Raw genomic sequence first — 242,871 nt, 5'->3', positions numbered from 1 at the left:
GCCGGCCCCGTGGCATAGTGGTTAGGTGCGCACCCTCCGCTGCTGGCGGCCCGGGTTCGGATCCCAGGCGCGCACCGATGCACCGCTTCCCTGGCCATGCTGAGGCCGCGTCCCACATACAGCAACTAGAAGGATGCGCAGCTATGACATACAGCTATCTACTGGGGCTACCGGGGGAAAAATAAATAAATAAATAATATCTTTAAAAAAAAAAACACAACTCAATTTTCAAAAATAGGCAAATACAAATGGTTAATAAACACATGATAGAATGTTCATCCTCAATAGAAATAAAAGGAATGGGAATTGAAAGAGCATAATGAGATTCCCCCGAGGTTGTAAAAATGGAGTAGAATTATCACATCCAGTACCGTGGGTGTGAAGAAATGGGCAGGCTCATGTGCCCCTGAAGAAAGTAGAATTGGTTATAAAGAGGGTCGGCTTTGTTGAATTGGCAGCATTTGCCAAAAAGGTTAAATGTCACGGCCTTTGGCTGAATAGTTTCACTTCTAGGTATCTATCCCATAGAAATACTCATGGCCAAGGATGTTTGGATAAGGCTAGTTACTGCAGCATTTTTTTAAAAGAGTTTTTTAAACAACCAACAGATCTATAAATAGGAGAAAAATTAAACTATGGTGCATCTTTACTACGGAATACTTTATAGCTAATAGAAAAGGTAAGGGATGTGAAAGGATATTTTATTACTTTTGTGAGTTCCTGTCCTATAAATTCTGTGGGGGTTTAAAATATTTTAAAATGGATTGAGTAATTGAAAAAAAAGGGAATGTTTTTAAATAAAAGAAAACACAAGTGGAGCAACTGAGTGCAACTCTCCATTATCGTCAAATCTCTTTCTATACGGTGCCATTTGGTTTCTCTCTCTCTTATGAACAACCAGCAGAGTCTTGTAGAAAAGAGCTGCTGAGTGATTCTGGACTCTTCTTGTGTCTGAGGCTCCCAGGGATTCTGAACGTTCACGCCAGTCTGCATTTGGCTTTTAAGAATTCATTAAAATTTTAGCTGTGTTCTTCTAATGGCTACTTTTGTGACAGCCACCTACTCCTCCCTACTCCTGCAAAAGGCAGAACAGATTGTGCCTTCCCTCTCTCCATGGAAGGGTTTGCAATTCCGCTCATCTGGTTGCCTTCAGATCTTAGCACGAGCCTATGACGTAAGTCACAAAGTAATCGTCTCCAGTCTCGGGAGTTTAAGAAGGGCAGCTTTGTGGCCTGTCCAGCTGGTAGGTCAGGCAGGCCCTGCTTGAGAACTATCATTTGTAGTGATTTCAACAGCTCATTTTAACCAGTAGAGTGAGGGGTTAGAGTCACAGATGTGGGAGTCAGACAAAACATGGATTATGACTTACTGTGAGTTTGACTTTGGGCATCCTCATCCATAAAAGGGGGACAATACTAACAATACATCCTACCTCGTAGACTTCTTGATAGGATCAACAAGAAATCCATGTTAAGGGTCTAACCCTCTGCTTGGACACTGTAAGTTCCTAATTAATAATTACTACTTTCCAGAAACTGGTTGTAGAATACAAAATTTAATAAGATATACTTCCTGCCCTTGAACTCATAGGACAGTGCAAGAGAAAGAAGCATAACCAGACTCACAGCTAAATTCCGCATTTTGTGGTACGTGCTACGATGGAAGTATTCAGACCAGAGAAGTGCTTAGCCCAGCCTGGAGGATGTGAGGTCTGAGCTGTCTTGCAGCGTGAGTTAGGCCAGGGACTTAGGTGTGGCGAGAGGGCAGGCAGATGGTAAAATAGAGGAGGGGACTGTTTGGGGCAGAGGAAGCAGCAGGATCAGGGGACCCACAAGGTGGCTGGGTGGATGGGCGATGGGCGTGTGCTGTTTGTGTGGAGGGCAGTTCAGGGAGAGGCTACCAAGAAAGGAAGCTGGAGAGGCTGTGAACTCTGGAGTATGAGCCTTTTGGAGAGCCTTTGAAGGGTTGAAATTGGGTTAGATTTTTCAGTTTCATTTGAAGACAGATCTGATTGCTGGGGAAAGAATGGATTGAGGTGCAAGAAGGAGGGGCAGGGCGACCAATTAGGAGGCTGTGGCCACATCCCCATGAGAGAGGATAACAGCCCGAGCCAGGGCAATGAGGCGAGGGATGACCGCAAAGAGGGGGGACGTGATGCACAGTCAGCAGGTAGACCAGCCAGCACCCGTGGAGTGAGGAAGAGGAGGTGTAGATTGAACCCCAGACTCCAACACAGAGTGAGAGCAAAGTTGTCAATTTCATGGGGTCAGAATGAAAAGGGATTTCAGCAGGGGGGCCGCCTAGGCGGATTTAGTCCTGTGTGCACTCCCAGATTTCCTTGCTCTGAACGCTCCCCAGAATGTGACACATCCATTGCATTACAGTGGTTTAAATGCTTGTCTCCAGGCTGGTGTCCATGCCTCAAAGTAGGGATGATGTCTTAACCTTCATATCCGTAATAGCAAACACGTAGTAAACACCTATTGAAAGAATCATCTAGTTTCCTCCCTTTACCAAGAGGAGACCCCAAATCTGGGGAGGTTAAGTGAGTTGTGGGAGGAGTTAAGAGCTGGAGGCAGTGGTAGGGCCTGAACCTTGGTCTTCCGTATTCCCAGGCAAATGCTCTCTCCACTGCAACCCAAGGCATGGCAGAGTAGGACCCGAGCTGGCGAGGATTGCAGAATTCTTGGTTCCTCCTGCATGAAGTGGCTGATAAGCACTTGTTTGTCATAAACTGCAGCACTGCTCCCCTTGGATGTTGAGGGAGAAGTCCCCTCTTGTACTTCTAATCAACCTCCCTTTAATAGTAATGTTCGAATGAAAGGGCTGGAAGCGTAGGCCGCGCTCCTCACTTGGGGGGACACCCTTGCGTTGGCGCACCTGCAGACTGCTTTGATCGTATGAGTCTGCAAGCTCGGAAACCTAGGACAGCTCTCTGCAGAGTGGCACATGGAGCCTAAATCCTCTCCCCCACCACAGCCCACCTTCCGCAACCCCAGACTATGAGTTCAGTCTTATTTGTGGCTTTTCTCCCATGGTGAATCTGTCCTTCCAATCTGGCCAGCCAGCACTACTGGGCCAGTTCTTGCTTTGTGTCTTAGCCCATGCTCTCACGACCCCTGGCCAACCAACCCCAGAGGATGTACTCCTCTGTCCTCTCTCTCCCTCCTCTGCTCTCCAAATTCAAGCCCTATCCCTCTACGATTTCCCGTCACTCCTCCGACCTGCACCTATCTCTCACCTCTCTGAACTTTTGCAGTATTAATAGCATATATGGCACAATTTAGCATTTAATTATATTTTGGTTTGCAACGTTTTTTCCTTTTCATCTTAAGCCTCAGCATGCTTCATGATAAGCACACAGAAGGGTTCATGGGAGCATCATTTAACTTCTCTGGATTTCTTAAGCTGAAGGGGGTGGGGAGAACAATTTGCTAGAACTGAAGACCCTCCTGGGGGCAAATAGATACTACATTTAGAAGAAGCCCAGAGCGCTGATCTTAGAAGGAAAGACATGGGGGTGGAATGGGGGGGGCGGGGCATTGATGCTGTTACTTGGATCTGTTTTCCGGCACGGTCCCTCCTGAACACCTAATTGAGTCTTGGGTAGAGTAATGGAACTTAAGAATTAAAAAAGGAACAAGAAGTTTCTCCAAAACCTCTGCTGGAACCCGGAGAAGGAGCTGGCCTGCTGTGGGCCCCTCTGATGGCAGGCCAGTTTCCCATATGGGCTTCCCAGTGCTCTAACGTCTCAGGCGCAGTGGAGATGCCCGTGTCCAGCAGGTACAGGGCTGGGTGCAGAGCCCATCTCTGGCCAGACATGGAGGGACAGCAAGAACAACCGAGGGCAATGGAGTTGTTAGTGAGCACAAGCGACAGACCTTCTGGGAACGCACAGAAATATTCAAGGGGCACTTTTTACAGAGCATTGAGGCTGTGCTGGAGAGGGGAGAGCGCTGGAGACATTTGGACAATTATGGTTAAATGTGACCCCATCAGTACCCGCGGGATTACTCCGGGCCTTCTCAAAGTTGGTAAATTTGGTAAAACGCCGAGTGACTGTTGTAATTGACATTTCGCCCTTAGCCCTCCCTCTCCTCCCTGGGAAAAAGCGCTGCGCTTCCCGGTTCCGCCAGGGGGCAGGAGAAGTCACATTACACAGAAAATTAAAAAAAAAATCCCCCAACTTTTTCCCAAAAATGTGTTCCTTCTCATGAAACCGAATCCTCCAGCTGCGGCGTCCCAGGCGCCCGCCCAGACCCGCCGCGGCTCCCGCCCCGAGGCGGCGCCCCTTGCCCGCCGCCTCCCCTCTGCGCCCCTGCCCTCGCCCTGCGCTGTCTGCGCGCCTCGACCCACTATCCCCAGCATCTCTGCCCCCGCCCCTTACCCTGAAGATGAAGGTTTGGCTGCTGCTTGGTCTTCTGCTGGTGCACGAAGCGCTAGAGGATGGTGAGTGACTCTGCGCGGGGTCTGCCGGTTTGTGCCCTGACTTTAGCCCCGATCCCCCAACCCACGTTTTCCCCCAGACCTCGTCATCCAGCCCGCTCTTCCTCTAACTTTTGACCTTCCAAGGCTCGGCCCTGGCGCCACTCCCTGACCTGTGCACCTGCCCTTCTAGTAGGGTCTCCTTCCCTCCCTTTCTCCACCTCCCCTGGAAGCCCCCGGGACGGTGGCAGCTACCCGGATCCTTAGGATCGCCACCAGGACTGCTCCAGCGCTCTCGGAAAGCCCCTGGCTGGCAAACCGAGCATCCCGATCCAGCGCTTGGTCCAGCCCCCAGTGTCAACGTGTCGCTCTGGAAGGTGGCGCGCGAGCTACGGATCGCTTGCACCTCCGCGCCGCGTTCGCCCCGGATCTCTGCTTCTGAGGACGGGTGCCACCTAAGCAAGGCAATTGCTGATTCTTTTGAAAAATTCGAAGTGTCCTCTTCCTCCTATCCACAGTCCTGGATTTGTTTCGTATACCACGTTGGGCTTGAATCCTGCAAGATCTGCCTAAGTCTTAGACAAGATATTTCTTGTGTATTAAACCTCAAAACGAATTAGGGCTGGCCCCGTGGCTTAGAGGTTAAGTGCGCGCGCTCCGCTGCTGGCGATCCGGGTTGGGATCCCGGGCGCGCACCCGACGCACCGCTTCTCCGGCCATGCTGAGGCCACGTCCCACATACAGCAACTAGAAGGATGTGCAGCTATGACATACAACTATCCACTGGGGCTTGGGGGGGGGGATAAATAAATAAAATTATTAAAAAAAAAAACGAATCAAAACTCACAGCTGTTACACTTCATCTGATTGAATGGGAACAGATGAAGAAAATATATTTTTGTACAGCATATGGGAACCCTGTGCCACTGCACTTTTTTGAATGCATGCCTATCCTGGGCCCTCCCTGTTGTGTAGACTCACAGTGTCAGGCTTTATTTTTGTGTGTGTATTGGGGGGGTGTGTATTGTTGTTATATCTATATTGATGTCTATATGTTACTGTTAGCATTTGTTTTGTTGGCTCCATTATTTATTCGATTAGTGTTATTTGTACAGGACATTTTGCATCTGGGTACATCCTGGTATCCTGAATTCCTTGGAATTCCTCAGCTCTAGCCACATTTTTTGCTTCGTTTTGATTGAAAAGTAGTTTTTGCTGTTACGCAACCTCACGCGGGAGCCAGCTTAACCTGGCTCACATTTTATCCACTACTCCTGACCAGTTCCTTTCTTTTCCATGAAACTAGCAGCAATTGTGAAAAAAATACCCCAATGCTAGTTTCAAAGTCCAAGATGGTTTTGGGACTCGAAGCTGAGCATAAGGATCCTTAAGTGTAGAGCCTTGTTGAATAAAGTGTAGGCAGCTCTTCTACTCAGAGGAGCTGACATGAGTTCATGCTGTAAAATGCAGTATTAAAATGCTCCTGGCAGGTCCTTGTATGTGACTGCTGAAGAGACGGGAATGCAGGATTTGGTATCATTTTTTGAATAGGGCAGGAAATGGCCAGACAAAATAATTTCAAATAGCCCACTCACTTGTTTATACGATTCACGCAAGATGCCTGCCTCAGAGGCTCAGGATGTGGCTTCAGCCGCTGCCTCCTGGATCTCTCTCTGCCAATGTGTGCCCAGACCATGAGAATGATTACAAACATCTGCTTGAATCAATTAGCATTTAAGTCAAATATAGTTCATGCGAACAATAAACACTTACGAGACAATCAGTGAAAATTGAACAGACTGAATAATTATAAATATTTAAGAAATAATTGATAAATTTTAGGTGTGATAATAGCACTGTAGCTATTAGGTATATATGTATATATGTGCATATATATGTATATGTATATATGTGGCTAGTACATATACTTTAAAATATGTATAGTATAGACTTTATGAATAAAATATTAAAGACAATTAGAAAAGTAAATCTGCTTCATTAAATTATATAACAGTTTTCCTAAACCTATTAAGAACGTTTTTTCTGTTTGAGTTATCCTGAGGCTGGCTGGGGCCAGAAGCAGACCTATGAGAGTGGCTTACACGGGAAGCCCTTCCAGTGCCAGCTCTGATTGGCAGGTTGGGATATGCTGTGTTCTGGGCCATTCTGAAGCACAAACTGCAGATGTAGGCCCATGACTCAGCTTACCCACTGCCTTTTTGTTTTCCTGGTCACTTCTACGAGAGGCCTTCACTAGTAAAGGTTTCCCTGCAAGTTCATATTGGGTGTACATCTGCTCTAACCCAGTGAAGTTTGCCTTGCCTCATTCTAAAATGCTTTACATTTTTAGAAGTAATGTTATTTCTTCTCATGAAGAGTGGGAGCTGGGAGAGCAGAGATTACTCTTGAGGCGTGAAAGTGAGGCATGAAAACAGATAACAAACAGCCCAAGATCCCACTTAGAGCCAGACACGGCTCACAGCACCTGATTTTCAGCATTTGTATGAAATATGTGCTGCTATGTTTATTGATGTGGCGCTGCTATTTTTACATTAAAAAGTATAAAATCATGGGTGCTTACCAACTTTTGATTATCTACATATTTTATCCAAAGCCAGGAGTGAATGATGAAGCATAAATACTGATTTGTTACTGCTGTTTTGTTGATCTAACGCCAGACCCTTCATCAATGCTCATTTGAATAAACATGGGTTTATTCTGGATGCTATGAAGGGTTCTGTTTCTGGGAGGACCAAAGAGATTCATTATGATATGAGGGCAATGCAGCCAGATCTTTAAGAAGGTAAGAAGAGCGACACTGATGATGATTCTCTAACCAGGACTCTGTATCATTCTTGTGTCTCAATCTATTCCTTGGAAAAAGAGAGTAAAAATTAGTTCAGAAATCCTTATAATGAAAAAAGAATTGTAAAAATTCTCATTATTTACGAGTGCAAATAATGAATGTTTCAAAACATTTAGGATCTCAGCCTGTATGTGTGACATACAAAATAATCTCTGATTCTTAGAGCCAAAAAAGAAAAGTTTGAGAGCAAGAGAGAGACCAGACAGTGTGCCGGCCAGAGGAGTAAGAGAAGTCCTGAGGATTGGTGGTTTTTCCTGGATGAGGTTGTAAAGGCCTTACTTTGTGGCATTCATAATCTAATGGAGAGGATAATAATAATAACGAAATAAAGATAAAACTTCAGGAAGTGACAAGTGGCATGAAGAATCAATAATCAGGGTATATTAGTTTCCCCCGGGCTGCTGTAACCAAGTACCACAAACTAGGCAGCTTAAGACAACAGAAGTTGATTCTCGCACGGTTCTGAAGGATAGAAGCCTGAAATCAAGGTGTCAGCAGGCCCGTGCTGCCTCTGAAACTCCAGGGAGAATCCTTCCTGGCCTCTTCCTAGCTTCTGCTGGTGGCAGGCAATCTTTGGCATTCCTTGGCTTGCAGTTGTGTCACTCCAGTCTCTGCCCCTCTTGTCACTTGGCTGTCTTCTCCCTGTGTGTCTCTGTCTTCACATGGTGTTTTCCTGTGTGTGTGTGTGTGTGTGTGTGTGTGTGTGTGTCTCTTCTCTTCTTCTAAGGACACCAGCATGTTGGATTAGAGCCCACTCTAATGACCTCATCTTAGCTTGATTACATCTGCATAGATCTTGTTTCCAAATAAGGTCACATTCACAGGTACCAGGGGCTGGGACTTCAATGCATCTTTTTTTTTTAAAACGAGTATTTATTGTGATGAGATTTTTTTTAATTGAGGTCCTATTGGCTTATAACATTGTGTACATTTCAAGCGTACATTATTATATTTCTGTTTTTGTATAGACTGCGTGTTCACCACCAATAGTCTAGTTTTCATCTGTTGCCATGCTTATGTGCCCCTTTACCACTTTAGCCCTCCCCCAACCCCTTCCCCTCTGGTAACCACTAATCTGTTCTCCTTATCTATGTGTTTATCTTCCACATATGAGTGACATCATACAGTATCTGTCTTTCTCTGTCTGGCTTATTTCATTTAGCATAATACCCTCAAGGTTCATCCATGTTGTTGCAACATGTATTTTGGAGGGACACACTTCAACCCATAACACAAGGTTTGAGGATGGAGAGGGCTGCAGAGGAGAGTGAGAGTGGGTTTGGATAGGAGAGTCAGAGGCCCGCCCGGAGGCAGGAAGCAAACGCTGCGGGTGTCTGAAAGAAGAGCCGAGCAGCCAAGGACATGGAGCGTAGCAGCTTCGAGGTGTCCCCGCGGCCAGTGTGGCTGAAGGACCTTGAGGCATGGGATGGGAGATGGCAAAGCCTTGTGGGGCCTGGAAGACTTAGGGCTTTATTCTAAATTAGATGCAAGTCACTGGAGGGTCTTGAGCAGAGGAGTGCCCATGATTGGATTTATGTTTTCAAAGGTAGCAGTGCTGGGTGCAATCAGGGAGCCTACCTAGGAGGTATTTTAGTAGTCTAGTGAAAAGTCGCTTGGTCCAGGGTGGTCGCTGTGGATTTAGGGAGAAGAGACTGGATTCAGGGTCTATTTTGAAGACAAAGCCAAGAGGATTCGCTGCTGGATTGGACGTGGCTTAGGAGAGAAAGAAAAGAAGGTTTTTGTCCTGAGCAACTGGGTGAATCCAGTTGCCATTTCCTAAGAAGGGACACTGGGAAAGGAGCCAGTCGGGAGGGGCATCCAGAGTTCAGTTTGGACACGTTCAATTTGAGATGCCTCCTAGCTTTCTAAGTGGCGGTGCTGAGTAAGCGATAGAATATTCAGCCCCGGAGTTTAGAGGCAAATCCAGAACAAGAACAAGGCAGCTCTCAGCATATAAATGCTACCGGTGCCCAGGGGACTGTGCGAGGCCACTAGAGATTGAGTGTCATTAGAGATTGCAAGGAGTTGCGAGGATTAAGCCTTTGGGAGCCAGATGAGGCAGGAAAGGAAGATGAGGAAGATCTGCCAAACAGACTCAGGAGTCGTGAGTGACATAGGAGGAGAACCAAGACGCTGCCATGTCCTGGGAGCCAAGTGAATAACATATTTCAAGAAGAGAGTGACCAACATGTTCTAGTGGATGTTCTGAAAAATGTTTCAAATTAAGGTCTTTATCCTGGAGTAGAAGTATCTAATTCTTAGAAATTGCTATTTTAAGAAAATGATGCTTGAAGAAATGGTAAGAGAGGGTTGGATTGGGGTTCTGGAAGGGAGGAGGGAAAGAAAAGGCTCTCATCTTTCTACATTTTCATCCCTCTAGTGTCATTGCTTTCCCACCTTCTCAGCTTTGTTCTTGGAAATGTCTGTGTGTTCTTATGAGATGTTCCATGAAGAATGGAAAACTGAGAGTGGGGCGTGTCTCTTAGTTTATATAACTCGTTGGGGACCCCTGAGCTACTCAGCAAATTTATATTGTAGTTATTTTGATGTTATGCTCAGGTTAGATCTTTCCCCTGAACTGCCCATGGAGAGAAAAAAGCCAAAGGTCTTTGAGGTTAATGACTATGTTTACATGTAGTCCTCATCTAAGCAGCCGTCAGTGACTCTTGTACTGAATTTATTTTCTCCTCCAACACAATTCTGTGGAATTGGAGAGGTTAATAGTCAGGTCCCCTTTATTGAATAAAGTTTGACTGCAGTCCTCAGTTGATGATGAAGAATTACAGTCCTTTGTCCTGCTTGCTTCTTGCTGTGTAACACTTATTCATTCATTTCGGAGACGGGTTTTTGACCAGCGTCTCCTCACTAGGGGATTCTAATGTATGCCTTGGAAAAGCAGCTCCAGCCCTTCCAGGAAGGTTGTGCTGTCACCCGTGGCATCAAGTTTTGTTTGACTTGGAACTCATTGTCAAAGCCCGGGGCATATCAAACAAAGAAACCACTTAGACAATGGTGCTGGGCAGGATATTTGTGCAAATAAAGTGTAAATGCTACAGGATGCTAATCTCTGAATCGAAAGGCAAGGACATGGACCAGAGATGACTCTAGACCTGGAGTCAAGGGTCTGAATTTTCACTGACTTCTTAGTGACCTGCAGTGAGCTACATGGCATCTGCAGTCTCAATTTTTTCACCTGTAAATTAGAAAGAATAATAGCTGCTTTGCCTCCATCACAAGTTTATCATGCAGAGGATCATGAGACATCCACAAAACAGGTAGCACTTGCTTACTATGGGTCAGCATTTTAAACACTAACTCATTTAATCCCCACAACAATCCGTGAGATTGTCATTATTACCACATAATTCTCAATTCACAGATGAGGAAACTGAGCCAGAGAGAGGGTAAGGCACTTCCCAACGTCACACAGCTAGTAAGTGGCACCCAGGACCTGAAGTCAGTAATGATATTTAATGGTTTGTCAATTTTACCACCTATTTCTCTCTAAGATATACTATACCATAATCTCAAAAATGCAATGGCAATGGACTTTCACTTTTATTTATCTACAATATAAATTCTTACATTTTTTAGGCCTTCGGAAAATACCTAATCTACATAGTTAGGCTGAAGAGTCATATTCTTTTAGAAAGTTACACATGGGATTTGGGAGTCACTCAATCCTAGGACTGTCTGGGTGGCAGCGGGGCCACTAGTCTGGCTCCTTTAACTTAGTGTCATTACCATCAAACCATGGACCAATTCCACGGTCAGGCAGCTGGACTAACTATATAGTCAGATCAACTGGTGGGTTTCTTTGGTCAAAAGGTCAAATTATTCTGCAGGGATAATGGCACATATTTGAAGGCATAATATCCATAATTAGGTAATCTAATGTTCCTGAGAAGCAGAGCCACACAGGATCTGATAGTTGAGAAGCCAAACAAGTTGCCTAAATTCCTTAGGATTTACAGATGGTTATCATTTCTGATAGCTTGAATTCCTGTTACATTATAAAGAAAACACACCAAATTAGACATCAACCCAGAGGTCCATGAATCTCATGGGCATGGTATGACTAAAATGCTTGTGGGCACAGATGACTTGGACACCATAATGGTAGGCTTTTATTTTCTACCTTAAGGAAAATGCTGTGACTTTTATGCTATTGCAAAATGGAGAATTATGCTTCACAGTTGATGTTGGTGGGTTAGTGAACTTCTTTCCGTCTGACATGCTCCCAGTGGTTACAGTGCTTCTCTTTCTGGGAGGTGGGGAAATGTGTGTACGTTTCTCACTGCTCACCCCGCTCTGTCATTAGAACCCCAGGAGTAAGTAAACCAAACACGCAGGGTCGGGGGAACTCTTGGCAAATGGCGGGTTCAACAGCAGGTATCAGGGACTTGACTTGGAGATGAGGGCTCAAGGGTACAACTCTGTTCTCTGGAAGGGCTGAGAAAGCTCCGCAGGGCCTGTGACCCAGAGGAACCAGAGTAGAGGAAGGATGGGAAATAACAAGAGACTCAGGCCTAGGAAAGAAAGAGAGGTCACTGGACCTGAAGGCATGGAAAAGAGAGCGGGGCACAGGGAGCAAGGCATCCACACACAGAGAAGGCACATGCCGAGGAGTTGATGTTGATACTGAGCTCAGAGTGGGATTGGTTCCAGGGTCTGGGTCAGGCTGAATTAAGAGTGGAGTCTAAATGGCTCCTGTTTCAAAGGGCAAAAGGCAACGCGCAAAGGATGCCAAGTTCGTCATTCCACACTTGAGTGAGTCCAAATCAGTTGAGTTCTTGGTAGAAATCCTAAGTGTATGGCTCCGTGAGATGCTCACAAACTGCACACACCCTTGGAACCAGCCTAGATCAAGACAGAACGCTCTGGCAATGCCCCTGTGTTCTCTCCTGGTCGTCCCCACCCCTCCAAGGAAAACCACCGCCTGACTTCTAACCTCAGAGATTCAAACCTGAAGTTTCTAAAAATTTGAGTTTCTGATATTTATAAATCAGGAAATCTGCATTCCCACCATCCTTTGAGAAATCAGATCCAGCAACCTTGGGCGTGTCCTTCCTCAAGGCAGCAGCCTGCTGAAGCAGGAGCAGCTGTCCCTAAGGGAGGGCGTGGCCTCTCCCCACCACCTGGCTCACCTAGTTTTGTCATCTGCCTGGCCCTCTGGTATAAGAACTTGCAACACTTACCTTTTTCAGTCTCTTGATCCCAATTTCAATGTCTTTGTCCTTTTGACCACCCTGAGGCTTTTGTACACCAAGATAGTATTAGATAAATATATGCATACATCAAAAAGGGAAAACAATGATTTTCTCCTGATTGGTCACATTTCCCCATTTTATACAAATGCCCAGTAATTCCCTCAGTTGGCCGCGGTTTGTGTAGTTATCTATTCACAATATATACAGAGGTTCACCTACAGATAGTTAAATGAGCACTTGGAATGGGAGTCAGGGGACCTGAATTCTACTCTCATTCTGCCACTAACCAGGTTTGTGCAATTTATTTAACTTTTCAGGGCCTCCTTTATTTTTTTAATCTGCAACGCGAGGCCTTTACCTAAATGACCTCTGAGGATCCTATAAGTTTGGACATTTGTAACTCTGTGAGTGTATATTGAGGTCGCCTTTGAGCTGATGCAGACTGATGGGCAAACTGAAACTGTACAGTCTTCTTCTCATCCTTACTGGATGGAGACAGTGCATGGCTGCATGGGCTAGGTGGACAGTTGAGGTTTCTGGAGCCCAGAGGCACACCAAGTGCTGTGCAGTGGGAGCAATCTTCCCTGGGTGCAGGCAATAATGGGTGCTTGTCTGTAGGAAAGGGAAAACAGGCTCAAAGTAGGTCAGCTTTTTATTATCACCATTTGCCAGCAATTCTCAACAACGTTGGTGATAAAAGACAGTACTCCTCCCACAAAAATATTTTTTTGGCTAAGTTCTAAACCATTGCTACAGTGACTGTTGAGTTTTAATAATTTATGTGTAAGCTTTAAATGAGCATGGGTTTAGTATTCACTCCTTACTAAGGCTTGTATTCTGTACGGACATTGTCAGCCCCTGACACACAAAGACGCCACTGTATGCACTCACTTGGGAGAAAGTTCGTAATGGTTTGAAATCTTCTGAATGCACTGCAGTGCGGTCTCCCTGGAGACTACGTATTCCTGCATTTAACCAGTAGATTCAAATGAACAATGATAGGGGCCGGCCCCCTTGGTGTAGTCGTTAAGTTCAGGGTGCTCCACTTTGGCAGCCCATGTTTGTGGGTTTGGATCCTGGGCGCAGATCTACACCACTTGTGAGGTGGTGTAGGTGTGTGGTGGCTGTGGTGGCAACCCACATATAAGGTAGAGGAAGATTGGCACAGATGTTAGCTCAGGGCTAATCTTCCTCAGAAAGAAAAAAAAGAGCCAAGATAGCACTGAGATTGCAAAGACAAGAAACAGACCTTGAGTGGCTTTGAGTTAGATTGTGAGACAGGATGTGAACCACATAAAAGTATTTTTGTTTGGTAAGTGCAAATTTCAGTTCACACATGAAATATTTTGCTGAATTGGAATAAAATCTTTGATGCTTAAATATATTCGCTTTCAGTTATTAATGGTTTTAAAACCTAAGAACGAACCAAGAAAATAATGATTATTACTGAAAGTAATTTTGACATATGAAGATCTGTTTTAGGTGTTAAATACTCTGCATGTGTTACTCTGATGGCCCATTATTTTCTCCTCACATTTGTACTAGTTACTGGCCAACCTCCTCCCAAGAACAAGCGTCCGAAGGAGCCAGGAGAGAACAGAATCAAGCCTGCCAACAAAAAGGTGAAACCCAAGATTCCTAAAATAAAAGACAGGGACTCAGCTGACTCAACACCAAAGACACCATCTATAATGGTACAAATGTTGGATAAAGGTCGCTTCCAGAAACCTGCCGCTACCCTGAGTCTGACAGCAGGGCAAACTCTAGAGCTTCGATGTAAAGGGAATAGAATTGGATGGAGCTATCCTGCATATCTCGACACCTTTAAGGATTCCCGCCTCAGGTAAGTAATTTTTTTTTTTAACTTGTATTCGGTCAAGGATTTGGTTTCCTTCCCTTATTAAATACTGCATTGTTTCTGACATCTGCCATTTCACTCTAAGAGCGTATAAAAATGGAAGCTCAACCAGCAAAAGCCATAGATTTTATTTCTTAGTCAGTTAAAAAAATTGTTGCAAATCCTATCCACTTTGGTTCAAACAGTGAAAGTTTATAGGAAGCCATATGACAAATAATTGAAACTGTGATGCACAGAGATATTTAAGAATGCATATTGTAAAAAATAATGGACCCAATGCTTTTTGATACTTCTTAAGTAATCATATGAAAACTGAAATGACCTAACAAAGGTCGTTTGTTAAAAACAAAATGACCTAACAGGAGACCTAACAGGAGATTCCTATGAGCAACTTGACCAGAGACCAACTTAAACTATTTTTCATCTTTCACCTGCTTCTGATTGTTTTTACTTTTCCGAGTATATGACTTTTATATCCAGAGGCATCAGTTGAAAAGAAGGCCAAAGATTTCTCATCTTTGAAGAAGTACCTTCAGGAGGCTGGGTTTCTTGTTCAGGAAAAGTAGTTAAGGTGATTATGAAAACTGTGAAAAGCAAGAAAACAGAGCATGTTTCAGAGGGTATTGGGAGAGCCTATGGGGTTAGTGGATGCGAGTCCTGTGTGTCTTTGGGGACGTCCTCTAAAGTCCCTGGGTATCAGTTTCCTCGTGTATAGAATGAAGGGGATCAGACTATGTGATTTCTAAGATTCTTTCCAGCCCTTTCTTCATATGATTTAGGATAGAGAAATATGGGATATTGTCTGTTTGGGATGACTGGAATGGGAAGAAGAAAGAAGGTGGATCTCCAGTATCTCAAACTCTGCATATTCGTATTTCTGCACAGACTCCACCTCTGCAATCTTCATCCTCAAGGACACCGCCATCCACTCAGCTGCTCAGCCAGAAAACTGGGGGCATCCCTGCCTTCTCCCTCTCTCCCTCACCCCCTCACTCCCTACAGCCAGTCAATACCAAGTTGCGTCAATTCAGCCTTCTTAAGAGCCATAAACCCATCCTCTTTCTATCTCTGGTGTGGCTACCCCAGTCCCAGCCACAGTTATCCCTCATCACCAAAGCTGCAATAACCACTCCCAGGCTTGTCCTCCTCCAACCTCCTTCTCACTGCAGCTAGAGCGATGTTTACAACATGTAGATCTGATCATGTCACCCCCTACTTAACACTCGGTTGGGGATAAAGTCCAACATCTTCACGTGACTGATGAGACTTCCTGACCTCCGCCGTCTAAGTCATCTCTAATCTCTAGGTTAGCATCTCTGCTTTCACTGGCCCGGGCTCCTGTGAGATTGTCAAATGTACCAGGCTCATAGGGCCATCAAACTTGCCTGGGCCACTCTTGGCCCCCTCTTCACCTGGCTAACTTCAGCCTCAGTGTCACCTTCTCTGGGAAGCCAGTGTCAGGCCTCCCTAGGTAGGCATTCCCATGGCCCCTGGTGCGTCATCTTTTAAGCACTCTTCATACTTGTAACATTTTTTTTAACTCTGTGTTTTTCACTGAGACTTAGCTGAGGGTTTGGCATTTAGCTTTATCTATTGAATGACTGAATCACAATCTTCTCTCGTTCTTTCTCACACACATTCACCTTGGAGAATAAATAGATTAAAATATATATATAAGTAACATCTCTCTGTCTATCTATCTATCTACTATCTAACCTCTTGTATTAAGACTTCTTTCACATTTTATTCTGAAGATGTTCTTCTGGCTTCATGGGATATAATAGTGTAGAGGTTTTTTTAAGGAATATGGGATTGGATGAGGATTAGAGGGTGAGGGAATGAGAACATTTTTCCCATTTTCATCTCCATACTTGAAATGCATGTGTGTGTGTGTGTGTGTGTGTGTAACCGCTGCTTGGAACAAATCTGGAAAGATTTACTGCCATATACTTTTTAAATAACTCAATTTACCAAAGTCATATTTACACACCTTTTTTTAAAACCAGAATTGAGCTATTTTAAATTATTCTGAACACTGTCTTAGTCTTCGACTTACACAAAGTATTCTAAACCTAGATGATTTGGCCCTTGAAGAGTTAGTATTATCTAGGAGTATTTTCAAAGTTCTATTAGCCAAAATATGTTTGAAAATATGTTTGAGTCTTAAGGACTCAAAGTGAAGTGAACGTGAATCTTAATTGAAGAGAAATATCCAGGAGCTGAAAAAACCAATTTTCTGACGTGAAATAGAATTCATTCAAAGTACAGTTAGGGCTTTATAGGAAAGTAAAGACAGATGTGGGCCCCAAGGAACTTTACGAAAAAATGTGAAAAATGTGAAAAACATCTAGTCATAACTCTATATCAAACAGCAAAAAAAAAAAAACAAAAAAACAAAAATCATGATTTATTTGACACTGGAGATTCAACAAATCAACTCTTGACATCTTTCCCGGAACGTGGTGGTGCCTTTGGATAGAAGAGAAGCATTCATCCCGTGTTTTCTTTTTCTTCAGAATGAGTTCTTTCCAGTGTTCTAACAGCTTTGGGTTGGAAGCTTTCCAGGTGTGCTTCCAACAAAGCCCGGTCATTTTAACGAATTTTGGTAGCTTTCTGGAACTAAACGCACATGCTACCACATTTGCCCAAATTTAATCCTCTGACCAGAAGAAGGAGCATGCTATGAAACAGCTCAGGCTGAGGCACAGCTAGACTTGACTACTGCCTTTACCACGAACCATCAAAGTGACCCTTGACCAGTAATTTCCCTGGCACCCAATATCCTCATCTGGAATGGGGAGATAATATTGTCTTTGGTAAGTGCTGCCTGGCTCATAGTAAGTGTTTGATAAATTGTAACTAATTGTTATTAGGCAACGCCTATTTCTCAAGCACAATAATCCAAGTGATCTTTTGGAACAGTTAATTCTGACCATGACTCACATAAATAAGGGAATTGTGCGCAGCCAACGTGGCTTCTAATATAGAGGATCCTAGAAAGTTTATACACCTCTTTCGCACTTTCATTTAATTGATCTGGGGTCTTTGTAATTCTTTGTAATCTAGGGTCTGTGTCCATTTTCTCCCACGGAAGGGTAAGCCCCTTAAGGGCAAATACCAGTCTGTTTGGTTCATCATCAGAGTCCTAGCACCTGGGATAGTGCCTGACACATACCAGAACTCAGGAAAAATTTTTGGTTTCCCCAGATAGTGATCAGGTCAGAAGTCATTTCTAGTCATTCATTCATTCATTCATTCATTCAACTTTGAAAGATCATTACACTTAGCGCCGATGCATGCACTGTATGAATCTGGAGGAGGGTGACGACAAAATATGAATGTATTTTAAATCTAGGGAGCTCTGCCACCTGGATCCATCCCCATTATCTCAGAGCCTCTAACAACAGGCTCCATGTTGACCTCATGGAGCCATTAGTCAGTTGACGCCTTCTACCTTCTCTCTCTTTATCCACTCTGTCCCCTTCTGTCGTCAATTCTCTCTCTCTTCATCTTAGAGTCCAGAGTCTGTCGTTTCTACATTTCTAAACTCTTGAACACGTCCTAAGTAAGTTATTTTGTCCTCTGTTTTCCTTCATTCCCACTTGGAAATTTCTAACCCCAAATGAACTTTTTCACCTACTTTCTCTTGTCGGCACATGGACACGGAGCGCTGTTGGAGGAAACCACACAGCTGGCTGGAAGAGTGCCTTTAGTCTGTGGTCACCTCACTGGTGCCTGGCAACGCTGAAGACATTTCTCCAGAGAGCTCACTTTTTCTCTGTTCTTAAACCTCTGATCTCTATCTCTCTCACTTTCAGTTAATGAAATTATCACCTAATTTATCGAGAAATTGGAGCCCTCAAATTGCCTTAACTTCCTCTTATCACATCTCCTTCTTCCCCGCTGTTACAATGACAGCGGAGGAAGAGTTTCTCCTCTTGGCTAAGGCCAAAGCTCCATCTGTGCCCTGGGTCTCATCCTTATACACTTTCTCAGGAACCTTAAGACATCAGTTATTGCCTCCCCGTTCTGGGTCTTCACTTTCCCTTTCTCACCGGAATCCTTTCCATAACTCATCTCCATATTCAGAAATCCCACCTTGGTCCCCATGTACCTGGACTCCAGCCACCTTCCCCTTTCTTCTTACCTTCCCAGCCAGACGCATTGGAGGAGTCTCTCTACACTCATTGTCCCCACTTTCCTCTCCTATTTGCTCTTCAACTACTTCACCAGACTCCTGTCCCTTTACTCCCCATGCATTTTGTCACCAAGGTCAACAAAGTCACTAAATCCAGAGTTCTCTTTTCAGTCCCCATGTGACTTGTCCCACTAGCTCCATAGCAAAAGGGAACACTCTTCTCTTGGCTTCCACAATGCCATATTCTTTGGTTTTCTTTCTGCCTCACTGGCCGCTCCTTGAAGTTTCCTTCACTAGCTCTGCAACCTCTACCTTCTCAGACATTAAATGTTGGTTCTGTGTCTTCTTCTCTTATTACTACATGCTTCCAAATGCCCTCCATTTATCATATATTAGAGTTCAGTGTTTCTTCTGAGCTCCAGGTCAGATTTTCCAACTGCCTGCCCAACTGCCTGGATCTTTCCTGAGCCTTTCTTTCAATGTAACTATCTAAAACTGAGGTCATGATCTTACTCCACGCCTGGTCATCCTCCTGTGTCTTTCAGTTCAGTGAATGGCACTAATTCCAGCCAGTTGTCCTCAACCAGAGGCCTGGGAATCTCTTTAGACACTTTCCTTTTACTTCCACATCCAATCAACTACCACGCCCTAATGATGCTGCTATTTAATTATTTGAATCTTCACACCACAGCAGCAATGACCTAGTCCCTTATGTGGACTACAGCACTAATCACATACCTGGACTTTCTGCACCCAAGCTCAAACCTGACCTCAATCCTCCTCACAGCAGTCAGATCTTTCACGAAAGCACGTCTGTTCCTGTCACTTCCTGCTTCAAGTCTTTCAACAGAACAGTTCTGTTGCACTTAGAATAAAGTTGAAACTCCTCACGGCTCACGAGGCCACGCACAATCTGGCCTTGCCTTTCCCTTCTGCCTCATTTCACTTCACTCTATTCTTGTCTATACTCCAGGCTCTAGGGACTTTTTCTGATCCCCAGATGTGCCAAACTCTTTCATGCCTGGGGCCTTTGCCTATTTGAGTCCTTCTGCTGTAACACACACACTGGAATAGCTGCTCACTATCCTTCGGATCCAGGCCTGTCACATCCTCAGGGAGCCTTCCTTGCTCTCAGCCCCCACCATCCATGAGGTCCCAGTTACACACCCTCACTGAAGCATTTATCCAAAAGGGAAGGTAGTGTTTCCTTGGTCATTTATGTTTGTGTTTCTCGCTAGGCTGTAAGCTTAGCAGAGATGGTGTCTGTTTATTCACTAGTACTTCCATAGCACCCAGTGCATACTGCAGGTCCTCCACAAGTATTTCCTTTTTTTTTTTAATTAAGCCAACGTTAGTTTATAACATTATGTAAGTTTCAGGTGTACATTATAATTCGACTTCTGTATACACTACAGTATGCTCATTGCCACAATCTTGTTTCCATACATCACCATCCAATTGACCCCCTTTACCCATTTTTCCCTCTGCCCATCCCCCTTCCCCTCTGGTATCCACCAATCTATTCTCTGTATCTGTGTTTCTGTTTTGTTTAGTTTGTTTGTTGATTTTTTTTATATTCCACATATGAATGAAATCATACAGTATTTGTCTTTCTCTGTCTGACTTATTTCACTTAGCGTAATACCCTCAAGGTCCATCTATGTTGTCATAAATGACAAAATTTTATCTTTTTATGGCCGAATAGTATTCCATTGTATATATATACCACCTCTTCTTTATCCATTCATGCACTGATGAGCACTTAGGTTGTTTCCGTATCTTGGCTATTGTAAATAATGCTGCAATGAACATGGGGTGCATATATCTTTTTGCATTAGTGTGTTCATATTCTTCAGATAAATACCCAGAAGTAGAATAGCTGGATCATATGGTAGTTCTATTCTTAATTTTTTGAGGAATATCCATACTGTTTTCCATAGTGGCTGCACCAAGTTACAGTCCCACCAGCGGTGTGTGAGGATTCCCTTTTCTCCACATCCTTTCCAATGCTTGTTATTTCTTGTCTTTTTGATAATAGCCATTCTAACAGGGGTGAGTTGACATTCTAACTCATTATAATTTTGATTTGTATTTCCCTAATAATTAGTGTTGTTGAACATCTTTTCATGTACCTGTTTGCCATCCGTGTGTTATCTTTGGAAAAAAGTCTATTCAGATCCTCTGACCATTTTTTTATTGGGTCGTTGGTTTTGTCATTGTTGAGTTGTATTAGTTCTTTATATATTTTGGATATTAACCCTTTTTCAGATACATGATTTGCAAATATCTTCTCCCATTCAGTAGGTTGACTTTTCATTTTGTTGATGATTTCCTTTGTTGTGCAGAAGCTTTTTAGTTTGATGTAGTCACACTTATTTATTTCTGCTTTTGTTTCCTTTGCCTGAGGAGACATATCCAAAAAGATACTGCTAAGACAGATGTTAAAGAGCATACTGCCTATGTTTTCTTTTGGGAGTTCTATGGTTTCAGGTCTTACATTCAAGTCTTTAATCCATTTTGAGTTAATTTTTTGTATATAGTATAAGATAGTGGTCTAGTTTCCTTCTTTTGCATGTGGCTGTCCAGTTTTCCCAACACCACTTTTTGAAGAAACTTTACTTGCTCCATTGTACATTCTTGGCTCCTTTGTCATAAATTGTTGTCCATATACATGTGGTTTTATTTCTGGGCTCTCAAATCTGTTCCATTGATCTGCATGTCTGTTTTTCTGCCAATACCATGCTGTATTGATTATTGTAGCTTTGTAGCATAATTTGAAATTGGTGAATGTGATTCCTCTAGCTTCGTTCTTTTGTCTCAGGATTGCTGTAGGTATTTGGGGTCTTTTGTGGTTCCATACAAATTTTATGATTTTTTTCTTCTATTTCTGTGAGAAGTGTTTTTGGGATTTTGATAAAGATTGCATTGAATCTGTGGATTGCTTTAGGTAATATGGACATTTAAACAATGTTAATTCTTCCAATCCATGGGCATGCAATCTCTTTCCATTTCTTTGTCTCTTCTTCAATTTCTTTCAACAATGTTTTATAGTTTTCAGTGTACAGCTTTTTCACCTCCTTGGTTAAATTTATTCCTAGGTATTTTATTCTTTTTGTTGCAATTACAAATGGGATTGTTTTCTTAATTTCTCTTTCTGTTAGTTCATTGTTAATGTATAGAAATGCAACAGGTTTTTGCATATTGATTTTGTACCCTGCAATTTTACTGTATTTGTGTATTATTTCTAATAGTTTTTTGGTGGATTCTTTAGGGTTTTCTATGTATAAAATCATGTCATCCACAAATAGTGACAGTTTTACTTCTTTCTTTCCAATTTGGATGCCTTTTATTTCTTTTTCTTGCCTGATTGCTCTGGCTAGGACTTCAATACTATATTGAATAAGAATGGTGAGAGTGAGCATCCTTGTCTTGTCCCCCATCTTAGAGGGATAGCTTTCAGTTTTTCATGGTTGAGTGTGATGTTAGCTATGGGTTTGTCATATATGGCCTTCATTAGTTGAGGTATATTCCTTCTATACACACTTAGTTGAGAGTTTTTATCACAAATGGATGTTGAATCTTGTCAAATGCTTTTTATGCATCTATTGAGATCATATGATTTTTACCTTTCATTTTGTTAATATGGTGTACCATGCTGATTGATTTGTGGATGTTGGACCATCCTTGCATCACTCATTTATCACATAAATCCCATTTGATCACGATCTATGATCCTTTTAATATATTGCATTCAATTTGCTAATATTTTGTTGAGGATTTTTGCATTTTTGTTCATCACAGATATTGGCCTGTAATTTTTTTTTTTTTTTTTGGTGAGGAAGATCGGCTCTGAGCTAACATCTGTGCCCATCTTCCTCTATTTTGTACATGGGATGCCACCACAGCATGGCTTGATGACCGGTGCATCAGCCCTCACCCAGGATTCGAACCTGTGAACCCCGGGCCACCAAAGCAGAGCATACAAACTTAACCACGACACCACCGGCCAGCCCCTGGCCTGTAATTTTGTGTATGTGTGTGGCTGTGTTTTGTGTTGTTGTTGTCTGGTTTTGGCATCCGGGTAATGTTTGCCTTGTAAAATGGGTTAGGAAGTGTTCCTTCCTCTTCAATTTTTTGGAAGAGTTTGAGAAGAATAGGTATAAAATCTTCTTTGAATGTTTGGTGGAATTCACCAGAAAAGCCATCTGGTCCTAGACTTTTGTTTTTTGGGAGGTTTTTGATTACTGTTTCAGTCTCCTTATTAGGATCAGTCTATTCAGATTTTCCATTTCTTCATGATTCAGTCTTGGAAGATTGTATGATTCTAAGAATATATCCATTTCTTCTAGATTGTACAATTTTTTGGCATAAAGCTGTTCATAGTAATATCTTACAATCCTTTGTATTTCTGTAGTATTTGTTGTAACTTCTCTTTTGTTTCTGATTTTATTTGAGCCTTCTCTCTTTTTCTCTTACTGAGTCCAGCAAAAGATTTGTCATTTTTGTTTATCTTTTCAAAGAAACAGCTCTTAGTTTTATTAATCTTTTCTGTTGTCTTTTTAGTCTCTATTTCATTTATTTCTGCTCTGTTATTTCCTTCCTTCTACTGACTTTGGGCTTTGTTTGTTCTTCTTTTTCTAATTCCTTTAGGTGTAATGTTAAATTGTTTACATGGGATTTTTCTTGTTTCTTAAGGTAGGCCTGTATTACTATAAAATTCCCTCTTAGTATTGCTTTTGCTGCATCCCATAGATTTTGGTATGTCATATTTTCATTTTCCCTTGTCTTCAGGTTTTTTTTTTTGAGTTCTCTTTGAGGTCTTCATTGACCCAATAGTTGTTCAGTAGCATATTGTTTAGTCTTCACATATCTGTGATTTTTCCAGCTTTCTTCTTGCAGTTGATTTTTAGTTTTATATTGTTGTGATCAGAAAAGATGCTTGATATGATTTCAATCTTCTTAAATTTATTGAGACTTGTTTTGTGTCCCAACATATGGTTTATCCTTGAGAATGTTCCATGTGCACTTGAATGTGTGCATTCAATGTGTATTCTGCTGCTTTTAGATAGAATGTTCCATATATATCTATTAAGCCCATCTGGTCTAATGTTTCATTTAAGGCCAATGTTTCCTTGTTGACTTTCTGTCTGGATGATCTGTCCATTGATGTAAGTAGGGTACTAAAGTCGTCTACTATTATTGTGTTGCTGTCAATTTCTCACTTAGGTCTGTTAATAATTGCTTTATATATTTTAGTGCTCCGATGTTAGGTGCATATAAATTAATAAATGTTATGTCTCCTTCATGAATTGTCCCCTTTTTCATTATATAATGTCCATCTTTGTCTCTTGTTACCTTTTTTGGCTTGAAGTCTATTTTGTCTGATATGAGTACGGCTACACCCACTTACTTTGAGCTGCCATTTGCTTCAAGTATTATCTTCCATCCCTTCACTTTGAGCCTATGTTTGGCTTTAGAGCTGAGATGAGCCTTTCAGAGGCAGTATATAGTTGAGTCTTGTTTTTTAATCCATCCAGCCCCTCTGTATCTTTTGATTGGTGAATTCACTCCATTTACTTTTAGGGTGATTATTGATATAAGAGGACTTAGTACTGCCATTTTATCATTTGTTTTCTGGTTGCTTTATACTTTATATCTTCATTGTTTCTTTTTCCTTATGTTTCTTTCTGCTATTTTAGTTTGGTGGTTTTCTATGTTTTTCTCAGTTTCCTCTTTTATTATGTTTCATGTCTCTACTCTAGATTTTTGTTTTGTTGTTACCATGAGGTTTGTAGAAAATGTCTCATAGATAAAATAGTCCTTTTTTGCTGACACATTTTATCTTCATTTGCCTGTACAGTTTTCATCCTTTTCCTCTTCCCTTTTTATGTTTTTATTGTCACAAATTATTCCTTTTTATGTTGTGAATTCATTACCAAATTGAAGCAGCTGTAGTTGTTTTTAATGCTCTTTTCTCCTTTAATCTTTATGCTATAATTAAGTGTTTAACAACCTATTCTGATATAGGATTGCAATTTTCTGATTCTGTCTGTTCATTTATCACATTACTCAAAGTTTTGTGTACTTTTGTCTTTTCATTGCAGGTAGAAGAACTCCTTTCAACATTTCTTGTAAGACAGGTCTAGTGGTGATGAACTCCCTCAGCTTTTGTTTATCTGGGAAAGCCTTTATTTCTCCTTCATATCTGAAGGATAACTTTGCTGGAAAGAGTATTCTTGGCTGGCAGCTTTTATCTTTCAATATTTTGAGTACGTCATTCCACTCTCTCCTGGCCTGTAGAGTTTCTGCTGAGAAATATGCTGACATCCTAATGGGGATTCCTTTGTAGGCTACTGTCTTTTTTTCCCTGCTGCCTTTAAAAGTCTTTCTGTATCATTGACTTTTGTCAGTTTTACTATAATGTATCTTGGAGAAGATCTTTTTTCATTGAGATAATTAGGTGTTCTATTAGCTTCATGGACTTTGTTTATCCAGTTACTTCCCCAGGTTTGGGATGTTCTCAGCTGTTATTTCTTTAAATAAGCTCTCTGTTCCCTTCTCCCTCTCCTCTCCTTCTGGAATATCCATTATCTTTATATTGCCTTTTCTAATGCAGTTGGATAGTTCTTGTAGAGTTACTTCATTTTTTAAAAATGTTAGTTCTCTCTCCTTTTCCACCTGAATCATTTCTAGATTTCTATCTTTGAGCTCACTAATTCTCTCTTCCATATAGTCTGCTCTATTTCCAATGCTTTCTTATACATTCTTCATTTCATTTATTGGTTTCTTCAGCTCCAGAATTTCTATTTGGTTCTTTTTTGGAGTTTCAATCTCTTTGGTAAAATATTTCCTCTGTTTATTAATTTTATTCCTGAGCTCATTGAACTGCCTTTCTGAGCTTTCTTGCAGCTTGTTGAGTTTCTTCACGACAGCTATTTTGAATTCTCTGTCAGTTAGAGCACAATCTTCTGACTTTAAGTTTGGTTTCTGGAGAATTGTCATTTTCTTTTTGTGATACTGTGTTACCATGGTTTTTCATGGTGCTTGCTGATTTGTTGCTCTGCTGGTGCATTTGAAGTAGTGAACACCTTTCTTATTTAGATAAAGCTTTGTTTAGTTTGATTCTAACAATTCAAGAGGTTTGCAATTAGAGGACTTTCTCTTTTTTTCAGTAGGTGGTGCTATAGCACAAATTTTTGGTTTCTTTTACCGGAGCTGCCTGTGACTATATTTGAAAATTGGCACTTTCCACCCTCCACTACCTCTGCCAGAGGTGTCAGTGATGCCTTTCTCATTGCTGCTTGTGCTTCTGGGGTTGCTGGTGCCTTGCTGTGGCCAGTGTCACTGCAGTCACTGGCATCCCCACTGGGGGCACTGGGATGACAGATGCCTCCACCATGTCCGCGGTTGCCTGTGTCAGGGGCACCACTGCTGCAGCAGGGGGGAGGGTGAAGGTGGGAGGTGAGCTGGGGTTGCAGGCACAGCCAACACGGGTGGTGGGGCTAGAGTTGTGGCCACCACCATAGCTGGAGGGTCTGGGGTCATAAGCCACACCACTGCTGCTGCCTGGTTCCCTGTGGCTGCAGATGCTGCTGCGACTGGGGGGCTGGAGTTGTGTGTGCCACCTCCATTGCTGCCCCCAGGTTCCCTGGGGCTTCAGGCTCAGCCACCATAGCTGGGGGGATGGGATCATGGGCACTGCCTCCACTGTTCTCCCCATTCTGCCTCCTCTGTGTGTTCTAATCCACTCACCTTCAGATATGCCAATATGTGGCTCTCTCTGGCATCCTGGTGTGTTGGGCAAAGGAATCTTTGTTGAGTTACGGATGTCTTACTAATTGTAGATTGAAGGGGAGAGAAAAAGGGAGTGTCTCACACCACCACGATGCTGATGTCAGGCCTCCATAAGTACTTCAATGAGAGAGTGGTACTGGGGGCACAGAGCCTGCAGTGGATCTAAAGTCCGGCACTTGTGATCATGAGACCCATGAACTTGAACAGCTCATTGAACTTTAAAGCCAAAAAACACCTTAGTGGTTACTATGCTTAAGCCTCTCTTTTTAACAAATGAGAAAACTGCAAATCATAGAGGATAGAAGGCTGGTTCAGAGTGACAAACTGGTGTGTGGCAGTGTGAGTCTTAGACCCCAGCCTCCTGGTTCCCAAGTAGAGCTGCTGCCCTGCTCACATGCTCCAAGATATGTCTAGCGGGATACATTTAGACCAAAGAACATATTGGCTTTATGGAGATAGTAGTTTCGGGGAAGACAGATTTGTTGTCTACCTTTTTTCTTTTTCTTTTTTTTTTTTTTTTTTCTGCTGCTTGGGTACTAGACTAATAAATCCAATTTCTAAAGTTAAGATTCAAAACAGAAATAAAAAGGATATACTTTTCCAGCATGTTGCATTAATTTCTTGCTGGGATAGTTTTGAATTGACAGTAGTTGAAATTTCACATTGACTTAGGATAACTTTTTAGACATCAGAATGTTAAAATATTTCATTGAGCTATTTAGAAAGGAGAGCTCTGTCAGAAGACCATAAATGATCCCTCATCCTAAAAGGTGGACTTGGACCTCCCCCGAGATGAGGGAGCCAAGACGACATGTGCTCTCGGGGCTCTTCCAGGTCTCCTCTTCTGTGATGCTTGCTCCTTTGCATTGGCAAACCCATGTCTTTAGAAGGTCCACTAGATGGCAGCTGTGTTACAACTGTCGTCCTTTCGCTAGTAAAAGAAGCATTTCAAATGAGAACTGACTGAGTGAAATAAGTGTACACTTGTGCTTATGGTTCTTTCATCCTTTTAGGCTACTCGGTGGTCACAGTTTCAAATTATGTTCTAAATAATATAGAATTCAGTTTCCCAACAAACAAATTAAAAAAGGGATAAACATTTGTAAGTTTATGTATCCACATAAGGATAAATTCTTCATAGCTCTGAGTCTTGCTGAGTCTTCCCAGAGCACTGGGCACTTTGAATAGCTTAGTTGTTCCCTCAGAGGCTAACAGTAACGTGCTGAAGATTCTGTATTTTCAGAGGCTGAAATTGATTCAGATTTTAATCCCAGACTCAGTGCATCCCAGATCACTTTTTTTTTTAGATCTCCATCTCTTTTGAGATCAGAAAGAGCAAAGATATTTTTCTGACAATAGTTGTTACCATTTATTGAATGCTCTATTTCCTGACTCCTCTGCCCTGCTCGCTTCCTGCTCTCACACTTTTCTGCCATCTCCCTGCCCCCACCTTCCCTTAATTTATTTTGTTCCTCTCTTCCAACCATTTTTTTTAGCATCTAGGATGTTCAATTTCCCATGCTAGGTAGATGTTGGAGATACGATGGTGAGCAAGACAGACATGACCTCTACACATGTAGAGCTTTTAATCTTATGGGAAGACAGACTATTAAATAAGCAATTTTAAAACATAGCTGTGTGACGGCCTTGGTAGCAGAAGTACAAGGTCAGGGAGGAGAAAACTCAAGCTAATATCTGAAGGCTGAGAGTTAACCAGGTAAAGAAGTGGGCAGGAGAAGCATGTAAGAAAATTCCAGAAGGAGGGAACAGCTTGAGGAACTGCCTAGAGCTGAGAAAGAGTATAGCACCTGGGGCATTGAGGTTGTGTGGGGGACATAGGGTGACTCAAGGCAGGAGGAGGAAAGAGGTGATCAAGGGGAGATAATGCTGGAACATAAGCAGGAGTCAGACCACGGAGGGAATTGTCAGCCATGTTGAGGGATTTAGAGTGAAACTAAGGACAGTTATGAGTCTTTGACTTAAAGCCTTTATGAACAGATATACTAGAAAGTACGGAGGAATATACACCACAGAGTAAGGGTTATTACTCCTCACTGCCTTTAGGAGAAATACCACGTCATAACCCAGGCTGAGGTGTTCCCATTCTCCCTCCTTATGCCCCATATCCGTTTTCTGCAAACCAGGGTCTATAGACGTATTCTTGAACCTAAGGTTTCTTTGAAAAATTTTTTTTTAATTTTGCTTTTATTTTGTTGATAATATAAAAAACACTCATATAAGAATATTCTGGACCATCTGATCAACCTCTGCTGGGTGATCAACATGATCTATTTCCATTTTCTTTGGAAATATTTTGTTTCTTTAATCTCATCATGACACACTTCCAGAGTTTAGAGCAGGGGAATGCTTGGCACAACGTTGAGACAGGGAAGAAAATAAGAAGAAACTTGAAATAAGTGGCCTGGATGACAGCTTAAATATAAATCAATGCTGGGTAAGAACGGGGGGATGTTGGAGGTTTAAGCTAGATTGTTAGCAACATCACAGCAATAAAAACAAGCTGGGCTGATGTGGGCATAAAGAAACCCTGGCTTGTTCCCTAGAAAAATCAGGGTCCATGCATTGCCTTTCAGGATGTTTCTGTAGTGTCTGGTGGGATGTTAGCGTTTTTCAGTCAAGAACTGTAAGTTCAGAGGAGTGGGTGGGGCACAGGAGATCTCTTTGATGGCTGGTTCCTCTGAAAACAATAAATAGCTTCTAGAGAGAAGGGAGGGCATCTGGGTTTTCACTCAGCCACAGTTGGCAACAGCTTACTCCACCCACAGACAGCACAAAGGGAGGGTGGGCCGAGGAAGCAGACAGCGGGCTCCAGGCCGGTCTAACCCGCTTTCCAGCCTCACGAAGGAGTGTGGCCTGGGGGACATTTTAAAAGAAGAAGAGAAAAACGTTAAGAAGTGTTTATAAACAGAAGAATCCCACTGTTGAGAAAGAATCTGCACAGATTTTGGTAAATATTGTGGATAATATTTACCAAAAAGCTCCCCCTTTGCTTTCACACTTACATGGAGGTGCTGTGTGGCTCTAATTGGCAGTGGGAAATCGAAAGAATATGCTGCAGCCAAACTCTGATACTTGCCTTCAAATGGATTCCTACCCTAGAAAACAGTTAAATGAAAAATAACTAACCTATCCAGCCCTGAAGGTAGAACTCCCTCTTCCCAGACTCAGTGGCACCAGCGCCAGGCCCTCCAACATTCCCCAGAGATGGATTGGCGGGGGCAGCAGGATACAAGGCTTCTCTGGGTGTACTAGATGTTCTGACAGTGTTCAGGTTGCAGGAAAACACAGCTCTGTTCCGCTCAGGACATGGGTGGGGGAGGGCAATAATAGAACCAGCCTCATTGTGGTGCTGTCAGAACAGAATGAGGTCATGCAAGGAAGGCTCTTGGCACAGACAGTAAGCCACCTCAATAAAGATGAGCTATTTTTATTCACAAGACTGTACCCAACGGAGGTAAATCACAAGAAAACAGCCAGTTTTTCAGGGCTTTTGCTTTTAAAGATTGTTTTAGACATGTTTCTCAATCTCATACAAACTCTAGATGTCTGTAACACCGCGGGGTGCTCACTAATAGTCAGATAAAATGGTTCTGAGGACCTCTAAGATCCAGCTATCCTCAGTCCACTAGTCATTAAGGTGGGAGAAATGGGTTGAAGCACATTACACAGTTTGAGGGAAAATGTTTTCTGCTCACTCTTATTTAAAAAGAATGTTTTGTTAACCAAAACATTGAATTTCTTGAGCATTCTGGTAAGTCTAGGTTTGATTATCCCAGATACGTTACACAGCTTTAAAATATAGTAAGAAGATTCAACTCAAGTTAATGCATCAAACAGAAGACACTATAGGAATATCACAGACTATTTTTTATGATACTTTTGAAGACTGGTGTAAAATGGAGCATTGTTTACCGTATAACATTAAGTGATTGCATGTATTTTATGAGTAAAACCCTGCTTTGAAAAATATAGATACACTATGTGGATGAGGTCTGGGATTTAATGCACAAAAATTAAAATGGGTATTATCATGGCACGATAATTTTCTTCCAAGTATTTAGATATGCAAAATGTAAATAAAACCATTTTGAAAGGTATGTCAGAGGAGGAAGCAAGAAAAGAGGAATAAAAGATAAGATATAAGATGGGACAATTTTATGTCTACTGATACATAACTATATAGAATGGCACATTATAAAAAACAGCAAAAGTAAGATGTCAGTGCTTTGCCTCCAGTTTCTGGGCTCAGCTCCCTTAACAGCAACATCTACCCACATGGCTGGTGGCAGGTGGGCAGGCTGGAAGTCACTGCCCTTGGAAACCTGCCCCGAACCTGAGGTGTCAACTCCCATCCTATATTCCTAACCTGTTCACTCTGCCCTGGGACCTCAGGATCCTGTCACCTCCCCTTGCTTGGTGCTTCACTGTTCAGACCATTAGTTCAGATTGCCTTTTGGGCTTGCTCTTGGCTTTGCTCTGGGCTTGCCTTTCAGATCACATCCTCCTGCCTGAAGCCCTACACCCAACCCCACCCTACCTCTTAGCACCCAGGTTCGATCTGGTGCCTCACTTGCCTTAAGCTCACCCTTCCCTCTAACAACCCTGCTCTTGTTTATGAACTTGACTTAGTAGCTGGGACAAGGCAAGGGTATGGGACCCTGTGTCCCAGCCTAAAATGATATGAGAGAGCATGCCTTCATACATTTATTTACCTTGGTGGCTCATAGAACGGCACGAGATATGGCAGCGGCTGGTGGGCATCGTGGGGGAAGAGACGGGGGACAGCAACTATCCATACAAAAGCAAGAGGGGTGACCGTGCAAGTGTGTCACAGCTCGAAATTAATAGGTGTTCAGCTGAGCAGAAAGCATGCCAGATAGTTATTGTTAGTCTAATTTATACATAAAGACAGTCCACTAAGTCAGAAAGATACACGTGGGAAAAACCAGAGTGGTCCCGACCACAAGCAGCTTATGAACTAGTGGCATAATGACATACATACCAGACACAATTGCAGAGCAACAATGGACAGCTTGTGGTCAAGTATGAGTGCCTGGGGGCTGGCAGGAAGGAGAGATGGCAGCTGTCAGCATGGGCTGGAGAGGCAGATTGATTCATTGAGTGATTGATTACCTAATTTTGGAGGCCAGGCCTTGAAGATAAGATGGAGAGATGTGGAAAGAAGAGCCAAGGAGGAGAGCATAAAACCACCCCAAGGGATCACCATATGCAGTCAGCGTGGCGAACCACTGATCTGGCCTGGACTCTATATTTTACAAATGATTAGGTTAGACCCACAGAGGCTGAGGGGCTTTCTCAAGTTTGTGCAGCTTTTAGTAAAAGTGAACTGGACTTGAACTGAATTCTCAACACCCTTCTGGTCTCTACACCAAGAAGGCAGTCTATTTCTTTAGGTTTCTGATGTTTGTTTAGAAGATTACCATCCGAGTGGCATTAATATGAGCGGGTGCTTTGAAAACCTTGGCAACACAAGAGATGCGGTTCATGTCTGCTGTGAATTCATTGTGCCAGGTGCGAATCGGGCTCAGCCCACAGCCTCTGCATTCACTATTATAACTTGTATTATAATACAAGTGAGTGTATTATAATACACTCACTGTGGCTGTGTGGCAGACCATCAGTAACCCACAGCTTGTTTTCCTAACAAGGGTGGTGGAGGCTTGCTCCATTGTTTTCTGTCACTCCTCTTCCAGGGCCTATTCTTCGCTGAAGATGTGGCCGTGAGCATTCAGCTAAGCAGAGCTGGGGGATCTTTTTTTCACGTGACCCCCAGAGAGGTACTGATGGGCTTATTCTATGTCATAAGATTATAATTGCCAGAAATGTAATAATGTGAGTTGTTAACATAAATAACCCGTACACACCAGTATCATATGGTGGCCATGTTTGAAAGATGACCTTGTCAACATTATGTGACAACAATGATTTACTTGTCATATTTCTGTGAGTTTCTCTTCATGGTGAGGACACATTTGCTAAGTTATATCTTGCTATCCCCTGTAACTTCCTCTAAGTCACTCATTCGGTCAGGATGTGGTTAAGTATTCGAAGTAATAGGCACATGCTTCCTTTCCAATGCACAGTGGGAAGCATGCCGTACTCTCTTCCCAGGGCTCCCCAGGGATTCCATTCCCAGCTCTGACTCTGACTGGCTGTGTGACCTTGGGTGAGTCGCTTGATCTCTGTAAAATGAGGGATCCAACCAGATGGTCTCTAAGGTTTCTTCTAGTTCCAAAGTGACTCTTGGCACTTGTACTTAATTCATGTTAGATGATGTGGGGGCCAAGGAGGAAGAGCCGTTGGACAAGTTATTCAACTCAGTTTCACTCATTGACTTCTGTTCTGTTCTGCACACAGTCACTTATAACTGCTATCTGCATAGCATTATGCAATGCAAAGGCTGTGGATGATAGAGGTAAGCATAAGACGTGGTTCCTGCTCAGGAAAAGATCATTTCACTAGAGAAATACAATAGGGAGTTGAGGAGGTTACAGCTACAAAGCAGTGTGTGTGTGTGTATGTGTGTATTTTCCAAGATTTGTGTTAAGAACATTAAGTGTAGGGTGTGAGAAGCTTAGATCAGTATGTCCTGGGGCAACCCCAATAGCACCTAACATTTGTGAGCACTTACTCTGTGCCAGCGTCCTTCTAGAACCTTGTACATTTATTAACTAATTCTCATAACACCCTAGAAGGTAGGGATCATTATTATCTCCATGTCTCAGATGCAGAAACTGAGCACAGTAAGATTAAGTAACTTGTTCATAGTCACAGAACCAGTAAGTGGTGGAGGCAGGATTTTACTAAGGAAATCTGACTCTGAGGGCAATTCTCTTAATCAGCATTTTACAAATGCCACTGAACAGAAAAGGTCTCGCTAAGAATAGAGCTCCAGAGAGTAACCAGGCTTAGGCCAGATGGGAAAAGAAGAAAGCCTTTCAGAGGGAAAAAGATGGCCAGAGGATTGAGGTGGCAGCAAGCCGATGTGTCAGCTTGGTGAGGAGCTGGATGGAGAGGAGGGTTCATGATGGAGGTGTTGAGAGAGCACAGGAATCTTGAATTCCAGGCAAAGATGGCCACGTTTGATTCTGTGCACACCAGGAGCTGCTCAAATTGTAAAGTTGGAAGTAATAATAACACGGTTTTTAGAAACGTATATTTGACAGTTTTATAGAGCATCTGAAGGGGATAGAGGAAACACTTTCCTAGAAGGATCGATTTGTTGGCTGATAGAATGTAAAAAATGGAACAGCTGATAGAATGTGAGGAATGGAACAGAGATGGAGAGTCCATGTGGATATCTAGATTCAGCCTGGGTAACAGGTGGAGTTGTGGCTCCATCGAGAGAAATCTGGAGATCATGAGTGGGAAGCGGGTGAGCAGGGAGGCTGAATGAGATCCAGGAGCCTGGGAGGTCAGGGTTAATCTCCAGGGAGGTGGCATAGCCTGGGCAGGCCAGGTGCACAAGGAGAGTAGGGCAGGTGTGAGAACAAAGTCACGCTGCACTCAATTATTTTTTACATTCCAACTGGCAGTATTTTTATTGATCAGAGCAAAATAATATACTGGATTTTTCAGGCCTCCAAAGGAATTCCTGCTGGTTCTGCCTTTTGGAAATCCACATTCTAAAAAGGCAACGTGATATAAAACTCACCTCCAGATTTTTAAAGCACCAATAAGCCATCCACAATTACACATTTATAGAGCATCTGTTCTGCAGTTTTGTAGGTGGTTTAACTTGTTTTGCCTTTATTATAGTTTCTATTTTATTACAAAATATTACAAACTCATTTAATTTAGAAAGTTAGAAACTATAGACAGGTAAAAAAGAAGAAAGAGGTCACTGAATATCCCAAGATACACTGTCAACACTGTAGTGTAAAATCTTCTAGTTTTATTTAATTAATTAATTAATTTGCTGGGAATGATTTGCTCTGAGCTAACATCTGTTGCCAATCTTCTCTCTTTTTTTTCTTCTCCCCAAAACCCCAGTACATAGGTGTATATTCTAGTTGTAAGTCCTAGTTCTTCTATGTGAGTCCCCACCACAGCACGGCTACTGACAGACGAGTGGTGTGGCTCTGCGTTGGGGAAACAAACCCTGGCTCCTGAAGCAGAGTGTGCTGAACTTTAACTGCTAGGCCATCAGGGCTGGCTCAGTTTTATTTTTGTATGTAAAAAAATTGCATCAAAATGTACAAACTCTTTTACGATTCATTTCTTCCCTAATGTATCATGAATATTTTTCAATGTTATTGCTGTAATACCATAGTATGTTTAACTAAATTTCTATTGTTGGAATCTTAGATCATTTCCTGTTTTTCATGATCACAGTCGTCACTGCAGTAAACTTCTAGGTAGCAATGATTTATTCCTATAAGTGGAATTGTTGGGCCACAGGCTATGCATTATTCTAGGCAGCCTGATGGGATTTTCTGTTTGGTTAATCTTTGGAGTATCCGGCCTGGTTTTGGCTTGTGGTGTCAAAGGGACATCCACATCTCATTTTCTTAGAATCTGGGAAATCGCTGAAGAAGAAAGAGGGGCTTTTTCTTTGTACAGAAGCCAGATGGGTTGGCAAAAGAGGCAAAAAGAAGGGATGACGTTAGCAGTCTGGAAGAGGTGGAATGAGGAGAGAGGAGGAACATTCCAGTACAGAAGTCAGAATCTGTGGTCAGTGTTGAGGAAACAACCTGGAGGAATGAGAGAGATGTTGGCAGGACTGGAGGGACATCACATATGTGATCTCCTATGAAAGAGTTGAAAAAATGACTACTATGACTTTTTAAAAAATAATCCAGGAGAATCTGGTATAAGTCATTGTAGTAGAAAAGACCTGAGTCACATTTCATATACATTGACATAAACTGTTGTTGGGATAAAAATATTGCAGTTCTATTACAAGGGTTTTGAGTTGGTCTTTGAATAGTACTCAAGCATGGAGATTGATAGATATAGAGACAGACAGACAGATAGGGATATTTCAGCTTAATTTCTGATATTGGAACTATATTTACTTTGAAGTTACTCAGTTTGTATTTTTGGTTCTTTACTAATTCCTCATGCATATTTCTTTTCATCATCTTCTTTTTGTTTTTAAATCATAAACTGTGGAGCTTTGATACATTTTACCCAGCTGTCTGTTTCCCAGGATTTGTACTTTGTTGATATGGCTCCATTCCCAGCATATCACAGAGCAATTATTTTCTGACACATTCTTAAAAGAAGGCTTAGAGTAAACACAGACGCTGTACAAACACTTGAAACAGGACAAGCAAATATGCACGAATCTTTATCTCCCTTGATGCTTGGCAATGTTCCTTGCATGTGGTAGAAGCTAAATAATTAATTTATGAATGTGAAATGAATGTTGAATACGGAGGATATTTGATTACATCTTTTTACTTTACTCGTTACGTTTCTGTTTTATGCCAACGGAGGCTTCTTGAGGCTCCAAGGTGTAGAGTCGAGTGGCCCTGGGGAAGTTATTTAAACTGACCTTCAACATCTTCTTGTATGGCTCCAACACTTACTTGGGAAAGTTACCTAACCTCAGTTCACTCACCTACAACATGGATAATAATAGCCGCTACCTCACAGGGCTGTTATGCAGATGAAATCAGTCAAAATATGTAAAGGGATTAAAACAGTACTTAACACATCTTAAGCACTACTTAAGTTTTAGTTATTATTAGTAGTTTCATCATCATCATCTCATGGGATTGAGAAACAGTAACGTGTACCTTGGGTACAGTCAGCTATATAGTAGATGCTTAAGAACTGGTAGTTTTCCTGTCTCTGTTTCCTTCAATTACTTACTGAATGGTTAACTGTCCATTTAAATAGAAATTGGGCTATCATGAATAATACCGAGCTAATTTAACCAGATCTTCCATGTTTTTGTTTGGGGAGTGTGTTTGTGTGTGTATGTGTGCAAATATTTAACAGGATTTGCAAGCTAGTTAGAGGCACCCACTCTCAGTCAAAATTCCTTCTGTTTATTTCATTTTGGTAGGATGGAAATCCATGCCCTTTTCAGTTACAAACATTCATAACCTGAGTCTATGTGACACTGGATTAGAAGCTCTACCATTCATGGCTGGGAGACCTTGGACAAGGTCCTTCTCTAAATTTAGTGTCCTCATCAGTAAAAGAGGAAAAATCGTCCCTCCATCCTGATGTGGTTGTGAGAGCTAAGAAGCACCATCATAATAACAATATCTAAAATGTATGGAGCACTTACTCTGTGCCAGGCGCTGTTCTAAGTCTTGAACTTATTTGAAGAATTTTAGTGCCATACCCAGCACTCCATAAGTGTTAGCTATTATTGTTATTGTTGTTGTTACTACAAGTCTGAAGAGGTAGGTGTAGCCAGACTGTGGAAGGCGTTAGCTCTAACTAAGGAGTCTGAAGGTCATGGTGGACCTAGGATTTGAATCCCATCAGTGTGGTTCCAAAGTCCGTGATCTCACACTTCACATTACCTCTGCCTGTCACCACAGTCCTCTGCTCACGTGTGCTCCAGTCAAACATCTCTGCGTTATGCACCGAACCCACCGTCTGTCTCCTTTCAGGGGATCTCCTTCCCTTGGAACGAATGTGTCCTGTTTCGTGAATGTTGAAATCCTTCCTTTCTCCAAGACTCTCAGCCCTGAAGCTTTCCCTGGTTACCCTCCATGGAATTCCCATGACACTTTTATAGGGGAACTTGAGAGCAGGGGACTCTTTAGACGTCATTGTGTCCTGCCCTCTCTGCTCCAGAACCTCCCACTTAATTTGCACTCATTAAGTATTTATGGGACCAATGACTAATTATCTTGTAATCTAGGGCTCACCTAAGGCCCTTGGCTTGTAGAGTCTGGGGGAAGGATAGGAGCATGGACCCCCCACCATTGTCACCTGGTCACTGCCCTAGGTGAGATGCACAGTGGTCCCTAATTTTGGGAGCTGTCAGCCCCCTCCTCTGTGCCATCCCATGACATAGGCCCCCTCCAGAAGACAGGAGGCTGGGCTACATGAAGGAAGCTTCAGGCCTCCACTGATGGAAACAGACTCTGTGTTTATAAAGACCACGGGAGGCCTTTGGAAGAGACATATATATGTGCGCGCGTGCTCATACACACACACACACACACACACACACACAGAGTCCTAAATTTTGAACACACGCTCTTTGAAACCTGGACCTGTCTATCACTAATGTCACTGTGGGTCAGGCCTGGAAGTGCAAGTTTGGAAGAAAAAGACCTACAGTGAACTGATGTGCTGGGATGGTCAGAGTTGCCTCCAATTAATGTAAATTCTGCTTATCTTAATTACACTTTTTTCGGCACTTTGTTGCAACACCTCTTTTTGCTCCACTCAGACATCCTTCACTTCTTCCATCGCTGGAGATTCGTTAAGTGGCTACAAGAGAAGGGGAGGGTCTTTGGGGGAAGCGTCTCCGTACAGCGCTCTGCAGGGCTCAGGGAATCCTCATCTCTGTTTCAAGGTGCAGACTCTTCCTCTAGAGGCCTTCGGTCATATTCCATAGCTGCCACCTGGACTATGTGAGACCATTAGTAGAAATGGACAATTTAAATCCAGGCATTTAAACTGTAATCCTACTAAATAATTTGTTTCCTGTTTTATATTGTTTGCACATAAGAGGGGGTGGAAAAATCCAGAAATGTTTTCCAGTGCATTTCCTTCCTTCCACCCCCAATCCTGCTAAAGATACAGCATGCAGATTTCCTGGTGGTGGTAGGGTCATTCCCAAGGGCTAAATTTTCATGTGCCCAATTACTTTCCTGATAGGAATGGCATCTTGTACTTTCTACCACCACAGTGCTAGGAAATGCTGGGCCCACAGAAGGCGCTCAATACATGTATGGATTACTGATTTTGTACCCTGGTTCTGAGCTCTACAGGGAATGTGGCCAGATATTATGGTCCACCTGGAGAGACCTCCACCTCCATTTTCTCTCCTCTTTTCCACCTTTTATCTGCTGAAATCCAGCTCCATCCTCACAACTCTTTTGCATGGTTGCCAAAGACTTTCATTCTGCGAAATGCGTGTGTGTGTGTGTGTGTGTGTTGTTATGAATCTCTCTTAAAGGCATCTGAGGCTTTCAAGCATCAATTTATTGAAACTGTCTCCTTGATGATTCCCTTTCCTGATTCTTCTCTCATCTGTCACCTCTTCTTTTCCTGCTGGTCCCTAGTTTAGTTCTAGATTTTGTCCTCAATTTTCTCTTTCTTGTCTACACTTTCTCTTGTTGAGTTTATTTATTCCTTTAGCTTCTACTCTCAGCCCTGTTTAGACAACTCGCCCAAATAGCAGTCTGGTGCTGTTGTATGTCCTCTGTGCCAGGCCTGTATTTCCAACTGCCCAGAGGACGTCCACACTTAAATCACCCACGTGTCATCACAAATTCAAAATCTCCAAGAGTGAATCTACCATTTTGCCTACCCCAGTCTCTTTTCTCTTCCCAACCATTCCATTTCAGTCTGTTAAAACCCCATTCTTTCTGACACAGAAATGCAAGTTGAAGGGTCATTATTGATGTCTCTCTTTCTTCCACTTCTTTTTTTTTTTTTTAAATCTTATTTATTTATTTATTTATTTTTCCCCCCAAAGCCCCAGTAGATAGTTGTATGTCATAGCTGCACATCCTTCTAGTTGCTGTATGTGGGACGCGGCCTCAGCATGGCCGGAGAAGCGGTGCGTCAGTGTGCGCCCGGGATCCGAACCCGGGCCGCCAGCAGCGGAGCGCGCGCACTTAACCGCTAAGCCACGGGGCCAGCCCCTCTTCCACTTCTTATACCCAGTCTGTCATAAATTTTCCCCAAGAAAACATTTCCTGAATTTGCTTCCATTCTACTGCCAACCCCCAGCCTGGCCCCAGCACTTGCTGTTCATCACAGTAACAGCCTCTCAGCCTCTCTGGCTTCCTCCTGCCTCTCTCATTCCTTTTCTCTTCACTTGTGCCCTGGCTAAGGTGGGCCCATCCCACCTAAGGTGGGTGGAGTGCCCAACTCCAGAACTGAGGGTGGTCACTGCTGCCTGGTGAGTGAAAAGTACACCCCTCTGGTTGTTCTCAACCCCATGACTCCCAACCCCCTCCCTCTGTCTCCTTCTATAATTGATGAATTAAATTCTGGAATCATTGTCAAGTGCCTTCCACCCACCATGCACTGGGGCCACGGCAGTGAAGTGAGCAGGCCTGATCCCTCCCGGCCCTTGTAGTTTCCTGGCCTAGGAGCTCGCTGCCTCTTAGCCCTCTTGCTGCCCCTGTCCCTTCACCCCCGCCTTGAAAAGTCCAGCTCTTCTCACCTCCTCCTTAAACCTGCCTTTGACCTCTTCAACCCACAGCAATGAATCCCTTTTCAGAATTCCTGTTGTTCTTGTTGTGAGCGCCCCTTTAGTTATCCTCTGATCTTTTCATGTATAGTAGTTTTAACTCCCTACCCGGATTGTAAAGTCCTTGAGGTCCACTGGTGTTTATTTGCTGTGCTAACTATCCCCATTGTTGGGTATTTGTCATTGTTGTAGTAGTATTCATAATACCTACTACTAATCTGCAGTTGTATGTAACACAGATATAATTAGGATAATACAGTGAAACCAGGCACAGCATGAAGTGCTTTTATGCATTTTCTTCTCTAATGAGTGGGTATTTGGTACATATTTAATTGACTTAAGGAAGACTTGTTCAGTTGTTCACCAGATGTGGGTCTCAGGTGACTTCTGTCTGAGACTCAGTTTCCTCATGTGCAATATGGGAAGCTGGATGCCTGCTTCCCAAGGTTCTTTCCAGTTCCAATGCTGTGGGTTAGTTCAATTTCAATCCACTAGTTTCTAGGGAATCCTTACTGTGTACTCTGCACAGATTTCTTGCTTAGGGAATATTAAAAAAATATGGCACCGTCCCTGCTCTCCAAGTTTGTACCATCTATTGTAATAACAGGAAGCCAGGGGTATCTGAGGGGTAGAGAACAAGGGAGCCAATTACGTCACTAGGAGAGAGCAGGGAGATTCCTGACAGTCGTTTCTAATTAGAAGCTTCCTGAAGGAGGAGAGATTTCCGTTCAGTTGAAAGGAGGCAGTTGACAGAGTGGGAGTACAGAGGCACCTCTTGGCAGAACTGGTGGGCTAAGCAGCCATTCAGCAGTGAACCAGAACAGGCTGTGTTTAAGACCGACCAACCCGACATCTTGCTGGGTGCTAAATTTAAGGTGGTGACCGTATCGATGCTGCTGTAACATACAACAGGAGAATCTCAACTACATAAGAAAAGAATGTGGATCTCAGAGGGGTGAAACATTTGGGTATTTGAGATGCATCCTCAGAATAAAACCGTTTATTTGGGCATCCGTACATGCTGAGGCTCGTAAGCCATAAGGGATCATCCATCCCAATGATGATACATCTGCATTCCTGTCACTAGAGAATACAGTTAATTACCATTACAATTGGCTAATACCAATGTTCAGTAATAATAAATACTTATTTATGTCTCTCTTATTTCAAAAAGGAACTGAAGAGGTTTATAAATATATTCACAGGCAATAAGATAAAAATGCAAGAGATGAAAAACAAGAAAATAAAGTAGAAATAATAGTGTGAGGCCAGAGATGTTCAAACGCCCAAAAGCGCTACATACTTTACCAGAGGTGGGCTGAACAGCCAATGCATTTTTTCCCTAAAGGCAAATTTTTCTTTTTAATATGACAATGTAGCATCTCGAAGATTCCAAGCATGTCTTCAGAGACTTGTCGTTATCATCAAAGAGATTTTGCGTGCTGGATGATGCTGTGTGCTTTCCTTCACGCTGCCTGCTCTCTAAATGAACTCATTAGAAATGAAAGCTGAAAGGAAAATCTCTGCCCACAGCTTTTTGGCTGAGCTTCTGGGGCTGCGTTGCTCACGCACCCATGATTTTACTTAAGGAAATTCCAGTTCTGAGGTTGAAGAGAATTTCCTCTCTTTAGAAAACAGAACTGTCATGTATTATTTCCTCTTAGGAAAGGCTTTTGTCTCTGCCTCCCCACTCCACATACATGCTCTGTCCCCAAATACAAGCTTATTAGTTTGTGGCATCTGAGAGAGGGCACTCTGCCCCGAGCCACTGGAGGGTTTATATCTTAGAGCAGTGGAGCGAGTGATGGCTGCAGGTCCCTGGCCCGGGTGTGACCTGGCTCTGCTTGTCTTGACAGTGTGAAGCAGCAGGAGCGCTATAGCCAGCTGACCCTGGTCAACTCCACCGCGGCCGACACGGGCGAGTTCAGCTGCTGGGGGCAGCTCTGCAATGGCTATATCTGCAGGAGGGACGAGGCCAAAACGGGCTCCACCTACATCTTTTTTACAGGTAAAATGTTTGGTGTATGAGTGGACCTCTTCAAACTTCTGGCCTTGGCCCAGAATGAAAGGGTCTCACTGGGTGCTGTGATGACAGTCAGAGCACTCACTGTTTGCCAGGTTCTGGGCTCAATGCTTTGCAGCAATTATTTCATGTAAGTTTCATAACAACCCTTCAGGGTAAGTACCAATATCATTTCCATTTTTTCAATGGAAAAGTTGAGGTTCAGAGCGACTAAATGAGTCCTTAAGGTCATACTGCAAGTAAGTGGCTGTACCAGGATTTGAACTCAGGACTATCTGATTCCAGAGTCTGGACCTGCATTGTCCAATATGGTAGCCACTTGACACGTGTGACTATTTAAATTTAAATGGGAATTAATTACAATTAAACAAAATTAAAAACAGTTTCTCAGTGGCATTTGCCATGTTTCAAGTGCTCCATGGCCAAATGTGGCTAGTGGCTATCCTACTGGACAATGCAGACAGAGAACATCTCCATCATCGCAGAAAGCTCTAATCAACAGCATTCTGTAGACTTTTAGTCACTGTGCTCTCAGAACCTATGATGATCGCCTTTCTGGAACCTTCACAGTCATAGGATGCCTGGCTAAAGGCGTCTGCGCTTTTAAGCTGAAGTTTTGAGCTGAAGTTTTGGGGGCAGGATTCCAAAAGTTTGTGGTGCTTGGTGGCTTCTGCACCTGAAAGTGTGCAGGTCAGAGTGGAGAACTCTTCTCTTCCCCTGCAGTGCTAGGTAGATGTTTGCCAGGTGGAACTTGCACTTGGAGAAACAAGCATTGCAGAGTAGCTTCCCAGCCTGCTTTCTCTGCAGAGCTCTCTAAACTCTGAAGTTTGAGGATATGACTCGACAACAAGGTTCAGAGGTCAGGAGTAACTTTCAGGAATCTTACAGATGCCACCCCCTGGTGCTGCGGTTGTCCAAGGCATTTCAGGTGAAGCCAGAATGCTTTCTTAGTGTCTAGACAGGGGCTTTCATGACATTTGTTTACATCCTGAATCCCTCTACCTTTCAGACCTCCAGTGACATAGGCCTATGACTCAAATGATCTTATGCACTGGCTCTTAATGAATGCTTTAGCAAAATCTCACATATTTTCCCTTCCAGCTCAAATAGCTCCTCTCTGGCAAGCAGATGTGTTAGCAGAGCCCTCTACAGTTCTGGAAGCCCATGTATGTCATTTGATTTCCACAACACCTTTGGAAATAAGGAGAAGCTACTTTATTATCTCTATTTCAGAAATAATAATGCTGTTACTGAGACTCAAAAGGGCAAGGTGACTCGTTCAATGTTCCATGACTTGTCATGGCAGAGTAAAGAGTCAACCCCTATTTTTCTGACCCAAGATCTAATGTTCTTACTGCCCTACCCATTTCTAGGACAAGGTGATGGATAGTTTGAGAGACAGGCAGACAGACACTAGCTAGCATAACTGGTGTTGTCAGGAGAATTGCTAACAGTTGTTCATAGGTAGGCCCTTCTGATCCTCATCCTGGAATGTACTACACAGAACTGCTATATGCCCTTAGTATTATACCACACTGGGAAGCAACAGTGGAAAAGACAACTAATTAAGACTAGTAAGAGCCTGTTATTCTGGAGGAGGACTGATATCATATTTCAAGTTGCAGAATAAAGATTCTTTGCCAAGATTAGCACTGTTGTGTCTTTCCAAAGTATTGGTTTTTGAATTGAGATTTTAAACTGAAGACCTCCCTTGAGCAGAGTGTCCCATTAGGCTTATGGGCTCTCTTTGAGTTTTGGAGGGAAGCCCTCTTTCTTAATTTATAGAAGCCATTTAGTGAAGCAAAGGAAGGCTAAAAAATAAATATTTATGTCAAGAAACCTGGATCAAGAAGGGAGGTGAAGTAATGTGTTGTATCATTTTCTCCTTCCTCAACACTAAGTTTAGAGTTCAGTTGGATTTTCAGTACAGTACTTAGCAATTTGTCTTTTGAAGCATGGGTTGGTTTGCAAAACCAAGACTGGCTGTTATGGAGGCTGAGCCTCCCGCTGCTGGCTCTGGATTCTTTCAGAACATATGCTTTCCCACTACCCACACAGAGAAACGTCTGGCGCTCATTATGTTTGTATGTTTCCTGGAGTTTGATTGCAAACATTGTGAAGCTTCTTTTTGACTGTTGTTAATTTGTGCAATTTTTGGTTAAGCAACTGTCATATATTATGTTTAATCTTTATCCAGGAGGCTCTCAGAGGGTTTTTTTCCCCTTTTTACTTTTCATTAAAGTATAACATATACAAAGAAATATACACAAATCATAACTCTACAGCCCAAAAAATTATCCTCAAGTGGACATACACATGTAATTACTACCCAGATCAAGGAGGAGAACATTACCTGCAGTAGGGCTTTCTCATAGCAAAAGGCTTGGGGTCTAATTTTTACATGTAGTAAAACCACATTAACAAGCACCATACTAAATATGGAGTTTGTTGTAATTTGGATTTTAGTTTATAGCCTATTAACTTTAATTTCTTTTGAAATCTAAATTTCCAAGTGTTTAGTTTTCTTAAATTAATGTTTGTCATCTAGCTGAGTAGATACAAACATATTTGTAGAGGGCATATGTGATCTATAATTTTTTAAATGAACTTCAACACACTTTTTTTGGTAGATGGAATCTACTAATTGCAAATATTTTTTTGCTGTTTGTTAAAGCAACTGGCATCTTTCAAGGCACGTATTATAGTACATGAAGTAAGACCACATTTTTATGTTCTGAAATCAGATTGTTAACTTGTTCTACTGGCTTTGTTCATTGGTTCAGATTCCTCTACAAAATCTTAAAACAGAAGTTGCTTCTAAATCTTACAATTATAAATTCCTTAAATGTTTTTGCTAAAAAGATATCTTGACTGCTCCAGATTCTTCTCTTTACAAATGGAGAGGTTGAAGCACAGAGAAATTAAGTGGGACATCCAAGGCCGTGTAGACTTACTCCGTGTGAACATGTGGGTGTTAGGTACAACATTGACAAAGGTGCCCCTTGCCTAAGGCACAAATCACCTGGCCTGATACAAAGCCTTGCAAGGAGACTCACTGAGCCATGACATACTCTTTCTTGATCTCGTGCAGAGCTGGGGGAAAGACTTCCATGTTAGTGAATTTGGCACTCATAGCCAAAGAACTGTTGGCCCATGAAGACATTTGATGTTGTGTCCAGGAATTCTGTCCCCACCCTGAAACACCATACGACTGTGGGACAAACAAAGCTAATGAAGGAAAAGTCAAGAATAATTATTTGTTTTCAGAAACTTGCAGGAAGAACATGGGAAACAATTTAACAAATGTTAGAGTGTGATTAAGTTGAAAGATTTCTTTTAGCAATTACTATAATATCCCTTCACAGAATGATCCAGAAAACAGAGGATTTAATGTGCCATGCCAAAAACAAAAAAACAAACCAAAAAACCCAACCCAGAGTCCCTTGGCTGTCCTAAGGAAAGTATGGGTAAACCAGGCCTCATTTCTCTCATTTCTGTAAGATCAAATGCCCTCATCTAGAGCTTAAGAGAACAGGCAGAGTGAACACAAGTGTGTAAGAAGCTGGCTGAAGGTCTGCGGCCCAGTGGCAGCCAAGCTGAGCTCAGAACCCGAGACCAGCGGGTTCCTCATCTGTCCCTCCTCCATTCTCTTTCCTTGACGTTGGCAGGAATGAGGTCCTCTGGGCTGTGAGGGCAGGGTGAGGATGCCAGTGCCCTCACTGGGCCGGGCCTCTCAGAGGAGCTCTGTATGCTGGGCACCCCTCCCGATGGGCAGTTACTGGGCATAGCTATGGGGCTAATTCTCCAGAGACACAGCAGATTGTTTACAGGTTTTAAAACTGCTCTTAACATAAGGAAATCAGTCTCCCTCCCTGCTTCCTCAGTGGGGTCATCCATGGGCCTGATGCGGGCTTAAACTAATACTTTTTTTTGTTAACTTGAAGGAGATGGAAAGTAAAATCTTTCTTCCAAAAAAGGAAAAGCATTAAAAAATAGCTTTTTCTATTCAGAAGGACTCAGTATTCTGAGAAGATTGCCAGTCCCCTCTCATCTTTGTGCCCTGAATGTAAGAATCCTTAAAGCCCTCTTACCTTGTTTCTCCAGAATAAATAAGCTTGTGTCTTTCCCTTTGCAGAGAAAGGAGAACTCTTTGTACCTTCTCCCAGTTACTTTGATGTTGTCTACTTGAACCCGGACAGACAGGCTGTGGTTCCCTGTCGAGTGACGGTCCTGTCAGCCAAAGTCACCCTCCACAGGGAGTTCCCGGCCAAAGAAATCCCAGCCAATGGAACGGACATTGTTTACGACGTGAAGAGAGGTTTTGTGTACCTGCATCCTCATTCTGACCACCAGGGGGTGGTCTATTGCAAGGCAGAGGCTGGGGGCAAGTCTCAGATCTCTGTCAAGTACCAACTGCTCTATGTAGAAGGTAAGCCCGCTCCTACCAGTAACTAGAGCTTAGTCGCTACCAGCTGGTCAGTATCAGGTACTGCTGTTCTCAATTGTGGATGGAAATCATGAGGCACAGTATGCTGTTCTTAAAGGCTCCTCTACTGCACCATCATTTCTAGAATGTTCTTTTTCCTGGCCCGGGACCCCCACCCAACACCCCTCGACTCCCTTCTCTCCAAATCCTTCCGACATTCACTCTGGCACTGCCTCTGTATGATTGATCAGCAATTCTCCAATCAGCAATCTCCGAACTCTTCTTAGAACATCCTCTCAGATGAGAACATCCTCTTTGTTTTAACCAAAATCTGCTGTCTCCTCAAGTCACTATCCTTTCCCAACCTCAAGGTCAGGAGGTGGGGTCAGTGTGCTCCTTGTGCCCATTCCCACTTCCCAGCTCTCATTTTCTCACCGGCTGCTAGGAACCTCTGCTCCTCTGAGACTCATGGCTTGCGGCTATACCAGCTTTGTTACCTCCTTTCCTGTCACTCCCCTCATTGGCTCAATGTCCTCCTTGCCCCTCCATTTTCTGGGTGACATCAACATCTACTTGGAACCCATTGGCTTGGTTCACTGACCACCTCGTCCACTTCACCTCAGACAGCCCTCCCTTGGTCACAACTTTAGCATGTCAACAACTACAACTGCTCTGACTTAGGAATCACTGAGTCAGATCTCCACCTCCAACCACAGCTTTGTACCTTCCCAGATTGTTTGTCCAGTGTTCGGTGACTCCTTCTGCACCGATCGTCACCTCCACCCTCTACTCTCTCTATTCCCCAGTGCTCTCCCGCCCCTCCCCCCGGCTTACATTCCAGGGCTCATCACCTCAATGCTCTCTGCCAATGCCCTGAACTCCTGGCCCCTCTGTGCTCTCCTCCCACCTGTGCAAGAAAACACCATTCTGGATGAACATAACTATACCCTTTCTCCATGCTGAGGGTTGCTCGAAAAATCCCATGGGTGGGGAAATTCATTCTCTTCCAGTTGGTCTCACTCTCCACTTCTTGACAGAACTGAAGTATGCTCAAATCTCTCCACTGAACTATTTTTTTTAACATGACCATTTTAGTGAGGAGTTTCAATTCGGTAGGTTCATACAAGAAATACTTTTTTCTCCAGTAACTTCCATTAATTCTGCTGTATTGAAACACCCTTTCCTAAGGGTAGTGAGGTCTGTTAATGATATCTCAGTCCAATTCCACATCCAACAGGTGCTTTGGGTTAGTAAGACAGTCTCATCCAGTTTCTAAGACTGTTCATTTAGAATCTTTAACCCCACATTTGACCCAAAGCTCTCTCCCCACTGGCATGAGCTACACTGGTGACTTCAGTGGCTTGGAGTTGGGGGTGAGGGGTAGAGTGGGGGTGTTAGTGGGGGAGACAGTCTAGCTCCCCTCCCCTCCCTGCTCTGGTGCTGGCCTGAGGGGACAATGGGAGAGGCTGCAGTCCAGAAGCACTCATCCCCTGGTAGTAAATGCTGACTGGGCTTGTCTGTGAACCCCATGGGGACAGATGGTGGCTCCAACACCTTGTCATGGGTGATACGGAACTCACCCCTAAGCAGCCTGTGGTGCCTTAGGCCCCTCTCAGATTCAGCCTTGTCCTCCTTCTGGACTCTCAGCTGAAGGCCTCCGCTGTCCCTGTGTATCTCTTTGCTCTGTGCTGCAATGTGGTCTCAGAAAGGCTGTAGCCCTAAAATTTCTATGTCCTTCTAATCCCCTGACTCTGGAGCATGTAACATTTTTCTGGAGCAGAAACTTACAGCAGGGACACAATCTGGCTGCCCTATCCACCTGGCACCCCCCCATGCCACCCCTCCCAGTGGTCTCCAGCCCTGGGCTGGTGGCACAGGGGCAGCCGGCAAGCAGATCTACTGCAAAACAACCTATCACCTCCCCTTCCTTGACAAGTGATTCTCTTGGGCCTCCCTCCCCTGACTTCCAGGAAAGAAGGCACCCCCTCGCCAACCCCTGAGAGTGAGAGGAGATGGTTTCTCTTCACGCACTATAGTCCCTCAGTGATGATTCTTCTCCCTCCGAGAACTCTTGCATGACCCGGGGTGAGTGGTCTGTGTGTGGGGTAGAGTCTGTTCTACTGCATGGTGCTGCTTGGGCAGCCCTGTGGGGGGACGAGTGGCCCCAGGAGCTAGCTGCTCTTTGAGGTGAGAACTTGGGCTCCTGAATGCCTCTTGTTCTCAGCCGTGGGGTGAGAACTAGGCCGTGGGGTTATTCACTAGGCCATGGTCCCCAACACTCTGTTCCCAAATAACTCTCACTACCCTCCTTTGACCACCCTCAGCCCTTGGCTAAGAGCATATCTCTTTCCTATCACGGCCAAACTCCCTGAAAGGGCTCTCCCCTTCCCTGTCTCCATTTCCTTCCCTTCCACACGCTGCTCAGCTTTCTCTCCTGTGTGTCACCAACAGCTATTGCAAAGGGCCTCAGGGCCTCCCAGGCCATTAAATCCAGCAGACAAGTTTCCGTCCTCATCCTACTAGACTCTGCCTCTCCTGCATGAAACCCCATCTTCCCTGGCCCCATTTTTTCCCTGCTTTCCCTTCAACTTTCTCATTCTGCTTTGTCAGCTCTTTAGCTCTCTCCCAGCTTATAAATGTTGGAGTTGCCCAAGGCACCTTCCTTCTCACTCCTTGTTCTCTTCTTAGGCCAGCTCAGGCCAGCTCAGCCGTATCCACGCTCTGCTGTGTATCTGTTCACTCTTGACTCCCAAGTGAATTTATGTGGCCCAGATCTGGGAGTTCCAGCTTCACGTGTCCAACTGCCTAGTTCATGTCTGTGCTCAGGGGCTTCCTAGGCCTTTCCCTGCACTCTGGATCTTCCTCCTGGACTGGGTTTTTCAGCTTTGTGATGGCAATGCAGTTCCCTGGTACACAGGCCTGAGACTAGAAGTCAACCTGACCCTCTCGTCTCCTCTATCATTTTGACTTTTTCCATTAAATTTCTCTCAAATCCTATTGTTTCTCTCCATCCTCACTGCAGAAAGAGTTCAAGATATCATCATCTCCTTCTTGGACTACTGCAAACACCTTTCCAATTGGTCTCCTCCATGCCCACCTTTTTTCTCTTCCACGTGCCTGAAAGGCCTTGCATGACTGGCCTCTGCCCTCCTCCCTGCTCTGCAGCCTATCCTGGCCTTCCTCCCTCTCACTGTGGGGGCTTTGCACACCACAATTCTGGTCTGTCCACGCCCCCCGTTGTCCTTCCATGCCTGTTAAACTCACCCCTCAGATTTTAGTTCAAATTTCCCTCAAGGAAGACTTTCCTCCTTCTCAGACTATTCTGAACTTCTGGAGTACTCTGGGCTTCTCCTTCATAGTTCTTAACACAACTCATGTTTTAAATTAACCACACGACCATTTGCTTAGTGTCTGTCTCCTCCACTAGAATAGTGGCCCCAGGGGCTCAGAGACCACGTCTGTCTTGTTCGCTGCCGTTGTCCCAGCTCCTAGCACATTGCCTTCTTACTCAAGGCTGCCATCAAAATTAATGAACCGACAGTAACGAGGAAATTTGTTTCTGAAATGCTGTGACGTAAAGGCACTGCAAATGTAGGTAGCACTCCCGCCCTTCCTGCGAACATCTTTCTCATTAGTAGATTTAGACTTTCTCCTCTTCTGATGACAGTCACATACCTTCTCTGTTCATCTTCACCTCTCTGGCTGCCTTCTCTACCTTCCGCTTGCCCTACCCCCAGATACCTTCTTCCTCAACTGTTTCATTCCCTTCACATGACCCCCCGGCAGACCTTTTAGCCTCCTCCTCTAATTACAGGTGTAATGGCTGGACCTGGGGAGTTCTGGATAACTACCTCATCCTGGACCACCAAGGCAGAGAGAGAGAGGAGGCTTCAAAGGAAACCAAAAGTGGTGGGATAGAGTAGGCCTGGTGCTCTTTTTTTTTTTTTTTTTTTTTTTAAAGATTTTATTTATTTTATTTTTCCCCCCAAAGCCCCAGTGGATAGTTGTATGTCGTAGCTGCACATCCTTCTAGTTGCTGTATGCGGGACTCGGTCTCAGGATGAACGGAGAAGTGGTGCCTCGATGCGCACCCGGGATCCGAACCCGGGCCACCAGCATCGCAGCGCGCACACTTAACCACCAAGCCACAGGGCCGGCCCAGGCCTGGTGCTCTTGGGAGGCTGGAAGAAAGACAGAAATGTTACATATCTGTCCAAAGAAAAGAATGTCTGTAGGTTTGTCTCTAACGTTGTACTCATGGATTTCATCTCACTTGCCCTGTCTCCTGCTTACTTCCAGTTCCCAGCGGCCCTCCCTCAACAACCATCTTGGCGTCCTCAAACAAAGTAAAAGGTGGGGATGACATCAGTGTCCTCTGCACTGTCCTAGGGGAGCCTGATGTTGAGGTGGAATTCAGGTGGATCTACCCAGGACAGAAGGTAAGTGCTGTACCCCAGTCTCAACCAGCCGTGTTAACTCAGTTTTTCCCCCACCCCACCTCCCAGTGAGATAAGCCATAACTTAAGAAGGGCAGGAAATGCATGGGACTATGGTAAGGGCCAGGGCTTGCTTGTTTTCCTCTAAGACCTTTCAGTATATTTACAAATGGCTTTTTTTTTTTTTAAAAGGATAGGAAAAAGGGTGACAGGGTTCCATTAGGCAATTCATTCAATGTACCCCCTTCCTATGCGGTCTTTCCTCATAAACTTAAGAAGGGAAAGGGGCATGCAAGAGAAAGAAGAGGGTTCCCTCTTTCTCCATGCCAACCTCAATCTTCAGTCTTCATTCCGGGTTGATGAGAGGCCAATCTAACCTCCTTCTGGTATCCTTCAGCGTGTTCTCTTCTGTACAAGCTGTGCCCCGTGGCGAGCAGCTCTGGGCAGACATCCACCAAGTGGGCATATAAGCCTAGGCCTGTCCAAAGGTGCTGTGAGGCCACAGAGCATTTTAAAATAGACTTCTCAAAAGAGCATCTACAGCCTCGTTAGCCTCTGCATGTTCCACTCACTAAAATAAACAGCTTCTCTACCAACACGGAACAATCCCTTTGTTGCCAGAAGAGATTTGGCCTCCTGAGACATACTTAGTAGCCAGTAAACTTCTCACTTAAGGGCTATGATTGGTGGAAAATAACTCTCCCTGGAGAATAGTATTTTCTAGTATCCTGGAACTAGGTACTCGTTTTTAAAAAGAATTGTCACACTTAGAAGACACTAATGATTTTCAATAGAGGTTTTCTTCTTTTATGTTGCTAATGATTATTTTATGAGCAGAAAGCATATTTAGTACTATAAATATTACAATTATGTTAAACTAATCCAGAAAACATTATGTTATCACCAAAGTTGGATGAAGGATCTCAAAAGTGACCATCTCACTTTCTAGAAATAGGGAGTTATGTCATCTAGGGCATCACATTATCCATCCTTGTACAGCTTTCTCCCCCTGGAGTCCTCTGGCACATTTGACTAATCATACTTCTTCCAAATCTGAACAATCGGGAGCTTTTATTCATTTACACGGCGAGAGCTTTGGACTTCTCTTTGACTTTAAATTCTGTGACTAAGAACTACTAAGCGAGGGGGTGCAAGTGGGCATTGTGAAGAGCAGTGGAAAACTTGATCCATGTTTTTATGCCAGTTCTACATTCTTGCAGTTCCAAAGGAATAAATCTTATATTAAGAACACACTGAAGAAAAAGGCAGAAAGAGAGAGCCAAACAGAATAATGAAATTCAAGACTCTGCTTGGAAAAAATGCAGCCTAAAATGATTATCCAGTGTAAAAGCTCTATGAGCTACGCGTACCAACTAGTCTTTTCTAAGCATGTGTTTTGCACGTTGAAAGAAACGCACAATAGTGTTGGGTGAATGGGAGCTGTTTACAGCCGCTTGTCGTTGGTGCTTCAGTCCTTGTGGGTGTTGTTCAACAGGATGAAAGGCCTGTGAGGATCCAAGACACATGGAGGCTGATCCACAGAGGACTGGCACACACCACAAGAATCTCCCAGAGCATCATGACAGTTGAAGATTTTGAGACCACTGATGCAGGATATTACATTTGCACGGCTCAGAATCTCCAAGGACAGACTACAGTCGCTACCACTGTTGAGTTTTCCTGACGTGGAAAATGCAGTCTAATGAACTGATAGAAAGCCCATTTGTGTACACAACCAGCTTTGGGGTTCTTTCAACTAGTGCTTTGCCAGAGGCTGATGTCAGCGCCAAACCCCAACCCCTGCTTTATAAGTTAGACCCAGACAACCCAACTAAAAGGAAGTCATCCGGTCTAATAACAGACATGTTAACTCTTCTAACAGAAAGCATGTATTTCAATTGCTTACCCACGTATATGCGTTTCTACTTTTTCTACTAAGAAAGCATATATGTAAACAACTTTATATAATCATTTTCTATTAAATGAGCAAGTTTTTGTAAAAAAAATAAGCAGGCTAAGTGCTCTTGTTTTTTATAAGTTGGTTTGAAGTACATCCAGAAGGACTTGTTGGCAGCAATGTTTGGGTAAATACCTAATATTCTACTTGATATAAATCAGTATTCTACTTGATTTAACCACCACAAAAATGAGAATATAAAATGTAGTGATATACAGTTCAACTACTTATTCACGGCAACAACTTAAGATTTTAATGCTAGACAAGCCACTTTTTCCTCAGCAGCCACTTTAAAGCTAATGTGGGTTATGAAGATATTGAAAAAAAAATCACGTATACTTGCTTTTTTAAATTGCTGCACTCAAAAGTACTAACTCTAGGGGCCGGCCTGGTGGCTCAGTGGTTAAGTGCGCACGCTCCACTGCAGCGACCCGGGGTTTGCAGGTTCGGATCCCGGGCTTACACCGACATGCCACTTGTCAAGCCATGCTGTGGCGGTGTCCCATATAAAGTAGAGGAAGATGGCACAGATGTTAGCCCAGGGCCAGTCTTCCTCAGCAAAAAAGAGGAGGATTGGCATCGGATGTTAGCTCAGGGCTAATCTTCCTCACCAAAAAAAAAAAAAAAGGTACCAATTCTAGATGAGTCCATTCCACAAAGAACTAGAGCATGTGTGTTTAAAAGTTTAACTTTCAATACAAAAGAGATATACAGATCAAAGATTCAACTCTGTTTAGACTTTTTTGCCATCTTCAAAATATTCAGACCATAGCTGTTCCAATTTTCTTACCTTATAGAGCAGAAATTGTTAAAACCAGTCAAAATTTATTTCTCAAATACGCATGGCTTTGAATTTAGAAAAGCTTAGCTCTAAGTCTAGCTGTGAGCCAAATGTCAGCCCATGACCAATTTTGTGGTTGTATTGGAAATTCCTGGGAAATAGCTTAAGAGGAGACACGACGTCAACTCCTGTGCTGTGAGAGAGGCTATAAATTGGGTTACATTTTGAAGAGTGAAATATGTCAATGGTTGCAATTCACATATCGAATATTCCAGCATTATTTATTTGATCAAAGTAAAATACACTTTCCATCACTACAAACTGAGCACAACTATAGTTGTTTACACATCCATATTTTTATGACGTGCCAACATTTTACATCCTACGTAAAACATTTGGTTTGAAAAAAATCTTGAAGTTCTCTGTTTTGTTTCCTATTTTCTCTCCTGTTGCCTCCATTCTCTGAAGACATTTTCTATTAATTGTGTAAGACTGATTTCCCCAGACACCTAAATGGTATGGAGGACAGCAGGGAACAGCACAAGATTTACCATGCGGAGGGTTGGATGGCAAACCTAACTTTGGCTAATGACGTTGAGAACTTAGAAGGGTGAGCAGAGAGATATTCCAGGAAGTGGTAGTGAACCTATATTCCCATTTATGAGAAGCAGAGAAGGTTACATACATAATAATCTATTGGAGGTAAAAGACTTCAGACACAATCACTAATTTAAAAAAAACATGCATCATGACTATCAGTTTGCTATGTAACGTACATGTAAATGATGACTCAAACATACACCTCTAGTAGCCTGAATCTGTTCTTACCATCAGGGTTCTTTGTACAGCCATTGAACATCAGCAACACAGATTAGTAAATATTGACATCACGATGCTGACATACCCAAGCAGAGGGACAAAAAGCCACAGTTCTTCCTTCCACCTCCCCACAAAGTATCAGAACTAGGGGAGGTAATAAGTTTTGAAAAGAAATCGAAATGCAACTCAGAGGATCCTCTGAGTTGTACAAGCCACATTTTCCACTTGTTGGCTGGCCATTTTGCCACCTTCCCAATGACAGAAGGATTCCTCAAAGGGTACGTGGAAACTTAGCATTATCTGACCAGACTGTTTTGTTTTATTCAATACTGCATTGTTGATTTAATCAAGGTGCTCCTATTCATCAGTATGCAGTGAATGCTATCTTGCTTAGTTCTGCTAGCCAATGACTCGCTCTCATTCTTTACTCCCTCTAGGATTTCCCAAAATTTGTACTATCAGATCCAGGCCTTGGTTTACTTGGAAAGTGGTTTCAGTACCTTGAAGATGACCTGGCTCTGGAAAAGAATATTCCTTTTTCCTTGTCCCAGAGAAAAGAAGAAAGGAGGTAGAAGGTTTGCTTTTGTGGCTCCGGATGGGGGAGGAAGGAAAGGGAGGAGACGAGATAACGGGAAAGAAGATAGTTTAAATCCGTGAGGATAGCTTAGATCAACATAAACATAAGGCAGAAGTAATCCATTGGTACTGCCCTTTATATACAGATTTCTAGAAAAATTACAGTTCTATATTTGCTCCTAGCCTGAGGAAATGGATCGTAGTGTAATGTTAGGTTCGCATGGGTAAGTTAAAAATCTACAGAAAAAAATCTAGCTAGTTTCAACTGACATAGCTGAACACTGAAAGACTGCTAACAAGATACTCCAAAAGGATGTTGAGGATGTACAGACACGGACACGTCAAAGCTTTTCGTGCCATTCCCTCTCCCCCCATGTCAAAGGGCTGAGCGGAGGTGGTGTTAGAGAACCAGAATTCAAGCAACTATTGCTTGCTCTTGTATGGCTTTTGCAGAAATGCATACACTGACTATGATTTGATTAGTACATATCCAGATATATTCAGCTTTTGACTTTGAATACACAGCACAGGAGGCAGCATCAGACACATGACACTCTGTTACATCCATCTCATTCACACATCCCCAGTCAGACCAAAATAAAAGTCACAAGGTGTCTGTGGTGAAGAACATTACAAAGGTTATAAATCTTTATCTTAATAGGCCCCTGAGAGTTTTTCCCCTTATGCTTAGGTGAAAAGGCAATGAACAAGGTTCTTGTTCTCTAAGTGCTTTGTGCGACGGCGTCCGTGTAGACCAATTCCGAGATCTTCTGGGGAGGAGTCTCTTGGACAGAGTCAAGTGTTCCTCCAGAGTTCCAGTCTCATAAGGAGCCAATTCTGGGGGTGGGAACTTTCTAGTTCTGGGGCGGTAGTTACACGGCAGCTAATGCAGCTCTTGCTCCCACGGTCACGGTTGGGTCAGCCCTGCAGACCTGTAGAAATGCCTTCCGACAGTCTCCCGGCTTTCCGACAGCGTCATCTGGGTGAGACGCTGGGGCTGGAGAAGGAGCCCGAGTTCCTTGGCGACTGGAAGGGGATAGCGGAGGACGTGGGGGACCTCTTGGGGCTACACAGGTCTCCGTTGTGCAGCTTCCACAGCAGCTCCTCGTTCTCCATGGAGAGTCGCTTGTTGACTTTCGACTCCTTCTCCAGCGACTCCTGCAGGACGGCCTGCTCGGTGGAAAGTTGCCTTCAAGACAAAAGAGAGCCAGAAACCATGTGGATCTGAGTTAAAAATAAATAACTTGAAAAAAATTCTCTTACCATTTTATATTTGAGAACCCAAAACATGATCCCTTTGCAATAAAAGGGAGGTCTGCACTGAGCTCCTGGGCACGGGTTGTTGGCTGGCTGAGAAGCCCTGGAAAAGTGAGCTTGAGCCAAAGCAAAAGTTGCACTTTTGGGGGCAATTTCATAGTAGGCTGAGTGCTGCTCCCACAAATATTCTGCATGTCTTATGACTGTCTGGTGTTTGGGGCTGCTTCCTGTCTGGTCTTGTGATGCTCCTTCTGCAAAAGCATTCTTGGTGTCAACAAGCCAGGGGGCCCCGGGGGAAGGCTGGCCCACTGAGGTCTCAGCATTTGGTCCAGGCCAGTGTGGTAAAATCATGAAGTGCTACCATCATATTTTCCAGATAGAAATAGTACCTCTTTAACCACCCGCTTCAGTTGCGTTTCCAGGAGGTACTTGGATGGAGCGTGGGAAGAAAGTAACACTCAAAGTTCGAGGAAGGGAGGACCCCAGGAAAAACAGGACCGTTTTATTTTTACCTTGAAATTGCCATGTGCTTGTCCATCCGAGCCTTTAATTCCTCGTTCTCCTGTTGGAATCGCTTCAATTTGTCGACCAGGGCTGTGTTGTTGTGCACCTTGGCGTAAACAAGAATGCCAACGTTTATATCTTAAAAATAAATAAAGCCCCTCATTTCCTATGGTGCATTCCTGGCACAAGCACACTTTGGAGAGATTTAATTAAGTTTAATAATATGTTGAACTATCTGTACACTGACGCACTGCAAAAAGAATCTAAAGCAGCAAAGTAGAGCATCTGGATATTATTTTTTAAAAATGTATGCCAGGCCGCTTGAAAACTGACACACTCAGGAGGTAACTGATTTGTTCCAGGTCACACTGTTTTAGAATTCCCTCTGAGAATTGGTGCCCTGCCCTGGGCAGCCCTGGGGGCCGTGTCTCTTTCACTTTCAAGGTGGTAAAACAAAAACAGCAGCTAGACAGCCTGCCTTTATTAGGGGCACTACAGCTTCTTATGGAAAATTATGCAAAAGAAAAAAAAAATTCCCACATTTGGAAAACTCATAGGCCAACAGTTCACAGTTCTTGGCAATGTTTAATGTGGCCTTAAATACGGTTTCCAGTTACTCTTTAGCATTGACCTCTGAGTGGCCACATAAAGCAGCAATTCACAAAGCTCTGTAGAGCGTCCAATAGGAGAAGTGACTCTACAGAAAGCTCCCTCCTCAGTTCACCTGAAGATACATTTATTCTCCTGCTGGCCTGCCCAGGCTAAACTTTCAAGGAAAACAAATTGATCAGTTGTGAGATGACAGGATAAAAATCCCAGAAGACATTTAATCACTTAACATGATGAAGAGCTGATTACATCACAGGTCGTTTTCTAAAGGTGAGATTTTATTGCTTGCCTAGGAGGCAGCATCATAGCTCTGTCAGAATTAACTCTAAGTCACTGTCATTGTAGCCTGGGAGTAACCTACTCTGACTATGGCTCTTAGTTTGGAGTCCTATTGTTCTTAATACGTCATATTATCCAGAAAATGCTCGGGACAAGCCAATCAGATGAAATAACTTTCCTAAAACATGAGACTAGAATGTAAGAAAAAGGGGACCTTGGAACTTCCAGCAATTATCAATGAATTCAAGATAAAACATGAGGTGGGAAGATCTGGAATTAGAGACTGGGCAGTGATTGGCCTTAAAATAGTAGCTCATCCAATTCCTCATTTTACAGGAGAGGAAACTAGCCCTGGTGATGTCAGCTAATTATCAGCAGAGCTGGTTTTCAGACCAAAGGTTTCCCTCCTTCCTTTCTAAGTGTCTTATTTTCTACAAAGGCCTGGAGCTTACAAATAAATAAGGTAACAGTGCACTTACCTGTCACCATATCAACGCATCTTTCTGCATATACACAGTGCAATGCTAATATCACAATGCCTCTTGGGCAGGACAAGAGACAAATACTTGTGGATCAACAAAAATTAAAATGTGTGAGTCATTTTACAGCAGAGCCTGTTCTTATTGCACACGATTGTTCGAAAAGTTTTGATGCTTGAATAGCATATAGGGTGACAAATTATTAACAGGATTATCTGAGTCCTCACTGACTGCCACTTAGCAGAGTTATCAGACCTGATGTAACTGGTGTATATACTAGATTGGGGCTATTAACCAACCACGAGCTCCTTTCCTTCCTGTAAAAAAAATAAAATTTCCTGGTAATTCAGAGCCCACATATCCACTTGGGGTTTGGCCCTCCCCTCCCTCAGTAGAGAGGTAAGAGTTTCTAGAAGAAAACCGAACCAAACACCAAAACCCAAACAAACAAACAAAAAAGCAAACAAAGAGTGACCTCCATGCTCCCCAGGGTCCAGGGCTGGTTTGGGTTTGAATGAGGCACTTACTCAACAATGAGTCACTCATAATTGGGGGGAGAGGGTGCAAGCAATGTGAGGCGGCTGGCACACTCAAGAGCAAAGTACACACACCAGTGGCTGGGGTCATCTAAGCTGCCCTGCCAGACCCTGCCCACTTGGTTCGACTCCTGGCTCCTAGCAACTGTGTTCCAGGGCTGGGCCAAGACTCACACTGAACACACTGCTCAAACACATAGTTCTGGACAGACTCACACCATAACCTCAGTTCTCTGTCCTAGAGGCTGCAAACTGAACTTTATTCATATTTTTCATAATGCTTGCTATTTGTCCAACTGTATTTAATTTATTAAAGCATAATTCTTTTATCAGATTCTAATTAACAAGAAGCAAGATGAAGAAGTTAGATAGCAAGATTGAATTGCTCCAATGTGCTTAATTGATATATCCAACTGTTTTGGGCCTAAGATACCTGCCCAGAGTTGGTGATATGTTAAAGTACTAATTTTACTTTATTTTAAAATTCTTCTTATGCAGGTAAAGAGTCACAGAACACTGAAACGGGAGCCTGATTTGTTTGTTGTGGTTTTTCCAAGGACTGAATGCTTCTTTTACACGTTCCTTGAAAAGAATGTTCCAGATGGCGGCAATGAATAAGCCTTGAGCAAACATAGAAAAGAAAATGTAACCTCTCTCCCTTTTTGTATATTTCCAAATATCTTTAAGTAGCAGTTAAAACAAATGTTCTAGTTCAGAGCCCAGTTCCTATTTCACAGACGTTATTCTATTTGGTAAGGCACTGAAACACACACACCAGTTTCTCCATTTTCATTAACTTGACGTCCTGTTGATGAAGTTTCTCATTCTTGATCTCTAACACAGCTTTCAGGCTTTCCAATTCTTGCTCTAGATACATGATCTGAGGGCTTTTCTGGAAAAGACACAGTGTTGACTGATCATTTAACACAATCACAGAGTCCAAATTCTAATATAAAGAATCTTTGATTAGATTTAGATATTAGACAAACAAGTAGCAAAGACTTCCACCTTCTTATAGCAGTTTCAAAGACAGAAGTGAAAAGGGTTAAGAGAACGTTAACCACAAAGTCCTTGGTTGTAAGGATGAAATAAAACATTTCACATTTGAAAACAAACATTTCACTCATGTCAGTAATTTAAAATGGAAAAAATATTGATAGCACCAAATATTTTATTGGAAGTAAGAGAAAAACCATTGCTTACAATAAAAAAGAGAAATCTGGCTAGAGATTAGGCAATTATAAGTCCTTTACTGGTGTCTGGAGGGAGAAAAGGGAACAACAGTTCTCTCTAACCAACGTCAGTAACTTATCAGGAACGAAAAGGAGTGTATTTATAGGGCTGTCTGGAAAACAACAGAAATGACAATAGTGTCCTGAGTCTTTTGGATTTATATTACGATGGGACTATGTTGGCCTGGCCATACTTCCAGGGAAGCCATAACACCCCATCATTTTATTTTGTGACACCCAGACACCTACATGGCATACAGCACATACACTACTAAAATTGCATCCAAAATAAACACTACAGAAGGGGAGACATCCTCTTAAAGCACAGCACCAGGGTGGATTCCCCAACTCTTTGCCTTATTTATGGAAATTCAACAGAACCACCCAAAATACATAATACAAATTAACAGCATAAGATCTACTGATCAGATGTTTAATGAGGGAATTTCTCATACAAGAATCAGTGGTACAGATCATCAAAACGATCCTCCTGGGCAGTAGTTAATGCTCTGGACGAATCCTTGGGGACAATCAGGGAATGGGCCCATGGGGGTTACTTAATCAAACCCTTCATCTCACAGAAGGAGATGTGTGCCACAGCTCAAGAGACCTGCTCAGGGAATGCACCAGAGCCGGAAGGCGCCGGGGCAGGGACTGACTCCCACATCTTCAACTCCAGGGCTCTTCCAAAAATTTCCTAAGTTGCACTTTCTGTCACCTTTTTACATATGATTCTTTTTTTTTTTTTTTACCCTAAAGATAGCAAATCCTATCTCACTTTTGTTAAAAAGAAACAGCATAATTTACTCTGTTGGTTTTTAAAATTAGAGCATGGACAGCCTTGTTCCCACTGCACCTTCTCCTACTTCTCTGCCAGCCTGTCCCCTTTTCCCTCATTCTTGTATGCTTTTTTCCCACAATCTTGGCACATTCAGACAGGGGTAAGGCATTTAGATATTCCTGCTTTTCTCAACCTGTTTCCTTCTTAGTTTTTCCAAAGCTGCTACAGTCCCAGGAAGCTCTTTAGAACCTGTTCCCCGAACCACTGGTAAGTTTTACACCCTGCATGTAAGTTTAGTTTTTGAAATCACTGACTTTTTCTAAGAGTTTTCCAGAATAAACAGCTTTGAAGTTTCCTTAAAGATGATCTCATCTAATTATATTCAAATGTCTAGAGGGTCTCCCAATGAGATTATCAGCAAAAGAGTTCACCGAGAGATCCACACATGTGGTTTGCAAGCTGGCAACAGATTTTAAGTGGCAAAAAAGGCTTTGCTTCTGCAGTCCCAGGGCACAAATATATGGAATGAAAATGGTGGTACCATAGACAGAAGCAGAAAAAAAAAATTTTTTTTCTCAAAAAAAAAAAAAAAAGGGCAAAGGAATAACAATACAAGTTGCAAGAGAAAGTTGAGCTTACAAGAGAAATTTGTACTTTTCAAAAGTGAGGATTGTCCATACAATGAAATATTGTTCAGCCTTAAAAAGGAATGAAGCACCTGTTCACGCTACAATATGCATGACCCTGAACATAAGCTAAGTGAAAGAAGCCAGACACAAAAGGCCACATACAGCACGGTTCCATTTCTAAGAAGTATCCAGAATAGGCAAATCCATAGAGACACAAAGTAGACTGGTGGTTCCCTAGCGCTGAGGAGTTTGGGGGGAAAACAGCGAGTGACTGCTAATGGGTACAGGGTTTCTTTTTGGGCTGATAAAAATGTTCTGGAATTAGATACTGGTGACAGAATGCACAACTTGTGAACCACTGAACCAAACATTTTAAAAGGGTGCATATCGTGGTATATAAATTTTATCTCAATATAGCAGTTAAAAAAAAAAAAAAGTGAAATCTTCACATAAAACCCTGACCCTAATTGACAGTTTTTTCTCTTCCTGTAGGTATTAGCTTAGACCACTCATGATATATTGGGGCTTCATCTGTATGTCAGTTTTAGGATTTAAAAAAAAAAGACACCAGTAAACAAAGAAGCCATTTTATGTAGTTTAAAAATCACACTGCAAGATATGAAAAGGATTCCAAACTCGTATTATTTCTCTAGCTGCTGAACTCTTAGTTGACTCTAACAGGCAGCTGAGCAGAATTAAAATTCAGTAGTGATGGAGAAGCAACGCAACTTACCAAATTTGCTTTCTCTCTTGAAGTTCTTTTTTGTTCTTCTGATTTCAACTTTTCATTTAAAGCATCATTTTCATTCTTCAGATCATTGATTTGTTTCTAAAACACAAACAATGAAATGTGGAACACATGTTACCAAGCAGACACCAGAAATGTAGCAAATGTACACAGAAACATACCCAAACCACACACACCTCAAGGATGATGATTTTGGGGGTGGGGGGCGGTATTGAGATTGACCCACCTCTAGTGATTCCTGCTTCTCATAAAGCAAATCCTCAAGTGATTTCTTTTCCATTTCATGGCTTTTCTTGATTTCTGGAAAGAAGTGATATTTTGTGAGGCAATAACATCCTATGAGATCATTGTATTCTAGAGTTGGTAAAGCACACAGATATAAGAGTTCATTATGAAGCAATATGACCACGTTACTTCATATTTGCATGATGCTTTTATATAAATTAAGCTCTCTGTTCTCACATTAGCCCTCTGAGGTGAGAAGGGCAGATGGTCCCATTTTATGACTGAGAGCACAGAGGCCCAGAGAGGCCCGGAGACCTCAGGGAACACACAATGTACTTCTCAGACGCAGGCCTCCAAGACTGCCTTCAGACCCTGGGTCTGGAGCTCCTGTGCTCTTTCTCATTTGCCTTTCATGAACCAAACAGAAGTCTAAAGTTAAACCCATTTCTAGCAGGAAGGAAGTTTACTAAATGTCTACCCTGGGCCAGTCACTTTTACATGTAATCATCTCTGACTTCACACAACAACTCTATTCTTCTGATGAGAAAGGCCCTTGCCAAAGGTCACACAGCTGGTTCTTACCCCAAGTCCACATGCTTTTCTGTAGGATGCAATGAGTTTAGCGTAACAACTTCAGCTACACGGCCAATTAAATTCTGAAAGAGATGGCGCCTTATTCTTTTCCTTCAACCTTTCCAATCAGGATGAAATAATAGAAAAGATTCTTTCTCTATTCAACAAGTGCCATCTACATTTCACAGCAGTGTTGGTGTGCAAGAGTGATCGTGAGCAAGAGTGCCTAGAGTGCATCCTTTACCGGGGCCAGGATGTAAAACAACACCTTCAACTTCCCAGGACCTAAGGCAGTAAAGTACAACTAGTACCGAAAAGGCCTTTCAGTTCTTTAAAAGTTCGTCCTATTTCCTAAAAGGCTGACATTTATAGCAAATTATTATTCACATCCTTAGGGGAAAGGGCATCTGCTGACAATGAACAATGCAAAAAGAAACCAAAAACGCTCCAAACTGAATACCACAGGGTATTCTCTGGAAGGGAAAGTCATGAATCACTTCCGTTTTAAAACATATCACACTGTGCCATTAGATCTTATTCTATTTAAGTAGAAGAAAGCATTCTTGCCTGAAAGGGAGGTTTCATAGGACTTCTTTAGCAATTCCACTTTCTCTGAGTGGCCAGCTTCAATTTCCAACTTAGAGGTTTCATGGGCAGCATTTAAGTTGTCAAACTATAAGAAAACAAAACAATAGTTTACCAGCAAAATCAAAAGTCCTACGTTGAATAACAGGCAGCAACATTAGGAGACTTGACACATGAGCTTGCATTCAAGTTACAGGGCTACCTAACATGTGTGAAGAACAACCCACCATGGATTTGCCACTCCCAATTTACTCCATCCCCCTCAGGAACCAAACACACAAGTTCTCCAGGGTTCACTGATGGAAATGGCCAAGTCCATCATAAGCAATGAGAATATGTTCCACGAGGACAGGACCACATAAGCTCCATGCCTGTCACATTGATCTCTATATCCTCAGTCCCTAGCACATGCCTGGCATATAGTAGGTACTTCTTGTAAATATTTGCTGAATGAAAAACTGATTTTAAAAGGGAGCAAGGAGGGGCCAGCCCAGTGGCGTAGCGGTTACATTCGAGCACTCCCCTTCGGCGGCCAGGGGTTGGCGGATTCAGATCCCAGGCACGGACCTACACACCGCTTATCAAGCCATGCTGTGGCAGCACCCCATATAAAATAGAGGAAGATAGGCATGGATGTTAGCCCAGTGCCATCTTCCTCAGCAAAAAAGAGGAGGATTGGCAACAGACGCTAGCTCAGGGCTAATCTTCCTTAAAAAGCAAAGGACAGCAAGGAAATTAAACAGAGGCTTATGATATACTATTAAGTGAAAAATATGGGTTATTAAACAAGTGCCATTTTAAAAAAGAAGAAGAAATGCAAGCCAATGGTTTAGCCACACAACACCAGAATGCTCACAAAGGGATTATTTCAAGGTAGTAGGATAAGGGGTTGTTTTTAATTTTATCTTTTCTTTCTTTTTTTCTTCTCCTCTTTTGCTCAACATATGTACATTGCTTTGATCATAAGAAAAAACAATTAATTAAGAAAAAACCTTTTCACTTATTTAAATAAAAAACAAAAAAAAGGTCATCCAGGGATGTTCAACATCCCTTCTTTTGATGAACAAGAGAAGTTCATCAAAGCAAGTTCATCAGCAAACAACAATTAGAATTCAAATAAATGGCCACGACCAAGAACACGCTCCAATTCCAAAAGCACAGACCTGCTCCTGCAATTGATTTTTGTACTTCTCTGCTTCTTCAATGTAAATGTTCTGAAGCTTTTCACACTCGCTGGTGTAAAATTCTTTCAGCCGATTCTCTAGCTCTGTTAGATCAGTCTGGTGCTGCTGGTTTAACTTCTGGACAAATCCTTCATAAGCTATTTGCAACTCATTCCTGGCTTTTTCTAATTTCTCACAGGTGGTTGAAGCAGTGACTGAAAAGAGATGAAAAAGAAAACAGAAGATGACATTTAAGCTGCTAACTGTCCTAAATTCATAACATTCACATACAGCTGTGATGCTCTGGAAGTGTAAACACAGTACTCTCAGAGTACTCTCTTCTCTCGTAACCAGATTACAAACACAATAGCATAGAAGTGAACAGTAAAAAGGAACAAGAGGAAATGGTCTCCGGTCTCCGGCAGCAAAAAAAAAAAAAAAAACAACTGCCTAGCAAGAAGTAAGAGGAGTGCTTGAGAAGAGCCAGGTTCCCAAGCGGAAGAGTCCCCTTTTGCGTGGTGACCAATCAGTGCAGGGGCCATGAGAGAGGAGGCTCTGATTGGCCGAGGCGTCTCTAAGGGCTGCCAGCCAGTAGGGAGAAACTAGCTGCAGAAAGAACCGGGAAGATCCCAGAGAAGAAACAAATGGATTTTAAGCTTGTACTTAGTTTGAGCTGATTTCAACTCGTTATTTCAAAAAATACGGTACTGGGGGCCGGCCTGGGGGTGTAGCGGTTAAGTGCGCGCTCCGCTTCGGTGGCCCGGGGGTTCACAGGTTCGGATCCCGGGCGCGCACCGATGCACCACTTGTCAAGCCATGCTGTGGTGGTGTCCCATATAAAGTGGAGGAAGATGGGCATGGATGTTAGCCCAGGGCCAATCTACCTCGGCAAAGAGAGGAAAATTGATGTCGGATGTTAGCTCAGGGCTGATCTTCCTCACACACACACAAAAAATACAGTAATAAAAACAAAATAGAATATATTGAACACAAATCACCAGAGCATAAAACTTAGGAAAAATACACTTTAGAAGCTACAATATACTATGAAAATATATTGAAAGGTTAACATTTTAAAAGGGCAAAGAAAATTGATAGACACAATTTAAAATCAGAGCAACCTACCTCTTCACCACCACTACCTAAAACAGAATGACTTGTTGTTAGTCTGCAGAACTCGCACATAACTACATATCCACACACACTATAATAAATCCTGGAAGATCCCTATCGTTTCTCAGGAAGCTTGACTTTGGACTTTTCCAGCCTTCCTTCACTGATGTTGAATACATGCAAAAGGAGTGCTATGTATCTGTTAGGAGGAGGCATGTTCTCAATATCCCAGCGTGCCCATGGGCTAATATAAAATGGGTACTGGTAAGTCTGTTAAATTAATCCTTGCCTCTCCTTTGCTAAGGAATATATATTTCTGGAGTTGTGGAAACAGATTGTTTCAGGGCAGAGAAGAGGATTGTTTAGATCAACGATTATTCTACCTAAGTAACGTGAAATGGGCTGGTTCCCGGGATGAATTTCTGGCAATGACAGACTTGTTTTCTTGGCACAAGGCCACGTGGCAGTAGAAATACCAGTCACTTGTCTCTATCAGTATTCTTTCAGAGGTAAAATGGGCCATATTGAAATAATAATAAGAATCGTGTCTGCTAGAGAGAACCCTTAAAATTCAAATAAACCCACAAATATTTATTGAAGGAGAAAGGAACTAACATTAAAAACAAAACTACTTGATGACTGCCCCAGAATGGGGCTCCCTACACATGTCACCTCATCTAACCCTCACAGAAGTCCTGTGAGAACCTTATTACTAAATGATTAAAGAAGGAAACCAACAGAGGTTAGATAATTCTTGCACCGGCACATAGCTAAGTGGCAGAGGACTGGATTGCAGTAAGCAGGTTGGATTCTGAATCTGTCTGCCTCCACCCCACCCAGCTGCCTCTTGTGCCAGGAACTGGTGAGAAACAAGACAGAGCCTCTCCTTGGGAGGATCATGGCCTAACTGAGAAGACAAGACACATATGTGTGAGAAGCAACAATATTGGGCAGTACCTAAGCGTCCAATGAATGGCACTCAACGTAGGTTACATCCAGCTAGGGTGGTACGGAAGGTTTGGTCAGCAGATTAAAAAAAAATTTTTTTTAACTCTGATAAAATATACATAACAAAATTTATCATTATAATCATTTTTAAGTGTAGAGTTCTGTGGCATTAAGTACATTCATATTGTTGTGTAACCATCACCACCATCCATCTCCAGAACTGTCTTCCCAAACTGAAACTCCATACCAATTTAATAACTCCCACACCCCTCTCCCCTCATCCACTGGCAACCACCACTCTACTTTCTGTCTTTCTGAATTTTACTACTCTAAGTACCTCATGTAAATGGAATCATTAGAATTTGTCCTCTTGTGACTGGCTTATTTCACTCAGCATAACATCTTCAACGTTCATCCATGTTGCAGCATGTGAGAATTTCCTTTCTTTTTAAAGCTGGATAATATTCTATTGTATGTATACAACACATTTTATCCATTTATCTGTCAGTGGACACTTGGGTTGCTTCTACCTTTTGGCTATTGTGAATAATGCTGTTATGAACATGGGTGTACAAATATCTGTTCAAGTCCCTGCTTTCAATTCTTTTGGGTATATACTCAGAAGTGGAATTGGTGGATCATATGGTAATTCTATTATTATTTGAGGACCCGCCATACTGTTTTCCATAGTGGCTGCTCCATTTTACATTCCCACCAGCAGTGTACAAGGGTTCCAATTTCTCCACATCCTCACCAAAATTTTTCTTTTTTCTCTCTTTTTTATAATAGCCATGCTAATGGGTGTGAAGTGGTATCTCATTATGGTTTTGATTTGGTCAGATTTTAAAATTGAGCCATATGACATAAATACAATTCTGATATTGAGGGTGAAAACCATATTCCAACAGAGCAATGGTGGGAGACTGCAGCGTGTCTTGGGGACTAGAACATTCACAAGGCAGAAAAGTTGGAGATAAGAACCAAAAAGGTAGATGGAAGCCAGATTTTAGAGGCCATCAAATGGAATACCACTGACAATTCAGTCCTTTGGGACTAAATTTTGGAAGTTATTTTTTTCTTTAAAAAAATTTACTAAAAGATAATGACTATGCTGATTGCTACAGAACATCCTCTTCACTTTTCCTTTTTATTGCTCTAAATATTTATCAAAGGAGAAAAAAATGATTCAAGAAGGCAAATGTTAGTCAAATGAGTAAACACATGAGCTTCTACTAACTTTCCAAAGTACAAAAATAAAATGATGGGGACACCAGCCTCCTTGTGTGAATTCCATATTAGAACTCCATACGAAAGTAGCAAACAGAAAAACATTTTGCAAGCTGTCAATCAAGGCAACAAATAGCTTTCTAGTCAGAGAAATCTTGGTTTCACACAGCCTTTTTCCCTGAATTCTCTTGGAATTTTGGATATCAGCAAAGTGAAAAAAAGTAATAACATGATCCCAGCCCATCTGAATGCTCATATCAGACATAGGAACGTCTAAGTGAACCAAAAACTAGAAGAACTTCTGGAAGTTAACAGTATGCTATACCTGCTGAATTTTAACACATCTGCTTATAATCAAACAACCATCAGTGTGAATGTATAATTATGGTGTATCCGCCTTTAAAATCAAATAGGATATACGGAAATCCTCTCACATTAGCCACTGGACGGGGCGTTTTCTCTGTTAAAGAAAAAAAGCCAAACTCGTGTTCAGTTTTGTTGGCCACAGTGAACGAGGTGAAGGGAGGACATGGGAGGGAAGAGGAAGGATAAAAAGGGGTGAGATCGGGGAGGCGGTGGTTTACGGCTGTTAGTACAACAGGCCCGGCAACAGACGGTGACATCAGCCCGCAGCTGTGCGCAGACCTTTGCTCTGTTTACCGGCCTGGGGTGCTGTGCGGAGAACAGCTGGGCTGGAACCATCGCTCACACAAATGGCTTTGCTTTGAATTCATTGGCCTGGGCTCCTGAGGAAACATTTATTTGGCATCAAGACTCATGAAATACTTTTTTGGAAGGACACACATGTAAACATTGTATCAGGGTTCTCAGAGTGCTCCTGTCGGTGGTGAGGGAGAGGGGACGTCACCCCACGGTTTTAGTCATGGACCTTTCCTCGTACTTATTACAGTTTAGGAAAGAGTTCTAAAGCCACCTGTACTTGCTCTTACTGCTGTTCTCAGTCTTATCTCTTCCTTGTGTATTCTCCAGATTCCACTCCCTTTCAGTCAATTAACCAGATACCCAGCAAAGCCAAAACCAAACATAAAACCTTTCAGAATCTGGACTAAGTAAATGGAGTTTTTGCACAGTTTCAGGTGATACTGTTTTCAAGAAATTACTGCACAAATACAATATCCACACAGTACAAACGAGTCCTTTTGTCTTGCTGTCTTAACCATTCTAATAGTCAATTTTTAAAAACATGCCAGTGATTAAAGGCACCAAAAGACCACTGCCTGTAGAAGAATCGATGGGTTATAACTTTTGTACGCATATTGGTAAACTGCAAAGGCTATCTGCCAGCACCCTACCTTAAAATGAGAAATAGAGTTTTCAGAATTAAGAAGGAAAGAAACCAACTCATTTACAAGATCAGCCCTAAAACATAAGGCCACATTGCAGATCAAAAGTCAACATTTTCACCCTGGGATGAACCAGGCCTGAGAAGAATCCTAGGCCGTCAACAGAACAGGAACAACATAGAGACACTCGCTGACAGTTTAAAACATGGATAACTCAGCAAGGAAAAAATATTTCAGAAGTGGTGAAATGCTTGCAAGTTTTCCTTTCCAAATCATTATTTGGATGACATCTAGAAAAGGCCCAATGTCACAGTCAAATATAACCTCTGAAAAATACAACTGGATTTATCCCAGTCCTTTAGCAGTTTTCCCCAAGGAGCAGAAATGCAGCCATTACCCAATTAAGCCTGGAGGCCTTTGCTAGGAAGGGGAAGTCATATTTTGATTATTTCCATCTCATAGAGACTAATTTCCCTTTGTCATTGATAAACGTACTGTTTACAGAGAAAAACATTACACAACCATGGCCCTAAATTGTCAATATTCTTTTGAAATGATGCAGAGCTTTCTCAATTTTTATATCTGAGTAGCAGCCTTCATCATGAGACAACCAAAAATATTTTAATTCTCAGGGACATAAATAGATGTCTTAACAGAATAGAGCCAGAATATTTAGGTTCAAACCTCAGCCACACCATTTACCTGCTACATGATTTGAGCAAATTACTTAAGCTTTCTAAGTATTCATTTCCTCATTTTTAAAATAGAGACAATATTAGTGCCTTCCTTGCAGGATTAAATAAATTAATACACGTGAAGCCTCTGGGCTAGTGCCTGACCAGAGTGAGGATGCAACAAACGCTACTGTATTATTACTAGCTTTGCCCAAGTCCAACAATTCAAATGTGTTCGAAGAGTCCTCACAGAACACGCTTGGGGTTCCATGGCAGACCATGACAGTTAAAAATAAGCATTGCTTGACAAGGATTCAGAGAAGTTTAATACACACGCACACACCGACGGTACGGTGCTACGGTCCAGACCCATCTCAGATCTTCACTTTCTACTACTATTGTTCTTGACATTATATGCAATAGGATTTCCCCAACTTTTAGGTGATTTTATCTAAATTGGACATAAAATGTAAAAAAAGAAAAGGAAATATAAAAGTAGAGAGGTAGGTCGCATGAAAGGTTGTGCAAATTTTCGCGATGCCATATAAGAGATTGTGACAAAGTAACCAAGAAGCCATTTTTTAAGTAAATTGCTCCTTTGTGGAGAGGCGGTAGCTTACAGGGAAACAAGTGTGGGCCCCTAGACTGACAGCAGGCATTTCCAACCTTCTGCATATCAGTTTCCTGATATGCAAGGTAGGAATAAGTACCACCTGCTCTGCTAACCTCATAGTTTGGTGAGGATACAGTGAAATGGATAGTATTATGTTTTGTAGAGCGAGTCTTCATGGACTATCTGTGGAACGATCACCTACTCCTAAGAGCCCCAGGTTTCGCTTCCCAAAAGGTACTCCTTTTTCATGTGACCAAGAAATTTGGCCGACCTGTGGTAGACAGAGGTCTTTTTCTAAATTTCAAAATTAGCTACAAATGGCTGATTGCTCTTGGGAATTATATGAATTGGCGTGAACTGATTTCAAAGCCTTCTAATAATCCTAACTTATGAAGAATTTACTTTTACAAAAGCCCTGCACTATCAAATAAATTCTCCATAAATAATATCACCTCACCTTTAAAACTCAGTTCATACTTTATAAGGCACTCTCTCACTTATTATTTCATGCAATGTAATAATGCTTTGAGTTAATAAGATAGGTATTATCTTAAATCTCCTTCGACTAGAGAGGGCACTGAAGTGGCAGGATTGGGTCTAGAACTCCATCTGCTCAGCCTTTGTAAATGCAGGTTCTGCAGCACAGAACACCGAACCTGACCTGAGTGGCTATTTTCTCAACTTGAGATGCATAAGAGAGAAGTTAATTCATACGTACAATGGACGTGCCAAGGTGTTAGGGCTTAATTCTCTTGTGGAAGCTAGACAGACTGCAAAAGAAAGCAGGTGAAAATGATCTTTTTTTCCCCTACACTGATTAGCCCTGAAAAAAATCTTATTTGCATGTGGATGATGATCTGGCCCAGTCGGCCGACCTTAGTACACAGGTGCCGGCTGGGCCTCCACGCAGCCTCAGGCTCTCCCTGCCAATCAAGTCTGAAAAGGTTTTGCTGTTTTTCAACTTACTCACTGGCCAACAACATGCCTCAAAACAGATTCTCTCATAATCACAGCAGCAAACACTCCACAGACCAACGAAAACACTTAGGAATGAAAGTGGATCGGAGATGCAAGTCTGGCTGAATAACTGACATGATGTTCTAAGCTTCAGGCCTGGGAAAAATGAGGTAAGACTTAAAGGAAATCACATTTTAATCAAAAGCATAAATTTAATGTTAATAAAAAGGTGATTTCTGTGGGCCGGCCCGTGGCTTAGCGGTTAAGTGCTCGCGCTCCGCTGCTGGCGGCCCAAGTTCAGATCCCAGGCACGCACCGACGCACAGCTTCTCCAGCCATGCTGAGGCCGCGTCCCACATACAGCAACTAGAAGGCTGTGCAACTATGACATACAACTATCTACTGGGGCTTTGGGGGGAAAAAAAGGAGGATTGGCAATAGATGTTAGCTCAGAGCTGGTCTTCCTCAGCAAAATGAGGAGGATTAGCACAGACGTTAGCTCAGGGCTGATCTTCCTCACACACACAAAAAAAGGTGCTTTCAAGGCAGGTACTATCTTGCCTCTCCTCCCTGATGATTCATTTTTAAGGTGTAAGGTTCAAAAGGGCAGGTACAAGTGGCTGGTGTGCATAAAATCTGGAAGCCTATGTACAAGAATGGACTCAATTCAGCTGGAGTTGTCTGGTATTATTTACTCTCTTACTGTGCTTACTTGATTCATATCTACTGTTTTATGTCAAGGAAACAACATTCTGGGCAGTCCGTGCAGTGACCAAGTGTAGTCCAGGGAGCAGCTGCATCAGAATCACCTGGATGGTCATTAGAAGTGGGTTCCCGGAATACAACATTAGCTTACCCTCTTCTCAAGTTCCTGTTTCTCTGGGTCAGCGATTCCATCACACGCCGTCCACATTCAAACAGTTGGCAACTTGGCCACGCTGCAGAAGCCCGCTCGCTCTGCTTTCTGGGCGTCTTGGCCAAAAAGGGGGTCAGCGCTTGCTGCCCCCATTTAGGTCTGTGCTAAGCAGTGAAATCGTTGGCCCTACGCTGATCACAGGCCCCGTTCCTGCAGCACAGGAGGAGTGCTTCTTTCCTACGGTGTGGGAAGGGACATGGCTAGACAATAACCACAATAAATATATATATATAAAAAAAGTGGATTCCTGGACTCCATCCCATGCCACCTGAGTCAGAACTGGAAATCTGCATTTCAACCAGTTCTATTTTATTATACAATGAAGTTGGAGAACCACTGTGCTAGACAAATGACATTAAATTAGGAAAAGCTGAACATATCTAAACTGGACGAGGACAAGTTAGGACAAGGAAGACGACTCAATAGGCTTTCAGAACAGATATCCTTGGTAATACTGGGCTTTTGTACAGGTGGAAGAATATGCCTTGTACTTAAGAGATACAGCCAGCCAAAGTCTAAATTTAGGATAGACAGACATGGGTAGAAAAAGAATGAGCTAAGTTTGAGCTGGTGTCAACTCCAACTTCAATCAACTCAGAAAGAATTCTGTTTTGGTATACAGTTGGTTTTCATTATAATAATAGATTTTTCATTAAAGCCTACTTCAAAAACTACTTCTGGAATTCTGCAACTCAAAAGTGACTTAACTGTAAAGAGTTTTAAAATTACTTTAAATACACAGCCTTGTTAAACCATAACTATAGACGAAACCAGTGATAAATGAACACATTCCATAAGGTGTGAGGTAGCCTCAAGTTCACAGACACCAGTTAAGTGTTGATTAGACACTTTGTATGCTGTCAATTTTCCCTATTTTAATAACAAGACATATTTTAATGTAACAATACTTCTTAAACTCTTGACTTGAATAAAAAGATTCCAAAGTGGTTATCAATGCAAACCAGCATTTATATCAAATGATTTTCCAACCTTTCAAATAGTTTCATCATGCTTTTCCTGTTGTGATTACAGGAGTTTGGCAGTCTAGCCATCCTAGGTTCTCATCCAGGTGCTTTCGTTTCTCCCTGTTTGACCTTAGAAAGTTACTTAACTTTTGAGCCTCAATTTCTTCTTTTCTTTTTTTATAAAATGCAAACCAGTAGAGTTAGAGCTGAACACTGCTATTAGGAAAGAGTAGGCACTCAATAAATATTACACTCATATCCATCTCCTAATTTTTACAAACAGAGGGCAAAATCAACTTGTCTTTTACATAATTATTATGAGAATTCCCAGAATTTTTAGTGAATTAAGGGTTAAAATCCCATTTGTGTCATGAAATAGAAACAATCAGGACAAATATATAAAAAGATATAAATTAGCTATTAATTCTGATGGCTAAAAAATAATTTTGAAATACAAAATATCTTTTCATCATTAATTTAGATTAAAAATGTGATTTCAATGATTAACATTAATAAAAAACAATAGGAACCTCAAAAGATCATAATTATGGCTCTCTATTACGCCAGTTTTGATCTAACACGACTCTGGAAAAATCAGAATGACACATTTATCCCCCATCTCAGAGGCCAAATGTTTGCTGTGGATGTAGACCATTAAATTGAACTGTAATCTATTTCAAAGGCTGACACTTTCAAAATGATCTGATTAACTGGGATTGTCAGACATAATATAAAATGTTTCTAAGAGAATTAGAGCTCACCTTACTTTATTATTATTCATTCCTACATGTTCTTTTTGAACAGTTTATCGGAAAACATTTATCCAGAAAAACAATTATTATCATATTATAAGGATAAAATCAACTTCCCTAGCTACTGTCCTCATTCATTCACTGAAGTACTAAGTGCCAGGCACAAGGTATTAGCCAGTAGAGCTACAAAGATGAAGGAGATATTGGCCTTGCCCTTGAAGCTCTCATGGTTTTGGACTGTGAGAAGAGGTCTATAAACAAGTAACTATCAGAACAAAGTACCTTGAAGGGCATAGTAGAAGGTGCAATTAACTTGCTTCAAAGATTTGGGCAAAACTCAACTGATGACAAGATATTCTAGGTAGGACTTAAAAAAATCGTAAATGAGAAGGAGCTTGAGAGGCAAAAAATAGAAAGGTAGTGGAGAGAGGAGAGCATACTTCAAGCAGAGAGGATGACACGTGTCAAAGAGGTGCAAAAGAAGTAAGAATGAACCCATGGCTGGGACCTGGGGAGGGGAAAGAAGGTGTGAAGGAAGGTGAATGAGTCCAGACATCATGAATTGGGACGGAATGTTATGGTCAAAACATACATGGTGGCTTTAGTACATCTGGACTTTTCTCCAAAGCCAAAATGGAGTCACTTATGTTTGTTCAAAATGTGAGTAGAAGACACATGTGAGATCTGTAAGTAGTTCTGGTAGCATGTAGAGAGGGGAGAAGTGGGCCTGGAGGCAAGGTGACCTGTTGGAATATATTCTAGATAAGAAATGATGGGGCTTAAATTAGAACAGCAGCAGCCAGAATGCTGAGGAGGGACGGATCTCAGCAATATTTAGAGCGCAGACTGGTATGCACGTGGAGGGGGGAGGGGAAGAAGCGTGACCTCAGTTGATAGCTTGGGTGGTAAGTGAATAATAACACCACTGCAGAAGCTGATGAATAGACTGAGGAATAGGTCTGAATGAGGAGACGCTGCAGAAGGTTCAGGAAGCAAGGGGCCAAGGAGTCAGGAAGGTCTGATTACACTGGATTGGCTCACCTGGAGGCAGCTCTTCACCAGGAAAAAATGCATCTGCAGCTTGGGAAGGAGAGGACTAGAAAAATAAACTTGTGAGTCATCACCCTATAGGTTGTAGGTGAAACCATGGGAATGGGTAGGAAAACCGCTGACAATGAAATCCTCACTATTCTATAACACTATTTGAGGGGTAAGTGAAATTATGCCACATCCACTCGATAGACTTGCCCATAGTCATTAAACATGACCATAATGAAGACTATGAAGCAACATGGAAAAATGCTTGACATAAGTTAAAAAGATCAGAATACACATAAAATAACATGGAAGAATCTCAAAAACATTATGCTGTATGAAAGAAGCCAGACACAAAAAAGAACATACTGTATGTTTCCATTTATATGAAATTCTAGAATACACAAAAGTAACCTATGGTGATAAAAATCAGATCAGTGTTTGCTTCTAGGGCAAGAGGGGTGTACTGGAAAGGGGCATGAGGGAATTTTCTGGGGTGATAGAAACCTTCTATACCCTGGTAAAACTGTAGGTTATATGACTGTATGTGTTTGTCAAAACTGCTGGAACACTAAGCATTCCATTGTATGTAAATTATACCTTAAAAAACAATCACAGTAGAAAGCTGTATATACCATATAAAAAAGACAAGAGAATATGCAAAAATAAAAATGTCAGGGTGGTTGAGCTATGGGCTATTTTCTTCTCACTTTACAGTTTTCTTTAATTTTCACACATTGTTCTTAAATAAAAAGGAACTTTAAAACCTCAAATGCCCATAAATATTTATCAATTACTCATGAAAATGGAAAGCATATTATATAAATACGTTTTCATAGGAAGCAGGAATCTCTGCAGTTAAGGATTTACTGTCTGAAGACAACAGGAAAACACAAGATATAATATATGCATGAAGGTGAAGTATCAAGGACTCACTGGAGTGAGGGAAGCTTCATGGTTTTGTCCTGAGGAGACTGAGAGGGGGTTTTTGACGAGTTTTTGCGGAAGCAAATGGTGAGTCATTCCACGAAGGGCGTGTGGCTCAGATGGCAGAGACACGCAGGCTGAGCACTGGAGCTAAGCTGGGATCACTTGGCAGTAGAGGACACTTGTCAGAGTATGAGAGGGACAACCATGGGAAAGTCAGTCAATGGAAGGGACAATTGGAGGCAGTTAGATTCTGAAGGTCAACAGTGCCGACTCTACTTGGGTTTAGTGCTGCTGAGTTTATGAGCTGTCCGTCATTCTTTGCAGTTCTTAGTAGTTTGGGAACCTTGCCTCAAATTTCATAGAGAAGCTAAAGAAAAATTACCCAATGGGAGAGTGACACCAAAAATGCCCTACTATTTTGGAGCAAAAAGGTGGATACTTAGATGATGGTGCTGGTTGCAGCTCTCTTTTCTTGAGTTGCCTGTGATGGACCAGGCACTGGGCCAGTTTCTTCGTGTATATTACCATTTTATTCAAGCTCCATAACAAGCCAGCAAACTACATATTAACTTCATATCACCGTGAGGAAATTATACTCAGAGAAGTTAGGTAACTTCTAACTAAGAGTGGATGGACAAAAACCTAGACTATGGACTCCAAACCCCAAGCACTTCTACCGCATCAGGAGGGGATCCATCACGCCTCCCTTCCATTTGAGTCTGAAGAGAAAAACAGCCTGTCCCGAGGGATTTCCAATAATAGTCTAATTACAATTCCTTTCCGCAGTATAGTCTATGCCCTTACAAAACAGCAAATGTGGTTACTACACAGCTGTAAACTGCATGTATCTTAATACTATTTAATACTTGGTGCTAGACGCTTTATAGTGCGTTACTTCATGTAATACCTCATGTTATCTCATGTAATCCTTACCACACAGTTGTAAACTGCACACATCTTAATACTCTTTAATAGTAGTTAACACTTGGTGCTAGACGCTTTACAATGTCTTACCTCATTAATACCTCATGACCACCCTTGAGGCAGACAATTATTACTGCCATTTTACAGAGAATGAAATTGGGACAGAAGACATGTAATGTGGCTTGCCCTAGGTCACCCAGCTACCAAAGAGTTGAACCTGGATAGTGCGACAACACAGTCTAACCACTGTGTACCACTGCCTCAAATTTTAAAACCGAGTTTTAAACTTTGCTATGTAAACTTATTTTTTTCCATCTCAGCTCATGTGACAAACAAGCAAACTGGCAGCTTTGAGAGCATTCTTGGAGTTTCATCAGAAGAACTATTTGAAAGCTTCTCTTCTTTCCCTTACAGAACCAAAACCCTTCCCAAAATGCTTTATGCTGTTACTAGAGAAATTCCACCCTATTCAACAGCAATAATGACACATTCCCTAAGGGTCTAAGCTTGGGTCACCGAATGATATGGACAGGCCAACCAGTGCATCCTGACGCTCTGATAGCAGCAGTAAAAGCACACCAGGGCACACTCTCCTTATCACAGATGGAAAGGTGAGAGTGAATACAAACTGTTACAGCTATTTCCTGTCAGGCTACGTGACTACCTGGAGGAGCTAAGAACTCGTGTCCCAACTTAAATCACCTAATTGTGCTATCCACTGAAAGGTAAAAAGAGGATCCCCCATTCAGGCAGAGTGAATGAGACCAGTGTTCCATTGGTGTCTCTGCCTCGTCTTGGGTAGAGTCTGAAATGTGAACCCCCAGGTAGGCTCATCTCCACCTCCACTGGGTTATAACGAACTCTGAAACACACACAGACGACCTCTTTCCTGATCATCTAACTCTATATCCATTCCATTATTTAAGGCACGGACAAAAGCAAATTAAGTTGGTCATTTGGGTAATCAAAAGGGCAGCAGTCAAGTGAAGTGACACAGCAGAAAGCCTTAGAAGTCTCTGAGAGCTGGGCCGTTTCTCAGCCATGGTTTCCTTCAACTGCTTTCCTAAAACTCTCAAGTCTTTGGCGTCCTGAAGTTCCATCTGTCTTAAAATTACTTTTCCATAAAGGGTTCTTCATTGCCACAGCCTAAAACAAGGTCAGGAGAAAATGACGTCCCGGCTAGGGATTAAGAATCTGGAGGGTCACCCAGGAGTTTGGCACTGCCTCCCAATGGGAGATGAAAAGAGAAGAGGAATGGAGAGAGAAGTCACTGCCACCTGATCTTTGCCATGGGGGAAAAAACTTATGAGTGTTCAAGATCAGCAAATTATATTGCCAACGCTTAAACTCTGGTCTTGTCCAAAGAAAAATGAGCAGTGTCTCCTAGAACTAGATGAACACAATTTTTGTCTCTGGCTGCTGCCTTTGCATTATTTATACACATATCTACACACACTTTAAGTGGAGACTGTTAGCATACATAGAACACTGCAAAGGGCAAGGAAGTCAGCCTTTCAGTGAACAACTCCAGACCTGGCTGAAGCTGGAGCAGGAGGCTGATTCTCTAGGGTTGAGGTGCCCACAGCAGATAGGGGGACCCCAAGGCAGTCAGTTCCCTCCAACACCGTAGCTGAGGTAGGAAAAGGAGTACCGTCTCTGTTGCATGAATCCTGAGGACTCTTGCAGGAGAGACAAGAACTAGAGTTTTGCCTGGGAACAGCAGTGCTGAGTGGTGAGTGCTAGAGACATGCGAGTCACACGGCTTCCTGTGGAAGTGGGTCCTTATTCACCAGCAGCCCCAAACTGTAAGATTAGCACAGAATGTGCCTTCTTCAGACAGGCTACTCCTATACGCAGCATCCTTGTAACTTCATACTCACTGCTCACAAACCACCCCAAGGAAGTGTAATATAATTACTGTTATCAGAGAGGGAATTTTCTCACCATTCTTTAATATGAAAAGTGGTTCAGAAAAAATTATGATGGAATTATTTGACAGGAATCCACACAATTACAGAAGTCATTCTGTCCCTCTCTTCAGGAAGAGAAATGTTTTGGTCATCAGAAACTCTGCTAGGCTTAGTCAGTGCAGTGCCAGGAATTCTGTGAACTTGAGGTCAAGCTGCCAAGATTCAAAAGCAAGGTCGATAGTAAGTGTTTGCACAGATAGCAGAGCAGGACAGCGAACAACTGCCAGCATGCAACTCCAGCCACAATTCAGATAGGAAAACCAAATTTTCCCCTTCTCCCCTCGTCCCGTAAAACTTAACAAAAAAAGCTCTTACCTAGCTCTCCCCGGAGGTTAACAAGTTCTTGAGATAGGGTTTTGTGTTGTTTCAGTGCTTCCTCCCGCTGCGGAAAACACACATCAAGTTACTCATGTTTTCAAGAGGGTCCCTTTCAATAAGGCACACATTTGTTATCACCAAGAACACGAGCCTCAGAATCAATTGAGAAGCCAAGATATGAATCATTTAGGCTAACAGTTTGTGTTGTTAAAAAACACAGATGTCCCTTAGTTGTTAAGGAAATTCACGTTTCAAAAATCTGTATTTTCTCAGGTCCTTGTGAAACTCTCATTTGAGGTACTGAATGGCCCATTTAAAAATATTTACTTTGAGCCATGCTTCATTGCTGATCCACAGAATCTTTCAGCTAATGCATACTGTACTTAAGATGTAATGCATTGTCCTCCTCCAAGGGCAATAAAGGCCTAATCAGTTTAAGATAAATATTTAATGTCCTAAACATATGCACTCATATGTACTTTGTCCTATATTTGCAAATAAAGTTTTGTGACAAGGCCAATCTTTTACTTCTAAAAGGAAGACTCAAAGTTGTAGTGTTACAAAGCTATGGCAAAAAAAAAAAAAAAAACAATCCTTTAAAGACAAGATTAAATTAATTTTACTCAGCTACACATTATTTTCTAAGGAGCATTATATTTTGGATCAGCGATAATTCTAAGTAGATGTTAGAGAAATGAATCAGAGAAAACCAGGCAGCTGTTTCAGTATTAAAAAAGCAATTATCCTTCTTGCAAGAAAAGAGCAATTTCCAAGTTACCAGCAACTCATAGCAATCACACATAACCACACACTTACACAAACACAGTAATTAGATACAGTTTCTGAAAAGGCAGATTCCTTACCACCAGGGTGTAAGTAAGGAAAAGGCAGAATTCAAAGCTCTCTGAAAATGCCCTCACTAGGATCAGCCAAGAGGAGCTCCCGCCGCATCTTGATCACGGTATTGCAGAGATCATGGGACCGGCCTTTGCAGGCAAGAGTTGCTTGTCATTCAAAGCATTTCCCCCTAATTCCAGACAACCTCTGCCTTAGTCCCTGACATTCTTCCAGAAAAGCGCTATAAACAAATACTAATTACCCTTGTTGCTGCACATGGAGAATAGAGGCACATTTTGCTGCTGGAGCAGCCCATTTTCCAGCTTCTGTCTCCAACTACCCCCACCCCCGCACTGTCCAAGAAGTGCACAGGTGGCCACGCCACCCACCAGTCAGGTCTGTCTACATTCAAAGCTCTACCAGGAGGAGTGCCATTGGTCCTCGGTTAGCCTTACTTCACGTCCTGCAGGTTACCGTATGCCTCCGACGCCTCTCTCCTCCTCTCTCCTCACAGAAGCTGATGCTGCAGCTTCTGCCTTTGGCACAGGCAGCCTGCGATTACTTAAAGCCACAGCCCTTCATTTATGAAAAACGAGAGCCAGACGTTAGACTGATCGATGGCCACTTACTTAAATATCAGCTAGTACAGTGGAAAGAAAAACTGACCTTCTCTGCATGGATAATGGAGTTATTTTTAGGTTTGTGAGCCTTTTTTATTCCCTTCTCTAATTGAGGTCATTAAATTATCACATTTACTAATAGAAAAGGGAAACTTGTACTCCAAAACCTGTAGATTAAATGAGCTTATGAACTAGGCGAAGATCAAGTATGCATGTTGGGACTTAGAATTTAAAATAACATTATAAAATCAATGGTGTTTCCCCACAAAATTTAATTTGAAAGCTTAGAACACGGTCCACTGGTGTTTTAAGAAAGAGTGTGACATGCTGATTTGAGAGTTGGAGATCAGATATATTTTATAGCTTTTACTTTTTTCTTTGTAGTGTTCTCTCACTAAAGAGCTAAGGAAGTTAACAACACACTGGCACTGTCATATAGATAGCTAATAGTGACTAGAATTTAAGAAACACTTTCTCATTGAGTACATTTTGGCCTTAATGATATTCTAAATGCTTGATTTTTAAAAGGCAGGATTAAGTTGTTCCAAAATTACAAATCCGTGAATACAGGTTTTTAAAATGAACAAATAATGGGTTTTCTAATGTAGAAATTAAAGTTTGAGAAAAATCAACCCAGATAAAATTGGAAAAGTCAAATAAAAATACATATAATATATACTTCTCTTAAGTTCATAAATTTAAGTCTTAATTTTGTTTGCTTAGTAGTCCAGTTCAAGTAAGGATCAGCAAGTTTTGTTACTCAAGTGACAAGGAAACCAAAAGATAGCTTTACTAGATACCCACAAGTTATCCTGTAACACATCAGTCAGCTTGCTTAAAATTCACTTTCCCATGGTAGCTAAGTTGCTGATAGAAGGAAAAGCTGGCAAGAAGTTAAATCGCTTTCCAAATTTCCATAAGTTAGTTGGTATATAATTTCCAGGATTAATTTTGCGAAACTTTTGCTTCCTATCAAAAATATATACTAAGTGATCTTTTTGCTTCTTAAAGGGATTTTTAGGACAAGCAATTTCAGGACCCATGTGGACATTTCTCCCAACTCTACTACACTCAACCTTTCTGTCCTCAGTGTCCAGAAGCCATCGATGTCTTCCAACCTCTGCCAATCCCAGTAACAGTGACAGGAAAACCGTGAGGTCATCTTTGACTCTTCTTTATCTAAATGGGTTGTGCCAAAGTCAGTTCTTCCTTCCTAACGGGTCTTGAATTCATCACATTTTTTCTATTAGTGCTACCTCCACCCTGGTCCTGATCCTCACCTACCCATTCCTGGACTATGGAAAGCATCCCTGCACATGACCTTGCAGAGGGCTGCTAGGTTATTATTCCATATTCTTTGTACAGATATACGCCCTTGCTCAAAAACCCTCTTCCATTGAGTGCATAAAAAAATAAACTTCACCCTAGTTCCATGAACCTCAATCATCCTGACTCCTTTTCTGTCATGCTCGCCATGTCATGTCCCACCTCCACAATCTAGAATGCCTGGTCTTCTTTACTGACCCATTATATCAACCTTCAGGGAATGCTAAATGTCAATCATACACACCATCCCCTTCCCCCAAATGTCTAGACAGGACATCTATCCTTCTGAATTGGTTGGCAAGTTATTACTCTGTACCAGTTAACCAAGCACCATTTCAGACGCTGGGAAAAATATGAAAGAAATTTAAGACATGGTTTCTACCTTCAAGAAGCTTGGGACCTAGACAGGACTAAAACATCCAGGCCCAATTCTCTGGTCATCACTCAAGGCAGATGACCTCATCTGAGGGGAAGCAGTACAGAATAATGCAAAAACCAAGGGCTTTAAATATGATCTCATGTGAAATGCCGACCAGTGCCCATATCCTAACAGACACATACTAAGTGTTAGTTTCTGCCTGACTCTCCCTGGTAGCTAGCCCTTTAAGATACTAACCCTTTATCTGTAGATGATAAAATGTGTTTTTGTCACTTAGATACCGATTGCCTGTTTCTTTTTATTTAGCTGCTCCTTTATCAGTGTTTCTGTGTTAGAGGATAAGCTCTTTATAGTTCAGATAACAACTTTATTTAATTCTCCTTGTGTTGTAACAAGCAGAATTCCATATAATGTGAAAAAAAAAGGGGGAGGTGGGAATCTAGATAGAAAAATGCTTTTATACTCATGCATTAAATATATGAAGTGCTCCAAGAAAAAAACAGATTCACCATAATTTAATTAGGAGTCCCCAGGATGCAGGCACTTAGTCTCTGGCTGTCGTCCCATCAGTGGGCCTGAATTTGCTAGCAGCTGAAGAGCATAAACAGCACAGGGGATTTTGCAGAAAGAGCCACGTCAGAGGGCTCAGATGTGTGCTCTCTCTGACCTCCCTTCTACACACACAATGAATCATGTCCACTTTTTTCTTCTGAAACATTTTCACTTATAGTAGCCTGAAGTGCCATTCAAAATTCATCTTTGTTAAGGTGCTACTTTAGGTTAGATTCCACTTGCAAAAACAGAATCGGAGGCACACTGAATATTTAGTCAGAGGTTGGGGGTGACCTGGGTCCTGTTCAGGCTTACCTAGAAACTCACCCATAGGCCCTTTTATGAGGAAATTGGGATTACTACCATCAACACTGTCCTTCACTTTGGCTGTCTGTACAGAATACTGTACAACTATGCAGAGATACATCAAGAATTAGAACTAAAACTAACACTAGAGAAATAGAAAGTGTGGTATTAGTTTCTAGATTCATGAGACATTAGAACTTCTGCCATGTAATGAATTACGTCTGCCACTAAAGCGGAAAAGTTGTAGTTATTAAATGGACTTGCAAGAAAAGGTTAAGTGATAGATCCAGGATTCCCTATAATCAACCATTTTTACCCATAATCTAATGCTCCAAAACCATTTAGAAAAAGTCAGCAATAACAAGATATATATGTATATATAGATCAATCTACATATCTATCTATCAAACAATCACTTCTGTAATAGGTATGAGAGAACCAAAGTGTTAACAAAAAAATTGTTTAAGAAATTGTTTAACTTTTTCCCTGGTTATGTCTTTCCTTTCCAACTGTTTTATCACAGTGCCCTGTACACATTAGGCGACCGGTAAATATTTGCTGATTGATTACAAAGAGCTGGAAAGGAGCAAAGAACATTTACATAAAGACTTTATATGTTCATCTTACATCTGGGATACCATTCTCTCTATTCATCCATTTGTTCGTCCAGATATACACTCTGTGTCTACTGTGTATGAGGCACTGCCATAACTGCTGGGGTGGTTTCCTAAGAAAGAACTAGACACAGATCCTGCTCTGAGTTTTGCTTAAAAAGCAAGAACAAGCACTAAATGGTTACCTGTAAGGTAGAGGGTGACAGAGAAATATAAGTGCTCCTAGAATCCAGAGGGTAGATAGAACATAGAGCTAGAAGAACAGGGAAGTCTTTATAAAAGAGGGAGTTTTTGAGCTGAATTTTTAGAAATTCAGTGGAGTCACAATTACCTGGGCATTAGGACCTAACTTAAGTGTAAGATGAAATTCACATACAGTAAAAATATCCCTGAAACTCATTAAGAGTTTGCCCTGTTGTGGACTGATAAAGCATCTCTCAGAATGTTCAACCCCGTGAGGTTTTTCCTCTAGTGTTGAATCTAGTCTTTTTCCAATTGAGCACCTGATCAAGCGTTTGGCTTGTGTTTAGGGGCCAGATTGTATGGGAGGGAAGTATCTTTAAATGCTAGGATCACATGGAGTGTGGAAGGTTCATGCCACACGAGATATTTAGGGACTGGGAATACAGCTGAAGCAAAGACTCCTGTCTTTCATCTCACATGCACTCTTGGGCCTTTGCTCACTGAGGGAGCATGGAAAGCAGGACTGCCTGATCTATTTAATTTGCATATTTTACTTTGGTTGTTTGTATAATGAATCCACATAAATTAAATGCAGGTAGTGATGTGATGCTACTATAAGAAAGATCTGAACTAGTAGGTATTAGGGAGAAAGGCAGTAGCCCACTAATAGTATGTGAACAAAGGATGAAAAAGTACAGGAAGTTTATAGGGGATTTTGAGTTCATAGTGTCCTAGACCTGGGTTCTCGTCTTACTAGCTGTCTGATGAGAGTCAAGTCACTTAACAGCTCTATGCCTCAATTTTCTCATTTGTAAATTCCAACTTGTGATTTTGGAGAAGATTTAATAAGTAAGAATGTCTGGTACTTAGTATATATTCGACAAATGTTAAATCCCTCTTGCTTCTCCTCTGCCTCCCTCATCATACAGCTGGAACATACAGGCACTGAGGGTAAGGTTAAAAAGGGCATTTGGCGCCAAATTATAGAGAGTCTTATATTCCAAGTTATGTACCAGAGTCATCCAAAAGAAATATATTATGACGCATGTATGTAATTTTAATTTCCTAGTGGCTACATTTTTAAAAGGTTTAAAAGATCCAATTTTAATATTTTATTTTACCCAGTATATCCAAAATATTATTTCAACATATAGACAATAGAAAAATTATGGAGATATTTTACATCCTTTTTTCATATTGTCTTCAAAGTCCACGTGTATTTTACACTCACTGACTCTCTCTAATAAGCTGACTACACTTCCAGTGCTCAGAAGCTTCATAAGGCTAGTGGCTACCCAAGTGGACAGATCAGCTATAGAAAATGGAGAACCACAGGGCCTATCCCCGTGGCCAAGTCATTCAAGTTCTGCATGTTCCGCTTCAGCGGCCCAGGTTCTCGGGTTCAGATCCCAGGTGCAGACTCACTCTACTCACCAGCCAGACTGTGGCGGTGTCCCACATATAAAGTAGAGGAAGACTGGCACAGATGTTAGCTCAGGGCTAATCTTCCTCAAGCAAAAAAAAAAAATCGAGGAAGATTGGCAGTGGATGTTAGTTCAGGGTGAATCTTCCTCAACAAAAAAAAGAAAAAAAGAAAGAAAAAAGAAAATGGAGAAACACAGAAGGTTTTAATCTGAGTGGAATGCTTTGGAAAGATGAATCTGTTAGCAGTGCTTGGATGGATTATAGGGGAGACACTGCAAGCCTGAAGACTGGTTAAGAAGTTATCATCATCATCTAGTGGACAGTTATCCAGGGTCTGAACAAGATTGGCATCAGTAGGAATGGAAAAGAGGGGACAAAGGGGAAAAATACTGTGGGAGGAGAATTCACAGGACTTGATGATTGAGTTCATGTGGGAGAAAAAGGAGAGAAAAGAGTTGAACATGGGGTTGTTAGGCCAGATATAGTAAAACTAAATAGATAAACTAGTTGTTCCCTACATCTGATATTACATGGCTTCCAATTTAGCTTACTTGGTTATATAAACCAACTCTCAAATTCCTTCCTTATGTATTAAACAAAAATACTGTATAGTACTGTAATTAAAAAACTAGGTAAATGTCTCCGTCTTCCTCTCCAGAAAAACATATTTGGACAAAGCTGTTAAATGTTCATCAAATATCGATCTAAACTGTCTACTAGCTTGGTAGCTCATCCAAGGCACAGACCCAGTCTCATTCACCTCTGTATCCCCCGCCCCAGACAGCAATCTCATCACAGTAGCCTCTGCAGGGAATGAATATACAGGTTTGTTGGATTGAACTGAACTTCAGAACAAGTAAACTGAACAGTTTTCTTCTTGAGATGTCATGTATGCCCATCTTTAAAACCATGATTAAAAAATATCTAAAGAGCTCAAGTTGTATTCTCACTCCTGTTTCCCCATAGATAACTGCAGTTTCCGTTGCTATGCCAGTAGCACATGTTCATACAAACTCCGTTCTCTCAATGAGTTTTAACCAGCTCCTGAATGAATATCCTTGTAGAATATCAGCGAAGAGTAAGTAAGCAAAGAAAATCTGTTTTAAGTTTGTTGTACCACAAACTCTTCTAGAGAGTCCCCAGACCAATACTGGGATTTACCTCAGAAATGTTCTTTGATCCATAAATAACTCATAAATATCATCAACCTAATTTTGCAAAGCATTAAACTAAGTGTGATGCAGAAAGCTGCACACAGACAAAAATTAAGTTTGAAAACGTTAATGCTAATATAATCTAGAGGTGTATAGAGGTATAACAGGCAATTATCTTTTCTTTGTCGTTGGTCTAAGAGACTCTAGAGGGGAAAAGGAAGTACTAAGAAATGTTTCAATCCCAAATTTCCAGAGAGTGACTCAGGTATCAAGTGAGCTGACAAAACTTATTAGATGAATTCTATTCGATCTTGCCAATCATTAACGTAAAGATATTCACAAGACAAGAGCATGAGCATTGCCCGCCACCCCCCCGACCCCGTCCCCCACCTCAGTGAGAAGACCGTTCAGAGGATACACATCCTTACCTCAGACAGTAGGTGCTGAATCACAACTGTTAATGCTTCAAACTTGGTATTACCACAGGAAAGAAGCTGCTTGAGCTGCAGAATAAACCCACTTTGGTTTTCACATTTTGTTTTATATCGAGCCAACTCAAGTGTTTTCTCAGAGGACAGCACATCTGGAGACGTCTGTGTCTGGATACATAAACTTCTGGGATTCTTTTGCCTGCCCTTTTCAACTGCAAAAGGAATTAACATAGGTAGTAAAATATGTGATTTTAATTTTTATAATCACTACCATCTGGGTTCAAAAACAACTAGACAAGCCACAGAAATGCATTTAAGTTCTGTTTACATAAGGAACACATATGGATGAGAACAGGAATTAGTCAAATAGCTTGATGTTTGGAATTCATAAACACAGACAATGGCTTTAATTCTGACTTTAGAAGATTTATGTGGGGCAGAGAATTATGTACGTGAAACCAACAGGTTTAGCAACACCAGAAAATGAAAACCGTGTGCAAAATAATGTTGATTTCATAGTTCCTAATTTTCCAGGTACAGATGGTACAGAAACTCCTCTTGACAAGTACTCTGACTGTATTCTGATCACATATGCTGAGAGAAAAACACAAATGATTGGATTTTAAATGGCTTTCCCTCCTCCTACACATTTTCTACAAACTCCCCATTCTTTCCCTGCTGATGGCCTGGTCATTACAAAGATTTATACTGCAGATGAGTCATTTCCTAATCTCTAATAAATCATCTTGTACATTGAAAACCTACGCACATTTTGCTCCTTATCTTGAAGTTCATCGCTAACAGTATTAGACTCCTGACTATACTATTACATTTTCTATCAAACACTACCTTTGTTGGTTTTCCCCCCTTCAAGTAGTAGTAATGGCTTAAATATTTTTTTAAAGCACAGGCTAATACTCTAGATCCAAGTAAGATGCCATGCTAAGTGACTGACTATTCACCTTCTGTGAATTACTCTATTTTATTTTATTTATTTATTTATTTATTTATTTATTTAATAATTTTATTTCTTTCTTTCTTTTTCCCCAAAGCCCCAGTAGATAGTTCTATGTCGTAGCTGCACATCCTTCTAGTTGCTGTATGTGGGACGCGGCCTCAGCATGGCCGGAGAAGCGGTGCGTCGGTGCCCCGGGATCCGAACCCAGACCGCCAGCAGCAGAGCGCGCGCACTTAACCGCCAAGGCACGGGGCCGGCCCACTCAATTTTATTTTAAATGAAAATCCGTCTAGTTTTGGAACCATTCCAGATGTCTCCGTCACTTTAAATATCAAACAGAGTTGGAAAACCAGGAAACAAGATGCTTAGCTTCTTGAAATGAGCAGGCCAGATAATCAGAACAAATCTAAATCTGAAAAACTAAAAAGATAGGTTTCCTTATTCTCACACGTGTTCCCTGTGGCGTCCACATTCTGTGGTAACCCACAAACCTCAGGCAGTTTTATAAATAGTAATTACATTCTCTAATTTTTCAGGAGGAGGAACACTACGGTGATTTCTTGAAGGAAAATAAACAAAGAAACCTTAGCATTCATGTTCCAAGAACCAATGGTGAAATATACTCGATATATTCTTTAAGTAAAAAAACAGAGAAAAGGGTCTCATTTTCTGTGGTTGCTTTCCACGGTCAAACAACTTCTATTTGTATTAATACTTGATAACTCTCAGTTCTAAAATGACTAAAATATCTATTGTATTTTAAAAATACTTAAAGAGAAGGAGAAAGTATTTACCCAATAGTCTTTACTAGTCATGATTAAGAGTTATTTAGCAATAAATGGCCACTTCCAAAGCAGAGAGAGAAGGTAACCAAGTTTATAGTCACAATAGTAAAGTCCTGAAGGGAGAACGACTTTACAGAGTCACATATTAGTGAAAAATAATCTAAATATTTTACAATTTGTCAAAATATCTGAGATTAGTATTTTTATTTTGTCATTTCCTAAAATGTTCTTAGAAATTATATTGTCATATAACATATAATAACTACAGAGTGTTTTATTGTTCATAATGTTTTCACTGTCCCTCTCTTTGATCCTCCCAATAACCCACAACAGGAAAGGTGAGGCTCAAGGATGCGGAGGGCCTTGCCCACGCGTAGACAGCTTCTATGGGACGGACTCCAAGTCAGAACCCAGGCCTCTCGAGCCAAGTCTCTACTGTTCCCATCCATTTTGGAAAGTAGAAATGGGGTGGAGACATAATATATTACATAACTGAAAATAAACATTTATGCAATAATCTTAACCAAATAATATATCCAAGCCCACTAGCTGATAACTCTTCATTTCAATAAATCTACATATAAACATCTATGTTTTAAGTGTTTTATATAATTTTATACAAATAAACAGAACAGCAAAACATCTTTTAACTCTTTGACCACCTAGAATTTACTACAACATATGTAGACATAAGTTCATTCTCCTGGCTGATATTATTGTTACCTGTCCTACCAATACTTATTGATATATTCATTTATTTATTGATACATCACTTCATCGTTTCTTGAATCCTTAACAATGTTTCTCTTTCTAGAATTTCCATGCTAATCAATTTTATTATTTAATATAATATCAGAGTTTTAAAACTGTTAGGTTATAATTATTTACAAAACCTGAGAGGTGAATCTTTTACATTAACATTTTCAGAGAAAACAGTCTTTAAGATTCTTGACTACTTAGTCTTTCAGACGAATTTTAGTATTAAACTGGTCAGGTTCTAGTAAGTTATTTCATAAGGAAATAAATCTAAATTAACTTATTAAACACTGTTTTTCACACAGGTTCAGAATACAGGTACTCCTTTTATAGCACTAAATTTCATATTTTCCCTCAAATGATCTCTTATACCAAAGTCAAGCAAGAACTAAGTATTTATGTTTGTAAATGTATGTTTTCTTTGTAAACTAAATTTTTTTCACTGTATTACCAAGATTTTTTGAATTTACCTTAAAATTCTACTGAAAGTGTTTGTTAGTAATATTGTTTGTCTAAATTCCTTGATTATATGTATACAATATATCTTCCTTTATATCTGTTTTTCTTATTGAATGGTTAATTCCATTTCTAACATTTTAAAGATAAGGAGATCTTATTTTTCTCTTGATTTAAGGAGATTAACGCTAGTGTTTTCTCAATGGACATAAAGTAGGTTTTAAAATAAAATATTTACATCTGTTAAGAATCTGTCAATACTTTTCCTTAAAGTGTTTAAACAGTAAGAGTTGGATTTGCTGACTCTTTATTTATTTATTAGGCCTCTGAAACCATTTTTATTTTTTACTAGCTTTTATTTTAATTTGATACATTTTGTTAAAGGCTTTTCTTATGCCACAGTGGTTTCAAATTCCTGAGGCAAACTTTTTATTTTTTCTTTTTTTCCACCATCTGAAATGTAACTTTTTTTTTATTATTGAGGTATAACTGACATATAACATTAGTTTCAGGTATGCAATATAATGATTCGATATTTGTATTGCGAAATGATCACCACAATAAGTCTAGTTAACATCTGTCACCACCCAGTTATAAAGTTTTGTTTCTTGTGATGAGAACTTTTAAGATCTCCTCTCTTAGCACCTTTCAAATACGTAATACAGTATTGTTAACCATAGTCACCGTGCTGTACATTATATCCCCAGGACTAATTTATTTTATAACTGGAAGTTTGTATCTTTTGAGCCCCTTCACCCATTTCCTCCATCCCCCAGCCCCTGAGACAAACTCTTAATTGTTTCAGATATGTGAGTGCAACAGTAGCAACTATTCCCTGGTTTGTTGCTGAGAATTCAGGTGGCTTAGGTCCACAAGTGAGACTGAGATCTATACATTTCCTTTATTATATTTTGGTTGCTTTAGCTTTTGGTAACAAAATGGCATTTGTGCTGATAAAAGTCCTATTCGCCATATTCTGGAACTGTTAACTGTGTCAGGGTGTATATATTCTTTGAAAGTTTAGAAAATTCCCTAGGACCCAATGCTCTATTAAGAATGCTGCTAAGATCATCCTAGAATGAACTTAAGTAGTTTTTGCTAAGATACACCCTGGAAAGCATCAACCGTCCAAGTTTGATGCATTCCAGTCGTGCAAGGCTCCTGGTTCTTAGCTGCGTTTTCATTTGTGCTGTTTCACCTCCAATGGCAGTTAAGTGTTAGGGTGTTAACTCCCCCTAACGAGAGAAGTAGGGGAGGGAAAGCAACTGCTTCAGTAAAACCCAAGGTCTCCATGCACCAGCTTCTTTTTCTTTCAGGCTTTCTTAAGGCCAGAGAACTGGAATAACAAGAGGGGGGGCATCCCACATGCTAGCATCAGCTCCTAAGTGTCCAGCCATGAAAACCCAAACATCACGCCCAGAACACAAACACTGCTCTGCCTCAGGTAGTGACAGAAATCGTCAGATCTGCACATCATGATGCAGTTTTCAATGCTACCCACTGAGAATCTCGTTCAAATATTTAAAATATGATTCTGGTCATGTCTGTCTGCATAATGTCATAAGCTCAAATTGACGTTTAAGAACATAGAAGCTTTGTGATAAGCCTTCTCTAACACACCCAACACAAACCGTTGAATTCATAGCTGGTAAGCAAGAATTTATCCTATTATGAATCCTAGAGGGGTGTAAAATGACATCTATAGAAGGATTTTCATTGCAAACTTGTTTGCAAGGAAAAACTTGTTTTTTGCAGGAAAAAAAAATGTCCGTAAGGACAGGACTGGTTAAATAAATTTATGGTACATTTATATAGTAGAATACCACAGCTGTAAGATAGAACTAGGAAGCTCTCTGTGGTAAATGAAAAAAGCAGAGTAAAGAGCAATGTAGATAATATGCCCTATTGTATAAAGATGATAGGAATATAAGAGCATCTTTTCTTTTTTGCTTATGAACCCATAACAAAATTATCATGTAATACATATACAAGTACTAACAATGTTTAGCTTTTCAGAGAAGGGACGAGGAACCAGGCAGATACAAAGTGTTCTAACACTTTTTTTTTATACGTTTTAAGCATGAGGTTAATATATTGCCTATTCAACATAGCGGTTAAGTGCGTGAGCTCCGCTGCTGGCAGCCCGGGTTCGGATCCCGGGCGCACACCGATGCACCGCTTGTCAAGCCATACTGTGGCGGTGTCCCATATAAAGTGGAGGAAGATGGGCACGGATGTTAGCCCAGAGCCAGTCTTCCTCAGCAAAAAGAGGAGGATCAGCATGGATGTTAGCTCAGGGCTGATCTTCCTCAGACACACACAAAATATATATATTTCCTATTCAAAATTAAAAGGTAATATTATTTTTTAAAGGTGGTTAAAATGAATTCTCAGCACTTAAATCTTTATTTAACACTTAGACACCAAGAAAACAGTCAATCCATGTTTCTTCCTTGGGGACTCTAGACAGGAATTCAAATAACACAGGTTTTGTTGTATGTGAATACTCAGAACACATCTGCATTTAAGGAGGAAAGAAAACATTGACACATTATTCTTCTAAGAGTTCATATCTTCAAATTTTAACATAAGAGCAAAAAGCAAACAGACTGCCCTCTACCTAGAGCTGGAAAAGCATGGAGTGACCTCAATCTTCCGCTCCATATACTATGCTCCCTAAGGGCAAAATTGTACCGCATGGTAGCTGATGACCCAGTTTGAGTGTCCTTCCCTCCCTCCTCACTCCTGGCTCAACTGAAGATCAGAGATGATGCAAAAATCTCCAATGATGCTCAAAGCCCTAATGCTCATAAATAGGGTACTTCATAATACTGAAAAACAACAGTTTCCCTAAATCCTACAGGATTCATTACTTACATGAAATTAGCATAACATGAACCAAACTTTGCCCTTATCTTCCCTTTATTAACATGTTACCATTTGATAATGCAGCTGCATTTACAAGAATAAAATATTTTATTTATTAACAGGACATGTTCTGATTTCAAAAAATTAATTTAATCAGAAACCTTAAAATTAAATGTTAACTTCTACACAGATTCAGATTCCTGTCAACAAGATAACTACCCCCATCATGTCTGATCCGACCTTCCTGGGCTTCATTCGAATGAAACTGAAACCTCCACCAGGAAAACAAAAGCCTTGAATCAAAGACATTTGCTCCCTTGAAAAACCACTGGATAAGACATTTGCTATCTTTGTTCTTTCTACTCAAAAACCTCAGGTTAATAAAATTTGAAACTAGCCTAATAAACTTATTTATCATCTTCTTAAAGAAAGTAGTTGGGTAAAGAAGAGCCTCATTTTTCAGGCTCAAGTCACTCAGGCATATAGACCCCCCCATGTCAAGGCTGAAGACAATTTTTGAGAGAAAGACTTGACTTAACCATTAAGACATGGACTAACCTACTAGCTGCTGAGGACATATCCATCCAAGGGCCAAATAACCCATTTACTGAATCTGCTGGCTTTCCGAATATTAAAATCAAGTAAGAGACAAGACCTACCAGGAGAGTTTGCCTTGCTTTCCATGAAACACAAAATTATACTCAGCATTTAGTAACTAACGTTGCCTAGTTTTTTGTATACCTATTGACCTACTCATTCACTCACTAAGTATTTGTCAAAATCCACTCTGACGGCTTTGCTGTGGGGCGGTGGACCTGCCCTGGTATCTTAGGGGGCAGGGGAGGCATGGAGGAGAGGGTGGTGGTGTGCAGGGGTGCATGAAGACACCAAGGGCCTCTGCTGAGTCATGTCTCCCTAGTGTGGACCTCTTCCTGCTCCACTCTCACACGTCCACCCATGTGTGTGAAGGTGACAGTCACTGGGTGCTAGGTGCTTTCTACTACATACCACATTGAAAACTAATGTTAATAAAATGTAGGTAATGAACTAACGCGCTGGTGCGGGTTCTCTAAATCTCTACCAGCAGCCTGGACAGACAACCAATTCCCTTCTTTCTGCCTTAATCTGAACCTACAGGTCTAAAACCCTTAGGAAGGGTGACCTATCTCTACACAAGTTCTCTCAGTCAGCATTTCCTCAACATTTGATGATGGGTGTTTACCCTGGAACATTCCATGAAAACAAAGCAACAATGGCAACGTGACTTGATAACTAGATAACAGAATTATGTACGCACTGTAGTGAGAGGACTGGTGGAGAAACACCTGGATCGGGGGCAGTCAAGAAAGTGTTCTAGAGGCAGAGTTTGGATGTACATTTGCACGTTGGGCAGAAAGATAAGCAGAAAATGCCAGCCAACGCAAAGGCAGAGAGGTATGGGAGGCCCCCGGTGCCTCGGTATCCAGTGCCAACAACAAAGTCAGGACTCCTGAAGTCACGGTAAGATGAAGTGGCTGGAAGCATAAACATGGGCAAGGGCACGTGTGCCGTACAAGGTTTCATCTTGTAGGAGGCACAGAAGGAGGCTGAGCAGGGTCTGGAGGCACTGTGAAGGAAGACCTACAGGGGTGAGCAGGGGGTCAGGAGGGCGGCCCAGGAGGAGAAACTCTTGGGTCAGCGGCAGTGACAACAGGCAGAAAAACATGAGTGTGTTTATGAGGCAGCACAGGAAGACTTGGTGACCAGTCAGATCAAGGGAAATCCAGGACAAGTCACAAGTTTCCTGCTGGGAAATCACACACAGAGGAGTAGATGAGCATGTGAGAATGAGAGTGAGGGCAGAGAGAGGGGAAGAGTCTGATGTGGGACAAGGTTCGGAAGGTGTCATGACATTCTCTAACACCACACTCTTTATTCTCCAAAAACAGTCTCTTCTGAACTCACCCGCTCCATAACACTTTCCAAATTTAATCATCTGCCATGTCATTTTCCTCAAGAGCCATTAGCTCCTTATTCCCATTGTCCTGAATACTGCCCCTAACACGAGGATTAACACACACTTTCTAGTTGTATCAACTGAACAGTGAACCCACAGTAATCTGTACAATCTTACTAAGGTATTCTAAAAAATTATCTATATCACCAATTATTAGTATAAATGTATATAAACCTTTTTAGTGTTCCTTTCATTATTTCTTTATTCTAAAAGAGTTGACAGTAATCATAATTTAGGAGCCACATATAGTATTTTTCTATTTCTAGATAGGTACGGCATTTACTTAATATGGAACATTTCAAGCTCAGCAAAAACAGTGTTTAGACTTTTAAAATTATCCAAAGCCGGGCCAGCCCCGTGGCTTAGCGGTTGGGTGCGTGCGCTCCGCTGCTGGCGGCCCGGGTTCAGATCCGGGGCGCGCACCGACGCACCGCTTCTCTGGCCATGCTGAGGCCACGTCCCACATACAGCAACTAGAAGGATGTACAACTATGACATACAACTATCTACTGGGGCTTTGGGGGAAAAAAATAAATAAATAAAATTATAAAATTACCCAAAGCCAATTCTTTTGTGTGTGTGTGGGGTGGGGGGCGGACTTTAAGACATCTAAGCATTTAAAATTTTACATTACTATATTGTTAGAATTTGTTGCAATGGCTTGTATTATATGGAAAAGGGTTTTACTTTTTTTAAATTTTAAAAGTAGATTACAGAACAGGAGGCATATTCATATTCAAAACTCCTATTTCAGGATAATTACGCTTACACAATTTTTCCTGAAAAAACAACCCAAACTTGACCTTGAACATTTTCCACAAAGCTGGCAGGAAAAAAGCAGATTTCTCATGGTCTTAAAATGGACTACTAACTACAAAGAAAAGTTAATAGAAATTCACTATATTCAGAAATATTTTTAGGATGGTTATTACCTCCTTCAATTTGTTGGCTTTGTAAATAATCTAGAGGTCCACCTTAATATGTTAAGTTTATGGATTTGTTTCAGGACTGAAAAAAGCATACTATGAAAATGGAACACAAGAAAAAATTTGCAATTACTACAATTTTAGGCCTGTAAACATTAAAAGTTCCGAAGATACTGAATAAAAATATTTTTATTCTAATCATCCAACAAACAAAAATTCCATTAAGAATATGAATTTTAGTAGGGGAAAAATCTGAATTTTTATTTTAACTTAAATTAGGAAACAAATATCTTTTGTTATACTCGTTCACACTGTATATGCACAAATTGGATAGGTCTTTTTTCAGAGCACAAGAGAGAAAATGTATATCCACCAAGTTCCCACTGACGTGAGCGAGGTGATTTTTCACAAGATAGAAGGCACTAGGTCCTGGCTTTTTTTCCCCTTTATTATTAAACAAATTACCTAAAATATTAAATACTAGCCTTCACGTGGACTTTTGTTTTTTTTGTCTTAATTATCATTTTGACTTAACCAATTTAATAGGTACATAAAAAACTGCTCGCCATCACAAAGCCTGCTATACCAAGCAGTGATTTTTATTTCAGTAATGACGACAGTGTACCAACAAGGTGTCCTTTTTAATTCAACACATGGAAGATGACAGTACCAAGAAGAACATTCTGTCACCACTGGGAACTGATTCCAAAACAAGAACAAAAAGTCTACAAGGCCTTTCTTGCAGGGCCTACTTCATGTGCATTTACTATTTTAGAATTTTAAATGCTGCCTCTTCTGTGACTTTTCAGCTCAGGTGATGTCATCGTTGTGCCAATGAAGCCATGTCCTGTGGCTCAGTGCTCCATAACCACAGACGGTGTCCCTAACCATCGCAGCCATGTTGTAACCACGTGTTTTTTGTCCGACAGGGCCCCTAGCAAAGCAGCATGGCTGAATCAAGGCACATGCAGACTTAACACCTGAGTTGGGGGAAAAATTCCCAAAATGCACCAAAGTGGGTCAAAAATCTCTTTATTGTGTATTAAAGATAATAGGCTATCTTACAGTAGAAACAAAAATTAAAACAGCCAATTAAAACATTCAACATTAGGAATTCCTATAACACAAACAATAGAGAATGTTGTTCTCAAAATGCCATCCAGTCAAAGAAAAGCAATTTAAGAGAGAGGTGCCTGAAATTCAGGTCACCAGGGAACATTAGGAAAAAGGCAAGTCTCTCACCCAAAAGAAAGCTCTATTAGTTTTAATTTTCCCCAGAGCTATATAACTGCTGCTGTTATAAAAAGGACCCTTGGTGCTGGCCCGGTGGCGTAGCAGTTAAGTTTGTGGGCTCCACTTCGGCGGTTCACAGGTTCGGATCCTGGGCGCAGATCTATGCACTGCTTATCAAGCGATGCTGTGGCAGCATCCCATATATAAAGTAGAGGAAGATGGGCAAAGATGTTAGCCCAGGGCCAGTCTTCTTCAGCAAAAAGAGGAGGATTGGTAACACATGTTAGCTCAGGGCTAATCTTCCTCACCAAAAAAAAAAAAAAAAAAAGGACCCTCACATGCTAAAATAACCCAAAGTATCACCTAAACCAAATACAGAAAAATGATAAGTATTGGATACATTTAAAACCATAACAGTTATTTTTTTAACCTAAGAAAACAAGTAATGTGCATATACTATTAATAAAACATTATTTCTAGCTCTATAACAGGCTTTAGAGCTAACAAAATGTATCAATCTATATTATTTCATTTATAGGGTGATTTGCTACTAACAAAAACTCCATTAACCGGAATATCTCAATTGTTCTGATTAAATAAGTATTTACTATATTGCTTGCCACATTCTTCCAGTTTCTCCTGATGAAAAACACTGCTCTACTTTCCATCCTGAATCCAACTCCAAACTATAATGTATGGTTTCCTTTCCGTGTGTGTGAAGATAGATACTACATTAAAACGCAACTTAGTGCAGTAAAACTTTAGCTATCTGCGACTTGTGAGATTAAGATGTACTCTCTTGGGGCTGGCCAGGTTGTGCAAGCGGTTGGGTGTGCGCACTCCGCTGCGGCAGCCTGGGGTTCGCAGGTTCGGATCCCAGGCGCGCACCAACACCCGTTCGTCAGGCCATGCTGTGGCGGCGTCCCATATAGAGTGGAGGAGGATGGGCACAGATGTTAGCCCAGGGCCAGTCTTTCTCAGCAAAAAAAAAAAATGAGGAGGATTGGCAGATGTTAGCTCAGGGCCGATCTTCCTCACAAAAAAAAAAAAAGATGTACTCTCTCAACATCTAACTTTTAAAACCTTATCAAAAATATTATCTACTATGAGTGAAAATTCATGTAACATTTCACTGCTTTCTTAAACAGACTGCCGTAACTGCGAAACGGCACATTTTACGGTCATAGCAAAGCTGTAGCTGTAAGACCACCATAGCTACAGGACCTCGGTATCAATCTACCACAAAATGTTTTTAGCATAATGCCATTCACAATACCAGTCCTTAGTAAATGCTCATCAATGTGGCAAGAGGCCAGCAAACCTTCAAGACTGCTTTCAAGGAAGCCAAGAAGAATGTGGATTCGGGGGGCCGGCCCCGTGGCTTAGCAGTTAAGTGCATGCGCTCTGCTACCGGTGGCCTGGGTTCAGATCCTGGGCGCGCACAGACGCACCGCTTGTCTAGCCATGCTGAGGCGGCGTCCCACATACAGCAACTAGACCGATGTGCAACTATGACATACAACTATCTACTTGGGTTTTGGGGAGAAAAAGGGGAAAAAAAAAAAGGGAGGAGGATTGGCAATAGATGTTAGCTCAGGGCCAGTCTTCCTCAGCAAAAAGAGGAGGATTGGCATGGATGTTAGCTCAGGGCTGATCTTGCTCACAAAAAAAAAAAAAAAAAAGAATGTGGATTCACAGTGAGAGAACAAACAGGTTCTGGAAGCGACATCTCTCATCTGTGATTCTTCAATTCAGTCCTTTTGATGTCTCTTGTATTCTACAAATGATTGAATCTTTTAACTTTTTACACACAAATTCTAACATATATGATTTTTTTCATGGACGCTTTCTAAAATGGCTCTATTGGCTTCTATATTTTGTAGTGAGAGAGAGAAAAGAGAGAAATTGAATTCTATTTTTCATCACCTTGACAATGCATGAATACAATACCCACCATAAATGCAATACTAATAAAATATTAATCTTCTGTTAACACATTTCAAATATAAAAAAGCCACATTGAAAGTTGAGAACATTCTTTCTCAATGTATTATTTTATAACTGAAAGTTAATTCATTTAAAAGATCTAAATCAAATATTAATCTATATGTCCAAATAACAGCATGACTTGAAAGTATTTAATTGAAGTAATTACAAAATAAGTAATCATTATCAAAAAACATTCATATCGTAAAAGAGAAAAAGCAACAAGGTCTGTTGGGAGCAACTTGTTAAATTACCTACTCTTCTTATTTATAAGCAGTCAATATCTCAATATTTTGAGAAATAACCGTTTTGCCTACTCGGTGGCAGATACTCATATAAGGCTCTAACCCCTCTTTTACCTGTATGCGCTACAGAGACTGGAGAAGTCAAACACTCAATTTCCCAGCCTCCTTTGCAGGTAGAGGTAGCCATGTGACTGAGATGTAGCCAATGAGATGTAAGCTTTAGTGATTTGGCACCGACCCCTCCCTATTTTTTTTTTTTTCCCTGCCTGGAGCAGCCATTGTGAGATCATGAGGCGACAGTCATGAGGAAAGGGCTAGTAAAGAGCAGAGATGTTGATCCTGAGGTTGCTGAGCCACTTGAACATCATCAGAGCTGCTTCTCTTTAGTTGAGATCAAAAAGCTACCTCTTAGTTAAGCTGTCTGAACAAACGGCGGCTAAAAGCAGTTCTACTGGACAATCTCAAAAAGGAATACCAAACATAACACCATAATTTGGCGACTAATTAAACAAATTTATTCACATTCTGCCTCACTCTTACCAAATATCTAGTCAAAATGGTTCTCCTTAGTGCAGCTTTAAGTAAATGACAATATTCTGTTCTATGAATACTTCTGTCCTTCCTCAATATACACGTACACATACCCCTCCCCCTCCGCTATAGTCATTGCTTTTACTCTCACTAGCTCAGCAAAAAGAATTCTGTTTCTTAGCGCAATGAATTGCCTTCACTTGAATCAAAGAGAATATTAACTCTTTGAGGTTCAAAATGGCACTTTTCATAACAATTAATACAGCTATCTCCAGCTTCACAGAAAAACTGAATTCTAATAAAACTGGTGGCAAGAATATTTCTACTTAGAAGATTTTTTTCCTTCTACTGACTCATTATAAAACTGGAACTAACATGTTGAGGCAAAATTCTGAAATAGACTGAGCTGAATACTTTTGCAAGAGAGACTATTGCCAGAACTTTGGCGAGTCAGAGAAATCACTCCTGGACCTCTTAGATGACGTGAGCACTTCCCTGGTGCTGAGACCTTCATCCATGCCTGACATCCTGCAACATCACTCAAAACTCTGACCAATTCACTCTCTTTCTCTTCTTGCCCCTATTTACAGAGGAACTTACATCCTGGATCTGACAACACACTGCCGATGGGCACCACGCAACAACAATACACCGAAGTGCACGGTCCCCTGTGTCAGGGTTCAGTGAAAGGGCCTGTTCTGTTTGGGTCCCTATACTCCCCATCCTTATTGCTAATACCTCTCTCTCCACGTTCTATGCTCAGGCATATTTAAGTTCTTGCATTTCCTTGAAGGAGCCATCCTATCCCTCACCTCCAGGCTTTCACATGTTGTTTTCTCTGCCTGGAACACTTTTTGCTTCTTGGCTAATTCTATATATCCCGAGCTCCCAGCTTAAATGGCATTTCTGGAAGACCTGGATAAAGTTAGCCTCACCTGCTAGGAGCTGCCTGGGCTCCTAATCCATGCTCTACCATGATTACTTGATGTTCTACAATGTCTCCCTCTGTTACACTGGGGGCTGTGTGTGAAGGCAGGGGCCATGTGTGACTTAGTCCTGGCTGTATTTTCAGCATCTAGGAGTGTACCTGGCACACAGTACACGTCTAATAAATATTTATTTATGAAATGAATGAATTAATCCTGCAATGTGAAAGACAGTCTGGAAGCAGGGGAAAGGCTGGCGGCAAAGACCAAATATAAAACCCTTCAGGGGGCTGGCTCTGTGACATAGTGGTTAAGTTTGTGCACTCTGCTTTGGCGGCCGGGGGTTTGCAGATTCAGATGCCGGGTGTGGATCTACACACCACTCATCAAGCCATGCTGCAGTGGCATCCCACACACAAAATAGAGGAGGATTGGCACAGATGTTAGCTCAGTGACAATCTTCCTCAAGCATAAAGAAGAAGATTGGCAACAGATGTTAGTTCAAAGCCCATCTTCCTCATCAAAAATAAAACTAAAAGTAAAACCCTTCAAATAGCCCATTAGTATTAGGTTGGATGATATGAAACTGTCAATATTTGGCCATTTTTTTACTTAGAAGAGCAATTTCAAATGCTTCAATTTAATAATAAAGCCTGAACTAGATTGGTGGCAGAGAATAAAAACAAACCGAGATTTCAAAGGATAGAGTCTTCGATTCTTGCAAGTAATTGGTTGTGCATAAGTGAAGAAGAACAATGATTCAAAGGTGACTGAGGTTTGATGACAGGATAAGGGAAAAACATGGTGTCATGAAGAGAAATAAATCAGGAATATTAACTGAGTTTGAGAGAGAAGGAGAGAATTAGTTTAGATGAGATAAATTTTCAGGTGTCAGTGATACATCCAGGGTTTTTAAATCTATAGCCCCAAAATTCATAGAATTTGAAGTTAAAGGGACCTCAGAAATCATCTCATCTGATTCCTCTATTTTGTAGCCATGTATGGTTAAGTGATCAAGGTCATGCACGTGGTTAGCAGAACCAAGACGACAACCCTGGGCTCTTGGAATCCAGGTCAATACCACTGCTGCTACGGCAACCAACACCCCTTCCTTTATCAAGAATACAAATGCAGGCTACTGCTTACAGCCCATATGGGTAAGAATAAATGCAACGACTTCAACATCCATTTTATTGGAAGATTTCTCAGACCTTAAAGTTATGTAATATGGATAAGTTCACAAAAGATCCTTACTGGGGATAAGCAGAATTATATTCTTTACATAATTTTACAATGCTTCCCACACACAAACTCCTTTTTCATCACTACTATTCACCAGATCTAACAGAATTACAGCAACGTTCACAGCTGGGAAAATCGATAAGCCAAAATTCTAAACAGAAGTCCCAAGTTTTAGTCCCATCTCTGCCATTGACTGGGTACCCTTGGGCAAGTTAATTCACTTCTCTGGGCCTCCAACTTCCCGGTGTAAAATAAGGTAAACTAGATCCCCTCTAAGTGCACTGTAGCTCTAAAAATTGTGACTGCAATCAAATGAGTGTTTCAGAATATTTTTATATAATTTCAGAAAATAAAATGTATCTAAAATATCACTATTAGTCAACTCTGATAATAAAAGCCTTGTGTCTTTTGCTTAAGCTGCCTTGGCAAGCTATCTGCTTCACAAAAACACTACAAACAATCTAAGATGTTCACTAACATAAGATCAGTTAAATAAATCATGGCTTGCCCAACAATGGGATGCTCCACGACTATTAAAAAGAATGAGGTAAACATGTTAACAGAAAAATCTAAGATATATTAACTTTAAAGAGCAAGCTATACAAGGGAATATATAGTATGCTTCCATTTGAGTATAACAATAAAGGATATAAAAGATCTACATGGGCTTACATGCTCTTAGAAAATTATCAGAAGGATATCGAAGAGCCAATGAGGGTGGCAGCCTCTGAGGAGAGGGCAGGGGCCTGTGTAAGGAAGAGGCTCACCTGGGCTGTACAGCCCTCTGTACTGTTTGGTTTTCTTTTCTACTCAGAGCATGGATTAATTACTTTTTTAAAAAAGTTAAAATTAAAAGCTATTTGGAGCTATTTTAGATCCTACAAATGATTGCAAACATAGAACACCATTTTTATTTTTTCACCTTTTCATCTTATAAGGTTGAAAAAATGACAGTGGCATTTAGGCTGGGAGAGGAAGAGCCACTGTGTCCCTCTTAACTTGTCTTATTTACCTCCAGCTGTCAGCTCAGCCCGAAAGGGAAAGGCTGGCAGACTCGAGTGACAGGTCAAGGGGAGTTATGAAATCTGGGGAAGAGGAGCTGGAAAAAACGAGAATTATCCCCCAGAGAAGGGAGACGCTTCTGGGAAAAGTGAAAACAGTCAGCTGAAAAAAGTCACCAGGGACAGAGATGGAAAACAAGACACACAAGGGCTGACATGCATATGAAACAAGAAAAAATCTTCTGTTTACATACTCGATCCTATGACAGTTCATGCTAACCAGCCAAAATCAAATAGAACAGCACTCCAGTTTTCATAGCGTAAAATCAACCTATTTACCATAGTTGCAATTATCATCGAGAACAAGAGGTGGGCAACGTGAGGCAATTGAATCCTCTCAAAGTGAGCATATTTACATATGCCTAAAATATACACTGCATTGATTTCCACGTTAGGCACAGAAAATAAAAAGCAGACACAAGCATAAACCATCAGAGGCAGTGTTTTGTGCCTGGAAACATTTTCACTGAGAAGCTTGGAAAACTTAGTTTGTGGCTCACTTATTACTTCTCCACAACCATTAGGGTGTTTTATTTCAGAAATGTTTAGAATATGGAAATATTTTAGAATATTAAACTAACCTATCATAACCTCAGGGAGAAACTGTATAATGCAACACTACAGAAACTCTCTCAGTTCATCTCCTTCTGGAAGGGAAAGAGAAGTACTCTTCTTGATTTACCTATGTCCTATTACCAAAATCATCTGAGATAAAATGTAACTCAGGTGCTGATCTTCACAGATTCAGTTGTTGTCAGAGAAAAGAGCCAGGGAGCACCAAGGCAACCATTCTGCTTTCCATCAACAAACCGAGCACACATCTGCTTGCAAACAGTAAGAGTACCACACGCTCATGTGGTGAAACAAGAGAAAACTGCTTACTTTTACAAATTAAGCGTAGTTCTCTCCTTTGAGCTTTCTTTTCCCAATTATCTATCTCCCTAGAAAATTTCTGATAAACATTTGCAAGTTAATCAAGATGCCCCCCACGCAACCCTCAACAGAGATCTGTGCACACGAACCTGTATGGAAAATAACAGTGCTTTTCCTAAACCCCGAAGGCAGTCGGAGATTCCGAAGCAATCCTTTGGCAGTCAGTCGCACGTGAATGGTGGATAAGGAGAATTTGGGAGACAACAACATGTCTTCAGAGCAGGTAGAGAGATTTCACAGAAGAAACAGCTCCCATGGACCATCACATACTATCTTTTTAAACTCAGCACTCGTCGAGGCCAAGAAATACAGCGAGAGGAAACATGTCTACAGAGCAAATGTCATCCACCACACGTACACAAAAGAAAACCCCAGAGCTGTCCAAGTGCTCCTAGCTTCCGATTTCACTCCCAGATGTTCCCAAAACAGTGCTCTTCCTCTGCATAAAATCTCCTCTTAGCAGACCCAGCAGTAAGCAGCCTCTGAATTACATCACACTGTACATGCTTACAGGGTTGTTATGGTTTTCATCAGAGATGGTAAAGGGGAGGAGAAAGTGGGTGGTCTTAGGAGCTTTTTTTTTTTTTTAACAACCAATAACGTCACAGATGCTCTAACTACTTGGAAGATCATTAAGGGAAATTAACTACTTCGAGTGCCTAAGTTTATTTAATAATTTAAAAAAATAAGGTTTCATTAAAGTACCCTGTGTTCTGATTTTAAAAATTTTAATTATACTCACACTAATCACACTGGGCATTTTTTCAGATATTTTATATGTAAACCTATATATAAACCTGATACTGTGGGATAAAATTTTAAAAAATAGCTTCAAGCAATAAGTGTTCCCAATTACAATTTTTAATAAAATTTCTATTATAATATATTAATAACAGATTGATAAAATGTTCAAGTTCAACTTTCTCATGTTCTGAGGACCTCACTAATAAACAACAATAAAAGGTTAATGCAATTTCTCTACCAGATGTAATATAACAGTTTTGGAGGAATAAAAATTAGTTAGGCAGTATTCTAAGGAGTACACTTGACTAATCACTTTTACAGAAAACCAGGTGGCCTCTCAGCAATGTTTTGAGACTAGGAACATGGGGAAGGGTGCAGTCATGTGTATCTTTTACTGGGATCCATGAAATGTTTATTTTAGTAGAGTGGTTTGTAAAAATACATTAAAATACGATGGCAAAAACCAAAAGAAATTGAAAGATAAAAGTTATGGATACAAGAACATTACACTAGCAATATGCTCACTTAAGCTAATATTATTAAACCAGGAATAGCCCAAACTCTTAACATTTTTTAATTTAAAAAAGTCCAAGAAAATGTGGAAAAAATGATCTATGCCCATTTCCAAGATTTCCTAAAAAAAATAAGACTCAGTAACAGACATAAATGTAGAAATTGTTAACCATAAATAAGCCTATTCAATGCTGTTAAAATGTGTAGGAAGCACTCTTTTAGAAACTCTACAGAGCATTTAGGCTGTGAAGAGGGAAGGGGATAGGCAGGAAAGGAAATTTTGAATAATTCCTTCCCCTTCTTCACTCAACCCCCCACTTGTCATTTTAGAGGCTGTCAACAAGAGAGACAAACCCAAACGCCTTGTCAAGGGTTAGCTGTGGGAAAGACACAACTTTTTCACACACACACAGTGGCTCTTGTAAACACATCGTGCCCATGGCAACCGAAGCACCAAAACCAAGGGAGTCAAGTCAAGAAAAGCTACATTTAGGTGTTGCCTTTGCACTGTAACACAGTTCATTATTAAAAAACAACAACCTTTTTCCAGATTCTGCATATCAATGTCAAAATCAACTCTCCTCCCTGCCCCCACCAAAACTTGTAAAAACCAAGATACCAATCAGCATTAAAATTATAAATAGAATAAAGTTAAATATTGATATTATTAAAAATAGACGTGACAGGGGCCGGCCTGGTGGCACAAGCGGTTAAGTGCGCACGCTCCAACGCGGTGGCCCGGGGTTCGCTGGTTCGGATCCCGGGCGCGCACCGATGCACTGCTTGGCAAGCCATGCTGTGGTGGCGTCCCCTATAAAAAAGTGGAGGAAAATGGGCACGGATGTTAGCCCAGGGCCAATCTTCCTCAGCAAAAAAAAAAAAAAAAAGAGGAGGATTGGCAGATGTTAGCACAGGGCTGATCTCCTCACACACACACAAAAAAAAATAGACGCGACACCATCTCATACAGGATGGATTTTTTGCAGAAGATATGCTTGCTGTTTAAGTAATAGTAAACTCTAAATTATCCTGGTTAAAAGGGGAATCCTTTATCCTACACTGTCCAAAGAAGAAATTAGCAACATGCCACCAATTCATCATATTCGTTAAAATTTTTACATGAACTGCACTAAGCTATACCACATATATTAAAAGTAAGTGCTGTTAACGATCTTTTTAAACAGCAAAGAATTGCAAGAATCAAGAGAAGCAGTGCCAGTCAGAAGGAAAAGTCAGAAGGGGTAGTTCTTGTTTGCACAGTAAAGTACAACACACAAAAGTAAGACGGCGCACTGGATAGAAGGCTAAGAACAGCTCAGGCTGGGTTTCAATTCTTTCCCAAACATAGTCTGCCCCCTGGTGGCAATCTGGCGCAAGCGAGCCAAGGCAAAGGGGCAGCCTTGACAATCCATTAACAGTAATAGCCAACTCTTCCAACCTACTATGTGCCAGGCACTGTCCTAAACACTTTGTACGTATTCACTCTTTTAAATAACTGAATAGGCAGTTATTGTAGCGTTACAACTATTTTTGTAATATATATACTTCTGGGGGTTGGGGAAGCACAGATTTAAAAATGGGGTCAAAAAGGTTCTTTGAGGGGCTGGCCCGGTGGTGTAATGGTTAGGTTCGTGCAGCCTGCTTCGGTGGCCCAGGGTTCGAAAGTTCAGATCCTGGGCGCAGACCTACGCACCACTCATCAAGTCACGTCGTGGTGGCATCCAACATACAAAATCGAGGAAGATGGGCTCAGGGCTACTCTTCCTCAGCCAAAAGAGGAGGATTGGCAACAGATGTTAGCTCAGGGCCAATCTTCCTCACCAAAAAACAGTTCTTTGATTACTTATTTGATCAGCTGTTGTCACTTGTGCACTATCTTGCATAGTTTCTGAAGTTATACTAAATATAGAAGTACCTAAAGATAAGAAAGTGTCCGTCTTTGTTATTATACAAAGTCATGATTTATGAGAACATGGTAAGGATCACCACAGACAGTAAGGCATAAATTAAAGAATTTTTGGTGTCTAAGATAGAACAATGTAACTACAGTTATAAAAATTAAGAATAAGATGAGTTTTTATGAAGTGCAGCAAAGCTTGTTTTAGGATGTCAAGTAGAAGAACAAAACCATGATTTAAAATTGTACACAGAGTAGGACCTCAACTGTAAACAAAAAGATTCAAAAATATTGAAGCAAATATACCAAACTGCCAGCAAGGCTCTGGGAGTTGGGATGGGCATGATTTTTAATCTCTTTGCTATATGTTTCTGTATTTTTCCATTTTTTAAACAAAGATCATAGAGTGAGAAAAATACACTTTTAAAAAAGTTTAAGTGACAGAGTAGCTTTACAAAAAGTCTACAAAATAAGCTGAGTTTCTACTAATGACACAAATAAAAAAAATAATTGTATAAAGCCTTTAGTAAGGCTTAAAAAACAAAAGAAGATGTGCTATGGATGATATAAATGTTTGGCAGGTCAATGTGCTATAGTATCAGTATGTACATTCAAACAAGAATCACAGATTCCGCTGCAGTCTGTATAGAAGCGTGTGTGACTGTGTGAGTGCGGGGGGGGGGGGGAGAGTGTTTAATCAGTGACTTGATTTTAGAAAACAATGATGCTATGATTCTAGACATGATTCTAGCATATGCTGCGCAGGGTTGCTTAGATGCTAGGAAAAGAATCCCAACTAGTCTGATTTGTTTGTTGTTGTTAATGATCATGAAGAATCTGGAGAAGATCAATATTTAAACCAGGGATTCAAGCACCTCTCTTCAACCAACCTTCCCTAGAACTCAAACACAGCGTATCAATCTTAACATCTATCCCCTTATTTCCCCTAACACAACCATAATTGCCACATTTTCCCCATTTTTTGCCTCATAATCTTTATTATCTTATGTTCAAATCTCTATTGCAATTGTAAAAAGTTCAATTCAGGGTTCAATTTTTTCATAATGTCCTCTTCCTTAGCAGAATGAAGAATGCCTATAAGATATATTGTGAGTAATGATCCAAAAATTCACGTAAAACAATTAGAAAAAACGTCAACCTCCACCCACCCATAAAAGTTCTCCAAGATCAGCAACATTGCCTTTTATTTCTTTGGTCTCCCAAAATAAGAGCAGTAATGTTTTATCTATGTACAATGTTTGTTTTTAAAAAACAAAATTGTCGACTGTAGAATATTTTTTTAAAAAATAAAAAAATTACCTGTATATCATAGTGCTCTGTAACCGGTTTTTAAACCTAATATAAGCTTAATAAACTTTTTAAACATAAAAATTTCACACATTTTTCCACGGCATTGAATAACTCTCTATATTGTCATTTTAATGGCTTCGAAAATGTCATTTAAATGTCACTGAACATAATTTAAACATCTGTCATTTAAATAATTCAGGTTGTTTCCAATTCTTTCCCTCTTCTAAAGAATTCTGAAAAGCAATAAATAAGTAAATGAATTATTTTCCTAGAATCATTCCTGATAAATGGAACTCCTGGGTAGAAGTCTTTTGCTATATGTACCAAAGTGTCTCCAGAGAGGCGGTAATTGATGTTCCCTCGGGAGTATGGATGAGGCACCTGGTCCCCACTCACTCACCAACACCAGGTGGTACTCTTAAACACAGACAAGAATTGATAGCATGTTATTTTAGTTAGCATTCTGTAAACTTTCTCATATGTATCTTAACCCTCCATATTTCTTCTTTTGTGTCTATCCATGTCATTTTTTATCGTGGAGTCGTCGTCATTTTCTGATCTGAGAGAGCCCTATAAGAAGTAAACAGGTTGTATATGTTGTCCCAGTTTGTTGTTTGCTTAATAGTGTTTATAATTTTTTTATTGAGATATAATTGACATAACACATTAGTTTTGGGTGTACAACATAATGATTCGATATTTGTATATATAGCAAAATGATCACCACAACAAGTCTAGTTATAGTCAACATCCATCACACATTTATAATGTTTTTGACTAAGAGGAAGTCTAAAACTTTTGTTGTCATGATTGTTAATCTTTTCTTTTCTACTCATGTTCCTGGAAAGGCCTTTTCTATCCAAGTCTATATTCTTGGTACTCTTATCATTCTAATTTTTGTTTAAAACTTCAGTCAATGTGGAATATATTTGTATGTAGCGTGTGAAGTAGGAATCGAGCTCTGGCTAAAAAGAGCCTTTGTCCTAACAAGATTTACTAAATAATCCATACTTTTTCCTGATTTGAAACACCAAATGTATCACAGATCAAAACAGCATCTGCTTTTTAAGTATGAGAGCAAAGTTTTAATCAAAAACCAACACTGAAAGATAGCCTCATTCCTACTCTCACCAGAGGAAACCCTGGCCACCCCAGAATTAGCTCATCAGAGCAACCATTTGCCAACACTTGGAAAAAGGGGGTACAGAAAGCAACCTTCTCCTCCTGTGCTGTGTTTAGTAAATACGTATGGAAGGAGCAGTGCATTTTCAACTCTCCAGGGCAGACACCATGGCACCTGAGACAAATGATCTTGTGTAAAACAATCAGGGCGCTGGATAAATACAACTCTGATGCTTTGGTATCCCAAACAGATTTAATGTGTAGTAGAACTAAGGTAATAATAGTATGTGGTATGCATGACATCTTCCTTATAAACAGTAAACCAAGTTTTATTTAGATCAATGTCGGCTAGAATCTTATAGCATCATAATCTTTAAATAAATTACAACAGCTAGACCCCAGGAGGATGGTTCTTGACCTGCAGTGCTTTTTCCTGCTTGCTTGAAGGATTTAAAATAATTCAACTTCATGGAGAAGAAGTCTAAGAGTAGGCCACTAGAAGCATACAAACGATGGAAAGGATTATCATCCTCACCATTCCTGGCAGCAGGAGCAGCTACCATTTGAGAGCTTTTTATACAGCAATTTTACGAGGTCAAAATTATTCCTATACTGGGAATTATTCCCAAAATAACTCCATATTCCCAAAAGAGAAATCTGAGACTTGGAGAGGCTTAGCAACCAGCCCAAAGTCAGGAAACAAGTAGACTGTGGCAAGACCAAGATTTAAACCAATATTCAAGGCCTCAAAAGTTCCTTCTCTCTCTGCTCCTCTTCATTGTCTTATGAGATAATGGAATTGTCTTTGAAATAACTGATTAAAGGTTAAACTAAAACTATGATATACAATTTTCAACTACTGTATTAGCCAAAAATTTAAAAAATAGTACCCAATGTTGACCAGAGTATGGTGAAGCCAGCACTCTTTTTTTTTTTTTTTGTGAGGAAGATAAGCCCTGAGCTAACATCCATGCCAATCCTCCTCTTTTTTTGCTGAGGAAGACTGGCCTTGGGCTAACATCTGTGCCCATCTTCCTCCACTTTATACGGGACGCCGCCACAGCATGGCCTGACAAGTGGTGCATCGGTGCGCGCCAGGGATCTGAACCCGCGAACCCCGGGGCCACCGAAGTGGAGCGCGCGCACTTAACCACTATGCCACCAGGCCGGCCCACCAGCACTCTTTTATGCTGTGAATCATGATATAGACAGATATGAAGGTTTTGGAAAACAATTTGGTTATTTGACTACAAATATGCACGTTTGATTTACTCACACCATTTTTAAGAATCTATCACAAGAAACTTCCCCAAACTTTGAAAGTGATAAGTGTAAAGATGTTCATCATAGAAACATTTATGAATGTGATACAGAAACACCCCAAATATTCCTGAGGAGTAGTTAAATTTTGGTGCACATGCTAAATGTATTAGTCATTAAAAGTGAATACTTACATTGAGTGACAAAACAGGATATAAAGTTATCTGAATTTTATTTGAAGTCACAAATTTTAAAAAACTAAGGAGTGATTCCTAAACCTCTACATGCTAAACTTTTTAGAATTTAACAAACTGCTATAATTGACTATTTTACTAAAATGAAAGGATATGAAGTTGGTCAACTTAATCTTCACCACTGTTTGTTACTTTAAAAACAAAACAAAACAAAACAAAACTTTCTCAGTGGCCGGCCCAGTGGCATAGTGGTTAAGTTCATGCACTCAGCATCGGCAGCCTGGGTTTCACAGGTTCGGATCCCGGGCGCAGACCTACGTGCCACTTATCAAGCTGTGGTGGCGTCCCACATATAAAGTGGAGGAAGATGGGCACGGATGTTAGCCCAGGGCCAGCCTTCCTCAGCAAAAGAGGAGGATTGACACAGATGTTAGCTCAGGGCTAATTTTCCTCACAAAAACAAAAACAAACAACAAACAAAAAAAAAACCCTCTCTCAAAGCCACAGTAAATTATTTAAAATTTAATGCTCAGAACAACATGTTTGTATGTGGAGGCAATGTCTTCTGTATCATCTAAAAGATGACTATTTGCGGGCCGGCCCCGTGGCTTAGCGGAAAAGTGCACGCGCTCCGCTGCTGGCGGCCCAGGTTCGGATCCCGGGTGTGCACTGACGCACCGCTTCTCCGGCCATGCTGAGGCCGCGTCCCACATACAGCAACTAGAAGGATGTGCAGCTATGACATACAACTATCTACTGGGGCTTTGGGGGAAAAATAAATAAATAAAAAAACTTTAAAAGATGACTATTTGCAAGCAGAATATGAAGAAAGTCAAGGTGCTTTGCAGTCACAGAATATTATAGCAGGGAGAAACCTTAGTGATCAGTCATTTCAATTACACAGAAAAGAAAACTAATATCAAACAGGTTACGTGATCCACCCAAAGAAAACTAATATCAAAGAGGTTACAAGATCCACTTCTTAGCATCAAAGCTGTTCCTCCAAAAGCCAACACATGGTGACTTTTCCTCAGCAGGCTCATCATAATATCAGGTTAGTCTTAGATAATAACTATCAACTAGAAAAACCGGGCAGTCATATTTATGATTTTTGGAAAACACATGTTCATGCCACATAATCTAGATTAAATCACAATGCTGACCCCTTAAAATACATCTTTTTCCATTGCAATTATTAGATCATTGATTACTAAGAGTTAATTGGAGTCAGGCAAACACGAACTCTGTCACATACCCCATTTCTACTCCATGGTTAAAGGTTTTGCCAAACAAAACCACAACGTGATTCTTACTTTCCATTTCTTTTCTCACTTAATCAAGAGTTAATTTGCCATTCTGATAACCTTACCTGTCAAGGGTCACTGATATGTCAAGGGTCAATGATATGCTTTGGCAATAAGGCATGATGTCAGCCCAACAATGTGGCAAGGGAAAATGCCTAACGCTAATAGTTTTTCTCTATAGTAGAAAGGAGATATATATTGAGGATTATTATTTACTATGCCTGTCAGAAGAAATATCCTTTATAATAGTTTACATGATCATAGACTTGAGACATGAATTAAGACATGTCTTACGTGAAACTTTCCAAGTTTCATATTTAATTCAAATTAAAACAGGTATATTAGAGGTATTTAACACGCTCTTTTACTGTGACCAATATCAATGGCAGCTTTCAAAGCACTGAAAAGTTACACACAAATACTTACCAAAAGAAATGCAAACATTTTGTGAAATCTACAAAATATTGCTGAAAGAAATTAAAGAAGACCTAACTAACAGGGAAGACATCCCATATTCATGGATTAGAAAACTTAAGATTGTAAAGAAGGCAATACTGCACAAATTCATCTACATATTCAATGCAATGTCTATCAAAATCCCAGCTGACTTCTTTACAGAAATTAACAAGCTGACCCTAAAGTTCACATGGAAACTCAAAAAACAATCTTGAAAAAGAAGAAGTTAGAGGACTCATACTTTCTGATTTCAAAACATAACACCACAGTAATCAAGGCAATGTCATACCGGGAAGGACAGACACATAGATCCATGGAATAGATTTGAGAGCCCAGAAATAAATCCTCACATTTACAGCCAACAATTTTTAACAAAAGTGCCAAGACATTTCAATGGGGAAAGAATGATGTTTTCAACACATGGTGCTGGGACAACTGGATATCTACATGCAACAGAATGAAGTTGGAGGGACTGGCCCGGGGGCGCAAGCAGTTAAGTGCACACGCTCCGCTCCGGCGGCCGGGGTTCGCCGGTTCGGATCCCGGGTGCGCACCGATGCACTGCTTGTCAAGCCATGCTGTGGCAGCGCCCCATATAAAGTGGAGGAAGATGGGCATGGATGTTAGCCCAGGGCCAGTCTTTCTCAGCAAAAAGAGGAGGATTGGCAGATGTTAGCTCAGGGCCGATCTGCCTCACAAAAAAAAAAAAGAAAAAAAGAACGAAGTTGGACCCCCCACTTCACATCATATAAAAAACTTAACTCAAAATGGATCAAAGACCTAAGTGTAAGAGCTAAAAGTATAAACTCTTAGAAGAAAACATAGGCATAAATCTTCGTGAGCTTGTATCAAGCAATGGCTTCTCAGATATAACACCAATAGCATAAGCAACAAAAGGACAAATAGAGAAACTGAACCTCAACAAAACAAAAAACATTTGTGCTTCAAAGGGCACTATCAAGAAAGTGAAAAGACAACCCACAGAATGGGAGAAAATACTTGCAAATTATCTGTGTGATAAGGGTCTAGTATTCAGAACATATAAAGAATTCCTGCAATTCAACAACACAATTCAAAAATGGGCAAAGGATTTGAATAAATGTTTCCCCAAAGAAGATATACAAATGGCCAATAAGCTTATGAGAAGACGCTCAACATCACTCGCCATCAGGGAAATGCAAATTGAAACCACAATGTGATGCCACTTCATACCCCCTAGAATGGCTATAATTAAAAAGACAGAAAAAAGCAAGTGTTAGGAAGGATGTGGAGAGTGACCCCTCAAATATTGCTGGTGGAAATGTAAGATGGTGGAGCCACTTTGGAAAACATTCTGGAAGTTTCTCAGTTAAACAGAGTTATCATACCATCTAGCTTTCTGATAAAGATTACCCTATTTTCTAACATGAACAAAAAGTCATTCTATAGCATATTAGCTATCATTTTCTCCTAAATACTAGGATGTGCTAGAAATGTAAAACAAAAAATAAAAAACTCACTGTGTGCAAAGTAGTTTTTTTGTGGTTTTTCAAATTAGAAAAGCTTTAGGAAACATATATTCAAACTCAGGCTATTGGAGACCTGTAGAATTTAAATCACTCTCCATGGCTGAGTCTCGTCTAGCTTTAAGAGCCTACAAAAGATGAACAGTTGTGATATAATTCCCTCACACTTCCCTGCCTTATTAAGCTGAGGAAACTGAATACATCTTGGAGCATGAAGGATATTAGTTATTCCCTATGTAACATGATCCACCCTCTTTTCTTTATTTACTATCTATATACGGGGGGTCACCAATTTCTACCTCCTGCCCGGGTCTCCCTCTCTAGATCATACCCTTTAACCAAGCCTCTCACAGCAACATGTAACCCTCCTTCCTAAAACTTACTGCAATTGTGATTTTATGTTTATTTGTGCAATTCCTTGACTTTCCTGTAACCTTCTTGAAGGTGCTTGTTCATTTTTGGCTCACCACTGTATCCTTAGCACCCAACATTGTCACAATGCATGATAAACTATAGTCGATGTACTATAATAATACCTTTCTCCCTTTTGATGTGCTGTTCTAATCTTCAATGGACTTAGAAGCCACGTAACTGTCTTATAACTGCATGTTAAATAAGAGAATGTAGGTAGTGTATGGGGACCCGATTAGCTATCGATAAAATATAGGAACTGTAGTGAGTACATTTGTGAAATCTTCTATGGCTTCTCGAGAGACACAGTTTTTTGATTCTCAATTGTGGTTCAAATGGGTGAGGCTGCAGGCTGTTCTAGAGATAGATGTGAGTTTAATAGAAGTGTAAAAAAGCACAGAGAAATGTCAGGCTGCTGAACTGTTAAAAGGTGTTAAAATCTAATCTTGAGATTATTTATCAATTAAAGACTATCTGATTCTAAAATAGCATTTATCTTGGAAAAAGTACATTCACCACTTCGTTTAGACCACATTTTAAAAAACCATTTTTTAAAAAACTGAAATTATCTGTTATTCATAAAATGTCCTTTTGTGTCAGACAGCTCGTCAATCATGCCGCCAAGTTTTAACCCTATGCTGGCCCAGGTCATAAGCAGTTATGTTTATGCCACAAACCTGAAATTCTATTTATAAGCATACTAGTGAAAAGTCACTGTAAATACATTTAAAAACTTATAATGATGACATGACTTTACAAAAAGCAAGATTCTTATTTTCTCCGTTCATATTTAAAATGGTCACTTACCTCCATTAAAAGTTGTAAAAAGATTTTTTCTTGAAGGACCTAAAATATAAAAGAAATATTTATAAAATACACTTATGTTTTATACGAAATATCACACAAAAATAAACCACTTAAAAAATAAGGGTTGCTTTATATTTTCAAAAACAATCCATTAACTTCTAAATTTTAGGTTCTAGATGGGAAATACCACTGAGATACAATCACCTTTATCAAGTATATTCTAAGTATAAAATGATATTCCAAACAACATCAAAATGGTAGTTTAAGGGTGATATGAATTCATCATCACAAACATGATCAGTTTTAACAGGACAAACTACAGTATTTTTTCAGTCGAGAAGAGCTGAAATTCAAATTTTAACAGAACTGAATTTACACATTTATTACACACACAATGCTGTTCCACTGCTGACAGAGAAAAAAGGCCAGACTTTATGACCGACAGCCACCAGTGTGCGATTTCTGCAACTGTCAAGTATTAAATCCAGTTCACTTCCTATTCAGCTATGAAGGATAACACACTGAGGCTTTCTCTCCGAACTGATACAGTATAAAGTATAACTAGGAGAATCCTTTCACAATGTATACGTATATCAAATCAAACATATTACAATTTTATTTGTCAACTATATGTCAATAAAGCTGAAAAAAAAAAAAAAAAACACCAGGAGTGGTAATAGGTACAGAGCTACAAAGATAAGTCACTAAAGGAAAACTACGAGTGCTTCTACTTGACATGATAGAGTCATTTCTGGGCAAAATCATCTGCAGATCACTAGTTAGAACAGCTGCCACATTCTATGTGTGGCATTTTACAGAGAGGATAATCTCTTAAAATATGTGGCCGTTATAAATGCAAAGCACTGATTCCCATTCAAGTAGAACCTTTGGGATACAAAAGCTTACAAATTCAATAGCGAGATGTTTTAGCATACTCGAGTTCCTGTGCTATAAAGTTATCAGTAAAATCATGAAGTCCTAATTCTCTGAAAGTTATCTTAGTATCAAAGTTCAACGATATTTCTTTTCAGCTATGGGGTATATGTAGATTATGGGGCTTTATCATCATCAATAAAAACCACAGATTCACATACTGATGTCATCCCAGCAAGAGGTCATTCGATGCCTCAGAAATTTATTTAAGACCCTGGACAGATGAGAACTTCCTGACACACTGAAGAATCTTTTTGCCAATATTTATACCTATTTTCTCTTCAATTCAATAGAAAGGAAAAAGTGTTGATAAACATTCACTAGGTAATTAACCTCAGGTTACCACATGATCCTTTACACACACACACACACACACACACACACACACACACAGATGTTTAGGATCCAGGGCAACAGACGCTCTCAAATTGCTATGAGAGACTAACACCTTTCTGGAAAGTTATTTAGTAACATATGTTAACAATTTCAAAAAGATTCATACAGTTTAACCCAGTAATTCCTCTTTCAGGGATGTCTCACGGAAGTAATTAGAATTTGAAGCAATGAACAATGTTCACAGTCAAAGATGTTCATCTCAGTATTACACGCCATAGTAAAAGTCAGAAATTGTCCAGGAACCACGGAAATGGAAAAGAGTGGACTATTTCACAGCCATTTAAAATGAAGAAATTCTCACAATATACTTCTAAATTAATAAAAATCAAGACACAGGAGAGTGTACATACTATGTCCTGAGTTTTCTTGAAACAAAAACAAAACCAATTATATATGCAGAGGAAAAAAAAATGGAGGAAATGCAACCACTATTCATGGTTGATGGGATTAAGGGGGACTTGGTATGTTTCTGTGTTTTTCAAATTCTCTAATATGGGTCACATGTTATAGGGCAAGTGTCTCATTCACAATTTTCCTTTCAGTTAAGTAATCTTCCAACTCACTAAGCACAGATGAAACTTGTACCCTGCTTCAGACCCACTGTGATAAAGCTGCACGAAAATATTCCATATTGAATATATACCACATATTTTGTAAACCTGCAAGTTATTCTTCATAGCCACAGCAGTTACAAAGTGAGTAATACAAAGAAGGAGAAGAGAAAGAATAGGAAAAAAAAGAACATGGTTTGGACCAAAGTTAGGAAATAAACTATGCATTTCTATCTCATTACTTCATATCACTACCTTAGAATCATTTAACTCTATAGGTTTTATTTATTTTCACCTTATACCTTTGTTCTATCTGCTGACTTATATGTATCAAGTTTTAACTACAGAACCTATTGACTCTCAGAACAAGAATAGCTCCCTCAGTGTAACAATGTTTTATATGTCTTTATTCAACAGACATTTTGTAAATGATTGTTCAATATATCATGAACTCATCAAAATTGAACTTCCTACAAGCCAAGGACTTAAAAAGTCTTGTCTTCCCCCTTCTTTCCACAATGAGGACCATACCTTTTGGAGGAGTTTTGAGTAAATGTGCATGAGCTCTGGGCACCAAAGGCTTCAAATACAAGGATCCTGAGGAACCATTTTGAAATGCTGGTTTTGGAGGCTTTTCCTCATACTTGATGACAGCGGCATTACCAGCTGTAATAAAACAGAAAAGTACAGTTTAAATGGATAAATACAGTATTAATTTTCCACAATTCCTTCCTTCCTCCTTGAATCAACAGGTACTCACTAAGCACCTACAACGAGCCAGTCATTACTGCATGTTAGGAGTACAAAGATTGATAACAGGTAGTTCCCCTCCTCAGGGATGCAAGGTCCAGGGTGACCGTACATCCTGGCACAGTCCAAGTTTATGTGTCTTTTTCAGTTCAGCTTTCAACCCTGATAAAAGTTGGGAGATAAATTATATGGCCATCCATGCTATGATAGGTATGCCCAAGTGCAGCTATGAAGAGCATCCATCTCCCTGAGGACCAGGCAGAGTACAGGCAGCCAGCTGTGTTAACAACGCAGGAACAATAAGGCACAAACTCCTTGCTGGGCACCAGGGTGCGATCTGGTTCTGATCCGCCTCTGCTACAGCAAGGAGCTGGAACTCCTACATCTGCCCTGGAACAAAGGTGCCGAAGCCCCAAAGCTAAAACATAAACGAGGAATCCCACCTGAATAATAAAAACCATCTTCTATATTACATGTAAATCTTTCCTCTCGCACTCACACAGGAATCTTGTCTGGAAAAAAAAAAATTGTTTGTAGGCACTAAAAGAATTGCTAAAGAAATGGCTTTTGGAGAAACTTTGATGCTGACCAATTTTGCTTAGGCTGTGGTGTAATTCAGAGTCCACTACAGTTAACTAGACAAAGGGGGCTCCCACAGAAGTAGACCTACACTATTTCCTAGGGAAAATGCCAGGGTAAAAGTGACAGGGAACCATTAAGTGAGCAAATACTACGCTTTATGTATAATACACATCAATGAGTCCTGGAAAGGCATCTTCTATTTTGCTATAGTCTGATTTTGCTTCTCTTTCTTCACTGGGAAGCTAAAGACAATCTTCGCATATCAAGTGACAGTGACACGTCAGAATAAAGAACACAGCTTTAAAAAATAATGCTGATAACCTGTAACTTATTGATTTTCTATCAGAACCAACATTTGAAACCATGGAGAAACAATCACGCAAAGCCTTAAGTAGATGACTTGTTTCCTCTTATTTCTGCTTTTGCCCAATAATGACTGAAGCCCTTGGCATCAAAAAATTAAATATCTTTCAGTTGCATAAGACAACAGTGTTGACCATATTTATATAGGTTTTTCTTAAATTGTGAATTTCTCCTTCATATTTACGGCTTCCCATTGGATTAAAAAGGGAATCGGAATCTTCGACAGCATCCTTAAGATGTGTGTTTGTACTTGGGGCAAGGAAAAGGGCAGAGGGAAAAGAAAGAGCAGGGCTTGTTCCTGCACTCTGAATTCCAGATGAGAATGCATTTTCACATTATATTTTTGCTAAAGGTGTATCTGATGCATAACGAGGTCCTATGAGATAGTGTTCCTCTGCTGTGGTATGATATGGTTAAGTGGATTCGGTGGATACTTTAGGACTATAACCACCATTAATGTCATTTATTGCACTGTTTTGGGCATAGGGAACCTACATTTTAAAGTCTCATAAGCGTCAAAAACCTTAGAGGAAATGTTTGAAAAATAGTACCAGCATGTAAAAATAAAAACATAAACTGTTTCAAATTTTAAGTGCTAATTGAAAATAAAGGGGGGGGGGGCGGGAAGCAGCAGCAATGACCTAAGGAAAAAGACAAATCAGTATTTCCTTAAAAAATCATTGTAGGGGCCGGCCTGGTGGCATAGTGTTTAAGTTTGCATGCTCCACCTTGGCAGCCCGGGGTTCGCAGGTTCGAATCCCGGGCACAGACCTACACACCACTTATCAAGCCACGCTGTGGTGGCATCCCACATATAAAGTAGAGGAAGATGGGCATGGATGTTAGCCCAGGGCCAATCTTCCTCAGCAAAAAGAGGAGGATTGGCAACAGATGTTAGCTCAGGGCTGATCTTCCTCAGCAAAAAAAAAAAAAATCATTCTAAATTCATACTTTTCCTTTTAGTTCTCCATAACTGAATAATCTTTGGGAAATTACACTGTCCAGAAGCTTAGCTCCTACAAGCAATTTTAAGAGTCCCATTTTGCTCTTCCTAAGAGATTATCATGCTATACAACATTCAAGAGTGTAAACAAAGCACTTTATCCTTTTCTCTCCATATTCAAGAAAAAAAAAAAAATCCAAACAAAAATACTTGGAAAGTTTTCTGGTTCTCTCTTCCCATAAAGTTAACCGTTTATCCATCTCCCCTTGCTAACCGTACAAACCACCAGGATGTTTGAGTCACCACATACTGGGCCAGAGGGGAAACCTAGAGGTTCATGCATTCACTACCTGATTTCCAAGCCTAATTTCCCCTCCACCAACCCAGATGAGATTTTTTTATTGTGTCTAATCTTCAACATCCAATTCTAAGCATCCAATTCTATTCTAATATTCAACACTTACAAATTTCTTTATTACCAGCCTTGATCCCTTTCTTCATCTCACATTTCTAGAAAGGGGCGAGATATCTATCTTATTTACAAATATGTTATAAATTTGAAAATAGCTAGAAATTTTTCACTAGGCTAAGCTATCTTAACTCCTACAACAGTGCTTACAGATGCCACATTCAAACCCTGTAAAGACACACTGTTATTCTCCCCACATCGACATCAAGTTCTTCTACCATGAGCCATCTGTTAATTCTTCCTGTGCCCAGATAACATTTTCAATATTAGGTCAAATCAACAGAGGTCCTTCCCTCCTACTGACAAGCTTCTGTCAATTTTCTACTCTTCTTTCCAATTCTCTCCTTTCCCAGAACCTAGAGACTTGGTTTTTCCAAAGTTGACAAGGAGCTAATGTAAATGATAATACCGAAGACACTACAACTGTAAAATTTCATCATAACTTTTTAAATGATGGATAGTGACTTCATAGTCTTAAAACAACAGAATCAAAATTTCACAGCACATACTTTTTTAGATTTTCATATTAAATGGATATTGGGTTTCAATTAGCATTTCAGCTTTTGCTAAATCAACATCCAAAAAAGGAAGTAAATGAAGTTATTAGAGTCTTAATAAATTATTATTATAACAATCTGGACTTCAGTCTTACTTTTCTTGAAACATTTTTAAAATTATATTCAGCAGCAAGTAAGTCACTTATTCAGATTTTGCAAAATTGAATTGAGTTTAATTTACAGACCTAATATAAAATTGTATGATCCTAAATTCATGCTTTTCATTCCTAAGCTTTAAACACAAAGACTTTTCAGTTTCTCAAGAACTCAGTAGAAGAATTTCTCACTACAGCAAAAGACACATCTCTCAAGAGGCACAATACCCCTGCCCCTTGGCTCTCTGTCACACACAGCACAGGGGGTGTTGTCCTGGAAACAGACCATCTCACTGCCACTCTTCAGGCTCAACATAACACCAGATCCAGCACCAGATCTATCACCAACTTCGTGACACGTGAGAGTCAAAATCCGTATTTCGAGGATAAAATTTCTGAGTTTGATGCAGGTACAAACACACACCCATACATTTACATTTATAAGTGTCATATAAACACTAAACACTATCTAAACATTGTCCTCTAAGCTGGCCCATAGCTTTCTAGTAAACCCCAACTTGAAGGACAGACTTCTCTATGAGGCATGATGCCCTTAACATATTTTTCCTGCCCTCTATTTCTGTTCCTAACCATGGCAGCTGGCTGGGTATCCTGGCGACATCTAAGTTTTCTCTTGTCCCAAGTTATTATACCCAAATGATAAACTCTTCAGTGGCAAAAGTTCCAAGTATAATAAGAGAAGCATATTAGTTTCAAGTAATGGCATGGAATCGATAATATCTGAGTTCTGGTCCTCACATGGCCACTGCCAGCTGTGCTGAATCAGTTCACCTCTCTCTGTATAACGAGGGGTTTTGAATATGAGGTATGGAAACAGGTAGCACATATGCTGTCATGGGGCCTTCACTGACCGATTATGGTACTTAATCCCACTGAGGCCAAACACATCCTCAGAATCCTCCTAAACACAGTGCTCTAGGGGTCCATGACCACTCAGTGACAGTTGGTCTATAGATTCAATATGTGAAATTCTAAATGTGGTCACTTAGGTCTCAGCCAGCTCTAACATAGTTTAAAATTGCCCATATTCTGTTGTCTCCCTTGGTCCTGGCTGTCTCAATTATGCCAGAATAACAGAGCTCTGCAATCCTTATTTTTCATTTCCCCATGGTCAAAATGTAGTTCAAGTGAAAGGAAAGAGAGAGAGAGAGAGATGACTGAGTCTAAAGAGAAAATGAAGAGAGATTCTCAGAGAAGCCTAAGCAGAAGAAATGAATTTCCTATTAGAGAAGGGCGTCTCATTGTTCTAGACTTTCATTTGCAAACTAACATTTCATACTACATTCTAGCATTGAGTTAACATTAGTTTTTGTTTTGTTTATTACATCATGTATATCCACACAGAGCCAACATTCTGTTCACGTCTTGGATTTTTTGTGAATCCCCACTGTGCCAGATCATCTGTCCACCTGGCTTGAAATCAAATCACTACTGACGTCTAAGCTTTCAAATTCCAAGAGCAAAATTGCTCAACTTTGTAATAACAAAGAATGTCTCATATAAACCCTAGAAAAACATTAAAAGAATGAAAACAAAATTAATACCAGTCTGGATAACAGTATTTTCTTATTAAATAGTCCATTCAAATGTGTGTAAGTATTAAGCGTGTTTTGTAAAATACGGTAGAGTATATACTGCCTGTCTTTCGTCCCTTCCTCACCTAAGGCAGACATCACTAGTCAAACACAAACTTTTGCTCTGAATCTGGAAGCAGCCTGAAAAATTTTCAACACTGTACTCCAGGTGATTCTTACCAACTGACCAGTGTTGGCAGGTGAGACAATTCCCACTCGCCATCCTACAATGGGGAAGAGACCGAGAGTAAATGAGACACACCCTTCTCTCTACAGCTTACTCACTCCAACAACTCAAAATGCCCTCCTTCCCAACTATGAGGCACCATCACATTGTAGTGAAGAAAACAGAAGTGGTCAGAGACATTTGTTGCTGCAAGGATTTTGAAGATGATCTAGTGCTCCCCTCCCATTCATCAGGTGAGAATACTGAGGCTAAGAGAGTGAACGATCGTCCAACTTCACATGAGTTAGTAGGAAAACTAGGAGACTGAGTTGAATGCCCTTATCACACCCTCTGCCATGAAGGCGAAAGAAAAGAATGTTCCATTTCTTTAGGTAGCCTCCTCCAAGAAAGTACAAGTAGCTTTGGTGTGCATCTCTTACATTTCCTCTCACCATCTGTCTCTCAAAAATAAACATGTTTTTGTGGCCAAACTAGAAAGAGAAGGAAGCTCTTGGACTTCATATTCGCTAACATGGCAAAATCATACGCTCTCCCCTCTACACTTGCACAATGGTCCTCAAACCTTCAACTCTATTCAAGACCACAATATATAATTTGCTCTCATCCAGTGATCTTAGGGATCATCAGCTATCTGAGCCTGGAAGAACTTATAACATTTAACCTCTATAAATGAGCACATTTAATATAGAAACTACTGTGCCCTGTCTCATGCTAATAACCAAAAGAGAATCAATATCATAACTTCAAAATTTTCTATGCTTAAAAGAACACACACAAAGAACATACTAAAACCCCCAAATAAGAGAAACTTATTGTTCTCTATATTTTGATTCAATCATTTTAAAACTTGGCAACGTTATTTCTATAGGATCCCAGAGTATTGAGAACCAGATGCTAATTTTACAACAGCACTACGCAATCTCGGGAGTTCTTAAATGATGCCACTAACAGTATCACATCACAAAGAAATAAGCACACAAATCAAGAAAACATTCTTTAAAAGGTTCAAATGCTTAACGCAATATGAATCAGAACACTGATCAAAAGCTTATTTCCTAAAATGACCCATCTTTATCGGAAATAGGAAAATTTCAGCTCAAAACGATTTTTTTCATGTTTTAAGGTAATCTTTAAAAAGTACTCATCTTTAATATTTTTGGATATAATATTATGAGTAAAATAATCAAAGATGTGATGTTTTAATTCTAAAAAAGTATTTTTCTACACTCGTACAACTATAAGCTACATACACAAAAACTACTAATTATTTAATCAGAAATGAGACCATCAAATAGTCTGTGATCATAAAGTAATTTCATGTGCCAAGAATGTCGACAATGCTGCTGAATTATATTTAGGAAGAGTCCCAAAACACATAATAAAATTGATTCTGTATAGAATCATTCACAATTTAAATATAAACACACCCAACAAATACCACAATTAACAAATTACAAGTTATAAAAATAGCAATCAAGAGATGCTAACTCAATTTATTGAATAAAATTTAAGCATGCTTAAAAAGAAAAGAATCAAACCAGAAATCGTTGACCTACTTCTTTTCCCAGTAAACGTGGCTAACAAAGGAACTATACACAGGCTGTAGGATCCCAGGACCAGCAGTGTCAATAAGGTAGCATCATAGTGCCTCTCTGAACCAGCCGGTGGGGTGAGTGTAGAATTGATAAATATTTTTGAAGAAATATCCGTTTCTGTACAACTGCGAAATCCTCCTGGTACAGTCATTTAAAAGGATCAAAGCAAGCTTAAGCAGGAAAAACTGCAGCCATGTTCACTCTATATCCCTCATGCTTGCTCTTAGTGAATTAGAACGGAGGGAAAAAAAATCTAAGCTCCGAGGCACCACACAAAACAGATTAAACCAGCTAGCAAATCAAACTAAGAAAGAGACTCATTGATCTGAATGCTTAATCTGCAACAGGGACACATCGCCACTAGACAGGCTCTGTGGGTACATGGTAAACCCCTTTGTTAAAAGACAAAAAGGAATAGACAAAAGCATTTTACAACCTCCTTAGGAGTGTCAGACACGGCGCAGAAACGGTGGCCAAGTCAACATGGCTGTCAATGGAGAATGCTGGATAGTGGCACCGCAGAACGTGTCTGCTTCAAAGTGTCACAAATTCCATCGCTACATGGCCCTCTGAGAGCACGCTGGTGATTCTGTTTTGGCAGTTTGTTTTTAAAATTTACATTGCACACAGAGAAAGCTGCAAGTAAAATGATCTTAAAATAATACACGTGTGAATTCCCTTTTCAAATTCATAGAGAATTATGCTACATGCACACCCTTCTGATCTCATGCCACAACTTCAAAATTCACATGATACGCAGATAATAATCCTGCTTAATTTTAAGTAACATATTTCAGTATTCCTAAAGTTCTGGAATCCAGCTCCTTACTATCATACAAGACCAGAGACTGATGCTAAATGACCTCTTGGAAATGTGCTCATTAATTCAGTCATTAATTCAATGCCTTATCCTCCACACATTCTCAATTCTGTCACACACTGGCTGAGTGCCCTTGGACCAGCACAACGTCTCTGAACCTCAATTAACTCACATATATAAAATCAGGGTAACAGCAGAAGTTATTTGAGAGAAAAAAAAATTAAATAATGCATGGTAACCCTCTGACAGTGCTCCACACCCAGAAGCTTTAATAACCATGACTCCACTTTGTCCCCGTCCCCTCACCAGAAAGAAGAAATGGACCCTTGTTTAAAACAGAGAGAACTCCCCTGCTCCCCACTACACCTTATATCTTGTTTTATCTGGTATTCTAGCTATCCATGTAAATATCTTCTTTCTCCTCAACTACTTTTTAGATAAGGACCACTTCTTTTATATCCTGTATCCCTCACCCATCTAGTGTGGTGCCTATACACAGCAGGCACTCCAAAATTGTTCAGATTAATTAATCCGTAAATTATTTTGTGAGGAAATTTAAAAAGGAAATGAGCAAATAAATACTAACACCAAATACATCTTTGGAATGAAAGGGATAGGTCAATTAATTCACCTATTTTATTTATTACTGTTATTATTATTTTTTGGTGAGGAAGATTCACTCTGAGCTAACATCTGTTGCCAACCTTGCCCTTTTTTTTGCTTGAGGAAGATTAGCCCTCAGCTAACATCTGTGCCAATCTTCCTCTACTTTATATGTGGGTCGCCGCCACAGCATGGCTGACAAGTGGTATAGGTCTGCGCCTGGGATCTGAACCCACGAACCCAGGCCACTAAAGTAGAGCACATGAACTTAACCACTACACCACAGGGCTGGCCCTAATTCACCCATTTTATACACAGGAAACAGAAGTCACATTAACTGAAAACTTTAAAAATATTCTCGAGTTTAAATTACATACAATTAGGCTGGAAGTTATACCATACTAGTCACATGACACTGCATCCAGCATTCAAAGTACAAGATTATAAAACACATCTACAAAATGAAGTCTTTTACAAAGTAAATGGAACAGAAGTTATCTTTTGTTCTGATTTCCAGCTGGGTTCCAATAGCCCCCAGATTGCTTTCTTTCCTTAAATAAACCAAAAAACACCATCACTTCAAATGCTACACTTTACAATCCTTCACGCAAAAAAAACAGCAGGTGCCTTCAACACATAAATATTTCAGTATTTCACAGCACATTCATCAAAATAGAATGTCATTGAAAGAATCTGTTTTTCCTGCCAAACTCTTAGAGCAGTTCCAAGGCAGAAGTATGCATATTTTCCCCTAAATCACAGAATCAAAAATTCTGATGATTATTTGCAGCGTATTCATTTTTTCTTATAACTACGGTTTCAACAACCCCCAAAGTTTGACTTAAGACCGACTTACGATTATTGCTGCAAGTGCTCAGATCGCTGTGGGTGCTGGCGAGAGAGGAGGTGCTTCCTGCCCTCCGCAGCGCGGAACTTTGCAAAGATGCTTTGGATTTCGGAAGTGGTCTAGGCAAATTCAACCAAGACGGCTGTGCAGTTTTCAAGGATGTAGGTTTCCCTTGGGGTTTAAAGAAAAAGAAAAAAGTTTCCACTGCTATCCATTTTGAAAGCTTTAAGCTTGTAAACTCAAACTCTTGCACTAACAACTGAGTCAAAATGCAAAATGAATATTCAGAATCACAGAACGTCAGATGAAAGGTGAAATCTTCACATCAACTTATTAATTTTTGATAATTTAGAGGCAGAAGAGCAGCGATGATGATGAGACAATCAGGTTATGAGAAGGGTGGCTCTAACCCCGTAACGTGAAGTAACGAACTCACATCTGTGACACAGAGACAGATCAGAAGAGCTATGTGAGATAGAAGCTTTTGGCAAAGTTGAAATCAAAGAATAAACAATTTGATATGATGTCCTCCCATAATATTGATTAAAAAGTAAATTAATAAGCAAAAATTTAAAAACAGGAAGAAAATTTCAATTTGATGAGAAAAATTTCATTTAAAACATGCCTAATGCCTAACACCAGGTGGTGCTATCCTATTATTATTCCTTTTTCATCTCTTCATCTCTACTCCTTATTTGCCAAACTTAAATGATCTTCTCTTTCTTGCAGCAAAAGTGTTTCCACTTATCAACAAAATACGTATGCCTCATATACTCTGGCGTCCTTGAAACCACACTGTCCTGATGCTCACACCTGCCACCTGACTATGGTATTTCCCAAGTTCAAGCATTTACTCACAACTTTCTTCATACCCATCTCTCTTGCAGAGTCGATTTACTTTACTTTACTCTAACCATTGCCCTATATGGACGGATCCCAAATTCTCACCTGCAGCCCTATCCTCCTTCTGAATCTGAATGCCACTCACATTTTAAATTCCTTGTTGAATGTTTCAACTTGGACAATTAGACAAGCTCCTACCTACTTATGCTAATTATAACTCCATTTTTCCTTTTGCACAGCTTCAAAACACTGGAATCACCTTTTTTAACCCCCAGTTTCCCATATAATCTAGCACCAAGTCTCTCAATGCTACTAGTGTCACATAACTGAAGAATATCAAGAGTTAAAAAAGATCCTAGGGGGCTGGCCTGGTGGTTCAGCAGTTAAGTGTGCACACTCCACTTAGGCAGCCCAGGGTTCTCAGGTTCAGATCCTGGGTGCGGACTGACGCACCACTTGTCAAGCCATGCCGTGGTGGCGTCCCACATAAAGTAGAGGACGATGGGCATGGATGTTAGCCCAGGGCCAGTCTTCCTCAGCAAAAACAGGAGGATTGACAACAGATGTTAGCTCAGGGCTAGTCTTCCTCACACACACACACACACACACACACACAAATGATCCTAGATGAAAATGATAGTGTCACATATTACTAATGGCGCCATAAGTGAGTAATTTTTTCCGGAAAGTAATGCTTATTGCTTTGTCCCAGTGATTTCACTTATAAAAATCTCATCTCAGTGCAGAAAAAACAGCTTCAAGTCCTCAGGTCTGGCATTTAAAGACACCCACATTAAAGCTCTACCTGTCTCCAGCCTCACTCCTAACACTACTTTTTTTTTACATAAGTGTGCACTCTGCTCCAATCGACCTAGTTTCCTGACCCAGGATATACTATTCCAATTCACTAGGCACATCATTTCTTTCCAGAGGTCTTCTTCCTCTCAATCCAAGTTCTACAACTCCTTATTCACTCCCTTATATTTTGCCTAAACTGTACTAGACTCCTAAAGTCCTGTCCTTCCATCCTTTCCAACTCCATCGTGTTGATCTTCTGACCACGAAAACTAAGGTCATGATCCAATCTAAAATCTGTGATTCCCCATTATCTACAGGATGATATTGTTTTTAATCCTCTTAATATTTAATTTTAAAGGCATAAAAGACAGTCCTAGGGTTGACACCTCGCAACCTCTTCTCCCTCATGCTTTCTCCATGCCCCCTCTACACACACATATGCACACACCTTATTTTTATTTCTCCAGAAAATTTTACTCTATTCTTCCGCTTATGCCCATCTTTGTGAATGAAATGGCCTCCTTTCCATCTAGTCCCCTATCTTGGCTGGTGAATACAAAGTCAGTTGATGGTTCTTTTAAACCCTTGCCTCTCTTTTGCAGCCCCACCTCAGATCTACTGAGCAACAATCTGCATTTTAACAAGACTTGCAGGTGATTCAAATAAACATTAAGTATGAGAAGTACTGTGGAGAATCACCTCTTTGTAAAGCCTTTCCTGCCAGGACACCTTGCTTTGTGTGCAACGGACCACACCTTCCTTTCCACTCATACCGATACTCACTTCTATCACAGCATGTGTTTCGATACTCACTTCTATCACAGCATCTGTTTCAATACAGACGTCTCTCAGACTAGTCTCCGTGGTCCCTGAGAACAGGAAAGGAACCTGATTCCATTCTGTCCCTCAGGACCTAGCAAAGTGTCTAGCATGGAGTAAGACTTAATAAATGTTTGCTGAATGAATAATTTTTCGCTTAAGGCCAAGAGCAGGGCGGGGGAAATAGGGAAAGGTTGGTAAAAGGGTACAAACTTTCAGCTATAAGATGAATAAGGTCTGAGGATCTAACATAAAATATGGTGATTATAGTTGATAACACTGTATTGTATAATTAACATTTGCTAAGAGAGTAGCACTGAGGGTTCTGAGCAATGCCTACTTCACCAAGGGATTAGCGCCTTTGAAACTCAGAATAATCTTGACAGTGCATTACTGTTATTATCCCCAGTTTATAGGATTAGCTCCTTTGAGACTCAGAATAATCCTAACAGTGCATTGCTATTACTATCCCCAGTTTATAGTTGAGAAAACTACTTAGGTGGCTAAATGGCTTATTCGGTTCACATATCTATAACCAGTGACAGAGAGGCCTAAAATGCAGGCAACTTACCCCAACCCAGTGTCCCCTCTACTGTGTCATGGAACAGAAGCATCACAGTTAAGGGAAGAAGTGTCAGGCCTGGAGGCCAACCTGAGCTCCTCCTCTTACTAGGAGGATGGGTGCTCCTATATGCAATGCGAAAAACAGTTGAGGAAACAACAAAGGTATTTAACCGTTTCATCAACAGTCCTCATGTTTACCTTAATAGCAAAGTTGACTTAAAATACCTGTAATTGGACTTCATATAAATAAGCAGTAAAACATACAGATCAGAAGCAATATTAAAAGACAGGGCAATACTGGACTGAAAGACTGTGAGTAACCTGAGCACCAAATTCTTAAACAATGAAATCAATATAGGACTGCTCTGACTTACAGTTCTGAGAAGGTGACATTTACCAGTTCCCTTCACACCATGTCACTTATCCCAAATGTGAACCACAAAGACTAAAGATGTACCTGCAGAGATATTACTGACCTTACTGGCTTATTTTAAGCTCATGCCATTAGCATAAACTTATAGACAGCAGATCTGTTTTGATCTATAATTATAACCATCTTTTGTCTAGGGAAAATATGGAAATAACAACATTTGCTTTTTGCCTTAGATAGTAACACAGTCTACTGGATTTGAAGCACACTTTCATCAAACAAGCAATTTACTTGGACAACAACCTTGGAAAACCCAATTAAACACACTGTACGCAATAAAAAAAAATCATTAAGGAATGCCTTGCAAAACTAAAAACCCTAGATTTATTAAGTGAAAAGAGGACAATGTTAATATTATCCTATTTTTTACGTTTATACTTGTCTATATATTGAAAAATTCCAGAAGGATATACCAGAATTTTATGGGACTATGTGGTGTAGTGGAACACGGAGGAAAATAGAAGGAAAGGGGCACGAATGGGAATTTTCCCTTCATACTTTATAACTTATATATTACTCTAAGTGCATCTTCTTTTTAAAATAAGGATATTTTTATAATGAACACTGATATATTAAATTCAATGGGGTCAAATATTTAATCAGATAAAAGATACTCAAGACAAATGGATAAACCAAGAAAGAATTGGATCAATAATTAAGTAAACTCTAATAGTCATTTTTATTCCTGTGCATCTGTAAGCATTAGGTATTCTTTAATCCTTTTAATTTTACTAAGAAAAAAAACAAAGAAATCAATGCCTTAATTGATGCTTTTATATAGCTATAATGAAAACAGTCACTTTACTACTGGAAAGTTCTTCATTATACCATAATAGTGTGTTTCGTAGGACTGGAAATTAAAGCCAAAGAATGAACTCCTAAATGGTACTTCTTTGTTCTGACACATATTAAATGATTCACTGTCCAGGAGAAAGCTCCCAGAGCATTCACAGGTACATAATGTCGTCTCTCAGCTTGAATTTGGACTCCTCCATCTTTAGGAAAAGGCCTGGGAAAGAAGGCAGGTCCCATACTGCTCACAAAACACCTTCAAAGTAACGAGAGCAGTTTCCAAAGCCACAGAAACATCTACCAGTCAACGCAAGTTCTCATCTCTGAACTCTCACCAAGACAAGAATGAATTCAAACTTTAATATATTTTTCATGAGACTATTCAGCATTGAAAAAAAGACTTGCTGCTCTTTATATTTGATGAAATTTATGGGTTTTGAAGATGCTTCAATTAGTTGACCAAAAAACCTTTATTATATTACCTATATTAGAAGACATAGTTCATCTTAATGAAACTCTGGACAACAGATTCACATGAGGGGCTGGGTTACACAAGTATGTGCTTGCTTACATAGGAAAGTAACTGCAAGTAATCACAAAGCATAAACGTATAGGGTGCTAGAAACATCTGACATCTTACTATAGAAATCACTACCAAATGGTTTTAGTGAAAATTATCAACCACTACAGAATACAGTGCATCTCACCATAATAAAGTATTTCGTTCTGTGATTTGCATTGCTTAGTAGGGGCACAGGTGTCATGGGGAAGAAAAAAATGAGGCTAGAGAGGTGGATAGTTTACAGTTGGCATTCAAGAGTTTACAGTTAGAGGCATTCAATGTCAGGCTAAGAACTTTGGACTGTAACTGTTGGGGTGGGGTATGGTGGGAAGATGGAAAGGGAGGGGGCGCTGCATCTTTCTTAGCATCTGCATCAGGACTTGATCATGTGGGAATAGTGTGCAGAGCCGACAGAAGGAAGAGTTTGAAATCAGGGAAACAACTTAGAGGCTAGTGCACCTGCCAGGGCTACAGGTGATGGGAATTTTAACTAGACAATGAAAAGGAGATTACTGAGGTCAGGCTGTAATATATAAACTACATACTAATACACATAGTTTAAAATATAAATTATATTATAAAATATAATAAATATTAGTAAGGCATGCAAGTGGCAAGGCCATTAACTTCTAGAGTCAGGAAGAAAAAATGCCAAATAGACATAGATAGTTAAAATACAAAAAATGAGAGTATGTTTATAGCGATAATTATAACTTGGGTTCTTTAAACACAACTATATAGAGAAAGTGACCTTTGGAGTAATTATATACAGTAACCAGGAATTATTTTTATAAAATTAAAGTCTACCTAAAGGGATAAAAAAATTAACAATAAGTTATGGGAGAAATAAATTATACATACTCGAAACTGTGGCTGCAGGTTCACTCTCAATTAACCCAAAAGGACCAAAATTCTCTCATTAACACTAATGTAGATGTTAAAAAATTTAGCTTCAATGGTAGAGTATTATTGTCTAAAAACTACTTAAACAAACATGGTAAGCTGCTTACAGAATAAATACTATAGAACAGTCAACAGCTTTCTGATTTACCAGGAAAAAACAGAAAAAAGATCTTTTACTTTAGCAATATGAAGTAATTGCACACACAGACATATACACATGCACACACTCTATTTCTATGAATAAATTTATCAAAAAGTGCTAGTATTATGGAAAAATCAAAAAAATAAGGGCCATAAAAGATTTGAATAAGTGGACATACATGTTAATTCTTCCCTGAATTAATATATTAATTGAATGTTATTCCAATCTAAACCCACATTATTGTTTTTAAAGGAGGAATTGGGAGAATTTTTAAAAAACAATTTAAATTAGTCTAGGACAAGAATAACCAAAAAATTCTGGAACATAAAAATAATGAGAAGGACTACAACTCAACAACAACAAAACAATCCGATTAAAAAATGGACAAAGGTCTTGAATAGACCTTTCTCCAAAAAAGATATACAATAGCCAACAAGCACATGAAAAGATGCTCAGCATCATTAGTCATTAGCACAGTGCAGATCCAAACCACAGAGAGATACCACTTCACACCTATTAGGATGGCTATTATAAAAACAAAACAGAAAATACCAAGCGTCAGCAAGGGTGTGGAGAAATTGGAACCCTGTGCATCGCTGGCAGAAAAGTAAAATGGTGCAGCTGCTGTGGAAAATGGTATGGTGGTTCCTCAAAAAATTAAAACTAGAACTACCACATGACCTAGCAATCCCACTTCTGGGCATATACCCAAAAGAACTGAAAGCAGGATCTTCAAGAGGTATTTGTACATCCATGTTCACAGCACTATTCACAATAGCCAAAAGGTGGAAGCAACTCAAGTGTCCAGTGACAGATGAATGGATTAACAAAATGTGACACATACATACAATGGAATATTATTCAACCTTAAAAAGGAAGGAAATTCTGACACATGCTACAACATGGATGAACCTTGAAGACATTATGCTCAGTGAAATAAGCCAGTCACAAAAGGACAAATGTTGTATGATGCCACTTATATGGGGTAGCTAGAGTTGTCAAATTCATAGAGACAGAAAGTAGAATGGTGGTTTCCAGGGGCTGCAAGGATGGAAGGAAAGGGGAGTTAGTGTTTAGTGGGTAAAGAGTTTCAGTTGTGGAAGATAAAAACTTCTAGAGATGGGATGGTGGTGATGGTTGTACAACAATGCGATTGTACTTACTACTACTGAATCGTACACTTAATGGTTAAAATGATAAATTTCATGTAATATATATTTACCACAATTTAAAAAGTTAAAAAAAAATAAGGAGAAGGAACTTGTGCTACTACTTATTACAAGATATTATAAAATAGTTAAACAGTCTATTACTGGCATAAAAGTATATTGACAGATTAATAAACTGGTGTATAAATCTCAGAAATATAAAAAGTCAGAAGAGGATAAGGGAGATATTTCAAATCAGTGGAGACATCTGTGGTAGTGGGACATTTGAATTAAAATCTGAGAAGCAGTATGGTATAGTGGTTAAAAGTCGACAGCCGAGAGCCAGACTGCCAGGGTTTACACACTGGCTGTGAGCTGGTTACTCAACCTCTCCGGGCCTCTACTTTCGCACATGGAATCATGAGGCTGATTACAGTGGTACTTACTTCATAGGTTCTTGTAATGACTTTATGTTTTTAACTGCACCTGGCATGTTGCCATATAAATATTAGCTACTAGTTCTCACCATACATAAAAAAAAATTAAAATTGGATTAAAAAGTAAAGGGTTCAAAACAAAACCATATAAATTAACCTTAATCATTAAATATAAGCCAATCTTTTCTTCCAGTAGAGAAGGTCTTGTTAAGCATAAAAATATAGGAAAAATTAAAGGAAAAGATGTATTTCACAATATAAAAATGAAAAAATCTTAAATCACTATATATAAAATAAAAAGGCATATAGTAAAACACAGGACAATATCAAATCAACAAGAAAGCAGCATATGCCCCAAAATGTAAGTGAACAAAAGCTCTAAACAAAATAGTAAATCAAAATAGTCAATTTTAAATATTTAATCCTATTGTGTCTAACATCTTTCCTGACTCCCCAACTGTCATTCCTAATCCACATTTCCGTTGCTTACATCCTATAGGAAGGTTTAAAAAACCAAATACTTGCATTCCCAATCTTTCTTCATGTTAGGGGTGACCACGTCATCTGGTCTGTGCCAAAAAGACTTAAACACGAGAGTGCTGGTGGGTAAAGGGCTGAGTAAGAGTTTTCCTCCCTGGTACACATAGGCAGGCATGTCAGGAGAAAGCCCCACTCTGGGACGCCGTCCTTCGCTTCCAGCCTTCGCACACAGAGGCAGGAGGACTGGGCACTTGGAACTCTTAGCGACCATATTTTAACTGAAAAGTCACTGACAAAAAGCAACATGCTGAGGCAGGAGGAGTGGAAGGACAGAAGGTGACCTTATTGAATCACCAAACCTGCAACTGCCTACCTCTAGACCTCCTATTAAATAAACACACAGCCTTCTGGTTTGAACCAAACTGTCTTCTTAACAACCAAATTCCCCTGTCAGCAGCATCTCCTACAGTTGATTCTTCCTTTCTCCTTGCAAGGCTTTATTTGGCTTCCAGAACACCGCTCTTGACTGACTTCCCTCCTACCTTCCTGGCTATTCCTTCTTGGTCTCCTTTGTGATTCCTCCTCATTTCCTTAGCTCTTTAAAGCTTAGGAATACCCTAGACGTACTTTGGAGTACTCCAGGGACTTCCCCAGGGGTGCCCTGAATCTGTTCTCTTTCTACACTTACTCTCTTGGGGATCTCATCCAGTCTAGTGGCTCTAAATACCATCTAAATGTGGATGAATCCCAAATGTATATCCCTAGACCAGACTTCTCCTGTGCACTCTAGACTTGTATACCCAACTTTCTACTCTAAACCTTCACTTTCATATCTATTATTCATCTCAACCTAATATCTCTGCCTGAGCTTCTGATACCCACACCTCCCCACATCTGTGTCTCCATCATCCTTCCCCATCACAGTAATGACATCATTATTCTTCCATTGCTCACATCAAAATGTTCACAGTCATCTCTGACTCCTCTCTTTTGCTCTCACTCCTCATTCCATCTAAGCAAATCTTGTTGGCTTTACCCTCAACATACATATTTAGAATCTGGCCACCACCCCCAGCCCCGACTTTCTCGCCCTTCCCCAACCCTGGTCCAAGAAGCCACAATCTCCTGCCGTCACTTTAGCAATACGTCCTCATTGATCTCCCTGATCCTGCTCTCACCCCCATTCAGTGTATTCTCTACACAGCTATCAGAGTGATCCTGTTAACATTTAAGTCACTTTGGTTAAAAGCCCAAGTCCTTATGACTTTCAAGACTGTACATGATCTGGTTTTCCACTACCTGTCAAACCTCATCTCCTGTTTCACTTCTTACTTCATCCCCTGCTATTCCTAGAGCATATTAATCAAGCTCTGCCTCTGGGTCTTTCCACTTGCTATTCACTCTGACTAGTGTGGTTTTCATCCAGATATTCAAATGGCTGGCTCCCAGAGGCCTACTCAAAAGACACCTTTCCCTGGCCACACTAACCAAAATCTCTCTCCCTCTCATACACATACCGCCCACACCCCAACATTTCATATCCCCCTTCTCTGCATTATATTTTTCTCTTCTTTAGTACTGTACACTATCAAACATTCTATACACTTGATTTACTTATGTATAGCCTGTCTCTCCTACCAGAACATAACTTCAAGGGCATATTTTGATCTTGTAGTCACTTGCATACCTCAGCATTTTGATCACTGAATCTACATTTATTCAATAAATATTTGAGTGCCAAGCATATGCCAATTACAATAAGATACCATCTTGTACTTTGCTAAATAGTGAATGTTTAGGGTGTTACAAACATCAAAATACTGGCAAAGGTGCTAGGAAACTCTTACATACTCAGAGTAGAAGCACAGACCTGTATGCTGCTTCTGAAGGGAACTTGGCAACGTGTACGAAAAGCCTCAGAAATGCTCACATCTTTGACGTTTAAAAATGCTCACACCCTCTGATTCCAGGTAAAGGAATGTCTCCAAGAATTTATTTGACCAGCTTAGCTACTCATGTACAAAGTTCTTCAGTGTACAGTTGTTTAATATACTGGAAACAACCTAATGCTCCAAGACATCTGAAGAAATAAATCACAGCACCCTCAGATGATGAAATATTATAGTCATTTAAAATCGTGTCATTAAAGAGTTTAAGAATCTAGGAAAATAGACACCATAGCTTTTACATGAAAAAGAAAATTCAACCAACAAATTAAGTGCCTACTGACTGTCAGGTTTGGGTTTCTAAAATAGCAGGAACTGTTTGTCCCCATTAAACATATATAAGCATGTGCGTGTGAGAATATGCAAAAAGAAAAGGCATTGGATAGCTACAAACTATGAAGTTAAAAACTATTTGGTGGTGATGAGATTAAGAGTGATTTTTTTTCTCCTCCCCATTTTTCACTTAAAGTTCTATACTTTTTAAATAGCCTACCGGGAAGCGGGCAGTGAAAATCCAAGGAGCTATCCAAATTGACTGGTTAAATTCAGGATAAGAGAAGGAAAGAATAAGGTTTACCCTGCTTGGGACAATGATCCCACGTTCCTTTCCTGACACTGACAGAGCCAGCTCTGCCTGGACCTCTTCCCTTTGTTGACTGCCAGAACACCAGCGTATTGCGTCCTCATTGCCCACCTGCCCTCCTCCGTATTTCCATGCACCTGTACTGACTCTGTCCTCAACCTTTCCATCCTATACTCTGAACCCTAACGGTCCCTTCACATCTACTTGCGAGTGCACCAGCTGAGTCCTGAAAAATACTTCAATCCATATGTAGCCTTCTTATTTTAATTTCTGGGTCTCAGTGGCAAAAATTAAACAGCATAAAGCATCAATACTAAATCAAGACTGGCCCTTACGTACACAAAGGTGTACCTCCATTATGTTATAGAATTACCTGTATTATAGCAAGAAAGAATTTCAGCAAACTTTGGTATTGTAATCTTACCCTCTTGTGAAATCCTACAGCTCTTTTAGTATCACAAGGACAGATGCGATAAGGGATGAACTCGGCATCTCCCTTATTCTGCTGATGCTACCTTGGGGGCAAGAACCATGTCTTACTTGTCCCACGATTCCTCAGTCTGGAGTATGACTTGCTTGGTATACACTCTCAAACCGTTTGTTAAGTGAACAAATTATCTTCCAGAACAGAGAATTTCAGTAACACTCTACATTTATATGTTGCAAAATGTGTCTTCAGTATTCCACATTCTTAAGTTAGCCAAGGCAATATTATACCAGTAGGGTACAAGACAATGTACTCTGCACAGCCATCCCCATTTGCTTAAATTCAAGAGCAAACTTGAAAGATAGAGCCAGAGCAGTACAGGTGAGTCACAACAACACAGCAAGTCTTAAGAGGGCGGTGATTTGACAGAGAAACAAGAACATCCCACAAAGTGAGGTTCTCGTGATGACTTGAATTGCATAGAAGCATAGTGTTCATGGTGATACTGTCAGTACGTGCCTCTGCACGTGTGCTCACAAGACATCTGCTGCTTCAGGTGGAGATGAAACAAAAATAACATCCTCAGTCACAGGCCTGGGAACATGTGTCCCGCAACCTAAGGGTGTAATAAACCAAAGACTTAGAGGGGTTGCATTCTTTCCCCAGCTACCACACAAAGAAAAGGAACAGGGTCTTCACATGCTCATCAGCACATTTACGCACCTGGTTGTGAAAGAGCTCACCTGGTACTCACACTGAGAATTCCTAATAAGAACGGAGGAAGGCGCATAGTGAGCCTCCTGGCTCATTAGAAGCCGAGGTTCACGAGCAGAGCTACTTTGAACAATGCGGTCATTGAGACTCAAAATCGAACATCATCTTAAGTTTATTTCCTTTTCTAAGGTTACCAAAAAAAGCCAATCAATAAAATGTGCACAAACTCACTTGAAAGAAATCACTTGACCTCATAAAAGTGAGTTGGAAAATATGAAAGAGGAAGCTGCTTGACCATTATCCACAGTGGCTACTCTGAATCCTCACTCTCAAACTCCCCGATTCAATCTCCAAGTGGATCTGGATCTCCCCACTTCTGCAGTCTCTTCTGTAGTTCAAAGACCTATTCGCCCGTGCACTGGAGACATTCCGAAGCTTCCATCGCCTGGTTGCCACATTCATTCTTATCTTTATTAGCTCGTGTCCCCCAGGCTTCCTTACTCTCTACACATTTCTTCTGTCTTAAACCTCAAATATCCCTTTGACATGCTTCTCAGTCTTCAGTCTCTTCAAATTCAACACGCCCAAATAACCCCATCATTCTCCTCCTGACAACCACTTCTTGTCACCCCATTCTCTATCTTGCTTCAGGGCAACCCAAACAAGAAAGCTGAGGAGACACATGGGACTATTTCGCCACCGACGGAGCTTACCAGACTCTCTCCCTCCAAAAAATTTTTAATATTTTCACTCTGCTTTCTATTCCCAAGTACTAGCATGAATCTTACAAGGCTGTGTCTAGACTATTAGAACTGATCTGCCTCAGCCCTCCGTAGGGCTCATCTATCAGTTACCCCCACACACGGTCCGCTCAAGGCATGCTGAGCCCACCCCTCAATGTTCCCCAAACACACCATATGCTTTCATAACTCTACATCTGCACCCTTGGAATGCCAGCGACCTTCTACGCCTAGCCAACTCCTACAGGCACATTCCAAGGCCAGTTCAAATGTCACTGCTCCTCTCCAGTCTCCCCTTAGGCTGAGTTAGTGGTGTTCCCTTTACTGTGGACACACAGTGCTTCACGCAAGTCTCCATTCAAATCAAGCCAGACAACATTTTTAAACACCTGTTGTGTAACAGGTACACTGAGCACTGGAAAATATAAAAATAACTAAGATCTGGACTCTATCCTTATGGATCTCACAGTTTAGCAGGAGACAGATACCTAAGAAAATAACTACAGGACAGCACAATAAACACACAGTTTCACAGAGGCCAGGACAGTTCAGTTGGGGTCTGAAGAAAGAAGAGTTTGCATTCAGATTTGCTTAAACACCCCTTTTCACCTCACCCTCCAACCAGCGAGCTCATTAAAAGGGCATATTACTTCATGGTGGTTGTTTTCTCAGAATTGAGCAGACCGCCCAGCACGGAGCAGGCACTCAAAACATTTCTTGAATGGACAAATAAGAGATACTGCACAGTGACATATTAAGCATAGTTTATGAGTCATTCTATAAAGCACTCTTTCCAGAATTACTTGCCAAGTGAGAAGAATTGTGCTGAATGCCTGCAAAATGAATTCACAGTGATGTTAGTAAGAGAGAAAAGAGAAGACACTTGTCTCCCAGGTGCCGACAAGGCCCTACTTGGTTGGCCTCATCCCCAGTCCCTGGCCCCCACCACACATGCTGGGTAGCTCACCATTCCTCAAGCGCCCCCCATGCTGCCTCACTTCGGTCTCTGCACTTGCTGTTCCCTCTGCCTGGAAAGTTCTTCCACCTGATATCCAAATGTTTCCCTCCTTCTCCTTCAGGTGTTGGCTCAAGGTCACCTGCTCAGTGAGGCCTTTCTTGACTACCCTATTGAACCATGTAACTCCCTTCGCTGCTCTGTTTTTCTCCTCACCACTTATCTTACATGCAAAGCATTTTATTTACTTATTTTCTGACTCTCCTTACTAGAATTTAAGCTCTGCGAGGGCAAGAATGTCTCTTTTGTGCACTTCCTCATTCCCAGCACTTAGAACAGTTCCCGCACAAGCAGATACCCAGTAGGTACTTGTTAAGTGAATGAGTATGTCGGGACTTATGCATGTACGTAACACAGGTGAAGAGCATTGACTCCGGGACCAGTCGGCCTGGTCTGTTTCCAGTCTCCACCAGTTATTAACTGTGTAACTTTGGGCAAATTACTTCAGCTTTCAAAACCTCAAATTCCTCATCTGTAGAATACGGATAATCATAGCATCTATACCTCATGAGTTATGAGAATTAAATGAAATTATACATTTAAAAAGCTTAGAATAATGCTTGGCACATCATCAGCACTCAAAACACATTACTACTATTATTTCTATGGACAGAAACCTTGAGATACATTCTTTAAAAAGTGTTTTAAGGGGCTGGCCCTGTGGCCTAATGCTTAAGTTCAGAGCACTCCGCTCTGGCAGCCCGGGTTCAGTTCCCAGGCACAGACCTACACCACTCGTGGGCAACTATGCTGTGGCAGTGACCCACATACAAAATAGAGGAAGACTGGCAATAGATGTTAGCTCAGGCTGAATCTTCCCCAGCAAAAAAAAAAATTTTTTTAAGTGTTTTAATTACGTACAAATATAGAAATATCTATAAGCAACGAATTAAAGTCAGCTTTTAGAATAGTTATCAGGTGATAATTTCTGGTTTTTAATAATCTAAGCAAGCATGAGTAAATTTCTCATAATTTTGTTTGGTATCTCTCTCAAACTCTCACCTAGAAAAGGCCAAAACGATATAAAAGTAAATTAAAAAGACTTGAAGTTCCTTTTAACACTAAGTCAACAAGAAATCAGTTTACAAAAACAACTAAGAAGGAAATAACTTAGCAAGAAAGAAGAGAAATGTATAATGATAGGCAAGTCATTGCAAGTCAGGGATGTACTCCTGGTTTGAGAGGAATTTATTTTATTAACCCACAATAAACCAAATTAAAACAAAAGTTAACCCTTTTGAAATGTTATTCCTCTTTCTCTAGAAGAAAACTAAAGACTGTCTTTCACGAGGCCTTTCTTGAGGCTCTGGTATAATCAGACCCACTCCTGAACATTCTTCTTTTCCCCAAAGTCCCTAAGCACTCAAGGGCCTTTTCCACACCCCTTACACATTCCTTTGTGCTGCTTTGTGGTTGCTGCATAAACACACATTTGTCCTCCCCAGGTAGGCTGAAGGATCCGCAGGGCGGGGAGCATATTCTGTACTACTTCCGTAATCCTACCTGGCTCAGGCTGGTCGCTGGAAAGGCAGTTACATGTTTGCATCAAGGAACACATAATCTAAAACCTGGTAAGAACTGGTGTTGCCTCTGACAGAGGGTGGCAGGCAGATCTCTGAAGATGCCTGAATTGATCTGAAGTATTTACTAAGCAGTTATTTATTCAGCAGCATGAATTTGCAATAACCATGTGAAACCGTTTACATCATGGTAAATTGATATAGAACTTTCAGCCAAGGGCCTGAAAAGAGAAATGCCACAGTGTCTAAACCATTCAGCTGAGCATAAGAACCTTAATTTTTCAAAACTCATGGTCATACTAACCATGCTTCTTTAGACTAATAATGTGAAGGTTAAGAGCGTGGACTTTAGGGGCCTACTGCCTGGTCTGAATCCTACTTCTGCCACTTTCTAGCTGCATAACCTTGATGAATTATTCAACTTCTCTATGCTGGTTTCCCCACCTGTAAAATGGAGATAAGCCTCGCAAAACTATTGTGAGGATTAAATGAATTTATAGGTGAAATGATTAAGACAGAATCTGGAACTTGGCAAGCATTTAATAAGTGTGAGCTGCTATCAATGGCGTTATAATTATTACTAGAAATAGTTTTCCTCACTAACTCATCTTACTTGAGTGGTTAAAACATACACATACTCCAAAGAAGCAAAGACACTTTGGATCTAGTCTGTTACAATCATTTATAATTTGAATCCATATAAATTTCCAGATTTTTTTTTTTTTTTCTGCTGGGAAAGATTCACCCTGAGCTAACATCTGTTGCTAATCTTCCTCTTTTTTTTTTTTCCTCCCCCCCTAAAGCCCCAGTACATAGTTGTATATTCTACTTCTAAGTCTTTCTAATTCTTCTATGTGAGCCGCTGCCACAGCATGGCAACTGACAGATGAGTGGTGTTGGTTCCGCACCGGGGAACTGAAGATGGGCCACTGAAGTGGAGTACACAAAACTTCGACAACTAGGCCATCAGGGCTGGCTCAGAATTTCCAGATTTTTTTTTTTAAGTTATTTTTGTTTTTTCCTCAATTTTATTGAGATAATTGACATACATCACTGTATAAGTTACATAATGGTTTAACTTGCATATATTGTGAAGTGATTACCACAATAAGTTTAGTTAGCATCCATCATCTCATAGAGATACAATAAAAAGAATTAAAGAAAAAAAAGAAAAAAAATTTTTCCTTGTGATGACTCCTAGGATTTACTCTCAACATCTTTCATATATATCATACAGCAGTGTTCACTATAGCAATCATGCTGTATATTACAATTTCCAGATTTTGACAAGTGAAATAGAAGAGATCCATTGGGCTTAATTATAATTCTTTCTCATACTCATTTTAAAGCTTCAAGAAAATAGCTATTTCACCTCCAGGTCTGGTTTTCTACTTAGTTCTCTGAAAGGATTTATTGAAAACCCCAAGTCGGCTGGAACATTCCTGCTGCTTACCTTTCAGTAGAGTAACTTTGTATGAGTACAGAGGATATCCATTTGGTTTCAATTTTCTAATACACAAACACTTCATTGTACAGTAAATGGCAACATGCTCTCAATGATCTGAAAGCACATTGTTTTTGCTCCTGGATTTTGTTCTACTTTTAACTCTGTGGTGATTAAGTTTCCCATCCCCAACAACAAACACCTCTTAATTTATTGTGAGCATCCAAACAAGTCAGTTGCTGATAATTTCTTAAAAACAAAATACAGCATCATCAGGTTAGTCTTCCAATGGTTAAAATATAAAACTCATATGCAACTCCATGAAGTTTCTGGTTAATTTTTTTTTCTTCTTATATATGGAAAACCACCAGGTAAAATATAATTTCGTTTTTTAACTCAGATTGAAAACTCTGAATGTGCAACCTAATTATCAAGCTTATTTATACAGGTTAATAAAAGCTCAATAAATTTCCCTGTCTTTTTGTGAAGACTAAACAGACCTACTTTTCTTTCTTTAAGGCTTGACATTATGCAGTATGCAGTAAAGGGTCTTAAAAAATGCTTCACTCTTTGGTGGGACTGATCATCTAAATAAAGGAATCTCATCTTTTAAAATATATCCTAGAGGCCGGCCCTGTGGCGCAAGCGGTTAAGTGCACGTGCTCTGCTACAGCAGCCCGGGGTTCGCTGGTTCAGATCCCGGGCGCACACCGACCCACTGCTTGTTAAGCCATGCTGTGGTGGCGCCCCATATAAAGTAGAGGAGGATGGGCACGGATGTTGGCCCAGGGCCAGTCTTCCTCAGCAAAAAAAAAGGAGGATTGGCATCGGATGTTATCTCAGGGCTGGTCTTCCTCACAAATAAATAAATAAATAAATAAATAAATAAATAAAATATATCCTGGACACCGGCCTAATTTCTTAAAAGTATGTGTACTTCAGGTTTTCTGGGATTCGGGCATCCTGTGGTTCGGAGAATCACACAGGTAGCAGCCACTACTCAGAAAATTAGGTGAGGGCCGGCCCCGTGGCTTAGCGGTTAAGTGCGCGCACTCTGCTGCTGGCGGCCCGGGTTCGGATCCCGGGCGCGCACCGAGGCACCGCTTCTCCGGCCACGCTGAGGCTGTGTCCCACATACAGCAACTAGAAGGATGTGCAGCTATGACATACAACTATCTACTGGGGCTTTGGGGGAAAAAAAATAAATAAATAAAATCTTTAAAAAAAAAAAAAATTAGGTGAGATCCAAATTATCCCTAGAAAGACAAGGACTGCAAAAGTCGACAGGGCCTTATATTCTCAAACTCTCACACTTCACAGAAGCCCAGGCAGGGTAAACGACTCACTCTGGTAGCTCATTGGTGCCAGAGTGGTACCAGAACATGGGGCTCCTGACTACAGGCCAGACTGCCAGTGGCCAGGGCTCTACGTGCCACCAAGCCCCAGGTGCTCCTAACATCCAAGTAGGGAGGGAGTTCCCCACCATCTGGCAGATACCATGAGCCTTATCTGGCAGCCACAGTAAGAACCAGAGCTTTGATCTCGCTTATGCCTCAATTCTCCAGCTGTGGCAATATCCAAAATAAGGATCATTGCTTCTCCCACTGTCTTCAGCTTCTCTTCTGTTTTTCTCCCAAATGATGAACACTTCAAGCTGACAAATTCCTCTTTCCCACCAGCTCCTCTGGGGATGACATGGAAATGTGCTGCAAGTCCCTCTTCTTCTACCCGTCCCTCTTCCTACGTCCTTCCTTGCTCCTCAGAACCTCAGGACCTGGATGATGGGTCTGAATTGAAATAAACCACCCTAAAAACACCTCTGTGCTGTATAGGCTTCTCACACAAGAGGCTTCATAACAAGATTAGAAAATAAAACCTAAAAATACTAAGGTGTGGAGAGGTAAAGAGATCCTCTGGGATTTGGTGTTCTGTCAGTTTCTGTAAAGTGTGCTCACATGTGTGGACACACAACTCTAGAGGTACATTTCTTTTTCAGACCATTCAATAAGAGTCACTTTTTATAAAGGAACTTACTTCTAAATCTATCTGACATGCCTTTAGTTGCTCAAGGTTGTACCTGCTAAAATAAGAGGTGTTCCCTGCAGAGTGTTCTCAGTCAACTGGAATGGCTAGCAGTCTTTTTATCTTAATTCCTATGAAATAGGCTGAGTTTTTCATTTCCTGTTCTGATTTGTAACACAGAGAAACCTGTATGTCTGCCAAATTCAAGAAGACACTTAACAGGTACTCTTGAAGTTCTCAAATTTCATAAACCTAATATGAATTTAAAACTACTACTTCTAAAATACAAACCAACACAGGAGCCGGCCCGGTGGTGCAAGCAGTTAAGTGCGCGCGCTCTGCTGCAGCGGCCCAGGGTTCCCCGGTTCGGATCCCGGGCGCGCACCGACGCACCGATTGTCAAGCCATGCTGTGGCGGCGTCCCATATTAAAGTAGAGGAAGATGGGTACGGATGTTAGCCCAGGGCCAGTCTTCCTCATCAAAAAGAGGAGGATTAGCAGATGTTAGCACAGGGCTGGTCTCCTCACAAAAAAATTAATTAATTAATTAAAATAAAATACAAACCAACATAAATAAAAGTTCATATTAGAAAAGTTTACCTTTTTAGTCACCCTTATGTCCCTGAAAATTTATAACACATCTTTCAGTAAAATTCAAGATAAAAAATCTCTTCACATGTAGTGAGGGGACATTACGAATCTAATATATAACACTTAAATATTATTAAGCACTTAACCATTTGTAAAAAAAATTAAAAATGAAATGATTCATATATAACAGGTACCTAATTACATATTTATATATGTAATGCTTCTGAATAGCTTAGAAGTTGGTTTATGCGTCTCCCTCTCTCCCCAGCTAGGCTTTACCTGCTCAAAGATAAGGGTTATGTCTTTGACTTCTTTTTCTACCTTCCTTGTGCAAGATGCTGGTCCACAAAAGGCTAACTGCTTTAGTGACAGAATATGTTAGTTCCATAACCCAAACCTATCTTTCTGCTTTCTGACATGCCTCATTTCACATTCAAATCATTCATAAACTGCTATAAGGCACAACCGAATTATTTTATTCTTACCAGAAGTGGACACACGCCTGATCCTCTGAGGAGTTAAGCCACGATCAGAATTGAGATTTCTACTGTCGCTATTTCGCCTCAAACAGGAAACAGAAGACCCCACTTTGGCTTTTGCACCAGGCGTTTTTCTCAAACTGGAGGAGTCAGGCTTGGATATATTCCTACCTGAGGTGGCTGCAGTTTTTGAAGCAGAACTCTGTGAAAAAATAGTTAAGATTTTAGTCCAGATCATACCTACCCCATACCATTTCCTTGTGGTGTTAGCTACGTGAAAGAAACAATTTCTGTCTAAGCAGATATGCGAGATGGATATTTAATTTACATGTTTACTAGGAAGAAATTAAAACTCTTCAGTTTACTCTCCAATTTCTCGTGATCTGCCTTTGGTCCCCAACAGTGAAACTGTTCCCAAGATGCCAGTGCCACAAGTTAAATTCAAGCTACAGCTTTCAGTCCTGGCCCTGTGGCCCTCTCTGTGGCATCTGACACCCATGAGTCCATCTTTCTTTGGTTTCTCCAACACAGCTCTTTCCTGGTTTTCCTTCTACCTGTCTGGTTATTCCTTCTCTGGATCCCGTTCTTCTATACCTTTAATGCTAGTTGTCATGAGGGTCCTAAACTCGGCCCTGTTCTCTTTCCTCACCATACACTCTCCCTAGATGATCGTGTCCATTGTTTCAACTGCCATCTGCACACTGTGGTAGCCAAAGCCCACGTGTCCAAGCCAGCACTCTCTCCTGAGTTTCCCAGATATTTAGCTTCTTTCTGCCTCTGCTCACTTAGCATCCTTCAGGCACCTCTACCTAGCAATGTCAACGACAATCTTATTATTATTGTTTTTTTACTAATTAATATATAGTCCTCCAGAATAAAAAGGTACCATTTTAAGTTCAAAATGTATCAAGTCATTTAATCCTAATAACCCTATAAGGTTGATACTTTTATCACACCTCATTTTTTTTTTTTGGTGAGGAAGATCAGCCCTGGGCTAACATCCATGCCAATCCTCCTCTTTTTGCTGAGGAAGACTGGCCCTGAGCTAACATCTGTACGGATCTTCTTCCACTTTATGTGGGATGCCGCCACAGCATGGCCTGACAAGTGGTGCGTCGGTGCGCGCCTGGGATCCGAACCCAGGCCATCAGCAGCGGAGCACGTGCACTTAACTGCTATGCCACGGGGCTGGCCCTTATCATACCTCATTTTACAGAAGAACATGAAGCATATCTAAAATTAAACTAATTTTACCCATCCGTCTCAAAACTTATCTCTTCCCATATTCACCACAACATGCCCAGGCACCAACTAAAACAATGAAAGCTATTTCTAGGTGCTTCCTTGCTTACCTCCCGAACTCCTCTTGATGGCATTATCTCCCCTCTCCATTTGCCTTTGTACGGGCCTGCATCATTTCTTGCCAGGTTTACTAAACCACATCCTCAGGATCTTTCTGGTCTTACCAGGCTCCAATTCATCTTCCAACTCTACTGCTAAGGCACTCTCTATAAAGTCCAAATTGGGTTAAGCAGCTTCCCTCGGTCTTCCAGACAAAGTCAACTCTTCTTAACAAGGCACACCAAGACCTTTGGGATGTGGCAGCCCCTGCCATCCTCTTCAGCTTATTCCTTACTGTTCATGGTTCTGCGCCCTCAGCTCCCATCAGACTCACCACCTGGAGTCTCTTGAATGAGAGTATCTTCTCATATTTCTTCACCTTTGTACACATTACTTCCTCCACCCAGAATACCCTTCCAATTCATACTTTCCCCTTAAGTTCCAGCTAGTGACTAACATGACATCTCTCCTAGAAGTCTTCCTTGACAACTCTCCCCATTGTCATCACCCCATTCCACCTCCTGCAGCACAGCAGTCTATACATACTTCAACTTAGTGCTGAGCATCCCCTTTGGCTTGCCTTCTAATAATACCCACAGCACTACGTTTGGCCATGGGCTGTGTCTGTCTTCTCTATATCCCAACAATCACCATCATATACAGCACACAGTAGACATCCAATAGATGTTCCCATTCCACACAGAGAAAATGAGAGCCTGACCCTTACTCAAAGAACAATTTCCAACACCTTAAGCTATAATTTGTATTCTCCTTTTTTTTTTTATTGCAGTGCCATTGGTTTATAACATTATATAAATTTCAGGTGTACTTCGTTATATTTCATAAAGGAAAATTGAGCATCATAGAGACTAAGTAACTTGCCCGAGGTCACTTTGCCAGTGAATGATGGAGCTACAATTTGAAACCACATCAAAATCCACGCTCTTAACCTCTATGCTGCATATTTCCCACTAGTACTCTTCTTTGTTTCATAAGTCATAAGTGAATAATTTCCAATAGAGATATGTAAAGCCCCACGCTGATGCCAGTTGAATTTCTACAGTAAGTGAATTAAAAACTAACTTAATAGGGCAATATCCGAAGAGAACACTGGAAAGCAACACAAAATTGGCCAAGAAAAGCAAGCAATTGTATACAAACTAACAAAGATCTCCCTCTACTGTAAAACTGGCTAAGGAGAATCCCAATTTTACTATTTACCAGCTATGTGTGTTTTAAGTAACCTCTCTGAAGCTTTAAAATGTAGCCAACAACTGCCCTGTTGGTACTGGGAAGAGTTAACTGACAATGTCGAAAGCACCTGAACATTCCTGGGAAAATTAAATGGCATGATATATGAAAGATATCTGAGCCAAGTGGTCCAGAGCAGGCATCGAATAAGTATCAATCCCTTTCCTTTTAGATAATTCACCACTCCCTTTATCTAACACACTGTCACCAATACACACCTCTGTAATGGGTACCTACAGTGAACCTGTATCAAATTAAAGTCAAATTCCTTCTTCCAAATAAGAAACTTTCTGCAGGTTCAGATAAACCCGAACCACCAAACAGCTGTGAGGTTGTAGGCAGCCTAAAGATTCAGTCAACTCAAGGCCTAATTCAGCCCAAGACCAACACAGCACACTGAAAACATCCCTCCAGGACCGTCTCATCACAGGTCCAGGGCAGACTTAGAACCTTTGGGCACTGCTGAAGTAAGTGTCCAACAAACAGAGGAGTTTGAATAAAACATGAAGCAAACGTTCCTTCGTGCCTCTCTCTCCAACAAGCACAAGCCTCACAGCCTGTGATGGTCTGCCCAGTCCCTTTCCCACGACACATGGAAATGCGTATGAGGTAAACTAGTGATACCGAGGGAATTGCGCTTAAGACATCATCATGGAAAAAGCATGTTTCTTTATCCAGTTGATAAGTAAAAGTGTCAGTGCTGAAAACAGGGGAATCCTAACTACACAATTCCTAAGATAAAAAGTGCTGCTTCTCCAACATGTACTGGTGTCCATTTCAACCTGATGAGTCTATCACCTTACTTCAATATCATATCATGAGCCTGAAAAATAGGCTTTCATTCAGCATATGGGAAATATAAAGCTAAGACTTAATGCACACATCAGAAAAACTTTTAGTTTCAAAATTATACAGCCATTTATATTCAAGACAAATGTTATTTAAAGAAACTTTATGCTTGTTTTTCTCTCAGTTGGAGATTGATACACAATAAGTCTCCCATAAATTGAGGAGGAATAAATGTATTGTTTTTATGTATATCTATAAACACTAAATGAAGAATGTTGGTTAGAATTACCAGAGGTTATAGTTCAATTTAGCAAAATATCAAATTACAAATTATAAAATGAATTTCCTAAGTCTGACTTCACAAGAACTTAAAAATAAAATCTGAATTTTGAAATAATGGACCATCTCATAAGTTTAGACATCATTGTAGTGTACCATTCTTCCTAAAAAGAATGATTTATTATGTAAGCCAAAACATCTCTAAACTGATCTAGCTCAAGAGTATCGTCAAGTCTTTCCTAACCTTATCTCCTAAAAGGAGCTAATAACTCCCTATACACTCTGAAAACGCTTCTAAAACAGCCCTTTAACACGTTGCCACGCTTACATTTTTCATTGCTCTCAGATATGAGCCCTCACATCTGCCTTCCTACCCTGGCCCAGAGCTCCATTCCCGCTGAGAGGACAGAAGCCCAAGAAAAGCCTAAGTGGGGCTGAAAATACACCTAAGTCCCCACCGCCAAAAACAGGGCTGCAGACGAGTACACAAAGCCCAAGAGTGGCCTGCCAAATGACTTAAACTCAGAAAACCCGTGTCTTCATGCTGTTGTCAAAATACAAGCATGTTCAATGAAAAATAATCTTTGAGAATTCTTTATTCTTTAAATGGAACTATCTAGTCTCCACTCCCCCCAAATATCTGACAGGTGCTACAGAAAACATACTTCTCACTATACATGAATAAAATGGGTTTTGCTTATTTTATAATAATAAAATATTGATACTAGGGATCAATATGTTAGGGCTGCAAGAGACCTCAGACATTTACTAGTCCAATCCTTTCACCTTTGGGTCTCAGAAGATAACATTGCCCAAAGTCACATTAGCTGATTAGAGGCAAAATCGAGAACCCTCCTCTTCACAGAAGAGGGCTCCACTTCCCAGAGCAGCTTCCTCAACAAGAGACCAGGAGTTATTTTTATGTTGATACTGTTTACGAGCACTTCCCAGCCATTTCTTAAATGTGATCCACTTTTAAGTTCATAAACAAACCTTTTTTTCCATAAATGTAAAATATAATCAGATATTTAACTTCAAATAACTAATTACACTAAAATATTAAAGTAACTGTTCTTTTAGCTTACTATTAAAAGGAACATTGATACTCAGTATAAACAGTGAACTTTAGAATTTTTTCAATATGCAGGTTTCCTATATTGTAACCAATTAACATTCTGCGATGTACAGACTGACAAGACAAAGAATTACTGAATAATATATTAACACCTGAAAGCAAATTTGCACACTTAGTTCTGCAAAGATTATCGACTACTAGGGGATAACGAGTTGCTAATATATCCCTCAGTTGCCTCCACTATTCCCTAAAGCACACAAAAATTTCACTTACCGGAAACACAGAACCATAGTCAAAAGTCTCATTCATAATTTCCTTTTTTAGCTCTTGTTTTTCCACAGGTGTCCCATTTTCTCTTTCACCCTTCTTTTCAGGGCTAATCCTATTGATGTTGGAAGTGCATGTCATTTCCAAACATTCCGTGCTTTCCATCTTAACAGGGAGCGTGCCTTTGATTTTCTGGAAAAATGCAGCCACGGACCCACTCTCACAGGCTGAGTTAGAAGAACTCGCTTTGTCAACATCTTCCTGATTCGATTTCATGGCAGATGTTGTTCTTGGAACCTTGTGTGAAGCATTTTTAGAATGAGTTGTAACATGCACAGCCTGGCTAGTAATGAGTTTATTAAATTGCTGCTTGCGCGTCTTGTTAATTAGGATTTCTGCTTTTGTGTCTGCATTCAAGTCAGATCTTGGTGTTTTGCTCAAAACTGTCAACTGTCTTGAGGAAGACACCGACGAGGGTGATGAGGCACTGGTTGACTGACGTCTGGGTGTGACCTTTGATAAAGCATGGTCTTTGGACTGCAACACTGGTCTAGACATAACTTTTGCTTTGACATTCTTGAAGTTTGGTCTAGGGTAACTTATAATTTCAGTTTTTCTAACTTTGCTGCCTATAGAGGTATTTGTTTTGGCTGTTGATTTTCCTAGATTAGGTTTAGAAATGTTCAGGGGCGTCCCCTTCAAGTTTGGTAAATTTCTAAGCTCTCGATTACTCTTCTCCACTTTACTACATTTCTCTGTTGCTTCAATGGGAGAAATAGAAAAGGTTGCATTTGTGGGTTCTAGGACTGGTGTTGACAAGCAAACTGTGTTATTTGGGCTAACGACCATATCATTTGCATCCCAAGTCAGTTCAAATGATGAAGCCACCTTTTGTCCTGGTGGGCTACTCAGTATCAATTCTACGATACGATTTTGAGTTTCCAAATCCTTTTCATTGGAAGCAATTTGTGTGTCCTCAGCCACAGTGACTTTATGTTCTGGGTTCAGCACTTGGGCTTTGCTTGTATCAAAAGCTGGCACCAGTAAAGGGCATTCATCAGCTATAAGACAATTGGACACTGTTTCTCTTAGATTTTGGCCCATTTCCTTTTGCCCATATGAGCTCTGTGAATGTGTCTCACTATTTGGTTCATCTTTAGATAAACAAAAGAACTCTTGTAATACAGACCCATTGGGAACATCCATGTCATCAGAAACTGGTGTTAGGGCTTGTATCTCTTTTTCTCCCACTAGTCTTTGCTGTGACCCATCTGTGTACTCACTGGTGACCTTTCCCGAAGAATATTGACACCAATTTCCAATATCTGGAACAACATCAGTTTGCATCACCACATCAGAAAATGCTGTGTAAGTTGTGTCTTGGGCCTCTGATGCTGTGGCTTGAGGGTTTTCAAAGCTGTTTCTATCATAACTCATTTCTCTAACATGTATCTTATCAGAATGGGAAGACGCATGAATGGAACAGGGTAAAGATGTATTTCCACTTCTCATGAGGGTTGGTTGCAGACTTCCAGTGGTATGCAAAGACTGACTCTTTCCAATGGTATGATGTGTGATAAAGGTACAGTTAATGTTATCTAATTTCATATCAAACGTTTGGTTTAGCTCCAAGGCAGAAGGGTAGTCTTTACAGTTCAAATCATCATTAGATTTCCACACAAAAGGCAGAGATGTCTCAACACCCTGGCCCTGAAATGATGCCAGAGAATGACAATTGTTATGTAGATACCTGGCATCCTCTGCATTTACAATCTGTGCAGTAGACTGACATGTGGAATCTTTATGCATATCTAACACCTTCTTACTAATGAAATCACTTGAAGACTTTTGGTGATCAAGTACTTCAACACATCGAGGGTTTAAAGAAACATTTTCACCAATGTCCACAGCAACATTGGTTTCATAATCAACCACCATGTCATCTGGGTTGGCAGAATTCCAATTCATATTATTGGTTGAAGAGTTTTGTGTAGGTGGTGATTTTTGGTTGTATGCATATGTGTTTCCATTTTTATCACTGATAAATAAGGATTGCAGTTCATCTTCTGTCTTGTCATCTGAATTACCATCATTCATCCTGAATATTAACTTTAAACCTCTGCCATTTTATTTCTTCTTTAAATCCTTTCAAATGAGAGAGAAGGAAAAACTGTCTCCTAAGTTTCTCAGCACAGTTGAAAGATTCTTAGCCTAAGATGCTTTGAAGTTGAAATGATTTGCTGTTCCCTGGAAGAAATAAAATGTTTAACTCAAGTAAATATTAGAAAATTAACAAGTCACAACTTGATTAATTTCAATCACTTTATTATTACATTTAGAACCTACAACTATGGATATGGGTAATTAAGATGTCATTAGCTAAAGTATCACCCTCTTCTAAAGATACTTTCTCATTTGAGGGAATGGGGCAGAATAGAAGACAGAGACACAGCTAAAACGGTCCCTGGGACTGACTTCACATCTGAGATGCCTCCGCCCTACTCCCGGTGATTCTTACTCGTCATAGGAGAGAAGGAAGCTAAATCTGACAATAGCCTTTTCTTCTGGTTGGTTGACATCGTAACCATTGGTCCTAATTTGCCTAGGACAGTCCCAGTTTATGCCTGTTGTCCCAACATAATTAGTAAAAATGCCCTTTTCATTTTCAGAAGGGTCCCTTGTTGTTTCCATGGAGAATGATTACCAGAGAGACCTGGCAGGCACAGCAAATGAGCTAAAGATCAATGAAGATTTAGAAAACTAGCATTTCTCTTTTCCCAGTTCTCACTCCCTATCTCAAACATTCCATTTCAAAGCTGAAAAAAAAAAAGTTGTCGATTCTTAACAAAGTGGTACTCTGTTGGAAGTTCCTGAAAATGTTAAACAGAGTTACTGTATGACACAGCAACTCTACTCTTAAGTATATCTACTAAAGAGAAACGAAAATATACGTCCACACGAAAACTTGTACTCAAATGTACATGATTCTTAATAGAAGCATAATTCATAATAGCCAAAAAGTGGAAGCAACCCAAATGTCCACTAACTGGTAAATAGATAACACAATGTTGTATACCCATACAACAGACTATATTCTTCAGCAACAGAAAGGAACAGAGCATTGATATATGCTACAACATGGATACAATGTTACAACTTAAAAATTTTTATATTAAGGGAAAGAAGCCAGTCACAAAAGATTACATATCATGTGATACTACCTACATGAAATGTCTAGAATAGGCAAATCTATAGAGACAAAGTAGATTAGTGGTTCTCTGGGGCTGAAAAAGAGTAGGAGGGAAGGGAATGAGGAATTACTGCTAAAAGGAATTTTCCTTTTAAGGATAATGAAAATGTTCTAAAGATTATGGTAATGGTTGCACAATACTGTAAATATGCTGAAAACTATTGAATTATACACTTAAAAAACATTAAAAACAACCCATGAAAGCTTTTATATCTAAGCATTTTTGCAAATAACTGAAATTTTATTATGCTTTTGGTCAAGTTGAAGTGCTTAAGAAAGGCCCTTTCAAGCTAGGGCCATTTAAATGTTCAAGCTAGAACTGCAAATAAGTCATACAGATATATATACACTCACTTGAACTGACTTCTAATCCTGGTATTTAATGCTAATCAGATGTCACGGTTCCAAAGAAGTAAAACATCTGTGAGGAAAAAAATGACGTTCTGTAACCTATAAATTTGTGAATTAAGAGTAGATCTTACTTTTCTATTTTGCAACCTTTTCTCTGTATTCAAACTTCAGTGACCTGAATACGACCAGGATAATAGGAATGACGGAAGAACTGAAAGGATCAGTATCTTAACTAGCAGTGCTCGGTGTGGTTCTGGCCATGCATCCTGAAACCAGCCTTTTCTGGGGGAAAGAAGCAAGGCTGCCCTGTTTATCTCAACAGCACGCATGTGTGCGCGTACAGGCACACACACTCAAAAAGATTTTATGAAACACAAGTTAATATTTTTAATCCTTGGGTATGAAATACATTCAAGTGAAACATTAAAATTGAGAAGTATATTTATTCATTTTTTTAGACTTAGTGGTACAGAGATTTGGATACCAAAAAATTTCTGAAGTTAAGCTTATCAGTTCCAGGATTAGTTGGAAGATCAACTTCACCATTCACTAAAGAAAAAAACAGCTTCACGTTACCATCACTATGAAGATAAAGTCATGGAAAAGAAAGGGTTGACTGGCCTTCCCTCAGGAATTTTGTCAAAAAAGTTAAAAGTTAGCCATTTTGTCTTACGGCCAATTTCATTCCTCTCCTACCTGAAGAATAGTAGCCAAGTTTCCACTGTGAGCTAGACTCATATTCTCTGACTTAATCTTACCTGGCCCATGAAGTAATGTCTTTATATTTCTATAATTGCAACATAATTTGTAAAGCCTTCAAAGTGACTATCTTGGGAACATTTTTATTAAACCAAAAGCAAAGGGTTACAAAAAAGGTTGGAATAAATCATTCTCACCCAAAGGGTTAATTTCTCATGTTGTCTTCCAGTAGCATTATCTACCAGAACAAAGTAGAATGATCAAGTTTCCTTTTTAAGAGAGCCATTTGGGAAAATAAAGAGATCTTTTTCAGAGAACATTTTGTACAAGAGGGAACAAATTCCCTGCTTAAGATTTAGGAATATGATACAGTAGCTCCTCTTGAATAAAAAGATTACGAAAATGTGTATTTCTATAATGATTTGTAAGGGTAAAAATTGATAAATATGTACTAAAATGTTCAATGAAAAGAACTACTAGTACAAGATTTGAGCTATTTCAACACTTCTGGAAAAAATAAGATTACTTTCTAAATCTTAGTTTAAGAAGAATGATTGTTTATTCCCCAAAGATAAAAATTCCATTATGTCTTACAGTGAATAGATACATCGAAAAGTTGAATCATTATCATATTCAAATAATTGGTGGTCTAGTGGTTAAGATTCTGCACTATCACCACTGCAGCCTGGGTTTGTTTCCCAGTCAGGGAACCACACCACCCTTCTGTCAGTTGTTATACTGTGGCGGCTGCGTGTTGCTGTGATGCTGAAAGCTATGCCACGGGTATTTCAAATACCAGCAGGGTCACTCATGGTGGAGAGGGTTCAGCGGAGCTTCCAGACTAAGACAGACTAGGAAGAAGGACCTGGCCACCCACTTCTGAAAAAATTGACCATGAAAACCCGGCGAATAGCAGTGGAGCATTGCCTAATACAGCACCATGAGGTGAGAGAGGATGGCACAAAAAGACGGGTTCCCACTCTGCTATACACAGGAGCACTAGGAATCAGAATCCACTGGGCAGCACTAACAACAACAATCATATTAATACTGGAAGACATTTTAGAGATCCAATTCAAACTTCCTCATTTTACAAATGAGGAAAACATCTCTAAGAAGTAAACTGCATGACGTGGCCAAATGAGTTGCTAGGAGCAGATTACTATGAGATTACACAATAATTGTGTGCCTTATTTGCCAACTGAACCATAAACTCAGTAGTCTTACACATCAGTAGGTATCTTCTACGTCTTCCTAGTACCTGCAATGTCCAGCCCAATAATTTGAACTTAATACAGCTATACTTGCTACCCTATATGATAATTATGACATGAAGAATTTCTTTCCACAAGTCACATGTGAAAACTAGTTTCACTTCTTTATGGCCACAGAGAACTTTAATTTTACTCCTTATTTAGGTCAATATATGGCATACCAGACTTTTAAGATTTGAATACAAATACAGTTATCATTTATAGCTTACAAATCATAAAATCATGTCAGTCTACTTAAAAGTTTTTAAGAACTCACAAATCACAACAGCAGTTCAGCTCTCTAGGCTTTAAAACCCAAAATACTACCTTATCTTCAACTTACTTTAAAACAAAAGAGAAGGCATATGCACAATTATCTAAGCTACAAATTGTATTTTATTCTAAAGTAAAAATTTAAGCAGTTGAACAAAAAATCATCAGCATGTGTTAGTGATATATTCATAAATCTCCTACCTCCTGTTAAAACCATTCAAGGTAGGTAAGTTTTACCCGTAAGCCTCATCACAGCACTATTTTTCATAATTCAGGATTAAACTCTTAAATTAGCTTCTGCAACTTACCTTTTGACAAACTCAACCTCTTCCAGAACTGAGTTTAGTAAAGCACATCTCCCCCCGCCGGAACCAAGTACAAGCATACTTGGTAGGCAGTTTCCTAAGATCCTAGCGATTTCCAGTGAAGCCATGTAAACAGGAGGAAAGCTCGAGTCGGTTTAACAGATTTCAAAATGAAGGCTATGGAAGTGCCACAACAGAGTTGGACTTTAAATAATCTAGAAAACAAGTACAAATCAACCGGGCCTCTTGTGAAAAAATGCAGATTGATTCCGGAGGTCTGGGGTAGGGCCTGAGATTCTGCATTCCTGTCCATCTCCCTGGTGATGATCAAGCTTCTGGTCCATGGACCACCCCCGCAGCAGCAAGGATGTAGCAGAGAGCTTGGAGAAAAGAATGCCTGTCTAGCCAACCAGATCAATACAATTAGTGGACTGACAGAGCGAGTTACCTTCACATCCAACTGTACAATTTGTTACTCTAACTGGGAACAGACTTTCCTTACCTTTGAACCTTTAATTTATGCTCTTTTACTTTCCTCCCAGATAGCTAATACTCCCTCTATAGAAAATAATTGGAAATTTTTATAGTCATCAAGATTGTTGCTTCTAAATCCCACTTGAGTTTATTCCTTCCATGTACAGGGAGTTCAGTTAATGGAACATTCCCGCCCTTTTTCTCTCCTTTTACTCACTCCACCCAGGAGAAATAAAGTAACTTAATAGATTCCATAAATTTTGGAAGAACTAGCTGGGCCAGGATAAGGGCGAGGTGAGGGTGGCATTCGTCTCAGGCACTAAAGTTAAGACAGGATCAGTAACAGTGCCCTGCTGAGCCGTACTGGAGCCTGAGGCAAAGGGAGAAGTCAGTAATACTGACCCTGTCTTTATCGCAGAATTTTGATATCTTGTTCATCACGGATTTTTTACATTAATTCTGATTGTTTAAAATAATGCATTAAATATTATTTATCTTGATCACTGAAGTTTTTCTGGCATCCCTTCAATTCCTGAGTTAAGTGCCTCACTCAGGTCACCCAGTCCCAGCCCTGCTGGCACAGAGAGCACAAGGTCCACTCTGTTCCCCAGAGCAGGCTCTGTCCCTACAGCGGAAAGGGGAGGGATGAGTGGTGGCCCAGGCGAGGCCTGCTCTGTTTCTGCACTGCAGTGACTGGTGAGTAAGTGTGTCTCTCAAATGCAGCTCAAACTAGTTTAATTCATCTATAATTCATCTATTATTTTAGATGAAATTCTATCATTATAGAATCTGTAATTATAATTCATCTATAGTCTCATCTATAATAATCTATCCACCTTACTCTTTTTCTTATTTCTCAAATGGTTCATAACCAGAGAGAGGAAGAAGGTAGGAATAATACTCATAAGAGTTACCAACCAATCCAGAATGTGTGCTGGCCACAGCCCTGGAGCAGAGTCTCAGAGGCCAGGCCCTTACCCTTCAGTTGTTGGATCATGGGGAGGTTCAAGGAATTACTCAGAAAAGGCAGCAGTGGCTGCAGCAACTCAAGGAAGCACACGGGGCTTTGGGCAGTGGCTTTTCACAAACCACTGTAGGAGAATGTCTATATTTTAACAACCAGCTCAGCTACACGGAACAGCAGTCTCGAAAAGGAAGAGAGCATTTTCTCACGTGCTTATTGGCTATTTGTATACCTTCTTTAGAGAAATGTCTATTCAAGTCCTTTGTCCATTTTTGAATTGATCTTTTTGTTATTGTTGTTGTTGAGGTAATCCACTTTTTAAAGTCATACGATTTAGGAGAATATTTTCCTCCTTTCTGGGAAGCATGACAGACTTAAAACAGCATGCTGGAGCAGGCACATGTTTAAACTCCTGTTAGGGGTGAACCATGTCTCCCAAAAAGATGTTGGAGTCCTAACCTGCAGTACTTATTAATGTGACTTTATTTGGAAATAGGGTCTTCACAGATGTAATCAAGTTAAGATAAAGCCATGAGGGTGGGCCCTAATCCAATAGGACTAATGTCCTTATAAGAAGAGAAGAAACACAGAGAGAGAGAGAAAAACGCCCTGTAAAGACACTGAGACACACAGGGAGAAGAAAGCCGTGTGAAGACAGAGGCAGAGACTGGAGGTACCCTAACAAGCCAATGGACATGTAAGGCTACCACGAGCTAGGGACAGACAAGGAAGCTCCTTCCCCTAGAGCCTCCAGAGGGAGCGTGGCCCTGCTGACACCTTGGTTTTGGACTTCCAGCCAACAGAACTATGAGAATACATTTCTGTTGCTTTAAGCCACCCAGTTTGTGGTGCTTTGTTACAAACCAGTACAGCTCCCTTCGTAGAAAATTAGTGCATTGTTCAAGTCCTTTTATGGACTGGTTGTTTGGAACTCAAAGTTTCCATTATTAAAAAATACACATAAACAATTGTTAGGTCCCTAAACAGCCTATAAATGACATTTAACCCATAACGAAGCGTAACTATTGCCCAATAGTACTGCTATTTCCCCCAGAATTATGGGAAATACATAATTTATTACCTAATTATGTAATAATAATAAATACATAATATAATAAATTACAGCCCCATAAATACATGGGGCTGTAAATGTCAGAAACACATATGCTTTGCCATGGCCTCTAGATACATAAATCTTTTCTCCTCTCTCCAATGGGCAAAGTGGAGACAGTAACTACTCTTCACCCAACCACTCAAAGAAACTGATTTCTTGCTCTGTGTTACCCAGATGATGCGAGGGTCTCTATCCTACTCCCCTCACCCACACCTGCACCCCAGTTGTGGAAGCAATGACAAGAAAGATTAGATTCCCTCCAGATTTTTCTCTCCCCACTTGTAAAGGCAGCAAAAGTTAAAATAGTCCTTCATTTCAATGATGAGTAGCATGGAAAAATATTATTTAAGGTGAAGATCTTGGTATAAATCCAAAAGTATCTTTACCTTAGGAGAAGCCTACATAGGTAGGCTTCAGGTAACAGTTCAAATGCTTAGCACTATTAGAAACAATAGAAAGAGATTTACCTTTTTAGTATTATTTTTTGTGTGTGTGAGGAAGATCAGCCCTGAGCTAACATCTGCCTATCCTCCTCTTTTTGCTGAGGAAGACTGGCCCTGGGCTAACATCCATGCCCATCTTCCTCTGCTTTATAGGGGACCCACCACGGCATGCCTGACAAGCGGTGCGTCGGTGCGCTCCCAGGATCCGAACCTGCGAACCCCGGGCTGCTGCAGTGGAGGGCACACACCTAACTGCTACACCACCAGGCCCGCCTCTACCTTTTTATTATAAATATGATGTTAGTTTGCAACCTTAAACACTAGAGGGGTAAAGACCTTGGAGCATAAACACTTGCTCTATATGCCTCAGGATAGGCTCAGTTTTGCTACAAAAATAAAAACAACTCCAAACTTCAGTAGCTTAAGGCAAATGCCCAGGGGTGTTGGCAGGGAGCTCTGCTCATATCCAAGGTCAACCAGGGATCCAGGCTGACTGAGGCTTCATTGCAACAAAAACTTCCACGATCACCAGACACTGGGAAAGAACCACAGCAAAGCGTCCACTCACTCTTAAAGCTCCTGCCTAGAAGTGACATACATCACTTCTGCTCACATTTCACCAAAGCAGGCCACAGGATAACACTCAACCTCCGGAAAGTTGGAAGTGCAATCTTACCATTTGTGGAAGAGTGGGAGAACTGGAAATATTTGTGCAAACCATTAAGGTAGTAAGGGAAGAATTTATTTATGAAGAATTATGTCAACATTCAGTGTATGATACATCATACCAAATTCAGACCTTCACTAAAATCTGCCATGAGTGACACTCTAGTTCCTCTGCCCAATTACACCATTCCAGCCAAGATCATTTATCAGGGATTCACAGCTTTCAGAGAAGAAAAAAGAAAAAAAGATGAGAAATAAGTGAAGGCCTCTGTCTATCACCAATATCTGATTGTTCTCAAACCACGCAAACTGGTTTGAATGACCAGTAACTGTGGCAGAGACTGGCTGGTCACCAAACCCATTTCCTTTTTTTTCTGGTACACAGTCAGACAACATTTTCCTACCTCTTTTGCAGATAAATGCCGTGTGTTCTAGCCAACAGAATGTGAGCAGACATTATATGTACCACTTCTAGGCCTGGACCATAAAACTCACACATGATCCTTCACATTCTGTCTCCTTACGTGGCTTGATGCAGATGAACAAAGAAAGACAAGTGTTGAAACATGTTAAAGATGGTGGAACCACAGGACAGAAAAAGCCTGGATCCTTGAATCAATCCTTGGAGGATTACTGCCCACCAATCAGAAATACCCATTCTGAACTTAAAATGAGCAAGAATTAAATTAGCATTATATTTGAGCCTATTTTTAAGGTTTTTTTGGGAGGGGCAGGGGGGAGCAAATTACATTCTTAAATAATACCCTAACTATTTTGAAAGAAGGGAGTAATTGTTAAAAACTGTATCATTTGAGTCACCTTTTGGTTTTGTCAAAACAAAAGATTTTATAATCAGCACCTGCTGAATATGAAAAAACCATATAATCTACAAATTCTTGGGGACACAAATAGGGTAGCTGATTCAATTTGCTCTATGCTCTTACCCTCTGATAATGTTCAGACATCCAAGCTGATAGCATCTAAAAACAGCTAGAAAAAAGGTAATTTCCATGCACTTGCATTTGTATGGAAGAAAATTATACCCCCAAACAACAGTTTATAGTAACGTGTCTCCTACTCACTGAACAACCTCCCTGCTCGGTTGTCTTCCTTCAGTCCTCCTAAGTGTGCTTCTTCCAAGAAGGTTTCACACATTAATCTAGTCCAAGGGTTGGCAAACTATTTTTGTAAAAGGCCAAACAGTAAGTACATTAGGCTTTAGGGTCCATAAAGTCTCTGGTGCATTTATTCAACTCAGCTGTCGTGGAACAGAAGCCGACACAGGCAATACGTAAGTGAATGAGCATGGTCGTGCCTCAATAAGACAACTTACAAAAATGAGATTTGGCCCTCAGGCCAGAGCTTTCTCCCTCCTGAACCAGTCCATTGTCCAATGCATCAGCACTAGCTGCCATCTGCACTACACCATCATTAAAAAATATATATTTCCTTTGATTTCATTTTTATTACTTGACTCTTTCAGCAAGGTTAGTGCAAGGACTAGGATAGTCTCTACACTCTGGGTACAATTAATATACAGCTTGATAAAAACACCCACTCACAAAATCAGGAAGCACAGGGCTCCTAAATTATCTAATAACAAACATGAAAAATATCACCAAAAATTGGCTCTGGTTTTCACAAATCCTCCCCATCAATTCTCATATAAATTACCATATGATAAAGTTATCATATAGTATAAATTAAGAGATCTTCATCCTAGCATTAGTTTACTTTTGTGAAAAATAAAAAGCCTAGTTAATTGTGACTTTAGAGGCATTTTAAGAGTGGTTGACACTGGGTGCCCACTGAGTGAATCTTTGTCAATAAGTTTGGTACAGATGGCGAAGACCATACAACTAAAAGCACATTCTACCAGCAGAAGCAAATTTTATCAGTATCTGTGCAATTTTAAGGACAAAAATCACAAACTTGGCAACTAATGGGTAATTAAATGTCCTCCAAGTACCACATGCAAGTACACCCAGTACACAAGTAATCACCCTTCCTTGATTAGACACTGAGGACAGGGGAAAATGTATCAGTCCCACCCATCCCAAAGGGCACATGCAAGTCCCATTGCTCCATCAGGTCTCTGCCTGCTGCTCCAACCTTTCCTGGGCTCCTGTGTCTCCAAAGGCCTCTAACTTCTATCCTTACAGCAGCCACTAGCAGGTGCTTACCCATTACTGATCACACTCTTCTTCCCTGCTAGCAGAAAGGTGTCCACTCTCGTCCCATGTAATCTAGGAAAAGATGCCATCCCAGCTCAGGGATAAATTCTGACTATTCTAGGCCAATCCTGGAGGTCCTGATTTTCCATGGAGTCTAGGAAAATCAGTAGATGACCCGGGTGCTTAAGATTTATTGTGCTTGCAAGAATATGTTTTAATACATCAGTTTAGAATTTCAATGGGTATGAATTTAACAATAATAAAAATCAAAAGAACAGACTCCAACTTAGGCTCAAAGTTTCACAAAATCTTTTCATTTGAAATCACAAATGACTATGAAGGATTCAAATGCCAGATTTAACCTTGAGCATGATGGTAATGTAGTGAATGCAATGCACATAGTCATACAAAAGTCACACAGAAAGTTATGATAAAAATGCCTGTGAACAAAACAGCACTACCAAGGATGTTTCATTCTATAACTAAAAATGGACCAGGAGACCTTTTCTGATACTTCCTAAAACACCAAGGTCATCTTCCCACATATGAAGACTTTCAAATTCAATGCAGGGTGCTGTAGGCATACTGACTTTTTCCTGAATTTGAGGTCATCATAATCAATTTTTAAAATATTTGTTTACTTGCACAGAAAAAAATTAGAACAAGAAACAGAAAAAAATCCAATGTATTATGACACTTAATCACAAATCTCAATATTTGAAGGCAGAAATGACTTCCTAGAGCACAAGGAGGTCAAACAAGGTCATAGAGAACATACCACAGGATGCAAGGCAGTTCGCACAAAGCACCCCAGGAATTAGACACACAACCAGAAGGTGGAGAGAGGCAGAGCCTCGTGGTAGTGAGATGGCTTGTAGTTCTCTATGAGGATCCACTAGACACCCCCTCCCCCCAGGTACCTGCCAACACCCTGTGCATTCAGACAACTATCCCCACTCAGAAAAAAGCTGTGTAATCTGAAAAGACATTGGCTAGACACTCCAAATCTAGAGCTACTAGACCCAGAGGAGGCTGGGGCATGGGGGTACCAACAGGGAAATTAGTGGATTTCTACATACTGAATGGCAGGACTACCAGCCCACTTTCTGTGCTCAGTGCCAAAATAAGCTTATAATCACCAGGCTTATAGCGCCCGGGTAAAAGCTGAGAGAATCGTTCTTTGCAGGAACTAAACTGAGTCTGGACAAAGACATACAGATACTGACATTGAGAGCTCTCACACCATCATGCAGCCCACTGGTTGGCAAACCCTGCCTCCAACACAAAGCTTCCTTAGCTTATAAGAGCACCATCTTAAAAAACAAGTCAATCAACCCAATATTTGAGGACATTCTCTAATATAAAAGAGAAAAAGAAAACAAATAAGAAAAAATATTCTCAGAGGAAATTGAAGCAGGGAAGGGAGGAAAGATTAGAAAATCTATAATTCATATCCAGAAAAAATATCATACTCATGCAAAAACAGAATATTTTTTAAAATATAAGCAGAAAATAAGAATGCTCAGAAATTAATGTGAAAGCCATAATTAAAATTTTTTAGATGAACTAGCCCAGGAATTTCAGCAAAAGACACACACAAAAAGAAGTGAAAAAGGTGAAGGATTTTTTTTGAAATTAAGGATTCATCCAGCATTCAACTCATAGTTACCAGAAAGAGGGAAAAGAAAAAAATTTGTGGGGGCTGGGCTAGTGGCGTAGTAATTTCAGGCTCCACTTTGGCAGCTTGGGGTTCGTGGGTTCATATCCCGGGCATGGATCTACACACTGTTCATCAAGCCATGCTGTGGTGGCATCCCACATACAAAATAGAGGAAGGTTGGCACAAATATTAGCTCAGGGCCCATCTTCCTCACACACACACACACACACACACACACACACAAAATTGTGGTAAAAAATAAAGAAATAATACAAGAACTCTTCCTAGAGTGGAAGGACACAAGTCTCCAGATTGAAGAGGTCCACTGTTCATTTTTCAGAATAAATGAAAAACATCTGACTTCTGTATGTCACTGTGATATTCTGGAATAACTAGATTATAACAACTAATAGGAGCCAATATATCACTTATGCACAAAAAGCTATTCTAAGTGCTTTACATGAATTCTCACATAATCCACTAACAACTGTTCAGAGGTATAAAGTAGTACCATCCTCACTTCACACATGAGGACTGAGTCATAAAGAGTTACATAGCTAGGAGGCAGCAAAACTAAGCAGTCTGGTTTCGTGCCCATCTTTTAACTACTATGCTAAAAAAAATTCCAGAGTTGAGAAAAGGACATACAGAAGACCAGATATCAGAATGACAGATTTTACTACATGAAAGGTAAAAGACAAGAAGCAATATCTTCAAATTTCTGAGAGAAAAGTATTTCCAAGTTGGAATTCCAATCCTGCCAAACCATGAATTAAATAACATGGTGTGGAGAAAGGGATTTTAGGCACCAAAAGCCTCAAACTTACCTCTCTTATATGCTTTCTCAGGAATCTATGAGGATGGACGCTAACAAATGAAGAATTAAACCAAGCAGGAAGGTCATCAGGAAACAGGGAACCCAAAAGGAGAAAGGTGAAAGGAATCCCCTGGAAACGCCTGGGTGACCAATGTCCCACACCTAGATAGCAAGCAGCCCATACAGCAGCAGGAAGTCAGAGGGCCAATAAGGATGTCTCCAGGAAACAGACAGAACTAACAAACATCGGAAAATTTTAACCAATTGAAAAATTGAACTGAGAGAAAAAAATGAACTTTGGAGGATGTGAGCTGTTTCTGCCAGGTATTCAAAGACAACAAAGTAAACAGAAAAAAACAAATAGTTGTATAAGGAGGGAACATCATCATAGTCAACTTCTTGGGTCACACAGACAATATTCACAGAATCCTATTTTTATTTAAAATATGGAAGCAAATAAAAAATAGTGAAGAGAGAGGAAAAGTGATTGCCTCTGAGAATAGAGCAGGCTGTTCTTTTATATGATCCTTTTAGCACTACTTGTCTTCTTAAAGTCTGAGCATATGATAAAAATTAAAGAATTATGTAAAAGGACTATTTGAATCTTTACTGTCTATCCTGTTTTCTGCTTCCATTAAGAATCATCGGGGCCGGCCCGGTGGCGCAAGCGGTTAAGTGCGCGCGCTCCGCTGCGGCGGCCCGGGGTTCGCTGGTTCGGATCCCGGGCGCGCACCGACGCACTGCTTGGCAAGCCATGCTGTGGCAGCGTCCCATATGAAGTGGAGGAAGATGGGCACAGATGTTAGCCCAGGGCCGTCTTCCTCAGCAAAAAAAGAGGAGGATTGGCGGATGTTAGCACAGGGCTGATCTCCTCACCAAAAAAAAAAAAAAAAAGAATCATCTTACCAAATGAGGCTTCTGTCTTAGTTCTTTTTTAAACCCTAAACGGCTTAGCAATTCTCGGGCTGAGCCTTAGGAAAAGCGAATGGAGACCAAGGACAGGACTCCATAAAGAAAATAGCAAACTTGAGTTGCAAGTGGCCTTTTTCTGAACCTAAAACTAGCGACTTATTCAGCTGCTGCTCTATACTATTAATGCTGCATGGCTACTGGAACCTGCTCATTTTAAGCCAGTATTCATGCTTCAACATGCAGCAGTGGAAAGCTGCTAACTGTAGCCACTTTGGGGGATACCTATGGACCATCAAGGTCAAATGTCCAATTCTGCTCTAATTATACGTCAAAGCTAAGAGGCTGTCTTGTAAAATACATCCTAATAACAGAAACATTAACAGGTGTCTTAGAAATGATGAAATATGGTAATTTATTAAAACAAAGCTCAACATTTCAAAGTCATTGACTTTCAGGGTTAGAAGAGACCTTAAAAATGATCTATGGACTCTTAACACCAATCTGACACTTAAATTCTCTTAGAATGTGATCAACCGAATCTCTGCCCACTCCAGAGAACACACTGTGGTTCTAGGCAGTTCTTACTTCCCCTGTCTGGACACTGCCGTCCAAGGTCATAAAGCATACTACAGTATTTGGGATTCAAGGTCTAGCCACAGGAGACAGAAAACCTCAAATAAGTGGCAAAAAAAACAAGACAAACGTCTACTTCTTTCTCATTCAAAAGTCTGCATGGTGGTCCAGGATTAAGGGACCCAGCTTTCAGGGACCCAGGATCCACCTTTCTCACGCCTCTGCTGTGCATGACCTCAACCTGTGGCCCAAAATAGCACTATCTGAGCGTCACTGAACAGGGTAGAAGAAGGATGAAGACGCAACAAGTATGGAAACTACCTCATGGAACACCACACTTACACAGGTGGCCATCGCTTAATCACACAGCCACCCCTGCCTACAAGGCAGGCTGGGAATGGACACCAATACAGGCTACCGGGATCCAGCTAAAAATTCTATAACATACAAGAGGGGAAAAATGGGGACTGAGGGACAAACAGCAATCTCTGCCACACTTACCACAGATCCAGTGCCCTAACTCCACTAATAGGTTAGTACTTAGGCCTCCATGATTACCTATTTACATTTTAATAGAGGTTTTCTAGAAACCAGGATGCCTTAAACTCAGATCCATTCTGAAAGTACCTTGCTAGACTCAGGGAAGACGACCTGAGAGAGATGATCCTTTCATAGTTATGACACACATGTAATAGTTATGACAACTATGGTGGTAGGCTTGCAGACCCTAAGGAAAGCTCACGGATCACTCTCAACCATTCTGATATAATAGAAAAATTTAGTTTCTTTTCATAAAGATGGTCCATCGAGCTTATTTTCAGTCTAGTTTTGCTTTTCAATGAATAAAACTTCTTGAATGGTTCACTTCTTAAGTGTGATTAAAGGCAGTGGTGCTCTCCGATCTTGGACTAAAATTTGTATTCAATCAAAAATTGTGGACTGGTAAAATCACAAAATGAATACAACTAGGGAGACTGTTTGAAAGATGTATTTGATGTCTACCATGTGCTGGGCATGGTTAGGTTCTGGGGCCGTTGTACACTGGATTAGGGGCCCTGTGTAGCAGTGAGACATAACAAGGTAAGTGCCTTACCAGAGAAAAGGTCAGTGCACGACAGAAGGAACGAACAAACCACAACGAAGAGAAGATTTATGTTTGCCAAAGGAAGTCGGGGAAAATATCAAGTAGAAATGGAAAGACAGGCAACGCGGCCAGAAGGAATCACGTTGGCTCTGAGGCGTGAAGGGGCTGGAATGATCGGAAACAGTAAGAAGCTCAAAGTGGCTGTGGGCAGGATAAACGGCAGCAGTCGGTTAAGCTCAGGAGTTTGGATTCTATTCTGGGAACAGTGCGAGTCTGCCAAAGCTGTTAAGATGGACACTAACACTTTGGTTTGGCTGAAGATGTCCCAGCGAGGAAAGACCGACGGCAGGAAATTGTTGCGATGGATCTGAACTAACACAGCGGTGGTGAGACGGAAAGGAAACACAAAGCCAGATGAAGCTTAAAAGGCTCACCTCTGTGTTATCTGCACCGAGGAGCAGAGAGCTTGGCGTACAGTAAGTGCCCAATACAGGGCTCTTGAAGAAAACACTATTTTAAAAGGCTATTTCACTTATATTAATATATTAAGAAGGAAGCTACAGCAGAGAGCATAGGAAAGCTGCATAAATAATCACATACTAGGTAGACACAAAAAGGATTTAAGCATTTAGTATAAATTTTAAGAGTTTTATAATATTCTCTCTTTTTTCTATAAATAAACTAATACCTGAGTTTAGGATACTAATTCTGGGCGCACTTGGTGCTAAAAGGTTTTTTACCCATTCCAAGCAACAAATGAAGAAGTTCAAAGAACAAATAAGAGATCTAGGTTAAAATGAATAATTTATTCAGCACAGAGACAGATACTATTTAGTTTAATCGTCCAAGGAACAGTAATTCACTTCTTTCTAACACACACAATCTTAAGAGTGTTTAAGTGAAAATATTACTCAACGATGACTGCGATCAAAGAAAATTTATGCCGCGGTAAAACAAAACTATCTCAACAAAAATATATCCCCCTTTTCCCCACCCACTCCCAAAACCACATGAGAGCCAATTATGACAAGGACACCACTACTGAAGAAAAGCTCCTAGCTCAAGTATGCTAGAAAACTCAACACAAAGCCAATTAACTGACCTGAGGTTCAAGAATTTTGATTCCTGGACTTAATTCCAAAAGTATACTTTTATTCCAAGATTTTTCTGGCTTAAGAATTTGCTAAAAGCTCAAAATCAGCCTGTGAAAGACCCCACACATTCACAAACTCTTAAAACTGCATTCCCGAAAGCTTCGCCAGTGATTTTACTAAGTAAAACGTTTTAACATTTTCCTTTTACAAATAACTGTTTCAGGACATCCTACATTCTTTAAACATATCGTAAAACAGCATAAATAACAAAGTTGTGTTCCCCTAATCCTCATATCTTGTTGCTAAGATAGTGAGGAAGCCAAATTGCCAGGTTCAACGTGCTCAGAGCATTTTAAATCATAAATATTCAAGGAGTTCTAGTTTTCTTCCTCTCCTGCCTCCCACTCTGCCTCATTCACCTACTCTCTGTTTACATACATACATACACACACACACACACACACACACACACACGCACTCAGAACTATAACCAGAATCACAATGCAGAGCTGGCCAAATGAACAAGGATCTAGGCACTTCAGATGATACAGTAAACTAAAGTATATATGGAATAATTTCCCACCCCACTCTTTGCTTTTGTAAGTGTAACCATAAAATGACCATGGCCAGTTGTAATGATGTATAAAATTTGTACATGTTGCCTAATGAGAGTTTTTGTATTTAACAACTTTAGCCCAAAACACAGCACCACACTTAACTCTTTTCCTCTCCAAAAAGTAGGTAAGAGTATATTTACATTTCTTCATAATAATCCTTGCATTTTCACACATTCTAGAATTTATCTTGAAGTACGGATATTTCATTAAATATCACAGAATATAAGCAGATGAAAAGTATAAGATTTAAAAAGCAGCTTTTTAAAAAATGTCACTTCTAAAACTTAATCAACTCTAGTGGTTTTGCTTAATTTCAATACCCCAAATCAACTATATCAAGGTAACTTACTTACATTCCTCAGAAATCAAAATTGACAGTTGTGAAAGTAAGCAAGCAATGTCTTGAAGTTATTTGTCAAAAAAAAAAAAAAATCTCTTGGTTGCACCTTAGAGATTGTCTTTTTCATACAGCAACGCCAAAACTACAACCAGACAAAAAGAAATCCAACAGGCCATACAACGAATCCTCTCAGGAGACCACATTATTCAAAGACCAGCCTGGCCTTGCAGCAATAATACGGCTGAGCGTAATGACTTTTTTTTTTTTCCAAACTAAAGAATTTTCCTTGGACTCTCTGCCAACAAAACATCACAGACTTTTCTGAGTCTTATAGGCAATAAAACTATATGCAGATTTTCTTGGTTATACTGTACATCACTTAGATTAAAACTCAAAACAAAACAAAACGAAAAGTTCTGTAAAGTAAGCAACTTACTGGTCTATCTAGACCATCTCTGAAAACAGAAGGGACTTTTATTTGTCAGATTAAATCAGTGTTCACTGTTGCTGGGTGACTGCTTCCAGATTAAAGAAACCAGAATATTCCAGTGACTTGAATAAAAAAAAAAAAAAAAAAAAAAAAAAGGTTTTGAAGGAAAGATGTTAAGTATGCATCTACATCTCAATAGGAACTCAGATTTAAGGTATAAACTTTATCTATCTACAATTTTTCTTCTCGTTTCCTATACTAATTTCCCATACTAACAAATTCTTAAGAGTTTCATATTTCTTTAACTTAGAAAGTTCTGTGTACTTGGAAATTCTCAAATTAATAATAATTCTCATTATATGTGTAAGGGAAAGTTCTAGAAAGATAAGTACCATATCATTACAATGGTTCACCACCACCCCCTCAAGTTGGGCGGGGAGTAGAAGGGATCTTCACGTTATAAATTTGTTTCATTTCTATTATTACTTAAATATTTATAATTACTTTCAGAATCTTTTTTAAATACCAAAATATTAAAGATATATTTATGCTCCAATGGAATAAAACATTCACTATAGATTGTACTTTTTTGATCAACATTTCCTTCACAGAAACTGAAATTAAAAGAAGTGGAAATCATTTATTCAGAATCTTGGGCCAGCATATCTGCTCTTTGCAACATGAATAACCAATGTCATCAAGGCTGTTACTTTACAAAATAGTCAATGTAATCCCTAAGTAAATGTCTTTCAAATTCCAACAACAGATTGTCCAACTCAGACACCTGAAATACATGCCAAGAAGTCTTGCAGGCAGGCAGTCTACACATGAAGTCAAACACCACAACAGATGAATTTCCCTTGAAATAAAACACTACTCTCATTAACAAAAATAATTTTACTATTCTCTTGTAAACACTCATGGAAGAGGGATTAGCTAACACTGATGCTTAGAGTATCACATTCCAGTACTTAGGGTATCTGAGTTTATTTCATCCAACCTACTTATGTGAGAAAACTGTGGTCTAGAGAGAATAAGTGATGATTTCTAGTAGTGCCTCTCTTGTGTAACTCTAGGAGTCACCATTCACACCATATTCTATGGAAAAGAAACCCCAGGGGTACCATTTACAGTAAAGATGATGGTAACGGTGCCCCTAAAATTGTACAATGTAGCAGCCCTGAAGACTTCCAAGTTTATACAACCATGTAGAGACAGAACCAGGATTAGAAACTCTTATCTCCCCTTTGGCTCACCACCATCTTGCCTCATAAAAGTATGGGGCAGGGGGAAGAAAAGCAAAATTTAATGGTGCATTTAGGCTAAAACCCAAATTTTTATCCTCTTTAACACTATGCATTTAATCACTTTAGGTGAAATGGCATGAGTACCACAGACTAATCCTGCATCAAGAACATCAAATACACTAAAAGAAAGCCTGCAAAAACTAGAGACAAGCCTACAGAACAAAGCAACTTCAAAAAAATACTAAATACGACCTACACCAATGTAACATACTAAGTAAATAGTCTGTGTCCCAAAGCTACATGTGAAAACGAGCATAAACATCTTGCTTGTATTATCCGAACCCAAATCCCTATTGTTCCCAACCTTCCACTGACTACACCACAAAGGAGATAAATAAAGGGATTCCTAATTACAACAGTCATGTTCATCTGCTAAAACAAAATTATCTGGTCCTGCTTCCCAGTAGAAGAGGCCAGCCTCATCTGTATTGATGTCATAACAAGGAAGCACTTTTGGCTACAATCGCTGATGCCAAATCAGATAAGAATCCGGTACATTCAGTATGTACTCTACTGGATCTCAAAACAGATTAAATTTTTCTACAAAGAAAAACTAGGTAAAAAACTAAACACCATATGTTCAACTTTTTTGTAACCCAGTATCACTCAATGATGAAGATCTAGGCACCAAATAAAAACATTTCAGATCATTGCTCAGTAAATAACCAGAGTAGTTCTTCAGTCTCTGAAATTGCACAACCACCTGTGATTCATCACAAAGAAACAAAGAGATAAGAGGCAGGGAGCCACAAAATGGACACAGGTCTATGAAAAAGTACTGGCATAGGAACTTTGTGAAGATTATATGACAAGACTGTTTAATCCATATAAGAGAATCAAAAAGAGATTAAACCTCCAAAGATAAAGAAGATGTGGTATATGTACACAATGGAATACTACTCGGCCATAAAAAACAATGAAATCTGGCCATTTGTGACAACATGGATGGACCTCAAGGGTATTATGCTAAGCGAAATAAGTCTGAGGGAGAAGGTCAAATACCATATGATCTCACTCATAAATAGAAGATAAGACAACAACAAGCAATCTCATAGAGACAGATTGGATTGGTGGTTACCAGAGGGGAAGGAGGGAGGAAGGCAAAAGGGGTGAGTAGGCACATGTGCGTGGTGATGGATTGTAATTAGTCTTTGGGTGGTGAACTTGATTTGAAAAGTTAACTTAGGCTGAGAAACTAACTCTTTTTTTCCCTTAAGACACCAGTGAGGATCCAAGAGAAATGAAGGTATACAGTAAAATACATGGAAATACTAGGAATCAGATTCCCAAGGAAAAAAATAATGAATTAAACATCACTGGAAATTAACGTCTCTGAACAAAACTTTTAAAATATTTTGTAATGCCTTGGATCGCCAAACCCAAGTGCAGCAGTGAGGGAAGAGTCTGCAAGAATCCTGCTAGCCACACAGTCATTAGAGACAGCCTGGAGATGCTCTGGGGTTGCTGGAAGCAAGTCAGACAGCCCAGTGTCTGCATCAGCAGCCTGCGTGCACAAAGGCCAACTCAGGGTAAGATGTCACACACTCTTTGATGGAGCACCAAAACCCAAGAGAGACTTCCCAGGAAGAACTCTCTCATGTCCCCCTCATCACTTCTGTTTCTGTCAACCAGTGCACAGACATCATACCTGCACACAGGTGTATCAACGGCTGGTGTTTCCGAGGTAGAAAGCACCGACCAGGTAAGCAGGACTCAGATGCAAACCCGCTCATGCTGAAGCCCAGGCTCTTACCTGCTGCAGCCTGCGCACACACACCTCCTCTGTCAGCTCCACTCACCTCATTAGACAGCCTTTAGCTATACTGCTGGACCAGGCAGTCCCCAACTTCCAAGCAGGTTATCTTCCAAAGCTCACATGGAAATTTATTTTAAGCCCAAACTAATTTTTTGTGTGTGTGAGGAGGATTAGCCCTGAGCTAACATCGGATGCCAATCCTCCTCTTTTTGCTGAGGAAGATTGGCCCTGGGCTAACATCTGTGCCCATCTTCCTCTACTTTATATGGGACGCCGCCACAGCATGGCTTGACAAGCGGTGCATCAGCGCACAGCCGGGATCCAAACCTGCAAACCTCCGGCCACCGAAGCGGAGCGCGAGCACTTAACTGCTATGCCACCAGGCCAGCCCCAAAACTAATTTTCCTAGAGCAATGCTATTAATGATGATGAGGTTCCCAGGCTGGCCTCCAAACTGAAACCCATTTAATCCATAATATAAGTACTATTTGTTCAAAAAGACCTACCAAACCCTTAACACGTATTAAGACCAAGAAGCTGAACGCAAGTTAGGGCATTATTTCAATGTGAAAAATAAAATGCATTCCAAGTCAGAAAAGAGAATCAAAGTTACTTTTTCTACTTGGCTACCACCATCTCCAGTCTCAAGAGTCAGAAGAGGATAGAGGCTGGAGGAAGAAAAGGGAGGAAGTTTACTCTTTCTAAAATATAAAGAAATGAAAAAGGAGGGAATCTCACTCTCCATCCTGACTCCTCCTCCTCCTCCCTTTACAATCCCTAACAGGACATAAGGCCTCAGGCTCCCCTGGCTCCAATCAGACAGGGGGAGGGACCTGCCTGGTCCATGTGTATGGGAGCACACAGACAACCTGAAAACTCCAAGAGCAAATTTCTACTTCAAAAGATGACACCTGTAATTTTTCAACATCTTCCACCAAAACAGAGAAAACTTTCCTCCCCGCTTTCAATCCAACCTTCTTAAGAATCAAGACATACATACCTACACACAAAAGAGCTAATATATAGGACTATGAAGCCAAGGAACAGAAAATTTAATTCAAAAGTCCATGTGAGCAAAGGACTTGAAGAGACATTTCTCCAAAGAAGATATGCAAATAGGGCCACTAAGTGCATGAAAAGATGCTCAACATCATTAGTCTTCCGGGAAATGCAAATCAAAACTATGAGATACCATGCCACACCCATTAGTACACCTATTACCAAATGCTGGCAAAGATGTAAAGAAATTGGAACACTCTCGCATTGTTGGAGGAAATGTAAAATGGTACAGCAGCTGTGGAAAACAATTTGGTGGTTCCTCAAAAAGTTAAACATGTGGCACTGGCCCCACGGCATAGTGGTTAACTTCTGCACATTCCGCTTTGGCGGCCTGGGTTCTCGGGTTTGGATCCCAGCCACAGACCTACACCACTCGTCAGCCACGCTGTGGCAGTGACTCACATACAAAATAGAGGAAGACTGGCATGGATGGTAGCTCAGGGCTAATCTTCCTCAAGCAAAAAAAGAGGAAGATTGGCAACAGATGTTAGCTCAGGGCCAGTATTCCTTAGCAAAAAAAAAAAAAAAATTTAAGCATGTAATTAACATATGATCTCACATTCCACTCCTAGATACACACCCAAAAGCAGGGACTTGAACAGATATTTGTACACCCATGTTCACAGCAGCATTATTCACAGTAACCAAAAAGTGGAAGCAACTCAATTGTCCCTTGACAGGTGAATGAATAAACAAAATGTAGTACACAGATGCAATGGAACATTATTCAGCCATAAAAAGGAATGACATTCCGATACATGCTACAAATAGATGAACCTTGAAAACATGCTAAGTGAAATAAACCAGACACTAAAGGATAAATATGGTATGATTCCTCTTACATGAGGTACTTAGAATAGGTAAATTATTCATAGAGACAGAAAGAAAAATAAAGGTTATCAGGGGCTGGTGGGAAGGTTAAATGGGAAATTAATCTTTAGTGAGTTCAAGGTCTCTCTGCTTGGGATGAAGAAAAATTCTGGAACTAGATAGTGGTTATGGTTACACAACACTGTGAATATACTTAATGCCACTGAATTGTATACTTAAAAATGATTAAAATGGTAAATTTTATGTTATATATATTTTACCACAGTTCAAAAAAAAAAGGCACTACCACAGACTGGAAGAGCCAGAGCTAATGGTTTAACATCATTGCTACCTCAACTTTCCCAGTCTACAGAACAGGAGAAAATACTATACCACGCATCTTAGACCTTTTGGCTGCCTCATGAATATTTGGATCTCAAATGTTAAATCCACAAATGGAAGGGGTCTACACTACAGCACTCATCACCATACTGATCACTGTGGCACTAGACAGCTGCCAGATAGAAGCTCTTCTGAACTAGACAGTCACATAGAAAGAATCTGTTTCTACATATGAAGATAACTTAAGTTCGCAAGTTTTGTGTTAAAATCTTCATTTAAATGCTCACTCTGTCAACATAAGAGTCATAAAACAGACAAATGATTTCAGAGAAGAGTAAAATTGTGATAGTGACCAAAGCACATTTACTGACAAAGATTTTTAGACAAGGTTCTTTAAGACTAAGAGGAAGGCACTAGGACGAACATCTAGACCCATGGCCAATAGACAGGTCCCTGGAGACCTCAGGTGTAGACTCCAGGTGAAGCAGCCTCGCCAATCTAGCTGACTCCAGCTAGCGCCTAAAACTCAAAGTGAGCACCAGACACACAACCCAACACTGAATCACACAACTTAGGAACAGGCTTCTACGCAGGCAACTTAGGAACAGGCTTCTACGCAGGCAACTTAGGAACAGGCTTCTACGCAGGCAACTTAGGAACAGGCTTCTACGCAGGCATTTCAGAGTTAAACTGAGGTGCTCATGTTCCTGCTGGGCCCCCCAAACCATTCAACAACAGTGTTGATACTGTTTCCAGACAAAGGCTTATGCAACCACCTCTACACCAAACACTCCCACTAAAGGCCCACTTAATAAGAAACTCCCTCTCCAGGGTTAAATAAATCTCGGCTTGATTGCACGGTTCCAAGAATAAGGGCTATCTAATAAACTTCCTTGTATTTACAGAAGTCTTGGGCACAATGCTTACATAAAGTAAGCATTCAATAAATGTTGGCTGTAAATCAGATCCTCTTAGCTACCCATTAAACATCACTCATAGGTGATGGGTCAAAATTAAGTGGTAAACAACTATTTTTAATAGCTAAATACAAATATAAAAAAATAGATACATGTAATATCCCCCCAAGCCCCTCCTCTTTAAGACCTAATTGTAATTGCCCTTTTGGAAAGCAACTTCAACAGTCATAAAAATGGATTTTACGCAATCTTGCTTTAAATGGAAACCTTTGAGCGTAGGTTCAGTTCACAACTCCCTTTCTCTGAGAGCAGCCTCTTTTACTCAGTGAGGTGGGCTCTGCTATATGAACCAGCCCTGTGTCAACACCCGCCTCAACTGTGGTCAGATTTTCTCTCCCCCAGCATCTGGATTTGAAACAGCTAATCAGGCACAGTATGTCCACGGAACTCCCTGGAACTGAAAAATACACAAATCCAAGCCCCGTAGAGTGAGCCTCCTTCCTCCATGCACCCAGAGGGAGAGGAAGCGAGTGTCCACAGAGAGAAGAATGCTACCAATGTCCCGAGAGAAGCAGAAATGAAAAATAATGAGGGGGGCTGACTGACCTGACTTGGTTCCTGACAACTTCTTTGACACTGAGTTCTAAGAAATATTCCATACCCTTATAACCCCTATCCATTTTTGCCCCAGTTAGCTTGAATTGATTTCTATTACTTTCGATTAAGAACCTTCAGTAAACTGCTGCCAAGAATTTATCACAGGAAAGACTTTAAACAGAGGATTTTTAGCATATTTTCTAAAACTGACTTAGAAACAATCTGAATGCGCACACGGGACTAATTAGAAAATTGCAGTCGAGTAACTCAGTGAAATGCAACTATTTAAAAACTATGCAGTTTACTAAACAACTAGGAAAAATGTTTGTGTGTTTTGTGATGACAACCATGTAAAATACATAGAAAAAGACATGAGAAAATGAAAACAGCAGATACAAATGGGGGTTTGGGGCTGTGGGTTATTGAGGCTGTTGCAATTTCCTGTCTGTGGTAGTAATTAAAATCAGGAAGAAAAATCTAATAATTCCCCAAAACTAGAAATAACACAAATGTCCATCACTAGTGGATGAATAAACAAAATTGTAGTACATCCATACAATGAAATACTGCTCAGAAACAAAATGGTAGACCATTGATACAAACAACGGAGTTGTATCTCAAATACATATACTACATGAAAGATGCCAGACACAAAAGGCATATAATTCCATTTACATAATATCTGGAAAAGCAAAACCAGGAGCACAGGACTGAGATCAGAGTTTTCCTGGAAGGGCGGGGAGAGGACTGAAAGGGGCACAAGGGAACTTTTCGGCATGATAGACATTTCTATTTTTTGATTGTGGTTGATTGTTTCACAACTATGTGTATGTCAAAATTAAATGAAATGCCCACCTATAAAAGGCAAATTTTGCTGTATGTAAATTATACTTCAATAAATCTGACTTAAAAATAAAGAAGACACCAAGCTTGGAAATCAAACCAAAGCTACTGAGGCACCTTTAAGACATCTGTTTTCTAATACTGGATGACATTCATTCATCAAATTTTTCGGGTGTCCATTGTATGTTAAACACTCTACTAGGAGTTACTATAGAGTGAACAAAATAGACAAAAAAAAAAAACACAACTACGCAAACAGAAATTGTAGTCAATGAAGAAAAGCATGGGCATTCTGGTTGCTATTATGGGGGGGGTGGTCTCTGAGTAAGTCCTGTGTGCAGCTGAGGAATAAGTAGCAGGTAAGGAGGCAAAAAATGGAAAGGTTTTAAATGTATTATATCAAAAGTTGACAACTCAACTCTTTAAATACACAAAGTGTGGTTATATTTTAATATATTGATATGACATGGAATGGGGCCTCCTAAGCACCCAGGCGAATGGAGGTCTTGAAACAGCCCGATGGGCAGTGGCCAGATGTGAAGTGTTCTGGATTTTAGGGACCCTCAGAGAGTATCATGGTCCCTCTATCCATGGTCAATATTTCAGAAACGATTAACAAAAATGTATACATTTCCCTGAAATGAGGTTGCCTCAGGGTATCTAAATCTTATGTTCTGGTGTTTTAAAAAGATTTGTTGTACTTGTTTTTGCTTGTGGCTGAATTGACCATGGTATCCTTAAGCTTATCCCAGATTCTAAATGATTACACACAGACACACTTACCAAAAAGTGAACAAAAGTGCTCCCTGTGTGGGAAACAAAACTCTTCACGCTATAGGGTTTAAGCTGCAAGACACTTCCTTTGCTGGGCTTAAGAGGCTCTACTCGATCCTCCTAAACACACAGGCTGCTCCTTGGCAAATGCCTCTGCTGGATTCTTCTCTGACCAACCTCCAAATGTTGGGAGTACGGCAGGGCTCAGCCTCTTAACCCCTTCTCTTCCTACACTCATTATCTTGTTATAAATACATTGTTTGATGACAACTCCCACAAGCATATTTCTAGCCTTGATCTTTCCCTAAAGCTCCAGATTTGAACACCCAACTGTCAATTCAACATCTGCATTTGTATATCTAACAGGCTTCTCAAACGTCCTGCATCTAAAAGAGAACACCAGGATTCTAGACCCCGATGACTTTCTTTTTGTCCCAGTGTTTCTCATTCTCTGTGAAAGACAGCACTGTGCACCCAAGTTGACCATGACAAAAACCTAGGAGTCAGCCTTGATTCCTCTCTTTCCCTCCGACCCCAATAGCAACTCCAACAGCCACTACCTTCAAAATACATCCCAAATGCAACCATTTCTCACCTAGGCTATTGCCCCAGCCCCAAGCCACCACTGTCTCTCTCCTGGAAGGCTAACTGGGCAAATCATTAGCCTCCTATCTCCTTACAATATACTCTCCACACAGTAACCAGACTGATCCTTCTGAATTGTCCTCAGCTCATGCAAATCCACTCTCAAAGCCCTGTAGGATCTCCTATCATACTTAACAAAAATTAAACCTACTGACCTAGAATAATAATTAGCAACAGATTAGCGCTTGTGCTAAGGGTGACAAAAACTATCTTCAAAGGCAAGGGATTCTCCACTGCCACCCCCAAATCAGATGATATTGCTTAAACTGAATAGCCAACTCTGAGATGCAATGGAAGAATCCCTGAAAATGATCATCCCTTCCTAAAGCAACATGTTCAAACAAAATACTCTCCGCCTCTTATCTAATCAGACCTCCACAATCACTCTGAAGGCTGGGAGGGAAAAGGGTCCTCTTGCGCTTTTGACCACTGATTGTCTACATTTCTACCTTAAATATAAAAAATAAGTCTCTAAAATAAATATTCAGTTTTGAATATGTTCTACCCAATCAGAAAACAGCTACCATTTCAGACTGTGTCTGAATTGCAGACTGAAGTTTCTCCTCGCCCACATGACTTCAACATAAAATGTGCACCATATGTATCCAAAGAGTCATTAGTAAGTATGTTAAATAATCCTCCCAGAAACTTCAATTTAAAATGTGTAGGTCTGTGTTTAAATGACCTGTTGTCCCCAAGTTTTTAAACAAGGCTTCACTGCAGGTTCCCAGGCAGTATAGGAAACAAGTCACGTTACTGTTTCCATTCCTCAAACATACTGTGACTAACATCAAATACAAAATGTTTTCTTGAAAATTAGAAACATCTAGAAATATATCCCATGACACCAGCCTCATAAAAAGAATAACCTCCAATATTTACTTTTACTGTTTCTAAGGTTTTTTAAAGTCAATCACTAAAACTTTGACCTCCCCTTACACAAGCCAGGAGGAAAACACTCACTCTCTCCTCCACTTTTCACACCTGTCTTCAGACACGCACCCTCCGCACTTGACTGCCAACCGTCCACCTCACGTGATCATCTTCTGGCAGCAGGAAGGCAGCAGCAGGCTCTGTGCCATTTAGGCCCTCCTCCTAAGCTGTGACTATTTTTAGGCCAGCGGCCCCTCTCTGATTCGTCACTTGGCCCTAGATAATCACAAGGCAGTCTTTAGAGAGAAACCCTTCAGAAGCCAGGCAAGTTCCAGCAGGATTAGCAACACTCCTCTGCTAACACAGCAAGAATTCCCTAAGGGCTGCAAAAGAGAATGTCCTCCAAGGATAGCAGGTCATGACCTTTATAGTCCAACGCACTCACTGCCTTCCCTTGGCCAGACCAAGGTCGGGCTCCCATTCCAAATGACCCGTGATTTCATCAGGTCAAAAAAAAAATCAAAGCTGAAAGAGATTTCCTACTATTATAAGAACTTTAACCCATGTGCCAAAAAATTTAAAACAACTCTAAGATTTTTTTTTTCCTGAAATGTCATGCCCAGTAGCAACACTGAGATTTCAGATTTGTGTAACAGTCTTGGAAAGAGGTAGGTATTGATAAAAATATTCAAAGAAAATTTTAGTCACCTTTCAAAAAAAGAATAGCATACCAAGACGGTGTAGTAAGTTAAATATCCCCTTGTGCTATTTATAAATATAACCATATACTATAACACCTCTACTTGGAACAGGCCTACCAGAAACACTAAATATATCTGATGTTAAAACTATACACCATCTACTGCTACACCTCTATAAAAGATAACTATAGTAACATGAATTTCAAGTTAAATGTGTGGTTGGTTTTTCCATCTCACTACTAAAATGAAGCATAAGAACTTCAAACTAGGTTTGAACGTCTTAACAACTGAAATTTCACGAGCGAGTACATGCAAAACATATAGGGACAAATACATTTATGTATTTCGTGATGTACCTTTCCTTTAAGGATATCATGACATATCAAAATTAATCACTCTCATTCATCCCCAAGTTGGAATTTGTAAAGAATTGTACATCTTTTCTGAACCCACAAGTTTACAGTGTCAAAAATATTTGCTCTCCAGATTTCTACTGACAACACTAAGTGAAGACGTCATGAGAGCATTAAGGATAACACGTTGGCTCTAGTATTTGAGAAGGCAAGCTGGCTTGACTCAGAGCTGCAGGTCCAAGGAAAAAAGAAGATTCACTCACAGGTCCTGGCTTTAGCAGTTAGCATCTGCTTAACGGGGGTCTCTGGCCCTGAAGGTGAGTACACCTCCACCTGTCGGGTATCCTCCCCTCCATCCTCTCTGGAGTTCCAGGATGGCTAAATGTGGGAGTGTGCCAGGAGAACAAAGGAATACAATATGGACCTCAGGAAGCAAGAAACCCAGCCAAGTCTCCTCCCTCACCCTCATAGGCAGAATAAACTCTCATTGCTCCAAAACTGGCTACTTTTTGTATTTCTCAGATGGGAGTGTAGGAAGAGGGAGCCAATGGGATCTTAGAATCTGTTCTCAATAGACTTGGAGGAATAGATGGTATAATTTTTTTTCAAAGAAAAAAGACATTCAAGACATTCAATATGCCTGATGTTGCGCTAGAGAATTTGGAAATTCACAAACTGGGCTTTGTTTAGGTTTATATTTCTAAAGCTAATGTGGTTAACACAGTCTTTAGCTCCACGAAAATGGTCCCTGAGTCTGGCTCCCCAGGCCTGACTGTGACAGCCTTTAAAATCATTGGTACATGGAAGTCAATCAAAATGGAAACCTCTAAATGATTACCCTCAGCAATAGCTCTCAAAAGAAACAATTCAGTAGTATGCTGACTCCATCCTTACTGGTAATCTGCAGTTCAGTTATGGCCAACCAATTTCCAACTGACTGAGGCCAGGACCACTGCTCCCATTCTCACAGATCTATGTCATGCCTATGGACAGCATGACAGGCTGGCTCAGAGTTTAAAGGCAGGGATGGATATAGTGAAGATTTGCACTTAAAAATGGGAGAGAAATGTTCTGCTCATTCTTATCCAATTAATATTTAAGGAATTCAATAGCCCGATTTTTTAAGTGAATAATTCCAGTATCCACTCATGCCTTTCTCCAAATGATTTCAACCTCTGTATAAAGTATTTTAATCAGAAGTTAAATAAAATAATGTCTCTCTTCTTGGATACTAACTTCCTAATGTAGCTGTTACGTGCAAGACAGCAAGGTAGTTTAACTTAATCCACATTTACAGTTGAGAATAATTCTATTCACTGCCATTATATAAACAAGACATTTTAGTTAGCACTCTAAATCTTACCAATTTCCTTACAACTATTCTTTTAATATTAGAGACTTTCAAGAAAGAAATAATCTTTATGTAATTTGTATTATATTCAGAGCCTCCAATTAGCTACAAAAGGAAGAACCCATACAATAGCACCGGTCCCACAGAAGCGAAGTGGGGGTCAGCTATTCATGCACCACCCTCCCAGTTTCCTCATCTCTGACATAAAGTGACCTTTTACTACAAGAGCTTGCATTCATTCAACAAACATTCATTAATCGCCTACCATGTGCCAGCTGCTCTGCTAGGGACACAATGGTGAACAAGACAGCTCCTGTCTTCAAGCAGCCTTCAAAGAGCCTATAGTTCAGTTGAGAAGAAAAGAAAGTACCAGTCAATAATTACAAAAACTGCCAAGTCAAAGCAACCAGAGCCTAAGGGAACTCAGAGGATGGGCTCCCCTGCTATAGAGATATACGGAGGGAAAGGTCAAGGCTAGATCCCTGAAGACAAAGCTTGAGCTGAGGATAAGGGATAGGCAGGTGAGTGCTTCTCAGCCTTTCAGATTTTATGGACTAGTGAAATTTCCCCTCCCCCAATCTGGAGAGACAACATGGGGAAGCCGGCTTTTAATTTTGCCACTAAGGATACTTCAGACAAAATAACTTTTTACAACTACCAACACATTATAAAAGGATATTTTAACACAAAAATTAAGGGAGTACATAAATGCAGAATAAAGGATATTCTTTTAGTTTAGATCATATAAATTTAGCCTGATGAAAATCTTAGTACATTATTTTGGTTTTTTTTTCCATTTCCCTGTATCATGGTCAACATTTTGTCATCAAGCACCCCTGAGTCAGAGATCCCCATTTGGAACCTCTGAGCTAGGTGAAAAAAGCAATGAGGAAGACGAGGGAGGACAGAGGTGGCAGGATGCCACATGAGATACGGAGGGCAGTTTCTCCCTCTCCAGGAAGATCCAAGAGGCAGAGCAGAGAGAAAGACACATGCAAAAGGAAGTGTTGAGAGCACAATGGATTGGAAAAGGCCTGTGACAGATCAAGGGAGGGAAGGTGTATACTGAGCCCTCCAGTGGAAGCTGCAACAGAGACCAGCACACACCTGGACAGAGGCATCTAAAGACCAACCATGATGAGCTGCCTCAGCAGAGGCCAAGAGGTCTGGAAGGCAGCACCTGGACCAGACAACCCTGACCCACCGCCATGATGTTATGATGCCATAGAGCTCTTCCAGGCCAGGTACCATCCCAGAACTGGGTGTACTGGGGAGGGAGGAAAACAATCCTTGAAGAGGAGAGAACAGCACTGCATAGGAAATCTGAATTGACCAAATTTAAACCCTGAAGTTAGGCAGTATGTTTAATAACTGGAACTTAAACCCACGGTGGAAATAGCTTATCTTCAGGAATACAGGAAGCATGCACAAGATAATTCAGTTTAGGCCAAAACACATCATCACAGTTCTTTGGATTACTTAGGAACTCACCCACCTCAAAACAACTCATACTGTTTCCTATCAAGGGTATACTTTTCAGAAAGAAAATCAAAATAGAATTTTTTTTTAAAAGACTCTTTCCTAATAAGGTTGACAAGCATTGTGGAGTGAGGCTGACCTAATAGCTGAAAAACCATCTGAGGCTTCTGAATGTCAAAAACACTTGTGAGAGAAAAAGCTGTGTAAACACAGTGTTCAGTGCATCAAGGAACTGACAAGTGGGGACCGCCTCTCTCTGACACATTGTCAATTCCTACTTGTCTGCCCACACTCAGCAAAGTACGTGAGGCCAGGATGGGGGAGTGGGCAGCTACCTCTTCCACGGATAAAGATAATGACGTCAGCACACAGCTCTTCAAAGCCCACAAAGTATTTTCATAGTCATCCTCCCAGTTGCCAGCACCATGGGACAGACAGGTCCCATGACAGTCACCTTCCTCCTAGCCCTCCTCCCCTTTTAGAGATGTTAAACCTGATGTTTCCAGAAGTTCAGTACTTTGCCCAAGAAACAGAGTTAATGAATGGCAATGAACATTAAACCCAGTTCAAATGTGTAATCTTAATCTCTTTCCACCCTCCTTCCCACAGCAACAAAATCAATTAACGTTTGGTAACTCTATACAGCTACAGACCCACAGCTGCTAGACATGGAGGGCACATGTTACTCATGGAGAGCTCCCACATTGACTCAGTAACTGGATTACCTACCTTGGGCAAGCCAAAAATAATCTTGGCCTCATTTTCCTCATCTGTAAAAACTGATAGAACAATAATAATCCATCTCATAGGGTTGTTTTAGGAGTTACATTAAATTTTTGGAAACTTTCTAACTCACACCATTGTTAGTTGCTACTGTTATAATTGTCAACAACCTTGTGAAACAAGCTCTATAATTATCCTCACTTTACTGATGACCAAGGTTTAGCCACTCGTTCATATGGTTATGGGACCTTTCTGGGGTGACGGACATGTTCTATATGGGTATGTTGGTTACACAGACATATATTTGTCAAAACTCATAATTGTACACTTAAGCTAGGTGCATTTCATGGTACTTAACTGCATCTCAATTTAAAATTTTTTTTCCCCACAGATCACGTGGCCAGTAAACAGCAGTATGTATCCTAGAACACATTCATTAATTCATGTTGGAACCCAAAGATGTTTTCCCTGGTTCTTGTTCCGTAACCCACTTTCCAACTAATCCTTCCTACCCAATTGAAAATCTTGAATGTTGACTACACCTACTAGCTACCATTTTTGTTTGATCTTATGGACAGGAAACATGCCATACTTATGCAGAATTTTACATTTTACTGTTACCTCGTGAATATGTTCACCTAGACCCTGCTAGAGAAGTAGATCACTGCCCACAACTCCGTAGGGCACTACAGCCACAGACCTACACAATCATCTTGTAAAGCAGGTCAGGACCGCATACCAGGTGCCTCCAGACTCAAACCAATAGACCTCTGAGAATCTCAAGTACTCTCTCTCAGTGTAAGTCAGCATTCCTTCAACATTTTTTGGAGCAACTAAAGATAAAACACTATTCTCAATACTCCTGAGAGGTAAACAAAATTAAGTTCTTGCTCTTGTAGATAGTACATCATATTGTAGATAATTTTCTGAATACCATCAAAAAGTAAGCTTTTTCATGAAAATCAGCAAAAAGTATGAGAGTCAAAACAATAAGGCTAAGTTCCCGGAGAGTAGTGAGCCAATACGGAAAGGACTGTCCCTGTAAACGGAAAGAACTAAAACCAAACCACCATCTACACACAGCCTATCAAGGGCCACTGTCGAGGATTGTACAGTTGGGCTAAAGAAATGATTTGATAGAAAGACTGCATTCTTTTTGTTTCTAAATTATATACAGCTAGGTAAAGAAATTACCCACTGGGTAACACAGGTTGTTTGAAGGAAATAGGGGTAGATTGGGTGTACAAGGTAGAGATTAAAGCTAAAATAAAAAATTTTCCAAAAAGTGTTAAATGACCATGAACACCTCCATGTTTAGACTCTTTCAGACAGTTGCCATATGTCTTCAAAGTCCACTTGGCTAAAAGGAAATAATTTTCTACCTGAATCATGCCAAGACCAATTCAAAACTGTCATTATGCGTGTGTGTAGTTACGCAAGTTGGCACCCCATATTGTAGCTCCCAACCTTCATTAAACATCAACTTCCTGTACTCTTTCCTCGAAAATGATTACGTATGTCAGGCTTTCCACTAGCAAATAAGAGTTCCTTAACAGAAGGTCAACATATGTACACATCTAACTCAAAGGATCAACCCAAAGGAAGGGCCAACCTCCCTAAAAGAGCCTACTTTTCAAGGTCTAACACTGTACATTCCTTGGAAGTCACTTGGTAAGAGAGAACTGTTGACGTTTACGGCTAAAAATCATGGCTGATACCCAGGGTGTAACTGTGGTTTTATGGGACATTCTATTCCCAGTTCTGACTGACACCAGGCCTCACCTCCTAGTTAAATTTCTACCTGGGATTAGCCCCATCAGCCCAAGAATTATCTGCCTCCATGTAGCTTAAAATAAGGAAGTAGGATTCAAAATTTCTACAGAAAAAAATGTTTCAGAAAAACAAATATTAGTCCCTATTCAACATATATGACCTTGGACTGCTATCTGTAAATGGGTACATTTTACAATGTATTATTGTACTATGAAATAATTCAGATGATCTGAATCTTATTCGGTTCTTTTTGAAAAAGCAGTATGAAATTATAAAATCTTATAGAAATGTAACATATCATTGTAAGGATCTTGTCCATTTTACATTTGTGCGACTAATCTTAATGGCTTACAAGATTTAACATTCTGTTTAATGTTCTGAAGTTAGAAAATGGAAAAACAACAAACCATGATTCTAAGCTATGTCACCTGAAATTTTACATATCCAAACTACTGCATGCCTTTGATCCCATTTCAGCACCAATGTGAAGAGAATCCTAGCAAGAATAATTTATTACTTCTTCTGGCATTAAAAGTAAAGTAACAGTATCATATTGGGAATGGGGAATGGACCAGGAGGGAAGACCTGGGTCCTAGTCCTGGTTCCATAACTTACTCGTCATAATACAAAACATTTATCCAAAGAGTTCTCATCCTCAATTTCCTCATGTATAAAAACAGAGCTCCCACAACCTGCCCCGTGCACCTCACAGGGTTGACGTGATAATTGAATGAAAATGTCCTTAATGGCGTATTTTAAGATACTTTCAAAAAACATATGGAGTTACTATTATTTCACTTAGTTTGAAAGCTGAAAATTCAGAATTGCTTATTAAATATATGAATGGTAACATTTTACAACGGAAACTCTTAAATGTGAATGTTGCTGGACTAAGTTACAGGTTAAAAATTAAAACAGGGGATGGCAGTCCTTTATAACCCACAAGTGCTTTATTGGTTCAAAGTGATGACTCAACCCTAAGTGCTTTTAAAATGTGCTGATAGCAAACCAGCAACATAATTTACAGACTTGAGCAAAGATGAAAGTATCTGCTTTGATTTTTAAAAAATATGGTTCAAATATAACAAAATATCAGCAACTCACTAAACTCAAACTAAAGAAAACCAAGAGGTGACAAAGCTGTAAGAATAAATAACTTCAGCTGTCACTGGTACAAACCAATTCTTTTCAAGGAAAAGGGAAAGTTATCAAGCACCTGTGCCTGGAATTTAATTCCCAACCAGAGCACCACTGGATGGAAGCAACACCTCCAACAGAGTTGAGGAAATTAGATGAAACTTCCCATCCATGAATCAGAAAATGTTTAAAACAAGAAACAAAGGAAGGTTATTAGCATTTATTCACTATCTTCTATAACCTGACACTGTGGTAGAAGAACCCCAGAAGACAGGTATTATCCCCACTGTCCTGATGAGGGGACTGGGATGTAAAGGCAATGAAGTCTCTTACCCAGAGTCACGCGGCTAACATCGAAGATCTCAGACACCAACCCAACTTGGTCTAACATCGAAGTCTGTGCACACTCCCTTACATTCCTGTACCAAATGTTCTGGATGCCAGTAACATCTTTTTCCAATTCTATAACAAAGTATGTCTCCAAGGTTTCACAATGGACATCAGGGTGAGCAAAATCTAACTAAATGCTGAAATACTTCTATTTATTATTCCAATTTTAATAAAAATAGGAGGAAGGAGAGAAAAAAAGAAATACCTTGCCCTGAAGGCTTCTACTTATACCATATAAATAGAAAATAAATTTCATCTGATTATGTACCTAAGTTATAAATTTTAAATGTTCAGCGTAACAACATATCAGCAACATTTTCTAACATAATATTCACATCTGCAATATAAAATTACTTATAGTTGGGGTCTGCCCAGTGGCGTAGTGGTTAAGTTTGTGCACTCCACTTCAGTAGCCCAGGATTGTGGGTTCAAATCCCAGGCACAGACCTATGCACCACACATCAAGCCATGCTGTGGCGGGGTCCCACATACAAAACAGAGGAAGATGGGCACAGATGTTAGCTTAGGGACAATCTTCCTCATCAAAAAAAAAAAAAAAAAAATCACTTAAAGTTTTTCATAAAAAGAGAAATAGAGGATTTTTCCTATCTCCATTCCCTTTTCACTGACTAGACCCACTCTTCTTATATTGGAATTAAAATGAATTAGTAAATCCCTCTGCACAGTTGTCATTAATATCTCCAAAAAGCAACATGAGAAATTTTTAAGCATCAAACAAAAAATTCAATACTTGAGTATTAAATCAAATTCAATAACCAGCAATTCTAGCAAACCATCAAAAACTTTTACAGAAATGCAAAGCTACCCTGAAACACAAATCTTATTAAATCTAATAAGAGAAAGAACAATCCCAGACTGAAAAGTCATCTGAATTCCTCTTTAAAATGTAAATACATATTTCTCTAAACAAAAAACAGCCCAAGTCTCTATTCATGAGAAATTGTCAACTTGTGACTGTCTGCACAAATGGAGACTGTAATAAATTATCACAAGTGGAATTAATTTTGTATAAGTATTTGCACATGAGTGTGCCAGATGTTCTGAGAATGGCACTTCATAATAAAACAGAGTAATAACTCAGAAGGAGAAGGAACCTTACGCCTTCCAGCTCTGTTACCCTAACTCCTAACGGCACTGCCTTCCAGGGGGACACAAGGCCACAGGCTGGGCTGCCCCACTGTCTCTGCTTGCTGAGTATATCACAGTGGGTGAGAGGGGAGAGCACAAGGAGAGGACAAGGAGAAAAGCAGTCAGGAAATTGATATCTCTGGCTTAAAAGACCTTCTAGTAGCTGTGACTAACTGAAGAAAGAATTTCAAACTCCCATGCCATCAGAGCTCTAGATGAGTTATTCCAGGCCATGTCTGGTACAAATAATTATAAAAGTGCAAATGTACCCAGCCTCGTAAGGTTTAGACCCTATCCTCAAGAAGCTTACAAGACGGAACAAAAAAGATATTGGAAAACATCACTAAAAAGATTGTCCAGAGAAAGTCAAGGAAACCACAGACTGTGGTGCTAAGTATCTTGCTTCTCAATTCTTTTGGTGAGAAGGAAAAGAGTAATAGTGACAAGGAGCAGGAGTCTTTACATAACCAAAAAATGTCAAAACAGCCTTAGGTTTACCAAAATTTGGTCAAGGTAGCAGGCAGAATTCCCAGTGTATGGCACAATGTCAATGACCTGGGAGAACGTTTCTAGCAACCTGAACACTTACTAGCATGTCCAAAGCTGCACTTTTCACAATGAGTGAGGCTTTTCTGACTGACTCCTCTGAGAATTGGGGCCAAATTTTGTCCCTATCTGCACCCTTCTACCTTGCAGTGTTTGGCCCACAGAGAGTGCTCAATAAATACATGGTCTGCGGCTGATGAAAATCAAAGTTAAGATTCCAACAGCGAGGATTTTTACTCATGCCTTTTATTTACCATTTAACATGAAAACATAGTCCTAACTTTATGCTATGTATACATGACTTGGTTCTACATAAGGGGTCTGGATGGAGGATCTAATAAAACAAGTGCATTTTTCTTAGGGTAAATAGAAAAATCTACCCTTTGTAACCCATTTCTCATTTCTCCAATCTTTCTTATTCTCTTACCAGCAGGCAGAACTTCCGTAATCCTCACTTCAATTGCAGTCTATTGGGTTGGGTTAGTAGCAATGTGGAAATATGTTCAATTTTGTAATTTGCCTAAGAATGAGATGACCATAGTGTAGCAGTTTACTGCATAATAAAAAATAGACTTTTATAGCACAAGCTGATTTAATTGGTAGTTATTCTGGTAAATACAACTCAATCAACTTGACAGAGAGGTCAGGGGAAGGGGGCAAGCCTATGTTTGAATGTCGTCTCTTAGACTGCTTATGTCTATACTGGCTTCTATTTTTGTTTCATGAAGCTGGCCAAGTGAGCTATGTTTTACAAGGACGTGCAATTTCAACTTGATACCATTAATTAACAATCATCAAAAGAATATACAAGATAAACATAAAAGAGAATTTCTCACTTGTCACCGAACACTGCTAATCACATCCTATGAACCGCTTATCTGAAATAAGATGAAGAAATGTTGACTTTTCCTTCAGAATTGGTATATATGTAAATAACACCTGAGTTAAACATTACCAAGTTTGCACTGCAGAAAAAGTATAGAAGATAAGCTAACAACCCAACAGTCAAGACTTACTGAACACTGCCCTAGACATTAAACTATATGTTTATTTACACAAGAATATAATTTTACACCCCTCCTTCCTACTCTTCTGATAAGTGTGACTCTGTCCCAGAGGGATTCCTTTCTCAATGCCAATTCTGGACAGAAATGTCCCGATTCTGCCAAAATGTCCCGAAATATTTTAGTTAATTGTAGACGATCAGGGCAATTACGGTTGATTGGCCCTCAAACACTAATTTTCTTTTCTTTGAACCAAGCTTCAATATAAATCGACAAAGGACAAATATTTAAAGTATTTAAAAGAATGACAACAAGGTCATTGAATGACTTGAAAACCCTCTTTTCCTGGCACCTTACCTAGAAGACCGATGTGTTCTCAGTCTGTTTTCCCCCCAGTCTTGGCTCTGCCTTTTGCTGTGTGCACACGGTGGGAGGCTGGCCATGCTTGCCCTTCCCCTCAGCACAACTCTTACTGAAACATGAAATCAGTGCAATCTCAGGCAAAATTACACTACCTGGAAGTGATTTCCTCTCGACCACTTTGCCCTCTCCAGCTAGTTTGACAAACTTATGACCTGCACTGCGTCTTCTTTCACAGCTCGAAAAGAATCTATTCAACCCTACTAAAAAAGTAAACATTTCCTCAAGAGAAACTTTAAGTGACTTCAAAACTATCTTTACTTAGTTTTACAACTTCAAAATGAAATAAAACTTTTAGGTTAGAAAAAGGTAGGATGTCTAATTTGTCTTACTTCTACTCATGTATGTAACGTGTACACAAGAACATTCATTAATTTAGATACGGGCCTATTAGCAAGACTTACATACAGTTTATCTTCAAATAAATACTTTTTTATTTCTCTTCAATATGGAGCTTAAACTGAAGGCTAAGGAAAACCTACTAACTTTAATGAACAAATAAGGTTGTTTTGGAATCAAAAATTTATATGCAAATATGTACTTCTGTGCCTGAAAGCTATTTACTTAAGCAAGACACCTCCAGGTTCAACCTTGTTTACACTCTAAACTTGTGGAACAAACCCTTTCTTCCTTGATTGGGTAAAAATGAGACATCAGGGCAATCACAAATTGCAAATTAGCTTATGGTGTACAAAAATGAAGTTTTATTGTATAGATAGATCTACAGAATAAAGATTAGCCTCCATATCTGTCATCCACAAAGTGGAAAGGTCTTTTTCATCTTGAGCCCAATGAACAAGAAAAAGTCATGCATTAATATCATGGATAACGGCCCACATAAAAGAGTAATGACTCCTGATTTCAAAGAATATTGAGGTCATTTTTTAAAAAAATAACTATTATCAGTGCAATCTGTTACAAAACTTGTCTTCAAAATACATTTTAGAAGAAGTAGTTGCCAGTCAAACTCAGTTCCTGGTTATACTGGACTGTCCTAAGCCAAGTATGGAGAACACCGGTAAAGCAGGTTTTTCTGAACCAAATTTCAGGCTGGCTAAGGTACCAACCATCCAATCCTTTTTTTTTAAAAAAAAAAAAAAAAAAAAAAGAGTGTGGTCACTCATCCTCAGTCACTCTGTTTTACCTCCTCTGGAGGCCAGAAGCCACCAGTGCCCAAGGACCTGCCAGTTAAGTGGTGGTGGTCACCTCCTCGTAGGCCCACCTGACTCAAGAGAAAGTCTGGGCCCATTTCTGAGTGCCCCCAAACACACACACTGCACACCAACCTCATCCTCATGCTCATATATGGCCCCATGGCTTATTCTTAGGTCTAAAAGATAGAGAGTGAAAAAAAGGGACTCAGGCTCTGATGGAGAGCACTCTCAGTGAGGCCTTTAAAAATCCTCAGGGACTGGGCCAGTCCCAGGGGCCTAGTGCTTAAGTTTGGCATGCTCTGCTTTGGCAGCCCAGGTTTGGTTGCCAGGCACAGACCTACACCACTCCACCACTTGTCTGTCAGTGGCCATGCTGTGGCGGTGGCTCACATACAAGAAAAAGGAAGATTGGCAGCAGATGTTAGGTCAGGGCTAATCGTTCTCAGCAAAAAAAAAAAAAAAAAAAGTCCTCAGAGTATATTTAAGCTTCCATAGTACGGAATGATAACTCAAGTTTGGGAAATCAGGAGAGCTTTTCTCTCCTCTTCAAATAAATAGTTTAATCTATGAGTAGTGTTGGAAATTCATTTGGGAAACATTTTCAATTACATATGCATCTGACTGGGCATCAAGAAAAGACTCATATGAACAATTCAGCATGAAACTGCAATAATGAATACAAAATGAAAAATTCTGGGGGGCTGGCTCCGTGGCTTAGCGGTTAAGTGCATGCGCTTCGCTCCCGGTGGTCAGGGTTCGGATCCCGGGTGCATACCGACGCACCGCTTCTCCAGCCATGCTGAGGCCGCATCCCACACACAGCAACTAGAAGGATGTGCAGCTATGACATACAACTATCTACTGGGGCTTTGGGGGGGAAAATAGATAAATAAATAAAATTATTAAAAAAAAAAAAAATTCTGCCAAAATACTAATACTACAAACAAACTACTACAAAAACAAATGGATTGTGAGCCTAGTTTACACAATGACAGAACAGATCTGAAAGACTGTCACTCCCTAGGACTTAAAACTTTCCACTCTGATTGCAAAGAATGTTGTTCCTAATGGTATATACCACATACAACTATTTCTCATCAACAAACACAATCTGATTGACAACAGTCTCTACTCCAGGACATGGAGGTTCTTATAATGGATTTAAAAAGAATCTAATTCAGAACTTTGGGGAGAGTTCTTTTTTTTTTTTGTGAGGAAGATCAGCCCTGGGCTAACATCCGTGCCTATCTTCCTCTACTTTATATGGGCCACCACCACAGCACGGCTTGACAAGCAGTGCGTCAGTGCATGCCCAGGATCGAACCTTCGAACCCCAGGCTGCCACAGCAGAGCGCACGCACCTAATGGCTACGCCACCAGGCTGGCCCCAGAAGAATTCTTTTAAAAGTCATTTTCTGTCACTGTCACATATACTTCTTAAGCTATGATTCATAAGTGTTAAAAATTTTATTTTTGAGAAAGTCAACAGATTTGGCTATATTAAAGTACAGAACTTCTATAAGTCAAAACCATTTTAAACATGTGCTAAGTGTTTGTCTTTATAAGGCAAAGACAAAATGGGAAAAATATCTGCAATAGGAAAGGCAAAAGTTTACTATCAATCCATAAAAGGCACTTATGAATTAACAGAAAAATACTAATATCCTAAGAGAAAAATTTGGCACAACATTCAATTAAAAGGGAATAAAAATGGAAAATAACTAGATTTTTTTTGGTGTTCAACATCATTTGTAATCAAAGAAATGGAAATTTATATACTGAGACAGCACTGTTCACCTATAAAGCTGGCAAGAATTATTTTTCCTTTTAAGGATGATTCCCCATATTAACAATAATATAGTAACACAGGTACTCTCATAGAGTGCTGGTGGGAGCATACTTTGGTAAAACATTTTTTGGAAAGCAAATGGTCTATCTGTATCAAAAGATCTTAGAGCCAGCGCTGCCGGTCTAGTGGTTCAAGTTCAGCACTCTCACCACTTCGGTGGCCCAGGCTCACTTCCTGGTGGTGGAACCACACCACCTGTCTGTCAGTTGCCATGCTGTGGTAGCAGCTCACATAGAAGAACCAGAAGGACTTACAACTAGGATATACAACCATGCACTGGGGCTTTGCGGGGGTGGAGGTAGGAAGAGAGATCTTAGAACCATCAAATGTATTGCAAGGACTCTATCCTAAGGAAATATGCCCTGTAGATAAAGTTTTATAAAGGATATTTGTTGTATAAGTATATATTAATAATAGCAATTCAAAATAAATTAAAAGCTCAGCTATAAGAAAATGGTTGAATGAACTGTTACATCTATATAATGTAATATTATGTAGCCACTAAAATAAGATTCTTGAAGAACTATAATGACATGGAAACTTTTTCATATGTTAAGCAGAAAAAAATCAGCATGCAACTATATAACTAAAAAATCTATTTATGTTATCTATTCTATAATTGTGATTATCTTTGGATGGTGGGATTAACTCTTACATGCATTACTTTTGAAACGGTAACCAACAAGGCCAACTGAACAGGGCTATTAAGTGACATGCTTTTTTAAATACTTAAGTCTAATAACTACAGTTTCATTTCCAAGAAATACCAAAAGAAATTTACCTAGAATTTTATAATCCTATGAAGTACTCCAAAATTGTAACCTTGAATTACTGATATACAATTAAAAGGTGTAGATCTACAAGCACTATTTGCTCCACATAACACTGATTTTAAAAACAGGTGGAGGGGCCAGGCTGGTGGTGAAGGGGTTAGAGTCGCACACTCCACTTCAATGGCCCAGGATTCGCAGGTTTGGATCCTGGGCGCAGACCTACTCACTGCTCATCAAGCCATGCTGAGGCAGAGTCGCACATACAAGAACTAGAAGGACCTACAACTAGGATATACAACTATGTATTGGGGCTTTGGGGAGAAAAAAGAAAAAAGAGGAAGATTGGCAACAGATGTTAGCTCAGGGCCAATCTTCCTCAAAAAAAAAAATTGGTGGAAAAGTTGGTGAGAGTTAAATAAATATTATTTTAAACTAAATTCTACTCCTAAGGTCTTTTTTTTTTTTTTTTAAGGATAAATAAGTAGTTCTAAATCATTTCTCTGTATAACTTCCCTTATGGAACATTGTACTTAAGGGAAAAAAAAATCGATAAAAGCACTTTATACATTGTAAAGCACTATACAAACAGTGTATCATTGTTTCAATTTAAATTGTCCATCATTTCCTGCCCTAATTATCCCTGAAAAAGCAGTTTGTCTACAGAATTGCAATTCCAACTATGCAATTCCTTTTAGGGTTAACGACACACTGTTAATCTGGGTTTATCTAAACTCCTTAAAGAGGTTATAGGTTCCCAGGAAGCAAAGACTGGCATTTCTTTTTTTTCTTCCCCCACCTCCTTCCCTCCACTCCTAACACCTCCATCCACCCTCCTCCCCCAGGGCTAAGGATTTAGAGTGATGATAATTGAATTCCTATCACCTGGCTAAACATGAAGGCTTTCATCGCCCGTTTTGCCTAAGACTTTGATTTTATTCAAACAAACAAAACAAAGAAAACACTGGATTTCCTTTATTAGCACACCGACCACTTAAAATAAATAGTAGTTAATAGAGTATGTGAAACTTTATGCAAGCTAAACGAAGACGCAATCTCTCCATTCCTACTCCAAAATAAATTATTCCAAGTCAAAATCAACAAATAACTAGAAAAGAGCACATCTTGGAAACAAGAGGACAAAAGATTTATTTAAGGCAAGTAAACACATAAGTCCACTAATTACGATAGAGTAGTCAATCCGGTGACCTTAGTTAGGGTGGATTTCTCTAGAGAGCTAGAAAGCACAAGCGAACCGCAGGAAGTCAGAAGGCACGGGGCGAGAGGACCTTGGGAATCGCAGCAACCCCATTACGGCCACACTTTCAGCCCGGGTTCCTTATGCCAAGAATGGCCCCGAAAGAACCGCCCAGCGAGAAGTCTGGGACTGCTGGGCCCCAGCGGGTCAAGTGCCTGGTGGGCGGCTTCCGGCCGAGGGGACAAGCTTGTCAGTCTGCGTCAAACGCCTTCGGTCACTTTCAAGGTGACAGCCACGAGATCCGCATCCGTCCCTGCCGCACGAGCTGCGCTGCCCGCGCGTGAGACGTGCTCCCCGCAGCCTCCGCTCCGCTGGGGCTGCCTCCCCGCTTCTCCCCCAGCTTGGGCACCCAAGCCCCCAGAATACCCGCCCCTCCCTAAAGCTAGTCCCGTCCCCTTAGGCCGGTCGCGATCACCGTGTCCTCTCTCCACCCTCCGCGGACAAGCTGGGCAGCGGGAAGGGACTGCACTCCGCACTTACCCGCAGCGCCTGCGAGCCAACCCCAGCCCTCCGGGAGCCGAGACGCAGAGCCGGGAGACGGGCACTCGGAGCCCGGGCGCCCTTTGGACCCTCGGGGAGGCGCGCCAGGCCCACCCGGGAGCCGCGGTGCAATCCGTGCCCGCCGGGCAGCGTCTGCACCTGGGCACTCGTCCCCACCCCCACCCGCACGCCGGCGGCGGCTGCTGTGCCAGGCGGGAACCCCGAGTCCGAGCGCCCAGCCTCCCCGCCTCCCGGCCGCCGAGGGGTGGAGCAAGGGCGGGGAGTTTGGGAAACTTGTAAATAGCAAAGCTCGGCCGCCTCTGCCCCACTCCGCCGGCCGTCCCTTCCAGGCGGCCCCAGCCTGCGCCTCGCAAGGGGAGACAAAAGCCAGGCAGCGTCCCAGGGGGCTGTGCCCTCAAAAACTTGAACGACGCGCGGGGCAGTACCTCGCGACGCCGGCCCCAGCGGCTCCTGCGCGCTCCGCTCGGCTGGGCTCGGCAGGTGGGCGGGCTGGGCTGCCCGCTCGCTCCCTCCTCTCGCGCTCCCGGGTCCCGATCCCGAAGCCCCGCGCGCTCCCGGGCTAAATGCCGGCGCGCCACGCCCGCGGCGCCCGCCCAGGACCGCGCTGCACCTGTTGCCACGTGCGCCGCGGAGGCCCCGGGCTGCTGCAGGCGCACCTGGCTGTGCCGCGCGGCGCAGACCACAGGTCCCCTCAAGCGACCGGAGCTCTGCCGCGCCCAGGGCTGGGGCCCCAGTCCAGGCCGGGCTGCCGACAGGACCTGCCTCCTACTCCCTTCTTGCCACCTGTGTGCCCCGTGCGCGCTCTCTGGCTTCCCGCTGGCGGTGGGGCATTGCAGCGAGGGCGGGCCCGGGTGGGGTAGGGAGTGGGAAGATGGCAGAAGGATCTGGGCGGAGGTTTGCAGGAAACCAGCAGTGATTGTTTCTTCAGAGTGTCCGACTGCCGGTCTGTATTATCTTCATATTTCGAAGAGGTTTATTAGCAGACACCTAATAAAGGTTAAAGAAACGAGCTCCAGCTGTTAGATCTTCGAAGAAAAAGTGGAAAGAATAGAAAACGGGAGAGAAACGAGGTCCGACCCACTTTTCTCTAAACACGAATTAAGTCCTTCCTCTTTGCTAAACTGATCAAATTTCATCCATAGCTATTAGGCCCATAAAATATTTTCTTCTCCAGGCATATTTTTAATACAAAGCTTTTCCAAAGATGTTATTCCACCTACGAGAGATGTAACGTTACTGAACCATTAAATGTCAGACAAGCTGAGTTCAAAATTAAAAAAAAAAATTTAATTACTTGGTTTGGAATCCCTAAAAGCTTTTTATTTTTATTATTTTTGTGTGTGTGTGTGAGGAGGACTAGCCCTGAGCTAACATCTGATGCCAATCCTCTCCCCATTTTTTTTCTTGAGGAAGAGTGGCCCTGGACTAACATTCCTGCCCATCTTCCTCTGCTTTATAGGGGACGCTGCCACAGCATGGCTTACCAAGTGGTGCGTCAGTGCCCGCAGGTGATCGGAACCTGCAAACCCCAGACTGCCGAATTGGAGCGCGCCCACAACCGCTTGCGCCACCAGCCAGCCCCCCCCAAAAGCTTTTTAGAGGTAAGCTTTTTCTGAGAATTAATCTGAGGATACTGTATTTGACAAAGTTTTCTATACCATCAATGTTAGATCAACTAACATGTATTGCCATTTATAGTTAAAGCCTTTTCAAGTGTATAATGTTACATTATTTCCTCAACAAGACCCAGGGGTATATAGGTCAGGTTATCATCTCCATTTTTCAAATGAGGCAATGGAAGCTCAGAAACGTCAAGTGACTTGCTTAAGGTCACACAGCTAGTGAGGGGCAAATGCAAATCCAGCAGGCCTAACTTCTAATCTTTCTTTTTATTCCATTACATAACAACTCTCACTGGCTTTTGAAGTCCCTGTTGTAAAGACAGACATGTAACTAACACATCTATGAGTTTAGGAAAAGGCATATGATTATTTTTAAAGAGATACAGCATCAGACACGGTTGAGTGATTCTCCCTTATGCAAAAGCACCAAAAACAGAAACAGACAAACCACTGACATTGTTACTGCAAGGTATGAGGCAATTATGCTAATTAGTAGCATGCCTTCTCCCTAAGCAGAATACTCCTGGCCTTAAACATATGACTTAATCTTTATAACCCTCATGTAACCCAGATGCTTTGGTCCAACCCAAATTCTATTGTGTGGCTTAGTTATATCTATAAATATAGAACCTGTTTTACTTCATTTTTCTATGGGATAGATTGGGGGGAAAAAAAAAAAAAGCACACCTCCTAAGTAATTAGCAGCTACTTTTGTGGCCACTGGGGAATGTGAAACTTATCTTCCAATTGCAGCCACATCAAAACAGAAGTTACCTTCTAGGGACATCATCAGGGACTCTGTCAAGGCAAGTATGTTTGAAATGGGGCCTGCTGACTTTTCTTTCCATCGTGGTTCTGGGCATACTGCCATGTTCTTGATCTCTGAACTCTAACGTTGACCTGCTGCAGACTCCAGAAACGATATTAAGGGTCAGATGATAACTCCACATAACTTTGTGACCCTTTGTCCTAAAAATAAGTTAGCATAATTTTTTTTCTCCATTAGAAAAATGCAAATTGAAGTTTGAGAGACCATTTTTTCACTTACCAGATGGGCAAAGATTAGAAAGTTTGACAATCACTGTGTGTTGGCAAAAGTATGGAGAAACAGGCAGTGACAATGCAGGTATGAATGTAAATTAGAATGACCTCTAAGAGCAATTCACGATACTTAAAATTGTAAATGAGCCGGTAAGCCTATAGAGAAGAATTTATCGTACAACATACATGAGAAATGGCAGGTATATCTAAGCTTGTCCATTTCAGCATACTTTATAATAAAAGATTGAAAAAAGTATAAATGTTCATTAATAAAGGACTGGTAAATATTGAAACAGTCATAAAATGACATTCTGTGGAATCTTCAAAAAAGGAATGAGAAAGCTCTTTGTACTTTTATGATCTCCGAGATACATTGTGTGCACAATTTTTTAAAAATATGAAACAATTATCTAATAGTATGTTACACTCTTTATTAAAAAGGGGGAAATTATATACACTTGTATGTATACATATATACATATATTTGTTTGTATAAGCATAAAATATCTCTGAAAAGATATCCCAGAAACTGATAAGATTGCTTGCTTCTTGGGAAGGGAGCTGGACAGCTGGAGGACAAAGTTTGAAAAGAAACTTTTCACTAGATATAATTTTGTATTTTTTGAATTTTGAGCCATGTAAATAATAGTACCCATTCCAACATTTAAAAATTTTTCACTACTTGAAGTTTTGCCTTCAGGAATGACTAAGATTCTCTCCCTGCTAATTTCCCTTATACATAAAATAAATGATCAAATTTCTCATGCATTAATGGGGGGGAGCAAAATGCTCTATGCTTTCAGACTATTTCTTGTCTAGTTTATCTAAAAAGGAAGACTTTAGTACATAAACCTTTAACTAACATGCTGTAATTATGGTGAAAATGATGAGTTAGCAAATTCCTTAGAATTTTATTAGCAGTGATATCTGCCTGGGATAGAGCTTCCAGCTAATTTTCCCAAAGTCACTCTCAATAAGAAATGAAAAAAGAGCTCCAAGCTTAATTCCCAAGGGAGAAACTCCAGGACATCATTTGAGCAGTGAGGAAGTAATTCCATGGGGATTCCATGGAGTCATTGTATTTTATTCCCATACTTGATCCCTTTTGTTACTTATTGATATTTACTTATACCACCATTTCATTGAATGAGGGATTTGAACAGCTCTAGAAAACAGGCACAGTAAATTTAAAAAGTAAATATATCGAAGTGTAAAATAGGATCCAAGCAAAAACACACAGATGAAAAGTAAACATACTATTGAGTAACAAACCACTGAGCTTCCTGGTAGCCAAGTGCCCCAACCAGTTACATAATTGCCATTTTCAAAAGGGGCTGGTAGTTCTTCAACGGAAGCAAAGCTTTTCCTAGCACTGAATTCAAAGAGAAATTTTTTTCCCTCACGATTCGGATCAAACTACAGACTAGAAAACAACAATTTATTATTGATAATACAGTAAGAAACTTAATATGGTTATTTTTCATAGTGGCTTTGAATAAAAACCAAAAGTATCATAATAAAACTAAACTTGATGAAGGTATTCACCCAGTCAGGGACCAGGCCAAAGTCCATCAGGCCTTATAAGAGCATAATGGGATCAAAGATTGACTGTAATTAGAGGGGTGTATGGATAGCATTTCCTTCAGATGTGCTTTTAAAAGGCAAATATGCTTATGGTAAAATTCTAACATGTCCACAAATCCCTCGCGTCAAAGATAGACACAGTTGCTTTATACAACATTCCAGAAATTTTCTAGTCAGCTGGTCATTTGGTAGGTGCTGAAGAATTGTGAGAAGTGGCAAAGACCCAGAATGCTGGAATTTTGTGATACTGTTGATGACTTTTTTCCTATTTCTGTTGAGAGAAAATGTATATTACAAATAGCCACATGACTTTTAATTCTTGTATCCTGAGATTGTGAGACATGAGTGAACAAATACACAAACTGACCAGCTGTAGCAATGATTGCATAGCAATAAAATAGTATGAGAATAGTGAATGGTCTTCATTTATTTACAAATAATTCTTGGGTTCCTAATTATCCATTCATCTTCCTAGTGGACTTGCAGACTCCCTTTCCATGTTCCAGAAGGGTAACTATCAGAGTGGGGATGTTCTTGTGTAGAAGTCTGCAGATTTATAAATAAAGTATCTCAAGAGAGAAAAGAATTTCTTGTTGCAAGTTCAAATAGTAGCAATAATAAGGAAATATAGCTTCCTCTTATCAAAATAACCTGAGAGCATCTGGAAAACTTTCATCCTCCTGTACCATGGAAGGCATCTTCAACAGTCCTTGTATTCCATTTATAGACTCTGTAGAAGGAACCATTCTTATAGCATGATGCCAAAATTATTTTAGCTCACACACAAACAAGTTGTTCTGTAATTCTGCTTTTTACCTCTTCATATTAGGAAGAAATTTTAAAAAATATAGCACCACCAGTTTGTTATGCAACCACTTTAAAAATGTTTACTTGGAGTACTTAAAATGTCATGACTAAAGAAACTACTGGTCTGCGTAATCCACTCTTGACAATGAATCATAACTGTGTCACACTTGGAATTGGTTGGTCTTTGCTCCAGTCAGATGGAGTCTTCCCTTAAAAAGGGGATGTATTTTCAATTTCAAAGTATTTATTGCTTCATGACAAATATATTAAGAAGTCTGTGGCCTTTAAGTCTCATACCTTTGAGACTATCACAGTCTACTTAGACTTTTTGAATTTGCTTTTAATTTATGCTTCTGGCCTTTTTCTCTTGGCCACACTAAGCCCTTAGAGAGCTGGAGGCAGCCTTCCAACTTGCCCTCAGCCTCCTTGGGCCCTGCTAGTTGATCAGTGATCACCTGGAAAAAGGGCAAAGGGTGCAAACCCATGGAGCCTAATGGGTTCAGTGTTATTGCATTGTGACTGGTACCCAGCATCCAGGCCTGGTCTACTGATTGATTTTTGGTATTCCTTTTGCAACTTTTGGTCTTGATTCATAGGTCCTGATCCATACTTGACTCTGAGATCCTCTCCCTTTGCAAATGGCATGGAGTCAAGTAGGCCTTGTGCTCTAATTTCTAGCAGATGTTTGGAAACCAAAATGATGTAGGAAGAGCCATAAACTAAATAAACAACAGCAATTAGCCCTCATGCTGTTACACAAGGATTCCTCAAAATATAATCACTCTTCTAAACATAGGCTGCCAAGTCAGGGAAGAGCCACTGCAAATATTATCGCTATTTTCTCCATCCAGTCAGTAGGACTGACACTACGTTTGCCTAAATCACATTGCAGTGCACCAACATTGTAAGTCAGCACCTGATTAGTTACCAGAAAGTAAGACAATCTTACCTTTGGATATCTAGAACACTGAGAAGTCAGGTTGCTAATGTAGGACAGTAATTTAACACCACCAAAGATTTATCTGTTTTCGATAAGTATACTTTTAATCTCTTTTTGAGTACCTATGAAATTATGGTTAATCCTCACTAATTTACAATCTGATTATCTGCTCTAGAAACCCACAGCTAATTGTTATTTGTTGTTTAACCCAGGAAATTTTTTTTGTTGTCTGCAAATCTTAAATAGGAGAATAAATCTACTACAAACAAGAAAAAATACAATTATCACTCCAAAATCGAGGACACAAATTGGAGTTAGAAGAATTAGTTTTGACACCTAGATATGTTTTAACTGATTTGACCTGTCTGAATCTCAGTTTCTCTATTATAAAATTAGTTCTTTAGATCTTATGGGGTTGTTGTGAGGATAAAATATATGACATTTTTATTCATGTATTTATGATTTGTGTATGAGCTCATGTTTGGAATTGCTGATATCACTCATTTGCCTTCCCATTGGCCTACGAACTTGAGGCTGTGGAAGGACTTGCCTTCCCAGAACATCATTCCCTCCAGTCTACCATATACTTCCTCATTTCAGCCTTTCATTTCAGGCCCAAACCATTCAAGTGAGTAGACCAGTGGCATCTAAATCATTCTGCTTATACTCCCCTATCTACAAAAAAATAGAGTATGTATGCCCAATACTTATTCATTTATGAATTATATATAGCACTAGAGTACTGATATGTACATAATAAACTATACACAAAAATAGAAAAGGATGGGGCTGGCCCGGTGGCACAAGCGGTTGGATGCGCGTGCTCTGCTTCTGCGGCCCAGGGTTCGCTGGTTGGGATCCCGGGTGCGCACCGACGCAACGCTCTTAGACCCATGGTGTGGCAGCATCCCATATAAAGTAGAGGAAGATGGGCACGAATGTTAGCTCAGGGCCAATCTTCCTCAGCAAAAAGAGGAGGATCAGCATCAGATGTTAGCTCAGGGCTGATCTTTCTCACACACACAAAAAATAAATAAATAAAAACAAAGAAAATGATAAGATTCTAAAGTAGACAGATAGACAGACAGATAGCTAGATAGAAATCCTCATATTTTCTTCCCATGCCCCACCAGATATCCTCTGGTGCCAAGAAATGATCCCATTTCTCTGAATGATCTTTAATGTAGAAGAATTTTCTGTTGCTGAAAAGTTAAAAGGCAAAAATAAAATACCACTGTTAGTGTGAATACCTGGAGTTATTTATTTTAACAATTTGGCATTCTAGGTAACCTTCAACAGGTTTCCATTAAAATGCATGTACCTGGAGGCAGCCCTTTAAATATTAATTTAACTAGTTCAAATCTTTCATCCAGAAAGATATGGGTACTTTTTTAACCTTCTCCAATGTGTTTTTTCCAACACAAGCAATTCAGTTCTCAGAGAACACTGAATGAGTGTCCAACAAATTTAACTCAATTCTTAGATAGTGTCAGATCCCACTGGTGAAGATGCCAAAGATCCCCCACTTCAAATGCCAAGTGCAAGTCCAAGTTGTTACCTGTGCTTCTGACCGACTCACTATAAACTGGAGGTTCCCACAACTCCCTCCTTGGGTTCAATCAATTTGTTAGAGAGGCTCACAGAATTCAGAGAAACATTTACTTACATTTATAAGTTTATTATAAAGGATATTATAAAGGACACAGAAGAACAGCCAGATAAAGAGGTACATAGAATGAGATCTGGAAGGGTCCAGAGTGCAGGAACTTCTGCCCCCATGGAACTGTGATGCGCCACCCTCCTGGCACATGGATGTATTCACCAACCTGGAAACTAATCAAAGCTGTTGTTCAAGAGTTTTTATAGAGCTTAATCTACAGAGCCCACCCCACTTCCCCTTCCCAGAGGTCGGTGGGTGATGTTGAAAGTTCCAGCCTTCTAATCACTTGGTCTTTCTAGTGAACAGCCCCATCCTAAGTCACATTATTTGCGTAAACTTAAGTGTGCTCAAAAGGGGCTTCTTATGAATGACAAAAGATACTCCTATCACTCGGGAAGTTCCAAGGGTGTTAGGAGATTTGTGCCAGGAACTGGGGTCAAAGACCAAATATATTTCTTATTATACCACACCATTAATTGTAAAATATAACAGACACAAAAAACTGCATGAAACAAATTCATAACCTAATAAATATTATAAAGGACACACCCTTTAAACCACTACCTTGGTCAAGAAATAAATAGAATATTGCCAAGCACCCATGCTGATCATGTCCCCTCCTTCAGCCCTAACAGTAAACACATTGACTTTTATAGTAATCACTTCCTTGCTTTTCTTTGTAGTTTTATTATCCATGTATCCGTTCCTAAACACTATAGTTAAGTTTTTGCCTGTTTTTTTAAACATTTTAATCTCGTGTTCTCTTTCCCTCTCTCTCCCCTCTTCCCAAATTCTCTTTGCAATATATTTGTTAAAGAAATGGGATCGTTGGACCTGTAGAGTTTCCCACTGTCGGGATTCTCCTGATTGCATCTTCATGATCCTTTGTTCTCTCTGTCTCCAGTTAGTTGGTAGTTGGGCCTACAGGCTTGATTAGATTCAAGTTTAATTTTGGTGGGAGGAAGAATAGGTCATTGATGGTATTGTGTTCTTTCACTAGGAGGTAGAAAATGTCTGGTTGACTCACTTTTTGTGATGTTAGTAGCCATTGATGCTCAACGCCTATCCGTTATTTCATTAGAGGTTGCAAAGTTATGGTATTATAATTCAATCATTTCTTCTTCACTTATTAACGAATATTTCTATAAAAAGAAACATATCCTCTTCTACTGTTTAATTACCCAATGAAATAGTTAATATAGGAAAGATAGGAAAAATACTTGATTCTTTCCCTATATTTACCATTTTAATCAAAAAATGAGTTGTTTCCCTGGAATCCTGCAAAGATAATCAAATAAGTCTCTGTTTTTGTTTTAATTATGAACTCATGTATTTCAATCCATTACAGTTATCAAATTTTCTATCTTTGGCCTTTGGGAGTCTCTTTAAGTTTTTATATGGTAATTTTAATTTTTATATGGTAATAAAAAATTTTTAATTTTTATATGGTAATATACTTAACATTTAAATATTTTGGGGCATTTGAACTGCTGCTAATTTTCCCGTTATAGGTAATGCTGCATTGAAAATTGCTGTATATGTTAGTTTTCCTCTCACAGACTGAGGAAATGGTAATGGGTCAAAGAGCATTCTATGGATACCCTCCAGGAAGATGTAACCATTGTATATTTCTACCATTAATGTATACAGCATACCTTCTGCCCCCCTCCAAAGACTTGTCAAGATTGGGTTTTACAAATTTTCAATTTCTTCCAGTTTACTATGCCTGTAAGGGAGTCTTCAAGCTGATTGGGTTTGCCTTTTTTTTTCATTCTTAATACAACTGTGATTTTTTTAAAAACATGATTATTTAGTCTATATTTTCTTGACTGTACACTTTTTGACCATACATCAAGTGGAAAGTGGTTATTGACTTACATAATCATTTATTTCCTCATATATTTTGGAGAGAAATCTACTATCGAGTTATGTTTGTAACATATCTATTCTATATTGGAAATTCTCTTTTATAATATTTCTATTTTACATTTTGTTGCATAAAAATTAAAAGTTTTAAAAGTATATTCAATTAATCTATCTACTCCTGGTAACAACCTTCATTTCTCCAGTGATCAGAAGTGCATGTTCTCTCCACATCTGGGATAAATAAGCTACTCTTCAGTTTTTAAAAAATGCTTTTACTCTTTGATACAGCTGGAATTTGTTGTAGTGTTTTGAGTCTCATGTGTTTATGTATCTCAGTTGATTCCTTCCAACTTGTTAGCCAACTATTTGGAAGACAATGTATTCAGTGATTATCCCTTGTCCTACATTTGTTTTGTCTCGTTATAGGTCAGGTTCATATTTCAACTATGAAAACTCAATAGCATATGATTTTGATCATTGTTGCAGTGTGTTCAGTTTTCCAAATCTGCTAGGCTGAATCTACCATTATTACCTAGGAAAATGTTTTGATACTTTCGTCCATTTATTTTTCACTACTATTTATCACAGGAATTTTAGTTGTACTGCAATAAATCTATATATTAAAATAAAAAATATTGATGTCTTTATTTAGTCTCTCTAAAGAAACACATGGCATAGTTCTTTAGTTATACTTACCATATAAAAATTAAAATGACGAGTAAGCGGAGGATGTAATACATGGATATGTTTATATGGAATAAAGTAAAACAACTTGAACCCACGATCATATTAGAAAATTACACAGAAATATGTGAATGTAACCGATGTAGATCAGAAAAGGATTTTGACTGATAAAAATGGCAAAACACTGTTCGATAGGTTTTTTTAAAGAAAATACAGACAATTACAATAATGGTGTGTAACATTTATAGAATACTTGCTATGTGCCAGGCACTATTCTAAGTGTTTTTACATGTATTAACTTCATTTGATCTTTGTAACAACCCTATGTGCTGGGTACTATTTTTAAACTCTATTTTACGGTTGAGGAAATTGAGATGCAGAGTAGTCAAATAAATTACTCCAGGTTACACAGCTTAGCTTAACTCTTCCAAAGTGACAGTGTCCTAAGAATAGCTTAGAGGATTTCTATTAGCTAGTTGCTTTAACTTGCCCCCAAATTTTGGGCCTTACATCTCCTGTCAATATCTCCATCCATTTCTCTATTGTGTAAAAAAAGAAAACTGAAAATCCCAGGAGCACTCTCAGAAGTCAAAACAATGAATTATTGAATATAGAATTTGAAAGAAGAAAATAGAACCAGACCCCAAAAAAGTTTATTTAGGGAGATAAAAATAATATGCCATAGTAAACATATTCTGGGATTCAAAAGAGAAACTTTTCCGTCGCCACCTACACCACTACACACACACACACACCCCCACACCCACACACACACACACACACTACACATGCACACACTCACACACTGATCTTCCTCTTCATTTCCTGACTCAACAGCATGCAGAGACACACCCACTGGGCACCAATAATCCTAAGGCTTTGAGAAAATCCAGTGGCTCCATCTGAGAAAAAGGTTAGAACCTCCAGAACAAAATCCTCATGGAATAAAAGGACTGGTCAATTCATTTCTCACGAAATGGACTAACAAATCCATTGCTTTTAAAGGGGGAAATTTTCCTAATTAGATTGATTTCAAACCTTCTGTAGGTTGAGTGTTCCCAGGTAAGCCTGACCTGTCAGACATCTTTGTTGCTGGTTGATCGAATCATTCCTTGTCTTTCGTTCAGACACCAAGATGAACTGGAAATGGGGAGATCTTTCAAACGCTTTAAACAGCATTGGAGACCCTTGATATGTCTTCTATTTTGTACCCCAGGTAAAAATTATAAGCCAAGGAAAAGAAACAAAGTTAAATTCAATCTTAGGTTCATGGACCCATTACGGATAATTATGAGTACATATTATCTGCGTGCATGTGGCGAAGCTCCGTGGACCATGAAAATAGGATTTATAATAAACCCATGACTTGTATTTCAAGACAACAGCCATAAAGCAAAGACTTAAAAGGTTTCATCATTAGACTAATTGTAATTCACTTGATCCTCCAATGTAACAAAATCCTTCTATCTACTTTCCCAAGCCATTATTCCTTACATTCAGCATATTGGTTTGTCTGTCATTAAATATTCATTTTCTACAGTGCTTTTTGGAAGGCAAACAAAGCAGTCACTTTACTGCTTTATATTGATTCCTGGGTTGTCCTTAGGAAAAGCTTTCAGTAGGTTCAATAGTTTGAAATCGGCAAATGTATTTCTTTCTTCTTACTTCAAGAATGGAACATCAGAACAGATCTTTATTTTTTCATCTAATCTATGCTCATAATTAATGAAGATCTCACATGATACTGAACTGTAGCTGAACTATATTTACAAGAATATTAAAATAGGAAACAGCACAACTTTGTATGATTTTACCAGACATGATTTTAATTGTTTTAAAAGGAAGTTGTGCAACCAGTGAGGAATAGAGCCTTTGGGGAGGCCTGAAGCTAAGGGCTTCAGGTATAATTTTGCCTTCTTTGGGAAAGAACTAGTTTTATTTAACTGAGAAGACCCTTTATCAAGATTTACTTACAACTGGTTTAAACCTGAGCTTGTGATTTCTAGAATCTTTCCAAAGAGCCTCCGTGCCCTTTTTACAGGACAGTTATCACAGATTTGTCCAAGTTCTTATGAGAGCCTCCATGGGTTTGAGTGTATATGTTTTATCTTCCATAAAGTGGGTTTAAATAAAATAATGTCCTCTGAAATCCCAAATATGTTAATTATATATTTGATGTGGTAAATATTTAAGAAAGGCCAATTATTATTATGGGGAAAAATACATGGATACATACAATAGTCTTTTTCTTTTTGCCAGCTTTATTGAGATGTAATTGACATATAATATTGTATAAATTTAAGGTGTGTCATTTTATTATGGTTAGTCCAAAAATACTTATTAAATGGATACTGTGTCCTTTATGTGTTTTATTAGGTGTGAATACTCTAAAAAATCCACTGTATAAAGTATAAAACAAAGTATAAAATGTAGTTCTTATCCTAAAAGAGCTGATAGGTAATAACTCTTTGAACTTCATATAAAACATTTTTCTCCCATCTCATTATTCTTTTAACTGGTTATTTTATTATTTAGACTCCATACATCCATCTTCTTACTCTAGTTATTATTCTGAAATTGCAAGTAACTTGCGAAACATCCTTCATTTTCCTCTGTCACCACAATTCCTTTAAGACTCTCAATAAGTTATTTTAATGAAATGCATTGTCCTTAATGTACATTTGACTAAGCGAATCATTCAGGAGCTGTGACCATAGTAGAATTCAACAAAGCACTTGAAATCTAGATCATTTCAAGGGCAGTCACCTGAGGTTCTAGGTACGCCCTCCTTCTCATTCTCTGCTTCACGCATGTGCCAGTGATTAGGAATCTGGTTGTTTGTGAGCAATGAAACAAGCCATGTTTTTCAGGGCTTTATCAATTGCACTGAACACAAAGGCATATTTTTTAAAGTGGTCATCTGGAGTTTTACTTTTGTTAATGGCGGAGTAGCTTTTATCAAACTAAACCTTCTGTGGAAAACAATTACACTCTATGAAAAAAATATAAACAATGTCTATCTGAAGGCACTGGAGAGTGACGAAAAGCAGACAGAAACTGGAGAGGAGTCAACCCTTGAAAGAAGGGAACTATACATGACTTTTTAATTGAAGACGCTGCCCAGTCCCTGTGGGGCAGAGCAGCTACAACACAAGCAGAACACAGTCTTAATGGCTTGAAGAGTAGAAGGACAGAGCATGGGGCACGTGATAAAGTAGGTGCACTCATGATAAAACTCAACAAACTAGGAATAAAAAGGAATCTTCTCAACCTGATAAAGGGCATATATGAAAACCCTTCAGCTAATATCATACTTGATGGTGTAGGGGAGGGAATAAAACCTTTTCCTCTACCCTCTTAGGTTCAGTGGCTGGTGGCTGGGGACTGCAAATTAAACTGACAAAAGATAGATAAACAGAAAAGGCATACAAATTTTATTGATGGTAATATTTTTACGTGCATGGGGACATGACAGAAAAGTGAAAACCCAAAGAAGTGGTTAAACTAGAGGCTTATATGTTGTTTTAACAAAGGGCAGTAGATTGTGGAGAAGTGACTAGACAAAGGAAAGGGGCTTTGGGCTTCTAGGGATGATATGCTGTGGGAAAGTAACTAGGAAATATGTGGGAGAAACTAATTTGAGATAAGGGTTATTTTAGTAAAGTCTGTTTACGCAGCCTCATCTCTGGTGATAAAAGTTGCTGTCCTCATTCTGGTACAGGAGATGGGGGGAGTGAGGAGGGAGGAAATTTATGCCAATGCCACCTTCAAAAAGGGAAATTTATGCCCTGCTTTTAGGCAGATAAGGGGAGGGCAGAGGACTTTTCCTGCATCTGTTGATTCTCAATTGCCTTCAGCTCAAAATAATCCTTATGCCAAAGTGGCACATTTTGGAGTGGCGTATTTTAGGCCGTTGCGATGGTGAAACACTGCTCTTCTAAGGTTGGAGACAAAACAAAAATGTCCACTCTCCCTTTATTTCTACTCTATTGGCACTCTGAAACAGTTTGGTAAGGGAAGAAATGGAAATAAAATACATATCAATTGGAAGGAAGAAGGAAAATGATCCTATTTGCAGGTAATACAATTGTTTATATGGAACATCTTAAAGAATCTACAAAAAAGTACTGGGATTTATATGTGAGTTTAACAAGATTTCAGGATATAAGGTCAATATAAAGAATCAATTGTATTTCTACACTCTAACAGTAAACAATGTTGAAAATCAAATTAAAAAATAATTCCAGTGCAACTATGACATACAACTATCTACTGGGGCTTTGGGGAAAAAAAAAGGAGGAGGATTGGCAATAGATGTTAGCTCAGAGCCGGTCTTCCTCAGCAAAAAGAGGAGAATTAGCATGGGTGTTAGCTCAGGGCTGATCTTCCTCACAAAGAAAAAAATAATAATAAAAAAATAATAATTTCATTAACAATAGCATTAGAAACACAAAAGACTTAGGGACAAATTGAACAAAAGATAAACAAAACTTCAATGCTAAGAATTATAAATATTAATAAGAGAAATTAAATAACACCTAAATAAATATAAAGATACACCATGTTCATGTTTTGAAGACTCAATATTGTTAAGATGTCAATTCTTCCCAAATTAACCTAGAAATTTATTGTAATCCTAACAATAATCGCAGCATACATTTTTGTAAAAGTGACAATCTGATTCTAAAAGTTATGTGGAAATGCAAAGGACCTAGAACAGCTAAAACATCATGAAATAAAAGAATAAAGCTGGAGGATTTATGCTACTTGACTTTAAAACCTAATATAAAAGTTTAATATCAAGCTGTGCAATATTGGCAACAGAATAGACACATAGATCAATGGAACAAAATAAAGAGCAGAAATAGACCAATGCCTATATGGTTGTTTCATTTTGGACAAATGTGTCAATTCACAGAAATATAAGAAATAATCCTAAAATTTGTGTGGAACCACAAAAGACCCTGACTAGCTAAAGCAATCCTAAGAACAAAGAAGAAAGCTGAAGGTATCATGCTTCTGGATTTCAAACTATACTACAAAGCCATAGTAACAAAGGAGCCCATGCAATTCAGTGAGGGAAGGAAAGTCTTCAATCAATTATGCTGGAAAACTGGATATCCATGGAAACTAAAGAACCATAACCTCTACCTCATTAATTCAGGATGAATCACAGACCTAAATGTAAAGGATAAAACTAAAGAGATTGAAAAGGGAAAACTCAGTACATTGTCGAAACCCGGAAGAAGGCAAAGATTTCCTATATAGGACAGAGAAAGAACAATCATAGAAGCAAAAAATGATAAATTGAACTTCCTCAAAATTAAAAACTTCTTGGGCCAGCCCAGTGGCGCAAGTGGTTAAGTGTGCGCGCTCCACTGCAGCGGCACGGGGTTTGCCGGTTTGGATCCCAGGCACACACCGACGCACTGCTTGTTAAGCCATGCTGTGGTGGCATCCCATATAAAGTAGAGGAAGATGGGCACAGATGTCAGCTCAGGGCCAATCTTCCTCAGAAAAAAAGAAGAGGATTGGCATCAGATGTTACCTCAGGGGCTGTTCTTCCTCACACACAAAAAAAAAAAAATTAAAAACTTCTCACCAAAGACACTTAAGAAAATTAATAGGAAGCCACAGACTGGGAGATATATGTAAAACATACATCTGACAGAGGACTTGTATCCAGAATGAAAAAATGACTGCTACAACTCGATAATAAACAGACATCAATCAAAGAAAAAAGTCAATAAGAATCTTTTGTTTGTCTGTTTGTGAGAAAGATCAGCCCTGAGCTAACATCCGATGCCAATCCTCCTCTTTTATTTATTTTTTTTTTTTGCTGAGGAAGGTTGGCCCTGGGCTAACATCCGTGCCCATCTTCCTCTACTTTATATGGGACACCACCACAGCGTGGCTTGACAAGTGGTGCTTCAGTGCTCACCTGGGATCCGAACCTGTGAACCCCGGGCCGCTGAAGCAGAGCGTGTGCACTTACCGGCTGTGCCACCAGGCCGGCCCCTGAATAAGAATCTTGAAGAGACACACGACAAAGGAAGCTTTATGAATGTCCAATAAGCACACAAAAGAGTGCTCAATATTATAAGTCATCAGGGACATGCAAATTAAAACTACAACGAGATACTATCCCATATCTAACTTGAATGGCTAAAATGAAAAATACTGAAAACACCAAATATTGGCCTACATGTGGAGGAAGTGGAACTCTCATACATTGCTGATGGGATGCAAAATGATACGACCACTTTCAGAAAAGATTTCATATAAAGTTAAATATACATCTACCCTCTGACTCAGAAATTCCACTCCTAAATATTTACGAAAGAGGAATGAAAACATACATCCACAAAAAGGCATGAACAAGAACATTCGTAGCCATCAAAAACTGAAGACAACCCAAAGCCCGTTAGCAGGTGAATGGATGAGCAAATCGTGGTATATTCAAACAATGGAAAATTATGCAGAAGGAAAGAACTATTGATACACCTAAAACCATGGATGAATCTCTGATATTATGCTGAGTGAAAGAAAGAAAGTAGACACAAAGAATACACACTGTATGCTTCCTCTACTGTGAATTTCTCAAATAGGTTAAAAAGTCTATGCTGAAAATTTATGGTGAAAAAATAAATCTAGGACAAAAAAACTAGAAGAGCATTTGTCTCTGGTGGGGTGATAATTAGGAAGAGGCATAAGAGAACTTTATGGGGTAAAGGAAATGTTCTCAATTTTCATGGAGGTGTGGTTATATCGGAGTATGCATTTGTCAAAACTCATCAAATTGTATATGTTATGGATTGAATGTGTTCCCCCAAAATTCATATGTTGAAATATGATGGTATTAGGAGGTGGAGCATTTGGGAAGTAATTAGGTCGTGAGGGGGAAGCCCTCATGAATGGGATTAGTGACCTTATAAAAGACCCCAGAGAGCTCTGTCATCCTCTTTCCGCCATATGAGGATACAATGAGAAGTTAGCCATCTGCCAGCTGAAAGAGGGCTCTCACCAGAACCTGACCATGCTGGTACTCTGATCTTGAACTTCCAGCCTTCAGAACTATGAGAAATAAGCTTCTGTTGTTTATAAGCCACCCAGTCTGTGGCACTTTATTAGAGCAGCCCTAACTTACTAAGACAGTGTACTTAAGATTCGTGCATTTCATGGTATTTAAATTTTACCTTAAAGACAAAGAAACCAAAATAAATATTAACTCTAGTAGGTTTGCTTTTCTCAGTGGGCTAGCAATTCCAAAACTAACCTCTGTGTATTCTAGACTTGAGCAAATATATACATACATTGAGAATAATGAAAACAAGATTTTTCATTGTTGGTGAAGAGAGTTAGAAATATTGAAAGGGGGAAGAATAAACTGTATCCTGTGGTACTGGATTGGAATTGGAGGTACAAATATTAACTCATGGTTTTTAGTATCTAGATATAGATTTATTGATTGTAGTGGACTGAATGTCGTGTTGCCCCAGATTTGTATAATGAAACCCTAATTCCAATAAGATGATATTCGGAGGTGGAGCTTTTGAGAGGTGATTAGGTCATGAGGATGGAGCCCTCATGAATGGGATTAGTGCTTTTATAAGAAGAGGCCAGAGAGCTAGCTAGCCCTCTTTCCACCATGTGATGATGCTACAAGAAGATGGCTGCTGTAAACCAGAAAGAGGTTTCTCACCAAGAACCTGACCATGCTGGCGCCCTGATCTTGGATTTCCAGCCTCCAGAACTCTGAGAAATAAATGTTTATTGTTTGAGCCATCCAGTCTATGGTAATTTGTTATAGTAGCCCAAGCAGACTAAGATATAGATAAAGGTAGTAATAGTTACAGATATGGAAATAAATCTATATCTGTGTATATACGTATGTATGTAAGTGTATGTATGTTTAAGTGTGTGTATAATTTCCTAGATCCATCCATTCATAGGGCCTAGAAGAGTATCTAGTAAAGAGAACACCTGTTCAGATCATTGTTTCTAAATACTTTTTCTCCGTTAAATAGAACCTGAATTTCTTGGAGAAATGCTGATGCCAAAATTGGGGCAAGAAAAGTGCAAGATGAGTCAGGAACATATTGGATCTGTAAGAATATGCTCAAAAAACGATGAGCACAAATCAAAAGGACATAGGAGTTGGCTTGTAGTGGCTCCCACTGACCAAAACTGGGACAAATTGAGCATTAATATAATGATAGTAATGGATTATAGCCTATTGAATAAAGTGAGAATTTATGAATCCATACCGATGTAAATGAAAGAAAGAAAAGAGAAAAAGAAAGTGCTTTCTACTATGCCAACTAATAAATAGTGAGGGAATGGTGGAATTAGAAAGTCATCATGCAATGAGTGCAAGTTTGGTGATGAAAGGATATTTATAGAATCTCCAAGTTTCTCCCCACAACTTTCTTATTCATTTAACAGGGGAAAAATTAGTAACTTGACAGTAGAGAAACCTCCTATACATCGTCTTAACCAGATGATCAAAATGATCATCACCAATGGTGAAATTTAGAATGAAACCTGCTTCTTACCAATTTTACTCAACTAGACAATGCTATGTATATGTCATTCTTTGAAATCAAAGAAAATAGCCAAGTAAACTCAAAGTGCTTTCTGTGTGCTTCTTTTTTTTTTTTTTTAAAGATTTTATTTATTCATTTTTTTCCCCCCAAAGCCCCAGCAGATAGTTGTATGTCATAGGTTCACATCCTTCTAGTTGCTGTACGTGGGACTCGGCCTCGCGCTGGACGGAGAAGTGGTGCCTTGGGGCACGCCCGGGATCCGAACCCGGGCCGCCAGCATCAGAGCGCGCGCACTTAACCACTAAGCCACGGAGCCGGCCCCTCTGTGTGCTTCTTAATGATGAGTGGTTATTGATAAGATCAAAGGATAAAAGGAAATAATTCAAGCAAAAATAACATGACGAGGGGGGCTGGCCCTGTGGCTTAGCAGTTCAGTGCGCGCGTTCCGCTACTGGCGGCCCGGATTCGGATCCTGGGCGCCCACCGACGCACTGCTTTGCCGGCCAGGCTGAGGCCACGTCCCACATACAGCAACTAGAGGATGTGTAGCTATGACATACAACTACCTACTGGGGCTTTGGGGAAAAAAAGGAGGAGGATTGGCAATAGATGTTAGCTCAGAGCCAGTCTTCCTCAGCAAAAAGAGGAGGATTGGCATGGATGTTTGCTCAGGGCTGATCTTCCTCTGGGAAAAAAATAAAATAAAATAACATGACGTGCTGGAGCAAAATTACTATTTTTTTCCTGTCTCATTTTTTAACCATTTTGACCTTCAAAATTCTTCCACAAAATCTAGTCTTCTTCTAGAATTTCCTGTTTCAATGTCTATCATCATAATCATCCATTTGCTCAAGACAGAGCTTGGGAGTTATAGTTGACCTTAATCTCCTTCAGCACCCAGATCCCATCAGCACCAGGTCCTGACCATCTCTTCCCCAAAAGCTTCTGAATTTTTACTCTTCTTCCCATCTCTTCTGGCACTATCCCAATTCAACAGAAGTTTGCTTAGAAGTTCTCCCCAAATCTCCCAAATCTCTAGCCCTAACCAATTCTTTGCATCAGAAGGCAAATCTGATCACGCCACTGTCCTCCTTCCTTTTGATAACGTCTCAGTGCTGTCAGAAAAGGAGACCAAATCCTAAATGTGGTCCACAAGGCCCTGCATAATCGGACCTCTGTCTCTTCCCCGCTTCCCTTCACCTCCTTACCTTGTATTCCAGCCACGTGGCCTTACACCATTTCCACGCTTCTTCTCACCTGAGATCTCATGGTCCATGATCCCTAAGCCCGGAATGGTCTTACCTCCTTTTCTTGGTTAATACTTATTTAATAGTCCAAGCTCGGCCTCATGGGTCCCTTTCTCAGAGAAGTCTACCCCAATCCCCCAGCCTAGGTCAAGTACTTTGCCACTTTTGCATTTACCCTACTGTGGGAATAAAAAAATATGACAGGAACAGAAATCAATTCATGAGATTTCACATTTTTTTCCACCACCACAACCACTAAAGAAATCTCTCGTAAGAAGCTAGCTTCATTTGTATTGAGGATAGAATAGATGGACAGATGGAAAAAGGAGAGGGTGGGAGCCCAAAGAGCCAGGAGCTCTTCAGGCTGAGGGGCAGGAAGAACTTTGGGAAAATCCATTTTCATCAATGACTGGTTGCTGAGAACCATATTGAGAAGGTAAGATACAGGAAAAGATTTTTTTTTTTTTTGAGGAAGATTGGTCCTGTGCTAACATCAGTTGCCAATCTTCCTCTTTTTCTTTTTTCTCCCCAAAGCCCCAGTACATAGTTGTGTATCACAGTTGTAGAGTTGTAGCTCTTCTATGTGGGATGCTGCCTCAGCATGGCTTGATGAGCGGTGAGTATGTCCGTGCCCAGGATCCGAACCAGCGAACCCTGGGCCGCCAAAGCACGTGCGAACCCAACAGCTACACCACCGAGCCAGCCCCAGGAAAAGATGTTAAAGATCTTTTGTTGCGTAATAAGAATGGACTCTCCCTCCAATATTTTCTGGAGAGGCTGCAATCAAGATTTGAGTTGCTTTTATTTAATATGTTCCGCTGGACTAACCAAGCGAATGGCTGGTTTATATGGGTTACACACATTGAATATTAATTTAACGACTCTCTCCTCCCCTTACCCCCACTTGCATGCAAACTTTATAAGGTCAGTGTCCTTGTCTGTTTTGCTGGTTATTTTAGCCCTGGTGCTTACACAATTAGTAGCAGATGCTGAATCAATATTGGTTGAATTAATGTGTGATTTGGGCCAATTTGCTTAACCTCTCCAGGCCTCAATTAGCATTGCACTTTGCACTTCTCAACTTCTTCCAATACCTATAGCACCAACTACAGAGGAGAAAAAAACATTTACCCCCTAGAATTTGGAGGTAGCCTAAAGCGGCCAATTACAGTTCTGATATTTCTCTGGAGTTTCTTTGCAAACCTCAAGACTTTGAGAAACACAAGTATTCATTAAGTGGTCTTTAAGATTCCCTTTTTGCTCAAAGTTTTATGATTCTTTGATTCTAACAAGTCAAATAGCTAATATTTACTGAGATCCTTTCCTGTTCAAGTCACAGGGGGAGAATACAAGGACCAATCAAGTAAACTGCTTTTAAGGAGACTGAGCTGTGATGACAAGTCATACACACATAAAAAGATAATATAATGAGGTAGTATAGAATGAGTGTAAGCTTGTCAATGCAGAAGCATTCAGAAGAAGGATTAAGCCCTCTACACCTTAATTTGCTCATTTGTAATATGTGATAATGATACACCTTTTATCTCAGAGGGTGATTATAAAGCTCAATAAGATAAAATATGCCCACTTCCAAATAAGAAATAGTATTACGAAGACATCAGGGGCATCTCAGTCACATGGTGGAACCTTGAAATATGGGTGGCAAACAAGTTGACAGATAAGCATGGGCAATGGCCTTCATGAAGTCACAGAAGGAGAAATATGCCACAAAGATACAGGAAACTAAGAAAAAACATAATCTTTATTGAGCTGAAATCTCAATTAAGGGAGATATCTCTGAGAAAGCAGAACATTGCAGGCCTTGAATTCTAAGTTAGGCAATTTAGAATCACTCTTGTGGACTTTATTTTAAAAAGATAAAGCCCGCGGTATCATTTGGTTCACATTTTGAGCCAGCTGGGAACGTTTTGGCGCAGACCAACGGGCTATTTTAAATGTTTCAACTCTTTTAAGGAATATTAAAAGGAGAATTGAAGAAACTAGATAATTGCTTGCAGAGATCAAGTGTTAAGATCATAATATTCTCAAAAGAGTACAGAAGGACAATATGATTGCATTTTTTAGTCAAAAAATGAATTGGCATTATGCCAGGTGTAGAAGACCAGAATAGAAGTAAATTCAAAAAGGGGTTTCCATATATCTCTTGATGGGAGGCTAAATGCAAGTGGCCTCCAGCATAATTTGGAATAAATTCCAGCATTATTGAATGAATAACGCATGGTTAAAATCTTAATCTGAAACCCAAATCAGTTATATATGAGGAAACCCTGACATTTGTAGAAGGCTGAGCTTTTGGGGCATGATGCAGGGAAAATAGTACCAGGTGATGATGATAATTCTATGTATTTGATTATTTAAATATTATCCCCATTTACAGATGAGTAAACTGAAACCCAGGGGGGTTAAGAAACTTCTAGGAGTTTACTGAGCCAGTAAGTGCTAGAGATTTGAATAGCTGTGTTCTTCCATAGTCGCCGCGTTATGCTGCCTCTCTTAAAAGTCGGAGGTGAAGGTAGGCTTTTCTTCCCTACCCTTCGTAGGACATAAAAACGGCCTTCTGTTCTTTTTAGTTTTTAATATGTTGCCCTGATGTAAGTTCTAATAAACATAAGGAAAACACACATACGTATGTGACTATATGATATGTGTTTGTGTGTGTGTGTGTGCACACAGTGTAGTATTGTATCAGAAGAACATTGTATAGAAGGCTGTTCAATCCAGAAGATATCTAATGAATGCTTATTGAGTATTATACTCTTCTCTAGTTTCTGGTAAATTTTTTATATTTTATTAAACAAGTAATATATAAGGAGGAAGAAACATTTTTATCCAAATAGGAATGTTTGCCCAGCGTAGACATGGAACTAATTATCAAGAGTGTCAGACAACTGCTAAACATTTAGCCAACTAAAACCAAAGGAAGTACTTCATTGGCTCATTTATGTCTCCGTAGAGTTTATTATCTTGAAATACAACCACTAGACAATCTGTTAAGCACTGTAACTTCAAAATGTTAGGATGTCCTGCATATACCTTGTACTTAATCAGATTCATCCTCTTCTGACTATCAGCAAGGATTTCTTAAACTGGGCACAAAAAACACTAACTAAACACTAACACTAAACAAAAACAAGATTGATCATTTGTTCTTTTTAAAATTAAGAACTATTCATCAAAAAATACCACTAAGACAGTGAGAAAGCAAGACACAGACTGGGACAAAATATTTGCAGAATTTATATCCAACAAAGGTCTTATATCCAGAATATATAAAGAAAATCCCTAGGAAAAGATAAACATTTGAATTCTAAAATAGGCAAAGGGGGGCTCGCCCAGTGGCATAGTGGTTAAGTTCCCACGCCGCTCTGCTTCTGGCGGCCCGGGGTTCGGGGTTTGCAGGTTCAGATCCTGGGCATGGACCTACACATCACTTACCAAGCCACTCTGTGGCAGGCATCCCACATAAAGGAGAGGAAGATGGGCGTGGACATTAGCCCAGGGCCAATCTTCCTCAGCAAAAAGAGGAGGATTGGCAACAGGTGTTAGCTTGGGGCTAATCTTCCTCACAAAAAAATAAAATAAAATAAAAATGGGCAAAGGACTTGAATAGGTACTTCCCCAAGAGGATATCCAAATGATCATACTGGTATAAGTATCTGAAAATGTGCTCACCCTCTCAGTCATCAGAGAAATGCATATTAAAACTACATTGAGATACCACTACGTACCCATCAGAAGGGCTAAAGTTAAAAACAAACAAAACAAAACATCTGACAATGCCAACTATTGGTGATGATGTGGGGCAACTAGAACTCTCATACCTTGCTTATGGAAATTTAACTTAGAACACCACTTTGAAAAACTGGCAAGATTTCCTAAGCAAAACATATGCCCACCCTATGAAGCAGGTATACACACAACAGAAATTAGTGTTTTTGTTCACGAAAAGGCATACTCAACAACGTCCCAAGAATATTTATGGCAGCTAGATTCATGATAAACACAAACAGAAAATAACTCATATGCTCATCAACAGATAAGTAAGTTGGGGTATACAAATCCATGCAATGGAATATACTACAAACAATAAAAAGAAAGGAACTACCGTTGCGTGCTACAAAATGGGAGAATCTTACTGACAAAATGTTTAGTAAAAGAAGCCAGGCACACGAGTCCCTACTCTACTATTTTCTCTCTCCACACACACATGCATGTTTATACATATATATAAAGTTCAAGAATAGGCAAAACTATAGTGATAGAAGTTAGAATAGTGATTGTGCTTGAATGTTGGAGGGTGGGGAGTGGTATTTGACTGGAAGAGACATGACAGAGCCTTTGGTGTGCTGGAATGTTCTATATCTTGACTTAGGTGGTTGTTATACAGGTGAATACATACGAAAATTCATCAGGCTGTACAATTAAGATTTATGCACTTTACTGCATATATGTTACACCTCAATAAAAACGAAAACAAAGCCAATCTCTCTGATTAATATTATGAAATATATATTTCCATGCTAGGTAATTTCCTGCTCTGAAAAGATTAAAAGACTGAAAAAGTATTGAATATTAATCTAGTCAGAAAGATCCACAGCTGACTTTGCTAAATATGGAATTGACATGGTAATATTACACTTTGCCCATGGCATTACGTGCAATGCATCAGTGGAACATTTGGGGGAGAATATTGAATAACTAATATACAGTGAACAAGCTTTCTGTTGAGTAATGCTTGCCCCTGATTGCTTTAAATTTGTGAGTCAGAATCTGGAGGAGGAGGGAGTGGAACCATTCCCTCCCTCTTCTCCCACATGGCGCCCCTACTGACCACAAATTCTTGGCTTTGACTCTTATTAGGGGTTTTCTGTCAGATCTTATGGTTTTCCACATTCTAAAATACAAGTTGTATAAATAAATGACACATGCTCATGGCCCGCAGATGCCTGTAGAAGTTTCCTAGACTTCCTTGGGGGCCAGTTCTCTACCTTCCCACCCCACAACCCCCTTCATTCACAATATGACACAGGTTGGGAATTTGGACTTGAATGAGCAGGCAACAACTGGATTTTTACTTTGGACTTTCATTCGCCCATTGTCGCGGCAGCTCTAGGTGGGGTCTGAGTAGAGTCCAGCCCACAGGATTTCAATTAACAAACTTTTAGAAATTTTTTGAAAGGTCACATCTACCAGAATAAAATTTTTTGCGACGTCTCTATGACTGTTAACAATATGTTGGTGTATCATGTGCTGCATTCTGCAAAACTAACCTGGAACTTAACAAATGCAACTGGTAAAGGTGGAATTCAGTCAGCTCCTGTCCTCAGGCTCAAAGATACATCCTGCGAGATAGGCAGAAGGGAGAATCTGAAATGTCTGCATGGCAGCGTGGCCAATGTTTCTGCAGGGCCAGCACATTAGAAAAGGTAAAGAATATCTGTGAGCTCTTTTCCTACTCAACACTGACTATACCAAATTAGGGGGAAAGAAATATCTAGGATCCAGAGAAATGGCTGAGCATTATATTACCTTGGCCTACAGCATCAGGTGCAGATGAATGCTTACAGGGTGAAACATTGTTTTGAGATTGTAAATATTCTTCCACTGCTCACCACCACCAGCCATGCGAAAAACATAATATTCTCTAACTGCTCTGCCTCTGAGGGTGCCTGAATCCTCATCCACCTTCTTGAGTTCGGCCTTCGGTTCAGAGACAACGATAAAAAGAGGTGCTTTCTTCCCTTTGCCCCTGTGGATGGTTGCAAAGGAAATCCTTTCAGGCTTTTATCGTCGGGATGTTAGGTCAGCTCCACGACGCACAAATGCCATGTGGCTACAAGGCGTTCAAAAGAGAATTTGTTAAATGATTCCATCAGAGGAGGATTAGAATTGTATTAAGAAAATCTTTCCATTTTTTCTGATTTTAAATAAAACATTCGTGTATAACGGTTATTTACCTTTCTTTTTTAAGTGGAATTTAGAGAATTGAAATTGATAGTTCATTTTCTCTTAGTTGTTTTCTTTACGCTTGCCCTTAATTCTTTCCTCCATGACTTGTTTCTTTCTCCTCAGTGGGACACTTTACACAGATATTAAGCGTGCGAATTCTAGAGCCAAATTGCTTAGGTTCAAATCCCAGGTCACTGCCCACTAGCTGTGTGATCTTAGGCGTTATTACTTAACCTCTCTGTGCCCGTGTTTCTTCATTCATCAAAAGGAGATGATTACTATAAAACCTAGCTCACAGTGTTGTTGGGAGGACTGATGAGTAAGCAGAGACGAAGCACCAAGAACAGCGTCTGGCCCTTGGTAAACGCCATGGTAGGTGTCCGCTGTATTCCTGTTCTCGCTGAGGGGTTCTCTCATACATTTTGCCCGTGATTGGCCTCTTGCTGTTGCTGTTTCTCTCTCAGCCTTAACTCGAGCCTTCGCTCTACATCAGCATGCTGACTTCATTTGTTTGTTTCTTGGTGTACATTTTCCCCAACAGTTTTGAATCATAAGATTCTCTGGGTGGTAGAGAATGACCTTTATTATTAACTACCAAGACCTGGGTATAGTATGTTAAGACTGTCACTTGTTAAGTGATGCATTTATTACCCACTACTGTCACGTGTTGGTCATAAGACGATGAAAAGGCACAGATTAAAAGAACACTCATCTACTTTAATTGTTACGGTTTGGAAATAATGTGTAATATTGAAACTGCAACTCCAAATCATAAAATCTAAGATTTGGGAGAAACCAAAAATATCACTTAGTTTAACTACCCAGCTGATGCTTGTGTGCATTTGCAATATTCTCCACAAAAGGTCTAGCCTCAGATAAGTAAACCCTGTGATGATAATCTTATCAACTCAAGAGGCAGCTTATTTTCCCCTTTAGGTAGCTCTGATTCTTGGGAGGTTCCTTCTAACTTCAGACAAAATTAGCGTACCTGCAGTTTCCATCTATCACTTATTTTAATTAATTAATTAATTTTATTCTTGAGGTCTTGTAGAATAAATATAATTCATCTTTCCATAAAACCCTTCAGATATTTGCTAGCATGTTTCTCCTGGAGTTCTCTCTGGATATCCCAGTTGAGCTAAATATTACTCACCTTGTCCATTGTGGATGGTGTCTTCGGAAGAGCATATGGTTTATTAATATTCTTTCAATTTTGGTTCCAAATTGAACCCATTATTCCATATGTAGTTGGATAAGTCCAAAGGATATATCTACTATTCTATATCTACTATTCTAGATTCTAGATGTTATACTTCTATTAATAGACCCTAAAATCATATTAGCTTATTTTTGGCAGCTTGTTAGCTAATTATTCATCTTTGTGAATAATATTGTATTAAGTCTGTCCAACTGATTGTCCCAATATAGATCTAATTAGTAGCTCACTCTTTGGAAGTTCCATAGCATTTTGTATAGACTGCTATTGTAAGACAAAGTGCAAAGGTTTTCTAATTATTTTATTGTGTTTTGATTCTAGTTTATTCTAGTTATTTTATTGTGTTCTTGTATTTGACTGTGAACTCCGCACAGGTGAATTTTTTATTATTTTGTCCTCATGACTAATAACTTACCTGTTACTCAAAACCTGTTTGTCTAATACATGATGAATTATTCTCTTTATACCATTTTTTTTTCTTGTTTGTGAGGAAGATTAGCCCAAAGCTAACATCTGTTGCCAATCCTCCTCTTAGGCTGGGGAAGATTGGCCCTGGGCTAATATCTGTGCCCATCTTCCTCTACTTTATATGGGACGCCACCACAGCATGCCTTGACAAGCTGTGCATCGGTCTGCGCCCAGGATCTGAACCTGCGAATCCCGGGCTGGCATAGCGGAGCACTCACACTTAACAGCTGTGCCACCGGGCCGGCCCCTATACTGGTTTTTAAAGGTAATTGTAGTTGACAAAGATCACTGTACCATAATGTCACATGAAAATTTTGATAGAAGAAGCCCAGAGAGATTAATAAGCTCATCTCCTTTGCTAGAGGCCTGCTTATACCGGACCATCCAGCTGAAGTATAAGTTGAGTCTAATGAACATCAGGAAAAGGGATCATTAAACCCAGTAGCTTAGTCAAGTGTATGCCCTACGTACGCCTCCAACTATACAACCATTGGAAACATTATGTAAGAGTATGGATGGATTACTGTGCAGAGTCAGCACCCACCATAGCAAAGTAATCAGCTTAAGAAGACTGAAGCCATGTATGAATCTGTTCCAAGGAAACTTGATGCTGGAAACTTCCAGTGAATTCTGCTGCCTTGGCAGTTATATGTCATCCAACACACTGGACCAAGAAAACTTATTTAGAGATCAAGCGTGGCTTTCAGGAGATTGCAATGACTCTGACCTTAAACTAAACATAGGGGCTTGGAAGATTTTGGCTCTATTTATGTTGTTTGTGTTTTTATATGTACTTCATATCCTTTCTTAATTGGTCTTGGTTAATACATATTCTTTGGTAAAAACTACTATACTGACTACAGAGGCACAGTTACCTTCAAGACCTTAAATTCTACTGGATTTTACAAACTTGATATTCAATTTCCAGCTTAGCTTTGATAGCAATATTTCCAAGTGATAATTAATAGAAAACGTTGAAACAAGTTCTTCTGCGAGTGAGGTCCTCTATGCGCTGAGGTGATGTGGACACCCACTGAAAACACAGGTTCCGTGTCCTTGATGCGATTTACAGGGAGCATCAAGTCACAGCTCCCTTCCTTTCTGTGCAGAAATTCCCATCAGTAAAGTTAGACCAAAATAAATAAGGCTGTTGCTTGATTATTGAGGCATCAATTTCCCACTCATTACCTGAGAAGGAAGGGAAGACATTCCAGCCCTTCCGTCTTAGCACCTTAGGAGGCATTGGTGAATCAACACCTGAGAAGGTACCAGAGAGAACCTACCTGAGGGACCAAGTCCCTGACAATCAGTTCCCAGTGAGACCATACATGGAGCCTCTCTGAAGAGCCTGAGCAGCCAGAGGCAGAGAATGCTAAACAGTGGTGAAGGCCTCAGGCCAACATCTAAGCGAGTCCACTGGGCCAGCCCCTTAGGGAGGAAGGACTAAAGACAGGAGAGGAAAAAGCCAGGATTCACAAGGATTTGATCCATGAAGAGAGTTGTCTGTGAGTGGCATCCTTTGCCACTATAACTTTGCAGCAGGAAGCAAAGCCACGTTATGAATTCACAGTACAATCCCGCCTGGGAAGCGGCAGAAGCAGACCCACACAGCTGCCTGGGAGCAATCAGAATGAGGCAGTCCCTCTGTCAGAAGCCCCTTTGTGCAGGCAGGGAGAAGAGGTCTCAACTGCAGCCAATTCTGCAAACAGTGGCCACAGTGTCTTACCAAGGTGACAGAACCCAGGTCACAGACACTCTGTGAAGGACCTCAGGTCTGGTCCCTCCTTTCCTGCCAAACTCATAAACACCAATGCTAGAAAAAGCTAACAAGGGTGTCTTCTCATCCTGCCACTGTTGGAACTTTTTTTCCATCAACCACTTCACAAAATCCCCTCCCAACACAGAGGAGGGCTTCTTATGTTTTCTTTCTGTTACTTTAGGAAATTTAAACAAAATATTTTTCTGGGAAAATATACAAATATTTACTTTTAAATATTGAAATATTTATATTTTGAAGCACTTTCTGACCCAGAAAGTATTCTTTATTGAAGACTTGTCATATCTTGGGGTGGAAGACTGTGTTTTGGCAGGTTTTATTTATGGACACAGAAAAAAAAAGAGTGACTGAAAATGGCCAGATAGACTGCCCCACGCTTTACCAAAAAAAAAAGTTTTTTTTTTTTTGCTCTGGGCCTGCGTCCAGCATGGAAAAGTTTTAGTCTCTAAACAGACTCTTTCAGGAAGTTTTGGGTGATGGTGAAGGTGGTATAAAGACAAGTGGTGTGTCACCCTAACTTTGGCTTTTGATGAATATTTTCTTTCTTTCTTTCTTTCTTTTCTGTGAGGAAGATCAGCCCTGAGCTAACATCCGATGCCAATCCTCCTCTTTTTTTTCGCTGAGGAAGATTGGCCCTGTGCTAACATCCGTGCTTCTTCCTCTACTTTATATGGGACACTGCCACAGCATGGCTTGACAAGTGGCACGTCTGTGTGTGCCCGGGATTCGAACCTGCGAACCCCGGGTTGCCGAAGCAGAGCACGTGCACTTAACTGCTGTGCCACTGGGCCGGCCCCTGATGAATATTTTCTTATGCAAAAACTAAAGTGATCAATGAGCTCCAGGGATTAGTCCTTTATTAAATTACGAATCAAGGAAAGGGACAGCTGGTATTCATGCTCCCTTGGCAGGTAGTCTGATCCAGGCGTGCTGACTGAAGGAACGAGTGTGGGGAGCTCACCAGCTGTCTAAGCAGCCTGGCTCGGGCATCTGATCCTCAAGGAGTTGCTGAGGAATTTGGGGAGCACACCCAATAGCCATCTGCAGGCTGTAACCATCATTGATTTGCTGTTTTCTTGCTCTGTTTCAGAAAACTGTAGGAGAATGTAGATCTGAACTTTCCATATATGCTTTTATTACATTCAGGTTCATTCTAGAAGATTCTCCTTCAACTGAAACTAATACATCAAACTGCTCAGCTTCCCTGAATCAGAAGAGTCTTGAGAAATGACACCAAGGATCTTTAAACTTTGGAGTCAATCAGATTTAGTTATGGTACTTGTCACACATTAAGTGGCCTGGGCCTACCAATTGATATCAAGAGTCTCGAGAGTAAACCACATTGTCCTTCCAAACTCCTAGTTCCTCGGAGTTGTACATCCTATTAAGATGTTCTTTGAACCCAGGTTACAAAAGATCCCTATTTGGAAAAAGTTCTTAATCATATTCATCAAATTTCTGACCTATTCTGAGAGTTTTCAGAATTATTCTTTTTCTGGTCCCTTTGGTCTCCGAGTCAAGGCAGAACTCTTGTTAAGATTTCATTTTAATTTGACATTACTTTATTTTGCATAATCATTGCCTATAGAAAAGTCTATCAGCTTTTGACTTTTTAAAAAGATATTATTTATTTTAAATATATGATTTCCTGCCTCTTGAACATGAGTGAATGCATGAGGATACAATACTCTTTCAAACCACAACTATTAGGATAGGATGAAAACTGCAAGGGAATGGTGATTATCCATCTGTGGGCTACTTAATGTTTCAAATTTAGCGTTCTCATAACCAGGGAAATGTGGGCTATTTTTAATGCTTTTTAAAAACTAGTGATTAAAAAGCTGGTATTATCTCTAAAGGACCTTCTTTGAGGAGTATGTGATTCCTAAGAACCTCCATTAATTGGTTGGTCACCAGAAAATGACAGAGGAGCCTTTATAACTAGCTGACTTTTCTGAGGTTTCGTTTTACATTTCAAGAGCTCTGTGTTCTACCATCAGTCCACCGAAAAGCGATACCGTAGGTGCAACAAGGAGGAGAATAAAAGAGATAAAGCAGCTGGCATGTGTTAGCCAGCTTTAAGAGCTCCAAAACTCCCCGGTATTCCAAGGAATTATGATGTGTGTAATAATTCCTAAGAGTATAATCGTTCTTTCTGGGAGAGAAGCCACAGCAGTAACCAAAGAGTGAGCTAGGATCCAACAAAGGGCTATCTGTTTAGCACCTGAAGAAAAAAATCAAATTACCCCTAAATCTAAACTGTGTAAGATTGTCATCTTCTAATGAACTTAAGAATCTAGTACTTCTAAGATATCCTCCTGGCCCCATTCCAATTGCTATGTGACCTTGGAAAAACCTCTTTTGAAGTTTTCTGTGTCTATAAAAGCTGGATAATAATACTATCTGTCCCAGATGGTTGGAATTGTATGAATTAATTAGTTCAAGCTGGAAAGGTCTCTGATAATGTTAAGTGCTGAATATTGTTATTGTCATAGGTGCAGGTGAAGGCAGTGTTACACAGCACATCTATAATTAGAAAGGCCTAGAAACTGCAAATGGTGCCAACACCCCAGGAGTTAAGTTAAGGAGACAATACCCTGTGTCATTTTTCTCTGCGAGACGATGTTGGCTGGTTATGACTGAAGCCTAATTCCCTCTTTATCCTCTTTGAAAGGTTGAAGCTTGTCTTGGACTTGCCCACCATGGAGCATAGTTTTTACGGGGTGTGTGTGCCCTTTCAGGCAGTATTCTAAAGAAGTGCCGACATTCATTAGAACACAAGGTACAGTCTTGTGTTTACAAAGATTGTGAATACATCTGAGTCAAGGGAGTAACAAAGACCTTCCCCCGAAATATCTGTTGCCTGAAAAATTTCTTCATCTATAAGACAAAAGGATTCATAAGAAATATCTGTTGCAGAAAATTTCTTCATCTATAAGATAAAAGGAGAGGTCTAAACCTTCTTTTAGAGAAGAAAAGCTTTTTTCCCCCAACTCCTCCCCATCCCACCCCCCAAAAATCACAAAGTGTTATATGGAATCCAAATACATAGAAGAGATAAAAAACTGGGCTGTGTTGAATGAAAGGGGAAAGGGCAGATCTTCCTGTTCCCTGAGGTGACCCTGAGGCCTGTTGTCAGAATCCAAGGCTCCCCGAGCCCAGTTTAGAGACCATTGGACCAGATAATCTCTAAACCAGGTTTCAATTTCTGATTTTTGAGTAGTAGTTTAAATTCAAGTAATATTAAGAACCTGGGCTGCTCAGCTCTTAAAGAAGATATAGTTTACCCAGAGTCATAATTCATTTTATATGCTATCTTCTCTGGAAATCATGTCTGAATATCTGTCTTCTCACACCTGCAACTCTTGGCGAAGGTCACACAGCACTCCAGTGCACCATCCCACATTCCCGCTTTATCTTCTTCCCCACTAGCATCGTCATCATCATCGTAAATATGCGTGGAGCACTGAGTATGTGCCAAGCCCGCAGTATCCCATTGAATCCCCACCACGCTGTGTGGGACAGCTACATTATTCCTCACAGTACAGACATGAGAACAGTCAGCGCTGGGATGAAAAGTAATTTGCCACCTAAAAAATGGCAGAGATGAAATGTAAACCCCGAGCAGCCTGACCATAAGCTTCTTGGTCAACAGCCGAACATTGAACCATCTTCTTTATCGCTCAGTGTAGAGTAACTGCCTATATGTTGACTTGTCTTTCTCCCCAACTAATTTGGTGCTGGCCAAATGAGAGATTATGGGCTGTATGCATGGATCTTGATTTTATGATTCGCAGCCTTTCTGAAACTATAGGTCTTGGGCAAATTTGTGAAATTGGTATTTTCAGAAACGTCCCTCCCCCCTTTCTTTTTCTTTTTCTTTTTTTTTTTGCTGAGGAAGAGTTGCCCTGAGCTAACATCTGTTGCCAATCTTCCCCTTTTTGCTTGAGGAAGATTTGCCTTGAGCTAACATCTGTTGCCAATCTTCCCCTTTTTGCTTGAGGAAGATTTGCCCTGAGCTAATATCTATGCCAATCTTCCTCTATTTTGTATGTGTGTCACTGCCACAGCATGCCCACCAACAGGTGGTGGAGGTCTGCGCCCAGGAACTGAACCGAGGCCACCGACGCAGAGCCCGCTGAATTTAACCACTAGGTCATGGGGCAGACCCTCTTCCCACTTTTCTTAAAAATACTTTTTGTTTCTTGTTGGAAACCCAGTCTGCCCATATCAGGCAACTAACATTCTTGCGTTTTCTCTATATTTTGCTCTCTTAAAAAAAAAAAAAAAAGCACTCAAGAGTTTGTTGGCTCTAATGTATAATCAGCTGATATAAATTAAAAGCATATTTGCATTTTAAAAAGTGATAAAAAAAAGTGATAAAGCCTAGTAAATAACTCTCTACTGGTGAAATTTCAGAGGAATTTATTTTAGATGGGGTCTTCCAGAAATTTTGGCTCCAGGTAAATTGTCCAATTTCTCCTTTTACATCTCAGCTCCTCAAATGACCTATCTATCCTCTCTAACTGCTCTAATTTCCTGGCCTCTGGCTATTCTTCCCACCAGTCCATTGAAAGGGACTTAAGGACACAACATTCTCACTAAATCCAATCGTCTTTCATTAGAACTCTTTCTCTTCTATCCTTTTATGGCATTAAAATTTTTTTGTCATTCCTTCTGCATTTAAAAACTATTATATTGAGATTTATTTAACTCTATGCTTGTTTCACTCCCCTCCCACTTCCCTGTGGAATCATTTTTTTAATCTTTTAAAAGTTTTTCTTCTTTAGATCTCTAATTGTACAAGTTCTTCAGGCTACTACTTGAGCGAAATTGTCACTGGTGCCCCATTATTTATACCTTCCCAAAGTGTGATCTATGGAACACTGTTCCCACAAGACTGATTAAAAACAAACGTTCCTGAACCAGGGCAAACACTTCTCTTGCCTGCACATTCTGGAGACTGTAAACTTAAATATTCTCTTTCACGGTCTTACTCCCAGATGGAGTGGACATATGACACAATTCAGGCCAACAAGGCATCAGTTGAAGTCTGTTGACTCTTCACCCTTCTTCCTGCTTTAACATGCACTTGAGGCAGGAACTGCAGTAGACAATTTGTGATTTTGAAGGAAGGACAAAGAGAATTGCAGATATATCAGCTTCCACACTGCAGAACACTGAACTTAGGCCAGCAACCTCCTACCTCCTGAGTTCTTGTTACATAGGAGAAACAAATCCCTTTTTGTTTGCACTTTCATAATCAGGTGATTTGTATCTTGCAGCTGAGCTCACTCCTAACAAGAAACAACATCCTAGAGCCAGCCCTGATGGCCTAGAGGTTAAAGTTTGGCACTCTCACTGCTTTGGTGGCCCGGGTTCAGTTCCCGGTCGCAGAACCACACCACCCGTCTGTCAGTTGCCGTGCTGTGGCAGCGGCTCACATAGAAGAACTAGAACAACTTACAGCTAGGATATACGACCATGCACTAGGGCTTTGGGGAGGAAAAAAAAAGAGGAAGATTGGCAACAGATGTTACCTCAGGGTGAATCTTTCTCTGCAAAAAAAAAAAAAAAAAATCTGGGGCCGGCCTGGTGGCACAAGCGGTTATGTGCGTGCGCTCTGCTGCAGCGGCCCAGGGTTCGCTGCTTCAGATCCCGGGTGCGCACCGACGCACTGCTTGGCAAGCCATGCTATGGTGGCGTCCCATATAAAGTGGAGGAAGATGGGCACAGATGTTAGCCCAGGGCCAGTCTTCCTCAGCAAAAAAAAAAAAAAAAAGAGGAGGATTTGCAGACGTTAGCACAGGGCTGATCTCACACACACACAAAAAAAATCCTGTATGTCCCCCTTGGAACTTCAGAATGCGTATTAGAATATTAAAGGACCTGAGAAAAACTCAAGAAAAATAATCTGTTGAATTTTGTTTACCATATCATCTCCTAAACTCATCTGATCACGGAGTCCTTTTCTTAAAAGTAATTAATTCTTAATAGTATTAATTATCACTATCCCACAGAGCTATAGTTCCCTACATTCTTGCTTTTCAAAGTGTGATGCCTGGAACAGCAACCTCTTCGTAATTATTACCTACCTAAAAGGCGTTCTTTCTCTAATCACTGAGCGTTGATGTCTGCATCATCTGGAAATTTGTTAAAAAACCATAGTCTTAGGAGCCACTCCAGAATCAGAATCTATCGTTTAACAAGACCCCCAGGTGATTTGTATGACATTGAAGGTTGAGAAGCACTGCTTTGGGAAACACTGGTTAGAGGATAAACTACAACTGACCTTAACATCTTTACGTGACCCATTATTTCAAGATATCTATTACTGCCCCTTAATGCCTACTCCATTAATGATCACAGCTAGTCCTTATTGACTGCTTACTTTGTGCAAGGTATTATTCTAAGTACTCTACTTGTGTAATCTTCAACCCAGCCCTATGAGGCAGATACTATTATAATCTTCATCTTACAGATGAGATAGCTGAGGCTCAGAGAAGTTAACTGACTCACCCAAGGTCACACAGCTATTAAGTGGCAGAATCCTTGGTTTAAGGATTTAGGGATCACTAAACTATACTGCCTCTCTAACCTTTCTTTGTTTCCATGCACTTTCCTGCTTTGTGGGCTTTACACAAGAGTTTCCCTCCGCCTGGAATGATCTCTGACATACACTTGGTTAAAAGATCTCAGCTCAAAAAGTCAGTTCTTCCAGGAAGCTTTTCTAATCTCCTCCCCCCCCAGCCAAGACAGGTTCTCTGCTATATATTTCCCAGGCACATATTTTCCCTTCATACTTATCAGCTTTTAATATTATTCCTATTTTTGTGATTAGATGGTTAGTGTGTATCTTTATCAAGAAAACTGAGCTTCACGTGGGCTTGAACTGTATCCTCTGTGCCCGACACTTGGTTGGCACTCAAATATTTGGGGGACTATCATGCGTCACTCGTGATTTTACTCTGACTTGGAAGTTCTCTCCCTCCCCCTCAGTTATGCAAGTTCTATCCAGAAGAAGCTGTAGCCTGGTGCCAGACATTTCATTTAGCATCAGAACATTTGGATTTGAGTCCTGGTCCCTCTGTTTATTAGCTTGGTAACTTTAAGCAGTCACAAAATCTCAGATCCACAAATTCTCAGCTCTGCTAAATGAGGATAATAATACCTCACAGTATTAGAATTAGTATAAGAATTAAAAGGAGACTTCTGAAGTGTATAACCTACATAAACATCTTAAAAATTAGAGATAGTGTTTTATAGTGATGAAGATCGTGGGTTGTGTTTATGAGTTCCAGCTCTGTACTCAGAGACCTGAGTTCAAATCCCAACCCATAATATTTATCGTCATTGCAGTTGATTTGGCAAGCCATTATTTGCAGGATTTTTTTCATATGTTTTTTCAACTGCAGTCATAGTTAATTTATTATGCATTTACACTTGTGTTAACTCTTAAGTCATAGTATATATTCTATGCTTTTTATTTTTTGTTCAACATAAGCTTTTATCATAGCCCTCTGCACATAGGAATTCAATAAATATTAAGATAATCTACCTTTATTTGGAATATATCACATATTAGCTCTACTGAAAGTATATTAAGTAACAAAGGCAAGAAAGAATGAAAAGTAGGTTACATCACAATTGCCATCATCATACACGTACATGTTCAAAATTGCTATTTTTCAAATCACTTTAAATCAAGATGAATTGCAGAAATGAAAGCCTAACAGAGACAATTAAACAATATTTGGAATAAAATCATTTGGCCTAATTTTCATAACCACAGATTTCAAAGAATACCACCATCCGTGCCAGGTGTGCCAGACAACCCCATTGTCTGTTTTAGCCGTGTAGGAGCCGGGGTAGTATAAACCATTCAGGTTTGCAGAGTGACACCTAGTGGGAGGAAAAATAAACAGAACAATCAGACTAGAAAAATACCCTTCTGAAACCCTCTTATTTTAGTAGCAAATGATCAAAAACATTTTAACGATGAATTCTGCTGTTTTTTCAGACAAAGGAATATTTATCAATTTACAAAAGCCAATAGATTTCTACAATTTTAAACTGGTGGGTTTTACTGCCATGACAAATTTCAGGATATATAACCCAGGTCACTTGTAGTGTATTGAAAAAGAAGCATTTCTGTTCTTAATAGCCTTTAAACAAAAAAAGAAAAAGAAGCAAACCAAAACATGACCTTGTAACCTTCAGCCTTTGCAGGAGTGACTCGGGTTAACAAAGCAAGGTGTGGCATGGTGCTCTCTTGCCAGCTGCCCTGGATAATTGGCCCTTACATGTTCATCCATCTGCTGCCAAGACTTAGCTTTCAAAGTTCAAACTCCTTTCCTCCCTTTTTTAAAATTGCTAGCATATCAAGTATTTCAACCTCAAGGGTAAGAAAACAGGGCCGGCCCCGTGGCTTAGCGGTTAAGTGCGCACGCTCCGCTACTGGCAGCCCAGGTTCGGATCCCGGGCACGCACCGATGCATCGCTTCTCCAGCCATGCTGAGGCCACGTCCCACGTACAGTAACTAGAAGGATATGCAACTATGACACACAACTATCTACTGGGGCTTTGGGGGAAAAAAGGAGGAGGATTGGCAATAGATGTTAGCTCAGAGCCGGTCTTCCTCAGCAAAAAGAGGAGGATTAGCATGGATGTTAGCTCAGGGCTGATCTTCCTCACAAAAAATAAAAATAAAAAAAAATAAAAAAAGGGTAAGAAAACAAAACCTAAATCACCGTTAAAAGTTTTCCCGGCCATCAACCAATAATCATTTTTCTGAGTTGCTGAGTTAATTTTTTACATATATTGCTCCAATCTAGATAAGTTGGTCAGATTATCATGTTTAAAAATGCCCCACTTCCTTCTTTGGAATCGGTAAATGTCGGCCCTAATATGGATCAACTAAGAGTATGTGATATTTTCTGTGTACTGTTACGAAATGAGTTACTACATATTTCTTTATTGATATAACCAATGAAAAGATGTCAGACATTAGGATATAAGGAGAACATTCACAAGGGATAGTTCTGAAAATCTATGGAAAGCACCCAAATTGTTGATTCAGAAAAGCTTACCATTTACCCATAAATGCTGAGTGGTTGCCTTGGATCACTTACCAGCCTAGTGATTCACTCCTGCTGACCATCTTGACAGTCCTCCTGATTTAATGGGATGTAACTAATCGAAACCACGGATGCTAAATCTGCAAGTGTCAAGAGCCTACTGTGTTTTTAAAACTGCGTGGAAGGTAATGTCAAACAGAAAATACTCTAAATTGAGCCTGCAGAATATATATTTTGTCATATCTCTATCCTCCTAGAGACATCTACTACATATACTTTTTAAATTTGGTCTATGATTTGAAGCCTATTAGGAAACTGACTCTATGGTCAACATAGGAAAACTTAGCTATTCTAAGACCAATTTTCCAGCATCTTTCAGTTTCTAGAACAGCCTGGACTTGAAACTAGATTGGGAGATGTTTGGGCTCCCTCGGGGAAGAAGCAGCTATGAGCACTCACATGAGATGCTACACCAGCAAAGCAGAGAAGAAGACATCAACACTCAGCGATTAGAGAAAGAACGGCTTGTAGGATGATAGAGTTAAACTACAGTAGTAGCAGGCATGGTAGAAGTAGCACCAAGCTTCTGGAACAATTGGCTTTTTTTCCAGTTTTTCTGATTTTTCCGTCTGCACAGCCTTATCATCTCCTTTAACTCCAAGGATAATGCAGGCTCCTTGGGTGGCTCCAGCTACTGAATCGCCTTCCTTTGTCCTCTCTGAACTCATATCTTTAAAGTCAAGTAAATCATTTATTTGCCCACGTTAATATGTGCGCTAGTTGTCAAGCCAATCAGCTGGGTGGGTACATGGTTTTGAGCTCATAGTAATATTAACCAATGTGATTGTTACTTCTGTATATGGAATTCTGTTCAAAAATCAAACAGTAAGGCATGTTGCAACTTCATGAATTGTAGTTAAGTTTTACATAATGCTGATAATTTTTACATAATGCTAACTTAGAAGGACAGGGGAAGAAAAAGGAGGAGGAAGAGAAGGTGATAAAAATGGTTTTTAAAAGAACAAGAAAATCTCTAGGGAAAAGACTATCATCACCTTTGATTTGCTAAGTAGGAAAGATAACTTTGTTTCTCTGTCCCTTCTCACTGCTGTGTGTATTCCAGTTTCTTTGCAAATGACCAAAAATTAAATGGACTCAAACTTTGTAAAAAGCAAAATCCAGAGAAAATACTCTTTTTACTACTTAGACTCAACTTGACACACCACACTCACTAACTGTAGCTCCACAGAATCTACAACTCTAAAATCAGCACGTCACAATAACTGATGTTCGTAATGAAGACTCTCATGATTTTAGGGAAAATTAATATATGTCTGGTATACCTCCACTTAATAAGACAGAGGATGCTTAAATGCTTTGAAAGTACTTCCATAACAAAAAAAGTTAAAATTTGGATTGTGAACTTAAATGGATAGTCCTCAACTACATGGAAAACCTGACACTCCAGAAATACTTACTCAAAGATTCTGTAAGGGAAAGTTTAAATGTCCAGATATTTTGAGATGGCCCCTGTCTTCCAAAGAGAACAGAAGACGTTCAAAGCTCGTGACTGCCGAACAGTTTGAGCACATCTGCTTTGCAGACATAGCAGGCTCATCAGGTTATTTTTAAGGAAGACTGTTTGAAGTTTCCACTCCTGCCTTAAATTTTTGATTACAACAAAGGGAGCTGTCTGGAAAACATCTTGGGTGGAGAACAGTTAAAGGAATCAGAACTATCTGGCCTGGAGAAGAGAAAATATTGAGGAATACAATAAATATCTTCTCATCCAGTGCCCGAAGAGTTATGTTGAAAAGGGATTATAATTACTTTGTAGCTACAGAGGGAAAAAACTGGCGAAGTATAAGAAGGCAGATTTCCAGTTAATACAAGGAAGAACTTAGTACCATCAAAAATGGAATGAGCTTGCTGATAAAGTAACATTGAAGGATTCAATCAGAGGGTGTAATTAGGTTTTAGGATACTGTAGAGGAAATTTCTGCATTGGGAGGAGCCCGGATTCAATGATTTAGTGAAAGTCATGGTAATTGAAAAGTAGTATTACATTGAAAAATTGACAATAACATGGCCATTTTGTATGACAGGAGAGGGTGAAGAGCCACTTGGTTATTAGAATGCCAAAAATATTTTACCTATATATAAATGCTTTCTGTTTCTTCATGTCCATCTGTGGCTTACTATTTATGATAACTCATCCATAATTCGGTTTGCAAACAATCTTTGTAAAAGTAGTAATTTGATTTATTTCTATGACATATCTTTCAAGCTTCACTAATGTACACAATGAACAAATCCTCAAAAATACTTTATCACTGAAGGATTCTAATAAGGATGGTTCCTTAATAAAACCACTATTACAAAGAAGACCAACACTACCTCATATATTCTAATTAATGCCCACCAGTGAGATATCATCAATACCATTACAACTATGTTTATAAAATGTCAAACCTGTTAAACCACCAGCCAGACTGATCTTCTTCTGCACAGTTCCCTTCGTAGTTGTCATTATCTCTGTCCCACGTGCTGAATTTCATTCCTTGGTGACTAGCCCACCATTGCACCTCAGGATGAAAATTCCCTGTAAGGGAGTCTCCAGCTGTTCCAGAATATTCTCCAATATTCAACTCATAGGAATTCTAAAGGAAAAGAGGCAATTTCCACTATTAGTTGTCACTGTTTAAAAAGTAGGTTGATTTAATAAACAAAAGAATAGGTCCTATTGTATATTTTTGTTTCAACAGACTTCAGGGTCTATACTGTATGTTTTACACATTAATTCATGATGTTACTTATTTGAAAATTTTAGTACCTTTTCATCTCCAACTTTGAAATTTTTATATTGTGCATAACAGCTATTTTTTTCAAAATCGGCAAGGTCGATTTTTAAAGTGTAGTCTCCTGAAAAAAAAAAATCAAGAAATTGTGGATTTTTTAATGTGTGAGATGACATTGACTTACTGAGGTTTAAAAACAACACATGGATCTATTTTACTTAGACCATTTCCTTCTGCCATGAATCAGTTTTCAAAGAATAAACAGTGACTCCATTGTGTTTACAACATGAACATTTTATTGTGTATTTTACTTGAAAAAAATTAGGGACACAATAGTAAAGGTAGAAATTTCCACTAGATCCATCATAGCTAAAAGCTAGTGCAATTCACTGGGCAAAGAACAACAGAAAATAAGTTACTATTTAGTTAATAGATTAAGAAATCTAACAATGAAAGAATAAGTTTTAAGAAGTTTAAACGTTTATCCTCTCTTTCCTAATTTTGGTAAGAATGTTTATCTTAAATATAAATAATGACTAAAATAGCTGGTATTTTCAAGTAATCATATTTCCTCACCATCTCGTCATTTGCAAATAACCAAGACTATTCCTTTTCAGAAACAGAACTATTGTCAGGTTTCATAGAAAGTTATAAATCAAACTAACTGTTAAATAATAGATGTTCTATCCTCCTATTTAGACAATGATCTATAAGACCCCTGGGCCCCATCACCAGGCCTGGTCTATGGTCAGGCTCCCTTCTCTTCCCAACCCTATCTCCATCACGCACAGCACAGTCTTGTCCACACCTGTGGACATTCTAGGCTGCACATCCAAGTTCGTTTACACCCACAATAAAAGCTGTTTCTTCACCTCCCCTCAGGCTTAGGAGTACACACACCAGCAACACAGTTTTCTCACAGGGGGACAGATGAAGAGGCATGAATGGACTCTGGAGATAAGCTCAAGGCTGTTTGGGCAGGAAATGCTGGACTCCCCCTTCCTAAAGAGAGTCTAGCGCCTATTGGCCTCGGCGCTTTGGCCCCACAGATTCCTCATCCCATGGAGCTCTCTAAAGTGGGGTTCCAAGAAAGAGCCCCTTCCAACCTGATCAAAAGGCAGTAAAGGTTATGTAGGCCAAGACGGTGAAGTGGACGGGAGCAGTAAGGCAGGCTAAGTTAACTCTCCTAAAAAATACTTTGTATTATAGAAGAGATATAAAGTCAGTCTCAATTTTTAGGTAACCATCTAAATATCTCTTTGTAATCTAAATATCAATATGTAAATAAAAATGCAATTACAGGCCATTTCTAAATTAACTTTATTGCGAACACTTCCAGCCAAAATTTATGTAATGGAGATAAAGCTATTTTCAAAGGCAATTCCTTAGCCTTAAGTGCTCTCATAATTAAAGAATGCAGGGACACGGCGCTGTTTTTCCTCGGGATGATATGATATGTGGTCACGAAGCCTGGAACTGATAAATACATTTTTGCTACCAAGAGAGTAGCCAGCCTGAACACCAATCAAAACATGAGGGGGAAGCAAATGTGTTGGCAAAGTGCATCTGAGCAAATAAGCACTTTATAATTTGAAAAATAATGTTTGAATTTTGTATATTTAGAAGGAGCCAAGGGTTGTCATAGTTTCAATAAGAAACCAGATATATATTAATGTATGAAAGAAACAGAAGCTGGTAGGATCAATGTTATATATTTATCGTGAAACACTTAAAAGTAGGATAATAAATACGTTAAAATTTAGAGAGCATTGAGCACAAGAAGGACAAAGTATTGGGCGTCTAGGATTATCCATCTTTTCTAAGCTGTTATTCTGGTGTCTCAGAGATCTTTATAATTATAATCCTACTGACTATTATGAATATAGAAACATCAATCGCTTTCCTTAACTTGAATGGAACAAGTAAACCCTTGCTCTTATACTTAATGTGTTGCCAGTGTGATTTAGCATGCTTTCTTGAGCGATACAATTGCATTTTATGAAACATTCAGAATCAGACCTGAGTAGAACTGACTATGATCTCAGACTGCAACTGAGGTAAGGAAGGCAGTGGTTTGGAGCAAAGGAATATGGGAAAGAGAAGCTTGAACAATTTGTTATCAAACTAATGACATTTTAGACAAATATTGAACTCTAAACATATCCATGAGTAAGTATATAGGGGAAATTGTACAGATGTCTGCAATTTACTTTGAAGTGTGTCAAAAATAATAATAAAATGGATGGATGGATAGATGGATAGATATGGGATAAACACAAGGGTAGTGAAATGTTAATGTGGAATCTAGGTGGGAGGTTGAAACTTCTTTCAGTTTTGCTGTAGCTTTGAAATTTTTCAAAATAAAATTTGAGGGTGGAATGGTAACAAGGACATTTAGTATATTCTGGTATTTGACTGCAAAAGCAGCTCCAGTCCCAATTCTTCACTTCTCCCTTTGCACTGTGACTTTGTAATGCCTCCCGTTAAGTCTATTTCCTTTCCCCTTACATCTGGTCCTGTGACTTCCTTTCACCAATAGAGGGCAGTGAAAACGACCATGGGGGAGTTCTGAGTGTAAGTCTCACTCTGTTTCTTGCAACACTGCCTGTGCTACAAGAACAAGTCCAAGCTAGCTAACTGGAAGATGAGAGACCGTATGTCGAGCAGAGAGCTGAATCTTTCCATCTGGGGCCAACCTAGAAGAGCCAGTCTCCAGCTGACCAGGAAGTTGATCACAGACCCGTGAGGAAGCCCGGCCAAGATCAGAAGAGTGCAGCCCTGATCAGCAGAACCACTCAGCCAACTTGTAGATTTGTGTGAAATAATAAATGGTTATGGTGTTAAGCCACTAAATTTTGAAGTGGCTTGTTACACAGTATTATTGTGGCAATAGATAACTGATACAACATATACATTTTGAGGCCCTCAAGGCATTTAAAAAAGAATGACTATAACATTACATTTCCTTCCCAAAAATGGAAAATATAAATATGAGAAATACCCCACACCCAATCCAGGTCTAGTTTCTTTTCCCCTATTCATAGTTTTAAGCAGCCACATTTCACAAAGGGGGTTATCGCCTGGAAGGGATCATTACCATCTGCAAATCATAGTGGTTACTGAATTAGTTCCATTGCCTATGATTTAGTAAAAAACACATTCGTGTTCTTTTTATTGTATTTCAAATGAATTTGATATCAGGCAAACCTTACCTTGTGTGGTTAATAAGTGAAGATTTTTATTACCCAGCCAATATTCACCATTTTTTTGGACAAAATTCCCAAAGCCATTTTCATAGTCATTCCAGCCTCTAAAAAATTTAAAGTGAAAGCTGATTTTAGCAAAATCCAAATGGACCTTTGCAGTACCCAAGATGCCCACCCCCCACTGGCACCCTCACCCCCGATATTTTCTTGATTAGTTAATGAATGTTCAGTATCTTATTTAGGAAGAGTGAAATTCTGTCTAATTAATAGACTTCAGAATATAATAAAAAGGTTTATTTATTATAAATCTCACATTTACTACTCCAAATAAATGCTTAGGTCATAATTAGCACACCTGTTAAAGTTCTCGCTGCCATCAGATCGTCTCTGAATTACAGTCCATCCTCCTCCATCAGACATGTCACAATAAACAGAAAATTCTGCTGGGCTCTGGAGAGGCTTGATTTTGTAAAATCCACTGCGCTTATACCCATCATTGAAAATCTCGGAACAATCTGTTTGCAAAACAAGATAATGTAAAATTTATTATGTGTCTTTTTTTTTTTTATGGGAGCCTCTGAATAAGATTACTCAATACTAATGGAGACAGATAAACACGTGGTGTAGATAATCAGCTTTTAAAAATTGCATCTTGTACATCTTCCAGTAGATATTAGGCAAGTCCTATTTCCTTTCCTAGTATCTAATTATCATGTGACTCCTTGATCTGATCAGAAAAAAAAAAAAGGAGTGAAGTAGGGATCTGGTTTCTCATTTCTAATTTCTGTGGAAAACAAAAATTACATGTGTTCAGTTAATTACAGTAGTATAAGTGGAACTTTAGCTTTATCAGACAGAATAGTGGAATTTATCTCTCCTATGAAGCTAAAATAAAAGTAGAAATATATAACATCAAACAAATAATTTAAAGTGGGTTAGCTTGACTTAGAGGATTGTAAATCATTATGAACATCTGAAAATGAACTCAAAATAGTAATATTCTTTTACATTCTTATAACCTCCCAGTCTCAACAGAGTTTTTACTAACCCACTGTAAGTTCTAACAGTCCATGCATTCTTAGATGTTTTTGCTAAAAACTGCAAGCTTCTACTACTCCTTGTATCCCTGCATTCTTCTTTGCCGTGATATTTCTTTGATGATTGAAGCCAACATAGCTACCAATTAGTCACCAAAAAAGTAATATCTGTTTCTTAAGCCACTTTACGGTGGGATAATTTAATATCCATTGGGTCTCATCTCGGCCAATCTGTACAGACTTAGGGGATATGGCGAGCATGGACTTCACTATTGTTGAGATGCCCAGGAAGCTCTGTTTTAGGGTGGTTGTTGAAGCAGTGCCACTATAAAGACATAGTCTCAAGAATGCCCAGTCACAGACTTTTGAGTAAAAATACCATAATTTAGCATTGTTAACTTTCACATTTTACCCTTATCATTTTGTTAGTTGTTTTCCTTTTTAAAAAAACACTTTCTGTTCCTGATTGGA

General features: G+C 40.1%; 3 protein-coding genes across 7 annotated transcripts in view; 1 reads left to right on the top strand and 2 right to left on the bottom strand.

Annotated features, from left to right (window-relative positions):
• Positions 1-4,394: 4,394 nt before the first annotated feature.
• On the top strand, positions 4,395-52,542 carry PDGFRL (platelet derived growth factor receptor like). The gene is made up of 6 exons (XM_004428784.3): positions 4,395-4,449; positions 14,047-14,344; positions 41,532-41,683; positions 45,834-46,127; positions 50,424-50,563; positions 52,056-52,542. The coding sequence occupies exons 1-6, from the start codon at positions 4,395-4,397 to the stop codon at positions 52,242-52,244; spliced, it is 1,128 nt and encodes a 375-aa protein (XP_004428841.1). The 3' UTR covers positions 52,245-52,542.
• A 1,018-nt stretch (positions 52,543-53,560) lies between these two features.
• On the bottom strand, positions 53,561-197,358 carry MTUS1 (microtubule associated scaffold protein 1). 5 transcript variants are annotated; one of them, XM_087418439.1, is made up of 16 exons: positions 196,833-197,032; positions 182,966-183,039; positions 150,886-153,126; positions 145,884-146,079; positions 126,488-126,649; positions 117,604-117,738; positions 115,193-115,231; positions 86,764-86,978; positions 78,937-79,003; positions 64,294-64,508; positions 63,113-63,218; positions 61,974-62,047; positions 61,733-61,828; positions 59,133-59,249; positions 56,463-56,560; positions 53,561-55,882 (listed from the first exon to the last, which is right to left on the bottom strand). In XM_087418439.1, exons 3-16 carry the CDS (start codon positions 152,974-152,976, stop codon positions 55,669-55,671), a joined length of 3,825 nt encoding a protein of 1,274 aa, XP_087274565.1. In that variant the 5' UTR covers positions 152,977-153,126; positions 182,966-183,039; positions 196,833-197,032; the 3' UTR covers positions 53,561-55,668. The 5 variants fall into 5 exon arrangements, with proteins under 5 accessions (XP_087274565.1, XP_087274566.1, XP_004428837.1 ...); XM_087418440.1 differs by lacking the exons at positions 182,966-183,039; positions 196,833-197,032 and adding an exon at positions 197,279-197,358; XM_004428780.3 differs by lacking the exon at positions 182,966-183,039.
• Positions 197,359-233,839: 36,481 nt separating this feature from the next.
• Positions 233,840-242,871, bottom strand: part of FGL1 (fibrinogen like 1) — a 22,176-nt gene continuing 13,144 nt past the window's right edge. Inside the window, exons 3-7 of the mRNA XM_014786299.2 lie at positions 241,719-241,878; positions 241,370-241,467; positions 238,193-238,281; positions 237,832-238,019; positions 233,840-234,183 (exon numbers count right to left, since the gene is read on the bottom strand). Of these exons, the coding sequence (XP_014641785.1) occupies positions 234,024-234,183; positions 237,832-238,019; positions 238,193-238,281; positions 241,370-241,467; positions 241,719-241,878 (695 nt within the window). The 3' untranslated portion in view covers positions 233,840-234,023. The remainder of the gene's footprint in view (positions 234,184-237,831; positions 238,020-238,192; positions 238,282-241,369; positions 241,468-241,718; positions 241,879-242,871) is intronic.

This window comes from Ceratotherium simum, chromosome 28, assembly GCF_057802395.1.
Source record: "Ceratotherium simum simum isolate JZ-2026a chromosome 28, ASM5780239v1, whole genome shotgun sequence".
In the NCBI taxonomy this organism is placed as follows: domain Eukaryota; kingdom Metazoa; phylum Chordata; class Mammalia; order Perissodactyla; family Rhinocerotidae; genus Ceratotherium; species Ceratotherium simum.
Note: the sequence above shows the minus strand (reverse complement) of the source record. Positions and strands in the feature narration are given on the sequence as shown.

Bases quoted from the DNA above. Each gene is read 5' to 3' on its own strand.
- PDGFRL (XM_004428784.3), top strand. From the start codon at position 4,395: ATGAAGGTTTGGCTGCTGCTTGGTCTTCTGCTGGTGCACGAAGCGCTA. The intron at 14,345-41,531 runs GTAAGTAATTTT...TTGTCTTGACAG, and splicing joins TTTAAGGATTCCCGCCTCAG to TGTGAAGCAGCAGGAGCGCT. The intron at 41,684-45,833 runs GTAAAATGTTTG...TTCCCTTTGCAG, and splicing joins CACCTACATCTTTTTTACAG to AGAAAGGAGAACTCTTTGTA.
- MTUS1 (XM_087418440.1), bottom strand. From the start codon at position 152,976: ATGAATGATGGTAATTCAGATGACAAGACAGAAGATGAACTGCAATCC. The intron at 117,739-126,487 runs GTAAGTCGGTCT...GTTTTATTACAG, and splicing joins GAGCACTTGCAGCAATAATC to CTGGTAATGCCGCTGTCATC. The intron at 86,979-115,192 runs GTAAGTGACCAT...TTCCTTTTGCAG, and splicing joins TTTTACAACTTTTAATGGAG to TTGAAAAGGGCAGGCAAAAG.